The sequence below is a fragment of the Mya arenaria genome, chromosome 13 (assembly GCF_026914265.1).
Source record: "Mya arenaria isolate MELC-2E11 chromosome 13, ASM2691426v1".
Classification (NCBI taxonomy): Eukaryota; Metazoa; Mollusca; class Bivalvia; order Myida; family Myidae; genus Mya; species Mya arenaria.
This window is the reverse complement of record NC_069134.1, coordinates 24,623,607-24,847,200: the sequence shown is the minus strand read 5'-3', so window position 1 is coordinate 24,847,200 and position 223,594 is coordinate 24,623,607. Positions and strand designations below refer to the sequence as shown.

General features: G+C 35.8%; 21 protein-coding genes, 1 long non-coding RNA gene and 1 other non-coding gene across 28 annotated transcripts; 10 read left to right on the top strand and 13 right to left on the bottom strand.

Annotated features, from left to right (window-relative positions):
- Positions 1-6,252: 6,252 nt before the first annotated feature.
- Positions 6,253-10,815, top strand: LOC128213402 (leptin receptor gene-related protein-like). Its single transcript, XM_052919056.1, has 4 exons — positions 6,253-6,302; positions 7,582-7,656; positions 7,914-8,100; positions 8,867-10,815. The coding sequence occupies exons 1-4, from the start codon at positions 6,268-6,270 to the stop codon at positions 8,978-8,980; spliced, it is 411 nt and encodes a 136-aa protein (XP_052775016.1). The 5' UTR covers positions 6,253-6,267; the 3' UTR covers positions 8,981-10,815.
- A 6,256-nt stretch (positions 10,816-17,071) lies between these two features.
- Positions 17,072-30,375, bottom strand: LOC128213028 (BRISC and BRCA1-A complex member 1-like). The gene is made up of 7 exons (XM_052918510.1): positions 30,055-30,375; positions 21,250-21,308; positions 20,638-20,758; positions 20,177-20,283; positions 19,275-19,398; positions 18,505-18,591; positions 17,072-17,639 (listed from the first exon to the last, which is right to left on the bottom strand). Exons 1-7 carry the CDS (start codon positions 30,373-30,375, stop codon positions 17,454-17,456), a joined length of 1,005 nt encoding a protein of 334 aa, XP_052774470.1. The 3' UTR covers positions 17,072-17,453.
- Positions 30,376-30,545: 170 nt separating this feature from the next.
- On the top strand, positions 30,546-45,157 carry LOC128214166 (membralin-like). Of its 3 annotated transcripts, XM_052920491.1 has the most exons (13): positions 30,546-30,575; positions 32,978-33,227; positions 33,481-33,667; positions 34,253-34,413; positions 35,795-35,963; positions 36,494-36,604; positions 36,965-37,087; positions 37,484-37,584; positions 37,935-37,992; positions 38,716-38,799; positions 39,120-39,252; positions 40,217-40,316; positions 41,195-45,157. In XM_052920491.1, exons 2-13 carry the CDS (start codon positions 33,012-33,014, stop codon positions 41,993-41,995), a joined length of 2,244 nt encoding a protein of 747 aa, XP_052776451.1. In that variant the 5' UTR covers positions 30,546-30,575; positions 32,978-33,011; the 3' UTR covers positions 41,996-45,157. The 3 variants fall into 3 exon arrangements, with proteins under 3 accessions (XP_052776451.1, XP_052776449.1, XP_052776450.1); XM_052920489.1 differs by lacking the exon at positions 30,546-30,575 and having other exon boundaries at positions 31,391-33,227; XM_052920490.1 differs by lacking the exon at positions 30,546-30,575 and having other exon boundaries at positions 31,392-33,227; positions 33,481-33,658.
- Positions 45,158-46,952: 1,795 nt separating this feature from the next.
- On the bottom strand, positions 46,953-50,674 carry LOC128215149 (cell division cycle protein 20 homolog). Its single transcript, XM_052921868.1, has 8 exons — positions 50,419-50,674; positions 49,974-50,120; positions 49,412-49,617; positions 49,065-49,165; positions 48,618-48,837; positions 48,028-48,153; positions 47,547-47,733; positions 46,953-47,272 (listed from the first exon to the last, which is right to left on the bottom strand). The coding sequence occupies exons 1-8, from the start codon at positions 50,672-50,674 to the stop codon at positions 47,154-47,156; spliced, it is 1,362 nt and encodes a 453-aa protein (XP_052777828.1). The 3' UTR covers positions 46,953-47,153.
- Positions 50,675-52,679: 2,005 nt separating this feature from the next.
- Positions 52,680-60,399, bottom strand: LOC128213011 (kynurenine/alpha-aminoadipate aminotransferase, mitochondrial-like). Its single transcript, XM_052918465.1, has 11 exons — positions 60,180-60,399; positions 59,295-59,394; positions 58,950-59,018; positions 58,556-58,679; positions 58,228-58,302; positions 57,664-57,939; positions 57,052-57,134; positions 56,552-56,648; positions 56,300-56,426; positions 54,853-55,058; positions 52,680-54,208 (listed from the first exon to the last, which is right to left on the bottom strand). Exons 1-11 carry the CDS (start codon positions 60,256-60,258, stop codon positions 54,155-54,157), a joined length of 1,290 nt encoding a protein of 429 aa, XP_052774425.1. The 5' UTR covers positions 60,259-60,399; the 3' UTR covers positions 52,680-54,154.
- A 76-nt stretch (positions 60,400-60,475) lies between these two features.
- Positions 60,476-72,474, top strand: LOC128214866 (histone acetyltransferase KAT6B-like). Its single transcript, XM_052921555.1, has 10 exons — positions 60,476-61,282; positions 61,489-61,663; positions 62,045-62,157; positions 62,878-62,974; positions 63,618-63,695; positions 66,365-66,404; positions 67,105-67,232; positions 68,995-69,061; positions 69,378-69,531; positions 69,933-72,474. Exons 1-10 carry the CDS (start codon positions 60,530-60,532, stop codon positions 70,071-70,073), a joined length of 1,746 nt encoding a protein of 581 aa, XP_052777515.1. The 5' UTR covers positions 60,476-60,529; the 3' UTR covers positions 70,074-72,474.
- A 214-nt stretch (positions 72,475-72,688) lies between these two features.
- Trnap-agg (transfer RNA proline (anticodon AGG)) lies at positions 72,689-72,760 on the bottom strand. The gene has a single exon. It is a non-coding gene; the product is annotated as a tRNA-Pro (tRNA).
- A 627-nt stretch (positions 72,761-73,387) lies between these two features.
- On the top strand, positions 73,388-75,069 carry LOC128213072 (uncharacterized). The gene is made up of 3 exons (XM_052918588.1): positions 73,388-73,546; positions 73,691-73,833; positions 74,316-75,069. The coding sequence occupies exons 1-3, from the start codon at positions 73,405-73,407 to the stop codon at positions 74,460-74,462; spliced, it is 432 nt and encodes a 143-aa protein (XP_052774548.1). The 5' UTR covers positions 73,388-73,404; the 3' UTR covers positions 74,463-75,069.
- Positions 75,070-81,468: 6,399 nt separating this feature from the next.
- On the bottom strand, positions 81,469-83,298 carry LOC128215148 (ectoderm-neural cortex protein 1-like). Its single transcript, XM_052921867.1, has one exon. It carries the CDS (start codon positions 83,281-83,283, stop codon positions 81,469-81,471), a length of 1,815 nt encoding a protein of 604 aa, XP_052777827.1. The 5' UTR covers positions 83,284-83,298.
- Positions 83,299-84,697: 1,399 nt separating this feature from the next.
- LOC128212802 (kelch-like protein 25) lies at positions 84,698-88,390 on the bottom strand. Of its 2 annotated transcripts, none has more exons than XM_052918123.1 (2): positions 88,254-88,390; positions 84,698-87,760 (listed from the first exon to the last, which is right to left on the bottom strand). In XM_052918123.1, exon 2 carries the CDS (start codon positions 87,718-87,720, stop codon positions 85,882-85,884), a length of 1,839 nt encoding a protein of 612 aa, XP_052774083.1. In that variant the 5' UTR covers positions 87,721-87,760; positions 88,254-88,390; the 3' UTR covers positions 84,698-85,881. The 2 variants fall into 2 exon arrangements, with proteins under 2 accessions (XP_052774083.1, XP_052774082.1); XM_052918122.1 differs by lacking the exon at positions 88,254-88,390 and adding an exon at positions 87,860-88,157.
- A 54-nt stretch (positions 88,391-88,444) lies between these two features.
- On the top strand, positions 88,445-90,189 carry LOC128214930 (zinc finger protein 567-like). The gene is made up of 3 exons (XM_052921648.1): positions 88,445-88,530; positions 89,338-89,475; positions 89,791-90,189. Exons 1-3 carry the CDS (start codon positions 88,509-88,511, stop codon positions 90,060-90,062), a joined length of 432 nt encoding a protein of 143 aa, XP_052777608.1. The 5' UTR covers positions 88,445-88,508; the 3' UTR covers positions 90,063-90,189.
- A 37-nt stretch (positions 90,190-90,226) lies between these two features.
- On the bottom strand, positions 90,227-96,418 carry LOC128214932 (uncharacterized). The gene is made up of 3 exons (XR_008257997.1): positions 96,408-96,418; positions 91,503-91,621; positions 90,227-90,645 (listed from the first exon to the last, which is right to left on the bottom strand). It is a non-coding gene; the product is annotated as an uncharacterized LOC128214932 (long non-coding RNA).
- An 827-nt stretch (positions 96,419-97,245) lies between these two features.
- On the bottom strand, positions 97,246-104,572 carry LOC128214847 (uncharacterized). Its single transcript, XM_052921526.1, has 2 exons — positions 104,398-104,572; positions 97,246-104,102 (listed from the first exon to the last, which is right to left on the bottom strand). The coding sequence occupies exon 2, from the start codon at positions 103,831-103,833 to the stop codon at positions 98,014-98,016; it is 5,820 nt and encodes a 1,939-aa protein (XP_052777486.1). The 5' UTR covers positions 103,834-104,102; positions 104,398-104,572; the 3' UTR covers positions 97,246-98,013.
- Positions 104,573-104,621: 49 nt separating this feature from the next.
- On the top strand, positions 104,622-112,157 carry LOC128214214 (serine/threonine-protein phosphatase 6 regulatory ankyrin repeat subunit B-like). The gene is made up of 2 exons (XM_052920564.1): positions 104,622-104,745; positions 109,560-112,157. The coding sequence occupies exons 1-2, from the start codon at positions 104,649-104,651 to the stop codon at positions 111,365-111,367; spliced, it is 1,905 nt and encodes a 634-aa protein (XP_052776524.1). The 5' UTR covers positions 104,622-104,648; the 3' UTR covers positions 111,368-112,157.
- Positions 112,158-113,872: 1,715 nt separating this feature from the next.
- LOC128214737 (probable 60S ribosomal protein L37-A) lies at positions 113,873-119,052 on the bottom strand. The gene is made up of 4 exons (XM_052921361.1): positions 118,959-119,052; positions 118,227-118,362; positions 115,851-115,935; positions 113,873-113,997 (listed from the first exon to the last, which is right to left on the bottom strand). Exons 1-4 carry the CDS (start codon positions 118,959-118,961, stop codon positions 113,916-113,918), a joined length of 306 nt encoding a protein of 101 aa, XP_052777321.1. The 5' UTR covers positions 118,962-119,052; the 3' UTR covers positions 113,873-113,915.
- A 7-nt stretch (positions 119,053-119,059) lies between these two features.
- LOC128214736 (F-box only protein 4-like) lies at positions 119,060-124,007 on the top strand. The gene is made up of 6 exons (XM_052921360.1): positions 119,060-119,579; positions 120,299-120,510; positions 120,833-121,050; positions 122,105-122,353; positions 122,934-123,100; positions 123,380-124,007. Exons 1-6 carry the CDS (start codon positions 119,232-119,234, stop codon positions 123,461-123,463), a joined length of 1,278 nt encoding a protein of 425 aa, XP_052777320.1. The 5' UTR covers positions 119,060-119,231; the 3' UTR covers positions 123,464-124,007.
- Positions 124,008-125,664: 1,657 nt separating this feature from the next.
- LOC128213740 (general transcription factor IIF subunit 1-like) lies at positions 125,665-135,477 on the bottom strand. The gene is made up of 12 exons (XM_052919772.1): positions 135,419-135,477; positions 133,194-133,349; positions 132,595-132,806; positions 132,107-132,277; positions 131,776-131,893; positions 131,228-131,294; positions 130,699-130,843; positions 130,036-130,247; positions 128,984-129,078; positions 128,455-128,524; positions 127,883-127,997; positions 125,665-127,425 (listed from the first exon to the last, which is right to left on the bottom strand). Exons 1-12 carry the CDS (start codon positions 135,434-135,436, stop codon positions 127,218-127,220), a joined length of 1,587 nt encoding a protein of 528 aa, XP_052775732.1. The 5' UTR covers positions 135,437-135,477; the 3' UTR covers positions 125,665-127,217.
- Positions 135,478-135,634: 157 nt separating this feature from the next.
- LOC128213741 (uncharacterized) lies at positions 135,635-146,973 on the top strand. Its single transcript, XM_052919774.1, has 5 exons — positions 135,635-135,706; positions 136,043-136,077; positions 139,041-139,115; positions 143,773-143,944; positions 144,218-146,973. The coding sequence occupies exons 1-5, from the start codon at positions 135,640-135,642 to the stop codon at positions 144,898-144,900; spliced, it is 1,032 nt and encodes a 343-aa protein (XP_052775734.1). The 5' UTR covers positions 135,635-135,639; the 3' UTR covers positions 144,901-146,973.
- Positions 146,974-150,686: 3,713 nt separating this feature from the next.
- On the top strand, positions 150,687-155,292 carry LOC128213263 (uncharacterized). 2 transcript variants are annotated; one of them, XM_052918848.1, is made up of 2 exons: positions 150,687-151,080; positions 153,324-155,292. In XM_052918848.1, exon 2 carries the CDS (start codon positions 153,374-153,376, stop codon positions 154,394-154,396), a length of 1,023 nt encoding a protein of 340 aa, XP_052774808.1. In that variant the 5' UTR covers positions 150,687-151,080; positions 153,324-153,373; the 3' UTR covers positions 154,397-155,292. The 2 variants fall into 2 exon arrangements, with proteins under 2 accessions (XP_052774808.1, XP_052774809.1); XM_052918849.1 differs by lacking the exon at positions 150,687-151,080 and adding an exon at positions 152,391-152,991.
- A 1,217-nt stretch (positions 155,293-156,509) lies between these two features.
- On the top strand, positions 156,510-178,772 carry LOC128213863 (post-GPI attachment to proteins factor 6-like). 2 transcript variants are annotated; one of them, XM_052919931.1, is made up of 11 exons: positions 156,510-156,669; positions 162,113-162,287; positions 162,767-162,974; positions 164,790-164,929; positions 165,693-166,183; positions 166,448-166,758; positions 167,182-167,378; positions 168,258-168,403; positions 169,581-169,759; positions 171,663-171,926; positions 172,441-178,772. In XM_052919931.1, exons 1-11 carry the CDS (start codon positions 156,612-156,614, stop codon positions 172,816-172,818), a joined length of 2,547 nt encoding a protein of 848 aa, XP_052775891.1. In that variant the 5' UTR covers positions 156,510-156,611; the 3' UTR covers positions 172,819-178,772. The 2 variants fall into 2 exon arrangements, with proteins under 2 accessions (XP_052775891.1, XP_052775892.1); XM_052919932.1 differs by having other exon boundaries at positions 171,663-171,933; positions 172,441-172,630.
- A 3,284-nt stretch (positions 178,773-182,056) lies between these two features.
- Positions 182,057-197,430, bottom strand: LOC128212834 (uncharacterized). The gene is made up of 11 exons (XM_052918177.1): positions 197,383-197,430; positions 196,507-196,539; positions 194,137-194,206; positions 193,202-193,440; positions 192,932-192,952; positions 187,283-187,425; positions 186,884-187,056; positions 186,204-186,294; positions 185,426-185,633; positions 185,016-185,160; positions 182,057-182,557 (listed from the first exon to the last, which is right to left on the bottom strand). Exons 2-11 carry the CDS (start codon positions 196,531-196,533, stop codon positions 182,361-182,363), a joined length of 1,314 nt encoding a protein of 437 aa, XP_052774137.1. The 5' UTR covers positions 196,534-196,539; positions 197,383-197,430; the 3' UTR covers positions 182,057-182,360.
- A 3,173-nt stretch (positions 197,431-200,603) lies between these two features.
- LOC128215147 (uncharacterized) lies at positions 200,604-202,933 on the bottom strand. Its single transcript, XM_052921866.1, has 2 exons — positions 202,864-202,933; positions 200,604-201,517 (listed from the first exon to the last, which is right to left on the bottom strand). The coding sequence occupies exons 1-2, from the start codon at positions 202,931-202,933 to the stop codon at positions 200,604-200,606; spliced, it is 984 nt and encodes a 327-aa protein (XP_052777826.1).
- An 840-nt stretch (positions 202,934-203,773) lies between these two features.
- Positions 203,774-216,429, bottom strand: LOC128215605 (uncharacterized). The gene is made up of 9 exons (XM_052922324.1): positions 216,391-216,429; positions 215,257-215,332; positions 213,090-213,346; positions 212,546-212,688; positions 212,110-212,291; positions 210,969-211,065; positions 209,645-209,846; positions 208,857-208,983; positions 203,774-204,815 (listed from the first exon to the last, which is right to left on the bottom strand). The coding sequence occupies exons 1-9, from the start codon at positions 216,421-216,423 to the stop codon at positions 204,598-204,600; spliced, it is 1,335 nt and encodes a 444-aa protein (XP_052778284.1). The 5' UTR covers positions 216,424-216,429; the 3' UTR covers positions 203,774-204,597.
- Between the last annotated feature and the right edge of the window lie 7,165 nt (positions 216,430-223,594).

Sequence of the window (223,594 nt, the reverse complement as noted above, 5' to 3'; positions counted from 1 at the left end):
TTTCCTCCAATAAATCAAGAGCAAAGAACATCACACTTGAAATACAAAGTATGATACATTGATACTTATATACACATACATACACACACATGCAGTGATACACAGAACATAGTTCTGATGCAAGTTATTAGGCGAGGGCTAGACCGAAAGCGAAATTCTAGAATCCACCTTTGCATCACACTTAAGCTATAGGTTATAAATCACTCATTTAACATGTTTTTCATCAATATAATTATGAAAAACACCACAAAATGAGATGTTAGCTACACATTAGTGCAAACCTAGCCCGAAAACGAAGTAACTAGGTATGCAAACTGTAGTGTTGATAAACACTGCCTATTGGCTTTCTAATTTCGACATAAACAATATTTTACTTGCACATGGTGCAAATATTTTTTGCAAGATATACATCACTTGGTAAATTTGCTGCAAGTGTTAACAATTGTACGCATTGATTGGCCGGGCTTTCCACCCGCAATCCAATAAATGTTCTAGAGTTATATTTTGACATTACATAGTCCCACATTTTAATCCTTGAGCTAAATATGGTTGAGCAAAAACATAATCTATGCACAATAAGTCTTTCAGTCAATGAATCGCATTTACAACAACACTGTATAAAGTTATTGGACAGTAATGTGCACATCAAGCACATCAACATGCGACACAAGGGAGATAATTGTGCCTTGTTGCCTTCTGGAAAATCCCCACATGTTTGACCCAGTTTTCTCCCTTAAAACACTTTGGACAAACGGCCGGCAATTGGTTTGATTAAGTTTCTGCAGTTGACATTGAAATGCTGGGGCTTTAATGTATCCATCCAAAATCGCATTCCACGTATACGTTGTTGGAAATGTCCCAGTCTGTACATAGTCGAACAGAATATCCAGCAGCCAATATTTTGACAATAGCCTATACATTTCTGGAATAGTTCCGCTGGACTGGTTATCAAAGCCAATAAATCTGCATAGCTTACTATTAAATACTTGTTTGGTAAGATATTTTTTAGGTAACCGACCCAATTGTCCAAAACATTGCAGCTTCCTCACATCAATGGTATTTTCAATGGGAGCAATCCCTATTGCACAAAGTGACCAATCTGTACTGCTGCTTCTAAGTAGAGACTACATATACTTCACACAAAACCTGTGCGCTCTTTCCAACTTTAGTAGCTCCGAGGGTGATATATTTGACCACAACTCGCAGCCATACAAACACTTCGGGATAACAACAGACGTATATATTGTTTTTGACGTCCATGGATTTAAAGTGCCTGGATGAACACCACTATTACAAATACTTATAAACGTACCGCGCATTTTGACACACACGTCCTCGATTGTGTCAGAAATATTGAGATATGCGTCACATTTAATTCCCAGATGGGTATAGTTTTTTGTCTCATTGATGATTTTACTTCCCAGTTTGAAGGTTCGTGCGCTGCGCACGTTCGGGTTTTTGTTAAATACAATAACCGAGCATTTGTTAGCATTGTAAGTATATCTCCAGCGTCTTGAATAGTTTTCGCAAATGTCAAGCATCTTATTAAGTCCATTAACGGAAAAGGAAATGAGGACCATGTCGTCTGCCACGGTGGGTGTTCCAAGTTTCATGTCATACATACACAATCCTTGTCCACTGGTTTCTAGTAAGTTTAGAAGCTCATTGATATATAGGAGATATATAATCGGCGACGACTTGCCCCCCTGTCTGGTGCCCTGTCTTACTGAGAACCACTCTGATGTATGTCCGTGGTAACGTACGCAGCTTGCCATATCGGTGTACATCGCTGAATAACATAGTCACGATGTTGGGTCTAGATCACACTCCTTTTTCAGTTTGTATATGATACCCGAGTGTCAAACAGTGTCGAAGGCCTTTCTGCAGTCCATAAACACTACATATACCTTAGACCCATGTTCGCGTGCAAAATTAACACTTTCCCGAAGAATGAAGAAAGTCATGGTACATCCAAGACCTTCTTGGAATCCACCTTGTTGCTGTTAATATGTTTCATTATACACTCCTTAGATCGCCCTAAAAGAATATGCTCAAATAGTTTTAAAAAAAAGCTGATGAAAGCGTAATTGCTCGATAATTGTCCGGGTTATCCTGGGCTTCCTGCCACCTTTATGCAACGTTATAATAACACCCCTCTTAAGCGAGTAAGGAATGTATCCAGTCCGAAACATCCAAGTAAACACGTTAGCAATAATAGGTGATAAAGCATCTTTAGCGTATCTTAAATGTTCATACTGGATTTTGTCCGCGCCTGCCACTTTACCACTCGGGGGAGAGGCTATAGCATCACGTACTGTATCCGGTGTCACTACAGCACTAGGATCGGACGGCAGTGAGCTCAGTGTGTCCTGATCTTCAGAATTCACAATTTGCTCCCAGGAGACATCGGTGTCCAGGGCCGCCGACGGCGTATATAAATCTCGGAAGTAGTTAACCCATCCATCCGTTATCACCTTTGGGTCTCGTACCACTTCCCCGTTAAAGTTTACACCTGAACACAGTTTATTTTTACCAGCATTTCTCCTACCATTCACTAATTTCCAGAAACCATTCGCATCAACTTCAGCCATTCTATCAAGGTCTTGGTCCAGTTTTTGCAAATATTGCGACACAGAGTATCTATGCAGGCGGCGAAACTCGTTTTGCCCGTTTGTAATCAACATAAGATCTGTTTGTGCCACCACGTGGGCGTCCCTCTGCACACCAAGCCGCCCTCAATGACCGCATGTGCTTATGTGCACTTTTGAGATTATCGTTCCAGAATGGTTTTAAATATTTCACATACCATTTTGGGAATACACTTATCGGCGCAGTAAGATAGTTTATCTACTAGCAACCGTTATGCATAATCAATACCATTAGTATCTAGATCACAGAAAGCCAAATACAATAGCTCATTATCCGTCTTGATAAGGTGTTCATACTCAAACACATCACTAGCTTTAGCTTTTTGCCAATTCGGACGTTCGTTTGCAAAGGAACATTCACTATTTTGAAATACAATTGGTGGTACATTGTACATGCAATCTTACAAACTCAGGTAAATGTCTAGAAACATTAAGACAACTGCCATCAAAAATGTTACACTTCCTAATACAGTCATACAACTCACTTGGTACGCAAATGAAGTCGATCAATATATGGTATTTGTCATCGTATGACACATATGCATATGACGATCCTGTACAAAGTGGTAAACAGTTTACAGGTAGCATATTACAATCATATAAGAAACGTCTTAACAAGTTATCATCTGTACTAACGTTATCCGAGACATACTTGGCATTAAAATCACCTAGGAATATGCAGACTCCAATGTTGGAGTATTGATACCATAGATCATATAACTTATCAATATGCATGCTCCCTATACATTGAAATTGAGTGATTACAACAAGGTAAATATACCTGAAAAAAACAACAACATGTATTGGTTAGGTGATATTTGGACTTGTATGCCAACAATGCAGTCACTATCGATGCTAAGAGGCACTATTAAGTAATTATACTTTTTATGCCATAAAATGGCTACCCCGCCCTTTCCAACTGTTCTACTGTTAGATACTTCATACAAAGCATTATCACATACAGCATGGTAGCAATAATCTTATGTCAGATTATCAAATAGGTGAACGTTCTGTGGCCTGAGCCAATGTTCAGAAATTCCACATATATCAATGTTATGTTTAACAAGAGTGTCAACAAGGTAAGAAGCACTGGAAAAAACTCCAGTAACATTCCATGTTATGATATTTAAATTCATTAAACACAGAAACAAGGGTATCATTATTTTGTGATCAGTCATTTACACTAGTCAACATCATAATACTTGTTAACATGTTCAAGGCACTCGTATCTATTGTCACTGAATGTGTCACTGCGCGCATCTTTTCCCCGCCGGCTGTAGCCACTTCCGGTCCGTCCACTACCACGCGGTTCGAACCTGGGTGCGAGGTATCGGCGTCGATACCCTCTCTGGTCACCAGTGTGGTTTCGCCGTTCCTCGCTCGTGTTGCTTCGTTCAGGGAGGCAAAGGCCCTCGCTGTCCTGACGGTGGTCCCTGTCCCAACTTATTTTTTTATGCATTCACACGTTTTGTTCAAACAGCCCGATGTTTTAAATACTAAAATAAATCATTATAGGTTACTTTATTACGTTCCTTAAAGGATCCAGTTTAGAATACACTAAAATTATAAGCTAGTTGGAATATTGATATTAGAATTAAAACTTTAACGACAGTGTAATTTCAATAATGTTCTTATGTTTACAGTCATGGCTTAGATTTAGTATACAAAATACTCAATGCATGGTCATATGCGTAAACACAGATATGACGCATTTTTAGATATATCGTGATGAAATTGTAAATATTGCTTCCTTTAATTTCATTACAATAAAACACCCGCTAAGACAATAAAAGAAAATAGTCTGAATGTCTAAGATTGCAGGATGGTGCTCAATTTAAAAAGGTTTGTTTGTATGACCCTCTTATTAACGATCGTATCGTACGGTCACTTTTCCGGAATATTGATATTATTTATGCAAAAAAAAATGTATTGGTCAAATATTTCTTACAGCTAGTTTGAATGATCAGATGATTGATTATTTATAAATATATATATAGAGAGAGAGAAAATCACGGACATAAAATGGTTTATGTTATCTTGATAGTGTTGCAAAAAAGAAAATAAATTATTTTGCGATTAAATTTTGAAAATAATTTTCAGAGTTAACAGGACATTCTCACACGCGTATTGTTTGGTGTTTATTCAGATCTGAATTACTTGATTTGAAAAAAAGACACTCTTCTGTCTTAACCCATGAACTCAATGTCTCTTTTCTGCTCCTGTTTATAACGTCAAAGTATTGTTCGTACTCGGCAAAGTGCGTTTTCCAATGTTTAAATAATAAGGATAACACGATGCTATTTTCTCATAAAATTGTCGAATATGGTTTGCTTAAATTGTTGAATTAAATACTTACAATTAATAGATTGCGGATCTTCGAAACACATATGCGTAGCCATATCAACATAATAAGTATTTTAACTTTTGATAACCAATTTGATATATCATTACAGTAAGTCGTGTGAAAATTAATTTGGCGCCATAGGTAAATTTCCTCGGGACAGTCATGTTCATACTGCAAGACATACCTACCAGACGCTGGAATATTATATGGTATATTATATAATTCCAAGAAAAACAAGAAGCTTTTTTATGTAAGTTATGAACCATATAAATGGAAATCTAGACCGAATTGCATGCGGCCGATATAGCAAAAATATAAGTTATACGGCACAATCTTTATGACGTCATACCAAAACAAACATGGCCGGCATAAGAGGTAATTAAGTAAAATGTATTTTAAAACTATTTTGTTTAACAAGTAAACTATTTCACCGGGTTTATAATATGTAAAGATAAAAAATATATGTGATTTTCTTGAGTATGCACATAATTTTCGCATTTTTTTTACCGCAGTGCCAGAATAACACAAACATGTAATTATAAAAAGCGACCAGTCAGAACTGTCAAACTCATACTCATGTGATAGCCAAAATAACAAAATTAAAATTATTAACAAACATAACGATTTCAAGATATATTAAGCTCGTCTTGATTTCGAAGAAAAATGTCTATATTTTGTGCCTCAGGCTTGGTTGTATTTAAATTATTGCCGTTGATGTCAACCATTACAAACTTATAATCAGATGACAATCCACTCGTGAAAAGCAAGACCCACAACACTTGCTTCAATTTTTGGGAGGTTATGTTTTTTTTTGACTGAATAAAAACAGATTTGTGTTGTTGCTTTCTCTTGGTTGCTCTGCAATCGCTCTGGGTTGCTCTGTGTTCTCTCATTTGAAGAATGGTAGTACAAGCCCCCTCATTATATAAATAACATTGAATAGGAGTCTTATACATAATCCATTCAAGGAGTTTTTTTATATATGGTTTCATATAATATGCTGTAAGTTGGTATAGAGTCATCCAAACCATGTCTATTTTACTTAGTAGAGGAGTTGACATTATTCAGAGATAGATAGATGGATGACAAGAAAAGGCTCTTGGTTGTAACATTCCTGCTTTTATGCAGAACATTTATTCTTATACAAAAAAGCCTAGATGGTTATTGCACTATGTTTTCAATATTTATATCATGTAAATTTAAAAAAAAGAATTTTGTATGTAGAAATCATTTCCTTTATTTTTGAATCTTTTCTCTTAGCTAAACAAATTGTTCATGTTTTTTTTTCATGTGCTGCTCCAACAATCAGCGTAAGTATAATTAGAACATACTGGCTTTTGAAGAGTTAAATACCAATTATAATTATATAATTAGATCATAATTATAAGAGTTAAATATATTATGAAACCCTATTTCTGTCTTTGTTCATTTAGAGATTAATTGCTTAAACTGAGACCCGATCAATAGAACAGAACAAATTTTTATTAAGACTTGGTGTATCATCTAAAGACATGACATAATCTTTTATTGTATATGTCGTTTTTATAATCAAAGTATTAAGTATAGTATTGCTGTATATGGTAGAAATATAATAATATGTATGTTTACAACACAATAATGTTGCAGTATCCTTTTTATGAATGGGACTAGGGCCCTAACTATAGTGAAAATACTTACAAAATGCCTAAAATTGTGATATTATCAAAGTTTATTTGAAACAAGGCAAAGCGTCCCTTTACATCTTAGGTTTGAAGAATTTTTAAGAGAATACATGTTTAAGACTGCATTTAACATATATCTGTACTAGTTTTGTACAATGTATTTTTTAGGGTTGTGAATCATATTTGGCCAAATTTTCATTAAAAAAAAACACTGGTTTGGGAAAAAGTATGGTAACAGAGGATGAACAGTATTGGGAGTAATAAGAATTATTATTAAGAGTAACATTACAAGAACAATTTTTTAACATAAATGATTATAAGCCTAATCAGCTCACATTTATTAACAGTGTTTAATAAGTGTGGTACTTAAACACAGAGGGGCATACAGAATAATTATGTTGTGTAGATTTCTGCCTAATAACTGTTTAATATAACTGTTTACGTGTGCATATAAAAAAGAAGAAAAAATAATATAACACACAAATCTTCATCTTCAATATCAACTTGGTTGCAAGAAATACAATAACGTTCATTGTGTGGAATATTTTTTCTAGCATATCATTCATTTTGAATTCTAATTTGCTGTACAGACATTAGCAATCTAAAGAGGTATCAGTGATATTTAGCTGATAACATATTCAAATTAACTTTATACTGGAATCTTTAGAATTCTTAAACATATCAAGAATAGAAGTACTTCTTAATGATCCATGCCATTCTGTTAGCATGTATCTAAAACATTCGTTAGTTCTCCTGAACTTACGACCGAGGTAAAATAGGGCATCAACTGTTGAATGGCATTTTGAGCTTTTCAGCTCTACAGATGTACACACACAAGTTTGTAGTACAAAACCAGTATATTCAGATTACATTATTGAAATGTTTATAATCATATTTAACTGTTGAAATACTATATAACTGCTTGTAGGTTAATCGGTTTGGCATTTTTGGCTGCAGTTGGCATCACATTGCTTGTTCTAGGATGTGCACTGGAACAGTTCAAGTATGTTTTATTGAAGCATTCTTGCCAAAACCTGTTTTATTGTTTCAAACTAATTGTTACAAATTTGCATGTTGAAAATTGAATCCAATCATTAATGTTAGTATTGTAACTCTAAACTTGATTTTATTTGATAACATTTTAATGATAATATGAATATTAGTTTGTAAATCAGGCTTCGTTGATAAGCATGACAATGATTTTTGAGAAAAATAAAACGCTTATGCTTGACTTAAAATACATTATTTTCCCACTTGTAGCAACTGGTGGCCGATGTTTGTGCTAATATTCTACTTGCTGGTGCCAATACCTACAGTAATTTCTCGGCGTTTGTCAGGGGGGTATGACACAGCCAGTAATGCCTGTGTAGAGCTGTGTATCTTCCTTACCACTGGAATTGTCGTCTCCTGTCTTGCCCTTCCTATTGTGTTGGCACATAAAGGAACAGTGAGTACCCTTTCACTTATTGGCCAGGCTTGTTGGCACATAAAGGAACAGTGAGTACCCTTTCACTTATTGGCCAGGCTTGTTGGCACATAAAGGAACAGTGAGTACCCTTTCACTTATTGGCCAGGCTTGTTGGCACATAAAGGAACAGTGAGTACCCTTTCACTTATTGGCCAGGCTTGTTGGCACATAAAGGAACAGTGAGTACCCTTTCACTTATTGGCCAGGCTTGTTGGCACATAAAGGAACAGTGAGTACCCTTTCACTTATTGGACTGGCTTGTTGGCACATAAAGGAACAGTGAGTACCCTTTCACTTATTGGCCTGGCTTGTTGGCACATACAGGGACAGTGAGTACCCTTTCACTTATTGGCCTGGCTTGTTGGCACATAAAGGAACAGGGCTTACCCTTTTACTTATTGGCCAGCCTTGTTGGCACATAAAGGAGCAGTGAGTACCCTTTCACCCAAAAAGTCACAAAAAGTCATACATTGCTCTCTAGTTTAGCCACACTGCATATATCATGCAAAAACATGCTGTATTTTTTTTAAAGCCAAATGCCAAAATATTATTTTAATTGTGTGTGCTGTCTCCAATAGTTCTTGGTTAAAGTCTGTAGAGAAAATAAATAAGATTGGTGTTGCCTTACATGTATGTAGCAGTTGTTTCCCATTTTACATTTTAGTCAGTTGCTATTGGCTTAACATTAATACAGACATTAAAAATAAACATTGAATAGTCAGTCTTTTATTTGCTTTGTTTACAGATAGAGCCAGGAGCCTGTGGCCTGGTTACATCAGGCAGTGTTGTAGTGTTCTTGACAATTCTCGGATACTTCTCCGTGTTTGGCAATGACGACTTTGATTATTCATCATGGTAGACTTGTACCTTGAGTGCCAACAGCCAACATTGAGCTTTCAAAATCCATTGAACAAGATCTGGGACTGATACTAGATACATGTATTACCATAACTGCTGGTTTTAAGCTTTTCCCGCCAATAGCTTTTATAGAGTCTTTAGCAAATGCAGTTAAATTTTTATAGTGTTTCTAATTTATGATCGATATTACATATTGTTATTATTTGAAAAAGTGTTGCAATGAGAAAGCACCTCATAAACATGTATTGGTGTATTGCTTAGAATAATCATCATTTTCATTTATATGTATTTTCAGAAAATGTATTATATCTTAGTACTGTACTGTAAATCACAAAGAAATTCAATGTGAAAAAAAAACGTGTTTTATAAATAGTTATGGCATGAGTAGAATACACTATATTTCCCAACAGTTTCATGTATTTGGAATATCACCCTTATAAACGATGCATACTATTATTCAAGGAGCATTGTTGTATGTCTAGATAATGGTTATACAGGTATGAAAATATCCAAATTTTGACAAAATGTGAGTAAGAGGGATTCATGCCCTTGATCCCTATCAAAATTTGTATTTACAGCCTTTTCCATTTCGAAGTATTTATCACTATTTTAAATGCAAATGTCAAAAATAACAACTTTACAATAGTCTAGAGTTAAAAGCTTGCAATTCTAATTTCATTATTTATCCTGAAATGTATCATCCCTGGTTATAGCAATCTGCATCAAAGTATAGGTTGTCAAAAACAACTGATGGACTTGTATTATTCTAGTGTTGTGATTGAACAACTGTAATATACATCTAACTTCTTTTCTGTATTACATGTTCCTTTAATTTATTATAAAGTATATCAACAATGATATCAAATCACTTTCACTAAAAGGGAAGTACATAACAATCCAAGTCATTTAAGTGCTTATTGTTTGAATGGTTTTATTGTCATGTATTGAGTAAGTGTTATCAACAAGTGTTATGTTGAAAGCTACTGAATGGTTTATAATCATATACAGTTGAACCTTTTTGGCCCTAACTCCCAGGGATTGGAGAAAATACTTGAACCTCGGGAAATTTGAGCCAAGCGGGAATGCTTACCTTCATTAGAAATAAATCGGTCCTTTACACCTAGTTGGAGCCAACATGGTAATCTAGCCAAGTGAGTTTGATCCAACAGGGTTTGACTGTACCAAAATGGCAACATGTATTGGTACGATTATGTACACTGTGGATCAATCAAAAGTGAACATGTACTTCAGCTAGCCACCAATTATAATATTGAATGGGATTTGTCATACATCACATACAAACCCAAGGTATATTATACAACTATTTTTGTTGTCAACTCCACATTCATTTTGTAAGAAAAAAGTGTGAGTTAATATATTTCTTTATCCTGGTTTTGTGTTGTTTCCTAAGCGTGTCTTAATTTACCTCAAATACCAGTACATATTTATTTTTGTATTTCATCATGATAATTAGATCAAGTTATTGTTGTTGCTTACTTTCCTTGTTCCAAGTTACCATACTAAATTTAAGAGAATTGAAACAGGATGTGAAACTCGTAATGGTATTTTAAAACCTGTTGTACATATGTATTCAATGTTTCTATTTTATTTTCATATTCTTTGTACATATATATTAACACTGTTTCTTTAATAGTGCCAGATAGTGTTGTTTCCTGTCTGAACAAGTTAAACTACACCATCATAATAATACACATGTAGAACTGCAAGTCTTACTGTTACTTATGTGAATGTAATTTTGAGGTCTTATTATTTTTGACCTGCTTGTTATCATTTTGTTATTTATTGTGTAGATTATGCATAAATGAAGAAACTTTACTTTGCATTTTATGTATTATAATGTGCATCAGACACAGTAGAACAGAGATTTGATTTGATCAGCCTTGACTGTCACATAATGATGTTCTTGATTAAACTTTGCTTGTGGGTTGCTTATTTGAAGGACAATTGCCAATAATGGATGGCATCTGATAACCATGAAAGTAAAGTTAATGTCTATAGTCTGACGCCTACACATCCTCTGTGCAGTTAAAGAGATAGCTGGATGCTAAAAAGGAAACTAGAGTGCTGCAGACACTGCAGGCCACATCTGTTATTGTTTTCTTCCGGCAAACTGAATTATTAATGTGTCTGAAGAAGCCGTCTGATTCTACTGTTTATCCTGCTTTCCAACTTACACTTCTTTCGTCTGTATTTGATTCCTGTACAGATATCCTGAAGACATGCTTTGGGTCATATCCATAAAATGTTTTAAGTCATGCTTTAACTTAAGTCAAATTCTTATTTTTTATTGTCAAAGCATAACCGACCTTTATTAGAGTCAGAGTAATGGGCACCGCTTAGCATATGCATATTGTCTCGGGCAACATATTTTGAGTGATGGCCAGCCAACACAACTATGCCAAAAGCACGAAGACTATCACAATAGTAAATACTCTGATTTTTTGCAAAATCTAGGACACCGAGTTTGGTGGATATTGGTCGAACCATAGTCAAATTTACGTTATTTCTAGAATAACAAGAGCGGTCACAGACATGGGGGCATTTTTTGTAACGAAAGCCAATCAATGGTAAGGGTAGTTTCTCAGTAACTTAAGAAATGCGTATAAATTAAGAAAGGGCAATAACTCTTTCAAAAAAGGTCAAATTGCAAAACCCTGACAATATGCGCTGCGTCACTAAATAGTCATAAACGTAAGAGAAGTTGCGAAGAAACCAATTTTAAATGTAAAATAAAGATAGGGCAATAACTCTTTGAAAAATGGTCGAATCGCGAAACCCCAACAATATGCGCTGCGCTGCATCAAATATAGTCATCGATCTGTGAAAGTTGGTAGAAATCGCATTAAAAATGTAAGAGGAGTTGCGAAGAAACCAATTTAAATGTAAAAAAAAGGGCAATACCTCTTTCAAAAATGGGTGAATCGCGAAAGCCCGACAATATGCGCTGCTTCACTTTATGATCATCAATCTGTGAAAGTTTGGTAGAAATCGCATGAGAAATGTAAGAGGAGATGCAAAGAAATGAATGTGGGACGGACAGACGCACACAAACACGCACGGAATCGCGCCTACCATTACTATATCCCCTCGCCTTTTCAAGGCGGGGGATAAAAAGGTAATAACTCTCCAATGACTTGAGCAATACTGCATGACAGGTTATTGAACTTGTTCAAGATTATATGCCCATACACATTCTAACAAAATTTGGTGATGATTGGAAAAAATGCTTTATTAAGATATTTACAAGACAACGTACTGGATTCTACCTGCCTATTGGCCACTGGTGAATCTATAATATGTCTTGTCGATGAAGGGGTGTATAACAAGACAAGCTTAACATGTATCCAACAAAGAAGCATAGCAGGTATGTTATGCTTAAGCCAAATGTGACTGCAATGACATCTGGAATGTTACAATACACAGCCTCAATAATTGGTATAGAAAGAGACATCCTTTTTGAAGCTAGCCTGCTGGAGTTGAGGCCACAATGTCATCTATTGTGACTGGAGTTGAGGCCACAATGTCATCTATTGTGACTGGAGTTGAGGCCACAATGTCATCTATTGTGACTGGAGTTGAGGCCACAATGTCGTCTATTGTGACTGGAGTTGAGGCCACAATGTCGTCTATTGTGACTGGAGTTGAGGCCACAATGTCGTCTATTGTGACTGGAGTTGAGGCCACAATGTCGTCTATTGTGACTGGAGTTGAGGCCACAATGTCGTCTATTGTGACTGGAGTTGAGGCCACAATGTCGTCTATTGTGACTGGAGTTGAGGCCACAATGTCGTCTATTGTGACTGGAGTTGAGGCCACAATGTCGTCTATTGTGACTGGAGTTGAGGCCACAATGTCGTCTATTGTGACTGGAGTTGAGGCCACAATGTCGTCTATTGTGACTGGAGTTGAGGCCACAATGTCGTCTATTGTGACTGGAGTTGAGGCCACAATGTCGTCTATTGTGACTGGAGTTGAGGCCACAATGTCGTCTATTGTGACTGGAGTTGAGGCCACAATGTCGTCTATTGTGACTGGAGTTGAGGCCACAATGTCGTCTATTGTGACTGGAGTTGAGGCCACAATGTCGTCTATTGTGACTGGAGTTGAGGCCACAATGTCGTCTATTGTGACTGGAGTTGAGGCCACAATGTCGTCTATTGTGACTGGAGTTGAGGCCGCAATGTCGTCTATTGTGACTGGAGTTGAGGCCGCAATGTCGTCTATTGTGACTGGAGTTGAGGCCGCAATGTCGTCTGGAGTTGAGGCCGCAATGTCATCTATTGTGACTGGAGTTGAGGCCACAATGTCGTCTATTGTGACTGGAGTTGAGGCCACAATGTCGTCTATTGTGACTTGAGTTGAGGCCACAATGTCGTCTATTGTGACTGGAGTTGAGGCCACAATGTCGTCTATTGTGACTGGAGTTGAGGCCACAATGTCGTCTATTGTGACTGGAGTTGAGGCCACAATGTCGTCTATTGTGACTGGAGTTGAGGCCACAATGTCGTCTATTGTGACTGGAGTTGAGGCCACAATGTCATCTATTGTGACTGGAGTTGAGGCCACAATGTCATCTATTGTGACTGGAGTTGAGGCCACAATGTCATCTATTGTGACTGGAGTTGAGGCCACAATGTCATCTATTGTGACTGGAGTTGAGGCCACAATGTCATCTATTGTGAATAACATCAATCACATTAAAATATACTACTACCTAGATAAATGTAACAAACTCAGATGATTGAAATAAAATCAACTTACAACCTATCAACCCAGTCTACTGCATCGCAGTGTCTCAACTTTGTTCAGAGTATATTGTCAACGGCATTACTTTTGAAAGAATTAAATGAATCTTCTTTAAGACATTAGGCATTTACACATTCTAATTGAGTTTGTTCTGTTCTGGAATACCAATATTCTCAATCCTGAAAAGTTAATTGGTGTATGAGGGATTCAGGCCCAAAGTGGTGGATCTTATATAATCGACACATGTTGAAATTTCAAAACTCTTAATATCCGTTTGAAGATACTTCCTATCGCTAGTATTGTAATTGCAATTGCCAAGCTAAAAAAAATTTTTTTATACTACCGGTACATGTATACAATGACCTAAAATTGAATGTTGTTTATCCTGGTTCAATTATCCATTTCTGAGGTTAAGAGGAAACATTGCATTTGGTCCAATGCATGATTGACTAAGCAGTGTGGCTGGTTATTTGAACGTGTCTTTAGTATTTTGCCAGAATAAACATTATTCTGAAGTTTGTTAGACTAAATAGGAAATTGTCAAAGATAAACTTGGTTCAATCATAACAGGATCAAAACAAGGGCAAATCCTTTTCAAAAATTAGATCGGATAAGATATTTTTTAAGTATTGTTGGGAAATAAAGGGCCCTAACTCCTAAATGATTAAAGCGATTTCCATGGCTATCGAACTTGATCAAGGTATTATGGTCACAAACATGTGTTAAAAGTTTGGTGAGGATTGGACAAACAGTTTTCAAGAATTAGATCGGAAACAATCTTCGGGACGTATTTTTCAAGTCTTTTTTTGCAAATAAAGGACCGTAACTCCTAAATGACAAAAGCGATTTCCATGGCTATCGAACTTGATCAAGATATTATGGTCACAATCATGTATGTAAAGTTTGGTGAGGATTGGACACATACTTTTCAAGAATTAGATTGGAAACATATATTTTTGAAGTATTTTTGGCAAAAAAGGGCCGTAACTCCTAAATGACTAAAGTGATTTCCATGACTATCGAACTTGATCAAGATATTATGGTCACAAACATGTGTTTAAAGTTTGGTGAGGATTGGACAAACGGTTTTCAAGAATTAGATCGGAAACAATCTTCGGGACGTACGTACGTACAGACAGACAGACGTACGTATGGACAAGGGCAACCCTATATGCCGCCACTTTGTGGGGGCATAATGAGTGATGTTCTGGCTATAAAATTGTCCAAGATAACCCATAAATCGTACATGCTCTTCTACTGGAGTCTACAGGTTTTTTGGCATTACCGAAAGAGATTTTTAAAGTGTCTTAAAAAAACGTGCAAATATCTCAGACCTGCTTTATTTCTGAAAGCTTGTCAGGGGATTTAACCCTCAGGTAGGGGGTATTTTTCATGTACAGTGAAACTGCGTTCCCTCGAACAAGCGGTCGCTCGAGAACCGGCGGTTCCTCGAGGTCGGAGCTTGGTCCCGAACTTTTTTCCTTCTATTTTCATATAAAATATACCCATGCTGCCTCGAAACCTAATTATGTCGAGCAGTCGAGCAATATCCTCGGTCCCAAGTACACATATCGTGCACAAAACCTTATGGCTCCCTCGAGGACATAATTTCACATTTTTTCCCGAACGAGTGTTCCAAAATAAACAAACATTTGCTAGGTGTTAAAATTTTCGCAAGTTGTAAAAATTGCAATGACAGTTGAAAGGGAATTTGATAAGGTGTGAAAACCCGTTTTTCATTGTTAACTCATGACCGATATTAGTTGATATGGGCATTTGAGATGATAATTATGAGAAGTTACTGATAAGAAGTTAATTGTGAGAAATTTAAATGAGTAATAAAAATATGAATAAAACACTACCATATCAATTCAACATCGGATTGAACAGTTTCGCGAAACCAACATCTTGTAACAAGATGCGCCAATCAACAATCCTTGATTTTGCGAAACTTAAATCTGACTAATGCCACAATATGTCCTGTGATACAAATGTTGCTTGTTACGAAAATGTGCTTTTTTGTTAAAATAAACATTTCTATTTATTCATTTATTGTTTTTTCTTTTGCGTTTTACATTTAGTTTAAGACAAACTTTGAACATATTAGCGATTTCCACAACGCAACACATAATCAGTGTCTTGGTAAACCATCTGTTTGACGACTTCAAACTTAAAATACACTGAAAGATATTTCATATCAAACTGGAAAATTGAAAATCGGGTTGTTCGAAACATCGGTTCCCTCAAGGTTTTGGCTCGGTCCCTGGCGACCTCGAGCGATCGCAGTTTTACTGTATAGCTCTGGTGTAGGCATTTTCTTGCAGGTTCAACTTTTAAAAGCCTTATATTTAAGCTTGCATTTCTTTTAAACTGACAATCACTGTTATGAATATATATGTTAGAGAATGTATTTTACAAAACACACTAAACAATAAAACAAAACAACTCTTTGGGATGGATCGGAATGCCACGGGATTTTCTCTACTGCCAGGGGACATGGCATGTATGATAAACATTGTACCTTGTACAAAGCTTGATAGATTGGATGCAGGGTAAAATTAAGAAAGTGGACAACAGCAAATCTGGTCCAAATTGACATAACATTATAACTCTGGATTCACTTGTGATCTGACTGGTTATGAAGAGTATATCCCAATCAACAAAGTGACCAAGTTTGGTGAAGACTGCATATGAAATATCCATGTGAGAGAGAGGACAACTCCATGATCACCTCCTGCTGACCAGCCCATTGTAATCCTTTAAGTCCCATGTACAACTAACAGAGTTAACTAATGATACAAATAAAAATGAAGTTTAATACTTTTGGAGCATCATGCAACGCATGATTTTTCAGACCATTTTCTACTAAGTCAAGGAACATAACTCTTGTTATAACAAGTGAAATGTGAAAGAAATGTCAGTTACACAACAGCTCATTCTGACCAATATACCTTTGGAATTTCTTGAGTGTATGTGCAATACTTTTGGTGCTACATGTTACATTAAGATTTTTTATAACATTATTTAGAAAGTCTAGGCCATAACTCTTGTAAACCTGAATAAAATTTTGCATAAATGGCAGGTGCATGACAGCCCATACTGACCAACATGCCTATCCGGTTTAATGTGTGTAGGTAGTGCTGCATGTGACCATTTTTTTTACTTCGTCAAGGGCACTGACTCTTGTTAACCCAATTTAAATGAGTTACATGAAACACAATGTTTGGGACGTGATGTGAAATGCAACTCCTATATAGCCCTCAGATATATAATGGGTCAGTTATGATAAAATTAATAGTAAAATATAGTTCTAAATACCAGTATATGTATACATCGATGTAATAATGCATTTTTTAACATGGAGGCAAAAGTACACATTATTCCAATCAATAATTGGAAATAATAGTATGGCTTTCTTTAGATAAAACATAAATTCAATACTTGTCCAATTTTCAACAATAACTTGAATGGCTACCTTCAAACAATACACAGTTACAATGTTTCTTATGGCTTTAACAATAAACTTCATAATTTTCACCATTCAAAACACATGTTAATATGTTAAACAATACCCATACCGGTAATTCACTCTTCACCATCAACAGTTTGACATTACATGTTTTAAATTGCAAGTAGCACTTTCAAGACTTGATTTTCAACAAAACAACACTGAACAACATGTTCGGTATGCTTGTCAGTGAGCCATGTCATCCATTTTCTGGCACTGGGAGGGAAGATCCTATCCGGTACATGGTTTCACTCTGTACTGGCCTCTGGAGTGGATGTGCAAGCATTTGTCCCATAGTGTCATACACCTTGGTGAGATTCCGACTAGCTCCAAATATGTACGATAATCCTTTCTGGTCCAGATCACAAATGGAGTCAAAAACCTCCTGGAAGACAAGTGAAGGATTAGATGCTTGTGTCTTTTTTCTTCGATTATTATTTCTACTACAAGTATATGCACCACAAAGAAAACTCATTTACATGAACAAACTCAACGAAGAGCATTATGATTATTATAGATACCAAAGTTATCTGTTGATCAAGGGGTAAACCCCACAAATATTTAACCAGAGTGAGTAGTTGTTCTTGTACTGTATTTGTTGACCATTGTGCCAAGATTCATGGAAATATTTAAAAGTAATTTATTTATTTACAGTTTCCAGTATTGACCTACACAGAAATTTTTGCTGCGTAGCATGATATTTTCAGCACCAAATTGATCCTGCAGGAGACACGTGTTCTAATATGATGGACATTTGTGCCTTATTTCAAATTAATTGAAGAAGACAAAAATAATACCAGGTCAATTTGTAACACAGAGAATTCAACAGATAATTTTGTTCGAATTGAAACCAATTTAAATATAAAAGGGGTACCAATGAACTTTACCTACTGACATTAAAATAGATAGCGGTCATCTACTGACCATCACCAATGAGCATATAATGAATATACAAACTTGTTCTTTACAACAAGTCATTCAGAAGTGATTGATTTAAACTGACGCTTGACCAACTGTCTCAAATTTCAATATGGGTCATCTACTGACCATGACCAATGTGCATGCATTCAAAGTAGGATGATTTATTTAAGTGATTTAAAATTCATAGATCTAAAAAGACAGAGTGACAAGGATGAAGAAAGCATGGACAACATAGAAGCAGCTGCCTGAGAAAGATTTCCTTATATGTCTGTCATGCTTGGCAGGCGACACAGCGAATAAAACCAACATACACACACAGGTATGTTTACCTGGCACTTATTCTCCTCACTGACTGGCTCATGTAAATACAGGGCATCTATGAAGAAGTATGGTGATGAATTCAGCTCATTAAAACTCTGAAATAAAAAACATCAATCAGTCAAACATTGTGATATAATTTATAAATGTACAATGACCTATGGTACAACTTGTTTGAAATTCTGTTAGATACAATATTGGTGGCACACAAACCCATACATGGATTTATTTGTTAACAATTAGATGGTGTGAATACCAAAACTATTATAAATATTATATACAACACACAGGGATGTTTACCATATGAGCATAAAAGACATGCCTATTGAATATCAAATGAGTTAATACTCAGTACACATCCTGCTATTTTGGGGGGTTGACAATAACACAAACATTCCATGAAATTTCTTGCAAATATAAATTTGAACAAAACTTAACCTGCAGAATCATGTTGCCTGTGGTCAGTATAGTTGTTTGTTGTAAGGCCGCCAAAAAAGGTTTGTTACAGAAACTGCCAAAAAATAGGGTAGGTGTCTTCACATTGCCTATTTGTCAGGGGTCAACATTGAGTAGAGTGCTCTATAAAATCATTACATAATGCATCTTTGATGTGCAATAAACTACCAAAAAGATATACCTCAAAAAGAGTAAATAATAACAGAACAAAATTGTCCGATGGCAATAAAACAATTAATGTCGGGTGCAAAACATTGGATTGGTTGAGATATTGAAACAAACCATTTCTTGGTTATCCCTCACTTATATACATTATATATAATACCTGTTTACTGTCAAACATGAGTGGACAGTTGGACCTTGTGTACAGCAGGATGACTCGCACTGTGAACTCTGGGATCGTCCTCTCAATGTCATCTTCCACTGGGGGCGGTGGACTGAATTTCTGTCTGTAAAAAAATATCCATTGTGTCACTGTGTCTATGGTGCATTTTCTATTAAACACTAGAACATGATGTGTTATAGTTACAACAGTATTTTGAATCAGAAGTATGTTTTAATAGTTTGGGTACAAAATAACTTCAATAGGTCTGTGATTAGTACTGTTTACAAGGGTAAAATTGAAGATATGAATTTTACTGTACTCTTTCCGACTAAAGAAAAACACGAGAATTAGACATTGAATTCTGCTTGTTTGTCTAAAGACAATATAGTTATACCAACATATCGCACACCATTTTAAAGGTAATTGACTCTTCTTTCCATGTCACTTATTTAAAAATTGATTGTTTATATGTTGGTTGAGAAATTTGCATACAACTGGACTCTACCGTGAAATCGGGTAAGTTTGAGTTACATACCTTGTTTCTTTTTTGTATATCAAAGACACTAAATATCTTCAGATGTGTTGTTTATCTCATTGTATGAACCCAAAATGGTTTTTAAACAACATTTTAGTGACAAACAATGATTCAGATGCCTGTGGTGCAAGTCAATAACGTGACAGTTTTATTGTCTTTTAAGTACATTTTGAATTAGCTAAGAGATTGTTACCATGGTTTCAGTGAAAGGATAAATACATGTAAGTTTATTCAACAATAAACTTCTTTTGTTCAAATGTTCTTTTTGTTGGTGTTTTAGGGTGTGTGGGATTATGGGGTGGTAGTGCGCAGTGCGTGCATTTGAACTTTCAAAATAGCACTATAGACTGTACAAATACAAACTTACACAAAATCAAAGAGGTCCTCAATATCACACATTTCACACACCCGCATCTGCTGTACATCGTCAAAGCCTAACAGTATGTCTCTAGGCACATTTGTGAAATCTCTTACCTGTGAAGCATACAGAAAGAATAGCACTACAAATGGTATGAACATACACATATACAACTTGCAGGAGATTACACAGTCATTATTTTAGTGAAACTTATGTTTACAAGCTGTTTTCCCTTATAACAAAGACCTCTTGATATTTACCAAATATTGGCAAAAAGTTTCCACTCCAAAAAAAAGAAGGACATGACCATAACAGTAGGCTCAATTCATCTTTATCTTTTATTTGGCATGACCTTCCGACTTGCCAAGCCTGTTTTCCAGCTAAAAAAGGTTGCTAGAAGATTGGCTCAAGACCTCCCTACTCCAATGCTTCAAAATTCAACAATCTTAAAGATGTTATATTGCTCTTACCAAAGTAGCTTTTTCATGAAGGAGAACCAAGGCAAACTCATGTTTCTTGTCAAGTCTCAATTTACTCTGCATAAAAATATTCAAACCACTTCTGATAAGCGACTTAGCATCTTTCTTTTCTCTGAAAAAAAGAAAACACAAAAAAAACATCTTAAATTCTAAACGAATGAGATAAAGTGTACATGTTAATTACACAATCACTTGCAATTATAAAATTTCAATTTGCACAAAACAAAGTGGCTAGTACATATTGTTAAACAATTTTAACTTATTTTCATCAAACCAGTTATTTTGTATACAGCGCACCGTTATTGAATGAATATTCAATAGATCAGCAGTTACTACTGATGGTCAGTAAGCCAAACAAATCATAACAAAAAAACTATATATGGCATTGCTAGACATCAGATAGACTGTTAAATGAACTAGCCCAAATTCTTACACTGTTTGGCCTCATTTTGTTTAATAATCCTTATTGTATAAATTCCAAAAAATTTGCAAGACCAGATTACATTTCTCAAGTGTAGGGCATGTGGGTTTGTACTATCTACTGCACTCCAACCCACTGATTCAAAATTGATTTGCTTAGCCTTATGTAACAAAATCACCTACCCAACCCGCGATCGAAATCTTGGTGCCTCTATTTCTTGACTTATGTCTACACAGAATATCTGCAACAAAATCAGGTTTATTCAATAAAGGTAATAGCATACATGTATATAAATGTGTTGTTTATTTCATCTTAAATCATACTGTAGAAGGAAACACTGTGTACTGCTTTTCAATTTTCCAATAAGGACATTTATTTTTAAGTGCTCAAAAGTAAATATTATATGGGAATAATATATGAGTTATGGCCAAGATTAAAGGGTAATTTTGCATAATGATGCCAACAACACAATGGTTTCAAAGTATGAAACTTTTTATTTCAAAAACACAGTGACAGCATACAAGCTTAAATCATTAATAAAACCTTATGCCATGGTGTCTATTTGTGTAAATCTATGCATTAAAAATCATACAATTAAGCAATAGCAAGTGGGAGGCTAATTTTTTGTTTATGTTTGACTGGTAAAAGTAAATATATGAACTATATATATAACTCAGTTTAAAATAGTTGAATGGTAACATAGTTATTCACATCATGGCTCAATAAATTAATCAGATTTAGTCAAAAAGCCTTTAAGCAAAAAGAGGTCTGCAAAGGTAACTCACAATGCTGATTGGCTGTTGAGCAAGTGATTAAAACTACAGTGCACTCATAGAGTTAGACCCACTTTCCTCACGGTGGAGAACCCACGTGACTTATTTGGTAAAGTGCACGGCAACAAATGTCAACAAGTCTCGATTCAGGTAAGGTTTTTAAAGATAACTTTCTTAATATTTGGAGAATTTTTGTGAAATAAAGACCATAAACCCGGCATTTAAGAGCTCTATCCACGGTAATAAAGAACTTTCTCTAATATTCTAAAGTTTTCCTGAAAATCTTGACCAACTGATTTCTCAGAGTTGAAATCTAAGGCATAGTACACGGCTTTTGACAAATCTATTGCTTTACTTCATGCTAGCTGTATATAATTCATACACAAATCTTATTTTAAGCAAAATTTATGTATTTTAAAGTTTTCAGCGTGTATTGTTGAACTTTTTATAGTTATTTCAAAGGCGAAAATGAACTCAAACCAAACTGATAAAGTACACGGACATTTTAGGTTTGATAAAGTACACGGTCGTTTACAACCTTCAGTGTATATACTCATTATTTCGCTGACTGGTGCTAAAACGAGTTATTATAAATTTATTTATTATTTCTATTCTCCAAATTCATTATTGAACATTGCTCCATGTTTGAAAAGACGCATTGTAATGGAGTGGCAATGGAAGAATGAACGCGTTTTAACAGTTAGACCGACGGAGTCGCCTAAATGATGGGCTCATTTTCATGAATCATGGAAACGAGTGTTATCACACTAAAATTCAGTCCCGTATTTTAACAATATACTCGCAATTGACAAACAAAGGGCTTGAAGTTTTTGTAAAGGGTGTTCCACTTCTTTTTCGTATCGTATATGTAAAACGTGTTTGTATTCATTATACATGGTAAACAGTAACTCATAACTGCTTAATAACTCTTCATTTTGTCAATTTTGAGAAAGAAAAGTGTTCTTGTACTTTTAATGTCTTCGATTGCTAGCTGATTTGATAGACTTATAATTTTGTGACATTTGTTTCATTTCAGAATATGAAGACTCCGACTTTATGCAAAGAATGCGGAATGGCATTTCAAAATAAAAAAAAAAAACATCTAGTAGACCACGATAGAAGGCATTCTGGTCAATTGCCATCGTTTTTGCGGGAAAGTGTTTACACAGACACAGGCTAGTTTTTAGCTTTATTTTTTCGCAGAGAAATAAGAATATACTAACAGTTATACTTTTATTATGACTTCCCTCGTGTAGAGGTTAAGATTTGCCGTCGTCTGACTGTGTTTTTAACGTTTTTTAGGGTTTGCGTTTTTCACATAATAATGTGGTCCGTGTTTCAGTGGACAGGGTCGTTTAGTTTTATGATGCTGATTACACGATCAAACACTCATTACGTGGCAGTAATATAGTGTGTTTTTTATAAATTATATTCAAGTACTGACATTGCCAGCATTTCTCGCTAACTTGTGACAGTACATGTCTTTTTTTATAGGTGCAGCAATCACGACGAGACAAAGTTGCACGTTAGCAAATATTGTGGCAAAACTGCTTTTGCAAGACTTGAAGATACACGAAAGACGCGAAAGTGGGCAATTGAAGCTAAGCTGTGATGTGTGTGGGTTCAAATTGGGTGACACGACCAATCTCAGTGACCAGATTTCTACTAGACACAGGGGAATGACACGTCACAAATGTCTACAGTTTCGCTCAGCATTCAAGTTCAAATCTGGATTCAGCAGGCGCGTTAAGGCGAAACACACCTAACCAGGACACATTGAAAGATCACAATGGTCTGGTTACAAGTGCATTCCAGTATGTTGCAATTGCCGAGTTAAAATAAAGTTTTGATGAATTTAACATTTTATTAAGATAAATAGCAAAACATACTGTTACCAAATGGTGCTCTTTCAAAATGTTCGTTTGTCTTACGGTGCTGAAAAAATTGCTGTGTAAAGTAGTATGAAAACGGATTGAACATAAAACATTTTCACAAGGTTTAGAGATGCATTGTTGTCATTTCCCATTGATGTCCTATTAACTCTTAACTGCATGTATCTTATATAATTCAGCAAGCTTTGAAACACAATTATTTTGAAATCACATTTCAGCCTTTAGTCTAGAACATTCTAATGTCCCATGCTCAGCTCTTATCTAGATGTTCAAGTCTTAGTCCTAGCCTGTAAGTTGGTAATATAGTGTGCTCTCATTCCTCCTTGCTGTTTCCCATCTAACTCCGAGCCTCCATCTTTACAATGAGTTCCTGTCTGTATTGTTCGAACGACTGCAGTTTTACTGATTTAGATCAGATAATATTTGTTCAGACTGAACCAAATAAAAGATTCAGCGTCACCTGAAAGGTATGAACAATATGCTTTAAATGTGGAAATATATATAAACTAATTGTGATGGGCCTATTTTATTATTTTATATCACATCAAAATAGGAACATTCATGAAATTTATAATCACCACAAACAGGCCGCTAACTACAGAGATGTTTTATTCGCCGTCAGTCCAGATTATAATTTATAAGTAAAACTATCTGATTTTTGAAGAAATGTATGTATGATTCTGTATTGATCTGCATATTTAAAAGTAATCGAACTTATAATGGCAGACTTTCTCTTAAATTATCCCATAGACTATCTTTCAACTCCTCATTTAGTTATTTAGGTGTGCGTTATAATGCAAAATTTATTGATACAACTTAAATAAAAACTAAACACTATACATTCTGACTTCACGAATAGAAAATGCTTATATACCTATTAGTTTGTAAACCGCACTCTACTTTCAAGCATAAATTAATATGACCGTGTACTTTATCATCCTAAAATGTCCGTGTACTTTATAAATTTGGTTTTAGTTCATTTTTACCTTTGAAATAACTAGAAGTTAAACAATACACGCTGAAAACTATCAAATACATAAAATTTGCTTAAAATAAGATTTGTGTATGAATTATATACGGCTAGCATGAAGTAAAGCGATAGATTTGTCAAAAGCCATGTACTTTGCCTTAGATTTCAACTCTGAGAAATCAGTTGGTCAAGATTTTCAGGAAAACTTTAGAATATTAGAGAAAGTTCTTTATTACCGTGGATAGAGCTCTTAAATGCGGGGTTTATGGTCTTTATTTCACAAAAATTCTCCAAATATTAAGAAAGTTATCTTTAAAAACCTTACCTGAATCGAGACTTCTTGACATTTGTTGCCGTGCACTTTACCAAATAAGTCACGTGGGTTCTCCACCGTGTTCAAGGTACAAAACCAATGTTAATGGGTTTCCTCCCAATTCCTCATTTACTGTGGAGTGTTATATAAACGGTAGGATCAAAAATTGTCTCATTGTATTGATTTTATGAAACCTCTGTGGAACTCTGCGTCTGAGGAAGTGCTACTGTTGAGATACATGTAAGCAACAAAAAGTCTTTCGTTTTCAGAAATTATTCTTTTTAATAATTATGTACATTGTTCCAACATTGGCGTGAGTTTCATACCAGCGTTGTTTATTAATATGTGTGTATAAACGCCAATTAGTGTCCTAAAAATAAACATTGATTTTTATTGCATTGTAAAACAGCGGTCATTTTGACATGATTCTGAACCATAACCTGTGATGTCATGCGCATGATCAACAGCATATCACTATATGATACCTATAATAAGTAGTTAAAAAAAAAGAGCCGTCGCCGCTTTGACTTAGAATACAATAACGATGTAATAATACCAAGTGGGGTCTCTTTATGTCAAACCTAACTAAAATTATTTGATACATAAGGTGACTTTGATGCTGCCCTCCCACCAGCCCGCCCAAACAATGAGGCAAGTCATTTAAAATGACTTGATTTCCCATTATGAAAATGTGGTTAAGAATATACAAATAATGTGCCTTTCAAAGGAAATTAAAAAAAAAATCCAAAAAAATCAAGGGCCATAATTTGTATTTAGGGTTAAAATGGAGTTATGTTTCTTGTTGTAAGATGGTCGTAAATAATTTAGAATTTTATTAAGTGCATTTAATGAACGGTATAGATTTTTTTTAAATAAAATCCCAACTTGCCCTTAACTTTTACTTGCCTAAAACTTTAACCTATGTCAATCAAGGGCCATAACTTGCATTAAGGATATGGAGTTATGTAACCTCATTTGGTGATGGTCCTGAGCAATTGTGTGAAGTATTAAGTCAATTGAATGAAGGGTATAGAAGTTATTAAACAATATCCCAACCTGCCCTAATTTTTTTACCTAAGTTCCATAGTCAATCAGGGGCCATAATTTGTATAAAAAATAGTATGGAGTTATCTAACCTCATTATGTGATGGCTCTGAACATCTGTGTGAAGTATTAAGTCAATTGAATGAATGATATTGGAGTTTTAAGTGAAAATCCCACTTGCCCTAAAACTTTAACCTGCCCTAAAACTTTAACCTAAGTCAATCAGGGGCCATAACTTGTATTTAGGATAATATGGAGTTATGTAACCTCATTGTGTGATGGTCCTGAACAACTAACTGTGTGAAGAATTAAGTCGATTGAACAAGGGATATAGAAGTTAATTAATAAATATTCCAACTTGCCCTAAAACTTTAACCTAAGTTCCATAGTCAATCAGGGGCCATAACCTGTGTAAAGAATAATATGGAGTTATCTAACCTCATCATGTGATGGCCCTGAACAACTGTGTGAAGTATTAAGTCAATTGAATGTAGGGTATTGGACTTATAAGTGTAAATCCCAACTTGCCCTAAAACTTTAACCAGACTGGGGCGAGTAGTATAGCCCACCTATTCTTCAAATAGTTGAGCTAAAAAGCTACTGATTTTTTTGGAATTTTCCACTGAGTGCGGTGGTTTTGTTTTTGCCCCGAAAATATTAGGGAATGGGCTTAACGTAGGATGACCCTGGGGTGCAGGGGCTTTTAGCAGGATTTTACAAAGAGTTTGTGCCTGAAGGGCGGAGATTTTACTGTGGGTTGGCTGGAGAGTCCCCAGTTACAATTGACTGGTGCATAATTAATGCAATGGAAAATACATCTGCCTTCTAGTGGTAAGCTAAATTGTAACATTTTAAAGTTTACTAAATATTTTTTTGGAAGTGGATCTGAAAAATAAATTAAAAGGGCAGAGGAAAACCAATAACAGCAATTAAATGTAACCATAATAATGGATAGACATTTTTATTCAAACAAAAATTAATTTATTTTAACAGAGATTCTTATCAAGTTTGCGCACAATGGACTGATCAGCTGACAAGGGCCAAAAATCCATACTCTGTGGATTGTGAACAGGTTATTTATTCATTGTTTGGTTGCTTAAAATGAAAATCTGAGGAGGAAAATGAAAAGTGGGACTAACTTGTAGAGTACAGTACACTCAACGAGTTAGACCCACTTTCCACGCTCACTCCGAGGTCTAAAGTCGATGATCGCTGGTTTCCTCCGAGGGTAAAACTGTTGCCCTCGCTAAAATTCCCCCGAGTTCCTCCGAGTTGCTGGCTTACTGCCGAGTTTAATATGAACGATAGCGTTGAGAATCATCTGATTTTATGATCCCGAGGCGGAACTCCCGAGTCTAATCAGATAAGCAAGAAATCATTCTTGTTTAGAAGTTATTTATTTTTATGCTTATGCACATTGTTAAGCGTAAAAGATTCTAACATGTACCAATGTTTAATTTGTATTTATGTCCGTAAACGCCAACTCAATATTGTCTTGAATTATAAACATTGAATCATTAAAGTATATGGCAGATTTCACGTTTTGGTGACCAAAAAGTTCCCGGCGAATATTGATTTTTAAAATTTATTGCAGATTTGTAATTTCAACATAATCTTTTACAGCAATTTCTTATCTATCATATTTTAGAACATTTGCAATGACTTATTCATGCATTTTTATAAAAAAAAGAATTTTGTATCACCATACCATTTGTGCTAGTGTTACAATATTGCCGGTAAAAACTTGTTTTTTTTAATATTTTGATCCAAAGAAGTATTTTGTCTTGCACTAAATGGTTCATTTATCTATAAAACAGATTGTACAGACAAAAAATAAAGATTGTTTCGTTTTTCTCAAATAAATTTATTGAAACAAACCCTAATTGGACAACAAGACAGAAAATGTTTTCTGCAAACATAGGTTTTCTTTTTATATCAGATCAGATAAGCTATAAACATAAATGTTTTGTTGTGGTAATATAAATGTCTCTAGTATGGTGCAATTATCATTACCTTTGATACTAAACATATATATTATAAATTGCTAATTGTGAGTATGTGCTAGTGTTACCACAAAACAGAATGAGTAACATTAGCAGTATGTCACATTAGCAGTTGGACAAAATGTTTCACAACAAATTAAAATACAGACCTACCACAGACTGTTTGAGCTTGATACAGTATAAAACAAACTATATAAATGATTGATAAACACGGTCAATTGATAATCACAAAAATTCTTAATTCTGTCCAATAAATAACGATATCAAACACAAAAGCGGTATGAATTCAATATAAACTACGTACCTAATGAATGAATACTTACAAACGATAGTTTACAGACGACATTGTTATGTTTGAATAATTGACTCTGGGAAAGTCATCAAATTTCAACGATTTTCTTGCTTTATTAAGCGCTTGTCTTAATGCTAGCGTGACATAATGTTAACGTTACATCGAAGGACAGAATGAGCCAAACTTGGATTAAGTTTTTATCAACGGTATTCACCACTATTTTTATCATTTCAATGTCAACTGTGAACCAGTCCAATATAAAAGTAATCGCTACCCGGATGTTAACCCTCAGTCGGTGTAAATTATTCACGAATACAAAAGGTGCTATCGTCATGCTAAAATGGGACAGAATCGATTTTGAGTAACATTAACACATTTTTAGACCTAAAAAACTTTATGATCGGGAATGACCAATTTCTTGTTACATGCAATACTGTTTTTATCCGACACGTAGTCTTTGTTTTCAGTGATTTAATAAAGGTGTGTTTAGGCTTAAAACAGTTAGCAGTGGATCATGTCTGCTAATGTTACACAAAAATTCGAGGACAGATTACCGTAACGTTATCACCATGCGCAATTACCGAAAATTTAAGTATATTACGAACGAAATGCAATCATTTTAGATATATTATTGTTTTAATTAACATTTCTTGCAAACATTATTCAACAGACAAGAATAAAATACTTACCAGATGTTACTGAAAAGCATCCTCAAAAAAGTGGTATATTGGTACCGGGAAGATTTTCTGTCTTTTTTGTCCTAAATATCGGCATATTTTTACATTTTTTTACCTTATTTAACACAATATTTTCATTATTTTAATACAAATCACTTCTATTAGGTGTTCTTATTGGGTTGGGAAAGGCAATTGCTGTATATATGACGTTGACATGCAATAACAATAAATGAAAGCAAATGGGCCAAATAATTGCCTTTTTTGTGAAATCTGCCATATCCACTAAGTTATTGCATCATAAAGCAGCTGACTATTTACACGATTGAACCATGACCTCTGATGTCAGCGCGTGATCAATACAATGTAGAATATACTATTTATTATTGGTGGTTAAAAATAGCTATGACGTTTCATGGAATTTTCCACAGAAAAACAAGGCAAGAAGGCCTTCAAAACCATGCGCTGTGAACTTTGAATGCGTGTTTAACCTCCTGATTTTCCGAAAATGTGTAACCTAGAACTTTTAAGAAGAAATTTGTTTATCAGTCAGTGGCAAAAACGCGTTTATAAGATGCATGTGCAACTAGTGAAATACGACTGCATTCTTGTGGTAAGCTAACTTCATGCAAAATGGGCAGAGGAAAAAGAATAATAGCAATTTACTGCAGCCGTCGTAATTGGTTGAAAATTTTAATAAAATAAATATAACTTTAGCGTAGATTCTTATCTAGTGTCCTCCGAGTTTCGCGGGGTTAACCCCTCCGAGGAACGCCGAGTTTGTTATTCTTTGGTCGACTGATCACCCTCCGAGGGACTGAAATTCAAACTCCGAGGAACGGGGACAGTCGATAAAATCATTGTGTTGGCCGCGATAGCAAAAATCCGCGGAGGGAAACGGAGAGTGGGTCTAACTCGTTGCGTGTACTGTATTTTGCACATGTACACATAATAAAGGCAAGTGAGTAGGACACATTTTGTAAAATACGATACAGTAATAATTTTTATGTACACTTTACGACTTACTATTTTTTCTTTGCTGTTAATATTTGGACATCGTGATATATTTGTATGACTGTCAACATCTGTTGATGATTTTTCTGAGCTAGACAGTCTATTTCTACTGCTGATCTGGGAGTGTGTTTGAAGTGGGTCTTTCTGTCTTGGTGGAACTTCTGGAGGTTCTGTGAGTCCTGTAGTTGATTTTCCTCCAGAAGCGTTGGTTTTCACTGCATCGTCATGTATTATATCATATTCATCTAAAACATTAGACGAGTGACGAGAGCTGTGTTTAGAATTCACCATTTTCGCAGATATTTCCGGTGTTTGGGGTCTGTTTGCCTCCATTTTGATTTTTAGTCTATAACCCAAAACGTTTCTAGCTGAATTTGACTGGAAATTGAAACTTAATTGCAATTTATTTATAAAAAATATTGTATAACATCTATGATGTTTTTTCATTTTAATGACTATGATTTTTTTTATGTTTTATCAATAGTTACTTCTATAGAGATTATATAAGCAGCAACTTCCGGTTAAATTGACAGGTTTGTAAATTTGTGTAGTTTTTGGTTATTTAATAAAGTTAATTGATCTCTAAGGTCGTATTCTACCTTGAACTTACTGCAGATGTACACGCATTATCGTACTGTCCCTTCAATGTGACAAACACTTGCCACGAAACATAGCCATATTCAGGCAATGTGTCAACTTGAAAGACATTATAAACATTGTGAACAAGCGAGCAGTTCAGTGTCACTGCTTCCACGAATGAAACAATATTTGGCATAATGCTTTGAAGTGTTTTTGATGATGCAAGGGTTCCTTGGTTTAAATGTTTTTAATCTTTAGATTATAGTATATTCTTAGTCAAACGCTATACAGACTTTTAAGATTGTAAAAGGTATCGATGATTGTGACTTTGAAAGATTCTTTTGCTACGCTTCATCAACAAGAGGGCATAACTTAAAGCTTGAAAAACCCAGATTTAGGACCACTTTCTGCCAGCACCAGTTTTCTCGTCGTGTTATACAAATGTGGAATGACTTGCCTCAACATGTGATAGATGCTGAAGATGTTGAATCGTTTAAAGTAAGGTTGGACCGCCACTGGCAAGGAGACATGCTGTACCAGTTTTGAGACCTGTATCAACGTTGTCTATGGACAGCTGTAATTTAATCATAAATACTCATAACTGTTACCAACAACCTTTACACGATAAGTTTTTATGAGCTCCGAAGATAGATCGTGACGAAACAAGTTTAGACGAAGAGGGGTTTAAAAAGGGCACAAGTCCTTATACAGAACCCAAAATCATCCTACAGGTATCCTACAAATAATTGTACGTTGACAGATTTTCTTTACGATTTTTGATATGGCAAATCCTTCACATACAAATTGTGTTGTACCAAAAGTGGGTAGTAAATTGTGTTGTAACAAAAGTGGGTAGTTCTTATGATCAGGATTCTGGGTAAAAGCATATTGGGGTCTATAAAATATTATAAAAACAGGGATATTACCAGATAATGTTATTTAAAACACGAAATATTACTAGATAATGTTATTTTATATTAGTTCCGTACACAAAAAAATAAATATCCAATGAAGAAGTAAGATTTTGATGTGTTTTTCTTCATTTCATACTGTCAAAAGATAACGATATATACATGAAGGGCACCTGCAAGGCTGCCGTTCATAGTTTTACAACAATCGGAACGATTTATAGTTTTACAACAATCGGAATGGTTCATAGTTTTACAACAATCAGAACACTTAAGCCATGGCCAAGTTGTTACGATTGTCAGAGTTCCCACTTACTATTTGTTTCAAGGTTAAACTTACCCCTTGGGTTCAAAAATTGGGGGTAAAATGCAATTTTTTAGGGGTATGAAATAAATAAATATTTAAAAAAAAAATATTGAAAAGTTACATTATAACAAATTGTTTGTTTGTATTGAAATCACAACTTAACAACTATTTCAATCCCTGTCAATCAAAGTCTATTGTCTACAGGTTACATTTCTGAACTGCCCTTTGGATGACTTCATCCACGTCTGTCCCATGTTGTATTTATAAATAGTCAATTGTCATCCTGTTTTCAACATTTTTGACCATGTGTAGATTGGTTACAATGTTTAGCAGCTTATCATTCATTTTGCCAGACGTTAAAAGTTATAACCCGTCTACATTGTAATGATGTCACCGAGCAGAATCTGCGGTTTAGCCGATGGGACTGTATAGTATTTGTCATGTCTATTTATACAACGGGATGTGGGATTCCAATGAAATTAATATTCGCCTCCATGATTTTCGGTTGCGCGATCTCGTACCGGGTGAAAAATGTATGTGTGATTTACGTAATATTTTACGTGAGTGGGAACTCTTGATTGTATTTATGAGATCTATCTTGAAGCTTGCTGGAAATGGACAAGTTTTACGCTTGGTATAATTGTTGTCACTGTCAGTCAAGTTTCCATAAACATAAACATGTTGCTCTGTTTAAACAAGATTTTGGGTTGAAGTATTTTCTATTGAGCTGTAAAAATGTAAAAAAAAACTGTGCAGTTTCAATATTGCTGTTTAATTGCTTATTTTCAGAGAAAAATATTAGCTGTTCTATTTAGAAGCTATTTAAAAGCTTCATTTTAACACAAACTACCGTAGTATGATTTATCAAATAAGGATCATAATGGAATTTCTAAAGAAGGTGGACGAATACTTGGTATTTGTTAAAAATATTTTAATCCAATATTGTTGATTTTATATATGATTTTTTCTTACTAATTGAAACAAAATTTTGGTGGTTTGTCGCACAGAGAAATAAACCGTGTAAACATCAGCTAACTAAAACATTTTTGTGTGCTTTGGATGGCAAGTTTGGTTAATAGAATAAGGCTTAAATCACCTTCATATTGTTTTTAATTATTGCAACTTTTATGAACAAATACAGAATTCAATGGGAGTTTGGATGCATTTGGACAAAGATGAATCAGAATCCACCTCCGAACCAGAATCTAGATGCTGAAAACAACAATAACAACAATGGACCTCCACGGAACACAAGAAGAGGACCAACCAACCCTCTCTTGAATGTTCGAGACAGGCTGTTTCATGCACTGTTTTACAGAATTGCATTGGCTTATGCAAGAGCATTTCCTAGACCTATAAGACGGATTATAGAATTTGCAATATTGTTGAAGGTACACAAACAAGGAGAACCCCTTGTTATTTTTTTAAGCCTTTTTGTTATTGTTGAATATCAGTGCTGAGATCGGTTAACACAGACATTGAAATTATCAATATATTTTAAACCTTGTTAATTACTCAGTTTAAAATCATTTTTTGCTTTTGAATTCCAATTATACTATCCTTTTTTAATATAATATTTTTTGTTGTAAGGTAATTCTGACACATTAACACATTGACTGAAAACATGTATTGTTTATTTTTCAGGCCCTTATAGTTTTAGGTATTTTGGCATATATTCACATTGTGTTTGCTCGCACCCCAATCAACTGCCTTCAACATGTCCAGAAGTCCTGGCCGCGCACTGGCATACTGAGAGTGGAGATTGTCCGAAATGCCTCAGACGACTACTCCATTGTCAACTCGTATGAAAAAGAATATTCAGGTCTGCATGGTAGGGATGGGTATTGCTGGCAAAAATGTATTGCAAAATATCATGATATTTCAACAGCGCATCGCTATTTATCATTTGAAAATAGATAAATGATTAGGTAATCAAGAATAGAACAATAAAAATGCATTCAAAATGAGCAACACATGTCATTTAAAACACCAAAAATCTTATTGATATCACTTCTGTTCTGTATGACAATATATCAATTTATCAATTATATTTTGCTCATCCATACTGATTTATCAAATTATTTTGCCACTTGTTAAGTTGATGTTTTGTTCATACTGATTTAATAAATATATATATCGGTTATTATTTGATACAAAGGACCTGTAGATTTTCATCCCATTGAATTTTTTTTATCAGATTTAACTCTTTCAATTTCTTCGCACACAAAAATTAAATGTTTGCATTGTCTTAATGTTTGTTATAAAGCTTGTGTGTAGAATGCGAGTCACACCTTTCTCCTCTAGAGTTAAGAGTTTCTTTCAAGATTATGAAAAAGATAAGTCTATAAGAGGTTTAAATATAAACTTATTTAGTGAGTGGGTTATTTACATGTGTCTTTCTTAAATTCTTACACAGATTTCAGTGCAGCATACATAGAGGGTCTACTATCTGAGGTTGAAGAGATAGAGAGAACACCTGCCAAGGATGGGCATGAGGCAGAGATTATCCAGCGGCTTGGCAAACCAAACTTTACTTATATACATGTAAATGGCCAACAAAAGCAGGCCCAGGAAAAGGTAAAACCAGTTCTGATAATTTGGCAGAAAAATGTTTTGATTATTGGTACAAGTACCTGGTATTTTTTACTCCTACCTCATTAGAACCAAATTTAAATATCTACTACATTTTTTTTAGTAAACAAATACAATTGTCATGTTCATCTGCAGCTCGTCTGTTGTTAGTTTTTTTCTAAATCAGTTGAGGTATTGTCATACCAATCTCCAGCTAGGCCTCAATAGCAAGTGGGGGTGGGGAACTCCTTTTCGGCAACCTGCTTATTTTACAGTTACTATGCCCCCCTGTGCCCTTTTGTTTGACAGAGCAGGCTTTGATGATTAATGGATTTACACAACAGGCAGGCTTTAAGTTTTAAACTATATTTGATATTAATTTGACATATTTTCAAGTGATTTTTTTAGAAATAAGTATAACAATAATGAATACATAATTTTGACTCTAAAGTAAAGATAACAGTTAAGGTATTCATAACAAACTATTAGTATTGAAAGTAGTTACAATTCATACACAATACAAATTGAACATTGACCTTGCAACTGCCCCATTAAGGCTCATTCAATGCACATCAAAATAGCCATGTCTGACCTAGTTAAGTGCCCTTTTCAAATTGTGACTGGAGCACTAGTCATAGCCTTCTCTTTGTTGCTAGCATTTAAAACTCAATCCGTCCATGCTGGATGATGCCCCATGCTCCTTGACCCTGGAAGTTTTTTTTTATATATATTTTGAAAATAGAATATATTGATATTGGTTACACTCACAAAAATATTATTGAATGCAAATAAAAGTTTAAAATATTTCTATAAACATCGCAAGAATATTGTGTTGAGCCATTCCAATATTTAATCCAAAAGAGAACAAGATCCAAAAGATATGCAATATAAACAAATATAAATAAAGTCAGCAAAATTTGAGCAATAAAAACAAGAATTTTTGGCATTCTTCGTGTGCTTATAAAGTTATCTTTATACCGTATTAAACCATTGCAACAGCATAATTTCATGTAATGATCTGCGGCATTAGCAATTTGTTATATGACATAATTGTGTACACTTTGATCTTCCTTATTTTAACATGGTATAAAGGAGCAAATTAACAGGTTATGATTGATCATCGTAACGGATAAGCACTGGTCGCTTCAGTCTATTGGTTATCATGACATGTTCATTTAGGTATTTAAGAATGTGTGAAGGAGTTTGTGTAATACATTTTCTACTAACTTAACCATTTTGGACCGAAATTATGAATACAAAATCAGACGATTTTTTTAAGTCTGTTTCTGTTTATACTGAAATCTGTACAGTGTTGTCAAAATTGGTCAAAACAGGCAGATTGTTGGATTTATAAGCCCTGCTTGCAAATCTTTAACATTTTTTATAGGGTGACACATATGAGGAAGAAGAAGTGGAGACTGAGACAGAACATGTGGACTTTGCCAACACATCAGCCAATGTCAGTGATGGGGATAAGCCCCCAGTAGAGGAAAACAATCAGCAGACTTTCGAGATGAAGGAAACTCTCACTGAACTTGAAATGCTGGCTAAAGTTGGTGGGTACAATTTATATTTGGTTCTTTTTCACAGGTTTAAATAATAATTTTAAATAAAGTGTGTATTCTACAAGTTGTTCTTTTATTAGATCATAGGCCAATGTTGTAAAGTTACATTTGACATCAATCAATGTCATAATGACTCATATTTAGCCATGCAACTGGTACTTGAATACAAATTGTATTAACTAATAAATTTTATCAATTTATTCATGTGAATAATTAATATACTTTAGTATATTACCACACAGATCTATAAAGACTATTGGGCTGTATTCATAACTCAATTTGGGTTGAATTTTGAACTTTATAATAGAAAATGATCTAAATTAGGAATTTATATGAATAAGTTTCTTGAATGCAGAGGGGATTTAAAATAAAACATTGTCAAAACTAGTGGATTTTCACAAAGGTAAAATTATTCAATAAGATACTTTATGAATACGAGCCCTGGATTTATTGATTAGATTGTTTTTTATAAAGAAACATAAAACAAGCTGTACATGTAGTTCCTGTTGATGTTTCCACAGTTTGGCCAGAGGAAAAGTACATAGTGGAGTATGCTCTGGAGTACGGATTTCTGAGGTTATCTCCTAAAACCCGACAAAGGCTCAATATCACCGTCATGCTGGTTACACTCGGTATGAACACCTGGTTTCTAAAATATATTGTCTTATAATGTGCCCTTTTGATCGTACAGTAACTGTTTAATATGAATAAGTAAAAAGTTCAATAAGTGTATCTCTACTAGGTAGGGGCTTTGATGAGGCTTCTAAATTTTAATAAAAAACGCCATACAGATCTCAACTTTAATATAGTTAGTTTTTCAGCTATTTCTTCAATCCTTATAGGCTTTTACATGATATATGAATTTTTACCATGCATATTTTTGAAATAAATTATGCTTAAGTTAACCTAGGAAATGGACTAGCATGATTCTATATCTGGTGTTATTTAGTTGGTACAGGCTAAAAACATTTCCTATTTCTCTACGTTGACAGACCCAGAGCGAGATGAGTGTTTCGGAGATCCATTCAGCCGGTTCCTTCTGGATGAGTTCCTGGGATATGACGATATCCTCATGTCCAGCATCAAACAATTGGCTGAACAGGAAGATAATAAAGGTACTTCAATGTCAGATAACAGTTTGTTATAAGCTATGGTTACATCTAGTTCCAAGATTATAAATAAAGACTTGAGTTTCAAGAAAAAACTTTACAGTACTTATCCTGACCATATTTACGCTATGTTCAGCGTTTTTTTTTTGAATCTGTAGCATTACTTGTCCCTCTGTCTTACATAGCAGCTGGTTTCCATCCTGAAATTTTATGGGTATTATATAATACTCAGTTGGTTAATTTTTCTCATTTATTCGTTGTTTGTAATTGTTGAAGGGATAAGTAAAATAGATATCAATATGATACAGAAAATTTCCCATAATACAGAACACTACCAGCTATGCAACAATGAAAGTGATCAGCTGATTTGCTATAATATGAGATCATGTTTATTGTGTACAGGTTTTCTGCGGAATGTTGTGACTGGCGATCATTACCGGTTCATCAGTATGTGGATGGCTAGGAGTTCTTACGTGGCTGCTGCCTTCATTATGCTGGTCTTTGTACGTATTTCTCACAGCTAATACATAAGTCAGATCTGTAGCTATTATTTGGTCCTTAATATGTGTTATTGGTCTTGAATTGATTAAAAGTTATTTTATTAATAGAGGCGATGTAACTTGTTTGTAATTTTACCTGAAATGATTTATACTAGTACATAATATTTATGCATTGTATGTGACCTCTAATATATTCTCAAGAATCAATTGAAGATATTGAAATGATATATTAATTATCTCTATTTGGTGGCAATGATGGTGTGGTCATCATACCCTGGTGTATATAATATATCAGACTGCATAGCAAGGGCTCGTTGGTTATCTTTACATTCCGATGATTTATGTACTTTCAGACTGTATCTGTGTCTACACTGCTGAGATACTCCCATCACCAGATATTTATGTTCATTGGTAAGTGGATTTAAAAAATAAATAAATATTTATGTAGTTTCAATATTCGACCAAATAAAAACTTGACATTAATGTCATACAAATTAAACACTTCTTTAACAGTGATAGTTGCATTTTGGTATGGTTTCCACACCAAGAAATTTGCTGTATATTTGATTTTATATTGAATAATCTATTGATAACCTAAATTAAAACTTAATTAATAATAATTGATCTTGTGTGGTTTACCTGTTAATGTATGACAGTTAAAAAAAAATAGATTGGAAAAAAATAAATCACAATGGCGGCATATCTTGGTCGATTGTTTCAAGCGTCTTAATAAATGTAGCATATACAATAATTTGTACTCTGTAAAACCCAACATAAGGGCACTCTTGCAGTGTTAAACTCTAATTGTGTTTGTACAGACTTACACATTTTCACATTTGAGAAGGTAGAGTCAAAATCAAGGTGTTCAGCATATGAAGAAGTTGAAGCTAGTTAGCTACAAAACATTACTTGTTGGCAAGTTTATTAGTCTTCAGGAAATCCCAAGATTACATACATGTATATAGGTGCAATGTAGCATTTATTGCTACTGTCATATTTTGCCTTTTGTCTAAACAAGGAGTCTGACAGACTTCCAAACTGCAATATCCAGAAGCCTGGGCCCAAATTTAGGAGTCTGGGACTCCAAGGCTCCCTATATCGTCAAACCCTGACATATTTGGTGTATATTTACAGTGGACCTCCTACAGATGTTGGAGATGAATGTAACCATTGCCTTCCCTGCCGCGCCGCTTCTCACTGTCATACTGGCACTTGTCGGTAAGGATTTAAGCTTTTAGCTTCATTTAATTAAGTATTTGATAATGTGTAATGATCGGGAAGCTTTTGTCAATTATTTGCCTGATAACTAAAAAAGTATGCAAGCTACGTATATGAAATAATTAGAATTATTGTATTGCTAGCAATAGTCAGTGGCTTGTTTCAAATTGGCATTTGTTAGTATATATTTTACAGTTCAATTACAGTTCTGCAAATTGTATTTTCTAAAATCTTTTAAGATGAATATATTCTGTGTACTATTTGGGAAATGGAGCGATATTCATTTTCATGCCATTTTCACATTCTTGTGTTCTTTCCAGGTATGGAGGCAATTATGTCCGAGTTTTTCAACGACACAACTACAGCTTTCTACATTATTCTGATTGTATGGATAGCTGACCAGTATGATGCCATATGTTGTCACCAGAACATCAGTAAGAGACATTGGCTAAGGTAAGCACATACTTGCATTATCTTTGTACTAATTGTCTAATGTTTTACTTAGTACAGGAATTTATTCTGTCAATTTTCTTTTTCATAGAAAAAATGTTAAGTTATTTTTATAGCCTTGGTGTTGGAGTTGTACACATTTCAACATTTCAACTTTCAATCTCTGACATAATGCTTTTGAGATATTCTCATCATGTTTTAATTGTACACATCTGCATACCAAGTCTCAACTCTTACTTATAAATTAGCTTGTTGATTCACTTTTCTGGTTGTTTATTATTCTGGGTAATAATTGGATGTAAGCACACATAATTTAATATTTAATCAACGACTTTATGTATTGCATAGATCCTTTATTCAATAGTCTTCAATAGCCATTCTACCTACTTAATTAATCAAGTTAGATAACTCTATGCTGCATAAAATGCATATTATGGCCCTTGATTATTGAAATTAAAATCAAGTTAAGATTTTGCATGTAAGCACATTTAAGTCAGTATCTCAGTATATTCTACATGTATTGCAATATAACTGTAGACATGTGTTATCATCCATTCATTCTACTTAATGAATCAAGTATTAAAATAAATCTTGCATGAAATGCAAATTATGACCGTTTATTATTCAATTTAGAGATTCTGGTTTGCATGTTATAGTGTGTAGGTCAATATTTCAGCAACTGCTTCATGTATTGCATTTAAACTTTCTACAAAGGCTCCCAAGTTCCCAACCATTAGCCTTCTAAACTAATCAAGTCAGATAATCATCTTGCACATAATGGCTGTTTATTATTTGCCAGTCCAGCGTGTGCTTGTTTGTTGAGTTTTGCCCTAAGTTAAGATGAACAATACGGGTTAATAACCATAAGGAAATCATGATTATACTTTCTAATGCTCTTAATGTCATTCTTGAACATATTCTGTTCTATGTGTAACTAGATGTCACGTTACTTCTATGTATGTTTCAGGTATTTCTACCTGTACCACTTTGCCTTCTACGCCTACCACTACCGTTTCAATGGTCAGTACAGCGGCCTCGCTCTGTTCACTTCCTGGCTCTTCATACAGGTAAAATAAAGTTTATACACAGGATAATGTTTTAATCTAAAGAATGGAAAAAATGCATGTCCCTTTATTGAACCTAAGGACAACCTATTCAAAGCATCATAGATTTAAATAGAATGCATGTAGCCTGTTTTGATTTTCATAATGATTATGACTCATGGCATTTAAAAAAAAAAATAACATTTAAAAATATCAAATTTTACCATAATAAGTGTTTTGTTCTTATTGATGAAAGGATAACGTCTAATAATTAATGTTTAATATCTGACCAATAACACTACTTTCATAGCTCAGCATGTTTAGTTCTTTCCTTTATGTAGGGTTTTACTTGAGTGGTTATGGTAGGGTGCTGCACCCTGTCCCTTTTTCAATAGCACCCTTCTGCCCTCATTGAGACAAGCATGGGTAGCCTTCTGCCTCCATACAATTATATGCTCAAGACAGTCAAAGATTTTGTTTGTATTGTCTAAGACATATAATTAGATTATAAATACATAAACACTTGGCATATCTGGCAGTTGAAACCTTCCTATTACTTCAATTAAACACATTTTCTAACATTTCTGCCGAATTCATAAAGTTTCAAGTTCTTCATAACCCGATTCAATGTGCCCTTTTTACCCTTAACACCCTGCCCCTTTTCTGCAGCACCCTGTCCCTTTTCTGCAGCACCCTGTCCCTTTTCTGCAGCACCCTGTCCCTTTTCTGCAGCACCCTGTCCCTTTTCTGCAGCACCATATCCCTTTTCTGCAGCACCCTGTCCCTTTTCTGCAGCACCCTGTCCCTTTAAAATTCTTGTTAAAACAACATTTATATCTTTATAACTGGCTTGATAGTCTTATCAGTATATAATTTCACTATTTTGCACAATTTATTCGCAGCACTCTATGGTGTACTTTTTCCACCACTACGAGTTACCAGCCATTCTCCAGCAGGCGAGAGTACAGCAGATTATCAACAGAAACTCTGGTTTTGGCCAGGGGGCAAATACGACCACTCCCTCTCCGGGGGGTCAAACCACCACCACAGGGACTGCAGACCCTCAGGGAGCGAATAACCAAAATGGTAGCCCAGGGGTTGGTAATCAGAACCCTGTAGCCAACGGACACATTATTGCTGAAATAGAAGAGAATGTTGTGCAAAATCGAAATATTTTGCATAATCATTTAGATCACGGAATATTGAATGAGATTTTCGAAGGTGTTGATGATGTAAGAGTGGATGGTTTTAATATTGATCAGCAACTCCTGAATAATTTAGAGGAAGAAATTCAGGTCATACAAATGAATCATAATAGAACAGTGCAAAACTCTGAAGAGTTGGAAAGTAATGTTTCTGTGGAGGAAAGCAGTTCAAATACTAATTCCAATTCTTATTTTGAAAATGGCCAGGATCAAAGCAATTTAAATAATAGTAATACTAATGACACTGACTGTATTTCAAGTCAGTCCCAAAATACTGATAAATTAGAAGCGAATAGTGTGACACAGTCAACGTTGTGTGATAATGGCCAATCAGAAACAAGGTTGCAGTCAGGAACAGAAAGTCCTGAACATTCCAATACTGATGGTGCAATAGGGGGAAACGAGGGAAATTCTACCTCAACTGTTAGATTTCGTGGTAACACAAGTGCTCATCCTGTCACGCAAAGGACAGATATCAATGAAGGTACAGAAGTGTGATCATAAGTGTTGTAAACAAACAGTTTTTTTTACACTGAACATTAATTTATGTTCTGTTTTAAAAATGCAACAACTGCTCCATGTTGCTTATGTTTTCTTCAAGTTGTGGAAATGTTAAATTTTGAGCCAGTGGAATTATCTGGATAAACTACTTAACAAGTCATGTAGCAATTTTCAACATTGTGAATATCATTTGCATGTACATGATTTGGTTTTAATTGCTTTATAGTTCCAAAAATATCTGGCTTGAAATAGAATGCATACCCACACCAGGGTACTATTATTTTATCTCCACTGACCTGAAATCAGTGACTGTGTTCATCTTACTTGTTCAATGTTCATCTATTTGATGCTTACATGTATTTAAAGTGTGTGTAATCTTTAAGTTTGTTTTCTTGAAAGTCAATGGGCAGATTGTTCAGAAATTTGTTAAAGCTTACAACGTGATTTATGACGTCGTGGTTAACTTTCATTCTTGACTTATTGGATAATGTGCTCACATATTTAGATATGATCTTAAAAAGCTGTTTCAAATCTTGTTAGAAATACAGCAGATCTCAAATTATCTCAAATGTATCCGTTGGACTCATAGAGCAGTAACGATTTGCAAGTTAATAAAGATGACTTGGAACAATGTTGTTATCTGTAACAAAGTTCTGAACAATCGGCCAAATATGTAGGTGTAGAAACTGCAGCTACATTACAAGAACATTGTTTCGGATTATAAGAGATGAAAATCAAATACATTTTTTATGAACTAAAATAAAATTATTCATATGGAAAGAAATGTTGTTAAAATTACTTATTAGGCCTTTTTTGCTAAAAAAGATATTATAATGAAACACGATTAATATTAAAGATATTTTAACGTATTTCCTTGCAATTTTCATTCAACCTCATCACTTTTGAAATGATTTTGATATAATATAATCTCTGTTATAAAATATTGGAACAGACTCATATACCTTACAAAATGGCCCATTCATATTTCATTCTGTAAATTACTTTTACCTGATCCTTTAAGGGGAAAATTTATCTAAAGCTTGTTTTTGCCACCACACAGGTGGTCCTTCTGGTATTGTTAACAACTTTGCATAAAAGTTGATTTTTTTGCGTTTTAAATAAAACAGTTTTTATCTCATTTATCTGAATCTTCGTCAGAATATTTGTTAGCATGATATTTAATCTTGACCATTGTGAACATGGTAAAAAAAACAAGGTCAAATATTCGGGAATAATATGTTAAAGTTTCTTGTTCCTATCACAAACTCATTTGTGTTCATCTAATCAGGTCAAATCACCAAAAAGAAAATTTCTTTCAGAAATTCAACAGTGTTTGACCAATGTTCATTAAACTCTGTCAGAATTACCGTCAGCATGAAATTGAGAATCAGCGTGATTGTGGGTCATTTAGGGTCAAAAGAAGGTCAGACCAGTGTGGATATGAATGAGCAGCATTTACTTTTCCCCTATTAACATACATCCTGCTGCAAAATTGGCATTTGTCGAAAAGAATAATCAGGCTTTAAATGTTTCATCCTTGACCACTTGTTTTGCCTGTCAGAAAGTCATGGTAATGCCATAACCTTGGTTAGTTTATGTTGCCAGCAAGCAAAGATTTAAATGGTTGAAAATCTAAATGCAGTCATTGACTTTATTGCATAAGACTGAATGTATACACCATAGTTTGCATCAATATTTTTAATAAGTTCTGCTATATGAAATTGATAATTTTTAGCAAATTTTTACTAGTGCCAGGCTGGTGTTGGGCTTGTGCTAATTTTGACCACTGCAGTAATAATGAAACTTAGTTCACGTTTTCTTGTATGTGGCAGGTACAATCTCTAGCAACATGTAGAGATCCGCCCCTTGGTTGAAAAAATGTTGGCATTCCATTACAGTGCTCTTGATTTCATTTAATGATGATGCAATTGACATGATGCTTAAATCAGCTTAGGACCATCCTCGATAATAACCTACTTTGTGTGAAAAAAAATATATTGAATCAAATTCAACATGCATTTGTTGGTCCAGGTTTATCATGTGACTAATAAATTTCATTAATTAATTTGAAGGGGTGAATATGTATATTAAGGTGGTTTGCCATCATGTCAATTTGGAAGGAACATTTATGTATATGAATATCAAGCTAAGAAAAACATAAGTTTAAATATATACTGCACACTTATTAATAGCATGGCAAATATACACCACACATGCTAGTCAAAGAAATTTCACAAGTTATCTATACACTACAGCCAGTTATTATTAAATGACTTTATTTTATTCAGTGATTGAGTATTAATTATATGCTTTCCAGTGGTTTATAGAAATATTGCTTTCCAATGGTTTATAGAAATATATCAGTGAAATAAAAATATATTTCACTGCTTCAGTCAATGAAAATATCAATTTGATATTTTTCACTGTTCTGAAATATCAACCCATTCTCACATCCAGATCAAACATCAGCACCAACAAGACTAGGACACAATTTTAACAACTTCATCTCCGAAATGACATTCTTTTTGCATACAATTTGGCACGCTTTTCTGAAAAACTACAACAAAATGACATTTTATATCCTTTCTAGCAAATTTTTTTTTTTTTGTTTTGTTAACTTCAGTGTATGAAATTTACCAGTATTCTCTATTTTAGATAATTATCTAAAGTAGAGAATGCTGGTAAATTTCATAATGAATGGTGCTCTTTTGCCAAATATTGCCTAAGTTTGGATTTGAAATATTTGGTATAAGTATAGTTGATGGGATACTAAGTTTGTTCTAGGGTTAAGCATTTAATGTTCATGCTGTATTTGCTTGTTGTTTCATCCAATATCATATTTGCACAATTCGTAACATGTTGGCTTTTTGCTTATTTTATGAAATATTTAAGTTTCTTAATATAAAGATTAATACAAAGATGACTTTATATCAATGTTGCTGGTACACCCCTCCAACATGTTTGTTTACCTGTTATGTATAAATACATGACATGAAAATCCTGTCACATGTCATGTCTTTGACATGAAAATCCTGTCATATGTCTTGTCGACAACATGAAAATACTGTCTTTCATAAATCATGTTTTAAATTAGATAAATATTATCATAGTTCATGTTGTATAGGCCATTGCCATTCCAGAAATAAACAGAAAATATTCCCTATTAGTTTGCTTATCCATACGCATGCTATGTACAGTCTGCGTGAATTTTTATACTGTTGCCCATGGTATAAAAACTTAGTTGTCCATAGGTTATCTTTTGGTCAGTTTGCCTTTTTAAATAATTTTCATTGGTTAATAGTAATTACTGGATAACTATTGGCCAATCAACACACATTTTGGCTAACTTTGACAAAACCAAAGAATTAACCAGTTTTCAACAATTGTATGCTGGTTGGTAAGATTTGGGTCTGTTCTTTGCCCAATTCAAAATAAGATACATACATGTAGATATTCATTAATATTGTTACTTTGAGTCTCATTTAAGTATATTATCTGATATAAACTTGTCATTACGTTAAGTCATTGTTAATAAAACTCAAATTGATAATTTTAATGCCTAGCAACCCCTTGTAATTTTGGTCTAGTTTGCTACCTGATATCTTACATGTAAAGTAAATGACTGTATATATACACATTATAGTTATTGCAGTTTAAGCTTTTGTGAGTATGCCTTTTTTGCATTCAAGGTAAGAAAACAATTTGACATTAAAATTAAGGACAAATTTTGACATTTTTTACTCTTTAAATCAACATACACTATAATGGACTTAATTTATAACTAGAACCAATTAAATCTGAAATCTTAACATATCAGAGGCACCAAAAATAGACAGAAATGCCATAGAATATTTACTTGCATGTTTTGCACACCTCAGACATCTGGTCCCAAATTCTTGAAACATCTCCAGTCCCTTATACAACCACATACTTTGAATAATATTTACATCCTTAAGAGTTTGTAAACTTCAAAAGATGATGATCAAGATCAACCAATGTTTATACCCCCATATGCGAGGAGCATGTACTCGCTACTTTGTCAGTCTGTCTGTCCTTCTGTCACACCCTTTTCAGGAGAAAACTTTAAAACTATTGATTGGATTGAAATGAAACTTGGTATAGAGATAGTTGGCAATAAGAGGAAGTGCAGTGCTCAAGAATCATACTCATATCATACATATTTATTAAGTGACTTCCTCTTAACCAGTTTTTCATTTTCTGTGCTTTTCCGGGGCCACAACTTCAAAAGTCCTATAGGGATTTTAATGAAACTTGAAAAACAGATAAATGGCGATTAGATGCAATGCAGTGCACAAAAAACATTATCCTGCCCAATATATTTCTTTAGTTATTCCCCCTTGACCTGATATTATTAAGAAGTGGGTTCTTGTCCAGGCCATATCTTGTTATCCATTAAATCAGGCATTTTGCTGAATGAAAAAGAGCTACTTGAGCATGTTATGCTTTTGATTAACTGGGGCCAGCCTTTTCAGCAGTGCTTTGACAACAGGACCATTCAGGTATAGGGCGCATGATAATAAAAGCATGTCAGAATCAAACAGTAAACAGGAATTTATTTACAAATTACTTTATTTCGTTGGTCAGTTTAACTGATACAGAAGAAAAATAATTAAATCATAAATGTAACACATGTAAAGTATCAACAGTTAACATAAAATAATATCAAAATGGTGTATAGGCAAAGTTATGTATAATCAGTATTATGTATGTATAGCCACAGGGGTTTTTCTCGAATTTTTTACCCTATATAAAATCTCAAAATTGTATGTAGGGTATAATCGAGAGAAACCTGTGTGTTTATAAGTTTATAAACATCCTGAAATTGAAAATTGCATTTTAACAGATATCTCATGAAATTTTTTAACAGATATCTCATGAAAATTATGAAAATGTCTTCATGTCAAAATTGAACAATGTACTGGTCACATTTTATAAAATACAATAAATTCAAAGTTATGTGCCTAAATTTCAGGTCAAAGTGGTAAACAAATGATAACTGACAATAGCACTAAATGAACGGAATGTTTTCCATGTTGTGCGTATAATGTTCACTGACAGGCGAATATGCACTTTGTACTAACAGTTGAACCAACCACGTTGTCAATATTACACCATATCCGGCCGTCCAAACCGTTTACCGGATGTAGCTGCTAGGGTTGAGCGGTGAGCGATCCCAAGGACTCCACAGACGCTGGCTACATCGCTTTGGGAATGTGTTCCACAGACACAGGGACTCATCCGCACCTGCCGTGGCTGAAATACATCGTTAGAAAGAGTCATGAATCTGTGAAAGGCAATCACGTTTCGAAAGCAAATGTGTTTAGCTTGGTACTAACATGCTTTTGATTATATGTATATGTTGTTGCTGTTGTATATTGGGAACATAATCTGCAGATATAACAAGCATGATAGGGATTATACAATTTTTTTTAGCTAAAACGTATTGTTGTGCCATACAAATGTATGAATTAAATGTTTGCCGACCAACATGATCCAATACATTATTTATAAAACAGCGAGACATTACCTATAGTGGTATGGTCGGGACTGAGTGCCACGTGCAGGGGCCGCGCCATGTGGTGCCTCAGGCGGGCCACTGGGTCAAACTCGCTGTTCTTCATGTTCCACAAGATCAGATCATTTTTGTCAGGCGTGGCCGACCCTAAAGCCGATACAAGCTCCTTGTACTCCTCAGACCAAACCAGACCGCACACCTACATCACATAGACGTTGTATGAATACATTATTTCGAACTTAGTGAGATGGAATCGATTTTTACCTACTGCGAAGAATGGTCGCTGTGTCCTGGCGTGGCAGACCATAGAACCGATTAAAGCAACTTTATTTTAATTATTCAGACAATTCTAGGCCGTATCTATATCATTAAAACGGTTTACCAAAATCGGTATACAAAATATTGTGTTACCTCAAGACCGATTGAAATTACAAAACAGGGGAAAAGAGTTAATATAACATAGCAAGAGTTTCAAAATTAAGACGTATCTCACCTGCGATCGAGTAAACGCCTCTCCAAGCTTGTCCCCAGACTGCGCGTACCACAACCGTATGTGGCCGTCACTCGTGCCGCCTCCTGTCGCCAGAACACCTTGTCGCCATGGACACCACGCCAGCGCCTGGCAATGGTGAAACAATAAACATAGACCCACGCAAGCAACCAGGTACCAACGCTCATTTAATATATAAGGACACAAGGCTTAACTTAATATTCAGCCACAGTAATTGGACCTGGGCCAGTATTCAATATTGATCTTATCCGTATACTTGAAAATATTCAACGTTCTGACCACCTACAACACCGTTAACAAGAAGGACGCCATCGTCACCGACGTCAAGCCATGTTCATGGTAAAATTGTACCCTAAGCTTAAGAGTATCAGCAAAGAATTACTAAAGTATATCAATATATCGTTTACAGCATGTAATGTGACCAATGCATTTTACAGTTGAAAGTTCATCCCTTTATAGCAAGAACCAACAATCCATAGTTAATCTTTTTATACATGTGTATGAATTGTATTTATTTTGAATAAGAGTGTCACTAAGATGTGTCGAGTTCTGCTGGAGCTTTACATACGCACCTTAACACACGCGGTATGAGCCGTAATGGAGCGGATTTTCTGCATCATGCGCATGTCCCAAAGGTTGACCACGCCGTCGTCACCACCAGACGCCAGACAGGAAGTACCGTGAGACAGCGCGAGGCCGCAAACCTCCCGCGCGGAGCCGTTCGTGAGACATACCATGTGTGGATGTTTGGTCCGCATGTCGTGCAATGTGATCGCTCCCTTTCTGTTTCCACTGGAAAATGAAAAAAATAACCGGAAATGGTTAATATTTGTTTACAAGAATGTATATTTGTGTTGTTGTTTTCCCCACCAGTTTTGCAATTGATATCAAATATCAATAACATAGGGTCTATGGTAGCATGGAACATACACACATAGTATGTATTACACAATAAATGTTTTAATGTTATTTTTCGATCTTGGGTCTACATATATTTGTGTGTTGCACGGCGTTATTACCTGATAAGCCCGTAATCGGTCCATCTAATCACACCGACAGGACACTTCTCGCTCCAGGCGTCAAACTGCCGACTCGTAGCCATCTTTTCAACGTCACACACCTTAATCAAATAATATATTATATAAATTGAATTGCGTCACATTAGATTTGTTCAATTTAGTAGCTAGTTTAATTTTGAATATTGTTCTTCGGAAGAAGCGTGGAAGTACAACTTAAAAAATATTAAGATTCTATATCTATAAGACATTTTCGGGGAGACAAATAGTAATAAAATCATTGCCCTGCAAGTGGCACAAAATTATTTTGATAAACAAAAAGAACTCAGCTATAATCAAATGCGACCAACATTTATTCTGCCCTTGTTCTCGGCAATGGCCAGGTTTCCATCCTTGGTGTCCCAGGAGAGAGCGGATATGTAGTAACCGGAAGTGACGTCAGGCACGTAGATCTCGATGCGCTGGCACTCCTTGCTCTCCGCGTTCCATACGTACGTTGACTGGTGTAACGCGACGGCGATCATGTTCCCTACGCTCCAGTCCAGCAGGTTCGTGTCTGGTAAAAAACGTTGTTAAATATTACAGTCAATAACTACATGACATACATCTGCATGACGCCAAACGTAAAGAAGATCATATATCTCGTTTTTATTTGTTATGTATGATTCGCACATTAACTGAGCAAGCTTAAAAGTTAAAAGAGCATGCGTAATCGTTTGATATATTTTAAAATTAAGTATTTGCCAAAGTCAACGCTGCCAAGGCAACCATTTTATGTGAGGAATGGAAATGCTGTATCGCAACTATTTGAAATAAACTTCTTGTTACTTATACAGTTACCCGAGTAAACCTAACTATAATAAATTGGAGAATACAACAAAGATGTTATTAAGAACCAAATCCTGAACATACAGAAGTCATCCCTGAGACCGGGCATGTCCATGATACACTCTGGTGAGGCGGGTATGCGGCGATGGACGTTCGCCTTGCCGGGGGAGTCGTACCCCTCGTCCACAGGGCTTACGCCGAACAGGTGGTCCATACGCTTGCTGAACGGACCTGAGGAATATAATTACGTTCATTAAAGTTAAATAACAGATAAATCTTGTACACATATATTCTTGTCCACCGGGCTTATTGCAAAGATATGGTTGATGTTTTATTCTTGACAACATTGAAAATTGGACGCCTGTGACACCATACAGACTGTGAAGACCGGAGCAAGTTTCTAACTTTCCTTTGTAGTACAGGAAATTCTGGGGGAGTCCTAACTCTCATATACAGGCCGTCGATACAAACATTAAAAACAATATCACTTTTCAAGTAAATACCAAATCGGTATTGTGGTAACACTTACTAGTTGCCGGTGGCCGTCGGATGGGTAGGATGCTTCCACGGCCGATGGGCGTTGACTCCGACAGCAGGCGCGTGTACTCTTTGGACAACGGCGTTTTAAACTGGCTGCAATCTGCAACCGACGATGCACGAGGAGTGGATCCCGACGGTGCCGACGACATTATCCGCGCGTATGAGGAGTCTACGTCCAAGTTTGGTCGGAACGGAATAAATCTGTCAAAAGGTTGACGCGACACTGAACAGCGTCGTTCCGCCATGTTGAGGTTTTTAATCACTCTTTCCAAAGTATCGCTCAAGTTTCAAATTTTCTTTTCATTGTTTATGAGATGTTTTCAATAATATGACAACACCGTGTACTATAGCCAATCGCTGGCCTTTTTTGTATATACATGATATGTAATTACGGTAACTGAACCTGATTTGTCCAATATGACCACGTTTTGCACGAGGACCGTTATTTCAATTGTCCGGCTGCTCATTGGACCGTTTCATTACTGGCTTTAAATTTGACAAATTAATCTTTGCACATTTTGGAAAGAAGTGACCAAATCAATGTCATGTATTGAATAATATGCCATTTTACCGTTTAATTAACTATACGCGTTTCTAAACAGAAAAGAAAACGTATAACATGTAATTAAAAGTAGTCTTTTACTGATATCGCCCTTTGGAGTATTGCTTGTTGACCGGTACCGTTACGGTATGTAGGCTCGTGCAATTCTCGTTCAGATACGGCATGTTGGCACGTGCAAATTATCGTACCGGTACGGCATGCAGGCACGTGCAATTCTCGTATCGATACGACATGTAGGCACGTGCAACTCAAGTACCGGTACGGTATGTAGGCCCGTGCAATTCTGAGAACAAATGGCTTAGTTTTGATTGAAGAGTATAATAAAAATAATGATAATTATAATGCAAAATAAAAACTTAATTTGCACAGTATTTTAGCGTGTGATAGGCACAAAATGACAAAGTTTATGTCATAAAGTATATTCGCCTTAAAAATATCCAACTCGGTTCGCTCGCTCATCATTTGTATAATATAATATATTATATATCAATAAGTATTAAATTTATTTGCTGATCAACAAAGGCATTCAATATCAGGAAACATATAACTTATCGTCTTAATTACGCCGGAACACCCCGGGCCTTCACGTCAATTTCTGTCACGCTTCGGGTAAGTTATAAACTGGTTTACGTATGTACGTATGAAATGATACAAGAAGCCACTATACAATTAAAGTATACGAAAACCAAGCAGTATTGATATATTATTTAAATGATATTTTGGATTCCAGTTTAAAATGAAGCGGTATTCTAGATTCCAAGGGAACAAGGGGTGAACCTAACACCCCCCACCATGCAACCATGTGACGTCACGAATAACACTGACGTCATCCAAAATAGCGCTACGCTGACGCCGTACATAATGACTAAATTCATCAGTCCGGTTCATCGCTGATAAATTCAATATGAGCTCTGGCCCAAATTATCGAAACTTCTTAAGTCCCTTATCACAGGATTAAGCTAAGCTCACTATTTTTGTAATTCAATCATTTGTGTAATATTTACTTCTTTAAGGTTTTTTTTTTACTTTAGATAGGAATTATCTTTAGATTAATCATAATAATTCATTTTTCATTTCTCAAAATTTAATTTAAGTTTGTTTTTGGCTAATTGAAATAAGCTACTTAATCCTGATAAGCATAAAAAGTTTCGAGAAATTGGGGCCAGGTCAACAGTCGCTAGGATAATATTTTGAGGGAAACCTATCTTTATATTTTAATCCATTCAAACATGTCCGACGACGTGCTTTTTATAGTCCGTGTGGATTCAAAAAATCAGAAGCCGCTTGAAGCGACACGAGCGTACGGACGTCATGCAGTGAGGTGAAAAGACACTGATTGTGATGATATAATAGAACACTAATAAAAAACGAGGTAATAAGGTCGGTACTAAAATGAAGGGCATCAACGACGTAAATGAATAAAGGTCATCGTGTGCAACAAAGACCATTAAGGTTCATGCCATGACGTTTATCGTCAACTGACGACACCAGAAATGTGATTTTATGAAAGTTTTATGTTAGAACGATCTATGATTAATCATAATAGGGTCATTCAACTTGTGTGTAATACATTTATAAATGTATCAGTATCTTTTTAAATAGTTAATAAAATATACATGTTGACCATGAGAGAGGAAGTCTTCCGATTTTAATCAAAATCTGGACAAATGAATTCACCAATTACAGGGAACGGTTTTTGTACACTTTATTTTACCAATAGGTGATGTATCAAAAAAACAAATGTCAATGTTGCCTCAAATGGAAGACAATGGTACATATACATTGTAGTGCTGTTGACTAAAAAACATAGATACATTCATGTTTATTCCAAAAATGACTAGGTCTTTAAATCTTCACAATATACAATGCATGTACTGATTAAAAGGATCTTTAAAATCTTTAAATATACCCATAAAACTGTCAAAATATCTTTTTTAAATATCACATGTTTTAAGTAAACTACATGTTTGTCTATAAAAACACAGATAACCCCACTTTCTGAATGAGCATTAAAATTACCAGTTGCACAACCAAAGAGTGAGGACATATCACTAAGTCTTGAAAAACACCTACATACTTTAACTATATGTAATCTTCAATTAATTTGAGTTAAGTTATGAAGTTTAAACCCATGTGCCCAAGAACACAGCCAGACTAACATCATTGTGATTATGTTTATGAATAAACCAGATAAGTTTAACACTATATTCCATGCCGGATTGATATTATGTCAAGGGCAATAACTCTGCAGGGGACAGTCACAAAAAAACAACTTGATGCACAACTACCCATGCTGGTAAACATATGATTTAGTTTCATAAATCAGGCTCCTACACTTATTGAAATAGGGGTGACACAAGATTCCATTCTATATATGCATTTTTAAGTCCCCCCCACCAAGTTGTACAACACTTTTTGGTTAACATTGCTGTAAAGTTTTATGGCTCCAATACTTTTGGAGATTCGCCTGACGCAAAATTGCCTGCTCTATGGCCTTTATTTAATAAGGCAAGGGCCATTACTCTGCACTTATTGGGTGTGGCCACATGCTAAACTACTGTTCCACAATGCCCTTAAGTCTCATATTTCTGAATATAAATGTAATTTTGGAGACTCAATCAACTCAAAATTGCATTCTCTACCGACTACAAGGCCATAACTCTGTAAGTATAGGTTGCAGTCACATATAAGACCCCAGGTGAACATCTTCACATGATACTTAATATTCCTGTACAGTTACATCAATCTAGCTATTGTACTTTTGGAGATACGTGTAACACAAGATTTTGTGATGGACAGATGTTCAGACTGAAGAACAGACAAACAAGGGCAAATCTGTATGTTCGCCACCCTCTATTTGTTGGGGCATGACATGTAATGTATCATAACTGTAGATATAAACTGATTTAAGAGTGAAAATAGCACAACAAATTCATTTAATATTTATCACAGTGAGTTACTGTATAACAATTTAATTCATACAAAAAGTCTTTGATAACAATCTTAACACATAAGTTAGTATAAAAAATATGTATCAAATAAATTTAGCTAAAGAATACTTTGTTCAATACTGCGCAAAAACACATTTTTAAACATAATTAGCACATTGAACTGATTAAGAATAATTTTATATACACAAACAAAAACAATAAACAATGCAATTTCACGAGCCTTTCATCTGTTCTTCTCTTATTAACCCAGCCAGTCTTTCAAATGCCTGGAAATAAATAACATTTAATAAAGACAGCTTTTTCCAATATATATATATATTGTAATGATAAAGCACAACTCAATGCATAAACTTGGCAAAAAAGTTACACAAAAAGACAAGACCACCAATCCGTCACTGGTAAAATGCTTTCTGTGCTTGCTCATATTCTGCGTCTTAAATTTTGATGGCAAGCACGAATGTAAGCCTTGACCTGTTCATCCAAATGTTTAAGTTCAATGACTACAAGGTTAAAGAACTCTTCATTATGCTTTTCAAAACATTAGCACAGATACTTTTGTCAGTAAAAAGATGATCACATCATATCATTAATTGAGTGAACATTTATAACATTCAAATGAACTCCCTTTGATTAAAAATAATTGCAATACATGTAAGAAGGGCAATACATGTATTTACAATTGGATTGTTCACATAGACTTGTATGTACACTTTTCTTTCCTCTCAGAAAATTTAAGATTTGGTCTGTATTAATTAGCTCACACTTCGGTCATCATGGTACAGATCTTTCCAGGGAGAACATAACTAGCAACGCAGCAGATAGGGAATCTTAACTTGGAAAAGGATACTTTCTGTTATTGCCAAACAAACTATCTACTAGAGAGCCTAAAATCCTATACTCAACCACTAACCGTGTTCATCTGTTCCTCAGAGCATGTGGAATATGAGGCCCGCACATGCTGACTGGGATGGGTGTCGTCCATGGTAAATGCGCTCCCTGGCACAAAGAGGACCTCCCGTTCTCTAGCTTTCACCGTTATGAGCTCGTACGTGTCAGGAACTGACAGTTTCAACCACAAGAACATGCCACCTGAGGGTTCCGACCACTCTGCTAGGCCTTGGAGTAGAAAAGATTAATACCAGTACATGTTGAACATCATTACAACACATCAAAAATTTACTGTGTTCAAATCTGAATAACTATACATGTATTGTCATTTTTCAATATAAACAAGATATCAAACTTCCATTGTTTTAAGCTTTCAATCAAATTGATACCACATCACAACTCATTTCAATACCTACAGTACAGTAATAGATGTCATCAGATTTCAACAGAGTACCATCCTGTAATTCATGAGATTGTGGAGATTTTCACTTTCCTTTAGAACAAGAGATGTTTGTAAAACATATTTGCTCCATCATGACATCCAATTAGTCATTTTGCATTCAATGTCAGTGGAGTAGTTCAAGAGTATCTAACACCCCTGACAATTTTGAGTGTAGAAGGTAAAGATATTAACAAGTTCTCAATGTTGCAATAGGAGTTGATGAGCTATAGATTCTAGGAAAACATGTATGCGCCCTCCTGACAAGAGTGAATTAGATTGATAATACAAAGTAAAGAATATGGACAATGCAACTTATACAGATAGCGGTCATTTAAAGTGGTAACTGATGATATAACAACAATAGTTTATTAATTGCAAAACATTTTGCTATTAATCATTGTATTTTTTTTAACTACATGTTTTAAAAGATGATTATGACTGTGGTGAATATTGTGACCTTGACCTTTGATATCTTGATCTAAAATCAAAAGGGATCTAAATCAGTGACCAACAAGTCATTAACAACCTCCCCTACAAGTTTGAGGTGTGTAGGTCCAAATGTTCAATTAAAATCGATCAGAAAATGTTTCTTTACGTTCAAAATCACTGTGACTTTGACCTATGACAAACTGACCATGAAATCAATACGGCTTAAGTTTTGGTCATGACCATCATCCCTACCCAGTTTAAGGCCCATAGGCCTAAGCATACTCTAGTTACCAATAGGACAAGCTGTTCGTGTTCAAGGTCACTGTGACAGTGACCTTTGACCAACTGACCAATCAGACAAGGTTCATGTAATCAAAATCCTTAATACCTTTGACTTACTGACCTTAAAATCTCTAAGTGTCATCTGCTGGTCATGACAAGACATCCTTCAAAGTTTGAGGACCCAAGTCCAAAGCATTCTTAAACGGACAAGGTTTGGTCTACCGACCAAACGACATGTGCAAAGCTATTTACCCCAGCTTCTTCAAAGGTAGGCATAATCATTTCATACCCTTGTCTTCATATCAGCCATACTTACCCTTAAGATGCTTATCTGCAGCTCTGATACACTGGTCCTTTTTTTGCCTGTAGAAGTCTGTAACCTTATCCACATGTTGGTCAAAACCCTCATAGCCCCACTGCTCTAGTATTCTGCACAATACCACCTGAAAATAGTATGTTTACTTTTTAAATCTTGAAAATCAGGTTAAAATCCCTAAGAACCAGAAAATAAATATCTACAGTGTCTTAAATTCTAAATTTAACAGCAAATTAAATGTGCATTCATTACCTGAGATAGTGAGCTGGCGTGCATCACTGAGGCCTGCATGTGTAGAGAGATCCTGTCAAGGACAGGCTTTGGTCCGGTCACCGTACCAATACGCATCCTAGAGTACAAGTACAGATTGCATGTAGCTTTAAAGTACCTTAATGGTTTTTTGATACTGAGGCATATTTATTGGAGCACTTCAGCTCGTAAAATGAACACTTTTATTATCTACAAAACACAACACATGAACATGCCTATTTATTTTGCTTGTTTTTCTCAGCAGACAAGGATGAATTACAATAACTACAAAAAATTCAGAGTGATGGGACTTGTTCATTTTGCAAAGTGTTACAACGAATTCCAAGCAACATCATGTGAATGAAAAGCTTTTATTGCACAATTAAAACATTAAATAGACTATTTCAAAGTTATAAACATGATTTTAATTAAACAGATCTGCACTTGAAATAAACATGCATATTACTGAGCCAAATATCAAAAAGACAAAATTGCTGTATTACCCCGATGAGATTAGTTTTGAGAAAGAATCAAATCTGACAACTCTGCCATCCACATCCATCGATAAGAGGCTGGATACATAAGGCTGAAGTGAAAAAAGGTCATGAGTCACAAGACGATGATGTTGGTCATACAGCCAATGAACTAACGGTATTGTATACTGATTCAATATTTCTGTTGTCTGAACAGTCTCATCTCAAAACTTATGGCAAATGAGTAAAGCTACTTGTTGATTTAAATTTTTTTTATCAACATACAGTCAAAACTTGCTATGTCGAAGTCATTGAGACCTCTGGTAAAAACGAAATACAAAATAAAATATTACTTGCACAATTATTTGAGAAACACCATTATGATAAGTTGTAGTTACTGCACTCATAACCGTAGTTATTAAAATTATACATGAGCACTTCAGAATAAATTTTCAATTTTAATCATGAGGTGGGTGACGTAATTGTTTTGTATCATGTTGTCAAGGGGAACTTCAATAACTAGCATAAAGGATAGTGTTGTGATTTATCCGAACAGAAGTTAAAGCAGGGTTAAGCTTCACTTACTTGTAACCATTTTGTAAGGGAGTTAATGTATAGATAAAAACAACAGCAACTCAATACCTTGCTAAACTGTAGATAAAAATATGGGTCATCTTCCAAAACAATGAGATTATACTTCTGAGCGAGGCTGTAAATCTCTTTCTTCCTTTCCATTGTCAGTCCATGACCAGTAGGGTTTCCACCATTAGGAATAAGATACAACACTTTTGGAATGTCACTTTTATCATCCTGGGCATCTGAAGGACTCCATTTGGACATAATATTACTGAGATCATTTGGATTAAGGCCACAGCTATCCGACTGGACAGGAATCAGTTTACAATCCATTGGCTTAACCTGAAAAAACAACACCTTTTTTCTCAACTCCTATACAAAGGTAAACAAATACATCAGCGTCAATTTTTCCCATAATGGGTATATACTCATAATGCATGAGGAAATTTTTCCTGAAAAGGCAAATCTATGGCATATAAAAACAGCATGTGAGCAACTTAGTCAGTAAGATTTATAGCCACAAATATAAGCTTGGTCTAGCATATTATAAGTATGTGAAGTACTAAAATCATTATTAAGGACATATATTTTCTTTGTATTTTAAGTAATCTAATAATGTAAGAGCCTCACCACTGCCAATGTGCCAGGGTATGATGGAGTTTCTATGAGAACATTATCTCCTGGGGATACAAGAGCTTCAAATGCCTAAAATATATAGAATAGTTGCTGCATACTTTCATAGAATATAAATGTAGCATGATAATTACATGCATGTAAAACATTTTTACAGTCTGTAAACTTAAAATTCTGATAATGCACTGTGACTATAAATGATTTATCAAGATAATTCATGGTAAGAGGTATGGAATTTAGATGTGAAAAATATTCAATTTTGAACAGTCATTTAAGTCCTATTCTCAGACTTTCTTTCTTTTTAATAATAATATATATTTTGTACCTTACATATACCATCCTGACTGCCATTTGTGACTAGCAAGTCTGTGTGTCCAGCACTAAATTGGTCTGCAATGTTGTGTTGTTTCTCTTGTAGACCTTTTAACCATTTGATGAGATCTGGTACACTGAAAATGATCATTGTACACTGAAAATAATAATTTAATGTACACTGAAAACAGAAATGTATTGTGAAAATGGTACCCCCCAAAAAGAGCTTGCTTAAAAAAATGTATACACTTCTCAATTTAATGCATCACATTCTTTGGTGATAGGCAGGGACAAGTTTGCAGTTGTATACACTCTCAAAAGTTGTTTTTTTACCAACACTCAGTGTGCTCAATTTGTTTTACTTCTAAAGAAACTTGATTTTTAAAGAACAAAACAAATAGACTTACCCTGGAGTTGGACAATACTGAAGTGCCTGTTTCATCAATTTTGAGTCCATTTCTAGAGAAGATCCATCCCTAAACCAAGACAATCAAAATAATACAATGGTTATGAGGGTTAATGTAGGTTAAAACTTACTTATTCATTTTCACCAAACATAATAGTTTGAATACTTCTTAATGTAAACATAATGAAATATTTGATATAATAAATATGTACACATTTCTTATTAAAACTCTTTTTCAAGAAAATAGTGACATCTTCTTAATATAAGACATAATCTTCATTCTTAATCATAAGTAAGCCAAGGTATAAAATAACTTGGCAACTTGGCAACTATGGAATTAACTCACACTAGCTTAAAAGAGGCAGATTCTATTGGAAAAGTTCCCACATTAGGCATCCCTCCAGCCATCGATATCATTGAGGGCGGGCTTTGCTGGAGAATGGCAGCTGAAAATGATAATTTTTCATTATTTCAATGAGGAAAATAAGTAAAAAAAGCACCATTTTGGATAAGAAGTTGTTAAAATTTAAACCAAATAAATTTCGGTTCCGAGGGAGAGGCAAAATTCAAAAGGTTACACCTCAAAGTTACAACCCCTCTAACGTGGAATCCTGGATCTCCCCCTGATTTTGATACAATGCAAATAAGTGTAATTTTACAGAAAACTCTGGAGGTTGGTATGCAGTATATCAGTACACAGAAACTAAAAAATTAGCATTATTCAGTATGCATACAGTGGTCGAAATTAGCACAAGCCCGCAAGCCCTGTACTGGTAAAATGTCTTCGAGGCTTGCTCAAATTCTGCATTTTATATAGCAGGGCTTGTTCAAAAATTTGATGCCAAGCAAAAGTATAAGAATTCGGGCTTGTTCATCCAAAAGTCTAATTTCGATGACTGTGCATAATCATATTTATTTTTTTACACAGGATACAAGCTCAAAATGAATGGTAAACAGTATGTAATGGGTAGGGCTGTTTCACATGCAAAACTGGATATGTTATATTGATAGTAGAGTAGCAGGGAAATAAGCAAATTCAGAGTAAATTGTTTAAAGCTTTACCAAATTGGACAACCAAATGGTCTGGAACGGATAGTAACAAACAGGATCACAGTCTATTTTTAACTATTATGTATCTATCAGTTTATCATCACATATGCACAGATGGATTGTTAGGAAAAAAATTGTAAGAACTATACATTTGTAATATTAATGTCTATTAATCACTTACTTAGGACTCTAATAGGTGAAGGTTGCCTGGCTTGGCTTATCTTATTTAGGAATCTTGCGTAATTCATTGTCATCTTCATTTTGTTAAAAATAAAATTGTATCCAAACAATTTGAATCAAATTCTAAATAACAATCATTAAAAAGCTTTTTAAAAAAAGTAAAACGTTAAAAAAATAACTTGCACAGGTCAGTTCATTATTTACTTAATGGCAAATTCAGAAACAGGGGAGGTCACTTTTCCAAATCTTTTGTCCCATAAACCACCACACGCATGCGCATTTCAAGCGGAAGTTCATTTCGGAAAACAAGAGTGGGTTTCCATCAAAGTACGAGCTGTTTTTAAAAATTAAATGCAGATGGCTTCCAAATTGAATACAGAATTATTTGAACAACATAAAGAATGGTGTCTAGATATGATTGACACCATAAAATGCAGAAAATCCCGTCCCAATTTTGAAAGAATCGCTCACATGTTGAACCGCAGCTATGGCCTTACAACAGATGAAACAAACGAATGTTTACAATCTCTTATAGAAGAAGAAAGAGTACTCCGAGTGAAGTTTAAGGATGAGATAAGTTACAGAAAAAGCCAAAATGGTAGAAGCAGGAAGTCACTAGATTCAGGTCCTCAGACTACAAGTGACAGAATAATTTCAGCTATCACTTTACTCAATCATGAGTCAGGGGCTGGTGTTTGTTTTGAGAATTTGCAAGCTTGGCTTATATCAAAAAACCCTGAGACAAGATTAGTTAAAAACAGACTTGAAATTGCACTGAAAAAAGAAATTGATGCAAAAACAGTTATAAAACTTGAAGACGGCAGTTATGTTCTTCCAGATATTTCTTCAAAATCTGACGAAGACAAGAGTTCAATGGAAAATATAAAGACAGAAGTCAAAGTTGAAAAAGAGGAAACACACAATGGAGAAGTTGATAATGCAACAGATGAAATACCAATGAGACAGAAACATAAAACACCAAAACAGCAGGCGAAAGAAATTATGTGTTTTAATGGCAAGAGTTCAAGTTCAGCTGTTAAGACAGAATTGAATGAAAAGGAAAGTGGAAGTGTGAAAAGGGGAAGGCCATTATCAAAAAGAAAGGTGACACTAAAACAAACCACTCTATCTTGAAATTATTCCTTTTCTAGTGAAAAATGAGTAACATAACACTTATAACCACATGTACATTTATATATCTGGTATTCGCTTTCCTTAAATTGGCGGGTTTTTTTTTTACAGAATTTGTTATAACCTTGATTTTTTTTTTATTCTCTGTTAAACTTTGTTTATCATTTTTTTCACATTAGAAATTCAAAAAGACGCATGGTCCAGATTTTGAAGAAAGTACCTTGCAGTTAAAGCGTGTTTTAAGCCGAGATGGAAAAGAAGATGCGACCTGTGGTTTTTGCTCTGGCACAGCATTCTCCAACAAAGATGGAAGGGAGGAGACACTGCTTACTTGTAAAGATTGCAGCTCTAGAGGTAGTGGGACCTAAATATTTGCTTTGATAAAAGATTAATGTGTATTATGTAGTACATTTTAAATTAAAAAATGCACTGCTTACTGAGGTTACCAGAATGCACTTAATTTAAATAAATGACAGTTTGCGGGAAATGCAAATGCCCATGACCAGAGGATTGTACGATCTCTTCTGAGCCAATATAAATTCCAGTGCTACAGGCCTGAGGGCTTGTTTAATGTCTTGGGCATGAACATGTTTTAATCAAACTGTATGGGCCTTTAAATCTTCCTTTGTGGCTGTGTATTTGATTATAGCATGGTCCCAAACGGCCTGTTTCTTAAAGCTCATTTCATGCACTGTTTCAAAATGAATTTCTTATACAGTTTGATCTTGTTTGCAGCGCACCCATCCTGTATGGACTACAGTGAGGAACTAGCCAATCGAGCACTCCACTCCCCCTGGCAATGTATGGACTGTAAGACGTGCTGTATATGTGACTGCGTGGAAAATGAGGTTCGGTGGACAGTGTTGTAAACACCTCTGTATAGAATAAGTATTTCATCTGTGAGAATTGGAATATTCAACATTTTCAGTGTGTGTATACCACGTGATAAATTACGTCATATATGCTACGTCGGAAGGCAATATTATGCTTAAAATAAAGACTTAAAATCAAAGATAATTTTTTTTCTACACCATTTTAAATAAAAACAAAGGGCAGTCTATGCCACTTAAAGAGTACCGCCCTCCTTTTATTACCGAAGTTTCATAAGTTTTATCAAACACTTTGACAAACCTGTTTCCAAATTAATGTTTTGACAGTGCTCCGTCAGACGGCTGAATTGTGAAAACGTTTGTCGAAGTGTTTCAGGAAACTGTCCATCAAACCCTAGTAAAAGACCAAAGGCAAGGCTCCATAAGCGGCTTGGACTGCACTGTATTTCATTTAAAATGGTGAAAAAATAGTGAAGTTATCTATCTTTAAAGTCATCATTCAAAGCAAAATATTGCCTTCCGACGTAGCATTTTTTATGCAATTTATCATGTGGTATACACACACTGATTTTTATGAAGTTTTATTGTCTCATTAATTAAGTTTAAAGTGTATGATAAACCTTTTTTTCAGAAAGGACAGCGAATGGTTAAATGTATCAGTAAAATAACTTGCAAACATGTTTTATAAAAAAAATATGGTGGACACATATGATGATGTTTGTGATCATGTCTTTTCAGGACTACAATGCGGATGATCTGATTCTGTTCTGTGATGCCTGTGACAAAGGCTACCACATGAGCTGCCACAAACCAGCTGTTGTTTCCAAGCCCAAAGGTCAGTCATTATAAGTTGTACAATGTAGAAAGATCAAAGAAGTGCAGGCTTTTCCTGCTTTTGACGTAATGACGTATGATATAACTACACATCAAAATCATTTTGGAAAGCTGTATTTATGTGTAAGCCCAAGCTTAGAGTGTTTTTGTTGGAGCCAGTGTACATTTTTCTCAAAGTGGTGTTTGAAGGGGATTTTATAAGAACTTAAATATAAATTGTTTGTTTCTGATTTCACTGCCAAAGTAAAACAGGTTGGTAGGTTCGGATTTAAGATTAAAGGTTAATAAGGTTGTGTCTGAACTGTTGCAATAAACATATTGGTGTTGGGTGCAAAAAATTATTGTGGGTCAGAAACCAGAAACTGTTTAATTTGTTTTACTTCTAATAGACATTGTAGGTACTACTAATAAATCATTTAATGTTCGGGCTCAATGGAATAAAATGTACAGTGTAGTTTAAAAATCTGTAATATAATGCATTGGATAAAATATCAATTTATTTTTAGTTGTATTGTTGCAAAAAATTCAATTATGCCTTGTAGTTTCTTTATGTGATACTCAACAGATAATGACAAAAGGATTTAAATTTAGCTTTTTTTCTTCCTACAAATAACAAGTAATACAACTTCAATTTTCTGCTTCAGGAAAATGGGTATGTCACAGATGTAGACTGGATCAGAAGCATATGGCAAAGAATGGGAGCTTGTCGGGGTCAAGGAGAGGTAGAATTGGTTTTGAGTGTAATGTTGCCCCAGTTTTGGGTTGATCATTTATCGTAAAATAATTGAGTTTACTCCGATTGTGAAATAAGTGACTTGTATTTTTAGAGCTTCCATAATAATCTAATAAATTTAATTGTATTATAGCAATATTTTAGGGTCAACCAGGTAGTATAATCTTATTTTAAAGACCTATAAGCAGTAATGTAATAAAAGTGTAAAAGTTTTCAACAGAAAAGTTAAAACATGAACTTAGTTTTGTAAATATAATGATTAAAAATTGAAAAAAAAAAAAAAAAAAATTCTGCCAGCAGCAGGAACTGAACCTGTGTAATCTAGGTATATGGTCGTGGAACATACCCATAACACTTCAGTACACTGTAACTCTGAGAGGGTTTTATGTAAGATGTACAAATGTACACTCAATTCTAAAGATTTGAAAACTATTGTGGTTTGTTGGGGATACTTCAAAACATTTTTTTTCCGTATGTATTGCTATTAGGATGTTGGGTCTCATTTCAATTTCAATACGACTAAATGAAGACAATGAACTTCCCCAGTTCCTGAAGCTTTTTATTCTGTTATATGCAGATGACACAGTTATAATGGCAGAAACGGCACGTGACCTGCAAAATGCTCTCGATGCCTATTCTAATTACTGCACTGACTGGAAACTAAAAATCAATACAACAAAATCTAAAATACTAATTTTCTCAAAAGGCCGACAACCAAATTAATTTTTTTCACTAAACAATCAGCCGATTGATATAGTGAAGGAATATAAATACCTAGGTGTGTTGTTTAGTAGAACAGGTTCTTTCTATAAAAACAAAATACATGTTGCATCGCAGGCAACTAGAGCAACTTATAGCCTCCTCAGAAACTCTAATAGACTCAATCTTCCGATTGATCTTCAAATAGTCTTATTCAATAAAACAGTTAAACCAATTTTACTTTATGGCGCAGAAATCTGGGGTTACAGAAATCTTGATATTATAGAAAGAGTTCAGCTGAAATTTTTAAAGTATATTCTCAAATTAAAAAGTTCAACTCCTAATTATATGGTTTATGGCGAAACTGTAAAACACCACTAGCTTTAGATATAGAAGAGAAAATTATGTCATACTGGGTACGTTTGTGTAATAATAATAATAATAATAATAATAATAATAATAATACTGATAATAATAATAATAATAATAATAATAATAATAATAATAATAATAATAATAATAATAGTAAACTATCATCGATGATATATAAATGAATATACAAAACAGTTCAGACTTTACCTCCAGACATAATAAGAACACGATATCAATGGTGCTTCAAAATAAAGTCAATACTAACAAAGTGTGGATTTATAGGAACTTGGGAATATCAACAAGATGTAAATCCTAAATGGCTTAAACTTGCGGTTAAGCGCAAGCTTAAAGATCTGTTCTTAACATCGTGGTACTCCCTTATTGAAAATGCTAGCAACAGTCAATTTTATAAAATCTTCAAAACGTCATTTGGCTTCATTCAACACCCAAATCATTATTATATCCACTTATCAAGTTTAGAACAAGAAACCATAGACTACCAATAGAAACGGGCAATTGGAATAGAACACCAGTCAATGAAAGGAAATGCCAAACATGTAACAAAATAGGGGATGAATTCCATTTTTTATTCGAGTGTAACATTTTTGATAACGAGCGTAAGCAGTATATAAAACCATATTTTAACAGACATCCAAACATATATAAACTTGAACAGTTGGTAAACACAACTAATAAAAAGGAATTTTTGAACATGTGTAAAATGGTATCTGTTATTCTTAAACAACTTCGTTAAACATTACTGATCTTATTTATCGTAGACTTTCTGCATATATATTAGTTGACTCTCCCATTGTACTTAACCCATTTTATAACTCATAAAGTTTCGTAAACACTGCTTGAATCCAATGATCCATGTGCAATATTTATCCTGTTAAACGGGACTATCTGGTCTTTAAATATTTGATTTATTTGAATGTATGTTATGTCTTTGAATCCTCAATTTGAGCTTCTGAAATGTATTGTCTTTATCAATTACCTCAATTTTTTCATGTTGTGCATAAATTTGAGTGAATAAATGTGTTGACTTGACTTGACTTGACTTGACTTGACTTGTCTCACTCAAGATTAAACAAGTAAACTTGTCAAAGAATGCCCTTAAAGATTTTACTCTGATTTTGAAATAAGTTATTAACAATACATCCTTAGGTGCATTTTCAAACTTGTTTGGTTAGTTTTGACAGTTAAGACAGAGGTATCATAGTACAGTCAGAATGCAAACCTATCTGGCACGTTGACCATCAATTACATGTAACACACATTCTCCCACACAAGGCTGGGATTTGAAGCTCACAAAACTGATGATTATTTATTATTCAGTATTTACATAATTATATTCATAATTGTGTTTGTGTTTTGAAGCACACAGCCTTCCAAGGAGGACATTAATGCACAGACAAACCTTGTTAGTATTCATGCTAACACAGTCTGATAGCCAATTTGCTTTACATGACATGTACATGTTGTACATTTAGTTATACTATCAATTTTATATGTAAAGGGCTAGTAACTACTACCTATATCAAGAGAACTATGTGAGATGTAGTTATCTCCCTTCTTGTTTTTTAGACTCATTGAACCCAGGGGATGTTAGTGATGAGGATGAAAGGTAATGTTAGCTTGCCATAAAACTAAAATAAATATTTATGTATTACTTACTAAAAAGAAACTAGTTTTTCACAGAAATTAAATGGTTACTTTTCCAGGAGAAATCTATGCTATTCCTAAATGTTATTAGATAGGGGATAATTGTTTGTTTCAGTGTAAGATCATTATACATTTCACTGAGCCACGAGTGAAATATTTACGATTGGTGTTCAGGAGGGGAAATTGCGATCTTACACTGAAACAAACAATTTTTCTTTTTATTATATGCCTAAAAAGTAATTTAAACGACAGTTTATTATAGCTTTTAAAAAAGCATGCCAAGTTATATGCGAAAGTAACGTCTTTTCGGAAATGATGTCCTTGAATTTGTGCGTTGACGTTAGATTTGAAATTGAGAACAAGCTGAAATATCAAAACCATGAAAAGAATCAAATGTTTTTTTTATTATTTTTATTTCACTGATAAACCACTATAAACCACAGGAAAGCATCTAATCAATCAGGCCATTTCATTGTTTGTTGTTGTTAGTGTTTTTCATTTTTAAGTGATTCCAAATGATATTCTAATTTCTTACATTGTATTGTTTTTTGTAAGCATGATTTACTAAATATGTATAGATAAATTCTATGACTGTGACATTCAGATAAACATTCTCTGTAAAATATGATTCCTTGTTTATTTATTTTTTTGACTCCTTACAGTGTTGCCTCCAGTGTAGGGAGAAAGCGTAAGGCCAGCCCGGATGGACTGGAGGTCTCAGTTAAACGTTCAAGGTCCTCTGCGTCTGGGTCATCATTTGGGAAGGAAGACCTGTTCAACACTTACACAGGTGAGAGAGGGGCTGAACTTAATTACAAGAATTACTGTGGAGATCAATTTGCAGAATTCATCACTGTAGATTATTAACATTTGGTGAGGGTTTAATATTTCTGATTTTTATGCATATTGATCAGATTATGAATTGAACAAAATTGCAAAAAAGTAATTGAAGGATAAATAATGGTTTAGTTACGATATCACAATTTTAAAACATGCAAAATAACCAAAGACCTTGTAAATTTACAATTGGCAGTTATTGCACTTACACATATTTGACATATTTTGTGAAATTGTGACCAATGTAGAAATTATAATACCAATGGTATATCCAATCTTGCAAAAGATGCAAATTCTGTATGATATGTAAAATATGTTTTCTGAACAATTCAACTGTCAGATTATGTGCCAAAAAAATTCAATCCTTTACTTGTGATGATTATGGAATATTCACATGAAACATAGAAGATGTATTTTTAAATGTCAGACATACAGCCTTTCAACTCTTTGTTAGCAAATCTAAAGGTACTGAAAAAAATAGGTATGACAAAAACCAAACAGCCTTGTAATGAATTGCAACGAAGGGGTCATGTTTTAAATTTGATGATCGTTTGTATAAATAATAACTTAAATATGAAAGGCAAGTTTGGTAGTGGCCTTGGCCTTATGTGAAATTTAAACTTGGTTAAACAGTATTTTATAGGGATAATAATCTATTCAGTAATGTTTATCCCATAACAAGAGTTAACTGTTTTGCTGTCATTGTTATAGCTCATGAACTTTGAAATTATTTTATTGTGTACAAATAGGACAGCAACCTTTATATAATTATCATATTAAGATCAGTTTTCATCTGTCATTCACCCACTCCAAAGTGTACTTAGACCAAAGGAAACTGATACTTACTGATAATTTCTGACTTTAAATAAGTTTGATATTATAAAAGTGAACTTGTCATTTTTTTCAAATGTATCCTGTTCTACATGGCATTTTCAGTGAAAAGGGGGATGAAACAAGACTGTTCTACTGTTTAACAGGGTTTCCCAGTTAATCATAGAATTTGTTTATATTTTCTATATCTGACTTACAAATACATTCAAACTTACAAGATGTAATTATCAATTAATTCCATTAATGGAAAGCAGTTCAACTCACAGAAATAACAAAGATACCATAGTATGGATGGACACTGTTCAGAGCAGGTCACAATGTGCTTATAATTAGGACTGTTTGATTGTATTTATACAGTGTACATGCATATTTACAGTTTCACTAATTTGTTTAAAAACAAATGTTATATGGATTTATTTACAATGTACATTATGATTAATTTATGACTGCATCATCTTCAATCTCAAATTTCACAAGTCATTTTCATGGTATAGTGCATGTGTAAAGTATTAGGTACTCAAGAATCAAGATAGTGGTCCTCAGAAAATATTGATGTCAGTAAAAGATGCACTCTTACTCCCAAATAAGATTTACAACAATTAGTAATATTGTTTTAATATTCCAAAAAGGATGCATAAATGTCGAAAACATAAGTTCTTATGAAGGAAACTGAGTTTAATTTGAAAGAAATGAGCATAAAACATAGTATTTCTACCTTATAAGACTATAGTAGACCACAGTAAATCTTTTAGCATTCACCAATCATTTAATATTGTTTGCGTTTTCTGCTATAAAATTCACGGTAACAATCTTGTTATCAGTAGTTAATAAAAACCCTTTTCATAATGCTAGTGCTATTGAACACAATCTCATCCCTGTTTCAGACGGCACTGTTGGGGCTCCTTGTCTGCCAACACCCTGTGCATCCCCCAGGCCTGGAGATACCTTTGAGTAAGTTGAATTTTTGCTGTTTTAAACATTCCTTTATAATTGCCAGGTATTTAAACACAACTCATCTTGTTTTTGCAACGACTACCTCAATATTGGTATATTACTTAATTACTAAGGGGCCATTTTTATTTTATCATTTTTTTTTAAAGTTATTTTATCAAGTTCGCATGTTTGACCTATATGATCAGCTGAGTTACTATTTACTTGTTAAAATTGATGATGACAAGAATGAAGTCAAGTTTAAGAAATCAAAAGATATTTTCTAAACATAATAGAAATAGTTATTAAGTGAATAAATCTGATGATTCTAATTCAGCTATGAGATGAAGATGTCGTTGCTAGGCAATCAGTTCCCTGTTTCCCATGACAACACAGAGTATGAAGATGCCTCAAACTGGTCTGTCAACGAGGTGGTACAATTCTTCAGAGACAATGGCTTTCCTGACCATGCCTATGTATTCGAGAAACAAGTGAGTGGTTTGACGAAATAGTTCATGAAATGTTTGGGTTAAAATATCTTAATATAAACTTCCTGTACTTGCACATATTTGTGTTACTCACTAGCATGTATAAATTGTACAATTCATGGGTGGATCACTCCTCCTTCAGAAAATAAATTTAAATTTTCTAAAATGTTGGCAGGGGTAATTAGGTACTTCATAAAGAAAATTTTAACAATTTTTTAGTCCGAAATGGTGCATTTTGAGTGTATTATATTACTTTTTTCTTCCATATTGACATAAATAAGTAAACTTTAGTTCAATTGATATTTTCATTGAGACTTTTTTACCTCTTCATTTCAATCTTTGAATATTGAATGCTATAAATACTGGAATATGAATACTGACAAAATGAATACTGTCTTCATTAGGAGATAGATGGTCCATCGTTGCTGCTTATGAAGAGGAATGATGTCCTGACTGCTCTCAACCTTCGTCTTGGACCAGCCCTGAAAATCTACCAGAAAGTCGTTAGAATCCAGCAATGTAGCCAATCATCTGTGCTCACTTGATAATAGACAAGTGTATAAAACAGTGTAATGTGTTGTTCTTAAATTTCAAACTTACCTAGATTAAAAAAAAAAATTGATTCTCATACATCATGGATCCTGTTACAAAAAAACAATTTGGACTTCTTGGAATGTTGTTAAAAGTCACTGGATCTGTGTACCACAGTTTAAACATCATGGAAACATTTATCAATCAAGGACTTAAATTAAATTCCACCCACCCATCTTATTTGTATTTAAAACTCCAAATATTCTCTGGCCTCTGGCTTATGATCTCATTTTTGGCATGGTGTATTGTTGTTGCTTATTTTGCTTATTTATGCCGTGGAGGAAAGTTTGGTAGAGCATTTTCATCATCATCATCATCATCATCATCATCATCATCATCATCATCATCATCATCATCATCATCATCATTGTCATCATCATCATCATCATCATCATCATCATCATCATCATCATCATCATCTAAAGGACTTTCATATGAAATTAAACCTATTAGCAGTCTACTTATGTACTAAGTATGTATCCATGCTGTAGGTATGTTGTTAATATTTCAATTTCGAGGCAAGATTGGCCATGATAATGTGTTACACTTATATACTAATATACAAATTTTGTGACTTAAGTTTAAATTTGATGATTTTCTGCTGTAAAAACATGATGTTTTGCTCAATGTTTAGAAGTTAGATAGCGGTAATTGTATATTGTACATGTTCATAAAAATACATTTCTGTGTTCTAAGGTCAGATTGTTGTGCTTGAAATTGGTTAAAATGGTATGGTATCACATGTGTTTAAAATAAAATCATAATTTCTGGCTACAGAGACTACCAAACCCCTTTGTAACAGTTAGTTACAGTCAGTGCAAAGTGCCATGCAAATGCCTTTATGGAAGCAAGTGTGAATGCGTAAACATCTAAATAACACATGGCTAAATGGAAACTGGGCAGTTTTGTAATCTGCCTAAAGGAATTTGGGTAGCCATAGCTCTTCCATTAGGATGAAGTGTGAATCTGTCCGGTCATCCATTTGGCAGAGCCATTAGTTTGAACACTAAGAGTATTAATGCAGGTACCAGCATGATGACGCCGATCATTTTGTTTGATTTGTTTACATCAAACTAATTTATATTTAAGTCAAAAATGAAGGTGTAATTGAATGCTGTTACAAAAATTGAATAAAGAAGTACGGCACTGCAGAAATTCTATTATATTAGTTTGGGTTGCTCTAAAAAATGTAGACAAAGACATGAGTGATGAATGATAAGTCTCCAATCATGATAGAAGTTACTGTTCAGAAAGCCTTAAGGTGGTCAATAAGATGTTGACTAAATTCCACTGATATGAACAAAAAATAATCTGAAAATTGATCATACAAATAAACATTACCTGGTTAAAAACCAGATTTTTTTTTTAATTTAATGGGTATTGATTGTCCCAATTTACAAAACACGTAATTGAGACTATGGAAGTCCTTGTTCAATAAGGCATGATTTTGAACACTAAAAAGCAAACAAAGCGTTGTCTTCATTGTGGGTCCTGTTTCATATAGTCCTCTTATTATTTTTTTGTTTTCGTCTGTTTTGAAATTTTACAGGTACGGTATTGATCAATATAGGTCACAGGTTATTTTTAATCATTCAATAGTTGAATCATTGATAAAGTTGTTATTCAAATCTACTTAATATTACCCCCGAGACCCTCATGCAATGCTGTTGATGACTAGCAATCTGATTAAAATACTTTTGTAAATATATGCCCTCTGCATTACGGCAAGCAAGGAAAATTATGCACTTCAGTCAGATAAGATGGCTTCAAAGTGAATTGTTTTATAATGTTTACTCAAAACAAGATTACATTTTCAGCCAATGATAATGAAGATAGGCAATTATAAATACTAGGCTTAATCATTAAGATACATACTCCCTGAGTCGGATTTTGCGTTGACAATGTGTCAGCCAATGAGGTTATATTCTAAGACAGTTAGATGACCTAGAGGAATATTATTATTATTTCAAGAAAGGCTCGTTAGCTATGCATGCTTACTCTGCCCATACTTAATCATTAAAATATTACTTCATGTCATTTACTATTACCTGAATATGTGTTGATATTTTGTTCAGTTTACTTGCAAAGGTGTTTTGGGCTCATAACCATACAGGGCACCACTGCAACTGTTATCAGTGTTTACCTCACACATCATTTTGTGTACTTTTTTAACTTCAGCGCTGTATGCATGCACTGTACTAACCAAATGTGAACCTTCCAACACTTGCATTGTAAAACAAAGAAACTACTAATTAAGTGTCATGCATTAGATATTTGTGTACTGTCTACTGTTTATTGTGATATACATGTTATACCCGGTACACAAAAATGTATTAGATATTAAAACATATCTAATGAAAAAAATACATTGTTCTATATTTTTACCGCTTTTTTTGTTCATGAATTCTATAATTAGAATGGAAGAAACTGGTGATGGTGTCAAACTGTTACGTGGATATTGAAGAACAATGAAAATGAATTATTGAAAAGAGTTTGTGCTTTTACATTGATTATGTGAGATTTGGCCGTTAACCATATGTGTTTGTAACTGTAATCCGATTAAAAAGTTGGGCTCGTCCGGGATTTGAACCCGGGACCTCTCGCACCCTAAGCGAGAATCATACCCCTAGACCAACGAGCCAGGTGATGTTTGTAAGTTAAATACGGATCATATACTTGAACAACCAATCAAAACCAACCAATTTCCTCTTGTGAGGTTCTTGTAGGGTGTGAAACATTTAAAAAAAAAACTCATTTTTATACAAACTATTTCGTCTCATGTACTCAATTAGCATCTTTCGGCATTAAAGGCAATTTCGACCGATATATTTAATACAAGTTTGAAAGAAATTAATACGAACTGGGTGGTATGGCATATAAATGCTTTATTGAACTGCACATGTAAGCAAGTTCTTGACGTTTTCGTTTAATATGATCGAAATTATGAATGCTCAAGTCGACTATTAATTGTTCTCGATTTGTATACAAAAAAAAAATCATGTTAAATTTTGATAAGCCTGCAATTCACAGCGACTGCATGCATTTATGACAGTTTTAAAATATCTGATATCCCTTAAGCGCCTCATCTAATAAAAGTGCATACCACGTGACTCATTGTTAGTAAACAGACGCCTCAAACCACGTGGTTTTTCAAGGCTGTCTTGTTTACATCGGTTTTCTTGACTACAGCCCTGTTCAGACTGTTTTTAACCGTGCAAAAAGGGGTCATGTGGCTAAATGTGCTGCGTAAATGCTTGAAAGGCTTGTACTGGTCCCGGGGAAACGATGAGCTGTGTACATATAAATACCGGTTTTGCGGCTATTGAGCTCATACAGTTATTTGCTGCGAAGAAGGAAAGATATTCACTGTCAAAACAATTTGCACTTTCTTTTGTAACGGATTCCGTCGATAAATTTATTGAAATAGGTGGGTTGTGCGCATTCATTGTTTATACCATTAATTCTTTACTGGACAAATTAGAGGAAACAAACAGGTCTTTTAATTCAGTATTTACTTATCTTTTTATAGTTAATATATATGTAGGTGTTTTTTTTTTTTGGTGTTTTGCAGTAATGGATCAACGGGAGGCTCGCTATTGGTTGAACTCCTCTCACCAGTTCAAGCCGTCGAAAATGCCGACGAAGCAAGTTGGGACCCCGCAGAAAGCTGTCATCTTGGGGCGCATGAAACCAAGCGCGACACAACCCGTAATGGTATGTGCCCTAGTTGACAATATTTATGAAGTGTAATAATGATTAATAAAAAAAAACTACGAACTACTACTACTCGAACTACTGCCACTTGTTCAATGCAGAGCTCGTATTTGTTTCGAAGAAAAGAAGTCGATAATTAATATTATAAAGCCTTTGTTTTGTCGTCAGCGGCATTGTCGTCGGCAGCGTTGTGCTAAAATCAGTTGACAATTTAATTGGTGCCACTTTGGCAATAACACGAAAACAATTCAAGATATTTAAACGAGTCGTGGTTCACGATATGCACATGTGTGACAAGCTTTAATAACTATGTTCTGTTCTGATAAATAACTCGAGTTTTTCCGTTTGCTCGACCAAAGACGCGCGTTTGCGTTCGCTCCGTAGCGTTCTTGTTTTACGTGTTAAATAGTCAGACAATGCGTGACAAGTGCAGCGTGTCAAAAATACACGTTATGAAAAAACTGATTTCTTTTTCATTGCAGATCCAGCGACAGGATTCCGCCAGTTCCGACGTGGCCCAGTCGCCTTCACCCATGTCTCCGTCATCACTTCCGTCCGGCTTCCATTTTCCCTCACGTCAACGTTCAATGTCGTTCAATGACGATGACAGTTCGAAGATTTTTACGTAAGCAGTCGGTTGATAACGTCAACGTCAACACGTTAACTGTGGGTCATACGTTGGTCAGAAGGAAGTGTTCAGCACAAAGTGCTATAAACAGTGTGATATAATTATTGTATGTTGTACATAGGGCATTTTTGGTTTCAGTTACATTAAAGCAGTCTTGCTTTTACGTTGAACGTTTCATATCGCTGTCATTGGAAAGTTAAGAACAAATTCGAAGATGAAGTCTGACAAAAAGACGCTCTGCATGGACAATCTCAGGGAATTTCAAAGAAAACCTTCACAACTTAGCACTGCGGCCTTGTTGATTCGGGCTAGTCGTGGTGATTAATTTCATTGTATACTGTTTCATACTGATCTCCATGTATTAAGTTACATTTGAATTATTATGGCTATCAGTCATCATCACCGTTGCTTTGTATTTGTGTTTCAAGGTTATTGATACTAAATGCATCAGTGCAGCGTGCGTCACCTAACTAACGTGATAATGTGTCATTTATCATTTATTGTAACCATTGTTTTGTAAATAAGTACATGTATATCTACTTACTTTTTGTAAGTTTGAATTTGGTTTCTTGATTTATTAAATGCTAAAAGGCATTAGCAAAACAAAATCCCCTCGTTTTCTCTTGCTATCCCTCCCGCGACCCCACAGCTGTTGTTATGGCAATCGATTCGATTGTCGGTAAGTGGGTCAAGGCTGGTTTTCCCCGGCGAAATCATCTGTGCAAATGAAAACAGATCGTGTCTGTAAACTAAAGATTAACGGATCGTTTGTTTTAAGAGGCTTCGCCCACTGCATGAGAGAAGAATAAATCGGTGAAACAGTACACGAAGGCAAAACATGAATTCATGATTCATAACTCGGTGAATAAATCTGCACCACTATAAAGAAATCAAAACTTTTCATTGCATTGTGCGACTCGCGCAGACTTGCATTATTAAGTATGGTTAACACAGCCGTGAACACTGATGTAAAAGCTATAATAGAAAGTCACAAATATGAGCTTACATGTAATAATAGTCTGCAGGCACAGGTCGTGTTTCAACGTCGGATTAACAGTCGGGTTTGATATGTTTTGACTCCATTTTTCCGACGTCGAGTGTCCGACTACAAATCGACGTCGAAAATCGTGATTGGCCGCTCTGCGACCACTGTTCAATCTATATCTGACTATGTATCCGACCAAAATCCGACTGATTTTGGACCAAATGCTTCAAAAATTGGAACCGATCATTCACCCCGATTATGTGTGCGTTAAAGCTGCACTCTCACAGATTGAACGTTTTGACAACTTTTTGATTTTTTGTCTTGGATTGAGCTGTTTTTTGCGTTAATATCTGAAAACCAGTGAAAAAATACTGATGACAAAAGATCAGATCGCAGATGTTCATATTTCCTCCACAAAATTGATGTTTTATGCATTTTTCTTACACCGTTATGCACCAGTCAATTGTAACCACGCACCCCCCCCCCCCCCCCCCCCCCAGGTCCGGGGTATACCGGGGATAGCCGGGGAAATGGGCCGTGATTTTACCTTCCAGGTGGCCCCGCAGTGAATGCGGTGTTTTTGTCTTCACGCCAAATATAGCGGGAAATTGGCCTTATCTAGGGTCCCTTGGGTGTGGGGGCATTTGGCGGGGTTTTTACCAGCAGATCGTCCCCGCAGGGCGGAGATTTTGCCCGGGCTTGGCTAGACCGAAAGTCGAAGTCCCCGCTATTCACCGGACCTGGGGGAGCAGTGATTACACTTGACTGGTACATTAGTTACGGTTTAAGCCATAAAACATTAAATTACGAATTGAAATATGAAAATCTGCGATCTGATTTTTTGTCAACAGTCTTTTATCACTGGTTTGCAGATAATTACGCAAAAAATTGCTAATTCCAAGACAAAAAATAAAAAAAGTTGGACAAACGGTAAATCTGTGAGAGTGCAGCTTTAAACAGTTCCATGTTAATTTGTATGTTGTACAATGCTTCTACGTTGAACGTGTCATATCGCTGGCATATTGCATTGTTAGGAACGACGTGTATACCCTTTGTCTGAACAAACACAAGGACACTCTGGATTTTAAGAAAACATCCACAACTTGTCCATTCGGGATAGTCATGGTGCAAGTTATCATTGGCTGTGTTTTTAACTGATCTCCATGCACTCAGCTCCACTTGAAGCATATTATGCATGTCAGTCATTATCCTCATCGCTTTGTACATGTATATTTATGTTTCAATGTGTTTGAAACTTAATGCACCATGATAGTGTGCACCAGCTAGCTAACTTCATTGCCCGAGTTTCATTTGTTATTAATTATAAATGCTTTTATAAATAAGGAGTCTTTATCAATTTAATTATTTAAATGTTCAATGTTGTTTCTTGATTAATTACTGACATGCAATTTTGTTTCTTGATTAATCAAATGCAAAAAGGCATTTGCAAAACTACATAATGCCCTCGTTCTCTCCTCCCGCCACTTATGGCAAGTGTGTCAAGGCTGGTTTTCCCCGGCGATATTCTACAACACGAAGCGCCATCTGTGCTCTATAAATGGATCAATTTTTCCCCAGTGCAGATGAAAAGAATAAATAAGTGACCCAATAAACGAAATCAAAACAAGGATAAGATGACTAATATGCATGTTATTTGATCGACAATGCGCTGATGACTGATTCACACGGATAAAACATTTAAAGATGCACTCTTACTCCCAAATAAGATTTGCCAAAAATTAATAATATATTGTTTTAATAATCCAAAAAGGATGAATAAATGTCGAAAAAAAATGGTTCTTACGAAGGATGCCAAGTTTAATTTGAAAGAAATGAGCATAAAACACGGTATTTCTACCCTGTGAGACTATAGTAGACCACAGTAAATCTTTTAGCATTCACCAATCATTTAATATTTTTGCGCTTTGTGCTATTACCCGGCCTCTAATCGCCAGCTCCACCACTTTACGGTGGTGCAAAGAAAAAGAGCTGTCGACACTTCCGTGGTGGAGCTGTGCCTTATGTTTACATGAACAAACGTGAGTATGATTTATATTTTATTTGATAATTTCATTTAACGGACATATTTCGAAAATCGGAGAATGTGGTACCGTGTAAGAACACTTCTACTGTAGGCTGGTTACTATTGCGTTTCAATATTGTGCAAACTGTGGTGTCAGGAGCTTTTCTCCCGAATCGGACTTGTGCATATTTTGAGATCTGATTGCATAGCAAGTACATTTCGGTGCTTACACACCCCGTAAGAACATTCTCACGCATGCAAACATAACTGTTATGTATAGTACCTATGCCGGAACACAAAAAAACTGATAAGCACTTCTTAAAAAGGAAAAATGCAATTATTTATAAAAGTGGTGGCGCTGTTGCCCTAGTGGTGGCGCTATCGAGTATGTTTTGCGCTTGAAGTAATATAAAAAGTAAACGCTTTTGGAAAGAATACAAAAGATGCTATGTTTATCATTCATTGAACAATATGCTGGTTATGCATACTACTTGTGGAAACAAAACTCTATTTCGAAAACAAATGGCTAGGTGCTGTTAATTTTACCATATAACTATAAGTCTCTATCATGTGGGTCCGGTTATGAGAGAGGTATTCTTGCATACCGGACGTGTGTTTCCGGTCATTTGACCAGTGCTGGAAAAACGCATCTTACACCACCATGTAAGATGAGTTATGCGCAACAACGCGCTACTTCTTATTTCTTTTATTGTATGGTTTATGAAAAGTACATTATTTCATTTCAATAAAGCGCAATCAATTATATAAGTATGCAATTAATTAAAATAGATAATGAATAATCGTAAAAACGCGATTTAAATAGTTACTACATGTATTTGACATCAATAGTGAATTAAAATTACTGCGCTTTATGACGTCAGTAAACAACGTCGCATGCGCTTTTTGGTAAAATGTACAAAAGTGCGTTTTCTACCACAATTCTCCCACAAATTGATAATTTTAGATATCCAAGAAAACATTTCAATCATGTTTTTCCGGTCCGGATCGAAAAATCCGTCCATCGGTCACGCTGCGTGGCCGGAAACTCGGCAAACCTCGTTACCGGCTTACGCGCGTGCACTCGGGTCGGATTTTTCTATCCGTATCGGACACACATGATAGATACTTATAGTAATATGGTAAAAATAACAGCACCTAGCCGTTTGTTTTCGAAATAGTTTTCAGTAAGGATAAGGTAGTTCGCGTAGAGTTTTGTTTCCGCAACTAGTATGCATAACCAGCATATTGTTCAATGAATGATAAACATAGCAACTGTTGTATTCATTCCAAAAGCGTTAACTTTTTATATTACTTCAAGCGCAAAACGTACTCGATAGCGCCACCACTAGGGCAACAGCGCCACCACTTTTATCAATATGTGCATTTTTCCTTTTTAAGAAGTGCTTATCAGTTTTGTTGTGTTCCGGCATAGGTACTATACATAACAGTTATGTTTGCATGCGTGAGAATGTTCTTACGGGGTGTGTAAGCACCGAAATGTACTTGCTATGCAATCAGATCTCAAAATATGCACAAGTCCGATTCGGGAGAAAAGCTCCTGGCACCACAGTTTGCACAATATTGAAACGAAATAATATCCGGCCTACAGTAGAAATGTTCTTTCACGGTACCACATTCTCCGATTTTCGAAATATGTCCGTTAAATGAAATTATCAAATAAAATTTAAATCATACTCACGTTTGTTCATGTAAACATAAGGCACAGCTCCACCACGGAAGTGTCGACAGCTCTTTTTCTTTGCACCACCGTAAAGTGGTGGAGCTGGCGTTTAGAGGCCGTGTATTACATACACAGTTACAAACGTGTTTTCAGTGATTAATATTTTCAACAAATGCATTATTTAGTCAGTCGTTAAAGGTTTATCAGTCAAAAGTTATGTTTGTTATACATGTGTATGTATTGATTTTGAATAAGAGTGTCACTTTAATTGTTGATAAAGACATTTTATTTTTCACCCCATCGATCACTCGATAAGTATGACTTTAAAGGAAGTCATTTAAATATTGACAGATGACAATGTCAATTTGTTCCCAATAACTGTAACTATTGGTCAGATTGTTGCAAAGTTATCTCTCCTTGTGGTCAGATTGTTGCAAAGTTATCTCTCCTTGTGGTCAGATTGTTGCAAAGTTATCTCTCCTTGTGGTCAGATTGTTGCAAAGTTATCTCTCCTTGTGGTCAGATTGTTGCAAAGTTATCTCTCCTTGTGGTCAGATTGTTGCAAAGTTATCTCTCCTTGTGGTCAGATTGTTGCGTGCACACAAAGTTTTTTTCTTAAGAAAATATTGTACAAACTACTGGCCGAAATTAAATGAATATTTTCATGCCGGGTAATCATTGGAGCCATAACATTTTGTTATGTGTTGAAAATGCTCCAACGCGTCTTCCGTTATAGTGCCAATGAGTGGAATGTGGATGTAAACAGTGAGTATGGTTTCTTATTTTTCTTTTTTTAGAGGTTTATACGAGTAAATAAAAAAATAATGGAGAATGTAGTTCCACATAAGAATGGCCATGAGTTGTTATAAATGTAAAAGTTCTGAATAAAATTTAATATTTGATCGTCTAGAACTTGCATAACTTGCTAGACGTTAGTGTTGACAACGTAAACATCTGGATTTTCGTGAGAATTGTTCTCGTACCTTAGGTTTAAGCATTTTCTTGACATGTGTGTGGCTTTTTTATTGACAAAGGGTTGCCGCGTTACAAATTTAAGAGCTTTATTTGTTATACTTGCTGGACTACGCTCGATTTTCTGAACGTTGTGGTGCCAATGAATAGGTTGTTGTGCTCATGAATAGTAATTTAGTAGGAAACGAATTGCGAAAAAACTGTAGCAATTTCATAACATGAAAATTAACAATTAACTGAATTAATATCATTTTCGACGATTAATTCTATCGGAATGTGTGAATGACTAGTCAACATACATATGATGGCCATCTGTTTTATCAAAAGTCGAATGCAACCCGATTTTGACTACAACTACGATAAATATCCGACCAAGTGTTTTCACCGAAAGAGTAAGGACTTTTGGGGGACGGGGTGTTAATGTACTAGCTCGTACATTTGGCAGTTCAACCGTTCAGTGTGTTACTGTATCGTACCTCAGTCGGTATTTGGTCAAAGGTTGTTGACATTTTTGACAACCGCTTGACTTTGTCGCTGGTAAAGGAGTTCCAAATCCAACAGGTCCAAAACAATACACATGGTTTATGTAAACATTGTGAAAATTTATACAAATTCAATAAAGTAAGACAAGATAATAAACTGACAATACTGTAAGTTTGATTTTGAGTTTGAAAAAGTTTTTAACGTTCATATTTTTTTTATTATAAAAATGGCAACTCGTGTAAAACCCGAAAACATGTGCACTGGTGATCGTCACATAGCTTGAACACTATAAAATATGGTCATTTGAAAAAGGTTTACAAGTACAATGTATTTGCACGTTTACAAGTATCTAATGTTTTCGCATGCATGTTTCGTTCCATGAAAGTTTCGTACACAGATTTTTTTGGAAATTTTGTATAAATCGGAAACATTTGGTAAAAACTTTTATTCATTAAGATATTTACCTTGTACTTCCTATTGGTACACACATTATTAATCAGTACAAACATTATATATGGAACATTTCATCATACATACATCGTTTCCAATCGACAATCGTGTTCTTCGCTACATTTAATTTCATGTTCATGAGGTGAATAGTATGCAATCGTTCTTTTTAATTTTATGCTGATAATTCATGAAAAATAAATAACTGATATTTAATTAGAAAACTGATCAAATTTTAAGTCGAATGACGTAATACCAGAAAAAACTTCATCGTTTTTTCTTTCAAGAACTGTACGTGTATGTGTTGTATTCACTTGCATACAAAGATTGACCGAGCTCACTGCGCGCCGTCAATATAAAATAGTATTCATTGTTTGACCCTCATTTAGACTCCAACAAAGCGACGCACATTAATTCTAAGCAAAACTATGGATTAAATTCACACAACCCAGAACTTCCACTGGTCCTGGAAGAGCGGTCCCAGTCTTGACCTCCCCAGAGTTTACGTCAATAACGTAAACGCCGTCAAATGAAGTAGTGGTAAACACAGGTGTTTCATCTTCAGCGTCTTCAGATTTCTCTGATTTTTTCACAGGGAGAGATATAGCCAAATGTTTCATTGTGTCGCTTAGGTCTTTCCCGCCAAAAACATTCACTTTCCCTTGTCTCAAATCGACTCCAAAATATTTACGACGAAAATCTGGGATTGATGCGATGACTTTGCTCGTACCTTTTTCAATATCAACAGTAACGACATCTCCACACGATGAGACGATGTAGGCATCGATTCCTCTGCATAGTGCACGCGACCACTCACAAGGCGCGGGAAGAGAGCAAAAAATAGTTCCGGACTTTGTCTTGGTATCGTATAGTTGTACACAATCCGCCGGCTCGTGTCCAATTTCACCTCCAAAGATGTAAATCTTATCATTGACAGCCACTGAAGAAGCTCCAATAACAGGGGCCATTATATCCCCGTCTATTCTCCAATCTCCGCGATCCTCAACGGACCAAACATAAACGTTCGCGTTCGGCTCATACCCCGATCTTCCACCAATCACGTACAGATACCCATCAGTTGCAACCATAGTGTGTCCTGTAAGCGGCGTTACCATGTCGCTACGGGAGACCCACTTCATTTTAGAACTTTTGAATTCCATTAACAAACCCATTGACCCTCCCGTGACGTAGACGGAATCCCCGTGAGTGCAACATGCAATATTGTCTTCCATGCCGGCTAGTATAGGCCACTCTAACCACGGTATGTCTACTGATTTTGTAAACCTCACTTGAATTTTTGGTATCGGTTTCTTCCTCAGTGCAGTTGGCATTAATTTACTCTCTTTGGTTGTTTTTTTACTCTCTATATTCTTTTGAAAAATGACGGTGGACATTTGCTTTTTACGACATAGCCTAAACTCTAATTCCAGGTTGCCATGGATGCTGGGATGACACTTATACCGCAAGGCGTCGCGGACCATATCTGATGCTTCGTTGTTTTTGCGAACTAACTGGTAACAAGCAATCTTTTCAATTAAAAAAGTGTTGTCGATTTCAAAAAGACAGCACTGTCTCAAAAGTGGAACGAAATGATCCAACCGTTTATTCAACTCGGTGTTGACCCATTTCTTGATCATTTTCCATACAATTTCTTCATTCGATACTTTTAATTTTTCGCTACTGATTATCTTCAGAAAATCTTCAAAATCAAGCGTCATGAGAATGTCATCGTTCGCAATTCCTTCGACATGTTCCAAAATATGGTCATATGCCAATTCTCTCACTTCGTCACAGAGTTCAAGCTGGGCAACCTTCCAACGCTCCACACAATTATTTGTTGACATTGTCGACTCAAAATGATTAACACAAATGTCCTTTAGGAAATTGATCTGCAAACGTACAGCTACGTTGAGAAGTTCGGTCATTTCCTCTTCCGACTTTTGCTTCAATCGGTCGCCTTCAATGTGATTTTGTGAGTAAAGCAAAGAGAAAAGGGTTTCAAAAGTGTCCGTACTTATATCTTCAAACTTTGCTTTATTCAATTCAGTCTCTTTCATTCCAGAATTGAACATTGCTCTAAAGAAGTCGGACACGGCTGCCAAAACGACTTTGTGGCAGCGAAACGTCTTTCCAGCGGTTTCGATTTCAAAGTCCGTACATGCATCTTGTTCCCTCAGATCGCGGATTCCACGGTAAACTACGTCTGATATAGTTCCAATATATTCTCCCATGCTTGCTTTCACAGAGATATATTCAGCCCTTTAAGATAAATTTTGTAAAGTTAGACATGTACCTTCATGTGCACGTTTATCATTTAAGCCAAACAAAAAATATTTCACGTATTCATAATATTTGTTCAGGCAACACCTCAGTCTTTTTTAGTTTCCTAATTCCTGTTTGAATAAATGTTCTTGCAAATGTAGAATTGTGCTATTATTTAATCGCTAAGTTTAATTATATATAGTTGTGTGTAGCCGCGTATTGACAACCGCGTCGCATGCTACAAAAATAAATAAAAAAATTGGGATTTCATAACTATAATTGTCTTTAAATAATGAAAAATTAAGTCTCTTAATGATAGATTAAATACAAAGGTGGTTTTTTAAACTTACAATAAAAAACACACCGTACCTCATTTAGGTTTCAAAAAGAAGTGCCTTAATTACGGAGAAACATATTTACCAGTAAGCATTTTGTTTTGCCTTATGTTACATCGGGTGAACAATGGAGCCACAACGTTTTGCTATGCGTTGAAAATGTCTCAATGCCTTTTCCATTGTGATGTCAAGCACTACATAACGGATGCAAACAGACAATATGGTCGGTATTGTTTTTCCTCTTTAAGAGATTTATACGATTGACATTCAAACATCGAGAAACGTAGCTTAACGCATGCATGTCTATGTGCTGTATTAATAAAATGGTGAAGTTATGATTTGACCACAATCTGATTGCCCCTGACAATTTGCACAACTTGCTAGAGTTCAATGTTGAAAAATAAAATAAATCTGCAGTGTTTTCGTTCTGTGGTGCTTAGGTTTAGGCGTTTTCCTGAAATATGCTAAACTCGTTGGCTCTTAATAAATTTAAAAGCTTTTGGTGACAATGCACCGCGGTGGTGCTTGAGCATGGTAACTTGGTAACAACTCAAGAAATTTAACGAAAGGAAAAGTTACAAGTGGTACTAGTATTGAACCTTTAGGAGTTCGACAAACCAACACACAGCATAAGCGAAATGTAAGGGTCACTTGGTGCTTGATAAATTAATACTTTGATTCTTATTATGTATTTTAAGACACTGTAGGGCAGAAATGGCGCATATTTTAAAGCATTGTAACATAATTACATGTATCAAATTTTAAACGTCACTTTTGTGTTTATATATTTGCATATGGATGTCTTTAAAGACCTTTAAAAAGATCGAATACATATTTTTTTTTAATTTAGAAAGTATCTTTCGTTTCGTTTAATTACTGAAGTTTTACCAGATGACGTTTCCTACTAAATTTAAACAATAAACCATACTCAACGTTTACCTTCTTTTTCTAGTGGCTGGCAAAGGAAGATGCCTCAGTGAAGTCTTTTTCAACAATACATTGGTGATCATGTTTACCCAGCAGGTTATTAAAGTACCAATATAATACAATCCATTCTAAGTTGTTTATTTCATTGAATACACATATATAATTAATTATTTTCAATTCATTGCCAGTAATATTACATATATTATATTTATTCTTTTGAGTTGAAATTTACTAATCAATCAATTCTATATCATATAATATTAAAAAATCAGGAAAAAACACAACAACGCTGACTATACAGTTTGTTAAGAAAAAATGAATTCCGTAACAAATGCATGCCAACTAATAAAAACAACATGAAATGAAACTTACTTTTCTTAATTGCAACAGGTATCTTATTCCCAATTTTAAGAAAACAACCTCTGGAATGTTTTAAAATTTAGTTATCATACAATTGATAATCTGACTCATAGATTTATAGGGAAACGAAAGTAGACCTGTCTTGAATGCCGATCAATTCTTGTATTTTTTATTATATTTATCATTCACTTCATTATTTAGATTATGAAAATATATTTTAAATCAATATAATTTGCTAGCGAGTTCAATTTAGCTATCCGTTGTGGCACCAAGCTTTTAACGACCGCCATTGATAAAAACATACACAGAATTTTGTTGATCAATACGGAGACAATGTAAGGATATTTTTGCATTTTGCAGGGTCTACTACCATATTTTATAAAATAGAAGTATATATTATAGTAATTTGTTAAGAATAATGATATAACACATCCGTAAGATTTCGTGCAAACACACACAATATATATGTGACTGATTAAATTAAATCATATTTTATGAAGCAAAAATATTATGCATGCAGAGAAAAGGACAATGATTCACAAAAATTATGCAACATTTTAAGACACTTTTCTCAGATATACACTTCTAAAAACGATGTTAGAACTTTAAACGGTGATTTTATTGATAAATCGGGTAGTTGATGCAGTACACTGACAATAATATTTATGCCACAAAGATGCCTATATTACAAAGTGTCTATTACAGTGATATTTTGAATACATATTCATTACTGTATCCTGCAAATATAGGCAAATATATACAACTTAGTATTGGGGCGTTTTTTTATTGCCCTGTACCAAACAAATTTAACGCATTGGCTATTCCTTTAACTCATGAATATATAAGTTGTCGTCACTTGGCGTGCAAAGATTAATGTCATACTAGTAACCATGAAGTGGTGTCACGCCTGTACGAACCTTAGGCGGACCCCACCAACAATTTAGTTCAGTCCAATGCAACGCTGTGGATTACATTCACACAACCCAGAACTTCAACTGGTACTGGAAGAGCGGCGCCATTCTTGACTTCTCCAGAGTTTACGTCGATGATGTAAACGTCACTAACTGCAGTCTTCTCAGTCATGTTTATCTCCTTCAAACTTTTGGCAAATACAGGTGTTTCATCTTCAGAGTCGGAGTTCATTGGCTCTTTCAGAGGAAGGGAAGTAGCCAAAAGTTGCTTTGTATCGCTAAGATCTTTCCCGCCAAAAATATGCATTTTCCCTTGTTTCAAAACGACTCCAAAATTTTTACGATCAAAATCTGGGATTGATGCAATATGTTTGCTCGTACATTCTTCGATATCCACCGTAACGACATCTCCACATGACGAGACTATGTAGGCATCGGTTCCCCTGCACAATGCCCGCGACCACTGACAAGGTGCAGGAAGATTGCAAAAAATAGTTCCAGAGTTTGTCTTCGTGTCATACAGTTGTACACAATCCGCTGGCTGTCGTCCAAGTTCACCTCCAAAGATGTAAATCTTATCATCGAGAGCCACTGAAGAAGCTCCAATGACAGGGGCCATAATATCCCCGTCTATTCTCCATTCTCCGCGATCCTCAACGGACCAAACGTAAACGTTCGCGTTCGGGTCATACCCCGATCTTCCGCCAATCACGTACAGATACCCATCAGTGGCAACCATAGTGTGTCCTGTAAGCGGCGCTACCATGTCGCTACGAGAGACCCATTTCATTTTAGAAGTTTTGAATTCCTTTAACGATCCCTTTCTCCCTCCGGTGACGTAGACGGAATTCCCGTGAGTGCAACATGCAATATTGTCCTCCACTGTGGTTAGTATCGGCCAGGTAGACCAAGGCGAGTACACTGATTGTATACACTTCACTTGTATTTTGGGTAAATCTTTTACCCTAGGCATAAATTTCGTTTCAGGGGTTTCTTTAATGTTATCGATATTCTTCTGTAAAACGACCGTGGATATTTTCTTTTTCTGACATGCCCTAAACTTCAATTCCACGTTACCATGAAGACTGGGATGACAATTATACCGCACGGCGTCGCGGACCATATCTGACGCCTCGTCATTTTTTCGAACTAAGTGGTCGAACACGATCTTATCCGTCAGATAGTTTTTATCGATTGCAACGAGACGGCATTCCCTCAGAAGTGAAACAAAGTGTTCCAGCCGTTTATCCAACTCAGTGTTGACCCATTTCTTGATTGTTCTCCAAACAGTTTCTTCATTCGATACTTTTAATTTTTCATCACTGATAATCTTCAGAATATCTTCAAACTCAAGCGTCATGAGAATGTCATCGTTGGCAATTTCGTCGAAATGTTCCAAAATGTATTCCCACGCAAATTCTCTCACATCGTCACAGAGAAATAGTTGGCCAGCCTTCCAACGCTCCACACAATTATTTGTTGACATCGTCGACTCAAAATGATTAATGCAAATGTCCTTTAGGAAACTGATCTGCAAACGTCCAGCAACGTTGAGAAGTTCGGTCATTTCCTCCTCAGACTTTTGCTTCAAGTGGTCGTCTTCAATGTGATTTTGTGAGTAAATCAAAGAGAAAAGGGTTTCAAAAGTGTCTGTACTTATATCTTCAAACTTTGCTTTATTCAGTTCAGTCTCTTTCATTCCAGAATTGAACATTGCTCTAAAGTAGTCGGACACGGCTGCCAAAACGACTTTGTGACAGCGAAACGTCTTTCCAGCGGTTTCGATTTCAAAGTCCGTACATGCATCTTGTTCCCACAGGTCGCGGATTCCACGGTAAACTACGTCTGATATAGATCCAATAATTTCTCCCATGCTTGCTTTCAAATAGATATATGCAGCCCTTGAACTTTTCCTAAAAATAAAGTTCGTGATTAGAGCTTGTGTTAGACAGGTACCTTCACGTGCACCTGTATCAGTTAGGCAAAAAATATTAATGTTAAGTTTTACTTACCGCCTCATTCATAAAAAAAACCGGATTCGTATCCTTTTAACATTAAAATCTCCTTTGCCTAGCTCGTGTTATGAAAAATATTAATAAATAAGGAAATATAAATAATAATCACATTTCCTTAAACAAAGCCCAAGAATAAAACCACTTTTTATTGGCCTTGTGTAACATTCTAATCCAAATAAAACTACACGTATAGTTGTTATCAACACACTGCAACTGCGTACATATACATGTATATGTATTTGAATAATTTTGATTTTGGCTATAAATTAAGTTATAAACGATTATTTGAAGATTTATTTTTAAGGAAAACAACAACAATGCTAGCAAAAGAAGAAAAAACATCTTCATATAAACATGTCTAATAAAAAACCCAGCACGAAACGAAACTTACTTTTCTACTGAAACAGCTAGGTCTCTATTAAAGCATTATCTCTGTGGAATGTTTCAAAACTTGATTATCAGATCATTGGTATCTCTATAGGAAAACGAAAGTAGACCGGTTTTGAATGCCGTAATATTCTAACAAACGTTTATACTTAGACCATATTTGTTAATAATCAATATAAATTTGAACATGTATATTTTAAATCAATATTGGCACGGTGGAGAACCCACGTGACTTATTTGGTAAAGTGCACGGCGACAAATGTCAACAAGTCTCGATTCAGGTAAGGTTTTTAAAGATAACTTTCTTAATATTTGGAGAATTTTTGTGAAATAAAGACCATAAACCCCGCATTTAAGAGCTCTATCCACGGTAATAAAGAACTTTCTCTAATATCCTAAAGTTTTCCTGAAAATCTTGACCAACTGATTTCTCAGAGTTGAAATCTAAGGCAAAGTACACGGCTTTTGACAAATCTATCGCTTTACTTCATGTTAGCCGTAAATAATTCATTCACAAATCTTATTTTAAGCAAATTTTATGCATTTTATAGTTTTCAGGGTGTATTGTTTAACTTCTAGTTATTTCAAAGGTAAAAATGAACTAAAACCAAATTGATAAAGTACACGGACATTTTAGGTTTGATAAAGTACACGGTCATTTACAACCTTCAGTGTATATACTCATTATTTCACTGACTGGTGCTAAAACGAGTTATTATAGATTTATTTATTATTTCTATTCTTCAAATTCATTATTGAACATCGCTCCATGTTTGAAAAGACGCATTGTAATGGAGTGACAATGGAAGAATGAACGCGTTTTAACAGTTAGACCGACGGAGTCGCCTAAATGATGGGCTCATTTTCATGAATCATGGAAACATGTGTTATCACACTAAAATTCAATCCCGTATTTTAACAATATATTCGCAATTGACATATAAAGAGCTTGAAGTTTTTGTAAATGGTGCTTAATAACTTTTCATTTTGTCAATTTTGAGAAAGAAAAGTGTTCTTGTACTTTTAATGTCTTCGATTGCTAGCTGATTTGATAGACTTATGATTTTGTGACATTCGTTTCATTTCAGAATATGAAGACTCCGACTTTATGCAAAGAATGCGGAATGGCATTTCAAAAAACACAAAAAAACACCTAGTAGACCACGATAGAAGGCATTCTGGTCAATTGCCATCGTTTTTGTGGGAAAGTGTTTACACAGACACAGGTTAGTTTTTAGTATTATTTTTTCGCAGAGAAATAAGAATATACTAAAGTTACACTTTTATTATGACTCCCTTCGTGTAGAGGTTAGGATTTGCCGTCGTCTGACTGTGTTTTCAACGTTTTTTTAGGAGTTGCGTTATTCACATAATAATGTAGTCCGTGTTTCAGTGGACAGGGTCGTTTAGTTTTATGATGCTGATTACACGATCAAACACTCATTGCGTGGCAGTAATATAGTGTTTTTTATAAATTATATTCAATTACTGACATTGCCAGCATTTCTCGCTAACTTGTGACAGTACATGTCTTTTTATAGGTGCAGCTATCACGGCGAGACAAAGTTGCACTTTTGCAAATATTGTGGCAAAACTGCTCTTGCATGACTTGAAAATACACGAAAGACGCAAAAGCGGCCAATTGAAGCTAACCTGTGATGTGTGTGGGTTCAAATTGGGTGACACGACCAATCTCAGTGACCAGATTTCTACTAGACACAGGCGAATGACACGTCACAAATGTCTACAGTGTCGCTCAGCATTCAAGTTCAAATCTGGACTCAGCAGGCACGTTAAGGCGAAACACACCTAATCAGGACACATTGAAAGATCACAATGGTCTAGTTAGAAGTGCATTCCAGTATGTTGCCGGGTTAAAATAAAGTTTTGATGAGTTTAACATTTTATTAAGATAAATAGCAAAACGTACAGTTACCAAATGGTGCTCTTTCAAAATGTTCGTTTGTCTTACAGTACTGAAAAAAATTGCTGTGTAAAAGTAGTATGAAAACGGATTGAGCATAAAACATTTTCACAAGGTTTAGAGATGCATTGTTGTCATTTTCCCATTGATGTCCTATAAACTCTTAACTGCATGTATCTTATATAATTCAGCAAGCTTTGAAACACAATTATTTTGTAATCACATTTCAGCCTTTAGTCTAGAACATTCTAATGTTCCATGCTCAGCTCTTATCTAGATGTTCAAGTCTTAGTCCTAGCCTGTAAATTGGTAATATAGTGTGCTCTCATTCCTTCTTGCTGTTTCCCATCTAACTCTGAGACTCCATCTTTACAATGAGTTCCTGTCTGTATTGTTCGAACGACCGCAGTTTTACTGATGTAGATCAGATAATATGTGTTCAGACTGGACCAAATAAAAGATTCAGCGTTACCTGAAAGGTATGAACGATATGCTTTAAATGTGGAAATATGTATAAACTAATTGTGATGTGCCTATTTTATTGTTTTATATCACATCAAAATAGGAACATTCATGAAATTTATAATCACCACAAACGGGCCGCTAACTACAGAGATGTTTTATTCGCCGTCAGTCCGGATTATAATTTATAAGTAATACTATCTGATTTTTGAAGAAATGTATGTATGATTCTGTATTGATCTGCATATTTAAAAGTAATCGAACTTATAATGGCAGACTTTCTCTTAAATTATCCCATAGACTATCTTTCAACTCCTAATTAAATATGATTGCTAAATATTTAGTTATTTAGGTGTGCGTTATATAATGCAAAATTTATTGATATAACTTAAATAAAAACGAAACACTATACATTCTGACTTCACGAATAGAAAATGCTTATATAACTATTAGTTTGTAAACCGCACTCTACTTTCAAACATAAACTAAAATGACCGTGTACTTTATCATCCTAAAATGCCCGTGTACTTTATCAATTTGGTTTTAGTTCATTTTTACCTTTTAAATAACTAGAAGTTAAACAATACACCCTGAAAACTATAAAATGCATAAAATTTGCTTAAAATAAGATTTGTGAATGAATTATTTACGGCTAACATGAAGTAAAGCGATAGATTTGTCAAAAGCCGTGTACTTTGCCTTAGATTTCAACTCTGAGAAATCAGTTGGTCAAGATTTTCAGGAAAACTTTAGGATATTAGAGAAAGTTCTTTATTACCGTGGATAGAGCTCTTAAATGCGGGGTTTATGGTCTTTATTTCACAAAAATTCTCCAAATATTAAGAAAGTTATCTTTAAAAACCTTACCTGAATCGAGACTTGTTGACATTTGTCGCCGTGCACATTACCAAATAAGTCACGTGGGTTCTCCACCGTGATTGGTAGAGGGTTGACATCATTATGGCTAAACGATATCACGACATCACCTTAAATATATCATGATAAATCTACTGTACATCTGTGTGTGTCACAGTGTGTGTGTGTGTGTGTGTGCGTGTGTGTGTGTGTGTGTGCGCTCGCGCGCGCGCGTGTGTGTGTGTGTGTGGGGGGGGGCTATTACCTTATATGCATTGAGTATGTATGAGGGGGTATAATTAATACATTAAGTTTGTATGAGGGGCTCGTACTAATTCAGTGAGTTTTTTTACAGCGCCCAGTACTAGCTCATTGATTTTGTATCAGCGGCCAGTACAAATTCATTGACGGTTTGTCAAATGTGCGAGAAAAGAATGTGCAAAGGAATTGTCAGGAAAATAAAATACCTCGTTTAAATAATGTTTAAGGATAAAACATTGCAAAAATGTGTTTTTGGAGCTTAAAGGTCCTTAAGGTGGAACGCGACTATGAATTTTTTTTCGAGTTACTGTCTGAAAATTGGTATACAAATAGAAGAGCATATGCCCAGTTAGGGACTGTTTTTACATTTTCAATATTCGGAACAGTTTTAAATCTACGAGTCTTCAAAATATGCCACTGACGTCAATTTTGAGACGTCTGTCATATTTTTGCGTTCCAACTACAATCACCGATATTTTCATCAATTCTTCGTTTACCGCTATGAAATTTCAACCTCAAGTGCGTCTTGTGAAACGTTCACGCTCATATATTTTTCTTTCTCTTGTTGAACGTTATTGTTTCTAAATTCGTCTATAACGTCATTTTTTCGCGGGAAAAACGGCGTCGTGTTTCACTGAAAAAAGTGTGCGTTTCTTTAATTCTTGAAAAAACTGCTCGTTTAATTTTTGATTTTTTTAAATACATGTATTCAATGTTTTATTACAAATCGCCTGATATCAAGAAAAGGGTACCTCACCGACTTCGTTTATGCGCAGTATCAAATAATCTAACCCCTATACCTGTTTCCTTTTCAATACGCAGTGTATTCAAACGTAAGCATGACGTTAATCGAATTCTTTTTGTTTATTAAATGGAAAGATTAGAAATCTTAAGAGTGTCTGATCAGTTTTATGTTAGGGATATTTGTTATTGTTGTTGTAAAAAATATCTAATTCCACACAATACGGGCGCTGAGTAACCAGCTTTATAAATCAGTGACTTAATCTGGCGGCTATTTTAATGAGAGGCTTTCTTAATTATTAAGCAATCTCATTTGCCGAATTATAATATTATGATAATACACATCAATACTCGTTCCAGTCACTTTGCCATGAGCTGTGACTATGCTGATTAATGCTTTGTTTTTTAATATATACATATACATCTATAACACAACAATAAACGGTTCTACTACTTTATTAGTTACCATTTTCTTTGATAAGTATCAGTAGCGATCTGCAGTAATAAGGCTCTAAACTAAGCAAAAGCATAGTAAATCCAGTGTGTGACACTCATTTCATACACAAAATATGACTAACAAACCAAAAAATGATAATCGACAGAAATCTGCATTGTAATAAGCACAAACGGATCCTGGAAGTAGAGGGGGTGCAGCCCCCACCCCCACCCTCCTTAAAATCATCAATTTTTCTTCTGTATGTCACTATCGGAGAAAAATGTTATAGTATACAGATCTATAAAATACGCGACTATAGAGCTCAGTGTTTTGAATCTAAGTTTGATGTAGTCAATCAGTTATCGTTGAATAAAAACATATACAATTAATAAATTCCACTAATAGGGGTAACCATATTATTGACTAAGTTTGGTAGTGGATATAACTCTGGAACATTTTCAACGAGGGTCATTTGTTACGCAACCGTTTGGGGAGGGGTGGGGGATGGTCAGTTCTTGAAGTTTAAAAAGTGATCGGTCATTCATTGAACAAAAAGAAAATGACTGATGTGGTCAATATATAACGGGGTCAAAATTGAATGTTACATCGGCGTTAGATTAAAACACACTAAAATTTTAAAGTGAAACTCTTATTCAAAATCAATATTCCACATGCATAACAAACATTTATTTTGACTGATAAACCCTTACTTCTTGCTAAATAATAAACTCGTACAAAATATTATTCACTGATTACAAGATTGTAACTGTTTATTTAATAGTAGAAAGCGCCATTTTGGTGAATGCTAAAGGATTTACTATAGTCTCATATTTCTTTCAAATTAAAATCGGTATTCGTCATAAGAACCATTGTTTTTGATATGTATTTATTCTTAAAGGCATATTAGAACAATAGTATTAGTTGTGGTAAATCGTATTTGTGTTTAATACTTGTGTTTGCACTGATTGTAAATGATCACATTGAATTGTTTCTATTATCTCATCTTATTAAGGGTTATTATAGTTCACACAAATGCACTCACATGAACGCAAGTATACGCCCACATACTCGTACATGCACGCGCGCCCATACACACAAACACGCACACACACGCACACCCACACACACTATGATAAAATATATGTTTCAAATGGCTCAAATGATGATCTTAAAGTTAATGTTTCTAGTGCAGTAAAATGTTTAATTTTGTTAATAAATGCATTGTTTGTTTTAATCCATAACGAGTTATTTTGTTTTCCTGACTTTACCACGCAATCAAAGCTTCTCGTGCGTACAAGCAACTTCATGAGACAACTTTCGGCGATGCATTCAATGCCCATAATACAGAAGCCAACATAGCTACCTTATCCCGCACTCAATGTCCCTGCCGTGCGTACAATGGCTGTGCACGCGTGCGTGCGCGCGTGTGTGTGTGTGTGTGTGTGCGCGCGCGCGCGAGCGTGTGTGCATACATGCCTGCGTGTGAGAGCGTACATGTGTGTGAGTGCGTGTGTGTGCGTGTGCGAGTGCATGTGTATGGGCGTGCGTATGATCGTTTGTGTATGTGTGTGTGTATGTATGTGCACGCAGCGCGCGCGCGCGCGCGCGTGTGTGTGTGTGTTCGTCCGTGTGTGTTTGTTTGCGTGTGCGTGTGTGTGCGTGTGTGTGAGTGCGTGTGTGTGCAAGAGCGCGAGCGCGTGCGCATATATGCATACGTACGCGTGCTTGAGTGTGAGATGGTGTGAGGGGTGCGTTTTTACGTGTGTTTGCGTACGTGACTTTATTGTACGTTTTGTGCGTGTGTTTGTATGTAAGCTATAACAACCCTTAACAAAATGAGCTTATAGTAATTATTTAAAGATGCACACATACTCTCCCATCTCAACTCACCTCAATATCTTAATTTTCCCCATGGCTGGACATATTCATAATATATCCAAATATTGATAGACATAGTACATAAATAATATTATATACAATAATAGTACAGTTTAAAATTATAGCATATTGGTGTCAAAATATTTATATAGGTAGGATATAGCTGTATACATGTATAAGTATAAATAAAAAGCTTATATTCTACATGCAAATGAAATAAGTCTGTTTGACTTCCATGATAGTAAGGTCGTATGTGATCTGACGCTTTTTTATTAGACAAAATTGATCTTGTTATACATGGTTATGCATGGATTTTGGATAAGCATGTCACTTTAACTATAGTTAATTTATAATCAGTGCTTTAATGATTTAATAATGTTAACTAGTCGGAATTCAACAGAAGAAATCAATGTTGAATTATTAATTTAACTAAAATTAACAACAACTGTTATATGTTATTGATCAGTGGTTTATTCTAAACTAAGCTCTTATTAGCGTAAATAATAGTTCGATTAACGTCATGCTAAACGTTTTATAACAATACGTAATGAAAAAGAACAGGTATAGGGGTTAGATTATTTGATATTGCGCAAAAACGAAGTCGGTGAGGTACCCTTTTCTTGATGTCAGGCGATTTGTAATAAAACATTGAATACATGTATTCAAAAAAATCAAAAATTAAACGAGCAGTTTTTTCAAGAATTTAAGAAAGGCGCACTTTTTTCAGCAAAACACGACGCCGTTTTTCCTGCGAAAAATGACGTTAAAGACGAATTTTAAATAAATAACGTAAAACAAGAGAACGAAAAATATATGTGCGTGAACGTTTTCACAAGACGCACTTGAGGTTTAAATTTCTTAGCAGTAAACGAAGAATTGGTGAAACTATCGGTTATAGTAGCTGGTACGCAAATATATGAGAGACATCTCAAAATTGACGTCAGTGGTATATTTTGAGGAGTCATAGTTTCAAAACTGTTCCGAATATTGAAAATGTAAAAACAGTTCCTAATTGGGCATATGCTCTTCTATTCGTATACCAATTTTCAGACAGTAACTCGAAAAAAAAATCCTAGTCGCGTTCCACCTTAAAAGTATCAAATTCTCGCTTCCCACATTTGTAAAAAACAGACTGGCCGAAGGTTTTCCTTCAATAACTTTTTTATTCCGTAACCTAGAACAATAAAATAAAAAGCCGAGGGAGGCATGGTAATTGTAGAGCCGAATGCGCGTCATGATATTTTGGAAACATATACTTTATGCTACTTAAACCAGGCGAAAACAGGTTCCGAAAATACTATTTTGTCATTGTTTCCCCACCATCTTGCATATAAGACTCCAAAACCTTAAACCGTTGCAGATTCGGAATACGTGTAGCCCCCTGTAAATGAAAAGCCCTAAATACCGCGCACCGGGGTTTCACTCTCTCCAAAAATGCGTAACTAGGTACATGATCGTACATTAATGATTTTAACTAAACGGAAATGGACAATAACTTATAATTATTCACTGCAGTTTTGTTTTAAAATGATATATGGCATCAAGTTATTTTATAGAACAAATTAAAACACGCTTTGGGTTCAAGCTGATTATAATACTACCGTGCACTGACCACATCGATTTTGTATAAAATAGTCGTCAAACTCCGCGCAGTGTTACTTCCCTTGCAGTACAGTAATCACTGCCTTCACAAATATCACGTGATGATAGATAAAACGGCACGTGATTGCAAAAGACTTTTGCCATATCCGACTGGCAAACTCACGATTGTGTCTTCCTCTGCAAGAACATGCCGCCAACATTCGATTTGTTTTGGTTTTGCTTGCAATCCTGGTTCAAAACGTTCGATACATGTCTGAATAGCTAACAACACATCCATGTTGATATTGTAATTTGTAAATCCTACTTTCAATTTGAAAAAAGACCGAACATTTCCGAATGTTTTTTTTAATTGTTATTTTTTTATAAAACATATTATGCCTATCAACTGGCGTAAAGTAATTATTTAAGAAAGGATATAAGAATAAATATATATGATTAAAAAAAATGCCATTAAAAGTTTTCATCCAATTTTGGATGAAAATCTTGTGGTGGCAGTGATTACTGTACTGCAAGGGAAGTAACACTGCGCGGAGTTTGAATAGTCGTATGTTATCTTTTTCTTTTCTGTATATATTATTGTACCGGACCGCACTATGATGTGATGATCGTTGGGGCCAGCGAGTAGAACCAATGACAATACCATCAGTAAACAACAAAGAACAAAGTCAACTGCCCAATGGTCTGTCGATTTATTTGTGTGGTAAATACTGAAAATACAAAAAATGATATCTACTAAAAAACACATTCTCAACAATATTTCTGGCTTTTACACATATTGAATTAAAATAGTTTTACATAAAAAACCAAAAAATCCAAAATACAAGAAAGGACCAAAAATTAAAGGCCTACGGACGAAATTGACCAAGGTACGAACATGTTTAAGTACGAATTAACACAAAAATTAAAATAACAAAATATGGGCTAGAAGAGCCTTTGCTTTCAAAATAAAGTGGCCAAACTATCAAAGAACATGAATAATTATTATATACTGCAAAAACTTACACCATGCATCCCATGGAGCCGAATATAAAGGAACGAAAGATTTATCATTCAGCCACCATTTACAGTACGTCAGCAAATGAAAAAGCGGGAGACAGAGCAGCGGAAAGTTAAACAATTACCCAAAAGTTTGAGCGCAAAGATCAATGAAAATACTATCAAGAGTTACCTCCCACTAGCGGACACCACACTCCCCACCTGATATCGAAGATATCACTTAAGCAACTAACAATAATTTTCCTCAAAAATGTACCATAAAGTTAATCTGGACTTGAAAAAACAGAAAACCAAAAAATAAAAATACAATCTTTATATAACAACTAGTCTTTACAAGGAGGTGGTCTTCAAAATTAGTAGAAGTAAAGTTACACTATACTTGCTTGTATAGATACAAAACAATTTTCAACAAAAATAACAATTTAACAACATGTGCATGTAACTATAAGACATGTAAGGTATTAACTGTTCAATATACATACAATCATGAAGTTTATTGATTTATCTTGCACTGAATATTTGCGCAAAACTGTTCTTTTACTGTTCAAGTATACCAATTCACTGATTCAGTCTGTTCACAAAATTCACTTCACAACAATAGTTACAAATTTAATGCCTAACCAGAAGTACTGTATTAACTATAGGCCTAACATAAAATGTTTGTTTCCCATCCTTCACAACACAAATCTCCACTTTACGTATCTTTCCATCACTACTAGGAAATAGTCTACTGATCCGACCTAATGGCCAATAGTTTCTAGCAACTTCATAGTCTTTAAGCAGAACTATATCATTAACCTTTACAGGTGTACAATCAGACTGCCACTTAGTTCTAGTCTGCAGTGACTGAAGGAATTCTTTCCTCCAGTGTAACCAAAACTGATTCGCAAGAAACTGTACACGTTTCCACTGGTCTTTATACAAAGATTTTAGGTTCATGTCATCAACAGGTTGTTGATCTGTATCTATTTTCATGGTCAATAGGGCTGATGGAGAAAGGATTTGCGGACAGTCAGGGTCAGAGGACACTGGAACAATAGGGCGCGCATTAACAATTGCACTAACTTCCGCCATAAGGGTAACAAGAACATCATGGGTAAGATTGTGGGTGTTTGAGAGCATTGACTCCAATATCCGTCTAGAAACCCCAATCATACGCTCCCATACCCCTCCCATATGTGAACTGCAAGGAGCGTTAAAGATCCAAAGGCTGCCCGACTTAGACAGGAAGTCCTTAACCTGGCCGTTCTCTACATTAATTGTATGTACCCCAATATGATCGGTAGCTCCAACAAAATTTGAACCCCTGTCAGACCGAAAAATCTTGACCTTTCCGCGAATCGCAATGAAACGACGGAGTGCATTTACAAATGCAGAAGAAGACATTTCATCTACTACCTCAATATGTACAGCGCGTATAGACAGACACGTGAAAAGCACTGCCCAACGTTTTGATGTGGCCTGTGAACTACGTGTTCTACGAGAAACAACCTGCCAAGGGCCAAAGACGTCAACCCCTACATTAGAAAAAGCGGAGCTCGGCTCTGTTCTCTCTGCTGGCAAATCTGACATTTTTTGGGTTTCAAACCTACCCCTGAGTTTCTTGCATGTCACACAGTTAAAAATGAGTGAAGAGATAGCCCGTTTACCACCTATAATCCAATAACCGGCCTGTCTGACTGCACCCTCAGTAAACAAACGTCCTTGGTGATGTACCGACTCATGAAAATGCCTAATGACCAATTTTGTAACATGACCAGTAGCAGACAAAATAACGGGATGTTTTTCTGCTAAGGGTAAACTACTCCGACGTAGACGACCACCTACCCGGAGTAACCCCATATCGTCAAGAAACGGATCCAACTGTAGCAACTTACTGTTAGCACTAATTGAGCTTTCTGACCTCAAGCAATCTATTTCTGACTTGAAACTTACAAGCTGTACTTCTCTAAGTATAACTATGGTAGCTCTAGAATTGCTCTCTAAAGAACGAATGCCTGAACAACTATGCCAACCTCTACACTGAACAAGTTTTTTAAACGACAACACAATGTGTACAAGAAAACCTATCGCCAACACTAACTTGGTCCATGAAGAAAAATTCTCAAATCTACATGCCCCTAAACAACTTTCTTCCATAACTTTGGTTGTCATGGCAACTATACTAGTACCTCTAACTTCAGAGTCTGACTGGGGGTTGACAAGTGGATAAAACTCTGGTAAAGGTTCGCCTTGTACATTTAGAAATTTTGGACCTAAAAGCCAAATGCTATCATTAAGCTGAGCAGGACTTGCACCACGACTTCCAATGTCTGCTGGGTTTTTGTCCGAAGGAATGTAATTCCACTGTTGAGGGGAGCTAACCTGTCGAATCTTCTGAACTCTATTGCTAACGTAAGTATAAAATCTACGAGATTGATTGTTAACGTACCCCAACACAACTTTGCTATCGGTGTAAAACCGTACTTTATCAAACTTAACCCCTAGGTTTTCTGTAACTAACATACAAATCTCTGTCGCTAAGACAGCAGCACAGAGCTCTAAGCGAGGAATTGTGTGACTCTTTGAGGGCGCTACTTTAGCTTTTCCAAGAACAAAACTTGACATTTTAGAATGGTCGTCAATAGAACCAACGACATACGCTACTGCAGAAATTGCTTTTTCTGAAGCGTCTGAGAATATTTGCAACTCAAGTTCTCGCATATCAGACAAAGACACTGTGAAAAGTGACCTAGGTACTCTAACACACTCCAGATCATTCATACTGTTGAGCCAACGATACCATTTGGTTTCAACTTCAGGGGTTAATGGTTCATCCCAACCTTCATCACTGGACACTACGTCCCTCAGTATCAATCTACCTTCTAGAATAAAAGGAGCCAAGAAACCAATAGGGTCAAAAATGCTATTAATAGTTGACAAAATACCCCTTTTTGACAACGGTTTATCTTGTACCTGACTTGGGAATAAAAAGCAATCATGGTTCAAATCCCATACTAACCCTAAACTGCGCTGAGTAGGGAGACTATCTAGGTCAAAATCAACCTGGTTCAAATCCGAAGCCAAGTCCTCCTTTGAGAAGTTTTTCATGACGTCAGGTGCATTAGACGCAATCTTATGAAGACGAATGCCAGATTTAGCTAAGCTTGACTGAGTGCGTTGAAGCAAATCAGTTGCCTCTGAGACAGTACTACATGACCTCAACCCATCATCATAGAAATCTCTCTCTACAAACTGAACTACATCGCTATCAGATTTCTCTACGGCCTTTCTTAACCCATAGGTAGCTATAGCCGGGGACGGACTGTTGCCGAATACATGCTTTCTCATACGATACTCTATAAGAGGCTTTGAAGTGTCATTATCCTCATGCCAAAAGAATCTCAAGTAATTTCTATCATTCTCATGAACACCGAAACAGTAAAACATTTGTTCTACGTCTACCGAAACTGCAATTAACTCACACCTAAATCTAAGGAGAACACCGAGAAGACTATTGGTCAAATCAGGGCCTTGCAGTAGTACTGAATTCAATGAAACCCCCTCATATTGTACTGCCGAGTCAAAGACCACCCTTATCTTATCAGGCTTTTTCGGGTGATAGACCCCGAAGATGGGTAAATACCAGCATTCTGTAGCATTGTCTAACTCAGGTGCTTTTTCAGCATGACCATTAGCAAGCAAATTGCCCATGAAATCAACGAAATGTTGTCTTTTAAGGGGGTGTTTACTCAAGTTAGTCTGAAGACTTTTAACCCTAAGAAGAGCCTGCGATCTGTTGTTAGGGAGTCTAGGCCTAGGTGTTTTGAAGGGAAGGGGGGCTGACCACCTATCATTTGAATCAAGGACAAACTCTTTGTCCATAATGGACAGGAAATTACGGTCATCTACTGACATAGACGCTTTGTCATCATGACGGACATCAAGAGCGAACACAAAATCGTAATCATATGCTGGCACGTGATTACGATCAACATTCAATGTACATGGTCTAAACAGAGTATATCTACCATTGTCTATTACATACGTGGAGCTGCACTCAGACACAAACTCATCCTTAGATTCGGACACATGTATTTTGCTACTACATGGCGGAAGAAGCGAGGCTCGCCCGTCACCCACAACATATGTTTTCTTAACATTGACATCTGGGACTATGTGAGCATTTCCTAAGCAGACTTCGCCTATTACAACCCAACCAAGGGGCAGACGCTGTGCAAAAGGGGAGCCTTTCGGTCCTAAGCGTTGATCTAAGACGTGATGTATGTCTGTGATGTCTCGGCCAAGCAATAACAGCATGTTTGCATTGCTATCTATTTCTGGGATTAAATGAGCTATATCTGACAAATGTGGGTGATTGGCTGCCACACTCGGGATAGGAATTTCATTCCTATTACTAGGTATGTCCTGACATTCTATAACAGTGGGAAGATCAAACTGTACACTTCTGTCAATAGATTCAACAACCAAATTGTCTAATTCTCGACCAGATTTGACAGAAATACCATTACATGAAGACATTGTATATTCAACAGATTTTCCAGTTATATTAAGTAACTGAAACAATTCTGGTTTTGCTAGACACCTATTACTTTGCTCATCAACAGTAGCATAACATTGAACATAATTATCTGGATTATCTTTAGTGTAAACATGTACAAGCATTATCTTAGCACAAGATTTTCCAACAATATCATCACCACAAATTTCAGTACATTTACTAGCAACTTTCTGCTTTTGATCTGTGGATTGTCTGTCATTTCTCCCGGCAGATGAATACTGTCTCTCCCCACCATGCTGCTTCTGTGAATCTTTACAATTACGGGCCTGATGATCTCCAGAATAACACTGATAACACAATTTATTTTCAAACAGAAACTTTTGCTTTTCTTCTTCAGACATACACTTGAATTTTTTGCAATCTGCAAGAGAATGCGGAGCACCATTATGCATTAAACACTTATCACGCGACACACTAGATTCACTATCATCCTGAATTCCTGTTTTAGCGGCTGCTACGCGACCATTGGTTGTTGCTCTCTGATACAGGATATCACGAGTCCTATGTTGACTTGGTTCCTTCGTCTTCTGGGTTTCGTAGATGAAACTCGGGTCATTGTATATAACACTGAACTTTTTCACAAAGCTCACGAAAAAGTGAAATGGCGGGAATGGTACAGAATGGTTTTCTTTATATGTTGATGCGTGAGTGATCCATTTTTGCTGTAAGCTGTGAGGAAGTTTGTTCACCACAGGGTTGACTCCAATTGAAGAATCAAAGTAAGACAGGGTCTTGTCGTACTTTGGGTTTGACATAAGTCCTTCGATCTCTTGTAAGAGGTCTGATAAGTCATACAACTTGGCTCTTTCTTTATTTGTTAAACTTGGAAAAGAGTGCAGTCTATTTGTCAGGGAATTAAGCAAACTTTCAGGAGCTCCGAATCTTTCGTCTAATCGTAGCCAGATTTGACTTAATGCCTCATCTGAATCGTGCAGGTACGCTGTTCTAAGGCTTATTGCATGTTTCTTGGAAACAGAACCTAAGTATTTTATTAACAAATCAACCTCTTCCCTGCTATTAACAGCCATCTCATTGCTGACTGACTGAAAACTTGCTTTCCAGGCTTGGTAGTTCTCACAGGAGTCGTTGAAAGTGGTCAACCTCGACAAGATCAGATCCTTCCTTAAGAGAAACTGTGCTGTGGCGTTAGATTCAGTGTTCGGTGTTTCTTTCTTGGACGTATGGAGAATGTTATCACCCATTTGACTGTTGAGATAGTTACGAACTTTAGAAGTAGGATCTTCTTCATTGATTTGAAAATCCGTAACTGAACCCTGCTGAGAACCAAACATCAGATTGGTTAGTTCACTTGCCTCTGTGGCGAGTGCCGCTGCTTCTCGTTTCAGTTTTAAAAGTTCCAAATCGGCATCAATGTTTGCTTGTTTTTTCTTTAATTCTATCTCTTTTTCAGCAAATTCAACATGCACCTTAGCTGCCTTTGCTTGGGCAGTTTTCTGAGCCACTAAACTATGAGTTGAAGAATCACTGGGACACTGTGACATAGTGTCAATCTTTTCTGATTTGATTTTCTTTATTGTTCCCAAATACTCATGGACCCTCTGTTCGACATCAACAAAAGAATTGTCCAATCTTGTAATTTCTCTTTCACTCTCTTCTATCTTCATTCCTTCTAAATATTTCATGTAGACGGCGTATGCAGTTTGTACACCTTGATGTAACCCTTTACATTGTTCTTTACACTTATTTAGTACAGAAATTGTACTGTTAATGGACAGGCCACTATTTCCTGAGATATATTCTTCTAAAGCTCTTACAGATCTGTTATATTTGCCAAACAGTTCTTTACTACGTTGTTCATACAATTCCATGGCTTTAGGTGTTTGTCTTCTGACACTTCTTGTTTCCATGCGGGAATAATATTTCCATATAAACGTGATGATACACAGTTACTTGTGATGATACACAGTTACTTGTGATGATACACAGTTACTAGTGTGATGATACACAGTTACTCGGCTTGCATGTAACCTGAGCATGGTTATTTACTATACCGGACCGCACTATGATGTGATGATCGTTGGGGCCAGCGAGTAGAACCAATGACAATACCATCAGTAAACAACAAAGAACAAAGTCAACTGCCCAATGGTCTGTCGATTTATTTGTGTGGTAAATACTGAAAATACAAAAAATGATATCTACTAAAAAACACATTCTCAACAATATTTCTGGCTTTTACACATATTGAATTAAAATAGTTTTACATAAAAAACCAAAAAATCCAAAATACAAGAAAGGACCAAAAATTAAAGGCCTACGGACGAAATTGACCAAGGTACGAACATGTTTAAGTACGAATTAACACAAAAATTAAAATAACAAAATATGGGCTAGAAGAGCCTTTGCTTTCAAAATAAAGTGGCCAAACTATCAAAGAACATGAATAATTATTATATACTGCAAAAACTTACACCATGCATCCCATGGAGCCGAATATAAAGGAACGAAAGATTTATCATTCAGCCACCATTTACAGTACGTCAGCAAATGAAAAAGCGGGAGACAGAGCAGCGGAAAGTTAAACAATTACCCAAAAGTTTGAGCGCAAAGATCAATGAAAATACTATCAAGAGTTACCTCCCACTAGCGGACACCACAATTATAATTTACTATAATTACTTCCCTTGTCTGTAAATTGGCCATTTGTATAAATAAGAAAAATATGAATTTTGAAGAGGCCTATCCTGACACAATTGGATCCGTGGCGTTAGCAGCACGAGCTGGTGACGAACGGTCATTAAGAAAGCTGCTTAGGAATGGTAAGAAATATGGTACAACCTGGTGTAGCCACAATAATGTGCGTTTAGGGAACTTTTTTAACATCTGGATACAGTATTCATTTTGTTCCCCAAACGCCACAAATCAACTGAGCAGTACCAATGTAAAATATATTCTTGAACTGTCTCTCCACAATACTTAACACTTCACTGTTAAATTTAAACACAAAAGTTACACATTAATTATTTTAGCCAATACCTTTTACTTAATACACTGGAGTTTTTTATGAAACACACATAATTAGTTTAATTTAGATCGACTTCTGTCAATAAAGCATCGCCATTTTGAAACCATCTAGCAGGTGCCCGTTATCTTTCCGCTCAATATACTTAGCGCTGGGATCTGTCATTCTTGGCTAGGAAAACAACAAGTGGGATATGGACGCGTGGAGTCGCCAAATCAAAAATCGTCAAAGACTCTGAAGCGGCTATTTTATTGGACAAAACCTGGTGAAATTTTAATATTGCTAATAAATTGTTCATTTTTCAGAGAAAAAATAATAGCTTTTCTATTTTAAATTGTCTGTTTATGCATACTGCATTGGCCGATATATCCCTCTTGAGAAGACATGATCGAGAACCTAGTTCTAGCAGTACCAGAGAGGTAGAAATGCATCTGTAGTTTTTGGGTCAAGGAAGGTTGATTTAATGAAGCTTTGAAATATTTCCATTTTCCTATTTTTATTAAGGTGGTATAGAGGTTAGATATGTCTTATTCTTTTAACCTCCGTGGTGGATCCGTGGTCTTGAGGTTACACGCTTGACTATCAATCCAGGGGTCGCAGGTTCGATCCCCTGTCGCATCACTGGTGTTTTTGTCTAGACTCGTTTATAAGATGGGGTCAATTTTTAAAGCAAATCCAGCACCTGAATTTCTCCATGTCTGTGGTAATGTTTAAGCTAAACAGTCAATTATCAACTAAATTTGTTGGAAGAATATCACCGATTTAATGTCAACGGTGATCTCTCTTCTAATGTGGAAGTAGGTTAATATTAGAACAACATTACGCGGTCAAGGATTTATTTTATTTTTTCGTACAGCCAAAGGTTCATTCATATTTGTAGTAAACTCAAATATATTGGCCATGATTTGAAGGTTCTCAGATGAAGATCATTGATTATTACTTTTCCGATGGTATGGTATGTTCTAACCAGCCTTAACGCAATTTTGGGAGTAAATGGGGTTATACTGCCATGGACCTATAAACCATGGATTGGTAACTCTCATCTGTGTTAATGCGATAATCTCAAACTCACGCGTGCAGCAGGATTTCATTCCGAGATCTTACCGTGTGATCATTTTCGAAATGTCCGACATCGGCCGAATATATACATGTAGGAAAACATTAATTAAAATTGACTCAAATGCGTGGTACATTCATTTGAGTTTATAATAGTCCAATGGAATCTGATTAAAATCACAGTTATTAATTATAATTAAATCTATAACGAACAAGGCATTATTAGCAGAGTTGGTGGAAATAATCGAAGATCGCCGTTAATCACCGATCGGAGATTCGGCGGAATTTTCCGATAATTGCCAAGCGCGCGCTAAGGATTGTGGGTAAATTATTATTTCTTATCGTTTCACCGATATGGGGCAGTGGCCAATCCATGCTTTATAGGCCCGTGATACTGCTGACCTAATTAAATACAAACCACTGCCATACACCTTTGATGTTTCAACAGCTCGTGCTGTGACGTCACAAATTGTACCGTTTGATCTGCAGCCGACAAACACTACACATTCCATTACACGTGTTAATAAGTTAAATTTTTGCAGGTGTTTGTTTGGATTGCAGTTGATGGGACCAAAATTAGGAGAAATAAATAACCATTGATGATTACGGATAATTTAATGTATATTGAGCGATTGATGAAATGTGTATTGAAGCATGCCAGTAAGTCTGCATGATATAAATCATTAAAAAAAATAATAAGTCGTGGGGCATCCCTCACCCACAGCTCAGATTGCTGATGAAGAAGACTAGTATTGATCCTTAACAGTATTAACATAAAAATAAACACAACACTTATGTTCACTGTGGTCCAGAACTACCTCTTCTACTAGTACACTTCATCTTTTGTTAAATCTAGTGCTGATATTTTGTGAACACCTTCTGCAAAGCTTTCATCCACTTTTTCATATGATTCACTGCTTACCCTATTTCAACCAGCATATTTAAGTTTAAAAACATAATTTCAATTAAGGTACATGTAGTTAAATCAAGTGCTGTTAATATTTCAAACACATGTGCAATTAATGGATTGACAGGATATTTGTTAATATATCCTGTGCGTATTGTTAAAACACTATTAACAATTAAAAGGTGACAAATTTGAACTTAAAAGATAAATGTTACTTTGACTCTTGACTCAATTTCCTGTTTCAATAAGCGAGGTACCCAGTTTTGATAAAAGGGAAGCAACTACAACAGATTTTAAAAGAAGTTCTTTTTAAAGTTGATATTTTCACTTCTTAGTAAAATGTTTTCACAATTATTTCACTGCTATTTCACCGAAAAGCATGAAAGAAAATGTTGATTACATGTATACTTTAGAGGCAGCCATTAAACTCACTTTTTAGCCCAAACTGCACAAACTGTTTATTATTAAATACGTTGAATATTGATCACACATATGTTCAGAATCAACAAAGAACATAACTTGCTCAAGAAAAAAGATTTGTATCCCTCCACAAATGTTGGTCTCGATATCATAATAAAACATAAAATATTTTTTAGGGCAGGGGTTCAGACCTCTGGTGTTGTTTCAATAGTCTTCATTGGAGTTTAACGCTGAACTTAAATTGATATGAAATCAATGTTTTTTAACCAGGTTTTCAACGAAAACCGGGTTATTAGAATGAGGTTATCGTTGGGGCGGACGGGCGGGCGGGCGGGCGGGCGTCAAACATTGGTTTCTGTTCAATAACTTTAGTTAGCATTGATAGATATTGATTAAACTTGGTGTGTAGGTAGCTTTAATGGGAAGAGCTAGCTTGGGATTGCTTTTGAGGGGGCTAAGGTCAAGGTCACTGTTACTAAAAATAGAAAAATGTTTTCTGTTCAATAACTTTAGTTAGGATTGATAGATATTGACGAAAGTTGGTGTGTAGGTAGCTTATGTGAAGAGCTAGCTTGGGATTGCTATTGAGGGGGGAGGGGTTAAGGTCAAGGTCACTGTTACTTAAAATAGAAAAATGGTTTCTGCCCAATAACTTTTGTTAGCATTGACCGATATTGATGAAACTTGGTGTGTAAGTTGCTTAAGTGAAGAGCTAGCTTGGGATTGCTTTTGAGTTTGGAGGGGCTAAGGTCAAGGTCACTATTACTTAAAATAGAAAAATGGTTAAGGTCACTGTTACTTAAAATAGAAAAATGGTTTCTGCCCAATAACTTTAGTTAGCATTGACCGATATTGATGAAACTTGGTGTGTAGGTAGCTTATGTACAGAGCTAGCTTGGGATTGCTTTTGAGGGGGGTTGGGCTAAGGTCAAGTTCGCCTGTTACTAAAAATAGAAAAATGGTTTCTGCCCAATATCATAAGTTAGCATTGATAGATATTGATGAAACTTAGTGTGTAGGTAGCTTTTGTGAAGAGCTAGCTTGGAATTGCTTTTGAGTGGGGAGGGGCTACGGTCAAGGTCACTATTACTAAAAATAGAAAAATGGTTTCCGCCCAATAACTTAAGTTAGGATTGACAGATATTGATGAAACCTGGTGTGTAGGTAGCATGTGAAGAGCTAGCTTGGGATTGCTTTTGAGTGGGGAGGGGCTTAGGTCAATGTCACTGTAACTTGAAATAGAAAAATGTTTTTTGCCAAATAACTTTTAATAGCATTGATAGATATTGATTAAACTTGGTGTGTGGGTAGCTTATGTAAAGAGCTAGCTTTGGATTGCTTTTGAGGGGGGTGGGGCTACGGTCAAGGTCACTGTTACTAAAAATTTAAAAATGGTTTCTGCCTAATAACTTTATTTAGCATTGATAGATATTGATAAAACTTGGTGTGTATGTAGCTTATGTACAGAGCTAGCTTGGGATTGCTTTTGAGGGGGGTGGAGCTAAGGTCACTGTTACTAAACATAGAAAAATGGTTTCTGCCCAATAACTTTAGTTAGGATTGATAGATATTGACGAAATTTTGTGTGTAGGTACTGGTACTAGTAGATTATGTGAAGAGCAAGCTTGGAATTTCTTTTGAGGGGGGTGGGGTCAATGTCACTGTTACTAAAAATAGAAAAATGGTTTCTGCTCAATAACTTTAGTTAGCATTGATAGATATTGATGAAACTTAGAGCGAAGGTAGCTTATGTGAAGAGCTAGCTTGGGATGTGGGATCAAGGTCACTGTTCCTAAAAATAGAAAAATGTTTTTCTGCCCAACAACTTAGTTAGAATTGATGGATAGTTATGAATCTTAGTGTGAATATAGCTTATATGAAGCTGCAGATTGAACTTGCTCATACAACAAATTAATTGGCTATAATTTCTGATTGCCCATAACAAAAACCTGGTTTCGTCGCATTGCGGCGCTTCTAGTTTTAGATTATATGGATGATGTAAAAATATTCAGTTAATTATACAAAGTTTCAATGGCCTTCATTGAAGGAAAACACTGTACTAAAACTTATATTATAGAAATGTGATTGTTTTATATTATATGGATGATATAACAATGTTTACTTACTCATAAAAAAAACATCTACAATTATGAAGATACATCAACATACAAATTATGGGGGTAATAATTAACCCGCTTTTAAAGCCAGTTCTATATGAACTTTTTCAGGTCGACCTGCAGATGTTAAAGACAATCGTGGTTGGATAGCTGTGCATGAGGCAGCCTACTTTGGCCACGACAAATGCCTCAATCAACTTCTTCAGCGGAATATAGCATTTGCTACGGCTGAAACATTTGAAAGTCAGACACCTCTGCATCTTGCTTGCAGTCGAGGCCATGCTGCCTGTGTCAAGATCCTTCTTCAGACAGGGGCTGATCCAAATGCTGAAACAAAAGAAAATTACACGCCGCTGTGGCATGCTGTTTCATGTAATATTGATTGTGTAAAGCTGCTTGTTGATGCTGGTGCTCTTGTCAATCATCAAATCTACACAAAAGAGACTGCACTGCACAGAGCTGTTAACAAAGGCAAGACAGATATAGTATGTTACTTGATTGGACAAAATGCAGACATTACGTTACGTGATGAAAATGGGCTCACACCATTATTTATTTCCGCACAAATGGGAAGATTAGGTTGTGTAGAGGCCTTAGTCAATAAGGCTAAAGAGAAGGGAAACAAATTTCTTAAGAAGTATGTAAATACTCCAGCTGCGGATGGAGCAACCCCACTTTATTTGTCAGCACAAGGGGCACATTTGGAATGTCTTAAAATACTGGTAGATAATTATGCTAATCCAAACATACCCGTCGATGTCGAAGATTTTAATATTTACCCATTTCAAGTAGCACTCTACGGATCAGCACGTTTGAGGAAGAAAGCAATTGATTGTGCAGAAATTCTTGGCAGTATAACCAACATGGCCGTGTTCAAATGGTCAAAGTATGCACCACAGGTTACAAGAATTTCAAAGTGCTACATGCACCCTTTGACCATTGCTTTGGGTACAGATCAGACAGGCCCAATGAAGTTATTGATGAATTTGAAAGAAAAAGCAATTCATGACTTCTTCAAAGATGATACAATTCCTGTTGATGCAGAAATGAAGACAAACATGGAACCCGCTGTTATATTGATAGTTAATGGAATGGGTCAATGGTTGTTTGATTACATGGAAAGAAGTTCCATTGAAATCTCGATTAGACGTGACTTTCAAATTCAGTTCCTATTGTGCAGGTTGTGTTGCATGCTAGGAAAGTATCCTTCTTTCATTGAAGATTGGCTAGAATATCACCAGATAGTTGACTGTACAAACAAATGGGCAGTGGCTAAGACTGAAATTATGCTGGCAGGGTTACTTAAATACTACAAGCCAGAACCTTGTGATGATTGTAAAGACAACAAATATGACTTCTGTGTTGAAAACATAGATCTGAGGTTGTCTGATGAAGACTCAAATCATGATTTGGAATACTTTAGAAATCCTCTTATCACCGGAGCACAGTATGATGATGAACCAGTATATGAAAATCATGAGGAGCTGCTCGCTCCCTTGATGGAATTGAAGCACTTGAGTCGCAGAGCCGTTGTCCTTAATATGATGCACAGGGGCACATTTACACAGACTGGTATAGAATCACTTGACATTCCTGTGCATATGAAAGAGTACATATCCCTGACTGATATTGACCATCCTATTCAAAACTTGCATCTTCGTGCCTCAAAAGAAGCACACAGAATAGAGAAAGAAATTGACCAGTTTTTAGAACAGGAAGACAAAGATGGAGTAATACCTAGAAGCCCTGTGGAATATGAGGGTAATCCTACAGCGAATATTAAACACAAACAGGATATTTTCTATATGGAATCTGTGGTCAAGAACTTTCTTCAAGACCCCACAATGTTTGCGTGGGTGCCGGATCAGTCAATGATTGAGGAAGACATGTACGTTGCAAATGACAATGAGGACAGCTAAAGAGGACAGGATCTCGCAAGAGAGCATGTGGGTAGATTGACCAGAAAAATAGACATGTAATGTGTTCGAGGTCATTAATGTACAGTACATGTAACACGGAGTTGTGAAGTGTCTCTTTGTTGAAAAGTTCATTTCAACTCATTTGTTAGTTTGAAATTTAGTGACCATTTGCATCAGAAGCGAAATGGCTTTTATTGTGCAAAAACCTTAAGTTAAAAGAATGACATTTACTTCTTTTTGTTATGTACAGTTCTACATTATATTATATTGAGAGCGCCCTACAAAAATAATATGACTGAAGAGGTATTTTTGTTATAGAATAAGGTTAGAAAATGGCTGATTATTCTGATGAAGAATTAGCTACAATTTATTGACAATTTTGTTCAGTATGTAATGATTGAATGAGCAAGAAAACACCAACAACATGTCAGTCATAAGTATATATCGCATATATAGCCTAGGGTAAGAATTATTATTTCTTAATTAAATCCTGTTCATTTCAGAAGTTCTTTTTTTTCTCTAAACTTATAATTTAAATTTCACCATAGACATGAAAATTTGCATCAGATTAACCTATGTTTTTTCTTCACATGTTCTTCATCTCATTAAGTGTCTGGAGGTTTTAGACATAAAGTTTTATTAAGTGCTGAATTGTTCATGCTTGGTAACGGATAGAAGACTGTAACTATATATTCCTTCAGTTGCTGAAGCATATGTTGTGTACATATGAAAACAAATAAAAAATGTTAAATAACTAATTTGCATGATAAACAAATTTCTTATTTCTTATTAAAGCTTGAACAGAACCAGGATTTATAAGCTTGCACAGTTACTTTTTTCCACTTTTCCAGTAATATATATAAGCTGATGAGTACCTGTAAACCTCTCTTATACACCAGTCAGGTATTTCTTCTAGTGCTCTCATTTTTTAAATAGCACAACCAACATTGAACCAATTATATGCTCTCAAGTTCGAGGATGAACAAAAAGAATTGGTCAAAAGTGTACAATTCAATGGCCAGAACTATAGAATATTGCTTCAGGCCGTCGATTGAAATTGATCAATATAAAATTACCATTTAGGACATTTTCAACAGAGGATTATTGGTTCTCCTTTTAAACCATTATCTTTAGCAATCTTCTTGCCAATGCACTCCTCTGTGATTAAGAGGACATAAGCTTTAAGATATCACTTGTAATCGAGTGTGTCTCACCCCGTTGGTAAGCCGGCTTCGGACCCATTTTGGGTGATATCCTGTGTTGAGATTAGGTATGCCAGTTTCCACTAATGGAGCATTATCCAGTCATGAAGCAAATTGGTGACATTGTTTATGGGCTTAATAGAGAGGTTGCGAAACAGGACATATCACGTCAACTTGTATGTGTAACTACAGGTACAAATGCCTTTGAGATATGAAGTCCTTTGCAATAATTATCTGTAAACTTTTACTTTCATATACAAATCACTGTCCTCGTGCTAACGTACATGCAATTCTATTCTTGTACAATGAACACGTATGTTGATGACGTAGTGTACACAAAGGAGTCTACACATAGCAACATAGGTACAATAAGTTCTTCCCAACCTCTTTATAGTCTCAGTCAAGTTTGATTGTGCGATGATACACCTTAGTAACTCCAGAGTTTGCCCCTTTTTCACACAAAGAAGGCTTGTATCAATGATGAATTTATTACTTGATCATGGCAAAAGCTGACTAGTGTTTGTTGGTGTCTCTGTCGACTCCTTTTAACTTCAGAATTCCTCTAATCGGAGGTGTCCCCTTTCGGGGACCACTTACCGGTACTGTTTATAATAAAGGTCACCTTGGTCTGGACCCTTTACCTATTGACTCTAAAATAAATACTGACCATCAGCAATGTGCATACCAAGTTAAAAGAGTTTACACTCAATCATTTAAAAGTTTAATGATTGCAAAAGAAAGCCATTGTTTCAGATCAATGACATTTCTATTAAAAGTTCAACCAGACCCAAAAATCAATCTGGTGAACCAACTGACCATGACCAATGTGCATACCAATTGTGACGACTTCACACCAAATTGTTCAAAGTTATCAATCAATAGCAGACAACGATGTCTGACATGCTTTGGAGGTGACAAAACAAATTGAGTTTATATGCGTGCAGCCAATTACTCCAGTGTTTTATCCAATCAACATTAAACTTATTGACAGCCTTAGTAGGCATTATGTCAGGGTAATACTTGATCGTGGTATAAACTGCTCAAGTAACACCAGAGTTATGCCCCTTTAATATTGCAGAACTCGCTTACAAATTGGTTGTGCTATATAGGCAGATGGAAGTGGTCAATGTTACAACTGTGTACTCTTGCACCAAATGTGTAATTTATTTCCTTAATGATCTACCATTGATACTTAGAGAAGGCCTATACTGAAATACTGATGGAGCAATTGCCCACAAGGGTACACATCAACTTTTGGTGCAAGTTTGCTTTGTTCATTAACTAAAATATTCAATTGCAAGCCTTTGTTTTTTTCTCTTTTATTTTCCTATGTACAGATAAACAGGTTATTTGGTGGCAACGGCCGCAGATGGAGCTGCAGCACCAGACCTGCGGGGCTTGGGGACTGTACCTTCCCGGAAACCATTCCTGAAATGAACAAAAAACATGCATATGATATGTACATTCATCAGGTCTCTTGCAGTTACTGAAAGTGGAACTGCTTCTATGCTACTTGAAAGGTTCTTGACTTTCAGCACTCATACCAGGGGTTTATAGATTTTAAGGTGCAACAATCATAAGTCACATTTTCCAATGAATAAAAATTATAATAAACTAATAAATACTACGAAGCCTTCGTCATTTACACTGGTTCAGCTGCAGTCAATGAAACAAGACTTTAAAATGATCAAGCACTAATTCTGGCACTAAAGCTTGACATCCAAATCTTTCAACTACTGGTAGCCATGCGACATAAAATATATCATTTGTGAAAGACCGGAAAGTATTTTATAGTACAGGTCTTTTACTTATTTCAACCACTGCAACAGCAAAACTAGGGGAATATGTAATTGCTCAGAAGCATAATCTGAATCAAGCTAAACCTGTGATAGAGAACTGCATGTGAATGCACAAAATAAAACACTTCTTTTTAAGAATTAAGGGGCAAATTGAGTAGTTGCCATTCATATTTAGTTGACCAATAATAAGATTAATGAGCTGGAAACCAACAGTTGCAAAAATAGCACTGGTCAAGTCTCTGAAATGTGTTAAGTATTTAGAATAAATGATCAGGCATGCTTGCGTTTTTCAAATCACTAATCATAATATAAGGCTTTCGATTTCTCATGTACTTTCACAGTCCTTGAGCCTGTCAGGAACCAAACAAAATATGAAACAGTCAGAAACCAAGGCCAACAAAATTAATACTTCTGGTTCAGGCTACCTGACCCAACTGTGGCACACAAAATAGTTTGGTAAGGGTTACATCCTTATCAAAAGCATTTACATGTAGGGTAGAAAGACCAACCAAACCATATTAACTAGTAGATCCATAGTCCGACATAGTCTAGCAATGTCGAAAGCTAGCTTGACCGACTGGTCGTGTTCAAAATCAGTCAAAGTGTGCCAAAATTAGGTCTTGAAAGAATAAAAAGCAAAATATAACGGTCAAAATGCTGATGCTCGTTGATAACGATTCAGTTTTCTGAAAATATGACTTATGTTTGGAAACCCGAATGTACTATATTTAGTACAAACCTTGACACACATTCACTGATTGGCTAGCATATTCAGATAGAGGTTTTTGGGCGAGCACTTGCCAAATTTACAATGTCTCATCAAATACTTTTTGTAAAATACAATAAGCTTGTTTATTTCTTCATTTAACTTCTCATTTTGTTTATGTTTGCAAAGTTATTGTCTTATGTTGTAAGAAATGTGAGTGATGCAAGTTTAAGCATGAATGCTATAATCTTAACCAAGCATACATGTGGGGATCCCAAGTTCGGGTTATCCACCGACAAAAATGATAATGGCAGTAAAAAAATGAAGGGTAAAGACGAATCAAAGAAGTAGACAGGGTATGAAAAGACTAAGCAAAACAGAACGTTTATTCTAAATGGAAAGATGTGTTCAGTTGGATATATTACGACCAAGAAGAACGTTATGTAACGTATCAATTTTTATGGTATAACATGTTTTACACTTTGGTCTACTAAAGTTTAGGTCAGGTCTAGGAGGATTTCAAAGTTAATAGACTACTGGTCCAGCTCTCGAAAAAGTGAAAATCGAACCCATACAGGCCTTTTTATTTATTTATTAGGCTGTTTGTAAGAACATGGTTGCAATTGACTAGTGCATAATGGTTACCAGTTTTACTTGGCCAAAGCCCAGAATTTCTTGACCAACATAAAGTCAGAATCAATTCAATGAGTCAGGCAGGCTATTAGTTATTTACTATTTACCATCACTAATATCAATTGTTAATTTAAATGACTTACCTAAACCTCCTGTGGACATCCTTCAGATAGCGCATTCTGCCTGTGCCTGTGGTCCTCCTGCGCTTGGCCTTTACACTCCAGTTGTCTAAAAGAATTTGGACACCATTTTTAATCCTCATTCAAAAACCATTCTCAACTTTTTACGCCGCATGTATCATGGTAAAATGAACACCAAGTTAGGATTGTAATTCTGTAACATAGAAGTGTAATAATTGTCTATTAACTACTAAGGATTTAGTGTTAATTTTTTTCTTGAATCAGTCTGTGCATTTAAAAAAATATTTTTAAAATTTTGGTTTTATAAAATAAGCGAAAACATGGGCAATCAAAAGACCCTTGGAGTTTGGTCATTTATATCAATAATGCCAAATATGTACACTCCAGTAGCACTGGAATTTCTTCAGGCCCAAGAGATTTTACAACACTCTGGTCTTTAAGCTTGTGGATTTCGTGTAAACTGGGGACTTCATTAGAAATCTATATCTACAGCAGCCAAAATGATAAATAATAATCACAAATTCTTCAAATGTCAAACCACCCAGTGATATGTTATGATATTCTGGCATAATTATTGAATTCATCAGTGTCTTTTTTACTTGATAAAATTTAGGATTGTGTTTACACTTGTAATTCACCTAAATTGTTAGTTTTTTCCCCCTCATAATTCAATGTCTTTAGAAAATTGATATTCTTCTGTTAGGGTCAGTGAGGGTATGTTATTGTAAGGCTTAGGCTAGGGGTTACTAACAACAGTTTAAGGCTGGTGAAACTTGATTCAGAGGCTCAATTTGGGAAATCCAAGTGTTTTGACATACTTAGTTCAACAAAATAATTTTTTCATAGTACTTATCAGTTGAGATCAGAGTGCAATTATACATTTATCAGTGTTTAGGGTATGTAGGTTTTTATGTTCCGTATCTGTATTTATTCAAATACATAGAAGGACCAGGTCTGGCATTAGCCACAATAATGTGCATATATAGGGAACATTCTTTAACATTTGGATATTCATTTTGTTCCCTAAACGCCACAAGACAACTGATCCATACCAATGTAAAATATATTCTTCGACTGTAACTCCACAATACTTATCAAATCAATGATAAATAAAAACACAAAAGCTACACAATAATTATTTTAGCCAAAACCTTTCTCATACTTAACTTAAATATTAAATAAAATACAAATAATTAGTCTAATTCAGATCGACTTCTGTTAATAAGGCATCGCCATTTTGAACATATCTAGCAGGTGCCCGATATCTTTCTGCTCAATATTCTTAGTGCTGGGATCTGTCATTCTTGAATAGGAAAACAACAAGTAGGATATGGACGCTTAGATTCGCCAAACCAAAAATGGTGAAAGCATCTTAAGCGGCTGTTTATATGGACCAGTCTGGCATACATCTATTCTGTGTATTTTTCAACTTCTCTGCGCATAATAAAGCGCACATTGCACAAGTTTGCAAATGCAAATGAGTGCGCAAAAACTGCCAGATCAAGCAATATTGCCCAATTGGTCAAGTTTCACCAGCTTGTTTAAGGCATAACACAGTGGTAGTCTAAAATAATAGATGTGTTATACGGGATTCTTCCAATCCCTAACGTCTAAACGGGAATGTGCAAAAAACGGGGGTGTTTTAAAAATATTGTGAAGTGAAGTATATTATGGTTGAAATTGATCATAAAGAGTTATATTCATATTTTACCATGTAAGTGAAATGTTATTTTGCACTAAACAAGCATTTAATGCATTAAAACAAGTTTTTTACCTTTCCAATAAAACAAAAGTTGACTGACACAGACAACAATTATGCGAAGGGGAACAACTCGATACAATCGTAATACTTCGGCCTCCTCCGACAAAGCTTGAGATAGACCTTGTTATACAATCGTAACAACTCGGCAATGGCCGAAATCTTCCGGGCGATTTAAAACTGTGCCCTAAAGCCTTGCAGGTGCCCTTCATGTATATATCGTTATGTTTTGACAGAATGAAATGAAGAAAAGCCGTCAAACTCATAATTAAGTTGGATATTTATTTTTTGTGTACGGAACTAATATAAAATAACATTATCTGGTATTATTTCATGTTTTTATGATATTTTATAGACGCTTTATGCTTTAACTCGGAATCCTGATCGGAACAACTTCCCACTTTTGATACTAAACAATTTGTATGTGAAGGATTTGCCATATCAAAAATCTAAAAAAAAATTGTCAACGTACAATTATTTGGACTAAACACAGTGGCAGACCAACTGTAAAAATGCTTAATTAAATATCATTAAATACAACTAATTAACTGTAAAAATGCTTAATTAAATATCATTAAATACAACTAATTTCTTATGAACAGCCAATGCCAACCACTTACAGTTTCTTAAGGTTGCACTAGGGTAGCTGCATGATGCACATCGTTTCTTCTGAATGTGATATGCACGGCGGCCACAACGCCGACACTGGGTGTGGGTTTTGTTGTGCCGCTTTCCGAAACTGGATGTACCCTTGGTCTGAATAAATAAAGCATCACACGTAAGACAAAGAGTTTTTTGCTCTTCAATATTCGGCATCAGATGTAGGACAAGAGGACTTTGCTTCACAATATTCAATCACAAGGATGACAGATCAATCTATGATTGCATAACATATTAGTTTGGTGACATTATTTCGCATACATTCACATCATTTTTTCTAATACCTGTCGAAAATAAAAATTGCTTAGACCAAAATCTAGATGACAGTCATAAAAGTCATATAAATTCGCGATATTTTCTGTGGGACTTTTTCTCAGTATTTAAATTCATTTAACAACAACAACAACAATAAATATAATTAATCTGCAACTTTAAATACACAATCATTCATTTGTAAAAGAAAACTTCAGTCATTGTCGTTAAAATATCAATCTACCATACTAAAGAAATCTGGAAAGAGTAGTACAATTAATTTTCATCTTGCAACCCAACAATCAAGTTTACTGATATATCAGTTGACAGGACTTATTAGAAACAAATTGAACTTTCAGTTTGGATTAAAATAACATGAAAATTGTCTATAGATTGAATGATGGAAATGGATTTACTACTGATGTTTATGTACAACATACCATTTTGTTCCAGTTGGGATAGAAAAAGGAAGTACCTCGCTTTGAAATGAAAGTAGGGTCGAAAAACCGGAAGTGCAATCGTTGTGAATGTAAACAAAACGAGTATGACAGGTTTTCCGGGACACGTTGGAAGTTTCTACATGACACTTTAGTGCGTGTTAAATATAGTATCACCAGTTTCCAAATGCTATAAAATGGGTTCTTCTTGTATTATATTCATTTTCTACTTGACCAGAATAGACAAAACGCCATTTATTAAACACAATTCGCAAAATGATTGGAATTCAATCACTTCCGTGTTTTGAACAGTCAAGAATGGATTCGAAGTGTCCTGGTGAGTCCGAGGAACAAACAGAGCAAACGATACAAGAAAAAGATTCCTACAGTTTTGGAAACACTGGAAATTTTAGTGACGGAGTGCTGCTTAATCAACAGTCAGCATATTATTTCAGACATCTTATCAAGAAGTATAAAAAACACATGGGGGAGGAATTAGGAACTAGCAGTGTGTGTTCCGGTGGCTTACAGCAGTATTTGATTAAGCAGCATGAGCGCCAAGAGAGACTCAAGACTGAACAAGACGAAACAACACAACATCAGTCAAAGTTTGAGTGTTTACGTGTAAGTAATTATTGATAGTAAATAATTTTGTATAATGTAATTTAAAAATTACACATACTGGTACAAAAGCTTTTAAAGCTGCACTCTCACAGATTTACCAACTTTTTTATTTTTTGTCTTGGAAAGAGCAAATTTTTGGGTAAATATCTGTAAACCAATGATATAAGACTGCTTACAAAAAATCAGATCGCAGATTTTCATATTTCCGGTAGAAAATTAATGTTTTATGGCTTAAACCGTTACTACCGGTTTACAAAAAATGCATAAAACATCAATTTTTGAACTTAAATATGAAATTCTCGGTTCAGCAGTCTTATATCACTGGCTTTCATGGATTTTTGCAAAAATTTGCTTGTTCCGGAACAAAAAATAAAAAAGTTGTCAAAACACTCAATCTGTGACAGTGCAGCTTTAACATAACTACATGTTCATAAATTTTGAGTGTTTCAAAGCATTTTTTTGACAATGAGAAATGCAATGGGACAGATCGAAATAACCAGACTAAACTAATTTTGATAAGTGCTTAGCACTCTTAGAGAATTTATTCACACAATTTGCATGTTATCCCATTTAGAAAACACTTTAAAATATATGAAATACACAGTGTACAGTGTATATAAATGTACATTTTCTGTTGTTTTATCTCAATTTTTCATTGATGACTTCAGTATATGTTGTACTTTAATTATGTACATTTAACACATTCTTATACATTATAGGTTGATGTGCGCCTTCACATATTTTCTTTCCTAACGGCAACAGAATTATGCAAGGCTTCCCAGGTATGCCGAAGCTGGTATGATATTACTGAGGACAATCTGTTATGGGCTGGCCTACTGGAAAGGGATATTCCTAAATGGGATGTTATTGGCCATAATACCAACCCAGCAATGTACAAAGAAGTTGAGTCTGAATGGTCCAACAAGGAAATGTAAGTTATCTAAGTCAATTTAGTCAGTTTGTCATTTACGGTAATATCAAAATGTATCATTTGTTCTAAAAAAGTTTGTTTCTTCAGATACTGAAATGAAATAGATGATTTCAAGTCTTTGATTGTTATTTGCAAAATTGCAAGACAACCTATCACATCTTTAATAAACTTTTTTTTACAGATGTCTGCTGTTGTGCAGTTATACTCAGCTAGAACTATATATTCATATTAATTCAATAACTCTAAATAAATTCAGGTCTTGGGTGTAAAATACAACATGTGTATACATACTTTTAGGAAAATTATTATCTTTACATTACAGCTATTTGAGATGCTCCCCAGAGGTAAACACATTAATGCACCAGCAAAATGCCTTGATCAACAACTTAACAAGCATGCTGAGATATTTCTTTCCCAAGAAGACACCGATGTTGGCCATGTTTGGACCAGGGCTGGAGTCACAGACAAGTGGGCTGGTCAGAAAAATAATGAATGGCTCTATGTTTGAAAGTACTGGATTATTTCCTGGGAAATTTGATGGTTAGTATATATGTTTGCTGCACACTCACCTTTCAAATTGTTCAGATATTAAGACTATGTAATTTTTAAAATTTCTGAATTACCTATCTGTCTTGTAGCGTTGTGCGGATGATCGATTATAATCGACAATTGATCGGGAAGACCTCCGTCGGTGACAATCTATAGTGAAATTTGAACAATCGATTATAGAAACAAGGGGCGTAACCGCTACCGACTAATTTACTTATTTCTGGCTAATGCTAGTTTATGTTGAAATGTTAAGGGCTTACTATGTTAAGTTATGTACTCATGTTCTTATCAAGTAAATAAGTCACTACGGTACCTTATTACAAATTTTCTTTGTAATTTAACTGCTGAAGGATTGGTTCTCAAGTTCTCATGTTTGTGGTTTAAAAGTGATTTTTAAAACATGTTACCGTTTACTTCTAACCATGTAAGAATTTAGTTTTCTCAGTTTTCTGAAAGAAACTGTTCCTGTTAAACAGACACTGTTCTTGTAAAACATATAGAAAATTCAACTGCTTGTTATACTTGTTATTGACTGATTATTAATAAGAAATTGTTATCTTTGTGTTTATTTTACACATGTATATAATACTAAAATTAAGACAATAATTAGAGCCTGTGGTCTCATGATCTGTAATGGTAACTTGTAAACACTAAAAGATAGTCGCTTTCTGAATAAATAATGTAATTTATATAAAAGAATCTACAAACAATATTGTAACGGAACATTGGTGCTTAAAACTTGTGCATGCACTGTATCTGTTTGCCTTAAATATGATGAGCAAAGATAAATAAATAATAATTAAATCAATTAATAAATGATCCTTGATCGGTTTCATAAACCGATTATCGATAGTAATTTTTCTGTCCGATTTCCAACACTACTGTCTTGTAACCTTCATGGTATATGCTTTGGTCTTTGAGCCCCAATTTCAATACTTTAGATTTAGGACTTTATTGATGTTTAAGAAATTATACATTCAATTTATAAATAATGGTAGTACCATCACCTCACCAATTTACATTTGTCCACTGGTTATATCCCCAGGTGTAGGAGGAGGCATAACTCTCAAGAGTCCCGAAGGGGCCCAATTCCATTGGTCAGTGATGTACTCGGCCTCCAAAAAGGAGCGGGAGCAGTCCAACCGGGATAGATCACACAAACACAGGATGATGCGTGAGAGACGAGATAGTGATGGGAACGAGAGATTTGAACTTGTTCCAGCCGTACAGGACTTCTGTAAAACTGTGGATGGCTTCATTTATGTGGTTGATGCTACAGAAGAGGCACCTGCAGGTAACTAAAGAATCAGCCCAGTATTTAGGAAAGATTAAGTCACTTTTATTTCCTAACTTAAGTAATTTTACCTATTAAAGTAACTCACTGGTCATGTAATACAATAACTTTTACTTAAAATATATTTTCATTATTTGCATGTGTTGTACATTCTTATATGTTAACAAAACTTAATTTGACTATGAATTTTTTAAGTAAGAAATGACTTCAGATATTTTATGAATCCCTGATTTTTATAACAATTGTTAATGAAAAAAATGAGTCTACCATTACACAGTTTTTTAAAAACATAATAGTATTTAATACTGCAAAGACACTGCTATTAAATAAAGCTTATTAATTATGTCACATACTTTGTAACAAGCACAAAGCTAAATCTCAGCTTAAATTGGCAGCATGATGTCAACTTAAGATGGTTTAATTTAGTGACACTTGTGCGATCACACTGGAATAGACTAGCTCAGTCAGAAATGTTGGCTTCTCAGCACTACCAGGCATGTCAGCAGATATATATATATATATTGGATAGGGGGACAAAGCACATGTTGTTTCTGAGTTTATTACATTTTTTACCTTTCAGTGGAAACTGGCCTCAATGAGCTGGAAGCCATGTTGAGTGAGCGATGGTCAGCAACCCATGTCCCCGTGCTCGTCCTTGCTACAACCCTCGAGGCCACCACACCGAGACTTTCCTGCTTCGAAGTTGTAGAGAGACTCAAGTTGTCTCAGCTTAGTAGACCTTGGCAGGTAGGTTCCTTATTAATTATTTGATTATAGTACACAAATTGGAAATCAACACTTTCTTGCATAGTTTACAAGTATAAAGAATGGCATATAAACAAATGTAAACTAAGAATGTGTGCAGCTTTTATATGTTTGTAAAATTTAAGTCATTGGGGGATTTCAGTTATCCTCACAATGAAATCTTAAGCTTAGTCTGTGATATAATGATTTACATTGCTGTTTATTACATGTACATTACTTTGTTCTGTGGAAGACCGACTGTGTTTTTTGTTATTTATTCAGGTTCGTAGTAGCAATGTTGAATCCCTCGATGGACTGGTAGCTGGCTTCCAGTGGCTTGCTGAACAGTCGCAGAGAAAATATTAAACAATCAGTCAAGAAATACCTCACTGTTTTTGTTAATCACATGGTTGTTGATTTCCTTAGACTGTGAATTTACATGACTGTGTCGATCAACCTTTCAGTTGATCAATAGAAGGATTCTGTACTCATCAGTCGATAATAATTAATACCCCGGTACTTTAATAGCACAATATTTTATGATCAAATGACTTCAAACCAACAGCCTCCAAGTATGAGAGTGTGGAGTGAACAATCATATGGCATTATGTTATATATCATGTATGGAAACATGTACTACTTGATGATGTTAGTAAAACATTTCACAATATTTGTTCTACAGCAGTTACTTATTATAAAGTTGCCTTTAAGTAATGTCCATGTCTGTATAATTGTCTGTGTAATATAACATTCCATATATGATGTGTTTATAACTGTTTTTTGTCTTTCATATTTTCCAAATAATAAATAAATCAAAGTATGAAAATAGGAAAAAAAACACAATGTGATATAATTCTACAGTACTTGTTATTAGTTGAAATAAAATAATAAATACATGTTGAAGATTTTATCTTTTCTTCTCCAATATCTGCTTTTATAAAGTTTTCTATCTAAATAATTGTACATGTATTGCATATAAATGTATGTGTAATTGAATGCACATTGGCTTACCCCTGTACATATATGTTCAGTACATGAAGCTATCAAGGGTGTAATTAATTCAGAGAGAAGAGGATACCTATAGGACCAAGTGTTTCTATTAGTGGTTATAGCGGAACAGTAGCATCTCAAAACATATCCAAAAATATTTGGCAGAGAATTGTTTATTAATGTTATATTCCAGATTTTCACTATCAAATGTTACATGAACATATTGTTTTCCAGCACAAATTAGAAAATCTCCAGAATGTGTGAGATTTAGACAGGTGTGAGTGGGATTCTGGGCTCAAAATAGTGAATAAGTGAGACTTGACACGTGTACTAAAGTTCAGCATTTTGCGAAATAGAGTTTCCAATATTTTAACATATGAAGTCATAGACACATACCAATTATAATATTGGTTCCAATATAAAGGACATCAAATGACAATTGAACAGACTAAGCATCTCTTGGTTACCACTATTTGATGGAGAAACTAGTAAAACCCAATGCTTTTCAGATGTTTTACTTGAAAATGGAATATAATTCAATTAAAAATACCCATGTTTCTGCTAGAGTATAATTCTGAGCAGAATAATGAAGGGCAATAATTTGCATTATATGCAAGATAGAGTTATCTTACTTGAATAGAAATGAAGGTTGGGTAGTTTGGAGTGTATGTCTCAAGTTTAAATGCATTATATCATGGATTTGCTGAGATATGAACCCTTGCTACCCATGTTTTGTCAGAGAGAACTTGTATAGTTATACCAAATCGATCATGCTATGTTGTAGGCCTTTAATATCCACATGGAAATTTTTACATGTCGCAGATAACTAATACAAATAGTGATAATAATAAAATAAATAACAATCTAGTAATAATGCTAATAATGAAAACAACAAAACATCATCATCATTACCATTTTTATTTTATTACCATTAATATTATTATAATTATTATTATTATTATTACTACTACTACTAGCTCTGCTGCCACTAGTGGGTGGGGTTGGGGCGGGGAGCACTCAGTGTATAAATGTGCCAGTGTAATATCATTATATTTATATGATACTGTATCCCCTCGTTATCCAAATTACACTGCAAAACTTGATATCGGGAAAAGGTTAATACTGAATAATCGATCAAATACTTACATATCTGCTGAGATCCGAGACCTTTTATCAGAAAAGCCAGTGCTATTAAAACCAATCTTTTAGTGATAGATTCTATTTGGGAACAAATACAGTGATATTTGATGGGATTTTGAAAGGGGATCTCGGTGTTGATGACTTTAGATATTGATCCTGGGCTGAGACCAATAGTGCTATATGCAGGGACCATCACAGCCTAGATCTCTGGAAACATGTTGAAGTGATCCATACTGTGACACAAAGGCAGACTAGTTTCATGTTAAAGGATTGTGGGTTCACATGTGTACAATGTTTTGTGTCAATAGTTTTGTTACAGCTTTTGTGATATGGCCAAGCTTATTTTTTGTAGCTGTCGCAGTGACTGCACTGTGGCTTTGACATTACTTCAATGTTTCTTCTTCAAAAATTGTACATATAAAATGACAATGCAAGAATCGGTTGTTTTTTGTTTTATTTTTTCAATGCTCATTTCAAGATAGAATTTCACATAGAAAGAAAATGCTCAGATCAGATCTTTGCTCATAAGCATCGGAAAATAAACTAGTGAAGAACATTATTAAATACAATTCTGTTCATGGCAATAATATATAGATCAACTAAAAAAAATGTCTTCATTACATAACTTAACAAGAGCTGTCACAGAGACACCATGCTCAAATATTCCACTGCCTTTATGTTAAGAAATGCATAATAAAGTAATCCTAAGTGTTTGTTTGTTAAGTAACAATGTATAAAGTCTCAATGCAATACATCAAGTAGTTGCTGAAATATTAAGAAATGTGTGCTTACATGTTACATGCAACACCTTAGCTTACATGCAACACCTTAACCAGAATTTTAAGCTGATTAGTTAAGGTCAATATTTGCATTATATGCAAGATAGAGTTATCTTACTTGGATAAAAGGAAGGTTGGGTTGTTTGGAGTGTATGTCTCAAGTTTAAATGCATTATATGATATCTTTGCTAAGATTTTGACTAAAATGAGGTTTAAATACATGTAAAACCTTTACCAGAATATCTTAGTCCAATATTAAAGGGCCATAATTTGCATTACATGTATATCCAAAATAGAGTTATCTTACTTGGTTATTCAAGAAAATTGAATGGTTGAGTATCATTGTATTAAGCCTCAATGCAAAACATCAATCAGTTCCCGAGATTTAACATATGTGTGCTAACATGCAAAACCTTAACCATAATTTCTAAAAAGTAAAAAAATAAAGGGAAATAATTTGTATTACATGCATAATAGAGTGATTTATCTTCATTTATTCAGTAGGTTGGATGGTTGGGAACATAGATCTAAAGTTTCAAAGCAATAAATGATTTTTTTTTGCTGAGATAATGATTTAAAGATGTTTACATGCAAAACCAATGTGTGATGCAGACGCCAATGCCAGGGTGAGTAGTATAGCTGTCCTTATTCTTCGAATAGTCAAGCTTAAAATGATATCCAAGTACAATCTGACAATGCCAAGACCTGCTTCAGCATTGCTTTATTTACACTTGACCTAAACCTTGTTACATGTATACGCAAATTATTCACATGTATGGAACATATAAATACAGCAACTGCAACTGTTTTACATTTACAAGGCATTTGCCTAAGTTTTAAAACTGGGCTTGTAAAACATAGCCAGTTGATGACACTACTAATACCCGTACAATAACAAATGTAGCACTAGAGATTGGCATTGCATCTTCTGTGTATGGCCTTTGCACATTATTATGAACTTAACATAGTATTTTGTTATCAGTTGAGCCACTAACATGCCTAGCCTGTCGTAATTACATTTCTTCTATTAAATATATCTGTATCAATTGAGATATTATTTCAGTTTTCAATCATTTCCAATTATAAGAAAACCAGTATCAATGTGGCTTGTCATAAAAAGACAACCACATCTTTGCTGCCTTGAACATTCTTTCCCTCTCTTCACTAAGCCACACTATCTCAAATAACCAACTTCATCAAAATATCCTCTTTCATTCTGGCTTCTTCAGTGACAAATACAGTATTTGATTCACATATTTCCTATCCGGGTTGATCTTTTTCAACAACTGTCCGATCCGCTGAGTCATCTGCTCCTTGGACATCTGAGGTTTTTTGGATTTAAACTTCTGTACCAGCTCCTTTGCAGTCATCGGTTTTCTCGACAGGTATCGCCTGATTGCCTCCTCTGTGATCTCACCACTGTGAAGTTATCAAACAATTACATATTGAAGTTACACTACTATGTCACTTATACCAATACTAAATAAATTCTGAAATATTTACTATAAATCACAGGTGTATACACTGAAATGAAACCATTATCACATTCCCTCTGATCTCCATAGTTATCAAGTTTAACAAAAGAATCTTTAGAAATCCTAGAAATCCTTTTATGTCAAAAGATTATCACTGTTACATTGCTTTGACAGTAACGAATATTCAAATCAGGGCAGTTCATAGTTGTATTCACAATACTTGAGTTCAATAGCAATGTAACAGTTTAACAGTTTCCGTTCAATGTCAAGAAAAGAAAGGGATGTTACACAAGAATGCATAATGCATAGTGATGCTTAACATTCTTTAATTTCCTTGGAACAAACTGACAAGCAATTAAATTGTGAATGTTGTGTAATGCTGAATAAATCTCCAACCTTACCTGCTAGTAACTGATGTTGTAGAGGACGACTGAGTGATACTAGGGGTAGGCGACTCTGTCCTCACTTTTTTCTCAATGACAGCTTCTTCACTGTCAAGCTTACGCTTAAGCCCACCTGAAAACGGGAAATATTTGGATCTTATGTACCGGGAAGGGTTAATCTGTACAGAATTTCTTCTTAACCTTCTTTCATTACTCTTAAACTCATGCTTCAACCAACCTGATAACACAACAATGTTTGGCTTTTATCTTCTCCTAAAGTCTGTCTAGATAATCAAAATTTGTAACCAATCACTATATCATTGCCTTCAAAGAAAATTTCATTTTTAGCTTGTCTGTTTTTCTACTAAAAAAGTCGAGAGGATGTCATAGCATGGTGTCGTTGGTGGGTGTCAGCGAAAACAAAGGTAAAACTGCAGCTGAACTGAATTATTTTTTTTCAATAACCAATAAAAGTTAAGCAAGACTGAAAAAAACACAGCTTTGGCGTTAGTTTAGAAGCGCAGTTTTTTTTTTTTGAAATTGTCAACTGACAATCAGTTTATTTGTTAAATTGAAAACATTTATCATACCATCAGTCTTGGCACCTTCTCCAGACTTGTCAAATGTTGGAGTGTTAGATCTCGAGCCTCCCTTTTTCTTCTGCAATCATAAACAGATTGAATTTAAATAATGACCACATTTTAACCCATTATGTTTTTAAACTTAGTTCATTATACATTTGTATTAGAAGATTTATCTACCCTTAATCATAATAATACAATGACATCAACTAAATCTTATTTCAAAAAAGATGGATGTCATATTTCAGTTTTAATACTAGAGCTATCACTGGATGTGATTAATACACCCACAACTCCACCATCTTGTAATAAGAAACGTATCACTGGGAGGGATGTATGCTCCTTGAAAGTTGTTGAGAAGGCAACAATTAAGCTTATGGTCCTAATTTTTATTTTGTTTAGTTGTAGTCAATATCTCAAAAATATAAGAGAGAATTTTAAAACTAAGTGTCAAAAATGAAAGCGCAATAACTGTAAAACAGTTAATAATGAAATCAAAGATAAATCTATAATGTTGCTATTTTTAGCCTTTCCTGACCTGCATAAAGAGTACAGATGAGAATTTCTCCTCATTTTTCTCGATGTCTGACTCCTCACTTTCCGAAGATGAACTGCTACTTTCGCTTTCATCACCTGAATGTATCAAGATACAAGCAGTTTTATTATACCAGTAATAGATGAGAATGAAATTACAAAACACCAGATTGGCACCAAAATTGTAGTCAAGTGTCGTATCCATTGTGCTACGAAGGCTTACCCTTAACCGTTGGAATATTTAAGCTGTATACCTAACTTGGTAATATCACGTGATAACATCGACTAGCCAATCATGCATAAGAATTAATTCTACTAGGTATACACACCTAGTAATCTTTTTTAATGGAAAAATACGAAAAAACTAAATTAATTGTTAACTTTGTGGTACTTCACTTAGTTAGTTTCAATGCATTGTACACATCGATACCAAGTTTATGTCAGTTTTCGACAATTTTCTTTTTTTGTTATTTCAAAATACGATGTATTAGCCCCTTCAAGAATACCTTTTATTATTATGCTTTCTGTAGTTTTTAAAAAATTATCAGTATGATATAATATAACCCACTGCTTTAAAACAGTGAAACAACATGTTGATATCAGTCATTGTTTATACTGGAAATTTAAGAAAAAAATATTCATTAATTTCTTTATCATATGATTGTTAAAAATACATCAATTTGGATTCCATAAACATTGAAAGCCTCACTTGCATTTTGCATTATTTCTACACTATTCAACCATGTGAAATGGTATTTTTCTTTACAAATCAGCATTGGTAAAGATACTAGCCACTAATTAAACATTAGTTTACATATTTGTAATTGCACAGCTATATAGTGATTGTTTGTGAGTACCGCCCTTTTAAGCCAAAATGACAGGAGATACTACATAACCATATGCAGAATATTTTAAGAACCGATGTATGCCAAGTTTGATGTGAACATCATTTATTTCTGAGATAAAGCATAACCTTCCAACAACAAGGAGGCTATGACAACAATAGTACCTTTCCGTATAAAACACAGACAAGTTTACAACTGATCCTATCCCTACCTTCTTTGTTACTTTCCTTCTTTTCTTTCTTCTTCTTTTTCTCTTTCTTGGTCTCCTTTACCTCATCCTCCTCATTCTCTTCTTCTTCCTCTTTCTCTTCCTCTTCACTAGACTCCTCCTCAGAGTCTATCAGCTTCTTCAGACCCTGTTCTTGCTCCACTCCCTGATCATCATACTTTTCATCTTTAGCCTTTTCATCCAGCTCAGATTCACTGAAATTATCAAAAAGAGTTATAACTAAACTTAACACAACATGTTATTAAAACATGGACTGTTCAGCCCCTGTTCTTGGTCTACTCTTTGGTCATCATACATTTCATCAGTTCAGATTTGCTGGAATAGTAAAAAAATGTTATTAAACACAAAGACCTTTTTTTGTTTACCAGGTATCACATTAAAAGAAGTAAGCTCCATATAAACCTGCCTATTTGAGCAAGTATGCAATTCAAATTATAGATAACAGTTCATTGGTCAAATAATAACCCCAACAGTGTTTCATACTTACCAGAGTGTGAAAAAGAAAGAATTTACAATAATCAAAGACAATATCTCCAAAGTCACTTTTCTATCATGGCCTAATCTACGTTATGTCAGTGTAACTCTCAAATCCCAGACATTATACAACCATGTCTTTATTTAACAAAACCAGAAGCCTCCTCTCACCTGCCAGAATCAGATATATAATCCAGCTCACGGTCATCAAAGTCGCCCTCATCACTTTCCTCCACTGCCTCATCATTATCGTTCATCTTGGCATTCTTACGACGCTTCTTCTCTTCCTTCTTCTTTTCCTTCTTGGGCTTTTTCTCTGTGGCAAAACAATAACTCATTCAACATTTGATTTTTCTTCTGAAAGCCAACTATAAATACTATTTTTCTTAAAACATCTACTTCAATCATGTGGTGTTGTTCAAATACAAAATTTGTTATTGATAATCTAAAATTTTTATTCTATCATTAATGTTGATATGGACTAACAGCTTAACACATATCCTAACAGACATTCCCATGCCATTATGCTACATCTCATTTCGGTCCAAAGTAAAGCAAAAAGCCAATACCCGCAATTCTTAAGTAGACAAGGATTAATGGGTCTTCCATGATTAGTATGGTCTTGTTTAAAACATAGTGAGAATAATCGAAAATGGTGGTAATGCTCGGTAAAGACAATACTTAATGGAGGCAAGGTTACCTCCCTCCTCCCCCTCCTCCTCCTCTTCTTCTGAACTAATCGCCCAATCTTCCATGTCTGTCAGGATCTGTAGCATGTATAGTTAAAGCATTGCAATAACCATAAATGTGCATTGTTTTACAAACAAGAAATACAGAGTTGGACCATGTAGTATACTAAAACTTAAAAATATATATTATAATTTCCTGTTTTCTATTTTCAGTTATTTTTCAATCAAAGAAATGTTCATTGCCCAGGGTAAAATTCCAATGTTTTCTTCGAAAATGTAAATCATTTGAAACATAATTATATAGTTTCACCCACTAGCATAAAAAAGTAAATGAGCTTACAAAAAGACAGCTTTGAATGTTGCCAGTTTTGAGAACTGGAGTGTTTTAATTCTTATCTTGCCACATGCTATATGGAAGAACCCCATTGTATAGTAGTTGTTTTGTTATGTTAAATAATTGAGGCCAACAACATTTATTCTCGGAACATCTAAAAACTGTTTAATTTGTTATCATGGACTTTATTCCACTTGTATATAACATCATAACCCGTCTACCCACCAGATTCTTTTTGCCCTTAGATTTCACTTTCTTCTCCTCCTTATTATCCTCTACGTCATCTTCATTCTTTATCCTCTTACGAACCATGATAGAGAACAAGTTCATTGTCTTGTCTCGTCTGAAAATAACATTTCCAAAATTTGTCTCATGTAAAATAAAAATTGTTCTCTGAGTTAATTATATTGATTGTAAATACATTTTTTACAAACTTTGTCTTGTTATTACTCAATGTGGCATTTGTGCATTTCAATGTCAAATACTTAAACGGTAAAATACCCCTTAACATAAATAAAACCCCTATCTGGAGCTTTGTATGTCAGATGAGTTTTACCTGCTAAACTCTTCTTCTGCTTCCTCAGAGTTTAGATATTTGTATTGCACAACCGGCTGGAAATTATACCACTCTTCAACAGGGTGTGCCTCAAAAGCACCATCAGCACACTGAGTGAAAATGTAGTAAGATGTGTTCTCTGTTATGGTTCCCTCTCGTACACCCTTATACCTGCAGAAAAATACATAATTTTATAATTATATGTTATTTTGTTAATACATAAAGTTCTGTATACATGTTACATGCATGCCTTGAACAATATGTTACTATGTACTTTATGTCCACAAATTTAATTTTCTTATAGGTATAGATATTTAACTGCAATGTTGCTTCGCTATCTAAGGTAAGCTCTCTAATAATAGCTAAGGAATAACATATTTTTATTTCTTATAATTTATCTCACTGTTTTCACTTAAAATCATTTCTCTTTTTTCTTCAGAATATTAATACAAACTATAGCTACAACATTTACTCATTCATGCATTTACCTTTTACAGTCTTTTCCTTTCCCCACTTTCATTACCCATGGTTGATCATCCGGATTGTATTTCTTGAGATGTATACCAAACTTCTTTCTTCTAGCTTCAAACTTTTGTTCCCTTCCATATTCGCTTCCAGCTCCGAACTTTGGCTGCGTTTCCAAGTTATTGGCTGTTTTGTATTCTTTTAAGTTGTTTTCTCTTTCCATTCTAACTGTTGTCTAAAAATCAATTTTTAAATTGGCTTTACTTACTAATTTGCACATTTATTAAGACATCAAATGTCAACCTTCAGTCCAGACATACATCATGCATGGTAAAGTATAACATTTATTAAAACACACAAACTAGCTTCTTCTTCTTCAAATCTATTTATATAAACAACATGGAAAATATGAAAATTAACATTGCATAAGTTTTGAACTGGAGATGAAACAAGAGCGATTCATCAAAATGTAAACTTACTATATCACACTATTAATATATATATATAAATATAAATATATATATATATATATATATATATATCTCACAGTATATATATATATATATATATTCAGCTTGCATTATAAAATAAATTATTAGTGGCAAGCAGTAAGAACCCTTACATTTGTTAACTTGAGGAAGTCTATATCTGTTCCAGTGCCAAACTTGATCATGCTGTATTTCTTGGACTTGTCATTTGGAGCCCTCACAACATACTCAGTTGTGGTTGACTGACTACCTGTCGAGCTACCAGGCTTTCCTGTTGTGGCCGTTGTGGCCTGAAAAATAAATTGAATGTTCAAAATAAACATATTTATGAAATATGAATACACAATGTATTCTGGAAATACTGAGAAATCATATGTTTAAGCACTAACAAAAATTAAACATAATGATCCTCATTTTTCCCCATGTTACACAGGAGCAACGCTATAAGGCATACATGTGATAACGTCCCGGACGTCCGGGATTGTCCCGGAAATCGTATCTCTGTCACGGAGTCACGGAGGGTGCATGTTTGTCCCGGAAAGTCATAAAAAAAAAAACGAAAAAAAAAATCTCGGAATAGGAATCGATTATCCTATTTTACCAATGTAAGTCAGCTATTTTGCCTGTCCGGGACACTGGTCGTAAAACACAGGACATGTTGACACTAATCCGTTAATTGGTACGTGTGTCGTCGAGGTCATCGTCAATCACCCGATAATTGATCTATCGGCCTATTGTTGTGCTTAACGAGTGGGGGAGGGTTCTTGTATACAAATTCATTGTTTTCATATGGATTTGTTTGGTCTTATGAGTGATAGCTTTAAATTGATGAATTGATATTTTTCACACATTTTACCGACAAACGAGCATGAAGGTAAGTTCAAAGAAAGTGACAAAATGAGTAAAAAAACAAAATTAAAACACGGAAAACATCCCATATTCCTTTCAAATTTCAAAGTCGATACATCGTTATACTTTAAACAACTTTAAACAACTTACGCGTCCATAATGAATTTTAGTGTTTTGACATTTTTTTCCGAACTATCGTGTGTATTTTTACGCCGAAATAAAACTGACGATATGGGGTTTACAGGTGGTTATATAGAATGCTTTAATCACGTGACCATGGTAAGTCACGTGATCGCTTTATACAGCCGATTGTTGACATGTCTCTATCAAAATTATATGCATCTCCAAACGGAAAAAAGCTCATCGACTGGAAAATCTTTTTTATCGTCTGGAAAATATTGTGTGTCATAAATTGCAAACGTTTTAAATGTGATGAAAAAATAAATATTTTATAACGCATGTTCTCAAAAGCGCGGGAAAACAGGTGCCCGTATAGTTGTTTATTTCCTGTTTTGATGAAACCGAAAGTTGACTGCATATCCTCCTGGTTAGCACTTCATTTAAAGCCTGGTCGTTTTATTTTTTCAAGAAAATGCAGAAAAAAAACAACCATGTCAAGTAAAAAATACGTCTTGGCAGTCAAAACAGGTACATTTTCCCGACGTTAAAAACGACTAAAATAGTCCCAGATATGCTCTAGAATGCACCACAGACGTTCCCCATTTGAAAAAAAATCCGGGGGGGGGCATGCCCCCGGACCCCCCTAGTGTGCGTTGACATAACGATGAGTGTCCCGGAATCGACCCAAGAAATTATCACATGTATGTATAAGGCCAAAAATATATACCATTGTTTCCCAATTCCTGCTTATTAAAAATAGGGTAGAAAAAGGGTCGATAATGTTTTGTTTTGAATATTATATTTGAGCTTTGTTGTTTTTCAAAGACATTTGAAAGCATAAACTGCTGAAGGTATCTGCTAATTAACATGGTTATCTGGTACTGGTCAGATCCATATTGATAATCACTTGTCACTTAAGGAATTAATTGCTCTTGACATGTGGTTTATACTTATATACTTTTTGAATAAACAAACAATAAGTACGTATTTGTAATTTTATTTTTCAACCTTTTTTCTTTAAATCAGATTGTGGTCTGTGAAAGAAAAAAAATGGTCAGCTGGGTAATTTTTTGTTTGGCCTTTCCTTAGGTTTCAAAGGCAATTTGATGTTCCGCGCTTTGAAAATTAACTTCATTGGATTAATAATCAAGTGGGTAATGTCTGATCATCAAGGCTTCATGACAACATACAGATGGACACATGACTTCTACATCTTTATGTTACAACGTCTTAATTGTACCGGAATGGCATATCAATGAGCAGGTAAAATGGATAATACTATATTGATATCCAATCAACAAATATTTTCTATAGGTTCTTTAAACTATTTATAGCGCAACAAATGGTGTTCTTCAAAACGCCTATCCAAAATCTAACATATATTTCCTACCGGCAAATTTGTTGCCATTTTCTCAATTTGTGCCAGCTCCGCAATGGAGTAGCCGAATCTTCGAATTTGAAATAAATGCCCTCATTGCCAATTTGACATTGTTATTTATAAAATACATCATGGATTTATAAAATGGTATAAAACAAGAACAACTTTCCCAGAATTCTTTTCAGAAATCCGTCCATACAAGAATTCGAAAAAATGAATTGGGTCATGTAAAGATGGCCCGCAACGAAGAAAAACATGCAGGGAGACTGAACCGATTGTGGTTGAAGCAGTTAGACGAAGGTTGAAAACATTTTTTCTCTTTAATCATACATAAGTGTATCTAAAAAAATCCGTTCATAAAGATATTTATTTAATTTTGAATAGTTTGTGCAATTGTAACACTATGTCATATAAGTTCGCGATATACAAACTTTACAGCAGTAGATAAAAAAATCGACACCAAGCATCAGATAGTAATTACAACCCAAAATTAAAGAATCTAAAACAAATTAATCGGAAATTATAACCTTAATCAGTAAATGAATTGCACATTTGGCTTCTTTCCATAAAGATAAGATTGCCAGTAGGTACGCTATAGTCAATTTATTTTAAGCTTTTTATTATTTTTAATTTCAGAAAAAGAAAAGAAGAATCCTCCAAGACCAGGACTGGTATCTATATTTTTTACTTTCAAATGAGTAAAATCATATTCTGCAATAAATACAGTTTTAAACTTATATGAGCCTTATCTAAACTTACCTTTTGCCTTAGGCTTAGCTCGGCTATAATTATGGCTACCAGACAAATCGGCCCCTTACCAAATCTGCCCCTAGCTCAAACGGTTACCTTTTCGGCCCCTTACCAAATCGGCCCCATCCCGTAGACGTTTCGGCCCCTGATTACCGAGACGTTTCGGCCCTTATTTTTATTTTATTTTTTATATCTAAATACATTGTTTAAGTAAAAAACATGTAATTTCATTTTATTTTTTTAATAGACAAAGCTATATACATTCATACAAAGGTATAGATAAAAATAGATTTAAAGAAAATATCTGTACACTTGAAAACATATTTTTATTTTATTTCTAGATATAAGTAAAAAACATGTAATTTCATTTTTTTTTATTTTAAGAGACAAAGCTATATACATGCATACAAAGATATAGATAAAAATAGATTTAAAGAAAATATCTGTACACTTGAAAACATGTAAAGATTTATTCACGAGATATTTTTATAAGACGAAATAGAGTTGAAGAAGAAATGTTTAAACTTCATTTTTTTTTAAATAATCTTTAAATATTTTACATAACTATGTTGCTAATATTATGTATAATGACATGTCCATTGTCTAACATCAGTCTTGACCAAACACCTATCGCCCGCCGTAGATGGCACCAACATTTTTCAGGAACTCCTCGCAGGTGACCTTATGCGAATCGTATGAGTCCCACTCATCCATGATCCTGGCGTTGATGTTCCTGTAACGCTCTCGATACAAGTTATAAATTTTATGAAATTCAGTTATTTATATTCAAATCAGGTATATATAAGGATGAAAAAAAACTATTATTAATCTTATATTGAATACGTATGCAAAACCATACTGGCTTAAACGGTGATTTTAGACAGACGGTCTTATGGCGAATTGTCACATTCCACAGAGGTATCAGGCATTGAAATTGTGACACTTTGTGTTTACAAGCTTATAAATACGTCTACAAGGTTTGTTCCGACTTTCCCAACCGCTAATTCTCACACTTAGATTAATACCAAATATCTCTTCGCACCTCAAACAGAATATTATTTCACTTTTTATTACGTATATATTGTTTTACTCTTGATAAAATGCATTTGAACTATCAAGTTGTATCTTGTTTGCAATTCATATCTATAAAACAAACATTATTTCCTAATTATGTTTAGATAAAACACTAATTGTCAAAAATAATAATTAATAATTATTCTGGAGCAATAGTATACCATATAGATAACAAATTAATGGTTGAAATGTAAAGGCATTTTTAAAAAACGCAACACGTTTAAAACAAATGGTACCCACTTTTAGAAACGATTTAATATGTATACTTACGTTGTTTATATTACTCAAATCTTCTTCAATCAACTCTAAATAACATTAACAAATTAAAGACAATTATTCATTCACACGTCTTTGAATGTCTTTTTCACACCCACAACACTAACAGTTTGCCTTGCAAAAAAGAACGCATGGTTCAAAGACAAATTTTCTTTGAAGTCTTTAATGATCAATTAATAATTAACAGTTATAACAAATAAAATTTCTTAGATTTTCTAACATTTTATATTAAAAATCAGGGTTAATAGTTATTTAGATTTTAATCATATTTTTATATCAGTCATATCAATGTTTTTCATGCATATCTGTCTATTTTTAAATTTAAAGATTTTATTTACAACTTATTTACAGATCTCATTGACATTTATAAGACGACCTACAATGTTTTTCTTTATACTCAAGATAAAAAATAAAATAAAATTAAGGGGCCGAAATGTCTCTATTGAAAATCACTAAGGGGCCGAAACGTCGCGAGTCATTCTAATTAAGGGGACGAAATGGCAGGGCCGAAACGTCTTAGGGGCCGATTTGGTAGTAGGCCGATTTGGTAAGGGGCCGATTTGTCTTGCTCCCATAATTATTAACACCTTTTTCAATGTTTATCATATGTTATTTGACGTCAAGTAAACACTTGCTTTTTAAAAACAACATCTTATCATCTCGGAATGTTTCAACCAGACACTAACAAATGATCTTGCTGTTTCAAATTGTTCAAAGAGGGGTTGTGATGGCAATATATTAAAATATTTCTTTCTGATGGTAAATCTCAACTAGGCCAGAGTAATTAGTTCAAGCTGGGCCAATCAGCTAGGGCATTTTGTTCTAGTTAGTCTCATCAGCCATGGAAAATTGTTCAAGATGTTTCCTGGGTAGTTTGTTCAAGCTGGGTCCATCAACCAGGGTAAATTGTTCAAGCTGGGCCCATTGGCCAGATTGAATTGTTCAAGCTAGGCCCATCAGCCAGGGTATTTTGTTGTCTGTTGGCCAGGATAAATTGGTCAAGCTGGGTTCAACGGTCTTGATAAATTGTTCAAGCTGAATCCATCAGACAGGGTAAATTGTTCAATCTGGGTCTGTCAGCCAGGATTGGACCCTCCTTTGGACTTATTGTAACAATAAAGATTTATATGATAAAAGATATTCTTGTCTATATTTTTGGAACTAAGGCTTTGATCTTCATATGTAACATAAGTAAGTAGTCCTGTGCCAAGTTATTAAAGTCATGGTCTTTCGTTATCAGAAATTTGACCCCCCTGGTGCTTATTTACAGGTGAACACTACAATTCCCTTTATGATTTTGATCCTCTTATTATGATGTAAGGTTTGTTGGTTTGTAAAGTAATATTATTTGGTGTGTAAAGCATAATGTCTCAAGATTATATAATTACAATTATCCATATAATTCATATCAAAGTATATTCCAAATTACAATATGATTTATAAGTAAAACATACCAGTATTAAATTTATTTAGTAAAATGAGCGCATATATATTGATTGGCTTTCCTTCAAAATAAAAGTTGCCTGTCTTACAGGGATCTCTGAAAACAGCTGCTGAGGTGAAAAAATGGATCCCAAGTATAAAGAGAGATATTGACTTCTGTCTCAAGGTTTGTTGTTTTAGACAGTATCAGTTACTATTATACTAATCAACTTTAATTGATAATTATTCTATTTTTTTATAAAAAGTAAATAATGTTGCACATTCACATTTTATTATCATTGTAACATTTTTAACAGCATGCGTAGATTGTGATTGTAAATGTGTGATGATTTACCAGGTACTCTGTATGCCTTTTTTTCATTTTGTAAAGCCGTTTAATTATTTTAATGAGGCCTAAAAAAAAATATGTCTGTTTCCTGTAACATGCTGAAAAAAAGATGAGTCGGTAGGTAGGGATTTTTTTTTTTTTTTTTTTTTTTTTTTTTTTAAATGTCAGAATGATCCAATATTCAAGTTTATTTCAGGTGAATTATTTTAATAAGAATTCAGTGTGATATATAGATTCAATCTTTCTGCCACTTATAAGCTAAAACTGCTAGCTTGACAGCCATCAAAACATAAAATACATCATCATTGTAATAAATCAAGACTAAGTGATTTTTTCACATCTATATATATAGGTGAAGCTTGACAAAGAAACAGCATTGTTTATCAGTTATTTTTAGCCATGGTACATGTATTTCAGTTGTAGAATGCATCCTGTTGAAGGGCAAGCCATGGGTTCGACTCCCAGCGGTGGCAACATTATGTGCAATTTTGAGCATTGTCAGTATGTTCACCAGGGAAGCAGTTCATCTTTACACTTTGCAAATATAACCCAGTGAAAGAGTGAATCAAAGAACATTTAGACAATTTATTTTTGGCAAATGTTTTAAACAAAACTTTCAAAATGCATACATTTTCTAATAATAAAACATGATATTATTGCACACTATTTTAAGATAGACTGTGTAATAATATCAAGTTGTATTACAATTAAATGTACATGACAACTATTATAAAATAAAATGCTGTTACAACAAGAACAGGCAAGAATCTCCACAAAACATATATAAATCAATACTTCGATTGATAAATGACTAGAATCAATGACTAAACCATTTAACTCTTAGAGGCTGTCAGATTTGTACAGATCTTTGGGACCAGTGTAGACCCATGGTCTACGCTGTTCACTGCTTGGACACTTAAACCTTACCTGCTGACTCGACAGCAAACAGTGTAAAATAACAGATTGGACTGGAATATGTTTAAATAGACTAGAATCAGTATCAAAAAAGCTTAGACTGACTAGTAAAAAGTAATACCATTTTCTTTTTTAAATAGTAAAACAGCAAAACTAGTGCACGTACAGTACCTTAAATAGTTTCCACAACTTATTTTTTTTTAACAATTTTCAGTGTTTTAAAAGATCTGCTGTATTAGATCCACTTTTCATTCTGTAAAAATCTCAAGCACGATAATCAATGTAACTTTCAATAGAATACCTTGTTGTTTTTTCCTTTTCTGGACTTGACTGGACTACGGGGGTTAAAACATTCCCAGAGTCAAAACTTGGTAAAATATGTTCTGACTCTGACGAACATATTATTTAGTTAATGCATCTTCGTTATGTAATCCAGTGCATCCTTGTCAAATTCCAATATGCACCAGCGATTGTTTAGTTGCAACGACATCTTTCTTACTTTAACTTTCACTTTCAGGTTTATCTTTTTTTCCGGAAGTAAACAAAAACATTTAACGTTCGTATTGCCAGTATTGCAACATCGTATTTTTCATGAATGGCAAAACCAGAACAGTTTTGTTATAGAACCACGGACCTATAAACCAGTAGTGCGTTCAGTCAGGCGAGCGTTTACAAAACGCTCGCAAACGTTTTGTTTTGTATCCCTGTTGCAACGCAGCGCATACACATTAAGCGGGAAACCAAACAGCGAACGTTCGCCGCAAACATCTTTACTGAACGCGCTGCAGGTCCGTGATAGAACTAAACTATAACACTGACAACGATCTACGTAGTTCTCCTTTCACTTTCATTAAAATTGACAGGAAGTTAGCGTGCACCTGTTTTCCGTGCTTTTTAGACCATGTGGTATGAAAAATGTTTATTTTTCTGTTAACTCATTAAAAACTTAAAAGAATATTTTTTAATTAACTGGAGATATAATAAAAAAAAAAACTTAAAATAATTGAACAAAATATATCCTAGCATTGTTGTTTTTCAAAACCATTGCACTTAGCGAAAAAGCGGAAGGTATCCGTTAATTTGCATAATGGGCGGAGTTAATATTACGTCATTGAGTTTGAGTGCTGCTAATTGACAAGGTTACCGATCAGATTCCAGATCGATAATCACTTGTCACTTCGGGTGTAAATTGCTCTTGCGGGTTAAACAAACATTCAGATCATGCATTGAGGCTCCTTTCAGATGATACCGACTCTCACACCGAAATATCCCGTGTCAAAACTGATGCATATTACAAATGGATGATGCGTTGATTTCGGGTCATTTACGATTCCTGTGCGTCAAAACCCGGGAGCTCGGGTCAATTGAATGCCCTGCAGTTTAATGTCACAGCCATTAAGGTTTTTGCCATTGTTTCAACTTGCCAAACCGGAAACGTTTGTAACTATGCAACGATTCGGACACTACCAAAATATTTAAATTATCGTTGTCATCATAGGCCAGAGATCGCTAAAAATCTGACTTTTCGAATTTTGGGGCATAAAAAAATTGCGGTCGGCGGTAAAAAATTACGGTCGGTCGGGTTACAGGAAACAGACATATTTTTTTTTTAGGCCTGATGGTTCAGAACATTCTTTTGAATCCTTGATCAAATCATTAGAACATTTTTCAAAATGTTCAGGTCTAAACCTGAACACAAACAAATCCATAATTCTAAGAGTTGGTACGCTAAAAACAACAGCAATACAATATTGCAGATCTAAACCATTTATATGGACATCAGAATGCGCAACAGCATTAGGTATTACCTTTTACAACAATAAACAACTAACAATTGTCAAAAATACTAACAAAAAGCTTGTTGAGTTTCATAAAACACTGAAACAATGGGAACATAGGAAATTAACGTTAATGGGTAAAGTAACAGTTGTGAAAACGTATGCTCTACCAAAATTAATATACCCATTTACAGTTTCATCGAATCCAAGCAAACAATGTGTTGAACAAATTATAAGAGACATTTCCAAATTCCTGTGGGATAATAAACCAGAAAAAATAAGATATTTTGTATCAAAACTATGAAAAGGGTGGACTTAAACTTACAAATATTGCAGCTTTTATTGACTCTTTAAAAGCTGTTTGGGTTAAAAGATACCTGGATGACACTAATAAAAGTCAATGGAAATTATTTTTCACAAAAAAATGAAAATGTATGGAAATAATCTTATATTTGAAAGTGAAATGGATAAGTGTTTTATTAATAAAATGTCAGAAAACGGCACATTTTTGAATGATGTTCTCCAATCATGGAACAAAATAAAACAAATACACGACTCAAAATCAAAATTGCCAAAACAGTGATCTGGAATAACAAAAATATTCGTAATATAGGAAACACTATATTCTATAAAAAATGGTATGAAAAAGGCATAAAGTACTTTGAGCACATTTTTGATTATAGAACGAATACATTTTACAATTTTAATCAAATTGAATAATTATATGGCATACAAAGCTTTGATTTTATAAGATACCAAACCCTCATTAAATCAATCCCGATGGAAACGAGAATACAGCTTACCATACTAAAGATGGAATTAGCCACACTAACAACACATCATTCAAAGAAAAAGTTGTACAATCAAAGCAATCAAACAATTTTCTTTACTTAATATTACTTCAAACAACATTAACACCAACTTCAGAACTAAAATGGACAGAAACTTCATTTTGTCAAATCCATAGAACATCTATATTGGGAGTGCTATGAAACACAACAGTTGTGGAACAAATTAAATAATTTTATTGCCTCAACAACAATTAACATCGTAATCAATAAACGTGAGGCTTTATTGGGAATAGCATGTAAAAACAAATATAGTAAAGTTTGCAACTTCCTTATTGTTTTAATGAAATTTTATATAAACTCAACCAATAATAGACATCTATCCTTTAATGCATGTATGATGTATCTTAAATTAAGGATTAAAATAGAAGAGCAAATTGCTTTAAAAAACGATAAGTACCAAGCCCACAATAAAAAGTGGGAAATACTGAAACTAACATAATCAGTAAAAGACACAAATGGCCATAACGATTCATTTTTTTATTTTTTTATTTTTGTAATGTATGTATTTGTTTGATTATTTAACAAATATTAAATCTCTATTGTAGTTTTTACTTGTATGAATATCTAAGTGTAGGAGACATCACTGTCGTGTGTGTGTGTGTGTGTGTGTGTGTATGTTTGTGTGTGTGTGTGTGCGTCTGCGTGTGTGTGTGTGTGTGCGTGTGTGCGTCTGTGTGCGTGTGCGTGTGTGTGTGCTTAACCATACTGATAGAAAATGCATAGAAGGTTATATTATATAAAGATGAAGATAATGTGTTATTACTACTCTATGTGAAAATAAATGAGAAAAAAAGCTGTTTAATTGTACCGGTACATCAAATAAGCTCTCATAATTGACGATAGCATAAAAAATGCCTGGAAAAAACTTTTTATCCAAATATGTGTGTGAACTTCATATTTCATCACCACCTAACATGAACATAATTTTTAACGTACCGTAACTACTTTCAGCAATCACAAGTGACATGTTACCCACACCGAAAGTTGAGTGAGTTTTCGGAGAGGATTGAACAATTGACTAGAGAGTATCGCTCATATCTGCGGAAGTACAGAGAGCTTGAACCTGGCGAACAGCACACTCCGTGGACTGACAAACCCTACTCTAGGAAGCAGAAATATGCTGGTACAGCTGACTTATGCATACCCCAGGGAGTTGTTTGACAAATTGAACAAAAAAGCCTTCTTCTGATTTAGATTTACAATGATATTTTCTGGTGTGTATATTATAATATAGCCAAAATGTGATAGTCTGAATAAAATTATTGAATATGCCAATGATAATGAAGACATAATGTGTACATTTTAAAACCTGTGCACTTCAAAGCTCAATGAAAAAAACAAAATACCTGGTAAACACGACCGTTTACCACAAAGTTTATGATCTCCTGTTTTTCAGATTTTACACATATATGTACGGATGCTAGCGATACCCCATCCAAGAAGTCAAGGGATGAGTTTTCTCCCCTGGCTACTCCTGTCCTCGATGTCGAGGAGGCAGACTATTCCTACACACAGTTGGAGGGTCTCCACACACACACCTCACATACAGTCCCACTCCCAGTTGTCAACCTAGAGACTCAGGACAAACCACTGGACTTCAACCCCTTATTGCAACATAATGGAAATTATCTTCCACTAGCTTTTGAAAGACAAGAACAAGACTCTGTTATCTCTGCTGGTAAAGAAGTAAATAACTCGTTAATGGAGTATTGTGGAAATATCTTGCCATTAACGTTTGAAAGGCAAGGGACAAGTTGGTCTGCTATGTCTGATTGTAAAGATGAGAGAGCACAGTGTGCTTGTGTGTGTCATTTATATAAGCAATGTGGCAATGGAGTTGCATCGACTCAGGGAAAGTGTAAAAAAGATTGTGATGATTGTGATAAATGTTCTAGTAAAATGCCAGCAGAACATAGCAATATTCAACATACATGTGAGTCTTTGACAGAAAATGTGAGCAATAGTAATAAACAGCTGCTAGAATCACAAAATCAAAATAATGTGTTAAATTTACCATACTCAGACTCATCAAGCGAAGAAGATTGTGATGAAAACACTCTTCATACAGTGCAGTCTTAAAATACATGGCCTGGTTGATGATAAAGATGCTTTTTGTGTCGCCTGACTAGGCGGCATATAGGGGTTACTTATGTCGGTGGCAGCTGTGGTGGCGGTCGCGTCCTGTTTTCACTTGTCCGGGGCATATCGTGTAAACTATAAGGCCAGAGTTTTTATATCTTTAGATTTACGGGAGCGCCGTACCTAAATATTGCAAAACCCAAATAAAAATAAAATTAATTTTCGTAGTTTTATTTTTATTTTTTCCGACGAACGTTGCTCCAAGGTTAAGAAAAAAATAAAATTAGTGTTCTATAACCAATATCTCAGAACCAACTGGTGTACTAATTGTCATTCATTATCGGTCTTTTTACTGCACAAACCACGTAAACCAGTCGGAAATACGCGGGGAAACAGAACAGGTACCCGTTACCATAACAACGTCCTGTCAAAAGTGAAATTACTTTTTGTCATACCCCTTATTTCTCACAATTTCTGCAGCTATATAGAAATGTTTTACTACAAAAACGTTCCGATGTTTATGTTTCATTATTTAAATAAAACCGTGGTGAACTTAGAGCGTGTTTATTGTGATTTTTTTTGTAGATTCAGTATGTTGTTCGCGTTTCGTGGAATGATTGCGAAACTTCCGGTCAAAATAAGGAGACAGAAATTCGTGGGTTGTATTGTCTATTAAAAGTCGTTGGCGCACGTCGTATATTAACAAGGATGAATTGGATTACAGCGCAAAAATGTATAGCTTCTGGCAAACACAAACTGCAAAATGATATCGTGTTCATCATAGTCAAAATGGATATTTTTGTCTGAATTTGACTCTGGGGAGCATTGAAGTTTGAACACACTGCTTCAACATCACATATTTGAAGAGAAAAACACAAGGTATCGTGATATTCGTAGTTGTTAATTAGTTTAATAATGATTTAGTATTTAAATCGTTATAGAATACTGAAAATGATGTAATAATACCATAGTGTGTGTTTCCGATAAAACAGAAAAAAATCTGAACATAAGATATCTGGCAGTCAGTGCAAGAAGTCAAACTTATCTGTTGCTTATTGCCAACGGGCATACTGTGAAATCATTAATGTTCGTGGGGCATTAATGTTCGTGGTTTTCGTGGGTTGGGTGATCCACGAATTCAAGATCCCATGAAATATAAACCCTTTATTCACTTTTTCAATTGCCTTGTTACGTACATACTCTAGTATATTATTTACAGAGGTGGCAGTATACAGTGTTAAAAACTGTCTCACTGTATAACTTACGATCATAGCTGGAATTAGAAGGATATTTTTCAGGACTGATTCTAAAATCAGTTCTTAGACCTGGTTTTTTGAAACATATAACACTTGTAAAATTTATCTTAATGCTCCCGAATTTTCTTTGGTGAAGTACATAAATGTAGATTTTGACTGTCTGTGTATCCGTAAGCCCTGTCAAACTTTGAAGTGAAGAGGAATTTCCATCAGGGCTTCTACTAATTTGGTTATATTTTCTATATAAAAACCACATCACGATAAATTGTCACGGTGCTATTTCGTTAAAGACAGAAAAACACATTTGACCTCCTTATTATACCGTGTCTGAAACTGTGTTCAATGTTTGATTACTTCACAATGGAAAGGATATGCTTATATTGTGGGCAAAAGGTTAGAATTGGCCATTTAAACTTCTTTATTACACTGACATGTTTCATAAAATCCATGGGTTGATAATATATGCACCTCATATGCATAGATGCATTCGAACAAATATATACAATTAATTTCAATGAGCCCTTGAACTCACAGTGTTGAGGTCAATATTTTCAGTCATTAAAAGGATCTTTTAATTATGCTTTTGAAACTTTATGGTGATCTATCACCATTTTTTCAGCCTATGAAATAGCTGACACAAGTAAGGTGTGTTTTGTCTTCATGATATAAGAAGATTTAAAAAATAAAAAAAATCGGAGAAAAATCCGTTTTATTTTTATTTATTTCTCCTTTGGGACATTTTATGCATTTTATTTTTATTTTTATTTCCTCCTCCTTACCCAACTTTTTGAAAAATCTCCCGTAAATCTAAAGATAAAAAAACTCTGGCCTAAGTGGTATCAACTTGAAATTTATTATGTAGATAGATGCTTCGTTTGGTCCAGTGCATATCTTGTAAAATATAAGAGTTATCAACTTGAAACTTCATATGTAGATAGATCTCATGGAGGGCAAGTGCAGTGCACAATAACAGTAACTCTTGCTTTCTTAGTTTTAGAGTTCATGTAATTGCACTTTGTTAATTTTCATGCTTAAAGTTTTGACCGGGGCATATCTTGAAGAATATAAGAGGTATCAACTTGAAAGTTCATAGCTAGATAGATCTCATTGAGGGCAAGTGCAATGTAATAGAACTGTAACTCTTTCATCTATATGTTTAGAGTTATTGCCCTTTGTTAATTTTCAAGCTTAAATTTTGTCTGGGGCATATATCGTAAACTATAAGAGGTATCAACCTGAAACTTAATAGGTAGATAGATCTCATTGAGGGCAAGTGCAGTGCACAAGAACCGTAACTCTTGCTTACATATTTTTAGAGTAACTGCCCTTTGTTAATTTTCGTTGTTAATTTTTGTTGTTATCAAATACCACCTACACTTGAAAGTTAAATGGCAACCTCATTGTCTATAAATGAATAAAATGCCAATCTAACAGCTATAATGTCGACAGTAAATAATTCATCAGGCGACACATCCGACTCGCAGAGTTCTAGTTTTTGTAAGAGTGATTGGGCTTACAACTGCACACTCATAGAATGACTATTTTAATTACATTTTTTATTTTGTGTCTTGGATTTTGGAATGAGCCAATTTTTGTCTGGAAACTAGTGATACAAGACTAGCGACAAAAGATTGCAGTTTTTCATATTTATGTTTTATTGTTAAAAGTATTAATTTAGCTGTAAGGAAAATGAAATTATTAGCAGTGTGTTCCGAACAATTGAGCTCTGTTTTATAGTGAGTTATCTTTTATATCTGCATTGAAGGCATTTGATACAAAAATCAGCTGACTCTGAAACAAAAACTAAAAAAAAAGGGTTGTATCTGTCAATATGTGTAAGTGCAGCTTGAGGCATTTGTCTGTGATTATTTTGAATATATATGAGATTTATGTGTTGGCAATGAACAACTGTTAAAGAAATAAATATGTTATTTCAGTTCATTTCCTTTGTTTTTAATGTGAATGTGTTAAAAACACTTTCATGTATGTTAAAGTTAGATTTTTGGTAATATTGATTCAAAAAGTAGGCACACAGTCAAATATTAGAAACAAGGTTGTTAAGACACTATTTTCTATACAATATTCATAAAACCTAATCAGAATGTTTGAACTGTGAGGCATTAATGTTGCCATACATGGTTAAGTACTTGGGAAATGTATCAAGTTCTTTTTATGCCTTGTTAATACTCTTAAAAGTGACACTCTTATTCAAAATGAATACATACGGGCATTGTCATGCTCATGTCTACATTACAGTCTTTGTCTTGCTCATATCTATATTACAGTCTTTGTCTTGTTCATATCCATATAATTGTCTTTGTCTTGTTCATATCCATATAACGGTCTTTGTCTTGTTCTTATCAACATTACGGTCTTTGTCTTGCTAATCTCTAAATTATGGTCTTTGTCTTGCTCATATTTTCATAACAGTCTTTGTCTTGTTCATATCCATATTACAGTCTTTGTCTTGTTCATATCCATAATTATAACGGTCTTTGTCTTGTTCATATCCATATTACAGTCTTTGTCTTGTTCATATCCATATTACGGTCTTTGTCTTGTTCATATCCATAGTACGGTCTTTGTCTTGTTCATATCCATAGTACGGTCTTTGTCTTGTTCATATCCATAGTACGGTCTTGGTCTTGTTCATATCCATAGTACGGTCTTGGTCTTGTTCATATCCATATAAAGGTCTTTGTCTTGGTCATATCCATATTATGGTCTTTGTCTTGTTCATATCCATATTACGGTCTTTGTCTTGTACATATCCATATTACGGTCTTTGTCTTGTTCATATCAATATTACGGTCTTTGTCTTGTTCATATCAATATTACGGTCTTTGTCTTGTTCATATCCATATTACGGTCTTTGTCTTGTTCATATCCATATAACGGTCTTTGTCTTGTTCATATCCATAGAAAGGTCTTTTTCTTGTTCATATATACATAAAAGTATTTTTTGTTCATATTTACATTACGGTCTTTGTCTTGTTCATATCTACATTACGGTCTTTGTCTTGTTCATATCTACATTACGGTCTTCTTCCAGTGATATCTCAACAATGCCTGAACCTATGATCATCCAACTTGACATGGAAGTTGGACATGACCAGTAGATGACCCATATTAATTTTAGGAGTCATCGGGTCAAAGGTCAAGTTAAATGCGAAAATGTTTCGAGTGATAACACGACAAGGGCCTGCAACTATGGCCCTCAAACTTTACTTGGATTTGTGTCTGACCTTTAGATTACCCCTTATGATTTGAGTGGTCAAAGGTCAAGGTCACAGTGACCTTGAACGAAAAAAGCTTGTCTGTGTGATAACTTGTCAATGCCTGCACCCATGGCCCTCAAACTTGACATTTAGGTTTTTGGTGACCAGCTGAAGACTCCTATGGATTTTGAGGTCATAGAGTCAAAGGTCTTGGTCATAACACACTCTATCCTCACACTTTGAATGGTCATAATCTTAAAACTGCCTCAACGGCATCCAATGTCAGTGACAAATCAGCTGTCATTTCGGTCCATGCAAATTTCATTAAATTGTCCATATACTCCTGACAACATGGCGCTCATGGGGGGGGGGGGGGGCATAATGTTTGACAATAATCTCTTGTTCTTATCTACATTACGGTCTTTGTCTTGCTCATGTCTGCATTATGGTCTTTGTCTTGCTCATGTCTACATAACGGTCTTTCTCTTGTTCATATCTACATTACAGTCTTTGTCTTGCACATGTCTACATTACGGTCTTTGTCTTGTTTTGTGCACATTACGGTCTTTGTCTTGTTCTTATGCAAATTACGGTCTTTGTCTTGTTCTTATGCACATTACGGTCTTTCTCTTGTTCATATCTACAGAATGTCCTTTGTTTTATTCCTATGTTCAGTTCGGTCTGTGTCTCATTCTTATTTACAGTCTTTTGAAATCTGGCCCCTACATTCAGGCTATGGTACTCAGATGAGCCAGATAAGGCCTTCATAGCTTTCTTGTTTGATTGTTACATAATCGTTATACTTAAGACGTCAATTCACGAGTTTCCGTTCTAGTCGCAATGTAAAAGGCTACAGATCGAAGATATTAACTTTTTTTCAACGTTCAATGTTTTGTTCGGTGTAAGCTGTAATATTGATTGAAATCCATCACTTCCGCACACATGTAATAATTCATTTGTTAAAGTATTTTGTTGAATGGCTACCAGTTTGTGTAGATTAACAAAATTTAAAGAATAAAAGAAAAACGACAACAGTTCACTTGTCTTGAGCGTATCTAGAGACATAAGCGTGTGCATGACCGTTGACGTCAGTTAGAAAAAGTGAAAGTACAGTGACTAATTACAATCAATAGTATAAATAAGGGGGAGTGAGACGACCTCGAACAAGATACTTTCTAAAAAAATCAAAAAAATCTTCTACTGACAAAAGAGGGGAAATTTGACACCTCTTTTCAATTACTAAAATGAAATTTAATGTTTATAATGAAAACCAATCAACCGAGCGGTGGTAATGAATTATATGCATTCTATATGGTGACTACAGAGAACATTTGGCTTTTTAAATGCCTATACAATATGTTTGCAATGGCTTTTATCACACGCCATTAATAAATGAATGTACGATTTTCATGTATTTTACGGCGTTTTATTGTTCATTTTGAGAAAATCTTTAAGTAAAATATTCATTATCGGAAAGCTATCAATGTAAAGGCAGTGATCTTATTCACACAAAGAATTGAAAAGAATTTCGGCAGTTCAAACAGAAATTATATACGGTTTGATTCAACCCAAGGCGTCACGGCGGCTTTACCATCTTAACAGGACTTTATAAAGTTAAAGTCTTTGGATGTTCTCTTATTTTGTAATAAAATGGAACATATGTTGGAATATAAGATACCATGGATGTAAAATAGTTTAAATATTTGGTAAGTTGTCATTTTAAACGTTGTGTTCTTCTATCGGGTATTGGGAATATATACATTACATCACGCTATGCCTAAATTCCGTACATTGACTTCGATATTACGAAATATTATTTTGTCAATTACTCTTAACAGAGTTTTTTTTAATTCTTTGGAGTATATCTGTATTATATTTTTCTGTATATAATATTCAAACACTATAAAGTAAATGGTTGATATTGTATATGGTTATGTTTAGTATAGCCTCTTACAATTCTTTAAAGAATGACCACATATCTTACGTCTGAACTATTTTATCTGATCTTTTTTCTGTTAATGTGAACGAGACTTAAATATACTGAGAACTATTGTCAATGTTTTCTGATCAATGTCTCAGTTCCGTGGCACTTCTCTAAATGTATGGGTAGTTCTATTCATCAAATGGTTCTAATTATACTTAATTAATCAATATCACCTTCAGAAAACAACACCATAACCTAAAAACAAATGTGATTTAAGAATATTCGTGTATTTCTCGCACTTGTAAGTTTTGACCACGTTCACAATCAAATTTCAACTTTATCAGGTACTTGTTCAATTCAAACAGTTTGGATATTGGTTTGTTTTTGGCATTTCAATAGAATATTTTCTTTTCATCTTAACCAGTGTTTTCAACCTTAATGAAACCAATATTGAAGTTTGTCCTGAACAAAACGAGTTCATTTCATCGAGGTATTTAAAAGTATATTTTTATTGATCTCTTTCGAGAATGAAATGGGTATATTTGATAGTGGATTGAAAGTTGACGTCAGAGACAGGACCAGTTCCTTGTCATCAAAAAGTGTTTGTATTAACGCCAGTTAAATTTAAGGCGACACTCGCACCGTTTCGACAACTTTTTTTTTAAATTTTGTCTTCGAATCGGCCAATTGTTGCGCAAAAGTCTGGAAACCAATGATATACGACTGCTGACAAAATATCAGATCATAATTTTTCATATTTACGTTCGAAAATTGATTTTTTATGGCAAAAAGCGTTACCGTAACGATTGAGATCTGTTCTATCGTGAATTATCCTATATGACTAAATTGAAGGCATTAAGGCCAATAACGGTGATTCGGGAACATTTTTTTTAATGTAAAAACTGTCAATCTGTGAAAGTGCAACTTTAAAGTTGCACTCTTACTCCCAAATAATATTTACCAACATTGATAGAATTGATTTAATATACCAAAAAGAATGAATAAATGTCGAAAAAAATTGTTCTTATGAAAGGTACCGAGTTTAATTTGAAAGATATGTGCAGAAAACTACCCTTTGAGACGCTGGTAGATCACAGTTAATCTTTTAGCATTCACCAGTCATTTATTTTTTTGCGTTTTCAGCTTTCAAATACACGGTTACAATCTTGTTATCAGTAATTAATATTTTCCATAAATGCGTTATTTAATAAGTAGTTAATGGTTTATACATGTGTGTATTGATTTTGAATAAGAGTGTCACTTTAAGACTACAGGTTTAAGCAACTTGCAATTCAGTGGGTATTCTATGGTGTAATGTGCAGTTGTAATCTTTACGATTATCAAGGCGGTAGAGATCTTGACATATTTTTGACTTGTTATGGTATACCACGCCATTACTTCAAGATGGTTTATCAATAAACAAACATAAGAAATATAGTTTTGCATATCGATCAAAGTTATGTATATACAAAGTAATCAATCGATCTTTTCTTAAATCTTCATACTAAGCTTTCAAAACGGAAGGTTTGGTTTGATTAAAATACATATACCATTCACTTGAATGGTCAAACACTTTACGACGAGTTTAAATAAGAGGAATTTTAATTTTGTGTTATCAGTTGGAATATCAGATTTGGCAAACAACTGCCTGAACTGTGAAAGTGTTTAGACAGTGTCAAGATTCAATAAGAAAGTATATAAGTTTTGTTTAACCTTCGTATTTCAATCATATTTTTTTTAAGTCGACAAAGATTAATTGTAATAGATGAACTATTTATTAATAAAAAAACAGCTGCTTGTTAACAATCTGATGCAAGCAAGTAATTTATTACACGTTATCTGGAAACACATTGCATGCACAGTGGTTTATCAAATTGAAATGTTGATTCTAACTTTAAATAACAATATTATCACCAAAATGATTTGAAATTTAAATGCGCATTTCATTAATTTAACATATTTTATACATTAATCCTGTTTATAAATGTGCATTAAACATGATATCTTGTACTTTTCCATCTTCAGAATGACTGGCACCACACAATCGATTCCAACCGTCATAGAAAGACGCCAATATGCCGTTGCGGACATTACTCGGTTATGAGCCGCGAAGCGTAAGTCGTCAAGACTACGGTGGACGTTTCGTATCAATGACGCCAGCGCGTGGCGTCATGGCAACAAAGAAGAACAGATACCAAGCACCAATGGCACGTGTTCAGAAGCTGCCACCTATTGATGAAGAGGGCTCGGGTGGCAGGCTCTCGGTGCCTCGCCGGCGTCAACAAGCGCTAATTCACAGAGTTCCCCGGAACGTGTTCGGCGGCGATGATGATGATGATGACGGTGAGAAGTTTTTTTCCCGTCCGTCACCAATGAAGAGCATACCTGTTGTACCGGTTCAGCCGATGCGGAGAGTAAAGACGCCAACGACGCCTCCCGAAACTCCGAAACCTAAAAAGGAGGTGTTCAAAATGCAAATGACGTCACATTTGACGCCGAAAGACGTTAATCATACGTTAGTGGATGGACTTGTCGCTGACTATTTACATTATTCTAGATACGGACATGTCATTCCTGTGTACGAGGGCTCCAGTGTGACCACATGTCCATGTTGTACGGACAGAAACAGGCAAAATGTGCGCACACTGCTTGGGTTTCCAAAGAACGTAGCTGACAATACACCAGCGTTAGCGCCGACAAGATACGACAAAAAGGCAAATGTTAACGTTCCAACTAAGTATGATGATAAATCACGTATAAAGCAAGAGGAGGAGTTACAAGGAGATGGGACCGTGTTCCCTAATTCTATGTACGCCCATCTCCGACGTAAGAGAATCCAACGGAAAGAGCCGACTCCAGAAGAAACGCGTCGGAAGGAGCTAGCCCAGAGGTCACACAGACAGACCTGGATGAACTATCAGCCACTTCCGTACGCCACTAACTACTTGAACCCAGAGTTTAACCGCCCTTCTGAGGTGAACGCGTTATACGAATCAGACATTCGCAATCGGAACAACGCCACCAAGTATCAAGTGCTAGAAGCGGACACTAACTATGATACCGCCATGTCGAAACTCGGAACATACAGTAGATATTGATGTTCAACGACAAAGCGGTCCTGGTGATCGTTATTTAGTGTTAACTGAATTATAAATGTGTCTGAAGAAGAAGTATGCTACTGCTGTTTATCACGCTTTCCAAACTACACTTGTTTCGACTGTATTTGATTCCTGTACATATATCCTGAAGACATGCTCTGGGTCGTATCCATAAAAAGTTTTAAGTCAGTCTTTAACTTAAGTCAAATTCTTATTTTGTATTATCAAATTAAAAGAAAAATATAAATGATTTGAATATAATAGTATGTTTATTTGATAACATCAATAAAAATAAGGCATTTCAGATAGTTTTAAGCTTTTATATGAAATATCCAGTGAGATACTTAACGTGGGAAAATGACTTCAGTAAGGAAATGAGGTAAGATGTTTTATGAATAGCCGGCTCTGCTAGGTTTTCTTCATGAAGCGCCTTATTGAACATTTTCAACTTCGTGAAAGTTTTCAAAAGTTAAACAACGTATATTTTAAATACCATATATTGTTCATCATATTATACATATGCCTTTGTTAGGGTCTATTCAATTCTTGCATATTTTCAATTTTTTAGTATGAATGCATTTTAGTTGTTATTGTTTTTAAATTCAAGTTATGAAAAAGCTTTACTTCACTAAGTTGATTTTTTTTTTCATTTTCACTAAGAGGTTTAATGAATACGGCACCTGTACATTTTGGCTCCACGAAGTTTGCCATTTGTGTGTCAACCAAGGATTATCTTAATCTCTTTTTGTCATTAAGATCGAACCGTAAGTGCTACAGGGAATTTTCACCGAATTAATGGAGAATTTTGTGGATCTCTCCATTCTGTTATATTGTTTATGTATAACATGATTGTATTTAAATATGAATGTTACAACAAATACACAATTCTCAATTTAGTTCGTGTCGCTTGTTGTATGACTCACCGGGTCACCTAATTTATGGAGGAATAAAAAAACATAACTTGCCGTAGATTCATATCGTATTGTGACTGCGTGTCACACACGTGATTGGTGACACTAGCTCAAAAGTCCAGATGACTAGTTTCATAGCCAGGTTATGTCTGTTTTGCATGAGTTTAAATGCCTTTTCACAAACATTCAACACATTTAGCAATATTGAGAGGGATCGATATGATGGTTTCGATATACCCGGCGTAATTTTGACACCAGATCTAATGCAAATGAGGGTGCCCACCGTTTTCTAAATCCGGTTATGAATGCTGTAAAATTCGTGTTTTTTTATGATAGCAAGGTTAACATTCATTAATCTACTTTTGCATATTGACACGTGCCAGTGTCTAGGACCCGTTGCCATTAGAGGTCATGTCACGTTAGTTGAATAAATTGCTAAATATTAGTGTGAATCAAAGTTCCAACATTATTTAATTTGAAAATTGAAGACATTTAGTTTAAACTTATTTAATTTTACAACGATTGTGAAACAAGCTTTTGTAACTTATATTAATCACTCTCGATGGCACGATGTTGAGCGAGAGTGTGATCTTATGTTGGTGGGAAACCGGAGAGCCCGGAGAAAACCCACTTAATTGTCCGGTTTGGTGACCACTAACCAAACTCACATGTACATGAACCCGGGTCGCCTTGGAAAGAAATTTAAAATAAAAGTAACGTATTGCCATCAGTGACCGTTCAGTAACGTAATGCCATCAGTGACCGTTCTAAGCTAGATAGTTGAAATTATTATACATGTACATTCTAGTCATTTTAAAATGCTGTCCAGGTTTTTTTTAATAATGGTTGCCTGGACAAGCATCATTAAAAAAAGCCTGGACGGCATTTTGGAATGACTGATGTACCTTCATATCGTTATATTCAGCGGCGGAAAATAGTATGTGACCGGCGGCAGATAAAAGACTAATACTTTGCCTTAAATATCAGTTTGAAACAAAAGTCGGAGATAGACATGAACTGCCAGCTGTAATTGTACGTGCAAAAAATATAGATTAAGGGCCATACATGTATTCGCCCCCGTTTAGACAGGAATCGTATCCTGTCACAACACCGTTGGTTTAGACTACTACCCTCATTCTCTTTTCTCCTTAAAAGTAACGTAGGGTTACAATCTACCTTTCCCTTACTTGTGTTGAGTTTTTAGTTAGGTTACGATTGAACTTCCTTAATTAATTTTTTTTATCAATTTAGGTCAAATTTACAGTAATGCTCTGTTCAAAGAGCACTAATATATTCAAAAGAAAATGCTTTTTCCACTGACTTGCGTTTCCATGAGTTTTATACTTCACTTTATAAAGATAGGTGAGTTTTAAAGTAACTTGTACAGATTGTAGTATTTCGGACAATTTATATGTCCGGACAAAGATAACAATTTCTTTTAACTAGGGATGGAAACCGGATACCAAATCGGTATCCGGATATTCGTATCAAGTATAATTCAAAACACAATTACATGATGCAAAATGATGGAAATTTGATTGAAAAGTGAAAAGATAAACAAATTTGTTTTTGTATTAATTGTTCAGATAGCAATAATTTCTTCATGCATATTCATCAAAAATATGATTGGTCATTAATAGCTTTGATTGCATGACCCTTATCTTGTGATTGGATGATCAATTCCTACGGATCAATCCGTTTAATATCAACTAGTGCCAATTAGTGTCAATTAAGCACATATGAGATCATAAAACAACACTTGTCATTGTAAACAAGGTCATAGAACTTCACAGGGTGCTGCACAAGGACACAATATCACGCCTTGTGCAAACACCCAATTAGCAGATGATTTGTGACACATACCCGCTTCGCGACAGACACTGTTGATCACCAGAAATATTTTATCTGAAAAGTTTTATAAGGCCAAATAAAAAATAGGTCTGTTTCAGGTTACCCGACCGACCCTATTTTTTCCTGCGACCCTAACCTATTTTTCCCTGAAAAAAATGTGATTATGAAAAGCATTTGTTACGAAATGTATGTACGTAAAGTTGACAATATTAGAGTTGGATTTCTGAATGTATTTACCGTACTTCACCTTAGTGTTCGGACACCTTAAAATAATTCATTTTTCGCTCTCCGAATTCATAGAAAATAACCATTTTTACATTTTATCTACATGTATGGTAAACCTGCCTTTTTTCTTCATGTCTGCATTTTACCACTTATTAATTTATCCAAGTTGTCAATAGTTATTACGCCTATAAGTGTAACTCCTTCATCAAGTTAATTAAAATCCCATTCAACACCATTTTATACATGCATTGAAATGAATAAACACCTTTTATCAGCTTCAGATCAAATAGTCACATTGTGTGACGTCACATAACTCAGTTATACCCACGAGGATCTCATGGAGAGCATGGATATTGCTATGCAGGATTAATGTTTCTGAGTGGTGTTTTCGATTGTAACTTAAGTATTGCATTTCTAACTTTAATTCATCATATTAAATAGTTACCTGTAGCATTGAATGTGTTGATTTTCATTGTTCTATTGATGTTACAATGAGTATTACTGTACGATTATTGCTTCATAAAGTCTATATTAAAAGTGTGGTACAAGTTTTAAAGTTTATTGGTTTTACAAACATGTCATGTCTGTGTTTTTAATCTCTTGATTGCCCTTGTTGTTTCTATAATCCTCCATTAAATATATCACACATCCTTTTCAACAGGCAATTAATCGTTTAGGATGGGTAGTAACTAACTTATCACAGTGATGTATACGGTTAGGTAATCTAGCCAGGCATTGTAACGATAATGATCAATAATTTTTGTCTGTGAGACTTCGTAACTGTAAAAGTTACAATCGATGTCCTTTGGGTGTCCGGAAATTAGGTACCTAAAATAAATTATTTTTGAAAATAATAATGGATGTCCAAATTTTTAGATTGTCCGAAATCTAAGGTGAATTACGGGTAGTTTGTGCTTGTGTGGCAGGTATATTTCAATTCTTGAACTAAATTTTCTTGTCAGATTAAAATGTGTCAGATACTGACTTTCGGATTGATATGTCAGACTAAAGTGTGCAATTTTGGCAATAAAACCTGCATGTTACTTGTTCTTCAAACCTGTACCCCCAGGTCCTCTTGACAGCATTGAGGTTTCCTTGGCTGATGGCTTATATGGTAAATTTGCTGTCCCACTCTTTATGTAATTATGTTACAGGGAGGTTAGCATTCTACAGAGGGTGATTGAAAGCAAAAGGGTGCATAAAGAAAAGTAAAACCATTCCTGGAAAGTCTTAAATAATAGCAGAGTGATGTACCATAACTTAGTTGAAATCCAACCATCATTGTCAAAGTATTTAACCAGACTAATAAAGAATGTTTCCTTTGAAGCATGGAACATGTTTAAAAACTACTCATTAACCTGAAAATTGATGACTTTTATTTTTGTTACTTTCTGAGTCAACAGTTACTAAAATCAATATATCAAAAAAAATAATAATAAAAAAATATTCCGACCTATCTACCCTATTTTTTTTGGCAGCGTTGCCTGAAACACACCTATTTTTTTTATTTGGCCTAACAATTGCTATGTCTCTGCTAAGCTATTTCATTGAAATTTTAATTCTTAACGAATATTCGAATACCCATTTTGGTATCCGAATACTTGGGTGATATCCGGATATCCGGATACTCGGAAATTCGTTTCCATCCCTACTAGGTATGACGTCACCATTGCGTCATTTGTACTTCCGTTGTGTGGAAAATTCTCAATAAAAAAATAATGTTTTTATGACTGATAGACATGTTTTCACAAGCACAGTACACTGTAAAAAATATCATTATTCCTGAAACTTTTATACCTTGAGTATCTATTATTGCTTGATTTATCATTTAGAATATGAGATTTTAGCATAAACTGCTGCCCTATAGTTGAAAGGTCATTTTGGAAGAACTGTCATGGTGGACTGTGCATTTTTTAGAGTTTATTTTTCAAGTGGAGAGATTTTTCTTAGGAATAACTTGACCCCCCTTTTTTATTGGCTTAAAAGGTAATTTAAAGCTTGTACTTTAAGAATATATATGTTTATCATAGTCTGCATTCACTCGAAATGCCTTTAAATGTTGTCTAAAAATAATCATTTCACATTGAATTATAGAGGAAATGACAATGGTGGTGTGTAACCTTCTAACAGTTATCTGAAGCTCTTTATATTCCAGGATATTTGTCACAATACTAGATCTTTCAACATATTTAGTGAATTGGTTGGTTATAATACAAAAACATGACATTTAAACAGTGTTTTGTTCATTTTGTGTTCATTTCTCTATCTGATCTGATTCAACAAATTACTTGTGTAAAATAAATAAATAAATCATATTTATCAGCAACCATTTCATGATTTGTATTTGCACCATTATGCATATTAAACATCATGACTTTTGCTAATAATCTAGCCATTCTACAAAAGTGCAAAAGGTTGTCATTTTTAGCTCTACTGGCCAAAGGCCAGAAGAGCTTATGCGATGGTAATGTGTACGTAGTATGTGCATCCGTGCGTCCGTGCGTCTGTAAACAATTGCTTGTGAACACGATACAGTGTACAGTTTTGATTTTATCTTGATGAAACTTGTACAGTATCTAGATATCCATTAGAGCTTGGTTCCTTTCGAAAACCAGCCAGATCCGCCCATGCATGCCTAGATTATGGCCCTTGATAGTATAAAAAAATGCTATTGTGTAAACAATTGGTTGTGAACACGATACAGTGTTCAGTTTTGATTGTATCTCGATGAAACTTGTACAGTATCTAGATATCCATTAGAGCTCGGTTCCTTTCGAAAACCAGCCAGATGTGCCCATGAATGCCTAGATTATGCATGCCTAGATCATGGGGCTTGATAGTATAAAAAAATGCTAATGTGTAAACAATTGGTTGTGAACACGATACAGAGTTCAGTTTTGATTGTATCTTGATGAAACTTGTACAGTATCTAGATATCCATAAGAGCTCGGTTCCTTTCGAAAACCAGCCAGATCCGCCCATGAATGCCTAGATTATGGGCCATGAAAGTTTTAAAGAAATGCTCTCTATTTTTAGCCAGGTCTGCATGAGCGAATTCTATTTTTAGCCAAGTTTACATGTACATGTAAATTCAAGTCTAGAGTTAAGGGAGACAATTTGCAAGTCTAGGATTTTGAGAGACAATTTGCTTTTTGCAGTTGATTTTGTGAATTACTCTGCCTTGTTCTTGTTGAAAGCCCAAAGGCCATTTTTTAGCTTTAAGTTCTGTAGTTTGCGCATTCATCTTAACAAAATTGGTTGTGAATGTTTAAGTAATGCACCAGGTGTCATTACTGGCCACACCCAGGGTTCACAGGTTTGGTAAACATAAATCTGGAAAGGTTTGAAAATCTTTTTGTGTGTTCGTGCATCCATCTCAGCACAATTGATTGTGAATGTTTGTTCAAATTGATCAATGTTGTCCTAGGATGCCCTTGACTTTGACCTTTTGACCAACTTTTTTTAACTTTTAAAACTACAGAAAATTTTACTATGAGTGCAGTTTTGAAAGCATTTTTTTTTTTTGTCAGATGACTTTTACTTGGCACATATTAAAATAGTTCATGCAACTAATCTGCTTACAAGACTTTCTGGGCTCAGATGTTGAACGTGCTACATTTTCAGGTAACCCAAACACAAAACATAAACTATATGTCTGTTGCCTTTTACCCATACATACATGCTCTAGATTGATATGACCACAAAAGCCATGCCAGTAGAGCATAGGCCCTTTTGGGCCTCTTGTTTAGCAATTATAAACATTTATAGCAGTCAAAATTTTATTTTTTGATATTCAAACAATATTTTTTGGGACTAATATTCTTGAAATGCTGATATATATTTTAGGAAGCACTCTGAATCACATATTTAAAAAATGTTAGCAGATTTTCAAACTTTAGACTTGCAAAATATATACTGATATATTAGAGTAACGTGCGAGGCCAACAGCTTACAAGGCCAACCAATCCCTTCAGAGAAAAGCAAGCTCTATATTCTCCATCCACACGGATACCTGGATATGCCAGTTTACATATAACCAACCAAGTACACCAACATACTTTATAGGCACTTCTGCCTGAAGCGGAATGTTACATTAGCTTTAATGTCTTTACTTTAACTTCTGGAAACCTTTATTACAATGTATAATGTTTTCAAAATATGAATTTTAAGACCTTTCTTCTGATATATATTTAATGGTTATAATATAGGTGACTTGAAAGTTTAAAAATATATAATTTCCAGGGTAATGCTGTTTTATATCAAGTGCCTTATTATTTTTAAAAAGCTATGCTCATCTCTTATCAGCTTTCTGTTACTTTTTATAGACTTTATGGATTGTGCCTAGTATTGCACTTTAATAAGTTGTGCATTTTTAGGTTATCTTTGGTTATCAACTGCATAGCATGAGTGCAAGACACAAGTTTGTAGAATGTAGAATAGTTCTGTCCTGTACTGCCCATGTACATAATTGTTATTGATTTTTGTTGAAGTCTGTTGTTCTTAAAACCAAATATTTCTAAAATCAGGTACAGAATGAAGTAAATATAGACACCATATGTTTAGCAAAGTCTAAGAATAACCCAATAAGTTGACCGTATTGTTCTTTTAATACTATCACAATAGAAATACATATATGTACAAATGAGAAAAGCTGACATTTACAAATTGTGAACAATCCTTCCATTTATTCCAGGATAATATATGCCATGAAATATTTTTAAATCTTCAGAAGGTGCGGTATTTTCTGAAGTGTATTGGACAACAGCAATACGTCTGTCAGAGTACAGTGGTTACAAGTCTGTGTCTCTTCTCTCGTACAACATTCCCAGCCAGACCACACAGGTCACCTTCACATTCCAGGCAAAAACCTCAGGCAGTGCCTGCACATTCAGGGAGGTGCATGTGTGAGCATCATTAATTGGTTTTTAATTGATTTCTAGTTTTCTTCATACTAAAGTTTGGATAATTATAATAGGATTTTCATTTGCAGAGATTCTCATTATAGGACTCTGTACTGGTAAGATGTTATTTGTTCTCAAACACGGGGTTCTCAATAACTTTGGGCTAAACTGTCCAAAAAAAGAAATGTGAAAGACCATTTTCCTTAGTTGTTTATAATATGGTATATTCTAACTGGCTATAAGCCAATTTGAATTGTCTGTTTTGGTCACCAGCTGGTTCTTTTTGAGAACCCTGCAAACACAAACAGTTCATTTGAGGTATAATGTAGTTAAAAAACAGCTGTGTCAGTAATTGATATGTTTGGGCATATAACAAATTACTATTTCAGTACTTAAAGAAAGTTGTTATATGATTTCAGTTTGTTTGCCACTTTGTCTGACAATGTCAAGAAGATAACTAATTATCAGTCTGTTTGTTGAAGGTATTTCCAACATGGCAGCTACCCCCTAGTCACCCCATACAATGAGACATTTCCGGAGGACTTTTACACCAACAGAACAGAGGCTTACAACATACAGATAGTCAAGGATGCAGACCCGGTCTCCTACTTGATGACAGCCCCCAAACCAGGCACCTGGTACTTCACAGCATTTCTTCCAAAAAACAAGAATGACAAAATTGAGCAAAAGGTTTGGTGTGATTAAATTGCTATTATTTACAATGGAAACAAGGTTATACTAATGAGAATGTTGTTGGGCAAGCAAGCATCAAATGTTTGTATAATAGTGGTGGTCTGGGTTTAGACTTGTCACTCCTGTATAGCATGATGGTGGTTGTCTGGGTGAAGACATGTCACTCCTGTATGGTATGATGGTTGTGATCTGGGTGTAGACATGTCACTCCTGTATGGTATGATAGTGATGATCTGGGTTTAGACATGTCACTCCTGTATGGTATGATAGTGGTGGTCTGGGTGTAGACATGTCACTGCTGTATGGTATGATGGTGGTGGTCTGGGTTTAGACATGTCACCCCTGTATGGTATGATAGTGGTGGTCTGGGTGTAGACATGTCACTCCTGTATGGTATGATGGTTGTGATCTGGGTGTAGACATGTCACTCCTGTATGGTATGATAGTGATGATCTGGGTTTAGACATGTCACTCCTGTATGGTATGATAGTGGTGGTCTGGGTGTAGACATGTCACTGCTGTATGGTATGATGGTGGTGGTCTGGGTTTAGACATGTCACCCCTGTATGGTATGATAGTGGTGGTCTGGGTGTAGACATGTCACTCATGTATGGTATGATAGTGATGATCTGGGTTTAGACATGTCACTCCTGTATGGTATGATAGTGGTGGTCTGGGTGTGGACATGTCACTCATGTATGGTATGATAGTGGTGATCTGGTTTTAGAGATGTCACTTCTGTATGGTATGACAGTGGTGGTCTGGGTGTAGACATGTCACTGCTGTATGGTATGATAGTGGTGGTCTGGGTGTAGACATGTCACTTCTGTATGGTATAATAGTGGTGGTCTGGGTGTAGACATGTCACTCCTGTATGGTATGATAGTGGTGGTCTGGGTGTAGACATGTCACTTCTGTATGGTATGATAGTGGTGGTCTGGGTGTAGACATGTCACTCCTGTATGGTATGATAGTGGTGGTCTAGGTGTAGACATGTCACTCATGTATGGTATGATGGTGGTGGTCTGGGTGTAAACATGCCACTCATGTATGGTATGATAGTGATGATCTGGGTGTAGACATGTCACTCCTGTATGGTATGATAGTGGTGGTCTGGGTGTAGACATGTCACTGCTGTATGGTATGATGGTGGTGGTCTGGGTGTAGACATGTCACTTCTGTATGGTATGATAGTGGTGGTCTGGGTGTAGACATGTCACTGCTGTATGGTATGATAGTGGTGGTCTGGGTGTAGACATGTCACTGCTGTATGGTATGATAGTGGTGGTCTGGGTGTAGACATGTCACTTCTGTATGGTATAATAGTGGTGGTCTGGGTGTAGACATGTCACTCATGTAGGGTATGATAGTGGTGGTCTGGGTGTAGACATGTCACTCATGTAGGGTATGATAGTGGTGGTCTGGGTGTAGACATGTCACTCCTGTATGGTATGATAGTGGTGGTCTGGGTGTAGACATGTCACTTCTGTATGGTATGATAGTGGTGGTCTGGGTGTAGACATGTCACTCCTGTATGGTATGATAGTGGTGGTCTGGGTGTAGACATGTCACTGCTGACGGTATGATAGTGGTGGTCTGGGTGTAGACATGTCACTCATGTATGGTATGATAGTGGTGGTCTGGGTGTAGACATGTCACTCCTGTATGATATGATGGTTGTAGTCAGGTTTTGACATGCCATTGCTGTATGGTATTGCCGTTGTGGTTTGTTAGTTATTTAAAGTACTATAAATCAGGAAATAAAACAATGAGGAGACTTGCTGAAGATACAATGTGCCTTCTTAATTCTAGGGTTTTGACAAGTCATGCCTGTATGGTATGGTGGTCATTGTTGAGGCGGTTGGGTTGGACAACATTCCGCAGCTAGATATTGACATGCAAAACCAGATTGCCCTCACACAGGACACACTACATAGCCAGAGAACATTTAGGTAAGCTTGCTAGGGGCAAGATAAATATTTACGGATTAAACTGCCCTCTGTCAGTTCAAAGCCAATAGTTCATCAAAGTAAAATAGTTATAGAAATTTCAAATGAGATTTATAATAGAAATTTCAAATGAGATTTATAATTTTGTACTAGAAAAATATCTTATATATTTACAAACATAGCAGAATTATGGTTTAGATGTGCAAACCATTATTTATTGAAAGAAGAAGGTAGATACAGAAATATCGAGAAAAAAATATGTACAAAATGCACTAAGAGCTTGACTGAAAATGAACATCATTTCCTATTTGTATGTCCGCTTGATCATGGCCTTCGAATCACACCTTCACCTAAGTATTATACACAAATTGGCATTGTATGGCTTAATTTGTAACATTTTGGTCAAAGGTATTTAAAAATCATTAACAAAATTGAAATTTACATATATCAAGCAATTAAAAGACAAGGATAACATTGTATCAGGTTATATATAGATAAAATATGTTTTGCATTGTTGTTGATATAAAACAAATTATCAACAATAAACCATTTAATTTGTATACTTTTCTTCTTACAATAATGCTGAATGTTAAACTATTATAAATAAACAATCACTTTCACCACTGTGTTTGTTTGTACGATGCTGACTGCAATGTTCTTCAAGTATTTGCCAATAAACTATTGACTTGACTAATAGGGTATTTTAAAAACTGAATAGGGTATTTTAAAAACTTTCCTTTTAATTTTGTGATTTTCTCTTTTGCAGGTTTTCACTGCCATCCCATGCTGTCAAGTATAATGTAAGAATAGATAGCTGTAATGTGAAATTATCAGAACAGCCAAATGATGCTGAGGACGAGAATTCTTCAAATGAGAGCCAAACAGGCAATAACTCTAGCTTCACAAATGAGACAACATACAGAGTCACTGTTGATAATGCTACTGCTAATGGACCTTTATCCTCGAAAGAAATTACTACTTCAACAACAACTGCAGCAACAACATCTCGGATGACAACTGCACCGTTAGTGCCAACTACACCAACAAATATCAACAACTGTCCTGTGTTGGTTCATATCCAATCGGGTTCACTTTCCTTAAATGGTGCTGTTTCCATGACAGATTGTGGCAACAAAACTGTTTGTAAGGAGAGTATTTTGTCCCCTGATGTCGAGGGCTGGACCTACATCACCATGGAGATAGATAAAACGTATAGTGTGTCGGAATTATCATTTAAACTACATTTTACTGTTGAAGGTAAAAAACGTTTTTAAAAAGTTATAGAAATGTTATGAAGTATAAGATTATCAAAAATTCTTAAACTGGCTGTTTTAATGACTTCTTATAATGAACTATTAACATGTGGAGAAGAAACAATGAACAACAGTAGTGACATATAAAAATAAAACTTGCTTATTTCTTTTATTCTGTATTTTGATTTCTGTTTGCTTTAAATGTTTTTTTTTTATTATTTGACGAAACTGATTACCAGATAAAGCAATCATATTGAATTTGTTTCAGAGTGTGAGTCGCTAAAACTGTACATTCCTAAGACAATATTCCACCCTAAGCCAGTCCATACAGCACATGTTGGACCTTCTCAAGACAGCTGTATACTGATAAGCCCACTTGGGCGGTTTGTTTGGTCAGAACAGACGTTTAATGTCACCTATGTGTTGAGTGATCGAGGAGGTATTCCGGCCCCAATGCCGATTACAGGGCTTAATGTGGAAGACCATTTTGTCCTTGTAATGAGCTTTTCCATACAGGAGATGACAGACATTGGTGGAACACTGGCTCTCCATGCTGATCTTAACTTACAGGAATTTGATGTAAGTCTGAAAACCCCCTATACATGCTTGGTTCCCCCCGCCATTTCTAAAGCTAGTATTCAGCAATGTTCCCAATGCAAAAAAAAATGTTAAAAAATATAATTCGATTGGAGGATTTCTGTTTGAAAAGATTTAGTTAATTTTTGTTTTAGTTATAAAAGCCTACAGAATTTGTGTCATTTAGCTTGATTACGTAAGTGCTTATTCTCGTTAAATTAGAGTTTCTCTTGTCTATTGTCCATGTAATTGTTTTTACGTTTGACCCTTTTAATGGTCAGGTTATATTTTTCATTTAGACCTGTGAAAGTATTTCATTTTTCACAATGGCAAAACTGATTATACTACCTGTTTGACCAGGTTGTATTATTTATTGTCTTAGCTTCCCCACAGTGTGTACATGATTTTCAATCTTATCTTATTCAGATATCTCACCAGAATGTTACAGTGTACATTTGCCTGATGAAGACCAAGATCCCAGGTGGCAGCACTGTGCGGGACTGTCAGAATGGTTTACTGCTCACCATGAATATGACCACTATAGAGAACACAGTCTATATTCCCTATCCTGAGCCAGGTGTTTGGTTTATTGGCTTTAATAGTCAGTGCTTCGATGAGAATGGGTGAGAAATGTTGCCTGTGCATATTTTATCAAAACTAAATTCATGTACGGTAGATCAGAACAGATGTTTATTACATGTAAACTGTACAGTTTGTTTTGTGTTACATATTCATAAATTAAAAATTCAATTATACAATCTATTGAGTCACATCAAAAAAATATTATATTTAACATAAAAAGGATGACCTGAAATAGTATCATAATATTTTATCAATGCATGAGGTTATACAAGGTTTAATCTATATTTTGATATTTTGTGCTGGAAACCAGAGCACCGACATCAAATACAACTGCCTTGCTTTGTTAATATTTATATATTTAAGCTTCATTTTGAAGACAGATATTACAGAGCTGATGTGAATATCTCTGAAGCCTGTTTCTTGAGTACACACCAGTACTGGTGGCCTGTTTTGAGTTCAAAATATTGTGCCTAAATGCTTAAATGCATGCATTGACTAATATATCAGACCACACAAAACTTCACTGCCTGGCTTGGTGTCTGGAAACTTAACAAGCTTGTATCCAGTCAATGAAACTTGTATGACTTCACTCCGTGAAGAGTGTATCTGCTTACTGTCCAAGAAGATAAGAGAAACAATCAAATAATAGAGCGTTTTTGAAGAGAGAGACTTGTAAAGCATGAATTCATCCAAATTATGAAAACAGCAGTCTTGATTTCATTGAGAAGGTAATTCATAGCCATCAATGGTATAGAGATTCAATATTGTCAAGGCCTCCTAAGTAGCATCATTGTTATTTGGTTTTATATTATAGGCGGTCTGTGCAGTGTAACAGTGTACCATAGACATCAATGGTATACAGGTTCAGTACTGACTAGGCCCCCTTAGTAATATCGTTGTAATTTGGTTTTATATTATAGGCAGTCAGTGTGGTGTAACAGTGTGCCAACAGTGGACCTGTCCCTGGGGCTGTCAGGTTGTGTTAGGGGCCAGTGTGGGGAATATGGGGTCTGTCAGGACTACATCAGTGGGGTACATGTGTTCAGCTCATGTAAATGCTTTGCAGGTTAGTACATGTGAATGTCATCTTTATCACCATTAGAAATATTAGCACTTTCTCTGTTGTTTATCATAATTATGTTGAAAGTTGATTTTATTGAATATAAAATTCAAATGGCATAAATGTCAGATGAAATTATGTGCATGAACATAGAGTGTAGCTTAAAAGTAGATTTACACTATATAATAATTGTTTTGTTTCGTGATTTATAGTACTTTTAATTTAAGGAATGATTTGCGTGACTGATGCCATTATCAGGGTATAAACGCATTTGGGCTGATTAAAGTGTGTGGAGTCTGAAGAAGGACTCCAGGCATACTTTTACCAGCCCAACTGCGTTCATATCCCCGAAAATGACATCAGTCATCATTACAGGTAATTCAGTATTTCTTTCATGAATTGTTAAGAAAATCTTTCATTTCATTGAAGAAAGCCTTGCAGTAATTCTTCTCAACCATTCTGTAAATAGAAAGACCCGACTGTAACTGAAAACAGTTAATAATATTACGTCCCAATTACGCAGGAAAAAAAATCACTTCAAATCATTTTAAAAATAAATTTGAGACGCTAATAACAACAAAACATTTAACATGCTGTTAATTAACACTTTCTAAAATGTTTATTTAAGTTTTCGTGGCCTACAAAACAAACAGTAACAAGATAAATAAAAAATTGATTTACTTGTACATTAATATGCGATGATTCGTGATCCGAACATATCCAAAGATGTTGCGTTCATTGTAAAATATTTGCAATTGCCAAGTGGCAGTTCATTTAAGGAAAGGAAGTTGAGGTGTAAATATTCAGTAGTGAAATCTCATGCAATCTTGCATAAATTGTGACTGACTATAAGATTATCCTAGTTGGGCAACTTTTGAAGTACTTGTGAAGTTGTCGCACACCGGACCAAGGCCACATGTAAAGCTCAAACATTTTTTCCCTTTTGATTCATTATTAGCAGCGCTTGTAGCATCATCCTTGGTACCCAGGCTACTCATAGCATATTGAATATATATACAGTCTTCTGAATATAATGGAGTGGGTTCTGATGATGTATTAGGATGTTACTCAAACTACAGGAAATCCTTTCTAGTTGTTAAAATATTCTGCAAATGTTTGAATATTGATTATTCTTGTATTTGCCATGTGTGAAAATGTACCGTAAGGATGATCCCCTATCCAGGTTGGCGTGGTTACGGATGTACGGATGGAACAGAGGGTCGAACAAAGCATGAGGAGCTGGTGGCTCTTCTTCTACTGACGCTAAGCAACCTTTTCTTCCTGCCAGCCATTTGCCTTGCCACATACAGGCGATACTTTGTGGAGGCTGTTGTATACACCTACACTATGTTTTTCTCTACTGTAAGTTATTTATGTTATAGGCTCAAGATTTACCTTCATCATTTTAAAATAGTTACTAGCAGACAAATTATATCAGACATTGATATGCATAATGTAACCAGCAAGAAATGTTAATATATGCACATCATCATTTTTATTCCCCATAATGGTGGCATGAAGTAATGGGATTGTGTTCACCCGTCCATCCCCATGGTTTCAGATCAATAACTTGTGAACACTAAGGCCTTGGTCCCTTTAACTTGGCAGACAGGTTGTTAGATAATCCCAATTTATTTTGAGGTCAGTAAGTCAAAGGTCAAGGCTGTGGTAAGAAAATCTCGTTTCGCTAAATAGCTAAACAACACTGGGGCCCAGGGCCTTCAAACCTGGTAGGCTGGTTGGTCATGACGTCACAATTTAGGGTTGTGGTAATCTTGAGCTGAAAACCAATCAAGAACTGAAAAAATCTGAGGCTCAGGAACCTCAAACTTGGTAGGCAGGATGGTCATGACCAGCACATGGCCACTATTGACTCTTATTGGTTAGTGGGACAAAGGTGAAGGTCAATAGCTGATAAAAACTTAAGAACCTAGGAACCGCATACTTGATTGGCAATTTGAACACTACAGTAGTACCAGTGGATGGCCCCTATTGATAATGAATACCAGGATAACAATCCAATACACATGATAAAAACCATTTACCCACTGTACATTATCCACATGAAGTTATCCAGTGTTAGTTATTTTGTTCCTTCATTCTCTAACAAAATATTATTTTTATGCCCCCACAAAGTGGCGGCATATAGGGTTGCCCTTGTCCGTACGTACGTCTGTCTGTCTGTACGTACGTATGTCCCGAAGATTGTTTCCGATCTAATTCTTGAAAACTGTTTGTCCAATCCTCACCAAACTTTAAACACATGTTTGTGACCATAATATCTTGATCAAGTTCGATAGTCATGGAAATCGCTTTAGTCATTTAGGAGTTACGGCCCTTTTTTGCCAAAAATACTTCAAAAATATATGTTTCCAATCTAATTCTTGAAAAGTATGTGTCCAATCCTCACCAAACTTTACATACATGATTGTGACCATAATATCTTGATCAAGTTCGATAGCCATGGAAATCGCTTTTGTCATTTAGGAGTTACGGCCCTTTATTTGCAAAATAAGACTTGAAAAATACGTCCCGAAGATTGTTTCCGATCTAATTCTTGAAAACTGTTTGTCCAATCCTCACCAAACTTTTAACACATGTTTGTGACCATAATATCTTGATCAAGTTCGATAGCCATGGAAATCGCTTTAATCATTTAGGAGTTAGGGCCCTTTATTTCCCAACAATACTTAAAAAATATCTTATCCGATCTAATTTTTGAAAAGGATTTGCCCTTGTCCTTACGTACGTACCAAACTTTTCACAACTTTACACACATTTTCAACTTATCCTATATGTGCAGATTATCCTGAATAATCATTATGGCTTATTTTCTGTGACAAAAAATCGAAGTGGGGGCATCCGTGTCCTATGGACACATTTCTAGTTTTCATACCATTTTTTTGTATTTAAAACTTGAGCCGTGGCCATAAAATCACTATGGTACCATTTGTTAAGTGTTCATGTACATACATGTTCAATAATGTCCAACAATCTCACTTATAAGTACAAAAGACTCAAATTTACATCCACTTCATGTTGCTGTGACTTATCATCTTCATGTTCATACATTGCTCTTTAAAAATGTTAGCAATCAATTTTTTCGAACTGCATGGAATGGTTGCCATGAAAATATGTTAGGTATTATCTACATAGGCCCCAAAACTAATGGCTACATTCCTTTTTCAGCAGCACCCTTCTTTTTTTAAAACTTGGCTAAAACCAGAGTTAAATGAAATGCGTTAAAAATATTTCCCATTTTCAGTTTTACCATGCTTGTGACACAAGTGACCTAGTCTACTACTGTATGCTTCGATACGACATCCTCAGTTTTGCTGACTTTCTTGGCTCAATCAGCTCGTTCTGGGTTACAATGCTAGTGATGTCTAAGTTGCCCTGGCGTGTGCGTGGCTTCGCCCAGACCATTGGGGTGCTTGGTGTTGCAGTTGGGGTTGAGTACGACCGACATGGGCTCTTAGTGTTTGCTGTGCCGGCTGGTCTGGCGGCTGTTATCATGGTTGGGTCATGGGTAAGAGGTGCTGGAAGTATTGATTCATGATGTTCTTAGTTCTTTCTATTGATTTAGCATTGATGAAAAAAAATCATAATCTTCCTAGGTGTGGTAGTTTCATGCTTTAAGTTCCATCATAAAATCATCTAAAATAAAATTTTATTTCATTATTCATTGAATTATTGCATCATTGCTTAAAAGTATTTATCTAATTATTTCTGTAAATACATTTTGTTGTTGCTAAAGAATTGGAAATAAATAAATAAGCTTTTTAACATACATGTTGAGCAGGGTTCCCTCTGGGTATTTTTCAGTTATTTTCACCTTACGCCAGTGGTCCAGAGTGGGTTTCAAGCGTATTAAGAGCCTAAGACTGCATTAAGACTATGTTAAGAGTTGCAAATTCATATTGTGACAATGCCGTCAAACAAAAGTAGTTTTTGTTCTGGTAGTATAACTAAATACATGAGTACAAATATTTAATGTTTTATTTTTTAACAAATGTATGTAATTGAGATTTTGTCTCTTTCAGATTTTCCAGTGCAAAAGACAGAGAAAGTTGTATCCAATTAAGCGATATTTCCTGTTCCATTTTCTTCCGGGAGTTATTCTTGCTCTGACTGGACTCAGTTTGTTCGCCTTTCTCGAGACAGAAAACAACTATAAATACACCCACAGCTGCTGGCATATAGCCATGTCCCTGTCCATAGTGTTTCTCCTGCCAACCCGACCCCGCAAAGGTACAAACACCGACACTACCACTAACCAATCTAGTTTGGAAACTAACATTACTAATGCTAATTCCCAAGTTTTGCTTTACTCCTACGCTAATTTGCCTAATGGCAGTACAGTGCGTGAGATAAATATGGAGGCGATTGATAATCCCTCATATATATCACCCTATAGTTAACCTTGCTTGTTGCGAATGTTTTAAATGTATCTTTTTGGTAGGTACTGTAACGGTCATGGAGATGGTGAAAAAAATGTTTTGATTTATGAATTAACATTGCAATATACATTATATATATACTTTTTATGTATATTATTATATAAAAAATACGCTACCTTTGTAAAAACATTGATTGTTGTGGGGTTTAAACTTCATTGATTATAAAAGACATTCATACATACTTTATGTATTGGTAATCTTTATGGTACTGTAAACAATCTACAAATACGTAACAATCACTTTCATCACAAATAAATATCAGATCTCAGTAAAAATCAATGGTTTAGCAGTATTGAGAATGTGCCATCCATGTATTTGATGTGCATTGAATTTTATTACATTGTTCTTTCAGTGCTATTTGCTCACCATGGTACAGTTTACATTGTTTTTTACCAAAGATAAACACAGTTATTTAAGTTAAAGGATTATTTTAAGAGTTTTTTCATAACAGTCGTTCGACACAGTACTTATGTTATTATGTCTGAATTTTCATTATCCCACATATATGTACTGTATGATGCCTTTCTTTTAAATGTGTTTGTACATTTGCACAGAAATCCGCCTGTGTTTTTTTTTTTTTACTAAAATGACAAATGAATGTTATATGTTATAATTAAATGCATTTGTAATTTTGCATTGCATATTTGGTGTTTTGCTCAGCTTTTTTATATTTTTTATTGTTCAAAGACTAAGTTAAATGTATTGTCTGCCATATTGTTGTCTTCATTGACTCTATGCAAAACATGATGTTCGCTATAGACCAATGAAACTGTAAAACATGAAACTTCATACATACATTTACTATGCCAATTAACTACTGCCATATGACTTGTCATAATCTTTTTTGAGTTATGGCCCTTGACCAACTGGAATAATTGATGGGTGTTTGCATCTGTTTTGGTCCTCTTGTTTGTCATTTTTAGCCATGGTTAATGATAATTTTTATTGGTGTTAGTTATTAATTTTGCCATATATCAGCTTTTTTCTGTTGTGAGCATGATTGGCAATTAGCTTGTCTGTTTTCAGAGAGAGAAAAAGGGAGGTATTGACATGGTCTTGATGTTGTTGCTATAGGTGGCTTCATTGTGCAAAAACCTTTACCTAGGCCATTACTCAAAAAATGGATCATATTGAAATGAAACTTAGTTCACATTTTGTCACAGACAATACACAAATGTTGAGCAAGACCTATACCTCTGGCTGCAATGATTGATGAGGTATACCCCTGTATCATTTGAAAAATTATGAGCATTTGTGCTGCAGCACTCTAATTTATAACATGTATTACTTCAAACTATTATCAGGTTTATTGTCATGGTCTATTTCATACAGTTTGAATGCATGTACTGTAGGTGTAAATTATTTCGTTAAGCTAAACTAAAAGTTAAAATTGTTATCAAAATTTTAGCTCAATTGTTTATGAAGCATTTTTTTCAATAGCATTTTTTATTGATTAACAGCAAAGTTGATGTGAGCTTATTTATGAGATAAATCCAAACGCATGTATCACCAGATGAGTCAAGTGCAGGCAGACAAGTGATCGGAAATAAACAGATTTTGTCCTTTGTGATCAGATTAAAAAACAAAAATGATCCACGGCATGTAGAAGTTTTTAAAGGTACCAAATGAAAAATATCAATAGTTGCCTGCATGTGAGGCACACCACTTCAAACTATTGTAAAGATTACTTTTTCCACTTAAGAAAAAATGTCTCCAGCCCATGTCTTTATCTTGTTATTTCTTTATTATACCAGTGCTATAGCCAGGATTTGAAAAGGGCAGGGTGCTAGGTCAGAAAGGGCACTTTTGAAGCAGATTGAATGAGCTTTAATGGGGCACTTGCAAGGGCCAATGCTCAATTCTTATTATGCCTCCCTTCGAAGAAGAGGGGGTATATTGCTTTGCACATATCGGTTGGTCGGTAGGTCGGTCAGTCCGTCGGTAGATCAAAGCTTGTCCCAGTGATAATTTGACAATTCCTGGACCTATTTTCAGCAAACTTGACATGAAGGTTGGTCCTGACCAGCAAATGACCCCTATTGATTTTAGGTGTCATCAAATCAAAGGTTAAGGTCACAGTAACCTTTAATTCGGAAAAAATGTCAAAGCTTGTCCGAGTGATCACTCAACAATGCCTGGACCTATGGCCATCAAATATACTATACTGGGCCTAATCAGTGGATGACCCCTATTGATTTAAGGGTTGATTGGGTTAATGGTCAAGGTCACAGTGACCTTAGATGCTAAAAGGTTGTCCAAGTGATAACTCGACAATGCCTGCACTCATGGCCCTCAAACTTGACTTGGAGGTTGGGCCTGACCACTAGATGACCCCAATGATTTCAGGGGTCATCAGGTTAAAGGTCAAGGTCACAATGACAAAAATATTGTCTGTGTGATAGCTCGACAATACCTGTTCCCGTGGGGTGACCAGTAGATGACCCCTATAGATTTTGAGGTCAGGGTCAAAGGTCAAGGTCACAACTCATATTGGTAATTAAAATTACATCATATTTACTTAATCCCTGCTGCTTAGAGGATACATGTTTATCTGCAAAGATCAGTCATCACTGAACATGATTACAAACTGTATCTACTATCCCCACACTTTAAATGATCATAATCTTAAAACTGCCTCAAAGGCATCTTACTTCAATGACAAATTAGCTGTCAATTTGGTCCATGCATATTTCATTCAGTTGTCCAAATATTCTTTACAGCATGGCGCTCATGGGGGCATAATGTATGACAAACATCTCTTGTTGTGTATGTCATGAAATTTCTTTCAATACTAAAAGTTTGTTATAAATACCTTAGCTGTTATCACTACTTTAGTGTCAAAATTATGTATATTTATTTTTTTTAAACTTATTTCTGAAATTGACTCTGCATGCACAGCAGGGTTTAGTAATAGGGCAATCAGGTTGCAGGAAAAGGGCATCAGGGTGCCACATTATGCTATTTAGGCTAAGCTGGAGCACTGTTATACCATGTACAAATATGCTTTCATTTCATCTAGCCAGCCATTGGTAATGATCCTTAATTTTGATGCCTGGGAACCTCCAATAATTTTTAGCTGGGTTTTCATTGAAAAATTCTGGGTTATCGAACTGGAAAACACGGGCGCAGATTTTGTTTTCAGGTGTTGTTATCAATTTTACGTTACATATATGTTTTTTGGTGTGTTTTAAATAATACAGTTTTTATCCCATCTTAATGAAATTGGTCAAAATATTTTTAAGCATGATATATGTGTCAGTCTGAATATGGGTCATCAATGGTAAAAACAAGGTCATTTGATAAAAAAAAATAAGACAAAATTTAGTGTTAAAGTTTCTTATTCCTTTCACAAATGCATCTTCAAAAAGCTTAGTAATTCTACGCATGATACTTAGGACCAGTGTGGTCATCTCGGGGCAAAAACTATGTTGGACAAGTATGAATATGGGTCGGCAGCATTTACTTATTACCTGTATCTATAAACATACATCCTGCAATAATCAGGCTTATTGTTGTCATTTATCATTGCAGATTTATCAGTTCAAGAGTTGAATCTTGTAGTCTCAGAGGTGACATAGATTTAAGAGGGGGACACATCTTGAAAGTATTCACTGTTGTCAGTGGATACACAGAAAGTATTCGCTGTTGTCTGATAGATACACATAAAGTATTCACTGTTATCTGATATATTCACAGAAAGTATTTACTGTTGTCTGATAGATACACAGCAAGTATTTACTGTTGCCTGGTAGATACACAGAAAATACACAGAAAGTAGTTACTGTTGTCTGGTAGATACACAGAAAGTAGTCACTATTGTCTGGTAGATACACAAAAAGTATTCACATTTGGCAGATAGATACATAGATTTTCTTGTGCAATTTTCTACATTTGTTTTATAAATTAGTCAGTAATTAGATATTCACTATTACTGCTGATAACATTGATGGTAGTATGTTATTTACAATGGGGCAATCTGATAAATGATGTCATACCAAGTGTTGTAAGACCCAGAATTCACAAATACACAAGGTTGATAAAATTGCAGGATTGATGTTTGTTTTTTTTGCTGGAAAAATAGTAAAATAAACTTGAAATGAATAAAGAAAGGCTTTATAAACTGTTAATAATCTTGGAATGATGCCTTAATCCCTCATAGTGATGTGGACAGATATTTCCATGTATGGTTAGAACATTGAGTTTGGGCAGTTAAGGGGACAGATATTGCCATGTATGGTTAGAACATTGAGTCTGGGCATATATGGTTAGAACATTGAGTCTGGGCATTTTGGGAGACAGATATTGCCATCAATGGTTAGAACTTTGAGTCTGGACATTTTGGGGGACAGATATTGCCATCTATGGTTAGAACATTGAGTCTGGGCATTTTGGGGGACAGATATTGCCATCAATGGTTAGAACAATGAGTCTGGCCATTTTGGGAGACAGGTGTTGTCATACATGGTTAGAACATTGAATCTGGACATTTTTTGGGGACAGATATTGCCATCTAAGGTTAGAACATTGAGTTTGGACATTCTGGGGGACAGATATTGCCATCTAAGGTTAGAACATTGAGTCTGGACATTTTGGGGGACAGGTATTGCCATAAATGGTTAGAACATTGAGTCAGAGCATCTTCGGGGGACAGATATTGCCATAAATGGTTAGAACATTGAGTTTTGGCATCTTCGGGTACAGATAATGCCATCTACAGTTAGTGCAGTGAGTCTGGGAATCTTCATGTAAAGAAATTGCCTTTTTTTGGCTGAACATTGAGTATGGGCATTTTGAGGGACAGATAGTGCCATCTATGGTTAGAACATTGAGTCTGGGCATTTTGAGGGACAGATAGTGCCATCTATGGTTAGAACATTGAGTCTGGACATTTTCGGGGACAGATATTGGCATACATGGTTAGTACATTGTGTCTGGGCAGATATCACCGTCTATGGTTAGAACATGTATTCCACCTCCTATGGTTAGCTAGTACATGGAGACTGAGCATTTTCCCTTTAAATTTATTTTTAACTTTAACATGTTTGTTAAGATTCCTTCATATGAAAACTGAATTACTGCAGCTAGTAAGTAGCAGTATAATGTCACATTTCACTTCGTCTACTACATGAACTTTTGATGATCATTTATACAAAAGTATGCACAATTTTCCTCTCAGGTCAAAATCAACAATCGTTATAAACCTGTATGAGTGCTTTAATTACATGTCTGTCTTTTATATTATCTTTATATTATTATATTATGTGTGCAAGTCCTATTTGCTTGATTGTCTAAAAAAGCTGCAAATCAACGGAAGAAGCGTTTTTGTTTTGTGTTGAATTTGTTTATTATATTTTTGTAAGGAATGAAGTCAATATTGTTTAAGTTTTAAAAATTTCGAAATCGAATTCCAAGGTTTTATTTCTATACTTTATATCACTTACATGTTCTTGTTATGAATTTATTGTATTGAAGCACAGTTCCATTTTTCAGGCTTTACACAACTATTAGAATGCTTATATATCTACATATTTTTATGTTCTCTTATTTGCCTTTTTATCTGTGCCAATGTTGGGGTGGTCTGTCTTTGTTTTCTGTCAAATGTTTGTTATTTGTTATACATGTTTTAGATTGCAATATTGCAGAAGTAAAAGTCATTGAAATGTTATTGATTATGATATTGTTGAAATATTGAGTCATTGAAATGTTATTGATTGCAATATTGTTGAAATAAAGTCATTGAAATGTTATTGATTGCCATATTGTTGAAATATTGAGTCTTTGAAATGTTATTGATTGCAATATTGCTGAAATAAAAAGTCATTGAAATGTTATTGATTGCCATATTGTTGAAATAAAAAGTCTTTGTAATGTTATTGATAATCAAAAATTTTACTAAAATAAAGATAGTCATTGTACATCGACTTGCAGTTTCAAATTGACTTGGAGTATTAAAAACTCCGATATCAATGCTCATCAAATACTTTACTAATAATGATAATTGATTGGAGATTCATTTTCACTGTAATTCAGAAATATTCCAGAATGCATGGAGACCGATAGTTCACACCCCAAAGAGCTTTTACGACCGTCGAATGTCCGTGTTCCACAATTAGTTGTTTACACTCTACCAATTCTGGTTCTATCGTAGTGAAACTTGAGCAGTCTTCGCCAGTTGCTCATCTTCCATCTGGGTGGGTGTGTAAGCTTATTTATACTCGCACTCGGGCCTTGCCCATTCGGCGAGTGCTCCGTTAAGATTGTTAGTCATTTTAGGTTTTTAGAGCATAGTGCACAGACAGAATGTAACCCTGGTTAGAGCTACACTGGCTCATTCACCTGTACTGTCACACGGGACCCCCATTTAACGTCCCTTCCGGAAGACGATTAGTATTTTTTTAGTGATGCGAGGAGGAATCGAACCTGCGACCCCTGGATTGGTAGTCAAGTGTGTTACTACTAGACCACGGGTCCGCCACAAACCTAGATAACAGGATTAAAAGGGATAATACCCATGAGTACATAATTTTATCTCAATAAAATTTAGACAAGGTCACAAAGTCTAATCAATCAAACATGTTTATATATTTAAGGCCACATGGTTGTTCCAATGAAGCTTAGCGCGAATGGTCTCTAGGAAGACGAGTTCTTTACGTGAAGTCCAACTCAAGGTGATCACCTTTTGATCCTCTTTTGATGAAACTTGAGAAGAAATCTTAAACTAGATAAATGTTGGAAATCGAACTAAATTTTATTATCGATTATCGGAGATCGAAAACCGATTGATCAATAATTCAAGATTCATGATGTATTTACTCAGTATTACATGATAAATAAGACACTGATCAATTTAGAAGGATATTTTCAACCTTGGTGAGAAGTATGAGAATTTTCTGCTTCAAAAGAAAAGAAGAAACGAAAAAAAAAATAAACAAAAACTAATAAAATCAATATATATTTCCATAATGATCGATGATGACAAAATCACTATCGATAATCGCCACTGTTGGCGTTTTCGATTATAATCAATCATCCAAACAACTGGATAAATTAACATAACTGATAAAACACCCCAATAGACTCTTTTAAAACACAGAAACCACAATTATAGCCAATTCTTGATGAAACTTGGTCCTAGTGTTTGCCTGTTTGAAATATAGCACGATTTTATTACTGAGTCATTATAATTAGCAGGTTAAACAATACAATGGTCCACTGGTCTCAGAAGAGTTAAGATAAGATAAGATCATCTTTATTTAAACTCGGTTGTTTACATAAACAACACTAGCTGATAGCTATTCTGACAAAATAGATTATCCAATAACAGACAAACAAAAGACCTGAAAATATTCAAGATCATAATATCACATATATGTAAATTAAAATGTTAAAACAGAGCTTATAATGAGTTTCTAGGCTTCATTATAAAATAAATAAATAAAAAAATACCAGATACATCAAAAGTAACAAGATAAAACATACGATCAGAAGGGTTGTCTTGTTTTACATACAATGAACACAATTTCTATTCGACTTTATCAAAACAGGGAAAGTTATCAGATTAACGCAGATCAGTTCGGTGGTGGTTCCATGATGGTCTGGACAGGAATTTCAATGCATACAAATATTCCACTTGTCCATAGCCATGGTAATTTAAACACACTGAGGTATCAGAACGACATTATTTAACCTGTATTGATACTGCACGTTCAACAAGAAAATGCGCTTTGGCATGTTGCGCAGGGAAATCAGAACTAACATGCTGGCAACAAACAACATTCGTGTTCTAGATTTTCTGGCAAAGCCCAGATCTGAACTGGATAGAAAGTGTGTGGCACTTGCTAAAAAGGAAAGTTAGGGTTGAGCCCCAACAACACAATGCCGACGAACACCGGCGTGATATTCGTCAGATGTGGGACATTATCCCACAGAACTACATGCATTGATATGTGTTTTCAATGAGGTCAAGGTGCCATGCTGTTATTGCTGCAAATGGTTGACATACAAGCTACTAAAATTAACACTTTCTCCTGGACAGTTCTTTGTGACCTTCGATTTTATGGGTGACTAACTTTAACATTATTATTTCAATTGAAATATATATTCTAATGAAATGAAATTTTATAAAAATGATTGCAATATAATGCGTAAAACGTGTGAATAAAACAAGATTGAGATTGTGTTCTTTCATTCACATAATTTAATCATACACCAAGTGGACGTTTATATATGCTTGATGCAGAATGAACCTTTACCGTTATGACTGGGCTATATGAAAGAACATAAAACCCACTTGTTTTTACTAAATGCTGCAGCACCAAAGCATGTTTTAAAATAATTATATCCCCATCAGATGCAGCGCCTGCGTTGTTGCCCATCCGCAATATCCATTACACCCTTGCCTCAGCATCAATATTGATATTATTGATGGTATTTCATCTTAACTTCTTGAAATTGTAAAACTCCCTGTCAAAGCGTGTCGCACAGTTCTTGGAAGTCCGTGTTGTACAATTCGGCCAGGCACTACTATGCGTCTCGGCAATAACTTGATAACTAGTAATACAAATTCAATAAACCTTTCGAGAATTGCAGAGCACCATGTAAATGTGTGTCGCGCATACAATCTGTGCTCTTATCTCAAAGGCCAAGATAACATATTAAGGTCAAATTTGTACATCAGCGACTCCATGGCAATACTTAAGTTTCAGCCAGTTTTTTTTAATTTCTTGGTAATGGTAAGAAGTGTTGCGCATAATAACTGAGCCCCCATGATCTCACTTTGAGGTTAAAATGCACACAACATACTTCATAGAAATGCTTTGTGTCACAGCCATGACTTTTTAGACAATATACAATAAGGTATATGTATCTAGTTCAATTGGAGGGTTTGTCACGCATGACATGCGCTTATCTCAAAGGTCAAGGTCACACTTAGAGGTCAATGTCGCACAATATAGATATTTTAGGCATACTTCGTATTGAAGCCATAATGTTGCACATGGTAATAGAAATTCAACCAATCTTAACAATTTATAGAGCACAATTTCAAGCCATTTGTTTAAGATAAGTTGAATTAAAACAATCAAACTTTGAATCACCACATGGCTGTCAGACAGGTCCAATGAAGAGTATTTGTCACGTTTTAGCGATAGCTCTTGTTCTGAGAAAGGCATGCGCATTAAGAATAAAACAAAAGTTTATTGGAAGAAAAATTGTATTTCATGTTTATGCACGGTATAAGAACAATAAGACCGTAATTATGCATTTGATATACATTGTTTGTTGTTGGGGTGGTGTTGTAAACTGAACCAGTAACCCTTTAATGCAAGAATAATCTAGAAGTATATTTGGTAAACTCTGTTTTGTAAATTGCCTACTGTCGTTTTTTCATAGTATGTACCTCTCAGTTTAACCGGAATATTTGAGTTTATTTGTTGATATATATATATATGTAGATATATTAAAACTCAAGTAAGATAAAAAGCGTGTTATAATAATTGTGTCAGTTAAAACTTGGGTGTCTTCATGTGGTCGTACGCAAGGTTCCGGGGGAGGTTCTGTCGGGAGCTGATGTCGGAGGCCGCCTCCCAGCGCTCATGAGATCCTCGCCGATAGCAGCACAGGAAAAGTACGATCCCCAATGCAGCGAAGAGAACCAGGCCCGCAACGCTGGCGGACACTGCGATCACCAACGTGTCTAAGCCTGTAGGGAGGAGATGAGGAATAAGAAACTTATTTATATGGCGTGGGAAGAAAGAAGCTATCGTTTCCGGGGTATCACCATCGGGAACAGTTAAGCACGCCCCCCCCAAAAAAACAGCGAGGGGCGGCTTGCCTGCAACTGTTGCAGGAACCGCGGTAATCTATGTCTGAGACTGTGGGAGAAATACAATATTTTATTGTTTCTGGCTCTTCGGAAGCCGCCATCACAGAACCTCCGCTCAATCCATCCAGAAGCAGCACAAGTGGAGCAGTGGTTCTGTCTGTGAGAAAAATCCGGGAGGTTAAGAGAAAACATGTATACATATTTAACAGTTTCACATGGGAAACGGTATTGATATATCGTCATTAAAAGAACCAATCCAGACTGACGATAACTATCTGAACACTTGATCTTAGCCAAGTGGTTGCTACGACGTATGTCACACATTTGTATGCTACCACTATAATGTATGCAAATACAGTCAAAACTCACTATGTTGAAGTCGTTAGGACCGTAGGAAACACTTCGAGATAACGAATATTCGATATAAAAGAAATACAAAACATGTCTAACGTGGACTTGACCAAACATATTCGAAAAAAGCTCGACATAAGCAGAACATCGAGATAACAAAGTTCGACATAGCGAGTTTCCACAGTATCCAGCTGTTTAGAGATTGGCGGCTCTCTGGCAGTGGTGTAGTTATTATACATGTACCTGTCTCCGGTGTGTGTGTGTGTGGGGGGGACTGGCGGCGCTATACAAGTGGTGTCGTTATTATACACGTACCTGTCTCGGCGGTGAGGAGACTGGCGGCTCTCTGGCAGTGGTGTAGTTATTATACACGTACCTGTCTCCGGGTGTGGGGGAGACTGGGGGCTCTGTGGCAGTGGTGTCATTATTATACACGTACCTGTCTCCGGGTGTGGGGAGACTGGCGGCTCTATGTCAGTGGTGTCGTTATTATACACGTACCTGTCTCCTGGTGTGGGGAGACTGGCGGCTCTGTGGCAGTGGTGTCGTTATCATACACGTACCTGTCTCCGGGTGTGAGGAGACTGGCGGCTCTGTGGCAGTGGTGTCGTTATTATACACGTACCTGTCTCCGGGTGTGGGGAGACTGGCGGCTCTGTGGCAGTGGTGTCGTTATTATACACGTACCTGTCTCCGGGTGTGGGGTGACTGGCGGCTCTATGCCAGTGGGATCGTTATTATACACGTACCTGTCTCCTGGTGTGGGGAGACTGGCGGCTCTGTGCCAGTGGTGTCGTTATTATACACGTACCTGTCTCCGGGTGTGGGGAGACTGGCGGCTCTGTGGCAGTGGTGTCGTTATTATACACGTACCTGTCTCCGGGTGTGGGAAGACTGGCGGCTCTGTGGCAGTGGTGTCGTTATTATACACGTACCTGTCTCCGGGTGTGGGAAGACTGGCGGCTCTATGCCAGTGGTGTAGTTATTATACACGTACCTGTCTCCGGGTGTGGGGAGACTGGCGGCTCTATGCCAGTGGGATCGTTATTATACACGTACGTGGCTCCGGGTGTGGGGAGACTGGCGGCTCTATGTCAGTGGGATCGTTATTATACACGTATCTGTCTCCGGGTGTGGGGAGACTGGCGGCTCTATGTCAGTGGTGTCGTTATTATACACGTACCTGTCTCCGGGTGTGGGGAGACTGGCGGCTCTATGCCAGTGGTGTCGTTATTATACACGTACCTGTCTCCGGGTGTGGGGAGACTGGCGGCTCTATGTCAGTGGGATCGTTATTATACACGTACCTGTCTCCAGGTGTGGGGAGACTGGCGGCTCTATGCCAGTGGGATCGTTATTATACACGTACCTGTCTCCGGGTGTGGGGAGACTTGCGGCCGCCCTATGCCAGTGGGATCGTTATTATACACGTACCTGTCTCCGGGTGTGGGGAGACTGGCGGCCCTATGCCCGTGGGATCGTTATTATACACTTACCTGTCTCCGGGTGTAGGGAGACTGGCGGCTCTGTGGCAGTGGTGTCGTTATTATACACGTACCTGTCTCCGGGTGTGGGGAGACTGGCGGCTCTGTGGCAGTGGTGTCGTTATTATACACGTACCTGTCTCCTGGTGTGGGGAGACTGGCGGCTCTATGCCAGTGGGATCGTTATTATACACGTACCTGTCTCCGGGTGTAGGGAGACTGGCGGCTCTATGCCAGTGGTGTCGTTATTATACACGTACCTGTCTCCTGGTGTGGGGAGACTGGCGGCTCTATGCCAGTGGTGTCGTTATTATACACGTACCTGTCTCCGGGTGTAGGGAGACTGGCGGCCCTATGCCAGTGGGATCATTATTATACACGTACCTGTCTCTGGGTGTAGGGAAATTCTGGCGGCTCTATGTCAGTGATATCGTTATTATTTATGTACCTGTCTCCGGGTGTGGGGAGACTGGTAGCTATATGGTTTTTTTTTAACGTACTTTTTTGTGGCTGTGGAGAGACTGGCGGCTCTACCGTAGCGGTGTCGTTACTGTACACTTGAATGACCGTGAATAATTGATCATACTGCTCGCCGAACGTTTGTCGCCGCCGCCGTCTTCCGTTTTGTCGGTTGTAGGCGCAGAACTGAAATAATTATTCAGAATAAAATCGAATGGATCATTGTTGGGGGTTAGTTGTTTTTAAAAACTCACCAGTTCCTTTGCATTAATTGTATATTTAAATGTAGTTTATGAACATAATTTAGCATGTTTTAACTGTCGTGCAGTTTTTAGTGTTCCTTGGCTTTAATTATTATTGTCGTACGATCATTTAGAACTCCCTTCCCCATATCCATTGCCCAACCTCTACGCCCCGGTCCCTCTCCCGACATGGTTTGCATTGTTCTTACATCTATACATTTCGGATCGAAGAGGGTGTGACAGTATCCCACATAGCAAGAAAGTCGGTAAAAGTGGTTTGGTGGGTCATCATTCGTCAGTACGAAGGGATTTGTCTTTGTAGAGAACCACCGAAAGTTGGGTGTCACTGAGGCTAGGAAGTCGCTTTCTGAGTGCCCGAAGCCGCCAACCAAGTCGGAGAACACGTTGTTAGCACAGCTGTAGAAAAATGTGGAGATGTATAGGGTTTTTACTAGATAGTTTCAATATGGTGGTGCTTAATTGAGCCTTAATTAATTAAACACCATTCGACATTCATGGTCCATTCTCGGCTTTGGTGTGTTTGGTGTTTACATTTAGTAATGGACACAAATACATGTATAATCCTTTTAAAACACCTCTATGGTGGCGTATAACCATACCATTACCCACATTGCTGATTACAAAACCTGCTGGCAACAATGATGGCTTTGTTTTAACGTATGCTTTATTCACTTAAATCAAAGACATTAAAATTCATTCAAAGCCACAGTTACGACGATATGCTACTGGCGATAGTGTTCTCCTCTTTTGTCTTTTTAATTTTATTTATGTATAGGACTGATTTCATTTCGTACCATTTTGCTTATACACGTCCTCAGGAAACAACAACAGCAACTTGCATTTCACAGACGTAGCTTGTGGGACTATTGAATGTCATAGGTTCTTTCCAGGTCGTTTACATTAACAACTTTTACATGAAGCCGCAACATGATAAAATACTGTAAGACATTAAATATGTTCACATACCCGTCAGCATCTATGAACTGAACAGAGGCCTGGTTATAAGACCACGTATACGAGCAGCTGAACACGTACGATCCAGCGACGTCAAAATTGTCTGCGAACAAAAACGACCAGATTATGCACCAGTCATTGTAACCATGGCCCCCCAGGTCCGGAGAATAGCGGGGACCATTTCGGTCCAGCCAACCCCGGCTAAAATCCCCACCCTGCGGGAACGAACTGATGGTAAAATCCCCGAAAAAATGGCCCCGCACCCCAGGGACCCTAGGTAAGGCTCATTCCTCGCTATATTTAAAGCGAAGACAAAACCATCGCATTCACCCGGCACTGCGGGGCCATCTGGAAGGTAAAAACATGGCCCATTTCCACGGCTATCCCCGGTATACCCCCGGACCTGGGGGGGGGCGTGGTTACAATTGACTGGTGCATAAGATGAACAATGTCTAATATAAAACCTATTTATTTAGAAGATATTTTTTGTTCTTTTCTCAGACTAAGCATTTTTATCTTCTGTATTATTTCCTATGTACAATGTTTTTACAAATATTTTAAGTTTACCGAATAAAAGTGCAAACGTACATGCATTTATTTAACGGTAGTTGTTATTTTTTTGAAAACAAAATGGCAAACTATTTAGATTTTTAAGATGCTTTTTGAAAGTACTTAAATACCCTGACACGTACCTAACCGGAAACCCACGTCCTTCACCTTGGTCTGAGCACGTAAGATGACCTGGTCGCCGACGCCCACCTCCGATACTTGCTGCGAGAAGGCGGTCGAGCCCTGCCGGCGTGCAAGGACCGCCAACAGACTCTCCGGCCTCTGCCGTACGGAGTCAGTCCCTTGGTCGTCCTCACTGAAACATGGGGTTAATCGGGTAACAAGAACATGTGATGGACAGACTGAAATAATAATACATCAAAACGCCATACCGACAGGTGTACTGTATGCCCGCTGTATAATGTTTATGTGCATGATTTTTACGATCGGGTGTTCAGAAAGACCAAAAACACTTCATGACACAAAGCCTCAAAACAATCGAATGCTCCCATTTAATTAAATTACACCTTTTGGAAACTCACAAGACAGAGATCACTCCACCGGCGGGGACCAAGTTCCCTCCATGAGATTGCGGGAACCTGCAGATGACGTTATAAATAATGTCCATATCTGTCCTGGTATTAATGATATTCTCGCGGGGAAGCACGGACCATATCGCCCCGTTCTGTAAGTGCAGTCCATATGAATTTAAAGATAGAAATTATGACTGAAATAGATGCGAAATAATTGATATCAATTGATAAAATATACTTTTTCTATCTTATTTGACAATGAGTGATTTACAGGCTGGCAATAATTGTTTTACAGGCTGACAATGATTTATTTACAGACTAACAATGATTGATTTACAGAGTGACAATGATTGATTTACAGGCTGACAATGATTGATTTACAGACTGACAATGATTGATTTACAAAGTGACAATGATTGTTTTACAGACTGACAATGATTGATTTACAGAGTGACAATGATTGTTTAACCGACTGACAATGATTGATTTACAGACTGACAATGATTGATTTACAGACTGATATTGATTGTTTTATAGACTGACAATGATTGATTTACAGACTGACAATGATTGATTTACAGGCTGACAATGATTGATTTACAGGCTGACAATGATTGTTTTACAGACTGACAATGATTGTTTTACCGACTGACAATGCTTGATTTACAGACTGATTGTGATTGGTTTACAGGCTGACAATGATTGATTGGTTTACAGGCTGACAATGATTGATTGCTTTACAGACTGACGATAATTGGTTTTCAGACTGACGATGATTAATTTACAGACTGCCAATGATGAATTTACAGGCTGACAATGATTGGTTTACAGGCTGACAATGATGAATTTACAAGCTGACAATGATGAATTTACAAGCTGACAATGATGAATTTACAAGTTGACAATGATTAGTTTACAGACTGACAATGATTTATTTTCAGGCTGGCAATAATTGTTTTACAGACTGACAATGATTGATTTACAGACTGACAATGATTGATTTACAGACTGACAATGCTTGATTTACAGACTGACAATGATTGATTTACAGTCTGACAATGATTGTTTTACAGGCTGACAATGATTGTTTTACAGACTGACAATGATTGATTTACAGAGTGACAATGATTGATTTACAGACTGATAATGATTGTTTTACAGACTGACAATGATTGATTTACAGACTGACAATGATTGATTTACAGGCTGACAATGATTGTTTTACAGGCTGACAATGATTGATTTACAGACTGGCAATGATTGATTTACAGACTGACAATGATTGTTTTACAGGCTGACAGTGATTGATTTACAGACTGACAATGATTGTTTTACAGGCTGACAATGATTGATTTACAGGCTGACAATGATTGTTTTACAGACTGACAATGATTGATTTACAGGCTGACAATGATTGTTTTACAGACTGACAATGATTGATTTACAGACTGACAATGATTGATTTACAGGCTGACAATGATTGATTTACAGACTGACAATGATTGATTTACAGGCTGACAATGATTGATTTACAGACTGACAATGATTGTTTTACAGGCTGACAATGATTGATTTACAGGCTGACAATGATTGTTTTACAGGCTGACAATGATTGATTTACAGGCTGACAATGATTGTTTTACAGACTGACAATGATTGATTTACAGGCTGACAATGATTGATTTACAGACTGACAATGCTTGATTTACAGACTGACAATGATTGATTTACAGGCTGACAATGATTGATTTACAGACTGACAATGATTGATTTACAGGCTGACAATGATTGATTTACAGGCTGAAAATGATTGATTTACAGACTGACAATGATTGATTTACAGGCTGACAATGATTGATTTACAGGCTGACAATGATTGGTTTACAGACTGACAATGATTGATTTACAGGCTGACAATGATTGATTTACAGGCTGACAATGATTGATTTACAGGCTGACAATGATTGTTTTACAGGCTGACAATGATTGATTTACAGGCTGACAATGATTGGTTTACAGACTGACAATGATTGTTTTACAGAGTGACAATGATTGATTTACAGGCTGACAATGATTGATTTACAGGCTGACAATGATTGGTTTACAGACTGACAATGATTGATTTACAGGCTGACAATGATTGATTTACAGGCTGACAATGATTGTTTTACAGGCTGACAATGATTGGTTTACAGGCTGACAATGATTGTTTTACAGGCTGACAATGATTGATTTACAAGCTGATAATGCTTGTTTTACAGACTGACAATGATTGTTTTACAGACTGACAATGATTGATTTACAGGCTGACAATGATTGATTTACAGGCTGACAATGATTGATTTACAGGCTGACAATGATTGGTTTACAGACTGACAATGATTGATTTATAGGCTGACAATGATTGATTTACAGACTGACAATGATTGTTTTACAGACTGACAATGATTGATTTACAGTCTGACAATGATTGATTTACAAGCTGATAATGCTTGTTTTACAGACTGACAATGATTGTTTTACAGACTGACAATGATTGATTTACAGGCTGACAATGATTGATTTACAGGCTGACAATGATTGATTTACAGTCTGACAATGATTGGTTTACAGACTGACAATGATTGATTTACAGGCTGACAACGATTGATTTACAGACTGACAATGCTTGATTTACAGACTGATAATGATTGATTTACAGTCTGACAATGATTGATTTACAGGCTGACAATGATTGTTTTACAGGCTGACAATGATTGATTTACAGGCTGACAATGATTGTTTTACAGGCTGACAATGATTGATTTACAGGCTGACAATGATTGGTTTACAGACTGACAATGATTGGTTTACAGAGTGACAATGATTGATTTACAAGCTGACAATGATTGTTTTACAGGCTGACAATGATTGATTTACAGGCTGACAATGATTGGTTTACAGACTGACAATGATTGGTTTACAGACTGACAATGATTGATTTACAGGCTGACAATGATTGTTTTACAGGCTGACAATGATTGATTTACAGGCTGACAATGATTGGTTTACAGACTGACAATGATTGGTTTACAGAGTGACAATGATTGATTTACAGGCTGACAATGATTGTTTTACAGGCTGACAATGATTGATTTACAGGCTGACAATGATTGGTTTACAGGCTGACAATGATTGTTTTACAGGCTGACAATGATTGATTTACAAGCTGATAATGCTTGTTTTACAGACTGACAATGATTGATTTACAGAGTGACAATGCTTGATTTACAGACTGATAATGATTGATTTACAGTCTGACAATGATTGATTTACAGGCTGACAATGATTGTTTTACAGGCTGACAATGATTGATTTACAGGCTGACAATGATTGTTTTACAGGCTGACAATGATTGGTTTACAGACTGACAATGATTGTTTTACAGGCTGACAATGATTGGTTTACAGGCTGACAATGATTGGTTTACAGGCTGACAATGATTGTTTTACAGGCTGACAATGATTGATTTACAGGCTGACAATGCTTGTTTTACAGACTGACAATGATTGATTTACAGGCTGACAATGATTGTTTTACAGGCTGACAATGATTGATTTACAGGCTGACAATGATTGATTTACAGGCTGACAATGATTGATTTACAGACTGACAATGATTGGTTTACAGACTGACAATGATTGATTTACAGACTGACAATGATTGATTTACAGACTGACAATGCTTGATTTACAGACTGACAATGATTGATTTACAGGCTGACAATGATTGATTTACAGGCTGACAATGATTGTTTTACAGGCTGACAATGATTGATTTACAGGCTGACAATGATTGGTTTACAGACTGACAATGATTGATTTACAGGCTGACAATGATTGTTTTACAGGCTGACAATGATTGATTTACAGACTGACAATGATTGGTTTACAGACTGACAATGATTGTTTTACAGGCTGACAATGATTGATTTACAGGCTGACAATGATTGGTTTACAGACTGACAATGATTGATTTACAGGCTGACAATGATTGTTTTACAGGCTGACAATGATTGATTTACAGACTGACAATGATTAATTTACAGACTGACAATGATTGATTTACAGGCTGACATTGATTGATTTACAGGCTGACAATGCTTGATTTACAGACTGATAATGATTGATTTACAGTCTGACAATGATTGATTTACAGACTGACAATGATTGTTTTACAGGCTGACAATGATTGTTTTACAGGCTGACAATGATTGGTTTACAGGCTGACAATGATTGATTTACAGACTGACAATGATTGGTTTACAGACTGACAATGATTGATTTACAGGCTGACAATGATTGGTTTACAGAGTGACAATGATTGATTTACAGGCTGACAATGATTGTTTTACAGGCTGACAATGATTGATTTACAGGCTGACAATGATTGATTTACAGGCTGACAATGATTGGTTTACAGAGTGACAATGATTGATTTACAGGCTGACAATGATTGTTTTACAGGCTGACAATGATTGATTTACAGTCTGACAATGATTGATTTACAGGCTGACAATGATAGTTTTACAGGCTGACAATGATTATTTTACAGACTGCCAATGATTGTTTTACAGGCTGACAATGATTGATTTACAGGCTGACAATGATTGATTTACAGGCTGACAATGATTGATTTACAGGCTGACAATGATTGTTTTACAGACTGACAATGATTGATTTACAGACTGACAATGATTGTTTTACAGAATCACAATGATTGGTTTACAGACTGACAATGATTGATTTACAGACTGACAATGATTGATTTACAGACTGACAATGATTGGTTTACAGACTGACAATGATTGATTTACAGGCTGACAATGATTGTTTTACAGACTGACAATGATTGTTTTACAGAATCACAATGATTGGTTTACAGACTGACAATGATTGATTTACAGGCTGACAATGATTGTTTTACAGACTGACAATGATTGTTTTACAGAATCACAATGATTGGTTTACAGACTGACAATGATTGTTTTACAGGCTGACAATGATTGATTTACAGACTGACAATGATTGATTTACAGGCTGACGATGATTAATTTACAGACTGACAATGATTGTTTTACAGACTGACAATGATTAATTTACAGACTGATAATGCTTGATTTACAGACTGACAATGATTGGTTTACAGACTGACAATGATTGTTTTACAGACTGACAATGATTGATTTACAGGCTGACAATGATTGGTTTACAGACTGACAATGATTGATTTACAGACTGACAATGATTGGTTTACAGACTGACAATGATTGGTTTACAGACTGACAATGATTGATTTACAGACTGACAATGATTGTTTTACAGACTGACAATGATTGATTTACAGAATGACAATGATTGATTTACAGACTGATAATGATTTATTTTCAGGCTGGCGATGATTGATTTACAGGCTGACAATGATTGATTTACAGGCTGACAATGATTGTTTTACAGACTGGCAATGATTGATTTACAGACTGACAACAAATGATTTACAGACTGACAATGATTATTTTACATGCTGACAATGATTTATGCAATGAGGCAGCGATCATGTTCATCTACCTAACCCTAGCTCTGCCCTGTATGTGTGTACGAGTGTTGTTTAATAACTCACCGGAACTCCGTTTTCAACGTTCTGAAAATGAAACATACAACTCTTAATGTTGAAAAGAAGATGCGTCGTTGCACTGGTACACAAAATCAGTTTGGAATATATGAAAAAAGAGTACGATATGTTAAAACGTCACACGTAAACTCAAATGGATCATCACTATTTTCAACGATCAACATAGCTTTTTTCAGTTGAAGATTACTATCTTTAACAGTCTTAATTATGACCACTATAGTAATTTAAATAAAACCGACATGTTACTCCCATACGTACTGTTCGCCCTCCACATTGATTTTCATTTGCGTTAGCGTTACTCAAAGAATATTTTGACTTGATCAAGACGGAACTATCAGGAGCGACGGTTCCTTCATATGCGCATGCAACCACATTGGCGTCGTTGTAGGTTGAGCTGCTCAGAACCTGCAACCTCGATACGGGATCGCCGTTAAACCGGATGGATAACGTCATGGAATAGGAATTGTCACGACTGTCGTACTTACAGTCAGCTAGTACTGAAAGAAAAGCGCCATTTAATCCATGAAAATATGAAGTTTATATTAGAACAATTCTTAAGTGATAATCATTACAAACAATTTGATATACTTGTACTCGTCTATGCACTGAATACCTTATTCAAACTGTTAGGAATCACCAACAGATATAAGTATATTTCTTTGTCGTTTGTACAGTCATTTGTACTTACGGCCTTGGACTTGTTGGATTACAAGTCAATATTGTTTGTTCGATTTATTCATTATATCATTATTGTTTGAATATTGAATTAGTGATTGTATGTAAAAACAATGATTGCAATATTGATTGACATTTGATTTATATAATAATGGATTGACTTTGATTGTTGTCGACTGCCAGGCCATATTCTTCCAAATAATAAACTGTTGTATGGATACAAGTATTGCTGAAATTATTTCCGACATTAATGAGGTAGATGACAGAAAATAAAAACTCACTGCGCAGTATAGATTTGTTTTGATGTTATTGCCTATTGTTCATTCTTTGATATTTAAAGGTAATATTATACTTTTTGTTTTTGTATTAACTGAGTGTTACATATTCTCTCCTGCTCGTTAACGTATATCACTGTAATGCCAAACCTCTCATTACGGAAACCATGCTGTAGTCTTCCTTTGGATGAAGTTCGACGTATTTTATGTCATAGACATTATCAAACAATTATTACTACTCACGGACTTTGTCGACTGTGCGTCCTGAAGGTAGCAGGAGTTGTCCAACGGCAAGAGCAGGCAGGACATACACCTGTGGAAATGACAAGCAGTTAAACGAGTTCCCCACTTAGATAGATGAAGAAGATATAAACAACTTTATTACAGGTAAGTTCACGTAGGTATACCCTGTGTAGGTATACCCTGTATTTACGTGTAAGTTCACGTAGGTATACCCTGTATTTACGGGTACGTTCACGTAGGTATACCCTGTGTAGGTATACCCTGTATTTACGTGTAAGTTCACGTAGGTATACCCTGTATTTACGTGTAAGTTCACGTAGGTATACCCTCTATTTACGTGTAAGTTCACGTAGGTATACCCTGTATTAATGGGTACGTTCACGTAGGTATACCCTGTATTTACGTGTAAGTTCACGTAGGTAAACCCTGTATTTACGTGTAAGTCCACGTAGGTATACCCTGTATTTACGTGTAAGTCCACGTAGGTATACCCTGTGTAGGTATACCCTGTATTTACGGGTGCGTTCACGTAGATATACCCTGTATTTACGGGTACGTTCACGTAGGTATACCCTGTATTTACGGGTACGTTCACGTAGGTATACCCTGTATTTACGGGTAAGTTCACGTAGGTATACCCTGTATTTAGGGGTACGTTCACGTAGATATACCCTGTATTTACGGGTACGTTCACGTAGGTATACCCTGTATTTACGGATACGTTCACGTAGATATACCCTGTATTTACGGGTACGTTCATGTAGGTATACCCTGTATTTACGTGTAAGTTCATGTAGGTATACCCTGTATTTACGGGTACGTTCACGTAGATATAACCTGTATTTACGGGTAAGTTCACGTAGGTATACCCTGTATTTACGGGTACGTTCACGTAGGTATACCCTGTATTTACGGGTACGTTCACGTAGGTATACCCTGTATTTACGGGTACGTTCACGTAGGTATACCCTGTATTTACGGGTACGTTCACGTAGGTATACCCTGTATTTACGGGTACGTTCACTTAGGTATACCCTGTATTTACGGGTACGTTCATGTAGGTATACCCTGTATTTACGTGTAAGTTCATGTAGGTATACCCTGTATTTACGGGTACGTTCACGTAGATATAACCTGTATTTACGGTACGTTCACATAGGTATACACCATATTTACGGGTACGTTCACTTAGGTATACCCTGTATCCGTAGATATACCCTGTATTTACTGGTACGTTCACGTAAGTATACCCTGTATTTACGGGTACGTCTATGTAGGTTAACCCTGTATTTACAGGAACGTTCACGTAGGTCAACCCTGTATTTACGGGTACGTTCACTTAGGTCTACTTTGTATTTACGGGTACGTTCACGTAGATGTACCCTGTATTTACGGGTACGTTCACGTAGATGTACCCTGTATTTACGGGTACGTTCACATAGATGTACCCTGTATTTACGGGTACGTTCACGTAGATATAACCTGTATTTACGTGTACGTTCACGTAGATATACCCTGTATTTACGAGTACGTTCACGTCGATTTACCCTGTCTTTACGGGTACGTTCACATAGGTATACCCTGTATTTACGGGTATGTTCACCTAGGTATACCCTGTAATTAGGGATGCTTTCACGTTGGTATACAATGTACTTGCGGATGCGTTCACGTAGATGTACCCTGTATTTACGGGTACGTTCACATAGATGTACCCTGTATTTACGGGTACGTTCATGTAGGTATACCCTGTATTTACGGGTACGTTCACGTAGATATACCCTGTATTTACGGGTACGTTCACGTAGGTATACCCTGTATTTACGGGTACGTTCACGTAGGTATACCCTGTATTTACGGGTACGTTCACGTAGATATACCCTTTATTTACGGGTACGTTCATGTAGAATCACTCTGCTTACGTTAGAAAACAATGGTAACTAAATGAACAAACAATGTCAATGAGCCATTCGTAATAAGAGTAACACTGATAAACTCCCTCCTGTGGGCAAAGCTTTACTTAGGAGCTATTTGCAAAACAACTCATCTTCATATGAGACATACATTGGAATTTGAGTATTTGAACATATTTTCACAATTTAATACGTCTGTTTTGTTTTTTTTGGAAAATGTAGGGTTTGTCATAGCCCTGGTGTCCTTCGCGTTAGCCCGTTGGTCATAACTTGAAAATGTTACAAATTTTTACATTAAACTGAGCCCACATGTGAGTATGACCATACATGCATGTGGAACAATTCACATAACTCTCGATGAATACTTGTCAAGTTATGTCCCTTTTTTGACAAAGTCAAACGGACGAGCGTTGGTATCCGCATGTTGAGATCTTGTTAATTTAAGTAAAAGTATACGTACCACTAGATATAAACTTCTTATCTCCATCTTGATCTGAAAACCACAAAAAAGTATTGTATACTTGCATTACATGTACAATAGGGCAGTGGTCGAGCGTTCGCTTCGGGTGGGGAATGTCGCGGGTTAAAACCACGGCCATGTCAAACATACGGTACCAGTAGCAGTTAAAATGCTATTACTGGGTAAATGGTGTACTAAGTACTGGTTAAACACAGGAACGTTGCATCGGAACTTTACATCGAGCACGTTAAAGAACCAATTAAGATATATCTTCGTTAAAAGCTAAGGCATCGCACCCGGATTTATTGTATCCAAGTCAAGCCATCATGCAGTCCATAAGAGCGGATGGACCTTGATAAACACAAATAAACAATACATAAAATATCACACAAACACACATACATAAACAACAAGCTGCATTAACTGCAAATGTCAATGGTACAGGTCTTTATTAGTAAATAGAGCGCGGGTGGCGTAGCACAACGTGCACGTGAACGTGTGCGTGTAGGTGCGTGTAGCTACGTGTAGATGTAAAAAAAATGCAGTTGAGCTTGAGGCGCTTGCTTATGTTCTCTTTTACCTTCTGCTTGTATCACTCGCTTAAATAAATTTAATTCCACAATGATCAGTTTCCCTTTTCCGTTGGTATGACAAAAGTGCGTTCTTTATTTTCCCAAATCACAGTATTTTTCATTTTATTTGTATGTGTGCGCACTGCAAAATGATAAGTTGTTTTTACTTGATAAAAACAAAGACGTAACATGCACCCATGCTGTTTCCGACAAACAGTCTTATTTTATTTATATCACATTTTTTCATTATGATTAGTTTTTACTTCGTCATTTCGATAAATAAAATAAAATAAACATTACATACCAATGTTATTCCATAAGAGCTGGAACACGAAATGATACGGTTGAATGTTCACCCGAAATTTTTCTTACATGTACGTCTTCTCACAAATTACGATGTTAAGTGGACCGTTTGCCTCCTTTCATGGTCTGCGGACCTTTTGGTGTAACCCAAACTTTCTCAAACGTGTGAATTTAATGACAAGATTCAGTGACTGTATCCGATTGATATTTCTGAATTAAGTCTGTACCATGTATATGTCTCATACAGAAAATGTCACCAATATAACTTGATTCCCTTCCATTCAGAGCTTCTCGGCCATTTTTATCGAAAACAACCTCGTATGTATATGGACGGTTTACCATGTCAGAAATCGGTACACTTTAGTCCGCTGCAAGTAGATCGCGTAGTAATTTAATTAAGCAGTTAAACCTAATGATTTAACTCTTGGGAATCTGAATTATGTTTGCAATAGAATACTTCACTGGCAATCAATCAAAACTTAGATCAACAAATACAAGCTTAAACACAACATTTAATTAATGAAATACATGCAATTCAAAATTTCACGAACTACTACTGATGTACCGGCATACATCCGAGGTTGTTTTCGATTAAAATAGCCGATGAGTTCCGAATGATTCCCTTCCCGACGTATGCCCATGTTGCGCCTCTTTTGTGATCGTCAAAATCTCTGCATTAACAAAATTTCGTTCAGTTTGTATTGCATGAACGTTAATCTATATGAATACTTGATAGATCACGGGTACTACCAATCTCTACAAAACTGAGCTGAACTTTTTGTCTTAACCATGCAGATTGGCCAAATTTGATCATGGTTTGCGTCCGTAAAAGGAACTCGCTTATGTTTTGACACCAAAAATAAGAGTTTTGTTTCTGGAAATGCATCTGAACACATATTATACTTAGTTTACTCTTTGATACCGAAATTACAGAATAGACAAAGAAAATCAGATTTTAGTCGGGAGAGAACCCACTCTGGTAAATCAAGAAACAACTAGAAAACAAACCATGAGCGAGTCCCTCTAACAATGTAGGCTAGTAGTTCAGATACAAAACAAACTTGTGAACGCTTTTAGACAACACTTTCTTCTTCAATCTTCATGATGTCTATGTAAATTTTGTATCAGACACGGTTTTCTTTCAATACAAAACTTATTCTATAGGTTCAAAATAATCAGTATCCCCCACCCCAAGTAGTGTGGTTGAAATGCTTAATCTTGAGTTTTATTATCATGTTGGTTTAAAGATGGAACATGATGAATCAAAATAAAAAATGAAAACCACGTGGCTACTCTACATGGTACATTTCAAGTCCTAAATTCACGGAATTCAGTAAAATAAACTTTAAAACGTTTACTTTTTTATAAAATGTACTAAAAAGGTTTTGAAAATAATTTTAACTTCGCCAATATAGAAGTTTAACAATCTTGCTTTCTCTGTCAGTAGAGGATTTGTCAATGGGCTATCTCATTCAGTAGAGGTTTTCGTAACGTTGCTATCTCCATTAGTAGAAGTTTTGTCAATCTTGCTATCTCCGTCAGTAGGAGTTTGGAAATGTTGCTATCTCTGTCAGTAGAGGTTTGGTAATGTTGCTATCTCAGTCAGTAGAGGTTTGGTAATGTTGCTATCTCTGTCAGTAGAGGTTTGGTAATGTTGCTATCTCTGTCAGTAGAGGTTTGGTAATGTTGCTATATCTCTCAGTAGATGTTTGGATATGTTGTTATCTCGGTCAGTAGAGGTTTTGGTAATGTTGCTATCTCTGTCAGTAGAGGTTTGGTAATGTTGCTATCTCGGTCAGTAGAGGTTTTGGTAATGTTGCTATCTCCATTAGTAGAAGTTTTGTCAATCTTGCTATTTCCGTCAGTAGAAGTTTTGGTAATGTTGCTATCTCTGTCAGTAGAGGTTTGGTAATGTTGCTATCTCTGTCAGTAGAGGTTTGGTAATGTTGCTATCTCAGTCAGTAGAGGTTTGGTAGTGTTGCTATCTCTGTCAGTATAGGTTTGGTAATGTTGCTATCTCAGTCAGTAGAGGTTTTGGTAATGTTGCTATCTCTGTCAGTATAGGTTTGGTAATGTTGCTATCTCTGTCAGTAGAGGTTTTGGTAATGTTGCTATCTCAGTCAGTAGAGGTTTTGGTAATGTTGCTATCTCTGTCAGTATAGATTTGGTAATGTTACTATCTCGGTCAGTAGAGGTTTGGTAATGTTGCTATCTCAGTCAGTAGAGGTTTGATAATGTTGCTATCTCAGTCAATAGAGGTTTTGGTAATGTTGCTATCTCTGTCAGTAGAGGTTTGGTAATGTTGCTATCTCTGTCAGTATAGGTTTGGTAATGTTGCTATCTCAGTCAGTATAGGTTTGGTAATGTTGCTATCTCTGTCAGTAGAGGTTTGGTAATGTTGCTATCTCTGTCAGTAGAAGTTTTGTCAATCTTGCTATCTCCGTCAGTAGAAGTTTTGGAAATGTTGCTATCTCTGTCAGTAGAGGTTTGGTAATGTTGCTATCTCTCTCAGTATAGGTTTGGTAATGTTGCTATCTCAGTCAGTAGAGGTTTGGTAATGTTGCTATCTCAGTCAGTAGAGGTTTTGGTAATGTTGCTATCTCTGTCAGTATAGGTTTGGTAATGTTGCTATCTCGGTCAGTAGAGGTTTTGGTAATGTTGCTATCTCTGTCAGTAGAGGTTTGGAAATGTTGCTATCTCGGTCAGTAGAGGTTTGGAAATGTTGCTATCTCTGTCAGTAGAGGTTTGGCAATGTTGCTATCTCAGTCAGTAGAGGTTTTGGTAATGTTGCTATCTCCATTAGTAGAAGTTTTGTCAATCTTGCTATCTCCGTCAGTAGAAGTTTGGAAATGTTGCTATCTCTGTCAGTAGAGGTTTTGGTAATGCTGCTTTCTCCGTCAGTAGAAGTTTTGTCAATCTTGCTATCTCCGTCAGTAGAAGTTTGGAAATGTTGCTATCTCGGTCAGTAGAGGTTTTGGTAATGTTGCTTTCTCCGTCAGTAGAGGTTTTGTCAAAGTTGCTATCTCTGTCAGTAGAAGTTTGGTCATGTTGCTATCTCCGTTAGTAGAGATTTTGGTAATGTTGCTATCTCCGTCAGTAGAAGTTTGGTAATCTTGCTATCCCCGTCAGTAGATGTTTGGTAATGTTGCTATCACCGTTAGTAGAAGTTTTGTCAATCTTGCTATCTCGGTCAGAAGATGTTTGGTAATGTTGCTATTTCCGTCAATAGAGGCTTCGCAATGTTTCTATCTCCGTCAGTAGAGGTTTTGTCAATCTTGTAATCTCGGTCAGTAGAGGGTTTGTCAATGTTGCTATCTCCGTCAGTAGAGATTTTGTCAATCTTGCTATCTCGGTCAGTAGAGGGTTTGTCAATGTTGCTATCTCCGTCAGTAGAGATTTTGTCAATCTTGCTATCTCGGTCAGTAGTGGGTTTGTCAATCTTGCTATCTCCGTCAGTAGAGATTTTGTCAATCTTGCTATCTCCGTTAGAAGAGGGTTTGTCAATGTTGCTATCTCCGTCAGTAGAGGTTTTGTCAATATTGCTATCTCAGTCAGAAGAGGTTTTGGTAATGTTGCTATCCCAGTCAGTAGAGGTTTTGGTAATGTTGCTATCCCAGTTAGTAGAGGTTTTGGTAATGTTGCTATCTCAGTCAGTAGAGGTTTTTCCAATCTTGCTATCTCAGTCAGTAGAGGTTTTGTCAATCTTGCTATCTCAGTCAGAAGAGGTTTTGGTAATGTTGCTATCCCAGTCAGTAGAGGTTTTGGTAATGTTGCTATCCCAGTTAGTAGAGGTTTTGGTAATGTTGCTATCCCAGTTAGTAGAGGTTTTGGTAATGTTGCTATCCCAGTTAGTAGAGGTTTTGGTAATGTTGCTATCCCAGTTAGTAGAGGTTTTGGTACTGTTGCTATCTCAGTCAGTAGAGGTTTTTCCAATGTTGCTATCCCAGTCAGTAGAGGTTTTGGTAATGTTGCTATCCCAGCCAGTAGAGGTTTTAGTAATGTTGCTATCCCAGTTAGTAGAGGTTTTGGTACTGTTGCTATCTCAGTCAGTAGAGGTTTTTCCAATCTTGCTATCTCCGTCAGTAGAGGTTTTGTCAATGTTGCTATCTCCGTTAGGAGGAGTTTTGGTAAAAAGACTTTGGCAAATTTGCGATTTCCATCAGAAGAAGTTTTTTCGGTCAATAGAGTTTTAAGCAATATTTATTTATCTGTATTTAAAGAGATTGGAAATCTAGCTCATTCGGTCGGTAAAGATGTTTTCTTGAAATCTTGATATTTCGGTCGGTGAAGAGGTTTAAATATTCTCGCTTTCTTAGTCAGTAAAAAGTTACGTCAGTCTTGCTTTCTCCGTAAGTTAAGAGGTGTAGTAATCTCGCTTCCTCTGTCAGTAAAGATATGTAGCATTCTTTCTTTCTCAGGCAGTAAAGAGGTGTAGCAATATTGCTTTCACCGTCAGCAAAGAGGTGTAGCAATCTTGCTTTCTCCGTCAGTAAAGAGGTGTAGCAATCTTGCTTTCTCCGTCAGTAAAGAGGTGTAGCAATCTTGCTTTATCAGTCAGTAAGAGGTGTAATAATTTTACATTCTCAGACAAGCAAAGAAGTGAAGCAATCTTGCTTTTGCCGTCAGTAAAGAGGTGTAGCAATCTTGCGTTCTTCGTCAGTAAAGAGGTGTAGTAATCTTGCTTTCTCCGTCAGTAAAGAGGTGTAGCAATCTTGCTTTCTCCCTCAGTAAAGAGGTGTAGCAATCTTGCTTTCTCCCTCAGGAAAGAGGCTACGTCAATCTTGATATCATCGTCAGTAAAAAGATGAAGCAATCTTGCTTTCTCCGTCAGTAAAGAGGTGTAGCAATCTTGCTTTCTCCCTCAGTAAAGAGGTGTAGCAATCTTGCTTTCTCCCTCAGGAAAGAGGCTACGTCAATCTTGATATCATCGTCAGTAAAAAGATGAAGCAATCTTGCATTCTCCGTCAGTAAAGAGGTGTAGCAATCTTGCTTTCTCAGACAGTAAAGAGATGTAGCAATCTTGCTTTCTCTGTCAGTAAAGAGGTGTAGCAATCTTGCTTCTCCGTCAGTATAGAGGTGAAACAATCCTAGAGGTGAAGCAATCTTGCTTTCTCCGTCAGTAAAGAGGTGTAGCAATCTTGCCTTCTCCGTCAGTAAAGAGGTGTAGCAATCTTGCTTTCTCCGTCAGTAAAGAGGTGAAGCAATCTTGCTTTCTCCGTCAGTAAAGAGGTGAAGCAATCTTGCTTTCTCCGTCAGTAAAGAGGTGAAGCAATCTTGCTTTCTCCGTCAGTATAGAGGTGTAGCAATCCTGCTTTTTCCGTCAGTGAAGAGGTGAAGCAATTTTGCATTCTCAGACAGCAAAGAGGTGAAGCAATCTTGCTTTCTCCGTCAGTAAAGAGGTGAAGCAATCTTGCTTTCTCCGTCAGTATAGAGGTGAAGCAATCTTGCTTTCTCCGTCAGTAAAGAGGTGAAGCAATCTTGCTTTCTCTGTCAGTATAGAGGTGAAGCAGTCCTGCTTTCTCCGTCAGTAAAGAGGTGAAGCAATTTTGCATTCTCAGACAGCAAAGAGGTGAAGCAATCTTGCTTTCTCCGTACGTAAATAGGTGTAGCAATCTTGCTTTCTCCGTCAGTAAAGAGGTGTAGCAATCTTGCTTTCTCTGTCAGTAAAGAGGTGTAGCAATCTTGCTTTTGTACGTCAGTAAAGAGATGAAGCAATCTTGCTTTCTCCGTCAGTAAAGAGGTGAAGCAATCTTGCTTTCTCTGTCAGTAAAGAGGTGTAGCAATCTTGCTTTCTCTGTCAGTAAAGAGGTGTAGCAATCTTGCGTTCTCAGACAGCAAAGAGGTGAAGCAATTATGCTTTCTCCGTCAGTAAAGAGGTGAAGCAATCTTGCTTTCTCCGTCGGTAAAGAGGTGAAGCAATTTTGCTTTCTCCGTCAATAAAAAGGTGTAGCAATCTTGCGTTCTCCGTCAGTAAAGAGGTGTAGCAATTTTGCTTTTTCCGTCAGTAAATAGGTGAAGCAATCTTGCTTTCTCCGTCAGTAAAGAGGTGAAGCAATCTGGCTTTGTCAGTCAGTTAAGAGGTGTAGCAATTTTGCTTTCTCCGTCAGTAAAGAGGTGTAGCAATCTTGCTTTCCCCATCAGTAAAGAGGTGAAGCAATCTTGCTTTCTCCGTCAGTAAAGAGACAGCAAATAGGTGAAGCAATCTTGCTTTCTCCGTCAGTAAATATATTTAGCAATCTTGCTTTCTCCGTCAATCTTACGTACAGGATGACTGTATATAAAATAATGTTCATGCGCTCCTTTGGGCAGCTTGTAGCACAGATATGCATGCATTTTTAGTGTAAGGGACAATAGCGAATCAATAAAACATTAATATATCAGTTTATTATTCACAAGGCATGAATACAGTTTACATATTATTGTAATTATACGTTATTCTTGCTGCATGTATTAAAGTGTTCTTGCTAAATCATGCAATGCATCTATAAAGCAGATGCTGATGATTTAAAAATCTAAATTGTTCCAATCCGCGAAAAGAGTGAATTTCTTAATGATTAAGTAAATTACTTTATGATTGCATATCCGCAATCCCATCGGTTGTATTCTAATGTAAGTGTTAAGTGTGTTCATGCAATAAGTCTGTAAGTGACCTAACCAGTGTGTGTATACCATGTGATAAATTGCGTCATAAATGCTACGTCAGAAGGCAATATTTTGAAGTGAAAAAAAGACTTTAAACAAAGATAACTTCACTATTTCTTCACCATTTTAAATGAAACATAGCGCAGTCTACGCCGCTCACAGGGCCCCGCCTTCGGTCTTTTACCAGAATTTAATTGAGCGTTTAGTTTCTTTAAACACTTCGACAAACCTTTTCACAATACGGTCGTCTGACGGAGCACTGTCAAAACATGATTTCGGAAACAGGTTTGTCGAAGTGTTTGATGAAACTAATGACTTTATCAAATTTCGGTAATAATACAAATGCGGGGCTCTTTAAGAGGCAAAGACTGCCCTATGTTACATTTAAAATGGTGTTGTACAAGAAAAGTTATCTTTGATTTAAGTCTTCATTTTAAGCAAAATGTTGCCTTCCGACGTAGCATATATGACGTAATTTATCACGTGGTATACACACACTGCTAACGAAGTCCGAATTATTAAGAACAATGTAGTTTAAAATAGCATACATTGGAAATAAGATTCCGAAACTAAATCAATATTTTCTGGGATATCCTTCTACAGACGGCGGGAAATGGCGATTGTTGTGGGATTGAACGGACGACGATTCCGAGTAGCTACTGTACTTCCGGAATTCGGGTTCTCGTCGGCGGCGAATGCAAAGGGCGACGCCAGCGACCACAAGGACCAGCAATACAACACCGACGACGGACAAGATAGGTACCATAAGCGTTTCGAATGACCAGCTCTCATCTTGTAAAAAATGGAGAGATACATTAATAGATAGATGAGATTATAAGTATCTTCCATGGCCGAGAGTGTAAGATAGGTTCATTCCGACGCGAGCGTAGGGTGTTTAGCGGAAACGAGGTTTACCGAGTTTCCGCAAAACACCCTGCGCGAGGGTCGGGATGAACCTATCTTACAAGAGCGGCTATGGTAGATGCTTTTTCTCCCACCTCAGTTAAACAAAATTAAGTAAAAATGTATTTTTTGCTGGAACGATATAGCCGCACATGGCGGCAGGTTAAACGCTGAAAAATCACCTAAATATTACAAGGGTTGAAATAAGGTTACATTAAAACAATTAAACAGTACAAACATGAGACTGAAATCGATAAATGAACTGTTTTTCTCGCTATACCTATTACTGATGACATTAGTGACCTGTGTTACTGGCAGAACAGTAAGTGAAACTGGAAAATTTCTCACAATCCCTACATAACTGTTATTCGTCCAAACACTGTAACACACCCAAACTCCTCGCAATCCCTACCAAACTGTTACACATCCAAACTCCTCACAATCCCTACCTAACTGTAACACACCCAAACTCCTCACAATCCCTACCTAACTGTTACACATCCAAACTCCTCACAATCCCTACCTAACTGTTACACATCCAAACTCCTCACAATCCCTACCTAACTGTAACACACCCAAACTCCTCACAATCCCTACCTAACTGTTACAAATCCAAACTCATCACAATCCCTACCTAACTGTAACAAACCCATCTCCTCACAATCCCTACCTAACTGTAACACACCCAAACTCCTCACAATCCTTACCTAACTGTTACACACCCAAATTCCTCACAATCCCTACCTAACTGTTACACATCCAAACTCCTCACAATCCCTACCTAACTGTAACACACCCAAACTCCTCACAATCCCTACCTAACTGTTACAAATCCAAACTCATCACAATCCCTACCTAACTGTAACAAACCCATCTCCTCACAATCCCTACCTAACTGTAACACACCCAAACTCCTCACAATCCCTACCTAACTGTAACACATCCAAACTCCTCACAATCCCTACCTAACTGTTACAAATCCAAACTCATCATAATCCCTACCTAACTGTTACACACCCAAACTCCTCACAATCCCTACCTAACTGTTACAAATCCAAACTCCTCACAATCCCTACCTAACTGTAACAAACCCATCTCCTCACAATCCCTACCTAACTGTAACACACCCAAACTCCTCACAATCCCTACCTAACTGTAACACATCCAAACTCCTCACAATCCCTACCTAACTGTTACACATCCAAACTCCTCACAATCCCTACCTAACTGTAACACACCCAAACTCCTCACAATCCCTACCTAACTGTTACAAATCCAAACTCCTCACAATCCCTACCTAACTGTAACAAACCCAACTCCTCACAATCCCTACCTAACTGTAACACACCCAAACTCCTCACAATCCCTACCTAACTGTAACACATCCAAACTCCTCACAATCCCTACCTAACTGTTACACATCCAAACTCCTCACAATCCCTACCTAACTGTAACACACCCAAACTCCTCACAATCCCTACCTAACTGTTACAAATCCAAACTCCTCACAATCCCTACCTAACTGTAACAAACCCATCTCCTCACAATCCCTACCTAACTGTAACACACCCAAACTCCTCACAATCCCTACATAACTGTTACACATCCAAACTCCTCAAAATCCCTACCTAACTGTAACACACCCAAATTCCTCACAATCCCTACCTAACTGTAACACACCCAAACTCCTCACAATCCTTACCTAACTGTTACACACCCAAATTCCTCACAATCCCTACCTAACTGTAACACACCCAAACTCCTCACAATCCCTACCTAACTGTTACACATCCAAACTCCTCACAATCCCTACCTAACTGTAACACACCCAAACTCCTCACAATCCCTACCTAACTGTTACACATCCAAACTCCTCAAAATCCCTACCTAACTGTAACACATCCAAACTCCTCAAAATCCCTACCTAACTGTAACACACCCAAATTCCTCACAATCCCTACATAACTGTAACACACCCAAACTCCTCACAATCCCTACCTAACTGTTACAAATCCAAACTCCTCACAATCCCTACCTAACTGTTACAAATCCAAACTCATCACAATCCCTACCTAACTGTTACACATCCAAACTCCTCACAATCCCTACCTAACTGTTACACATCCAAACTCCTCAAAATCCCTACCTAACTGTAACACACCCAAATTCCTCACAATCCCTACATAACTGTAACACATCCAAACTCCTCACAATCCCTACCTAACTGTTACAAATCCAAACTCCTCACAATCCCTACCTAACTGTTACAAATCCAAACTCATCACAATCCCTACCTAACTGTAACACACCCAAACTCATCACAATCCCTACATAACTGTTACACATCCAAACTCCTCACAATCCCAACCTAACTGTAACACACCCAAACTCCTCACAATCCTTACCTAACTGTTACACATCCAAACTCCTCACAATCCCTACCTAACTGTTACACATCCAAACTCCTCACAATCCCTACCTAACTGTAACACACTCAAACTCATCACAATCCCTACATAACTGTTACACATCCAAACTCATCACAATCCCTACATAACTGTTACACATCCAAACTCCTCACAATCCCTACCTAACTGTAACACACCCAAACTCCTCACAATCCCTTCCTAACTGTTACACATCCAAACTCCTGACAATCCCTACATAACTGTTACACATCCAAACTCATCACAATCCCTACATAACTGTTACACATCCAAACTCCTCACAATCCCTACCTAACTGTAACACACACAAACTCCTCACAATCCCTTCCTAACTGTTACACATCCAAACTCCTCACAATCCCTACATAACTGTTACACATCCAAACTCCTCACAATCCCTACATAACTGTTACACATCCAAACTCCTCACAATCCCTACCTAACTGTAACACACCCAAACTCCTCACAATCCCTACCTAACTGTTACACATCCAAACTCCTCATAATCCTTACCTAACTGTAACACACCCAAACTCCTCACAATCCCTACCTAACTGTAACACATCCAAACTCCTCACAATCCCTACCTAACTGTAACACACCCAAACTCCTCACAATCCCTATCTAACTGTAACACACCCAAACTCCTCACAATCCCTACCTAACTGTAACACACCCAAACTCCTCACAATCCCTACCTAACTGTAACACACCCAAACTCCTCACAATCCCTACCTAACTGTAACACACCCAAACTCTTCACAATCCCTACCTTACTGTAACAAACCCATCTACTCACAGCCCCTACCTTACTGTAAAACACCCAACCTCCTCACAATCCCTACCTAACTGTAACACACCCAAACTCCTCACAATCTCTACCTAACTGTAACAAACCCAAACTCCTCACAATCCCTACCTAACTGTAAAACACCCAACCCCCTCACAATCCCTACCTAACTGTAACCCCCCCACAATCCCAACCGTAATGCACCCAAACACCTCATATTCCCTACAAACCGTAATTCACCCAAACTCCTCATATTCCCTACCAACCGTAATTCACCAAAACTCCTCATATTCCCTACCAACCGTAATGCACCCAAACTCCTCATATTCCCTACCATCCGTAATTCACCAAAACTTCTCATATTCCCTACCATCCGAAATGTACCCAAACTCCTCATATTCCCTACCAACCGTAATGCACCAAAACTCCACATATTCCCTACCAAGCGTAATGCACCCAAACTCCTCATATTCCTTACCAAGCGTAATGCACTCAATTTCCTCACATTCGCTACCAACCGTAACGCACCAAAACTCCTCATATTCCCTACCATCCGTAACGCACCAAAACTCCTCATATTCCCTACCATCCGTAACGCACCAAAACTCCTCATATTCCCTACCATCCGTAATGCACCCAAACTCCGCATATTTCCTACCAATCGTAATGCACCCAAACTCCTCATGTCCGTACCTTCGAGTTGTTCTTTTTCTGTTTTGACGGGATCGGTGATGGTTAGCACGCCCTGTATGACGTAGGGGCGGTCAAGTCTCTCAACCTCCGCCTGACGTTTTCGGCGGACTTGGTTCGCCGCGCATCGCTGTCAGAAAATATACTGATGTATATATATATTACAGGAAACTCAGGAAAAGTTCAACTATAGCTAACCCATACAGACAGTTAGTTGGTATATACCAGAAATCAACACCTTGAATCCAAAGCTATGGTTCGATCCCCACCAGTGGAATGTTCTCATGGCCTCTCAAAAAGGACACATGGCCCTAATATCACGAAAATACTTAAGTCAAATCTCAGTCTCAGACTCAACTCATTTTACCACATAACAAAATGTTTTATACTTTTAGAAAACATTTTTTTAATGGGATGTGTTTTCCAAGACAAATCAAATCTAAAGTGAAAAATATACTTGAGTAATTGTTAAAATTTAGTGAATTGTACTCAAATTCTTTTTTGGCTGTTTAATACATTTTCATTGGAATCTTGACCAAAGGTTTTAATCAACATAATTATTCTACGATGGAATGCGCTCTAATGAGGTATAAAAACATATATGAATTTTAATAAATTATGATATCATATGCTAAAATGAATTGAGATCGAGATTGAAACTTGACTTAAGTTTTTTCGTGATATTGGGGCCAGTATTATTTGAGCTCATGAAACTGAATCGAGAGTAAATCATACCAGCGTACAGCCGCTTCACAATCAAGATGTAATTATGAAGTTCACATTAAACTTACATCGATGCAATTTGGATCATTTGGCAGCCAGCATAGGTACGCCTCACAATGGATGGTGAGGGTGTTTGGGACGGAACCGAGGTCTCCCGGTACCCCGGCAAAGCGAAACACCTCAAAATTGCCCGTATTGGCTTGGTATGTGACACCGGTTGAAGGACGGGTTCCCGTAAAAGGGGAATCGAGCTCGGCTTGAATGGAGCACCTGTGGTACGAATATATACATAAAATTATATGACCTGAAAGTACCCTATATTTATTTACACTGGGGACCTTTGGCTTAAGTTAGTTAAAAGTCCGACGCAAAGCACACAAGAAACAATTTCCCTGGGCTAAACCAGTACTGAGTACTCGAGGTTTTTCAATACTTCACTCGAAGCATAGCACCACTAGTCTGTTCACATGCAATTATTCACAAACAATATGTTATTAAAATATGGTATTACTGTATATGTACTTGCATCCCTAAATCAGTTTGAATTATCCATAATTAAGAATAGTTCTGCTGTATTATAACGACGTTAACAGCAATCAATATCTAGGTCGATCGAAATATAAGGCTTTGGTGAGTTCAATTGGTTAATTACAAAGATAAATATTGGGATGAAGTAGCCCCCCTGAAAGATATCCAGTACCCAACTTAATACTAGCGAAAAAAGCCAACAAAATGATAACTTAAGCCCTACTACCACTTACCCACACTTACGCACACCATTAAAGAAACAAGTGCAATGTGAATATTGAAATGAGTTTCTATTATGTTTTAATGCACCAGTGAATTGTACCCCCCCCCCCCCCCCCCACCCTCCAGGTCTGGAGAGTAGCGGGGACTTTGACTTTCAGTCAGACCAATCCCAGGTTAAAAACAAACTGCTGATAAAATCCCCGCAAAATGCCCCCCGCAGCCTTGGGACATCCTAGGTAAGGCCCATTCCCCGCTAATTTCGGCGCGAAAACAAAACCACCGCATTTACTCGGCACTGCGGAGCCACCTGGAATGTAAAGCCATGGCCCATTTCCCCCGCTGTCCCCGGTATACCCCGAACCTTGGTGAGGGCGTGGTTTTAATTGACTGTTGCATTATTTGTTGCATAAAGCTCAACAGGATCATATATCTGCCATGGTGTGTTGGATAAGGTCACTGGACGTCACTGCAGACATAGAAGACCTAGAAATATCTGTCCTATAATTACAATTATAGAATTGATCTTTTATATTAGCCTATCACCTTAATATGTTTCACAAATTACGCAGAAATTTTTCATATTTTATGACATGTAAGTGACATCAACAATGATCCTTTAATTTGTGTAAACCTTGACCATACCCGGTAGTTTCGTCTATAAGATGGATTGCCCTGTCTATGTGGTCAGCGTTGGGGTACACAAGTAGTTTCTTACAGTACGACCCCCAGGGAATAAGCTCTGAAAAAACAGAGTTTAGTATACAAGTTATCAGTTTATAACAGTTCAGTCCAATAGTGTTTATGTAGGATACCGTGTTTAATTTGATATAAAGGTGCAGAATACCCGGCATTTCTACCTTGTGGGACGATAGTAGATCACGGTTAACCCTTTAGCACTAACCAATCATTTAATAATTTGTATGTGTTTAGCTATTAAATACACGGTTACAATCGTGTTATCAGTAATTGAAATTTTTCATAAATGCATTATTTAGTAAGTAGTTAAAGGTTTATCACTCAATTTTATGTTTGTAATACATATGCATATATAGATTTTGAATAACAGTGTCACTTCAAGGCATATTGCTATATCTACTTGTCCTGGTGGCTACACTTACAAGTACACGACGTACTGTACATGTCGTGTTTCGCAACATCTTTACTATCTCATAATACATTTTAAGGTCTGAAATAGTATGTTAATGGTAGGGCAGGAGCGGTTTTATATTTTGAACCTGGGTACCCGATCGCCAATTACCTGTGGTATCTCGGGTACCCGTATATGCATTTCACACCGCAATGAAATAAAATAACATAGGGGAACTCGTCACTAACCAACCATGTCGTCAGAAGCGATAACAAGTTAATTCTGGAAGTGGTGCTTTTATCGTTTGTCATATGAATAGACGAACTACTTTTTTGTTTATATGCGTTGATTCCAAAGGTGGTTGAAAGTCACCAATGAAAAAGCAAATGGAGCAATTCACTTCAATAAACTCTGGCGACAAGTCTGACGTGAAACACCTAAAAAAGCAAATTTGTACCCGGGTCAAAACCTGCCCGACCTGGATTACCGTCCATGCATCAGTATTTGGTACAACATTTATTTGGGTAGTTTATGTTTTTGTTAAGTTATAAAGATGTGTCAGAGGGATAAGGTTTCTCCGTATCATATACAGACACAACGTATCCTTTTGTAAACAACTGCTCAGTGGTATTGTTGTCGGTCAAGACGTGAACGACTAAAATGACATTTAACAAGGCGCATCCCAGAAACACTGACCTTCATTGATGTTTGTCAAGGACGCAAAAGTGGGCGGGTCAAAGGTCAATCTGATCTTGATTTCAGTGCCGACGGCGACGCTCACACCCTGGCCGATTTCCGGTGTTCCTGCTGACGCCCGGTACAGGCCGAGTTCCCAGGAAGCGGTCGTGACCGCCGGAATATTGATAATCGGGAAAGGCCTAAATTAATGTATAATGGGCATGTTGTCACCTTATTTAGGTATTAAATATAGCATTCGGTTGCCTTTTAGCCGCTTTTATAAGTCAGTATTCATTTACACGTACCCGGAAATTATTCGTATACCAATATAACCTGCAAAACTAGTTTTTTGCGCGCAATATTTTAACTGTAACTTGTATTTAAGAATAAAACGAAACATAACAAAATAATAATTATATAATTTCCCGGACAAGTTGCTTTAACTATAACCTACACGTTGGTGTACTGGGCTTGGAGCGTGTATAATAATCCGTTGTCAATGTTGCATGTTATCGTGAGCTCAATGTCCCCCTCCATGTTCATATTCGGCACTTGTTGGGCGTACGCCGTCCACTGGTACATGTAGTTGGCAGTCAGCTGACGTACAGATATAAACACGCACGTGAGTAATATACATTTCATCATATGAGTTTTTGGTATCATTTTTTTCTATGACTACCAAATCGTTTGTCTTCGCTTTTCATGTTTCGTTAGAGCAAAATGGTGCTTATGGCTCTCCGTTTTTTAAAAAAAATAAATAAAATGACCATGGAAGTTGAAATAAGTATATATAAAGATGCCATTTAAAAATAATTTGATATTTAAAATAAAACAAAATATCATATTTGTGATACAGTAAAGATCGTACAACCCAGCGTAAGTTGACGTACACGTGCACGAAACACTTCTCAAACCCTGAGCACGCCGGACGCGAGATTGATGGTACATATTTGGTTGCACCATACAGGTGTCTAAAGCAGTTCGCACAAAAAACCTACCACTTTAATACCACAGTCACACCCGCTAGGCACAGTGTCCGTCAGTGTGTTCACCATGGCAGTGAATATGAAGGGGTCATCAGGAATACCATTTCCGGTCCACAGGCAGCAGCTCTGGTCTATAGGGATTCCCATGGAGCCAACGGTCGGGTCTGCGGGCTCGGAGAAGTAGACGCGGGTGGTGGCGGAATTGTTCCTCCAAATTTCGAACGTTGCCACCATCATGCCGTTATCATCCGTCGGACACCTCAAATCACCTAAAGGAATCAAAGTGCGAGCTAATGTTAAGTAACGAGGACTTTGTGATATCGAGGATAATTTTATTTCACACGCCACCATCCGCATCTGTATAACGACTCTTTAACGAGGCATATTGGAAAATGAATATACAAACGTATAAGTTAGAACGGTTCTTAGATTTTATTCACTCTGAATCCTCAAAATTTTTATAGCAATATCTTAACTCTCTGGGCTTTTAAAGCTGCATTTTCACAGATATATCATTTTTTTTTAAATTACAACTTTTTTATCTTTTGTCTTAGAAAGAGCAAATTTTTGCATAAATTTCTTCAAACCAATGATATAATATTGCTGACAAAAAATCAGATCGTAGATTTTCATTTTTCCGTTCGAAAATTAATGTTTTATGGCTTTAAGAAAATTGCTAAACCTTCATTTTTTTAACTTAAATATAAAATTCTGCGATCTAATTTTTTGTCAGCAGTCTTATATAACGGATTTCCATGGACTTTCGCAAAAATTGGCTCGTTTAACGGAAAAAATAAATAAAAAAGTTTGCATTTTCTGATTATACCAGTTTTTGATTATTTATTTAGATATAATTTAGTGTTAAAACAGTTTAGACTATGGAGCACCCCAATCCGCCCCTTTGTACTTTTGTACAGTATGATTTTCTGAAAGTACATACATGTATCAAACTCATTCTCCCGTTTGCCTGTCATACTGTGTTTGGAGTTTTGTTGAACCACGCATTTGTGTTCGTCAATTTTATATCAATGAGCAAATTAGATGTACACATTCTAATCGGCATTCGACGGTCTGTTCCAGTTTACTTCTCACCAATTATAAAAATTAATCATAATTATTACAATGGCTAGTTTCGTTCCATTACAATGTTTAGATTACTATGTTTAAGGGTTGAAAAAGAGTTGATGAAGATATGTTTTTTTTTCATATTGAAAACTTTAAAAAATGTTGTTGTTTTTTAATTAAAAACTTTTTTCTTAAATTCATTGAGATTTTTCTTCAAAATGTACATTTATTGTTTGTTATGCGTTAAATCATCATCATGTTCAGTTGTATAATAACCATATATTACAATATAACATATCTTTCTAAATTGTGTGCATTTGTAATGGGTTGCTGTTTTCTCTACTGTATTTATTTGGTTTTAACGTAATGCTACGCAGGCTACAGCATTCTATTAGTATTAACTCGATGAAAATGTATCAGCTGCAATCTAAAAAAAGTCAAGAAAAATACTTTATTCAAGACCATATATTAATAATTGGCAGTGCTAGAGCGTTTACAATTCACAAAAAAGGTAATGACATACGGGGATATGAACATTTCAATAGCGGATCCAGAATTTGACGTTAGAGTGGGCATTATCTAGGGGGCGTAACCTTTTGACTTGCGCCCCTCCCGCAGAACCGAAATAAATTTGGTTTAAAGTCTTGGCGAGAATATTTTAACAATTCCTAGTCTAAAATTGTGCATTTTTGGCGTATTTTTTTTCTTATTATCTCTTATATTGAAATAAAATATAGACTTGGACGATTTTTTTTTTTTTTGGGGGGGGGGGATGGGGCATCATGGGGTAACGTACAATACATGTTTGTGTTTCTCTAAGCCCTAACGACCAAGTGGCAAAATGAGCAAACGGTTAACACCATATATCTAAAGTTCTTTAAAAGCACACACATCTAGAAAATTCACCCTGAGAGTGGGGCTCTCCATCTCTAACTGGTCCATAGCCATTTGGTTGAATCCCATACTCAGTTGCTTAAAGATCAGATTATTATTATTATAATTTTATGAAAAAGTGGTCTACTTTCACTTTCAACATAGGTTGTATAAATACAACTATAACTTTCACTTTAAAGTATCCGTTTTAAGTCACTTTACCACAACCCCGCACACGTACCGAATTGGTCACCAGTAGGCCCTGTCAATGTGCTCGGGTCATTAGGGTTTGCTTCACATCCGTATAGGGTCACGAGCTAGAAAGAGGGTGAAATACATCAATTAAGAATACCTTTAAGAGCGATTGTATTGGTATAAACTAAACATAGACTGAAGCATGTATGAAGGTCTATATGCATGTTGTACCATGTGTTTCCTGTGTGTTCGTCTTCACATTGACTCACATCTTATACTTCATTTGAAACTCCTCGGCCATTATAACTATTGCGTATAACACACATCATGGTTATTTCAATACTGCGGTCCGATTCGATAAGCGCGACTAACAAATGACATACGACGTCACACATATTCTTTTATATAAACATATGATGTCGGTTACACTTCTTTAAGAACAAATACTCAATTGTAGTAGATTCTGTTTATGTTTAAACGTAATGAATAATTATTTAAAATGTGAATATAAGTATTGCTCGCATTCTTTCCTTGCGTTTAAGCTGCATGAACGCAGTAGGGCAAGCGAGCAATTTAGCGCGCTTCATGGAATTGGCTAGCGTGCCATACTGCGGTCAAAGCATAAATGCAAGCAAAATGCGATCAATCCTTAAATACAAAAAATGTTTTTAGAAGTAATCAATGTCCTTGGCGCCACTCCTGAGTCCGCTACCATGTTTAGCCTTAGATAGGATTTTACATTCATACATTTTCCCGCAGTATAAATCGGATGTAGTCCATGTTTCATATACCACAGCATGTCTTTCTAAAGCAGGTTGTTTTTTTTGTTGGCTGCAAAAGCATTACTTTCTTTTTTTTTGATAGTGACATACATTTTGCTGAACAAGGTAACAGTACGAGTCTTCTTCCGATCTATTTTTACCCATAAATCAACGGCGTTTTTTTGTTTCTTTACAGTAATACGTACTTTGTACTTTTCGATGAAGAAGTAGAAGAACTCACCTCGGATTGAAGGTTTGTAGCAAGGGTCTATGAAATCGGCAAGGCCATTTTTAAAAATTGATAATATCACCATGTTGTCTGCCGACGTCGGATACATATGATTTTTATCATATTGTGTATTTTAAAACTATTGCAAGCGCTTATTTCATTGAAAAGAAGATAAATGTTATAAACTTACAAGACCTAACAGCAATAACACGTTACGATCCATGTCCAGGCTGATCTAAAGAATAAAACCACAACAGCGTACATTTAGTGTCATTATAATAATATTGTCCACACTAAAATCAACACTATAAGTCAGGGTATATTAGTACATTCATAATAAAAGCTCGACACATTTAGTTTATCCCATTGGACTGAAACACGTTCAACTGTGAAAACGCAGCTAAATTACATGCTTGTCATAAAAAAATCAGTCGTCTTCCGGGACATAAAAGGGGATTCCCGTACCTGCCTGGCCCATGGGTGGCACCATCAGTCAGATAGGGGGAATTATTATTATCATTATATGTGGTATATGTCATAAATGTATGAAATTAAATCCAAACATTTTTTCACCATCCCTGACTTATACTGCTACATTAGGGGCAATGCTTGTGTACAGTCTTAAGCCCAAGTCTAGACTCAGACTCACAAAAGCACGTTTATTAAATTTCAAAGAATCATACTTGATATAAGTAATGTTCTCATTCGTTTTAACAAAATAAATGTGAATAATTCTAAAACTTCGAATAGTAATAAGATTCAGCAATTTCACCATAAAAACTCGACTAGAAAGAAATGAAGATTTTCAATATTGTCAGCAACTCAACTCAACTCAACTCAACTCAACTGGGCCCGCAGTCACTAACGTCTTCAGTCTAAGTTTGAGACTCAAACTCAGAAAAGTAAGATCTTATTTTTAATTTTAAATGTTATTACAAGAGCAAAAATGGTAATTATTGCTGCCAAAAATAATCTGTTCTACAATCAGGCATTGACTAAGGCTCAGAAAACTGAATTCCTAAATGTTTGCCATTATCTAAAAATAATGTTACTAATTTTGAAAAAAAGGATGTGTGCCTGACTGTAGGGCATATGCTTCGTGACAGATACAGCATTTTGTACTATATTTGCTCCTATAGTAACAATTTAACAAAGAAAAATACAATTTTGGTTTTCTGAGTCTAAGTCCCAATCTTAGACTCAAATCATTAGTGAATACGGCCCCTTGGACCCATAGTCTCACCAGGCTGACCCTCTCGCTGGGACCGATGACCACACATATATGGTAAAGATTGCATCGTTAAACAACTCACAAACACTTTGAACAAAAGATTCGCCTATATAGGAAGGGATAATAAGATTAATAATACAAATAAGAATGTATATATCAGTATAAAAGAATGTATATAATACTATGTGCAGCATATAACGCAACACACATACACTAATACAATAAAAGTACTATGTTTTTTTCTGATTAATACATAATAAATTATGCATGTATACCGATAAAAGACACACTTCTTAATTCCTTTCTTTATATTAATAACAACTGAAAATCAAATAGAAAAATGTATATTATGAATAAAGAATAAATAAAGAAAGCACTCACAAAGAATATATCATTCCGTTGAAGCCGAAAGTGTCGCCATTGAACCACGACCATGTAAATGATATCAAACATATGAACAAAGCCAGCGAAGCAGAACTTTCCACTCTAGTGATTTTTGTATCCTTTTACTGAGTTCATTAGACTGTGAATATATAATTTTCTTCATCATCGTATTCATCTTTTTAATCTGGGCGTTGTTTGTTCACAACCCAGTTGTTCACTGAAATATGGAAATTTCTGCGCAGTTTTCATGCACAACTCGAGCTCTAAAATATGTGATGCGCCGCTTCAATACAGGAATGGTACTTTTCAGACCATTAATTAGTTAATTAGCAAGTCAAAGGCAATAACTATTTCTAGACCAAGTTGAACCTATCTTACATGATACTATATCCTCAGCACCCAGCGTATTCATAACCTATACCATATAAGGGGTTATGAACACACTAGGCTGCCGAGGATGAAGATACTTGTACTCAGCGTATTCATAACCTATACCATATAAGGGGTTATGAACACACTAGGCTGCCGAGGATGAAGATACTTGTACTCAGCGTATTCATAACCTATACCATATAAGGGGTTATGAACACACTAGGCTGCCGAGGATGAAGATACTTGTACTCAGCGTATTCATAACCTATACCATATAAGGGGTTATGAACACACTAGGCTGCCGAGGATGAAGATACTTGTACTCAGCGTATTCATAACCTATACCATATAAGGGGTTATGAACACACTAGGCTGCCGAGGATGAAGATACTTGTACTCTTCAATATCTAAATAAATGCGTACTTTAGTTATACTGATTTGCAAATATTTTTCTTCATTATAAGGAGAACAGCTTAATTGCAGAGATAATAGAAATGTATCGGCTAATTCTAGGGAAATAAGAAAAAGCTACAGTACAGAGTCATTGAAATCATACACGAGCGCGAAACGCGAGCTATGCCCCCTTTCGACGAGATAACTTGCGCTGCTTAGAGAAGTGCGGTTTGTCCACCCAGATATTGTATTACGGGAAACATAACGTAACACTTATCAACTTATTCTTGTTGACATTTATTTTATTTTATGGCATTTTGAATAAATGCCCATTGTCAATCAACGCAGTGTGTTTCTTGTACTTGTTCCTACATACATTGACCTTATAAGTGTACAATATATGAGTCCTCAAGTACACCGGTAAAGTTACGGGCAGAATTTTTTGCGACACAAGCTTACAGTGCAATAAGAAGCGTGCGTATATCGGCATAGCGTTGTGATATGTCCACAAATTACCTATTACACGGTACTACTGGTTACCACTCAGATAGGAAAGATGCAAAAATATATACAAATATCATGTACATGTATATGCAAAGAAAAGAGTTCGTTGGAATTTTCGGATTGATATGTTAATACACTGAAAGAACGGTATATCGTGATAAATGCGTAAAAAAGGGTAAAGACCTACTATAACTAACGTATATACGGTTTCGGCTCAGTTATACTGTATAAAAAAAACTTGCCATATAAGTGAAACAATTTGAGCTACGGTCGTGTATTGATACCACATCTCGTAAGTCGAAAGTTTTACCCAAATCTTTCGCTATCACGAGTAATAATAAGCTTAATTAAAACCCGTATCAACCCAACTTCGGAGAGTATATTTTCTAACCAATACACTTACGGGTTAAGAGGAGGCAAGGGCATCCTACGCGCCCCCATCTCTGAAAGCGCCCAGGTAAACATGTCTATGCCGCTTCTACTATAGACACTCCTCGTGGCCAGAATGTTGCACTTGGTGAATATGGGTAATTTCATTTCGGGTAAATAACAATTTACAGTCTTTTCCAAATCTTCATCGAAGTTAAATCTGACCAAAAATGTAATTGATGTCTAATGAGGACTGTAGATGTTTACGCATGTTCATGTTCAACAAAGCAATGAACAATGACAACCCGGTGGCCTACAAGTTAACCAAGACTTAATTGTAGTAAGAAATTGTTAAATGACATGAAGTTACATTGTAACGATTTAGAATGGGCGGAGTGAGGGTAGCGAACAACCCCTTCTTAATCATTAATATATAACTTCAGGTCATCTAACTGTCTTAGAATATTATCTCACTGGATAACACATTGCCAACGCAGTATCTGACGCAGGGAGTCTGTATCGAATGAGTGGCAATAGGCGGACCTTTAAACACCCGCGAAAGATGAAATTGGAACTTAGGCCAAATAAAAAATAGGTCGGTTTCAGGTTACCCGACCGACCCTATTTTTTCCCGCCGACCCTAACCTATTTTCCCTGAAAAAATGTGATTTGGGTACGAAAAGCATTTGTTACGAAATGTAAGTACGTAAAGTTGACAATATTAGAGTTGGATTTCTGAATGTATTTACCGTATTTCACCTTAAGAGTTCGGACACCTTGAAATAATTAATTTTTCACTCTCCGAATTCATAGAAAATAACCATTTTTACATTTTATCTACATGTATGGTAAACCTGCCTTTTTTCTTCATGTCTGCATTTTACCACTTATTAATTTATCCGTAGTTATCAATGGTTATTACGCCTATAAGTGTAACTCCTTCATCAAGTTAATTAAAATCCCATTCAACACCATTTTATACATGCATTGAAATGACATGCATTGAAATGAATAAACACCTTTTATCGGCTTCAAATCAAACAGTCACATTGTATGACGTCACATAACTCTCAGTTATACCCACGAGGATCTCATGGAGAGCATGGATATTGCTATGCAGGATTAATGTGTCTAGGTGGTGTTTTCGATTCTAACTAAGTATTGCATTTCTAACTTTAATTCATCACATTAAATAGTAACCTGTATCATTGAATGTGTTGACTTTTATTGTTCTATTGATGTTTCGATGTGTATTACTGTACGATTATTGCTTCATAAAGTCTATATTAAAAGTGTGGTACAAGTTTCAAAGTTTATTGGCGGATCGTTTTACAAACATGTCATGTCTGTGTTTTCTTAATCTCTTGATTGCCCTTGTTGTTTCTATAATCCTCCATTAAATATATCACACATCCTTTTCAAAAGGCAATAAATCGTTTAGGATGGTTAGTAACTAACTAACTTATCACAGTGATGTATACGGTTAGGTAATCTAGCCAGGCATTGTAACGAAAAAAATCAATAATTTTGGTCTGTGAGACTTAGTAACTGTAAAAGTTACAATCGATGTCCGTTGGGTGTCCGAAAATTAGGTACATAAAATAAATTATTTTTGAAAATAATAATGGATGTCCGAATTTTTAGATTGTCCGAACTCTAAGGTGAATTACGGGTAGCTTGTGTGGCAGGCATATTTCAATTCTTGAACTATATTTTCTTGTCAGATACAAATGTGTCAGATACTGACTTTAGGATTGATATGTCAGACTTAAGTGTGCAATTTTGGCAATAAAACCTGCATGTTACTTGTTTTTCAAACCTGAACCCCCAGGTCCTCTTGACAGCATTGAGGTTTCCTTGGCTGATGGCTTATATGGTAAATTTGCTGTCCCACTCTTTATGTAATTATGTTACAGGGAGGTTAGCATTCTACAGAGGGTGATTGAAAGCAAAAGGGTGCATAAAGAAAAGTAAAACTGTTCCTGGAAAGTCTTAAATAATAGCAGAGTGGTGTACCATAACTTAGTTGAAATCCAACCATCATTGTCAAAGTATTTAACCAGACAAATAAAGAATGTTTCCTTTGAAGCATGGAACATGTTTAAAAATACTGATAAACCTGAAAATTGATGACTTTTATTTTTGTTACTTTCTGAATCAACAGTATATATAAAAAAATAAATATATATTTTTTAAAAATATTCCGACCTACCTACCCTATTTTTTTGGCAGTGTTACCTGAAACGCACCAATTTTTTATTTGGCCTTATTACTTAATGATTTCATTGGCTGAACATGTCGATTGTATTCTAAACTATCATAAAAAGTAGTATAATCCCGGACACATTTTCCTGTAGACTCAAATCCAATTGAACATAAATCCTGGTCCGAGTTCACATGCATTCAGTTGCCCGGAATGACAGAAAGCATGCACATAAAGGCGCACACTATAGACCCGGAATGACAGAAGGCAAGCACGTAAAGGCGCACACTATAGGCCCGGAATGACAGAAGGCAAGAACGTAAAGGCGCACACTATAGGCCCGGAATGACAGAAGACAAGCACGTAAAGGCGCACACTATAGGCCCGGAATGACAGAAGGAAAGAACGTAAAGGCGCACACTATAGACCCGGAATGACAGAAGGCAAGCACGTAAAGGCGCACACTATAGGCCCGGAATGACAGAAGACAAGCACGTAAAGGCGCACACTATAGACCCGGAATGACAGAAGGCAAGCACGTAAAGGCGCACACTATAGACCCGGAATGACAGAAGGCAAGCACGTAAAGGCGCACACTATAGACCCGGAATGACAGAAGGCAAGCACGTAAAGGCGCACACTATAGACCCGGAATGACAGAAGGCAAGCACGTAAAGGCGCACACTATAGGCCCGGAATGACAGAAGGCAAGCACGTAAAGGCGCACACTATAGACCCGGAATGACAGAAGGCAAGCACGTAAAGGCGCACACTATAGACCCGGAATGACAGAAGGCAAGCACGTAAAGGCGCACACTATAGGCCCGGAATGACAGAAGACAAGCACGTAAAGGCGCACACTATAGACCCGGAATGACAGAAGGCAAGCACGTAAAGGCGCACACTATAGACCCGGAATGACAGAAGGCAAGCACGTAAAGGCGCACACTATAGGCCCGGAATGAGAGAAGGCAAGCACGTAAAGGCGCACACTTAAGGGTCGGAATGACAATAGGCAGGCACGTAAAGGCGCACACTATAGGTCCAGAATGACAATAGGCAAGCACACAAAGACGCACACTATAGACCCGGAATGACAATAGGCAGGCACGTAAAGGCGCACACTATAGGGCCGGAATGACTGAAGGCAAGCATGTAAAGTCGCACACTAAAGGCCCAGAATGACAGAAGACAAGCACGTAACGGCGCACACTGTAGGCCCAGAATGACAATAGGCAGGCACGTAAAGGCGCATACTATAGGCCCAGAATGACAATAGGCAGGCACGTAAAGGCGCACACTATAGGGCCGGAATGACAAAAGACAAGCACATAAAGACGCACACTATAGGCCCGGTATGACAATAGGCAAGCACATAACGGCGCACACTTTAGGCCCAGAATAACAATAGGCAGGCACGTAAAGGCACACACTATAGGCCCGGAATGACAGAGACATGCACGTAAAGGCGCACACTATAGGCCCGGAATGACAATAGGCAGGCACGTAATGGAAGAAAAGCGCGTAAAGGCGCTGACTATAGACCCGGAATGACAGAAGACAAGCGCGTAAAGGCAAACACTATAGACCCGGAATGACAGAAGACAAGCGCGTAAAGGCAAACACTATAGACCCGGAATGACAGAAGACAAGCGCGTAAAGTCGCACATTATAGACCCGGAATGACAGAAGACAAGCGCGTAAAAGCGCACAATATAGGCCCGGAATGATAGAAGACAAGCGCGTAAAGGCGCACACTATAGACCCGGAATGATAGAAGACAAGCGCGTAAAGGCGCACACTATAGGTCCAGAATGACAGAAGACAAGCGCGTAAAGGCGCACACTATAGGTCCAGAATGACAGAAGACAAGCGCGTAAAGGCGCACACTATAGGTCCAGAATGACAGAAGACAAGCGCGTAAAGGCGCACACTATA

What these genes read in the sequence shown, in the direction of transcription:
- LOC128215149 (XM_052921868.1), bottom strand. Translation starts at nt 50,674, where the DNA reads ATGGCGGAACGACGCTGTTCAGTGTCGCGTCAACCTTTTGACAGATTT. An exon ending in CGGTCTCAGGGATGACTTCT is followed by an intron (nt 49,618 to 49,973) that starts GTATGTTCAGGA and finishes GTTTTTTACCAG; the next exon opens with ACACGAACCTGCTGGACTGG. An exon ending in AGGCGTTTACTCGATCGCAG is followed by an intron (nt 47,734 to 48,027) that starts GTGAGATACGTC and finishes TATGTGATGTAG; the next exon opens with GTGTGCGGTCTGGTTTGGTC.
- LOC128215605 (XM_052922324.1), bottom strand. Translation starts at nt 216,423, where the DNA reads ATGGATCGTAACGTGTTATTGCTGTTAGGTCTT. An exon ending in TGTTATTGCTGTTAGGTCTT is followed by an intron (nt 215,333 to 216,390) that starts GTAAGTTTATAA and finishes CCCTCTTTCTAG; the next exon opens with CTCGTGACCCTATACGGATG. An exon ending in ATGATCCAAATTGCATCGAT is followed by an intron (nt 208,984 to 209,644) that starts GTAAGTTTAATG and finishes ATTTTCTGACAG; the next exon opens with CGATGCGCGGCGAACCAAGT.
- LOC128214736 (XM_052921360.1), top strand. Translation starts at nt 119,232, where the DNA reads ATGATTGGAATTCAATCACTTCCGTGTTTTGAACAGTCAAGAATGGAT. An exon ending in GAATGGTCCAACAAGGAAAT is followed by an intron (nt 120,511 to 120,832) that starts GTAAGTTATCTA and finishes TTTACATTACAG; the next exon opens with CTATTTGAGATGCTCCCCAG. An exon ending in TACAGAAGAGGCACCTGCAG is followed by an intron (nt 122,354 to 122,933) that starts GTAACTAAAGAA and finishes TTTACCTTTCAG; the next exon opens with TGGAAACTGGCCTCAATGAG.
- LOC128214166 (XM_052920489.1), top strand. Translation starts at nt 32,964, where the DNA reads ATGAACAAATACAGAATTCAATGGGAGTTTGGATGCATTTGGACAAAG. An exon ending in CGTCATGCTGGTTACACTCG is followed by an intron (nt 36,605 to 36,964) that starts GTATGAACACCT and finishes CTACGTTGACAG; the next exon opens with ACCCAGAGCGAGATGAGTGT. An exon ending in TGTCATACTGGCACTTGTCG is followed by an intron (nt 38,800 to 39,119) that starts GTAAGGATTTAA and finishes TGTTCTTTCCAG; the next exon opens with GTATGGAGGCAATTATGTCC.
- LOC128213741 (XM_052919774.1), top strand. Translation starts at nt 135,640, where the DNA reads ATGGCCCGCAACGAAGAAAAACATGCAGGGAGACTGAACCGATTGTGG. An exon ending in ATCCTCCAAGACCAGGACTG is followed by an intron (nt 136,078 to 139,040) that starts GTATCTATATTT and finishes CCTGTCTTACAG; the next exon opens with GGATCTCTGAAAACAGCTGC. An exon ending in ATATTGACTTCTGTCTCAAG is followed by an intron (nt 139,116 to 143,772) that starts GTTTGTTGTTTT and finishes AACTACTTTCAG; the next exon opens with CAATCACAAGTGACATGTTA.
- LOC128213263 (XM_052918848.1), top strand. Translation starts at nt 153,374, where the DNA reads ATGCCGTTGCGGACATTACTCGGTTATGAGCCGCGAAGCGTAAGTCGT.
- LOC128215147 (XM_052921866.1), bottom strand. Translation starts at nt 202,933, where the DNA reads ATGCAAAATTGCTTCACCTCTTTACTGACGGAGAAAGCAGGACTGCTT. An exon ending in CCTCTATACTGACAGAGAAA is followed by an intron (nt 201,518 to 202,863) that starts GCAAGATTGCTT and finishes AATTTGCCAAAG; the next exon opens with TCTTTTTACCAAAACTCCTC.
- LOC128214214 (XM_052920564.1), top strand. Translation starts at nt 104,649, where the DNA reads ATGAATTTTGAAGAGGCCTATCCTGACACAATTGGATCCGTGGCGTTA. An exon ending in AAGAAAGCTGCTTAGGAATG is followed by an intron (nt 104,746 to 109,559) that starts GTAAGAAATATG and finishes GAACTTTTTCAG; the next exon opens with GTCGACCTGCAGATGTTAAA.
- LOC128212834 (XM_052918177.1), bottom strand. Translation starts at nt 196,533, where the DNA reads ATGGAGATAAGAAGTTTATATCTAGTG. An exon ending in ACGTTGAAAACGGAGTTCCG is followed by an intron (nt 187,426 to 192,931) that starts GTGAGTTATTAA and finishes CTGCACTTACAG; the next exon opens with AACGGGGCGATATGGTCCGT. An exon ending in CAGTTCATAGATGCTGACGG is followed by an intron (nt 185,634 to 186,203) that starts GTATGTGAACAT and finishes ATTTTTCTACAG; the next exon opens with CTGTGCTAACAACGTGTTCT.
- LOC128215148 (XM_052921867.1), bottom strand. Translation starts at nt 83,283, where the DNA reads ATGGGAGAATATATTGGAACTATATCAGACGTAGTTTACCGTGGAATC.
- LOC128214866 (XM_052921555.1), top strand. Translation starts at nt 60,530, where the DNA reads ATGCAGATGGCTTCCAAATTGAATACAGAATTATTTGAACAACATAAA. An exon ending in AGGCCTGGAGATACCTTTGA is followed by an intron (nt 69,062 to 69,377) that starts GTAAGTTGAATT and finishes ATTCTAATTCAG; the next exon opens with CTATGAGATGAAGATGTCGT. An exon ending in CCTATGTATTCGAGAAACAA is followed by an intron (nt 69,532 to 69,932) that starts GTGAGTGGTTTG and finishes TGTCTTCATTAG; the next exon opens with GAGATAGATGGTCCATCGTT.
- LOC128213863 (XM_052919931.1), top strand. Translation starts at nt 156,612, where the DNA reads ATGCTTTTTCCACTGACTTGCGTTTCCATGAGTTTTATACTTCACTTT. An exon ending in CATAGCCAGAGAACATTTAG is followed by an intron (nt 164,930 to 165,692) that starts GTAAGCTTGCTA and finishes TCTCTTTTGCAG; the next exon opens with GTTTTCACTGCCATCCCATG. An exon ending in TTAACTTACAGGAATTTGAT is followed by an intron (nt 166,759 to 167,181) that starts GTAAGTCTGAAA and finishes TATCTTATTCAG; the next exon opens with ATATCTCACCAGAATGTTAC.
- LOC128214847 (XM_052921526.1), bottom strand. Translation starts at nt 103,833, where the DNA reads ATGGAAACAAGAAGTGTCAGAAGACAAACACCTAAAGCCATGGAATTG.
- LOC128213072 (XM_052918588.1), top strand. Translation starts at nt 73,405, where the DNA reads ATGAGCTGTGTACATATAAATACCGGTTTTGCGGCTATTGAGCTCATA. An exon ending in CGATAAATTTATTGAAATAG is followed by an intron (nt 73,547 to 73,690) that starts GTGGGTTGTGCG and finishes GGTGTTTTGCAG; the next exon opens with TAATGGATCAACGGGAGGCT. An exon ending in GCGCGACACAACCCGTAATG is followed by an intron (nt 73,834 to 74,315) that starts GTATGTGCCCTA and finishes TTTTCATTGCAG; the next exon opens with ATCCAGCGACAGGATTCCGC.
- LOC128213740 (XM_052919772.1), bottom strand. An exon ending in ACTTCCTCAAGTTAACAAAT is followed by an intron (nt 132,807 to 133,193) that starts GTAAGGGTTCTT and finishes ATTGATTTTTAG; the next exon opens with ACAACAGTTAGAATGGAAAG. An exon ending in CTAAGGGCAAAAAGAATCTG is followed by an intron (nt 131,295 to 131,775) that starts GTGGGTAGACGG and finishes TACATGCTACAG; the next exon opens with ATCCTGACAGACATGGAAGA.
- LOC128214737 (XM_052921361.1), bottom strand. An exon ending in TAGTGCAACCTTAAGAAACT is followed by an intron (nt 115,936 to 118,226) that starts GTAAGTGGTTGG and finishes AAATTCTTTTAG; the next exon opens with ACAACTGGAGTGTAAAGGCC. An exon ending in GATGTCCACAGGAGGTTTAG is followed by an intron (nt 113,998 to 115,850) that starts GTAAGTCATTTA and finishes TGTTCATTTCAG; the next exon opens with GAATGGTTTCCGGGAAGGTA.
- LOC128213011 (XM_052918465.1), bottom strand. Translation starts at nt 60,258, where the DNA reads ATGAAGATGACAATGAATTACGCAAGATTCCTAAATAAGATAAGCCAA. An exon ending in CAGTATTGTCCAACTCCAGG is followed by an intron (nt 58,680 to 58,949) that starts GTAAGTCTATTT and finishes GATCATTTTCAG; the next exon opens with TGTACCAGATCTCATCAAAT. An exon ending in TGCAGATAAGCATCTTAAGG is followed by an intron (nt 55,059 to 56,299) that starts GTAAGTATGGCT and finishes TTCTACTCCAAG; the next exon opens with GCCTAGCAGAGTGGTCGGAA.
- LOC128213402 (XM_052919056.1), top strand. Translation starts at nt 6,268, where the DNA reads ATGTTTTTTTTTCATGTGCTGCTCCAACAATCAGC. An exon ending in TGTGCACTGGAACAGTTCAA is followed by an intron (nt 7,657 to 7,913) that starts GTATGTTTTATT and finishes TCCCACTTGTAG; the next exon opens with CAACTGGTGGCCGATGTTTG. An exon ending in TGTTGGCACATAAAGGAACA is followed by an intron (nt 8,101 to 8,866) that starts GTGAGTACCCTT and finishes CTTTGTTTACAG; the next exon opens with ATAGAGCCAGGAGCCTGTGG.
- LOC128213028 (XM_052918510.1), bottom strand. Translation starts at nt 30,375, where the DNA reads ATGGAGGCAAACAGACCCCAAACACCGGAAATATCTGCGAAAATGGTG. An exon ending in TCATGTTTGACAGTAAACAG is followed by an intron (nt 18,592 to 19,274) that starts GTATTATATATA and finishes TTTTTATTTCAG; the next exon opens with AGTTTTAATGAGCTGAATTC. An exon ending in GTGAGGAGAATAAGTGCCAG is followed by an intron (nt 17,640 to 18,504) that starts GTAAACATACCT and finishes CTTGTCTTCCAG; the next exon opens with GAGGTTTTTGACTCCATTTG.
- LOC128214930 (XM_052921648.1), top strand. Translation starts at nt 88,509, where the DNA reads ATGTCAACAAGTCTCGATTCAG. An exon ending in GTCAACAAGTCTCGATTCAG is followed by an intron (nt 88,531 to 89,337) that starts GTAAGGTTTTTA and finishes GTTTCATTTCAG; the next exon opens with AATATGAAGACTCCGACTTT. An exon ending in AAGTGTTTACACAGACACAG is followed by an intron (nt 89,476 to 89,790) that starts GTTAGTTTTTAG and finishes GTCTTTTTATAG; the next exon opens with GTGCAGCTATCACGGCGAGA.